A 249,819-nucleotide genomic window follows, 5' to 3' on the forward strand; every position below is an offset into this window, starting at 1 on the left:
TGGGATAAGACTCAAAAAAACAGATTTTTCAATCCAAACTCCAGGTTGGAATGTTCCTTCCTGAGCCAAATAGCTTGAACCTGAAAAGCTTACTTTGAAGAGAGGAAAAAAAATGCTAATGAAATCAAATCCACCGCTTTCAGCAGCAATAAAAACGTCTGCTTTTTTATACCAAAAGTAATTATTCACCCGGCTCTACAAAAGATTATTGGGGTAATATAAGAAAAGGCAAATCCTTTAAATTGTTCTTTTATTGTTCCTCTCCAATCAAGCCCTCATTTCAGATGACACAGTCAGGCACCCTTGTGAAATGACTATCCACATTATTCCTGTTATCCCGAGGACACCAAAGGCTAGTTTGCCCGTCGTCAATTTAACATTTGCTTTATCAGTAAGAATAATTACTACAGTTAGGATGGGACTGTAAATCTTGCTCTCTTCGAGGGTGGAAGAAACATTGTACTTTTATCTGCTTTGAATCCAAGGCTTGTAGTACACTAAAAGGCTTTACTCAATCAAGGCCAGCGAGCGAGCGCATATCACAACCATTCATTCAAGTTCAAAGAAAATGCATGTATGAATTTTTGCTGCTGAAATATGTTGTGCCAGGTGGAATCGGATTTTAACGCATACAGGATGCTTTGTGCTTTAAGTCTGACAACAAGCTTTATTCCACTTAAATGCACTTGTCTGGGAAGCAGCTGTGCTGTCAGTCTTTGAGGGGGACTGCTAACCACCACCCGACGCCCCCTATAGGGCACAAGGTTCATAACTACTCAAACCTGCAGCTGGAAACGCTCACTTTGGAGTAGGTGCAACTTGAAGCAAGTTTTTTTTTTTTTAAACTAGATTTGGCCTCCAGCCAGAAGGACAAAGCAACAAGTGTAGACACAGGCACATTTAAATTCCCAATTCACTTTTGTGTTTTTTTTTTTTTTGTCTTTGCTTTGTGTCAATTCTCTTGGTGCAGTAGCACTTGTAATAATTTAAAAGGTAATGAAATGGAATTTACGATTTTAAAATTATAATTGGTTATGAATCATTCTGGAAGCTCTCAACATCAAACATCATTATATAATAATAATAATAATATATAAATAATATATAAAAATAATAATCATATATCTCCATTTAAGTCTTTTTTAATTTGTAAAAAAAAAAAAAATCTCTAATGACGAGCCAGATGAAGTAACAGTAAAAGTTAGAAAAATTACTCAATACTTGAAGTGCAAATATCAGAAACTATCAGAAGTATATTTCTTCCCACAACTGCAAGAATTTTTCCTTTCAAACATGCCCTTCAAGCTCCTTTGGGTCAGCGCATGAAGTTCAATAAATGCATATCGGAGTCAAAGAGAAAAAAGACAGCTGCGTGAACTCGCGCACCCACATGCGCGCGCGCGCGCGTACTCATCCCTCGTAAAAGGGGCGTGCGGGGCTGGCAGGCACTCAAACCTTTGGCGTTTTCCATCAGACCAGCGGCAGCAGTGTTGCGCGTAAGACACGCGGACGGGAAGAAACTTACACAATTGGATATATCTGTTGCTTTATGTTATTTAAATCCATCGTTTCAACCTAGTGGAACACTTTTGGGTTCGCTGTGAGACAGAGACGCGGAAGAACCGACGGAGCGAACAGCAAAAGGCAGCCCCGACAAGCGCGTCTGAATGCGGGGAAGACAGCAAGGAGTCTTCGGGCATCGCCTGCGCGTCTTTACGCGGCAGGAAAATCGGCAAAATTGCGGTTCTCCCTCGGTATGAAAAAAAGGGCGTTTAGGGGGTGCATTTAACTTATTTTAGTTTGTTTTAAAGACCACTTTAAGATTATTTGACATTCTGAGGCAGTCTGTCGGATCGCAGCTTGGAAGTGCACCGATGCACGCTCCTCCATACAGGTGAATATGATATTTATTCATGTATTTATTATTCTTATGACGTAAATAAGATGAAGATGTTTTGTGAGCCCTTAAATAATGGTAGGCTGTTATTTAAACGAGCCATAGACTACCAACTTTCCCCGATTTTCTAATTAATTAAATAAATCCAGGAGAATGCTGCATTATTCTAAAATGTGTCTTGTTGTGGTATTACTGGCGATTGTACACAATTTAAAAGGTTTATGTACATGAATACAAGCCGTCTTTGTTCTTAATCGAGCTGCGTGACCCCATAAAAGCAGCCTTGAGTAAAACACCAAGACAATTCTGCTCCTATCGTTTATGCTTGAATTGATTCCCCCTGAATTTCAGAGTGCTATTTTGTATGTCAATGCTGGGGGCAAGGTCCCATCGCCTCATCTTGATAACCACTGTGCGTGCAAAAAAAAACAAAGTCAAAGAATAAACTGTATTATACGAGTTTACGCAGAAAGTGACGTTGCAACAAGCGGTGATAGGGTCCAAGTGATCTGAGTAGAATGATCACATTGAAATTAGACTGTTAAAAAAAATAACAATCTCATACTTGATTAATGAGTGCAAATCAATTTGGTGAAAATGTTCCATGAATATTCCTGCTGGAAGGGCTGTTGAAAGACTGCGTCTTTTATTAATGGCTTGCTCCTCTGGAAGAGAAGACAGGGGGTGAAGAGAGGGTGGCAAAAGCGAGAGATGGTGAGGAGAGAAAGAGAGATAGAGCGAGAGAGAGAGGGAGGGTGGCATTCCTTCCACTTAATGGACGACTGCCGCTCTGTCAGCCAGAGCGCAGCTCCGCTTTTACGCGTAAAAGGTGCATGGCCAACCTTAACCTCTCATGTGGGTAAAAGGTGGTGGATATTTAAGGAACCTTTTCTGTTCTCCACTCAAAGTTGCTTCTGAGTTGTCAAAAGCGCACAAGTTTCCAAACTGCGTGCGCACACCTGTTTAAACGTGTTTGTCTTCTCCACAGCCGAGGATTGCGCGCTGCCAAGTCTTCGTCTGACTAAAATAAAGGACGCAAAGGGGGAGTGGATCGTTTCTTGCGCACCTTGGCTCCGGTGGTGGGGATATGGCCAACTCCGGGCGAGAAAGCAAAGCGCAGTGGGTTGACGCGAGAGGAAACAGGAGCTGAATGACAGGATGCCAGTGACGACCTGAAGTCAAAACGCAGAAGCTTCACTTCAAGTGACTCCTTTTTATTTATTTTTTTTACGACCGAGATAAGACTGGACATCTTCCCCAGCCATAAAGTGGATGAGTTTGTCTGGGATCTTTTTTTTGTGCTAATTTTATTTTGGGTTTTCAAAACGAGGATGCATTGTGGATTAGTTTTTGTCCTGTTGATGGGATTCCTCTTGGTGGCCAAGGCTTTCAAAAACGGTAAGTGACATCTGATGTCTATATAAATAATCCTTTTACTCTGCTAATCCTAATATAGAGATGTTTAAAGATTAACCCCTTTGGATCCTCACTGATACGCTGGTGAATGTTCACAAGCACCGCGTGGCTTGGACAAAAGTTTTTACAATTTGACTTTATAAATTTTATAACGCATTAAAGTTAAAAAGTCTGCCCAAACCTTTTCATATGCTGCAAAAGATACATTTTAATTTTTTATGAGTCATATAATATTCAACACATTACCTAATTTGATGTTTTGAAAAATTTTTGCCTTGCGTTTTTTATTAATTTCATCTTTCCACAATTTTTAGCATCACTTTTGCTGGTTACACTTTTGTTTGCTTAAATTAAAACTAGCCTGATCGCAATGAGACAAATCTTGAGCACTAAGTTACCAAATAAGATGAATACATTTTGGGAAATATCTTTCTTTTGCATGCCAAAATTATACAAAACTGCTCACTTTCTTTCTAGTCTATATTTGATGATTGATTAATTTTGTTTGTAAACAATACTTGGCTCAATTTTAAATGCTGGTCATTTCCCGTTTTGCAGACAAATGTGGAGGCAACATCCGAATCTCAAACGCCAACTACCTCACATCTCCCGGCTACCCCCAGTCTTACACCTCTTCTCAGCGCTGTACATGGGTGATCTCGGCCCCTGGCCCCCATCAGCGGATCCTCATCAACTTCAATCCACATTTTGACCTGGAGGATCGGGAGTGCAAGTAAGAACTGGTTCTGGAAAGAAAAAACATGTACTATTTTATATATCTAGATTGCAATTATGAAATAAAAGTTATTTAATGCATTATTACCCCATAAATGTAATTAAATTAGATGATAGATGACGAATAATTTAAATTTGTGGTAAAAAAAAATAAAAAAAAGTGGAACTGTTTGTCAAAGTGAAGTTGACATAAGTCCCTTTTGTTTAAGAGTCCCCGTTCCTCAATATTGCACGTGAAACTGCGCCCTCTAGCGATTGATATGACCTCAAGCTTGCACTGCACACATAAGGTCTCACCCAGCTTTGTGGTTGTGAAATGTTCTCACTTCCTGTCTTTGTGGCATGGAGGAGCCACGTGGTTTTGGGCTGAGAAAAGTTTGGTATTGTTGTCAGAGTTGGGCAGACAAATCATCACATGAGGGGATTTTTTTTTCTTTTTTTTTTTTTGGAGCAATGACTCATAGCAAAAACTGTAAGTCTTGACCAAACATTTGTTTCTTTCCTTTCCTCTGAAGTTCCAGTGAAATGTTTGCAAAAACTAGATCATGTTCTCAGATTGGTTTCATACTTCAAGATCTCTGTCAAAATTAAGATGAATTAAAAAAAAATATATATATATATAAGCCGTCCCACTCAGCAAAGTCTACCAATGTTGTCAGATTGATAGTTTGAGCAGATGAAACCAGAGACAGAAGCTAATGTGATGAGTCGATGTCATTGTGGGTGCCCGGAGGTGCGCCTGAGCTGGGCAGAATGCCTTGCTCTGATTGCCTGTCTATGCATGTGTGTGTGTGTGTGGTTGGGTGCGTGTGTGGTTGGGTGCGTGTGTCGGAGCCTCTGCCCCGCTCTGTCTCAGCTGTTTGTTTACGCTGCAGGGCTCAAGAGAGTAGAGGGCTTTGCTGGATCCTGTTACTGTATCCCCACTCCACCCAAAAAACCTGGACCTGCTCTTCCTTTGTTCTTCCCTGAATGGCTCCTGTATCTGATTACATTTTTTTTAATCCAGGATTTTAGTCTTTTAACCTATTTAACCTACCTTGATTTATGATTCGGTGTATTTAAGGACTAGATGCGCCACGGTTCTTCTTTGGGGTCAGATTTCAGTTCCAGAGGGACTATAAAACTGTCTAAGGGTGAGGAAGCGACAGGAGGAGTGTGGGGGGATGCCTGCCACAATGATCATGCTAATCAAATTAGCCAGGAATGAATTTCCTGTGTCTCAGCACAGGCAGAGGAAAAAAAAAAAAAAAGAATCTAGTCTGTGAAGGCTCAAGGATGACAAGAGGGTGGGATTTTGAATCATTCAGGATTTTTTTTTTTACTTCCAGCCACTGATTGTTGACTGTTGAGTGCCAGCTAGTTGAGATTGTACTGGAAAGCCGGGATGTCCTGACCTCAAACTATTTCTATTTTTAACCAGATGCACTGATGTTTCATTTTTAATGGTTTTATAATGGAGCTGTTTCCATGGGTCTTGAATTTTACTACTTAGCCAGTAGTTCATGTTTTGCTCTTTTCACAATATCCCAATTTGTCACATGTGGGTGGATTGTTTTGGGCAAAATGTTTTTTCAAAGTCCATGTCGCAACACCCTTCGTCAAATCAGCCTTTACAAAATGGACACTGATGAGAGAGAGACAGAATGGCCTTCTTATCTGATTGACTGGCAGAGTGGATGGAGGCGGAGGAGATGTGGGGTGGGTGCTACAGTGCCACGGTTCACTGCACATCCTTTGCAATCTAATTAGTGGGCAAATGGAACACACATGCACCACATGTTCCTCCAACATGGCCGTTATCAGAAAAGCAAACAAGAAGCACTCAAAGTGGCGCTGGTTGGAAAAAAAAATTGCATTGGTGTTGTTGTATGCGTGCGATACCCTTGTGGGCTTTGTTTGGGGAAGTGCACGGGACTGTGTCCTGACGAAGAAGTCGGAAAGCACTTCATCACAAAGATAAGGCGACTAAGTGAGCCCTGCGATTCTGAATGTGGAACGTGTTTACCTTTCACGCACCGTTGTAGACTTTCACAGAGCGTGGTTTAAACTGATGGGGGGGGGAGGAGAAGATGAAAACCATTCAAACAGACTCTAAAGCGCAATTGATGTAGAAATTAAAATAACTATTGTTGTTTTTTTGCAAAACAATCCCGTTTTTAAGCAATCTGCTAATGTCGAAGCCAGGCAAAAAGCTTCACTCGTCCATCTGTAGCTGCAGGCTGTTCTCGCCATCTCGCTCCCAAGGCTGAGTCATGGAGGAGAAGGAGCTTTCAATACATATGATCCCGACAGTCCTTATGAATCATTGATAACATCACATTTGCTGACCATTCCGAAAAACATGTCCTATAAAATCAATGCAAGTCAGCCAGACGGTCTCATATGTTTGATCATAACTGGGAATAGGGGACTTGGAGTTTTCTGGATTCCATGGAGAAGAATTCCTAGTAAATTAGACGGTGGGAGGGGTCAAGGGTAGACGAGATATATGGCGGAGTGGTAGTAAGCCAAGTTATTTCAAGAATGCCTTCTCAAGCAGCCTTTTGTGAAGGTGAAAGAAGGAAAGCATCTGCAGAAGCCCCCCTGCCTTCAGGTGGCCGTAGCTCAAAGCTCCAAAAGCATTTCTTTCCTCTAATGAATGGTAGCCTTCCTTTTTACTCCACCCCGCCCACTCAGATCTCCAGCCGTTCGGCCTGCCGGGAAGGCAAACAGTCTCTGCTGTGCACCCTTCTCCGTCGGACAACATCCTGGTTTTTCCGAACCAGGTTTGGACTCCACGGTGGAAAGAGGAGGAGCAGGGTATGACTGGAGCTTGGATCTATTGTTAGCTCTTCCTTTGACATTTGAAAGGCCGCTGACAAAGAGTGCCACCTGTTAGTGGGAAGTGAGAGTAAAGGACAGAAGGGTCTTTGGGGTCAGCTCCTCTGTAAATCCGATTAACCTCTCCATCTGAATATCATAGGAGCTCCATGTTCAAGGAAGGTGGACCTGGACAGCTGGAACTTTCTAGTCTAAACTCTCCTACTCCCGCCACCCAAGCAGACTGCGTGGTTATTTATTAACTGTTGTTATGGTGGTGAACAAAAAAAAAAAAATTCTCAAACTCCTAAAACAGACTAGTTTCCAATTTTCCTATTTGATATTTTTATACAGGCAAAAGCAAACAGATACCAAATTGAGTATTTTTTTTATAGGGATGTTTGATATCAGTCACCAAAACCGATACCAAGCACCGATACCAAAGTACTTTAGTTCCCCTAAAAACTAGACAGATAATTTTATAGAAAGACCAAATAATAGAGCAAAAAATAAATAAAAAAATAGCATTTTTTTCTTAAAATTACATCAAATTAATGGCAGTTTTCCATTTTTTTTATGAGTCATTTCAAAGATAGCTTCTGTTCTCTCAAGAATGGCATTAATACCACAGGAGTCCAAAGCAGAGCTACAATTGTCAAAACAAAGTGTGTTAAGTGGCGACAATTCTCTTAGTGACCAATTTTCTTCTCCAAAAGTGCCCTAAATTATTCACCTGGTATTTTGCACGCCGCAGTCGATGACAATGGAAATCAAATTGCTTGTGAAATTACGCCTGAAACGCCTCCCCGTCGTCAAGAAGAGCAATCTACTTTGAATGCTTCTTGTTTGCGCTTCACAACAATTACTGCAAACATGTTTTGTCAACATCGTGATAGCGGGCCCCTTGCAAAAATACAGTAGTTAGCCGTTGCAAAAAAAAAATATATATACAGCTGTATAAATGTTAAGTGCTCACCTTATCAATTAACCAGCATACAGGAACACACCGTTGACCTTCACTCCCATTACTTTCGTTCTTCATCACTTTTAGCATAAAAGGTTACTCGCTGGCTAATGAGCAGGATTAAAGCAGAACTCTGCACATGTGCGATAGAAAGCAGCGCGAATGACCGTGGCTATTTTTTTTTTTTTTTTTTAAATCTGCCTGTGAAGTGTTTCACCTTGGCTTAGACTTGGAAGGGCAACCTGATTGAAAAGCTTCCTGGCTGTGGCATCTGCCATCCTCCCCGCTGCTCTGTCACCGCTTTGATTCATGCACAATCGGACCACAAGCGGGAGGTGAGTCTCCCTACCTAACAGCGGGAGAGAGGTGGCCATGTTCGGAAATAAACCCGGCGGATTTTAAGTCTTCCTCACCATGTAGGTTGTCGCAACACATGTTTGTAAGGGATGGAATGTTGCTCAGACATCGGCACACTGTGGATTTTTTTTTTTTTTTTCCTTTTCTCTTTCATCTTGCTCGACTTCTTTCCAGCGCCAAACCGATTTGGGCCGGGAAACTGCTCTGTAAATTGTTTCACCATGTTTCTACAAAAAGAACTACGATAAGGACATTTAATGGATTTCGTATTGAAATGATATTTTATTAACAGTCTGCTTCACTACCATAGATGTCAAAGGTCAATTTTGACTGGGCTGGCAGTGATGGAGATGCATCTGAGGGAAATATATTTTGCAGTAGGAAGTTAGGCCCCAGACCTTCTAGATCCTCTGGGTGATTTTAGGTAACTGTGTTTTCACACAGCAGGCTTCAAATCGCTGCTGGTTGTCCACCACTCAACGTGGCGTGATTCGGCCACAGGACAAGCAGACAGTGATTGATGGGGCGCTTGCCTGCTGCGCTCTGATTGAGTTGGAGCCACTCGCAATCTCTGGCTTTGTTTGCTCTTTGCTTGATCTCGCATCACTTAAGTGGCTCTTTCTTTATCATTGCCGCCGCTGTTTTTTTCACAGCTTTATCTTTTCTGGAGCAGCTAACATTTAAAAATCCGCAAATCATCTGCTTTAAATTGATCAATTAAAATTTGAGAGAACATACTGAAATATCTTGTGATCCTCGACTGAAGTAGACACGGACGCCAGATGTTTATTTGAATTTCAAAGAGTGTCCAGTTCTTAGTTAGCCACAAATGATGTAAATAAATGATGCATTTATCTCCTCCTTTTTTGTTAAGAACCTGTCTGCTTATTTAGTTGATAAAAATATGAATCTTTGATGCCGAGTCAATACTGTCTGACAGGATGATTCAATTTTTGTTTATATTGGGTTTGTTTCTTTGTCACCAGCTCCCTCCAAAAGTCGCTTTCTTTCTAACGGACTCAAAGGCACCCACCCACGACTCCTCTTTTCTCCTTCCTGGCCATTGTGACAGTGGAGAGCAATTTGAACAGCGCCCAACAGCTTTTACCTCGGGTTGACCTGAGTTTCAACTCGCCTCCTCCCCGTCCTCGGCCCACTTTGAATGTCGTCCGCTCCGTGCAGCTCATTACCGCCTTGGCGTCGCTCGCTTGTACAAGCAGAAAGTCTCAGATGGATGATCTGATGCTCTGATCTGTTGCTTTTTCTCATCTTCTGTGATTTTGGTTGCAGTGTAGATTACGGGCTTTCATTTAAATCGAGTACCATCATTTTTTCAAGCATCCTAAATCCCTCGCGACAACTCCCCGTTGATTTTTATGATCATCTAGCATCGTTGCGTATTCTCCTATTTAAATTGGATTATCATGCTAGCGTGAATAATCTTGATGCTTTAGAGTTTGCTGATGTTTAGTCAAGCATGCACTTGATGTTTCTACATGACAAGGCAAAGGCAGGAGGACGGAAACCTCCTTAACACAGACATACAGTCTCTCCGTGCCACTTACCGCCCTTCTTTTGCCCTGTTAGTTTTACCCTTGACCTCAAATCGCTGCCACAGTGGCGGATCATCTGGGTCACGTCACCGACCCCTGAGGAGACCTCTCTCTTTCTTCACCTTTGCCTGCTCCTCTCTCCTTTGCAATCAGAGATCCTTTCAAATGTCAAGGTGGGACAAATGGGAGCTATTGCCGCCTGTAATGGCCCACAGAAATGAGGCTCTCGCTCTCACACACACTCTTTGAGCACTGCAAACCATATTTTTTTTTATACATTTTGCTTTATACTTTGTTAACCTGCACTGAGTCGAGGAAAAAAAAAAAAAAGCCTGGACGTAAACAAACTTCTCGTCAGTGTGGCCTCATATATCTCAATGAAGGATTATTCTGTATAGTGTATACAAAGTGGGTAGATGTAATAATGGAGTCTAAATCACCGGAATCATTCAAGTGATTGTTGTCGTCTACAGATCACACGACAGTGTAATTTGGAAAATGAATATATGGAGGCTGGCTACTTCCATCAGCGGTGATGATAATTGCTATTTAGGAAAATACTTAGGCCGCAAAACCAGAAACATTGGCAGATAAAAACGTGTCCCGAGCGAGTGTGGCCAGATTGAGGGTGTGAAAGCCAAAGAGGAAGGTTTGGTTGGGTACAGCTGCACTTTTGAGGCCAGGGAATTTTTACCCTTTCTTATCTTTCCAACCATCCCTGTGGCAATGGAGTGGTGAGAGACGTAATCACGCCCTTCTTCCCTCTCTGACAAGGAACCACTTCTGAAAAGGCTCTGATTTCTGTTTTATCCTGCTGTGTTGGTTTCCACATCCGAATACTTCAACATTGGTGTGGGCATATATATGTTTTTTTTTTAATATATAATATTCTCATACATTATCTGAATGTTGACTGCTGAGGAGTGAATCAGTTCCTGGATTATATTCCAACGCAAGGAAATAGAGTCGGGAGGGTTTCGAGTGAAGGGTAATGAATGTCATATGCGAACCAGATTTACATGGAGGAGGAATGTTGAGAAGAAAGAGCATTCTATTTCAGCCAGGATCAAAACACGGAAAAAGCACCTCAGCGATCATGGTGTACAAGCGTTAATGATGTTGTGACTGTGCCCCCAGTGACAGTTAGTAAGCGTGTGGGCCCAACTTTCCTGACAGCTGACAAAAGCTAATTTTCCTTTTTGAGTCCACTGGGGCCTTCCCAGACCTGCAAATCAGTTGCTTAGGCTCTTCCCCCCTTTAGAGTTACCCTGTTTGAACATGTTGTAGGTGACATGTTTTCATACAACGGCTTTTCAAAAAGGACAGCTGCAGAAAAAGCATGGCAGTTGCTCTTAAACTGCAGCCAGGATCCAATTTAGAGGTTTACATTGTGCTTTTTGAGGCTGATTTAAAAAAAAAAAAAAATCTGAGGCGGCTTGTGAAATAATCCAATGGGGAAAAACTGCAGGCGATATAAATGTTCGATTCTCACGCTGAGCGTTTGTTGCCTTCTTCTTGGCTTTTGCAAGAAGCTACTAATGTTCTCATCCGATGCTAGCCAATTGCTTTCACTGTGTGCCTGGATAAAGAGGGCAGGCTAATACATCTGAGTCACTGAAGCGAAGGTTGTAGAGAATTACTTTCAGCCCCTTTTCCCCATCCCAACACCCCCCTCTCTTTTTTCATTTTAATTTCCCCGTTGGATTGACAAACCAGTTTCACTATTAGCGCTGTGAATGTGCACCAAAATGTGTGTGCAGCTCCAGAGCAGACAAGACAAATAAATAGGTGCAATGTTCCCTCTAATTATATTGTCGTGAGGCATAAGAACAACACCTTCTGCAGTTATATGACACGACATGACACCAAAAAGGCCCAGAGAGACAAAATGCAACTTTAACTTGACAGGTTAGGGCTAACCCCGAAACTAAGTGGGGCCGTTTGGGACTTAAAACCGGGCTGTGTTTCCTGTGTGATTATAGATAAGAGACTAATACATGACCTCTGTCATTTCTAAAGACTCTCAAGTTTTGAAATAAATCCTCACAGGTGTAATCGGAACGAAAATAGACAGGGGAGGTGTTAAATTGCCCCACCAAGCAATTTTCTTATAATGCCATCCAGATGATAAGTCTAAATGGATTTGCATTAGCGGAGAGATGGTGGAGTCACCGATGCGGAACTACTGGAGGTCTTGCTGAGAAATCCACTCATCAAGGAGCAATAAAGACATTTTGTCAAATCTTTTGAGTGCACACAGTGGAGCAGGCACGCAGAAAATAAAAAATCTGGATTCCCATTTTGTCACAGCACCATCTGAGGTGATGATGAAACAGGATGTGACAGATTAAAAATGTAATAAGCATCTTTCCTGGAGGTGTGAGGAGCTAATTTGAACGGCGACAAAAAAAAAAAAAAATCAGAAACAAGCATGCTGCATTAAAGTTAATCTGTGCTCCCTTTATAGCAGCTTCACTATATCGGGAAATATAAATTAGCGTTAGCCAACTAGCCTAGTAAACCTTAAACGAACTTATAGCACCTGCATCCGAGAAAGCATCGTTAACCCAAAATATTTAGGGAGATTCTTTAAAAGCAAACTTCCTGACCATGAAACCACATTTCAGGGAGAATAACATTGTAAACACTATGTGCGCCTTGTAATCTTTTTATTGCACTTGATAAAGAAGTTGAAACAAAGTGGTTCTTGTTAAAGTTGCACCAGCGAAGCCGTTCTCACAGCTGGCGGGAAACAAAAAGAGCACGCAGAAGTTTTAAGGCAGGAAACAGGAAAAAAGGAATAAAAACAAAAAAGACTCAGATGTCTTGGCGGCTTTGAAAAACCAGAAAATAGAACTCCTGTCTTGTCAGTTGTAAATCACCTGAAGAGGAGAACAGGCGGTGGAATGTTATGCACGTCGAACGTTTTGAGTTGCATATTTTCATGAGTGCAAAGTAATTCTGCAATAAAGATAAATGCCAACCAACTATCGATCCATCTATACCACTTATCTTCACCGGGGTCTCGGGTATACTTGAGTCCATCCCTGCTGACTATTAAATTAATATTTCTCAAAGAATAATAACAACAAACATATTAAGATCCCAGAGGCTGTTTGGACCACCTTGGATCATCTCAGTCAATTTCTGCATACGTTACACTCTGTGTGTGTTTGCATTCATGTCTCCTTTTTCCCAGAGTCCAATTTCAAAGCTTATCTGCTTCTAAATCCAGTTCTGACTCAATTAGTCTGCTGTTTCCCCCTCCGGTGCTGGAGATCTAAATTCCATCGGCATGTAATTTTTCGCGCGTGTGCGTTTTTAATAGATTTGGCACCTGCTCTGCAGGTTCAATGCACATGGATGGCAAGACTTGCATTTTTTGTGTGTTGAATAGAATAAAATTATATTCAACTCATGGAGGCTCTTGTGTTTTTTCAGGTATGACTACGTGGAAGTCCGAGATGGCGTGGATGAGAGTGGTCAGTTGGTGGGCAAGTACTGCGGGAAGATCGCCCCATCTCCCGTCGTCTCCGTCGGAAACCAGCTCTTCATCAAATTTGTCTCCGACTACGAAACCCACGGAGCTGGTTTCTCCATACGATATGAGATCTTCAAAACAGGTAGGCAGAAGCAAAACCTTGTCACTATTAAGAATTTATGATCATTTCAAGCTCCCAGAAATGTGACGGATCTAGTAAGTCAGGTTGTTTGGATAAATGTTTCCACAGATTACGACTAACTTGTAATTATGAAATTTTATATTCATATGTGGGATCTCCGAGGCTCTCTTTGTAATTTCATGCTTTGTTGGTGATCAAGCAAGGCAGCAAAGCATCAAAATGACATGTTTGCAATATGGCATGCAATATGCTACATTCCAAACCAATGATTCACATATGTTCCACAATTGCTCTGCTATTTATTTTGTGTGAAGGCATTATTAGATTTGTCTGAACTTGGTGTCTGCAAGAAACCGTTTTTTTCGGTCAAGAAACTGCTAGCAATTATTTGAACCATTTTCAGGTTGGGTCTAGTTATTCATTTTCAATGCAACTTCATAGTGAAGGAGTTTAAAGTCTATCTCAATTGACTTTGGGGATAAATGGCGGCCTCCACCCTGTGGCGGTTGCCAGTCAATTGCAGGGTGGTGGTGAACGGGCCATCAAGTGGGAATCAATTCCATGCCAGCTGCACCAATGTCGCATGTCACTCTATTAGAGGCCATATTTTAGGAAACAAAAAAAAAAAAGTGCATATATAGGACAGAATTATAAACATATTGGATACATAGGGGGGGGGGGGGGGGGGGGGGGGGGGGTGCTTCTCTATTTCCAAGAGGGAGGAGGCTTGAAACACATCTGCAAGTGACTACCACTTTCATTAATTACCCTTAGCAGAAGTCTACGGGACAAGCCCCCGTTGACCTCAAAGACATGATGAACGGTCGGCGAAGGTCCCCGCCTTCATTTTAATCTCGACATACGTGTGTGCAGCAACGCAGCTGGTGGAGCGTGGTTCCATTTACAAGATCAAAGTGACACTCCAGCCCACCAAATGGAAGCTCATCGGCGCTCGCTCGCACCGCCTGATCCCCTCTTGATAGACCAGTTAAATCCGCAACATTCTTCCTTTGATTAGTCTGGTATTTTCCAGTCCCATCTATTATCATAGATTTGAATTTGAAATGTGGAAGGGGTCTAGTGGTGAAAGTAATGTAGCTGCATAACACGTACTTAAAAAGCTGAGAACATACAAGGACTATTCCAGAAAATTTTTTTTCCAATCTAATGAAACCGATTTGCTCCCAGTAGGTCGTACGATTGTTAAGTCGACGTGACCAAATTAGCAATCTGTATTAAATATAAAAGACCAATTAAAATAAAAAAGATGGAAAAAACAGCACCAACTGCCGATTCTGACGGGACCGCCCCCCGTCTACGGAGTAGCTGTTATTTCTCAGTCGACCAAAAGCCTCATTATGCTATGAATAGACTCCATGTTTTGACTACTGCAGAGCAGGGAGCCAAGAATGAGGCCCTGAGATCAATTAAGTGTGCGGTTTCTTTGACGGAGACAGAGAGCCAAGTCGAGCAAGGGATACAAAGCTAGCTGATTAGCGCCGTCTTATCAACAAGCAGAGTATTAGCTGGGAAAACATTGTGTTGGCAAACACATGTAACGTTAATGATGATGCGCAGATGATCTGATAATGAAGGAATTGCCAACTTGTGCGTGCCAGTAAAGAATGTGGGATGTTTATTACTCTATGATTAAAGGCTCAGCCATCACTTGATGTCAAGCTCCGAGACTGGCACCGCTTTTTGTCACGGTTTCATGGCAACCAAAGGTCACGCTGACATTAAACATACACTCAAAGTAAAATTATGTAAACATAGTTTGTAGAGGATCACGACCTAAAAATATTTACATGAGCTGGTGTACCCATTTCCACTAAAGACTACCGTATTTTCCGCACTATAAGGCGCACCGGATTATAAGACGCACCTTCAATGAATGGCCCATTTTAAAACTTTGTCCATATATAAGGCGCACCGGATTATAAGGCGCACCTTCAATGAATGACCCATTTTAAAACTTTGTCCGTATATAAGATATATACATTTGGCCCGCGGGCCGGACTTTGGACACGCCTGTTGTAGTGGCTCAATATTGGTCCATATATAAGGCGCACCTGATTATAAGGCGCACTGTCGGCTTTTGAGAAAATTGGAGGTTTTTCGGTGCGCCTTATAGTGCGGAAAATACGGTAGGTAAATAAATGTACACAAATATCTGAAATATGCAAACATTGGTACTCCTGGCCTTCATCACGGGAGGCTGGCAAGTGTCTAATTGGAAAAAAAGCAGGTTGTTTTGCCGCACTCTACGGTCGGGTCCTCATCCGTCTCTCAGCCACTCCGATCCAATCCAACCATCTTAATTAGCATGGGCTATTTAGTTTATAGCTTGCAAATTGGCAGCCACACTCCACTGAAAATGGAGAGGAAGTGCCACAGGGTTTAGGAAGTGAAATAATCCTAGACTCACAAACAGAAATTAAGGTTGGGAGATTGTTTTGTGTTTCCTGATGGAATCGGCGGTGACTGAAAGCTGTTTGAAATATCATCAACACAATCTTGGGCAATCGTGTAAAAAATATCTTCGATGAATTATTCAGCAAATGGTGTGATTCGACCTAAAGAAATCTTTCATCAGCATAAATAATTGTTTTCCTCTTGGAGAAGACAAAGCCTTTTCGATCAAATCTGCAAGTGTTTCTTAAATGTTAGCATGCTGGCTCGACATATGTTTTCCTTTAGCAGCTTGGCAGTTTGCATAGAGCCACATCAAGGCTGGCTGCGGGCCCATTCAAGTGGGCGAGGTGGCTTCGATACTGCCGTTGTGGACCACCCCTCCACTCCCCTCCCTCACACACACGCACCAACCACATTCAAGCTCATCATTACTATTACTCAGAAGCATGACTAAGTCTGCCGGAGATTACCGTCTGACTATCTATGAACAGAAAAAGACCCTTTATTGCATTTTATTTTTTACACCATAAGCAGTCAAGGTGCTTTTTACTTGCACACCTGTAAAAACACACTCAAGGTGTGTGTTGGTGTGTGTGGGGTGGGGCTCAGAAATTTAGCTTTCATGCCCAAGTGGCACGGGTCACATCTGGCACTGAGACATGCTGTCATCATCCTCACACGAGAACACACAAAGAGACGCTTGCTCATGGAAATATATATAAATATAGAAAAGACTGTTTGAGGGCAGTTCGGAAGAGACTGCAACATTTTACCTCAAACATCGTCATCCATTATTTGATTGGACCAGGCAGGGGTGACAACGCAGACCCTTGAAAGAATTTTAAATGTCGGAATGAAAATATCTTTAAGCTCCATCTGTTATTAGTTTTGATTAGCACGGCAGGCTGAAGGAGTACGAAAGGATGATAGAAGTGAAACGGTTCCAGGAGGTCGGGGAGTACGACTAGAACATCAACAATTTAGCTGACTCTACCTTCTCCTATCGCTCTTGATGCTAATAACTTCTGACCGAGGAGCGTGAGTGATGAACTAATGGAAACATTAAGTGAAAGACAGAAGCCTCATTTTTTACACTCTTTCCACTGTCCGACGACACGCTTTACAGCTTTGTGTAAACTAAACACAGACATAAGAAGGCACTGTGGAATGTTTTTTTTTTTTTTTCATGGTAGTAAAACGAGACATCTGGAAGGGAGGAATTTCTCCTTTATAGAACATTGAGTTGATATAGATGCTTTATCTAAAAAGAACCTTGGAGATGAAAATGTTAAAACACATAAATAATTATTTGTAGCTAAAGTCTTGGCGAGGCTAAAATGAATGAAATATTATTTGACAGGCATATTTGGGCCAATAAAATGAGCCTGAGTGACATTTGTTTACTCCCCATACCAACACAGCAGGCTTATTTCAATGGGGAGCTCAAAGAATCCATTACTGCTTGCAATAAATATTGTAGCCATCCCGGTTGGATATTGTCACTCAGCATTATTTCTTTTCTCGCTGTCATAAAATGTAGTTTGCTTAAAAGCAATATTTGGACGACTGTGACTGCTTTGTCTCCGATGCGATGACACATCTTAGTGTGCGTCTAGCTCGGCGATGAGCTCGGCCTGACTCAGTCCTCACGAATTCCCTTATTTTGACCCTGCGGGTAAATCCCGCCAGGAGACATCGAAACATCTTGGGCGATAAAGCAAGCAGACGCTGAGTCAGTTGGGAGCAGCGAGCGTGTACTTGGCTGACAACAGGATATACATTTCCTGCAATGCTGCTTGTCATCATGGATCGCTGTTCTCGTGGTCTGGGGACTGATGGTGTCGCAGGGAAGAGGTGCTTTCCTTCCCTTGGGGGCGGGGCATAAATGATGTAAGCCAAAGAAAGAAAAGGGCACAAAAATTTGAGTCACAACTATTAAAGGAGTCATTTTTTTTACGTTGCTCTAGGCTGCCCCCGATGGTGTGTTTTTAAAATAAAATTTAATTACTCTATCGAGAGAAGGTTTTCATGTTTTTACCTACATTCATGTGACATTTTTCGAGCTAAAGCAAACCAGAGGAATAACTACTGACCCGATCGTTCTCCTCAAAGTATTCCCATTTCAAATGTGTGCAAAAAGCTGTGAAATTATTATCACCCACTGTTTTCAAAGGGCACACTTTCACTTCTGCTCGAAATGTCAGCTTTCTAAAACGGTCCAGGTTTTCAACTTGAATTAAGAGCAAATCGAGATGGTTCTCCCTTTAATTTCTCCTCCCACGAGTAGACAGGTTGAAGCTTGCCATGTATGATGGCTTGAATTTGCGGCCCAGCAAGATGCCTGAGTGTCAAAAGCAGTTTACAGCATTCAGCTACGACAAATGTAGCCTGGTGGTTTGCATCAGGCAGAAAGAAAAAAAAAATCCTTGCAATTATGTTTTTGGTCAACCCCTTCTGGAGGCTGTCAGACGAGCGGGAAAATGATGTTATCCCGGGCATTTTTCTGCCACTAATAGCTCCAAATGATTGCACAGGATGACATATGTGCTTATGTGAAGCAGGGTCATTGAGAATCTGCATTTGTAGAGAACATCTTCCTCGCAAACTTATTCTGTCACTCTTTCAAAACTTTCCTGTGGCTGTCAGCGCCTTTTTTTTTTTCTTACTAGATTTTAATTTAATGCTAAGACAGGATAATACATTCATGCTAAGCCATTGACACTAAGCACTTTAAAGCGGGAGTAAATATTTTGACTTGAAGCTTTGTCAAATGTTGGATTTGAGTTTCAAGATTGATGAGGTTCTGCTTATTTGTGATGTGTATTTTTTTTAGAAAACAACAATCCACATTTATACAATTGACAGCTATATATGTTTGTTTTTTTAAAAGTCAAATCTCCTTCCTGTTCTTTCTTGCAGGTCCTGAATGCTCCAGGAACTTCACCTCCAATAGCGGTGTCATAAAATCACCGGGCTTTCCAGAAAAGTACCCCAACAACCTGGACTGTACTTTTATGATATTTGCCCCAAGGATGTCAGAGATGATCTTGGAGTTTGAGAGCTTTGAGTTGGAACCTGACCCAACGCCTCCAGCTGGCGTGTTCTGCCGTTATGATCGTCTGGAAATCTGGGATGGCTTTCCTGGAGGTGAGCGTTTCTCTTAGTCCCCCTCAGGAGACAATTAAAAAATAATAATAAACAACATTCGTGTATTTCAATGCTAATTTTGTTGGATTGACTGGAAAGTCAGGTCATATTACATTTTAACACTAGAAACAGACAAATGTTTTGTGATATTCCGAAATCTCAGTTTCGGCTCACCATGACACATAAACAAGTCAATCTTGTCAGGGCAAGACTGTCACGTTATCACAGCACCGAAGTGTTTTTCGATGTGATAGACAGCCTTGGCTAACAGTAAACAGCTGGAGGATTTTTTTTCTTTTTTTTGAGCATCCTGAGGTGCCTGCTGGATCACTTGCTCACTAACGTGATTTTTTTTCATCCAGCTCAGACTTGAACATGTCTAAAACCTCACATCTTGCGTTTGCGAGCGGTCACAAAGATTAATCTGAGCCGTCACGGTGCGCTCCCTAAAATCCCCGGGGCCTGGCCTTTGCCCTTTTATCCATCTGATAGACAGGCAGCGCCGTGTTTTGGGATGACAGCCAGCTGCAGGGAGGTTGTACTGACACTCGCCACTGATCACAGCATTAGTAATCACAGATAAGCCACAGGTCTCAGCACACCAACTCGGGTGCATTCTTACAAAAAAACATGGATCAGAGCAAGGTCGTTGCGTTTGTCAGCACCCCCCTATGCCGCTAACACTTTTTTGTCCCTGGCTCACTGACTTGATTTTGTTACATGACTTGCAAACTCCAGTCTCGCCTTTTCCTGAATTCCCCCTCTTTTATTTTCCAATTTAGTCGGACCGTACATTGGACGGTATTGTGGACAAAACACACCCGGAAGAATCATCTCTTACACTGGCATCCTGGCACTTACAATCAACACGGACAGCGCTATTGCCAAGGAGGGTTTTTCTGCCAACTTCACAGTCATCGAAAGGACCGTTCCAGAGGGTGAGTTGGCGTAAACGCACTCAAGAAAAAAAAAAAAAAAGAATCGTCATGATTAGATGACATAAAGAAGAAACAGCACTAATTTTGTTTTTTTAGTGGAATGTTTTGCAAGTCCTAAATTAACGGCACAACATGCCTAGACGTGACCCAAAATGTGGATTCTCCATTTTGTAGACACAGACACACACGTCTGGTGTTTTAACATGCGGCATCGCAGTCACTGCGTTTGACCTCCTGACCCCATTGTACAAAAACGCTCCAACTAAACATTTCATTAAGAAAGACAGGGCAGCTAAGAGTCATAAATCTGTCCAGAGGCTAAAGACCACCCTTAACACATACATACAAAGTCTGCCTTTGACTAGCACGGGAGATGTCTGACATTCAACAAATCTACTAATCATCTCCAAAGGATTTAGTTTTACCCTGAGGGGGGAACTACAGATTACAAACATTAGAAGACGTAAGGCATTGTGATGATGTCATTCTTTGCTGATTTACCCCCCTTAAGATACTCGAGCTGTTTTTATCACAAATCTAAGCTCAGGCTGACTTTTTCATAATGATAAAATGGTAAAACAGCCGAGTTTATTAGCTGATGCGATGGACCAAGACAGTCCTCCCTTTTCTTTGGAAATAGCTGCAAGTCATTGATGAAGGTGATAAGGTGTCGGATCACATTTATCTTATTTGGTGCCTTGTAGGCTGTGACAGCTCACCTGATCAGGTTGTGCCGGCGGTTACAAACAAGCGGCTCTTTGTGTTTCTCAAAGTCAGTCGGCTACACAACTTAACGGATGAAATGTCAGTTTGACAAGACCAGACAGGGAAAAGCGGAGCGTTTGTTTTGTTTTTTTTACTTGCTCCCCAGGAGTGAGATGCCAACATGCATTTTTTTTTAAGGATGTTTCGAAAGAATAAATAGTCACCCATGGACCATCCTCTGTTTTGGCCGGCCATTACAATGGCGCCGCCTGTCGAGGTGTCAGCATGTCTGACCTCCCGGGGTTAGCTGAGTCGACCGCAACCTGACCCGGCTGGATCCGTAACCTCCAAGTTTGGTATGTCCGGAAAGGGCTGCCCCATGTCAACACAAAACAACATCAACCATCTCTTGACACGCTCGCCGGGTCGTTTTGATTGCGATTTACAACCCCAAGATACAGATAGTAAATTCACCTAAACTCTCCCAAGAGACCAAGTCAAAACTAAATAACGGCATGTTAAAAGAAAGTCCCATAGATGAGGGAAGCAGATTCAGTCCCAAGTGAAAAAAAAAAAGACAAACTTAGTCTCCACTGAATATTTTATGGTGACATTTTTACTTCCTAATGCAGAACACTTCCAACCTGAAGCAAAGAATGAAAACAGAAAGGATTTAGTGAAGCATGTGAAGTTCTTTTCTGGACATCAAGCACTGAGTGCTTGTTATGTGGCATCCTCCTCCCGAGAGATGAGCTCTGAAACTAGGCGACAGTGAAAACAGATGCTCCATCTATTGTGCAGCAGCCAGCACAGCGCTACAGTCTCTCGCCTTCTCATCATTTTGTCAACCTTCCTTTCTCAGACTTTGATTGCGGTGACCCGTTGGGAATGGAATCTGGTGAGATAACATCCGACCAAATCCTGGCCTCATCCCAGTACAACCCTAGCTGGTCCTCTGAGCGTTCCAGACTCAACTACTATGAGAACGCGTGGACCCCTGAGCTGGACTCCAACAAGGAGTGGATACAGGTAACAAAAGACATCATTAAGAACTACAAATTATTCGACACACCGTATTGGATAGAAGCTTTTCCTAGCTTTGTATGGGAAAATAAATCGAGGAGCCCAAGTGACAGCACAAGCACCTTCAGTGACTGAGCCAGAGCACTACCTAGATGCAAATGGGGCGTGTTTGATTTATGATCCAAAGTCCCTTCAGGCCTTGTAAATTCCCAGACTGTTTTTCTTTTCCTTCCATTTTTTTTTTTCCAACTCTCTCTGCTTCATTGCTGAAAAGTTTGGCCCCAACATATTCCTGAGGGGATGAATAATAGAGCCGACCGCAAGGCAAATATTTACTTGCCGAGAGTTATAAGCAAGCCTTTCCTTTATTATTGTAGTGAAAATATTGTCTTGGGATCCCTTGGTGCCCCTTCAAACTAATTTAATCAGTGAGAGAATGTTTGTGTGTGTGGGTGCTGTGTTCTCCCATACATACTTTTTTTTTTGGGTACGTTTGGATTTATGGGTGACTGAGCAGGTCTGGAAGGGGCCCACGCTCTCTTGTGGAAGAACACAGCATGAGCTTGAGTGGACCTGGAAGCAAAAATACTTCCTAGTTTCAGCCGCAACTATTGTTACATTTTCTTCCCACGCTAAAATTCGGCCCAGGAATATTCGTCCCCGCCCGATGTTTCTTGAATACTTCGTCCCAACGTGGCTCCTTTCCAGCCGAAAGACCTCGGCAACGATTTGTTGTCACTCGAGACTCCTCTTGTTATACGGTATCGATCCTATCGAAAATTTGATTTGGCAGTAAAATGTGGATTTTAAAATGGATGCGCTCTAATGGGCTGGCTCGATTCTCCAATACTAATCGGATCAAAATCCTTCTAATGTCAAAGCAAACCAAAGAGCCAAGTCTGTGGTTGCCATGTAATTTATGCCGTCTGAGGAGCGTGTAGCACTTGTGACGGGCACTTTGAGCACGAGCCCAATTATCACAAGTGGTATTAAAAGACTGGAATTTGTCATTTCGCTTTCATTAAGTCGGCCTGCGTCTACGTAACAAGCTCAGGTCCTCTCGCGGCACGTACAAATCATCTCAGTGTACCGTGAGATGCATCACGACCATTCATTATTTATTTCGTTATCATTCTCTGGCTGGAGTTTGTGGAAAAGTGTTTTATAATTCATGACAGGTGACCTTTTGGTTCCTGGACATTTCTTTTGCCTACTTTTGTTTGTTGTCATTAGTGATCATGATGTTGAGGTTGTTAGTTTGATTAATCAGGCTTTTTTTTTTTTTTGAAACCCTGAAAGAATCTTGGCCACCCAATGCCCCCCCCTCTCCAAAGAAAAAAAATCCTAGCTCCGCCAGTGGATGAAGCTGCTAATCCTTTAAAACAAGCCTTTCTCTTTTTTTGTTTGTGCTCACTCTCTACCTCTCTCCTTCACTCATCATCTCACTCCTTCCTCATGAAAATTCAGGTCTGCAGAGGAGCATGAAGGTGGGAGATTTGTGCATATTATCCTCCTGTATGTGCCACTGTGTTCTTTGAAGCCTAAGAGGATGAACAGCAGGAGTCTCTGCAGCAGGTTGAAATGAAAATAAATTAGCCCCTACCCAAGACTCCCCCGGCTTAGACCCTGATCATCGGCTTTATGAAGTCAGGATAGCACCAGAAGGAAAACTTGATTAACACTTAGTATTGTCAAGAAAACACCTGCATTTGCACATTGCGGATCAGAGCACGGTGGCCCGGGAACTAAGGGTTCCTCGGGGATCGTAATGGGGGAAATTACTAAGGAGCTGGAAGCATATTAGATAGAAAGGATCTGATGGCCGCAAAGAGTCACTGGAGTGTCTGAATGATTCAATGAAAGCTGGAGCAGGTCGCTGTCAGGCAGCTACCATTGATTGCATGCACACACAACATGAATAATTAACGCCATCTTGGAGAGAGCCCAACTGTCGATACTTAAAAGCCTTTTTATTGAACAACTCACAATGGCATCATTATATACACCAGCATATGCTCCATACAGTAAGTCAGCTTTTTATGCTTTATGAGTCACATTAATAATTTATCATAGTTCCCGCTATTGACTGCAATGTTTATTCTATTCTTATTGGTATTTGTTTATTTTTTAACTGATTGGAGATAATACCAAGCTCATAATTAGTGTCGGATTTTGAAACGGGATGTTGACAGACATGACGTAAAGCTCCAGGTTGCCTTTGTTTCCTGTCCAATGAACGTGTCATTGTTTCATAAACATGACTCAGACTTGTGGTCATTCATGGACATGTGTCATGAATGATGAAAACAATGGAGGAGTAACTATCATGATTTTGTTTCTTGGTATGGCTTGTTTTCCTGTATCCCGTCTTTGTTAAGTGACTATTGTAGTAAACGGGAGTTTTTCGAGCAGTCAAAATTTAATTATAGTCAGAATACCCAAAAAGAAGCAGACCGGCTGCTCATTAAAAAGTACGACTGAAGCAAAACGTGCTGTTTCCATGTGAGTTCACGCCGGAAAAAAAAAATCTTATTATCACAAAAAACGATTATGACTATTTAGGTGAACCCAGAGCAATCATTTGAATCCAATGGAAGGTCACACTTTTCTATCTGAACCTTCAAAAGTCATAAAGTAGTTCCAGAATTTACGTTCTTTCGATGTCTACCAGCTGGTCTTTGCTGACTTTGAAGGCGGTGCTCTCGTTCCCATTTCTCACGTTGTTGTTTTCAGTAGGGTCTAAATCTCACATTCACCAAGCATTCCCATCACGAATGTTCCCCAACATCGAAAAGGAGGGTTTTTGAAAAACTATTTGACTTTTTTTTTTTCCCACAGCGCAGACTGCTGCCTTTTTGGCAGCTCAATTATAACTCAATCAAGCATAGAAAGATATATTGTCAGAGAATTTTGTTGATTTTTTTTTTCCTAACACCTATTTTAGCAGTTTTCATACTGCATTCACGCAACAGTGACTATGCTTAGTGTAAAATATATATCATGTAGCTTGAGTAATAGCCCAACTCTGCACTCCCACAACTGCCAGCACTGTTGACGTATAATTTTACAATTATTGCTCCAAAACATCCCCCACCACAAAAAAAAAACGTGATCTGGATTAAAATATTTCGGGATTTACTTGCACCCACATGTGAGTCACTTACGAGCCGTGCACTGCCGAATCTTCATTATGACATCAGTGTCTGCATAAATATCACTTTGCACCGTCCACGAGCCGGAGCAACTGCCGTTAGAACTTTCACTCATTGTTATTTCAGTGCGTTTGTTGTTACTGTGGCCTCTGGGCTGTGGAATGCAAGCACCCAGGCAGGCAGGCTTCTCTCCTCTTGACCCATGTAACCTTGGTCTGTTAGCGCAACCACTACCTTGTTGTTGTTCCCCTAACAAGCAGCCATTAATAAATCATGCTTTGCCCATTATCCAGGCCCCTACTGTCTGCCAGTCTATATGAAAGTGATCCACCCTAGACCTCACTCTGTCTACCTTCCACATCTTCTGAGCACATCCAGCTCGGTCTTCTCAAAGCATTCCCAAACGTACTGCTCAGATTTTTTATTAGCATCTGAATGCAATTACTCTTGGTTAATATCTGGTCGGCCAATCAGAGTAGAGTTGGAGCTTGTTTCTTTAAATGGCATATACTTAAAAAAACATTTCAGTTTTTGGGTTTAAGGGGTCATGCCCTGAAATTTTTCTCTATTTTATTCATGGGCTAGTGGATTAGCTCTTGCTTGAAAAAGCCACAATGGTCGAGTTCCACTATAAGCTTAGAATATTATACGTAGCAAGATCTTCAAAAATATGGATGTCCTTGCCACGAAAACAGATGCCAAGTGACTTCTATAAGGGTTTGTGTGGTCTTCCTTTCCTGAAAGTCATGGTTGTGATCATGCCTGATGGTTGGCAGACACACACTTGGATTCTTTTTTTAAATCTGAGGCAGGCCAATTACTAACTTTGCTGAACATCAGCTCTGAAAACGTAAACATGTGACAAAGATAGAAAGAACAGACATCCACCCACACACAGTCTTGTAAAATGTCGACTTATACTTCATCAAGACTATCTTTGATAGTCTGTAATTCTTATTGGTCACTTTGGATTTGATCTGATTGCGCAATAATCCAATTAGTGCCATCCACATCAGGAAATTAAATTGTCATCCATTAAAGGATTTTCTATGTTTGTTCTGATTCTCAGGTGGACCTCGGGTTCCTACGATTTGTCTCAGCCATCGGTACACAGGGTGCAGTTTCCCAGGAGACCCACAGGACTTATTTTGTCAAGTCCTACAAAGTCGACGTCAGTTCAAATGGAGAAGACTGGATCACGCTCAAGGAGGGCTCGAAACAAAAGGTTCCTCAAATTTATCAGGCACTCTTTTTTTTTATATGAGCAATAAAGTCCTCTAGCATTTTCCAGATGTCAACAGTCCAATAATAGCATTGCTTCATAAAAGTTTTTGGTGATTTCTCTGCAATGGCCAAGTCGCAGATAACAGCAACATTTGGAATATCCCATCTCCAGAAGTCCAGCTGATTTGAATTATGGTTTGCTGCATGTTGCCTTTCAATACCACAAAATGGGAAATACCCTGTCATGTATGCTCTAACATACAATTATGCACTCTGCTCAGCGTGGTCACGTAGCCACGTGCGTGTGCGTAAGCGGTCATTTTTTACTGAGGGTGCTCGTAGTAACCGTAGATTTTCCAAGGAATGTCGTTTTTCTTTGTAAAAGATACAAGCAGTGACAAAAGGCTTGACAAACAACATTTTAGTGGAATGCTTGTTGAGGATGTCATGTTTGAGCAGCTGCTAGAGAAGAGGAAGGGCGGAATGGTATGCTTGACCGGAGTCTGGCTTCCATTGATTGCTGATCAGCCGGTCAAACTTTTTTTTTTCCATCTGGATGCAACCAGCAAAGTGGGTGTCCTTAGGGTCAGCGAGGCATGTTTGACGTGTAAATACTTTTGAAAGACTGTGGAAGTGACACTTTCTCACTAGCAACCATCAAGTTTGTGCACACACACCACTGAGTTTACTTCCTTTTTTTGGTCCTCTCTTAAGTACACTGACCCTTGTGTGTAAAGTGCTGGTTGCAAGGTGCCACAGTAAGACTCCCCCCCCCCCCCCTCCCAACTCTAAAGTGCTTCTAGACAGAATGGGCACCATTTACTGCCTGCTGAGTTTGCAGTTTTGCTCTGTAGAAAAAGCAACTTTACACTTAGCAAGGGGAAGACTGATGACATTTAGACTGAGTTGTTTCGTTGCGAGTCCTTTCCTGGCATGTTTGGAAGTAGATAATGACTCAGCCCTTGCATAGGTCAAGTAATTTTCTGTGTATTTTTCTATCTATCCACCTTGCTCATCTCTGCTTCTCTATAAGTTCAGGAGGTTAGTGGATCGTATGGTCACTGGTAATATTCAATTACCCGGAATGAACTCTTCGGCTGGGTGGTCAGGCTTCATAAATGCCGCTAGTAAACTCAGTGAATACCCCAAGGATGATACTCTGACATCAGCTGTGCCATTTCTGACCTTTAAACAAGACACTGCAGTAAAACATTCACAAAACTGGAGTTGGAGGACAGAAAAAGGGACATCTTGGGTCAATTGTGTCCAGATAGTGTTGGGAATACTTCCTCGGGTTTCACAGGACGTAGCCCACATGTGGTGCGCAGGAGACGGGGGTAAACTATTTATGAGCCGGCAAAGTTCAGGCCAAAAACCTTTGGGGGTCATGTGGATTTTCACGTACTAGTTGAATATTATCGTCATCAGATTAAATATGTAACAATTTTATGTCAGACATATTAGGGTATCCAAATTTTCGTTCCTTTCACTCACCTTTTTTAAAAAAATATTACGAATATTAAAAATAAATAAATAAATAAATAAATAAATAAATAAATAAATAAATAATCATATTTTATTTATTATATTTTATTTATAATAATATTATATATTTTTAAAGTATTCCAAGTGCAGGAAATGATTTTCTTCCCTTTTTCTGACTCTCAGGTTTTCCAAGGCAACACCAATCCAACAGACATTGCCAAGACGATGATACCCAAACCCACTCTGACGCGATTCATCCGCATCCGTCCCGTTACCTGGGAAACAGGCATCGCACTGCGCTTTGAAGTGTATGGATGTAAGATATCAGGTGAGTACAGAGCCGAGCCGTTCGTGACCGACCTGCATGCAAACATGCTTTTCTGTTGCGTTTCTTACTAAAGCTTCAACTAAAAATATCGTTGTTGTCATTTATATTTGAAATTCGACGGATATGGAAAGGTACGATAGGTTGGTGAAGTAGTAGTTGTTGTGAGATTAGCAATTCATGTTATCTTGTTTTTAGATGTAGCTCATAAAATATAAATGGTGCTAACAGCTGGCAGACAGAGGGGTGGGCTTTATATGCTCCGATTCCTCCTGTTGAGCTGGTCTTTCTTTTTAGCTAGTCTTTTTTTTTGCAGAGCTTTGATTTTGGCCAGAACTCATCTTGTGTTGGCCTTTTTTTTTTTTTTTTTCTGTTCACAGCCACATCTGCTTAGGACTTTGTGAGAATATGCAGTCATCGGTGTAAAGCACTTGAGACATATTAAAAACCGTTTTCCCCGTTTTTAGTTACAGGTATCTCGGCTAAAAGAAGGTTTAGGATTCACTATATATTGATCTAAGAAACACGAGTGGCTGTTTGTATGATTGCAGAGGGCATTGTGGGTATATCAATGTTGCAGCTGCGTTGTGTGTTTTTCGGGAACACAACCAAACCAGAGCAGAGCGGGGTAAACACATCACAGGACTGAAGTCACCACAGGGCCTCTAACATGACGTCAGCACACCCCTGGGTGCTCAGAAGACACTGCCAGCTCGACTGCATTAGTACAGCACATGTGGCGGGATAGGAGCTGGAAGGCTCTTGTGGCCTGTATACAACGATGACTCACTCTTTTTTTTTTATTTGAGGTTAACAATTTCTGATAGCGGAACAGGATCTAAAAATATAAAGTGTTGTGGTACGCTGAGTTTGTTAGTGCATCCTTAGTTTTTATTGGAACAACTATTTGGTATTTATTAGAGAAACAAGTCAAACATCAGAAGTGGTCAGGGCTTATCATAAAGTCTTTCTTGTCATTAATATCAAAAATCTCCGCCCAGAGTTTATAAATATAGCCTCTGTGATGAACCGCTGAGGCTCCACCCGAACCCAAAATACAAAACATGAAGCTGTGGATGTCCAGCTGGGCTAACTGTTTGTTCCTCTGGGTGTGCCAGTATGTCACCCGTTCATCTAAACAACTCCAGAAGTCCACAGTTCTTTGTCATTCTAGCTGAGATTATTTGCAATGAGTTTCTATGGAGACCTTTTCGAGCACATTTCTACCAACAGAGTACAGAATTTGAGATTTCTCTCACGGGTCTTACATAGGAGTTGCTTTAAGATGACCAGAGAAAGTCTGAATGAAGCCTTGTTCTCCAATTCTTACGCTGGCTTGTCCCAGATGCAGTTAGGCTGCTTAGTTGTGCTCCAACACAGTGGACACTTTGTCTCTTGCTGACACAGAAAATATATAATAATGTATGGATGTATTCCTCTGTGCTTACAAGTGGTCTCCGCTTCGGCATCTGGGAATATGCTGGAGGTCAAACTCAAAAAGGAGGAGGGGCTTTTTATTACAACAAGCTACTAAGTGTATTCTTCTTTGTGTCATGTAAATGGGAACGGTATTATTGCATGTGTCACATGAGAACAGGAATGCATTTAGTAAAAAAATGCACCATTCATAATCAGTCACACTATTATAAGTATAAACTTGAAAAGTTGACCAAAGTTGGTAATCAGTTGTTTGCATAAAATTAAATATACAGTATAAATATGTCAACAAGAAAAGGATGAGCGGATAAAAGAGCCCAGCAGATGTCTGCACCTGTGGAGCAGAAGGTAGATGAGTGCAGCAGCGGATGAAACAAAGTGTTGTTTTTGTTTTTTTTTATGTGTGAGATTAAACACACGTCTGTTGAGAAATGAAAAGAAAGAGCGCCTCCAGAATGCAGGAAATGGAAGCACCAGTTGAGTGGAGGCTTTTAATTGGCTGCCTGGAGACAAGTGCCTCGGGGTGGAAAAAAAAATTAGAATGCATGAGATCTGTAGGCAGGGAAGAAAATAGCATCACAATGAGTGACAACAACTGCATAAATCTCAACTGTGCCTATTTGTTTTTCTCTCTTAGAGTACCCATGCTCGGGCATGCTGGGTATGGTATCGGGTTTGATCACCGACAACCAAATCACAGCGTCGTCACACACGGACCGGAGTTGGGTCCCGGACAACGCTCGTCTGCTGACGAGCAGGACAGGTTGGACCCTGCTGCCTCAGCCCCAGCCTTTCACCAGGGAATGGTTACAGGTGGATCTGGGGGAAGAGAAAGTGGTCAAGGGAATGATCATTCAGGGAGGAAAGCACCGTGAGAACAAGGTCTTCATGAAGAAGTTCCGCCTTGGCCACAGCAATAATGGGTCTGAGTGGAGGATGGTTCTGGACACCAACGGAAACAAGCCAAAGGTGAAGATGACTTACCGTATTTTTATATGAATACCATGTATACAAGGCAGCTTGCAGAAAAATAAATAAATAAAAATAAAAATAGAATTAAAATGAATAAAATTAATGAAATAAATAAAATAAGAAATAATTAGTCCTTTCGGCCGCAGTTCCAATCCAAATCCTACCTTGAAGGGCATTGTGTTTGTTCGCCAAGCTCATTAGTCCTAATTAAAATGAATGTACTGTTTCCCAGCTTTGTAAGTCTCTCCCGAGTCAATGCGAGCAAGTTTCTGTCATGACTTGAATCAATTGAGGATCAGCACCAAGAGTTATTCCCACTGCTCTTTCCTTTTAGTATTCCGTACAACTCACACAGTTCAACTCTTGCAATGGATGCAAGAAACTTCACCTGAAGAGAGGCTGAAGGGAGAGGGGAGGAGGGGGGGAGGCACAAAGGGTGGAAAGAATATCCATCTTACTGTAGAAACTTAAATGTATTTCCCAGCATGTACCTACATATACAGTACCGTATTTTCCGCACTATAAGGCACACCTAAAAACCTCCAATTCTCTCAAAAGCCGACAGTGAGCCTTATAATCAGGTGCGCCTTATATATGGGCCAATATTGAGCCACTACAGCAGGCGTGTCCAAAGTCCGGCCCGCGGGCCAAATGTATATATCCTATATATGGACAAAGTTTTAAGATGGGCCATTCATTGAAGGTGCGCCTTATAATCCGGTGCGCCTTATAGTGCAGAAACTACGGTACATTAAAATAAAAAAAGCCACCTTCTGTTTATTTCTTATTTTCATTTTCCTCTGTCAGCTTTTCGAAGGAAACAGCAACTACGACACTCCCGAGTTGAGGACGGTGGAACCGCTACTAACCCGCTTCATCCGAATCTACCCGGATAGGGCGACCGCGACCGGAATGGGCCTTCGACTTGAGCTCCTGGGCTGTGATATTGAAGGTAAACAATCCATCAAATTACAGTCAGCAGTATCACTTTTATCCAAGCGAGAAAAATATATTCCGCCATGGTGATGACTTCTCTAAAAGCAGTAATGGCATTGCCACCAATAGCGGTAAAGTGCCATTGACAGTGAAACCTTTTTCCCACTCATGCTAATGACGTTTCCAGCTGTGCTAAGGTTTCTCGGTAATGATGCGTTCACTCATCGTGACCTTATCTTTCCCATCTACACTCAACGAGTAGCATAGATGCACTTGTGACCTGTGTGTTATTTCGCATATTTCGAGTCGATGTTGAAATACACACAGGTGAGCACATCTATCATCCCAACCGATAGCGTGACCATGAGTGGCTTCATGGTTGCAACAATCTGAGTTATTTAAAGGTGTGCATGAAGGCTTGGGATTGTTGATCTCACAGCTGTGCAGTTGCTGTTACGTATTCCCACAAGGGACACTTGTCTTGTCTCCCACTTTCATCAAAGCTGCCCCCATTGCTCGTCACTTCTTGTCGGGGGGGGGGTCGGATAGATGCCCACCTGGTCCAGCTGGATTATAACAGCCTGGCGTCCATCAAATTACGCAAGCTCCTGTGCGTTCTTTGTTCTTTCCGAGGGCCCCACACATTATCTTTAAAATTAGCTTTTTTTTTTTTTTTTACTCTCCAAGCTGATAGCACAGCAACAGCTTAGCAATATAAGAATGCGTAGCAGGCTAGGCCTAAGTGGATTTACATATTGAATTTCAGGGCTGCCCATTTTGTTGTAAGCCTCATTGACTCCCAACAGCAGCTTTAGTCAGATGATAATGCTTGTTTTCAGTTTTAATGCCAAACGCACACAAACACGGGAACACACGTGCACACACACAAGCATAACCAAACCAGACACACTATAGCATAAATACAACGGTGCAGTTTGTGTGTATGTGTGCACGGACACACACACAGCCCATAAGCGGCCGAGCTAAATCCTCATTTCGGTGAGAGGCTCCCCTGATGCAGCAGTGACCCCATTTCTGACCTTCTCCACCCTGAATCTGACAGAGGATGATCTGCCTCATATTTCATCCAACGGAAGAAGAGGATGCACACACATGCACACACGACACACGTGCGTGGAGTTTAGTTCAATTTATCTATGTCTGTCTTTATCTATACATCCCATCTTTTCTCCTATTCCTCGTTCCTCCTTCTGTAATAGTGAGACCCATTCATTATATTATGTGTGTGTCTACACTGTCGCCGGAATGGGGACACACACATGCCGGATGGGTTGTGTAGAAAAGAAGAACGGATCTGCAGTCTTACCCACAACAAAGTGTCACGGGATCATAATGACAAGCCAGTGTGGCCGTGTCAATAACCATCTGAAAGCCTGTTCAAAGTTTTGAGCTCGGACAATGCCTTTGACGTATTTTCCGCACTATAAGGCGCACTGGATTATAAGGCGCACCTTCAATGAATGGCCCATTTTTAAATTTTGTCCGTATATAAGACACATAGAATAAATAACTCAACGTGGCTCAAACGTTAATGCAATCACAATATAGTAGCACTCGAAATAGTGAAAACAATAATATATCAATAACTCAACGTTGCTCAAACGTTAATATCACACAACACACAAAATAAACACGTAAAGCTTACTTTAATAAATTAGTCCTCATCCACAAATCCATATTGGTCCATATATAAGGCGCACTGTCGGCTTTTGAGAAAATTGGAGGTTTTTAGGTGCGCCTTACAGTGCGGAAAATACGGTAACACTATAAACACCTTTACAAAGGTAGATGTAAAAAAAAAACAGCAAAAGGGTGTCAGAAAAACATGAAACATAAAATCAATGTTGTATTTTGTTTGCCACAGCTCCCACGGTCCCCCCTTCCACGACTCTCCCGACCTCGTCCCCGTCAGACGAATGCGACGACGACCAAGCAAACTGCCACAGTGGCACAGGTGATGACTACGATAACACAGGTGCTAACTTCGCCCACATGAGTCTGCAACTAACCCCTCCCTCTTCCCCCCCCACCTCATTAATTCAAAGCCCCATTTCCTGCTCGCTTTGGCAGCCCTGACACACATGCATGCACCCATTTGCCGTCTTCCAACTCTAACAGTAACTCCCACCTAAATCCTCCACGATGCAAAATATCTATCGCTCACCTTTCCTCAAGTCCTTTAACCACCTTAATTTCTCGCTAACCTCGTCATGTCTTATTGCAGGTAGTACAACAATGCCAGAAACCACAACGGCTGCAGCCGATCTCGTCCCAGGTTCGTTTCTAATCACTACGGATTCCGTGATTTAACACTGAATATATTTTCCGCTGATTGTGTTTTGCCACCATGGGCAAATATTTACCTACTCATGGTTTGTTTTGCATTCCGTTTTATCGTGGCTCATAAAATCTTCCCTCCGCTGATGTATGTACGTTATTAAAGTTGATGATAAGCCCCTCAGAGTCCCATGCTGAGGCAGGAGGTGAGGATATGTGATGCAAAGATGATTAGCACTGGTGCTTTGCTGCTGCATCAGCGTATTCACTAATCACCCGGGCTGGCATCAACATGCACACAAAAAGAGGAACACAATGCAATTGCGGTCATCTGAGGAAGCCAAACTTCATATATTGCTTATAGAAGGTTCTTTAGATGAGGTGGTAACCAGCTGAGAGCTTGTGCCCTGCTGTGACCTTGACTAATGGACCATTCGGTAGACCATCGCTGGCTCTGAGTTCTGAGTGTTTTTTTCTCGTATGTGCAAATATAAATCCATTAAATGGTGAGAATTTGATGCAAACCTTAGATAACATCCCAAACATCTTCAGGCATCTTTGTTAATCCAATGTGAACAAAAGACCCAGAGCAAGAACACCCACATATTTTCTGGCCTCTATGGAAGGAACCTCTTTCAATGTGTGGCATGTGTTCATGAAGAATGCCATTGTTGGCCATTGAGGCCCCTGCACTGTTACCATAGTTGTCTTCAAACCTCAGGTCCCTGCTCTCATTAAAATCCACAAATCTCTGTGGGTAGCTACTATTGAATGGAGCTTTCAAATAGACAGCATGCCAGCAACTCATTTGTCCTCTTGTCCCACATCCGCATTCTGTGGGATTCATTCCAATGTGTCAAAGCCAGTAACTTTTTTTTTTTTTATAAAACACGATAATACATTTGTATATTATTCTAGCAATGGTTAGGTGTATACTGCAATAAATAATTATTTCTTAATTTTCAGCTGCTGGGGAATGCAAGGACATTTTTTCGTAGCTATTTGCTGCCCTCTTGTGTTTACAGTGAAATTTTATATATTTGTTTCAATATATTTGCAGATTTTCTTTGGTTCGCCTGCGACTTTGGCTGGGCCAATGACCCGTCCTTCTGCAGGTGGACTTCTGAGGATACTGTCTCTCGATGGCAAATCCAGTCTAGCGGAACCCCCACCCTCAATACTGGACCCAATATGGATCATACAGGTGCGGACCATACAATATATATTTACTGGCCCTTATTTTATGGAGTCATTTTATATTGTGTTCGATAAACACACATAATTTAGCATATTATATTGTAACACGTTCTTTTATCCAATAGGTGGCTCAGGAAATTTCATTTACACCTTGGCGACGGGTTCACAAGACACAGAGGTGTCTCGGCTGGTCAGCCCGGAGGTCATCTCCCCCGATTCGGACCTGTGTGTGTCATTCTGGTACCACATGTTCGGGTCACATATTGGTACACTACATATCAAACAGCGCAAACAGACTGTCGACGGACCCGCTGACATCTTGCTGTGGACCGTCAGCGGTCACCAGGGTAACCGCTGGAGGGAAGGTCGTGTTCTCCTGCCACGCACTAATTGGCCCTATCAGGTAAATTAAATTACTTTGCATTTTAAACAAATCAACTTCTCCGGGAGCTTGACTGTTTGTTCTTTTTATCTCTGTGTTCTAGGTGGTGATTGAAGGGTCGGTAGAGAGAAAGAGCTGGGGAGATATCGCCGTGGATGACATTAAGGTTCTTAGTGGACTCACTGCAACAGAATGCAAAGGTGACTTTTCATTTTGAGAATAAAACGAACATTTGTGGAGTGTAAATCCTTTTTGGGCAAAATTTTGAAATACATTTTTTGCTTTGACAGATCCAGATGTACCTACCGAACCAATGCTGCCAGAGGATCACTTTAATGAAATCAGTAAGTTATTTCTGAACTTTTGTTTTTGTGCATAGTAGAACCACTAAGATTAAAACAGTGGGAAATGAAGCTTCAAATTTGCTTCATGAACCAGTTGTATTTTTTGAAGGGTTGATTTAAATAGAGGTATTAATTATAATTTATTTATGATTTTTTTATATTTCTAAAATTATTATAATAATAAAATTATATCTTCTTTATGGTTTCTTATATTTGAGCTCATTTTTTTTCAATTCCTTCTGCAGTTGAGGAGATCACAGAATATCCCGACTTTGTGGAGACCAACCAGATCAGCGGAGCCGGCAATATGTTAAAGACACTCGACCCTATTCTCATCACCATCATCGCTATGTCCGCCCTGGGCGTTTTCCTGGGCGCCATTTGCGGTGTTGTCCTTTACTGCGCCTGCTCGCATGGCGGCATGTCAGAAAGGAACTTATCAGCCCTGGAAAATTATAACTTTGAACTGGTGGACGGGGTCAAGTTAAAGAAGGACAAACTCAATGTACAGAGCTCATATTCGGAGGCGTGAGGCCCGAAGCGGCTCGTTCATGTGACTGTGTAACGTGCACAGCTTGAAGAGCGTGCACGGGACTCGCTGTAGCTACGTCTCGTGTATTCGTACGAGAAGGTGGACTCTAAGGAGCGCCCGTTACCCTCAGCTTTCCGAATGAGGGACAGATTCAGGAACCGACGGGAGGTTTGAACTAATCTACGCTTTTCTCAGGAGCTGCAGTAAAAAGAACCTACCAGTAGGGGACACTGTGTACAAAAATAAATACAGGAAGAAAAAAAAAAGATGTACAGATACGTAGATGAAATTTTAATTTTCTATTTTGATTTTCCATTCATTTTTACAATCGGATGCTGGTGTTGAGACCAATTTATTAATAATGTTAAGAGTATTTATCATTTTCTGGAGTTTTTTTTTTTTTTTTGAGTTCATGAAGGCGATAAATTTCAAGTTTTGAAATGAAATATCCAAAATGAACCATATCTGGCAAAACTGTCGATTTGCCCAAGCTATGGCATACAGGGTGTGCTCATAATTCATAAATCTGATATATGTACCCATTTTAACCTCCCCTCACTCCAGAATGAGTCGCATCCGTGGGAATTTATGGTTCTGATAGTGCCTTTAGTACATATCGGATGGTCTCCTCTTTTGAACTGGGTTTTTTTTTCTTTTTTTTTTTGCTGTACTTGGCTTTATTTATAAGGGCAGAAAACAGGGGCACATGATCATACCTGCAAAACGGTATCGGATCTTTCAATCTATCACATCATAGTGCTTTACTTGTTTGTGTCTGAAAACCACACACTGTAAATAACTTTTAATATATTTTATTGTCTTTTTTTAAAGAAGGTGATACGAAAAAAAATATGCCTTTTTTTTTCCTCACTGTGTGTCTGTGTGCAAATCACGCGTGTGTGTGTAAATACAATCCCTCTGACTGTTTTGTGGATGGTGCAGTGTTAACGTTTCATTTAACATTACCGTGACGATGTTAAAGCAATTTCAACATGCATTCGGGCCAATTGTCATCACGACACCCACTTCATTAAAACCACCGATGGATGAATGAGTTTAAAAAAAAAAAAAACACACAACAAAAAGGCACACACAAAAAAACTCAAGCGATGAACTAATTGCATTATCTTCTGCTCTCATGTAGCTTTGCTGATTTTCTTGGTAGAGTCACCAACATACCAAAAAAAATGCAACAATCATTTTTGCTTTACCACTTTTAAATGTCACTGTGGATTGATTGCTCACTGACGGAAAAGCTATCTCGACAATGCAGCTTGTGTGCACTTTGTTACTGATTCCCTCTTGATAGAAATCTATTAAAAGGGGTGAACTGATGAATGGTGCTATATAGTAATTACTTTAAACACACACACAAAGCAGTAAGTATAATAATGTCAGAGGTGATCTGAGTAGAATAGAACATTGGTTGGAATCGGGGATTGGGTACAGCCACCAAATTGACTTTACCTAGCCTCCCTCTATGGCTTTACCAAAGTTTGGTAAAGCCCCCCCCCCCCAGAGACTCTTGTTTGTTTGGGATGAACTTTACAGCATCAGAACACAATATTCCTGGCTGGATTTATATCCCTGCCCCCCTAAAAAAAAAAAAAAAATGATAGCGAGAACTCGAAGGCATACCTACATCTTTTGTAGTTGTGTGATTTGCGTGTTGTACTGTGGTGACGACATTCTCAGTTTGTTCCTTTTAGATTGAAAATGACACGTTGCTCCATGGCTACACATCATAATGTCTGCGCTTTTGTCTCGGAAAGAAAACAAAAAAAAAAAAAACAAGTGTAGCTTCAGCAACATCTGCTGCTCAAATAGGGGGTAAAGAATACTGTAGCGTGGACTCAAAAGAAACAATGTTGCACTGATAAATATTATATTTGAAAAGCGTATGTGTTTATAGCGAATATTTGCAAGGAAAAAGAAAAAAAATAAAGAACAAAAAACACATATAGTGATGATATCTTTCATGTTTTTATATATAATTTCAGGTTATCTGACATAATTCTGAAATGTAAAATACCGGGATGTTTTCATTATTGAAAAAAGAATTATAGATTGCCCCCCCTTACATTATAATGGCATATTAACGCCCCACTTTGTACTGTCATTACAATTTTGTGCTTTTTTTTAATAAAACAAGAAAATACTACTTTTATTTTCAATACTGCTTCTGTAATTTGCTGTTGTAGAAAATAATGAATAAACAGCAACGCCTTAAAAGAGAGTGTTTTTCAAAAATACTGACTTATTAGAAAATGGTGTAAGAAACGGCATTACTTAGAATATGTATTTCAGCTGAGGATTGTTTTGTATGTTTTGCACTCCTTGAAATAAGTTGGAAATAAATTACTAAGTCTGTGATGTGAGGATTTACCGCCACTGGACTGGTCAAAATGATTGCATCATGAAAAGGGCGCGTACTTACCACTAATGAGACACTGATGTAAACTTGAGTTGGTTGGTTTTCCTTGTAGCCTGTCATTAGTTGAAATCAGCCCCCCCCCCCCCCCCCCCCCCTCTATATTGGGATGGCCTCTTTTGGTATTGCATTACCAATCACTTGAAGCAAAAAAATAATTATGATAATCTCATAAGGTTTGAAATTCCACAGAGGTGCTAGTATATGGTAGCAGTAATTTTTGTCTAAATGAAGCTTCTTAACTCACTTTAAATTCTTTTGGTGGCACATCAGATTGCTTAAAAATGTCATTAACTTAATTCATGATACCCTGCAACACATGACTATGACATTTTAATAAAATAGAAATAATTAATCCCATATTTAATTATTCAATGAAACATTTAATCAATGAGATCTAATGATTCACTGGTGGATTTATTAGTTTGGTTTGATGCGTTTAGGGTCATATTGAATTCTCATTCACAAATAACATTTTGTTTAAATAGTTTCTGGTGTATTTGTTTATTTAATTTTGGAACTTGCGGTCCTCCATAGGTGGGATGACATGCGGAAGCAGGAATGCACGCATCAGAGTATATGCAATGTGGTGAGAAGGCTTACAAGGTAATTGTGCTTTTTATTTTTATTTTTATTTTGTTTATTTAGTCCCTAGCCTTTATTGCTGGACAGGTGCAGCGCTGTTTGGCATTTGCATTATTCTTCTGTTGCTTTCCTTCTGCTCACTGGTGTAATTCATGCTGTTTTGGAGGTGTTTTTGTCTCCTTTATCTGTAGTAACTATGATTGACCACAGGAGGGCGCTACAGATTACAGTATTCAGCAGATAGGTACTTAACAGAACTTTTTTATTTCTATTTCCCCCCCCAAAAAATGTTATATTTATTATCAGATGGCGTCTGAGCTGTGATTTTTTTGCCAACTTCCTCAGATAACATTTGTCCAATGTCTGGCTTCCTTTTACACTTCACTCATTTGATTTTTATTTTGATATAGAAATACCAGAATTGAAAAACAGCTTTATTTTCCTCATTTGTTGCAAAAAGAGTAAGTAAAATAAAGTTTGATTTTCTATTTTTATTTCTAAACAAAAATATAATACAGCACGACACACAAATCAAGAAACGGCTCGTATATGTATTTGCTTTGGATTCCTGGAATTTATCACTGGGTGCATTTCTCGTAGTAACCCGCAGAGGGCGACATACGGTACACTTTTGCCATTTTATGGTCAAATCCGGGAATCCAAAAACGAATATACGCGTCTTTGTATTTTTATTTGTTTCTCACGATATATTCAGTTTTTTGTTTTAGAACAAAACCAATAATATTAAACCGCTCTTTTACTTACTTTTCCCAGACAACAAATGAAAAAAACAAGCAGTATTTCAATTTTGGTATTTCTACATTAAAACTGAAATCAAATAACGGGTCATTTTTCTGTTTTTAAAAAGTGCTTCTGAACGCACTATCCAATAAACAAAAAAGACACCGAGCATTCTCTGGTTAAACCCTCCTTGGAGACTAAACAGGATTCAAGGCCCTTCCGGGGCTGATATGGTTGTTTTTTTCTCAGTGTGAGTCCCTTGCGTGTAAGGAAAAAAAACAATTCTCAAACAAATGGCTTTAAAAGTATCATTATACAAATTATATTATTTTCAGTTTTAATTTCTGCAACAAAACAGAATACAGGACAAGCTATATCTGTTTTCTTTGCACAAATAAACATTTAAAAGCAAATTCAATCAATCAAATTAATTGCACATTCCCATCCAAGTGCCTTTGCCACTAAGGAGGGTCAGTTTCAATTGCTTACTGTTTATGCAGTTAATTCCCTAAGTAGTGGCAAAAGCGCACAAACGTGATGTGATCACTAAAATAAAAAAAAAGATGAACGGGAAACCCATTTACACTATTTTCAAATTAAAGCACAGTGCGTGCAAAATAACCAAAGATTTGCCATTGGAGCGAAACAAAATCTTAACTATTTATGACATTTCTTTATTGTGTTTTAATTGGATATATTTTCTGGTGAAGTAATAAAGAAACAAAAATGACAAAATATGATGCCCAAGGTAATTTTATTTTGGTACTGCAACAGGAGGAAGAAAATCTTAAAATAGGTCGACGTCATTTCAAGAGCAGTGCGTTTCGGGCAGGAGGAGCGAGAAGCGCTTCGTGTCAGCTTCGCCGCTTGTTACTTCACTAAAAAACACGCACTACCCGGAGATTATCATTTTACATTTGAATTGCATTGAAAACAATTCCTATCTTGGATCGGGATTAAATGGGCGGTAGTGTAAATCTAAATTTGATTTATTTTTTGTTTTGGTGGAGAAAGTGATCTGGTGCCAGCCGCTGCTGTGACCGATTGTCTATCTTCTGTGTGCTGCAACGGGAATACCACTCCAACGCAAAGGTAAACAAGATAATCATTTTATAATAATCTTAGGTTGCACAAAAAAGTATGTAAGTGTTTTTTTTTTCACTTATGTTATGATTTTTATTTTTTTCTTCCATAATTGTAGCGTTTTTACTTTCTTGGTTGTGGTCCACTGATTTATTGATATTGTCTAATATAGTGTTTAAAAAAAGTGAAGAAAATTATTTTTTTCCCCCTTCAGGCTTTAATATAGCCATCCATAATAAGAGTAAGGGTTTTTTTTTGTGGACAATAATGTGAAAGTGCATCCCCTCTTCACACATGCTTAAAATCAGGGGATGCTTCTGGCTCATAGAAAGTGGTTGAAATATATTATATATATTTATTATAATATATTGAACATATTATATCAATTGTTTTGGGGTGAATATGTGCTTCGGTGTATCACTTTTTAACTTCTGCTCGGTTTATTAATTTTGCATGGATACAAGCCAAACAATCAGCAGACCTCGTATTCCATAAATGACAGACTGCATTTCCATTGGATAAAAGCTCCACATGAAGGCGAACACAATGATAAAGACCTTCGAAACAGTCGCTGACTCCGCAGCCAGTTTAATCAAGGAAATGGAGGCGGGATGAGAGCAAGGGCAGAGGAAGCATCGGGGATGTAAGAATGAGAAATGAGGAGGATAGGACAAAGGGGGTTGGATTTAGTGTAAAGAAGAAGGTAATGCCGTCAGCGAAATGGACGTGACCTCAAGTTGTCATGCAGGACACAGCTGCCATAGCCTCTGTGACGTCAAACTTGATCAAGTCTTAGTCACCAACTAAATGCAATTGGATCCATGTGGTTGAATAAAAATGCTTAACAGCTGCCAGCTTGATGACGGGACCAAGCACTTGTTATCCCCGATTCAGTCTGGTGATTCATGTTTAGCTCTATGTGACAGCCACATACCATCAAAGTGGGAAAACAGCCAGGTCTCCTGCAGATAATCCCAGAAGAACAGTTATGCATTAGGAAGGGAATCACATGCTTGACCAACAAGCCTTCTTTATGGAAATGCATCACTTCCAGTTTCTTAAAGTACATACATTGGCAGTTAGATTGCGGGGTGTGTCTTCGGAGTTGTATTTAACCAACAATTTAGGCTTCTCTGTCTTTCTTCCCCTTCCACATTTAGTTTGGATGTCTATGGGTGGTGGCGCCTGCTTCTAAAAACAGAAGAGTAGTGAAAGCTGACCTGCTTGCAAGGGTCTCCTGTGAAAACCAAGTTAAACTTATTATGTTAACGGGGGAAAAATAGTAGCAGAATGCGTTTATTGTCTGAGACGGAACGGGAATGTTTATTAGGCTCTCAAGCTCCGCATTTTTCCAAATAAACAGAGACTCTGCCTAGGAGTGTTACATTAAAGATTCAGACCTCTACGGCTTTTATATCTTACATTTTTCCTTCTGCAACAATCCAGCTTGATGAAAAATACGACATCGAAACACGAAGTTCCAAGAGAAAATAGCGACATTGTTAAAAGTTCCTAAATTGGCTTGAAGCAGTGACGTGATAAACAATGCAAACACTGTTCTCCGTCTTTTTGAATGACTCTTTGACACTCAACTCTCAGCAATGCCCGGTGAGTCACAAACCGATTCTCGCACATATTATAGATGAAAGAGTCATAAAAACAGCAGACATTACCAAATGAGGAACTTAAATCAGAGCACAATAATGACCATGAGAGCATCCTAATTGGTATGGCAGCTCCAGTTGTCTGTAATTAGACAAAATAAATCCTGAATAAGATTTCCTTCGAGGTACTGAGGTGCATATTCACTTCGAAACCTCTATCTTGAAAAACAGCCCATCGTAAAGTCTTTACTGTTGCCAGTCTGCAGATTTCTCACTCACTTGTGGTTGCGGAAACAGAGGCCTTCTAGGTCAAGTGTCAAACTCGGGGGGGCTCTAATGAAAGACATCTGCTTGTCATTAATTCGGCACATTCAGAGGCGACTAACAGCTGAGATTTTTTTTTTTGTTGGAATTAACACTTTTGACGTCACTATTTGTGCAGCACCGGAGATCTTTATGACGTCTTGGCTACTGTCAGCTGGTTTATGTCGTGCTCAGGCACGTGTTAAGAAGTGTACAACTATTTTGAGTTGCTGCTAGATAAAGTTTGTCCCTTTGGGGACCGGTAGCTCTGATAAAGTCTAAATCTAGGCGAGGTTTCTGAGTTTAATACTTCCCAGCTGTTTTTTTGTCTGACACTGCAGACATGCCGTCATTTTTTTATTTATCTTTATGATTTGTCTCTCACGATGGCAGTTCTTGTTCCTGATCCTAGGAAAGAAATATCCTACTATTTATTTTATTTATTTATTAAAAACTGTCAAATGACAACTATGATGTCATGCTCATGGGGGAGGGGGGGGTCATATGTGACTCCTTCTCCAGCAACATAATACAGGCTTCCTGTGTGATCCAGTTGAGTTTCCTGTGTTCCAGCAGAGGAAGGGCCAACTCAACAAAGACGTAGCGCTTTGTGGAGATTTTAGTGTTTAGCAACTCCTCCTTCTTAAGCTCACAATTGGTCTTTGACTACAGCAGCTCGGGGCAAACACTTGCCAGGTGGCAGGAACAGGCGCAGGAACCTCGTCTGTGATCTTGCTGTAAGTCTTCCATGCTCTCGCGATGACAACTTTGAGTGTTAGCTCGCCAAAGCAACACATTAGAGGCAGATGAGGATAAACATCTGTATTGTCTGTTTTGCAGTTTTTATCTGATTTTCTGGTAATGGCCTTACAAGAAATGTCAATCATGAGCCCCTATCCTGGTGAGGATTGAATGTTCCGCTTCTGACTTTAGTAAAGCTCCACACATTCACGTGGGTGGAAGCTTGGTGCAGTTGAGGTCTTTTTGTGACGGTCTACCTTTTTTTTTTAGAGTGATTGCAGATGTCAGGTGAGAAGGATGAGTTAGAAATATCCCCCCCAGTTATTTTCAGTCTTGGGATGGAGCCATGAATGGTGATACAGACTTGGAGCCAGTCCCAAGTCCGTGCACAAGTCTCAATTGTTTCTGCCGAACGAGTGAACAAACAGCTTTTGAGTGGAGCTTTAATTTAATTTCAACGAGTGTTGAAAAGTAACCAAGAGAAGTTACTTCAAGTCCGTTACTTCAAGTCCGTCTCACTGCGTTGTATCTTTAGCCTTTGTCACACACAAGCGGAATGCTAGCTGGCTTCAGGCCAAGTGTTTTGTGTGAAATGCAGAGCAGAAAATTCAAGCTACTGTTTATATCTACTGCAGGCCCCAAATGAAGGACACGAAAGAATAATGCTTTTTCCATCAAGTAATATTATGACGCACGCTCCTTCCCACTGGCGGGATCTTAAAATGTGGAAAAATAACACAAGCTGATATCTTACTGAAAAAAAAAAACATCCATTTGATTTGAAGACTTAAACAAAAACGGAATGACAAGCTGAGTGACTGGAAATTTTCTGTTGTTCTTTTACATTCCTTCCCTCCGGGTTCATATTTTCTATTCTAGTCTAATTCTATCATAAAAATATTCACATTGAATCAATTTTGGGATCTCCAAAGCTGTCAATTTTTTTGTTTTTGTTTGTTTGCTGTGACGCAATTTCTCATTTGAACCAAAATTAAAAGCATCAACATCTTCCTCATTAGTATTATTTAATCACACAGTGCCTCTTTTATGGGAGAGGCGGGCACACATTAAGAATCAGATCCTCTTTCATGCTCTCAAAGGACAGCCTGATTCATTGCTTTTGTCCTCCATGAGAGGATCCTCTTGAGGGGAGGGGGGGGACGGGCAGAGACACCAGAAGACATCATATTCTCCTTCATCGATATCATTTTACATCTCTGAGATTGCCAAAATGTTCCTTCTCACCAATTTGAAGGAAAGGGGAAGGGAAATTTGCTTTTGGCTCATATTTAGCAAGTGAGTTGCGGATTGTGATGCGGGTAAAGTGGAAGAGGAAGGAAAGAGGAGGGGGGAAGCGTGTGGAATGTCCAAGATATGCCAGACAGACCAAAAGAATGATGGAAACCCTCAAAATATGTTTTTGCTGGTCTCTCCTGCTGGATCAAAATGTGATATTTCTACAAAGCAGCACATTTTGATGTAATAAATGGCCTGATTAGAATAATAAAATGTGAACGCTGTTTTTAAGAAAATGCCAGGGCTTTCCTACATTTAGAATATGTGTTCTTCCCCAGACATGCTAAAGAGGAATGGAAAAGAAGGAAAAACAGGAAAGGGCGGCGCATATTCCCCAACTCCGAGGCAAAGAGCTTGACTCAATTCCAAAGGAAAGGATCCCACAAACGTTGCTTGCCTCTGCTGACTTTGCCCTTTCTCCTCCTTAAACATCAAATAGTTGGATTTACAACATTCTAATGTATGGAGGAGGATTTGAAGGTTACTCCAGTAGAACATTCCTCTGTGCAGCTGTAAAGCTTCACTGACTTCTGACACATCATCCAAATTTGAAGCTGATGGTGAATCCCAGATAGGAATTTTACAAAGTCTTTTTTTTTTCTGCTCTTAGAAATGTGATGAACCAGTGAACAGAGGCTAATTTAAGCGGCTATGGACAAAATGCGTCTTTCGAATGGGACACTGGTGCACACGCTTGAGGAATGCATCACTTAACACCCTACGCTTAACGTCAGTGCTTTCTTTACCACAGTGTAAGGGAATGGAGACTTTTATGGAGCCTCTATGAATAGGCGGTGACTGCCACCGGCTGAAAAATCTTCAGACTCTAATTCGAGACGCCTGCCTGGATTTTGTCTATAGTGGAATTCATTTTAGGATACAAATTTCCATTGTTGCTAAACTACATTTTATGATTCTATGGTTATCATCGTATTCAGTTATGAGAGTTGCGTTAAGAGCAAGAATCGATTTGGCTGACCAAAAAAGCTGAAAGGTCAATATGCATTTCTGGAGAAGGACTCCCGGGAGCTCGTGCTATTTACAGTAAAAGGAATTATGGGAAATGGCAGGCTGGACTCCATGTAGACCTCCGTGCGTGTTTATGTGTGTGTATGTGATTATTCCATATATGTGTCTGAATTGAATTAGCTGCCTGTTGCCCTGCGACGGACTGAAAATAGCCAGGCCATCCCCCTACCCCTTCCCACACACACCGAAGATAATTTATTACCACCAGTTAAACCTTAACCGCTTAGAGATTCTATCAGTCATTTTTTTTCAGAGAGGGGAGGGGCTAAAAATGAGGAGTTGAATATAGACTAATGCAATAATGTTTGTTTTTTTCAGATGGACCTGAAGCTGCTTTTGATATCTACGTTGTTAGGAGTCTTCTGCAATGCTCAGAAAGGTAAATTGGAAAAAAATAACAGATTTATTTAACTTGTTTGATACTGTAAGGCTGCAGTAGAGGTAGCCACTATCCTGATTCATGATGATGTCATTGACTGAAAGTCCACCTCAGCATCATGCAGAAAATAATGGCGGCTGGGTATTCCGATCCCGTCTCCAATTACGATAGAGCCGCAGCGTTCCAGATGAATTGATGTGTAAACGTAAAGGCTTACAGAGCTGCTTACTTTGCAGGGACTGGGCTGCACTCTCTGACACTGCATCCTCTTTGTTTCTTTTTTTTTTTTTTTTTTTTTTTTATACAGAGGGGAATGAGTGCATCAGTGCAAATGCCAGATACTGTGGAGAGTGCATCCAAGCTGGAGCAAAATGTGGCTGGTGTACAGACCCGGTATGAATCCATTTACTTAAAAGCAACAACACACATTTTGGATCAAATTGCTTCCTTTTTTTCAAAAAGCATTGGCTAGGATGATTTATCGTCATGTGACCGTCTTTTATTATAGATGTAACATTTACTGACTATAATAAATGGTGATTTCAGGTCTTCCTAAAACAAGGCGAAGCCGTGTCGACCCGATGCGACGAGCTGCAGTCTTTGAAGAGTAGAGGTTGTAGAGATATGTTGATAGAGAACCCTCGTGGAGAAAAGAGGATCCTCAGAAACAAAGCAGTGACCAACCGAAGAAAAGGAGCAGGGAAACTAAAACCGGAAGAAATCACCCAGATACAACCTCAGAAGCTCAGTCTTACTCTCAGATCAGGTGAAGAGTTGAAGATGATGTTCTCTGCTTGTTGTGATGTGAGTGTATCATGTAACGTGTGTGTGTGTGTGTGTGTGTAGGTGAGCCCCAGTCTTTCAACCTGAAGTTCAAGCGGGCAGAAGATTACCCCATCGACTTGTACTACTTGATGGACCTTTCATACTCCATGAAAGATGATCTGGAGAATGTCAAGAACTTAGGAACCAGTTTAATGCTAGAAATGTCAAAAATCACATCTGACTTCAGGATAGGTATGGAATTTAATTTTTGGGTTAATCGTATAATGATGTCATTCCTGGGTTTAATTAAAAAAAAATGTTATAGGTTTTGGTTCTTTTGTGGAGAAGACAGTCATGCCATACATCAGCACCACCCCGGCTAAGTTGTTGAACCCGTGCACGGGTGACCAGAACTGCACCAGCCCGTTCAGCTACAAGAATGTCTTGAAGCTCACCAGTGATGGGAAAAGGTTCAACACCCTGGTGGGCCAGCAGCATATTTCGGGAAACCTGGATTCTCCTGAGGGTGGATTCGATGCCATCATGCAAGTAGCTGTTTGTGGGGTACGCAGGGTTCTTCTATTTTATGAGACCTTCATGAATCCCATGTATTTAATGTATGTATTTTCCTGATCTCTCAGGACCAGATCGGGTGGAGGAACGTGACTCGCCTTCTGGTGTTTTCCACTGACGCTGGCTTCCACTTTGCAGGAGATGGCAAGCTCGGCGGCATCGTACTGCCTAATGATGGAAAATGTCATTTGGAGAATAACGCGTACACCATGAGCCACTACTATGTGAGTGTCCGAGTTTTTCGAATTTGGAAATAAGATTTGGCCACTCTTCTGAAATGTCTTAATCTTTTTCTTTCAGGATTATCCCTCCATTGCTCACTTGGTTCAGAAGCTGAGCGATAACAACATTCAAACCATATTTGCTGTCACTGAGGAGTTCCAGCCTGTTTACCAAGTTAGTTTTAGAAATTCTCTCATGCTGAAATATTATTTTGTGAATTTTTAAAAATGGGATTGATTCCTATTACTCGTGTTTCTTCGTGTATGTGATGTTCAGTGTAGCTTCCTAGCGTGTAAATAAATAAATGGAACAATAAAGTTTTTAAAAATTCCAACTAGGCCAAGACATCTGTTATAAATTAATGGCAACCTCTCCTTGAATCTTTGATTATTTCCATCTGCGGTGGAGCCGTGATCTAACTGTGATCAAGGTTCTTTCAATGCCTGACCCCACAGAAGCCCTGGTGGGCTTCCGACCAATAAAAATGTGTTATGCAATAGTGTCCATCCAAACCATAAAAGAAAACTTTGTAGCGCTCCAGTGCTTATTTGGATTATATGGTATAAATTTAACAGATTTAGAAAAAATAACCCTGAAATGTGTTTTTGTTTTTTGTTCCCAGGAGTTGAAAAATCTGATACCAAAGTCTGCAGTGGGCACGCTCTCTGCTAATTCAAGCAATGTTATCAATCTTATTATCGATGCTTACAATGTAAGTATATTTTTTTTGTATTTATTTCCCCCACATTTACACCCCACCAAAAAAAACACACATATGAACATATTTGTCAGCTTTTTCTGAAGAATTATTTGAGTTTGTAATTTTTAATTTGTTTTGGTTTCCCCCCTGGGGCCACCCCATGCCCCCCTAGGAAAAAAAATCTTAGCTCCGCCAGTGATGTGCCATAAACCATTTTTTAAAGTCTTTTTAATGCAAGGGGAACTTGCAAAAAAAAAATGGAATAACTAATTAACTCACAAGCAATCATGTAAAAATGATAATTATTGTTCATCTGTGATCTAAGGAAATATCCTGAAGAAAAAAAAATCCCCATGTTACTGAGTGAAGCCATTTGTATAGCCTGCTGTCTAAACAAAACTACCAGATGACATTCCATTGCAAAGGAAAAAAAATCACCATCCATGTTATTATCTCTTCTTTGTTTGACAGTCGCTCTCGTCTGAGGTCATACTGGAGAATAGCAAGCTTCCAGAGGGGGTGACCATTGCTTACACATCCCGCTGTAAGAACGGACTAATCACTGAGGGTGAAAATGGCCGAAAATGCTCCAATATTTCAATTGGAGATGAGGTAAGGAATTGAAATACGAAAATAGAACCAGTTCATATTCACAACATGCTAAGAATATTCCGTTGTTGTTGTTTCCAGGTCTTTTTTACCATCAGTGTGACATCTCTGGGCTGTCCAAAGCAAGGGAAACCTGAAACGATCAAGATAAAGCCATTGGGATTTACAGAGGAAGTCGAGATTTTGCTCAACTTTATCTGTGAGTGCGAATGCCATAAAGAGGGCGTCGCCAATAGCGACAATTGCCACTTTGGAAACGGGACCTATGAATGCGGCGCCTGCAAGTAAGTCAATCCCAGATGGTTCTACCAGATGGAAAAGGAGATTAAGGAATGCATATTTCTTCGATTTCCAAGGTGTTATGATGGACGCGTGGGCAAACATTGTGAATGCAGCAGCAACGACGTGGCCACAGAGGACATGGACCGCACCTGCCGTAAAGACAACGGCACCGACATATGTAGCAATAATGGCGACTGTGTGTGCGGCACGTGCGAGTGCAAGAAGAGAGACAATCCGGAAGAACGTTACAGCGGACAGTACTGCGAATGTGATAACTTTAATTGTGACCGATCAGGAAACAAACTGTGCGGAGGTGAGCAACGTAATGGAAATGGCAAATTCTGAGGGAATCATTCTAAAACTTTTTGAATTTTGATTCCTTAGGGCACGGCCGCTGCGATTGCAGAGTGTGCATATGCGACCCCATGTGGACTGGGAGCGCCTGTGACTGTTCTCTGGATACAAGCACATGTCTGGCAAGCAACAAGCAGATTTGCAACGGCAGAGGGACATGTGATTGTGGCACTTGCAAGTGTACCGACCCTAAATTTCAGGGTCCCACCTGCGAAACGTGCCCTACCTGCCCGGGAGTGTGCACTGAGCACAAGTAAGTTTGACATTTTGGAAAATAATTACCGTATTTTACGGACTATAAGGCGCACCGGACTATATGGCGCACCTTCAATGAATGGCCCATTTTAAATCTTTGTCCTTATATAAGGCACACTGGACTATAAGGCGCACCATTAATGCATCATGTCAGATTTTTAATCCAAATCAAATCATTCTCCATTTTATCTTTTTTATTTCGACTTCAGACGCAACAAATTACTTTATAATCACAAAATAATGATCCATAGTCTTTTTGATTCATGATTCATAGTCTTCAGCGGGCCACTTGTGATTGATTTCATGACACAATGCTTCGGGCTAGTTTAAATTTAGGAATTTGGTCCATATATAAGGGGCAGTGTCGGCTTTTGAGAAAATTTTAGATTTTTAGGTGCGCCTTATAGTCCGGAAAATACGGTAGTAGAAAAATGATCCCAACTATAATTTGTGATAACCTGCCTTCCTTTTAGGGAGTGCGTCCAGTGTCGGGCATTTGGTACAGGTGAGAAGAAGGAAACGTGTGAACGCGACTGCAGCTATTTCAACATGATCAAAGTGAAGGACAGGGACAAGCTGCCTCAGCCCAACGACGCTTCTTACCCTGTGATGCACTGTAAGGAAAGGGATGCCAACGACTGCTGGTTCTACTACACCTACGCTGTCAACAACAATACAGAAAAGGAGGTCCATGTGGTTGAAACTCTTGGTAAGGAAGAAGCAAAGTTGAAAAAGCATCCATTTGCTCCTTGATATTTATTTTGACCTTCTGTGTTTCAGATTGTCCGTCCGGTCCTGAGATCATACCCATCGTGGTGGGTGTCGTCGCAGGCATCGTCCTCATCGGTTTAGCTCTACTGCTCATCTGGAAGCTGCTGACAATCATCCACGATAGAAAAGAGTTTGCCAAATTTGAGAAGGAGAAGATGAACGCCAAGTGGGATACGGTGAGGGTTTGGAAGTACAACAAGCTCTGTGAGATATTCAAGAGATACTTTTATGGATTTTGCAGTTCCCTGACTTGTGTTAATACAAAAACCAGGTGTGGGGGAATATTTGGTGCAAGGTTGTCCTTAAAACAGTAAATTCATTTGTGATCATGTTAGATGAGCTTTGCAGACTGGTAATATTGCTCACCTTCTTTTTCTAAAGTCTCATGTGGAGAAACAGATGGTTGCCGCTGAACGGCACTCAAAATCAAGCGGAAAATGTTGGAGGCTTCATGGACTTTTTAGGGAATGTTATGCGTAGCCGAAGCTTTTTCCGGGGAGTGTCTGCGCCGCCTCCTTTCCCGACTTCCTGCCTGGTGTAGTCATCGGCCAACGTCAATATGACAAGATTGCAGCACGACCTAATAGGCTGTAATCAGACTCCACCTAGTGGTGGAGTAGATAAAATCTTAAATTTATGACACGGCTCTCCTTCGCTACCTTGTGGTGAGATTTGGTAGAGTCCTCAATTGATGGGGGTTTTCGGTACCTTCTCGTGAACCTTTTTGTGTTATGCACGCCTTTTCTGTTTTCATCCTTGCCTTTTCTCTGCGTCTTGCAGTTCTATCATTCGTCTCTGTTGAAATCTTTCTGTGCTCATTCTTTATCTGTAGCAAGACAACCCCATATACAAGAGTCCTATCAATAAGTTCCAGAATCCAAACTATGGACGTAGAGCTGATGTCCTTTAAGTTCGTATTCTTTCACATTTCCTGCATGCGTTTTTTGTGTGTGTGCACTGTCTCTCAGTGTCTTCTTTTCTCTCTGTGTTTGCAAAACCACTAAATATTACATGAGCTTGCAAGGGGAAGAGGAATTTAATAGGGACAAAGCAAGTGCATGAGTGTGCTGTGATACACAGGATTTGAGGATCAAGTGTCATATCTGGCTACAATTACAAAAAAGGGCGTTTTCTGGTAAGTATTTAAAGAGGTCTTACCTTCAAGCAACTCAGAGGCATGTCCTGATTGTGTTTTCAGTGCACTATAATATTTGCAAATAATAAATCAGGGAATTCTAACATGTTTTGTGTTAGAATGATTCATAATTATGATGTTTTTTTTCTTCAATTCCCAGGGCGAAAATCCCATCTACAAAAGTGCTGTTACGACTGTGGTCAATCCCAAATATGAAGGCAAATGAGGAAGAAGAATTTGACATTTTTGCTGTACGTTCGGCTTCTGAGGAGGATTGTTGTTTCCTATTGTTGCTTGGTCATTACAATGCACATGCGTCTGTATTTTTTATTAACACGTATTTATATGCTTTTGTTGTATTTTAGATGTACAGTATGTGTATATACTTTTCAAATTTCTTAGAGGTTTATGAATCGAAGTTGTTTTTCTATCCTGCCAAAGGTCTGGTACGGGCATTTCATTTCACTTGTTTTACCAGCAGAAGGTGAATATCATCCAAAATAATTCATGCCCTAGAAATAATCAGCTTCTTAATGTCACGCTCATCTGCCATCTTGTATGCTATTTCCTCTTGTGTCTTTCTGCACTGACTGTTTGTGGTGTCCTTCTACATATGTGACAAGACCTGAGGTGTTTTGGATGTTTATGTAAATCATCAGCCACAGCAGCACATCATGCCGCATTATGTGTATATCTTGAAAAACAAATGCAATAGAAGTTTAGTTGAGAATTTTGGTTAAGTTTTTGTGCTGCAAAAGTGAATAAATATTTGTAAATGTAGTTTGGACTGCAGCTCAGACATAATGAAGTTTTATTGCACTCACGAGTTTTTTATATTTTGAAGGAACTACACCATAATATAAATGTTTAATATCAACAAAATGTTGATATGCTATCACAAATGGACTGTATACCACTCGTAAAAATCATTTGATGGTGATGTTGAATCAAAGGATTTATGTTGTTTTTATAAACACTACCAATTGTAATACATCTAATTTACCAATACGACTGACTTATTTATTCTCAGGTCTTTCCTATGTTTTTTTTTTTTTTTTGCCAAAAACTCCCAAAAATATCTTCCTTTGTGAACTTCATTGTCAGTCGCACTTTGTTTTGTTTTGCAAAAATATTTTATCATTCACCTTAATGCCTCAGAAGCACCACACACGCGCCTTTACAGTATGTTTTTTTGAAAAGTGCCTTTTATTTCAATCACCATGTTCTTTCCCTTATGCTGTAATGACTTATTTATTAAATAAACTCCCAAAACACTGTTGATGTCTCTTTATTAAGATAGGCAGTTTGTGTTTTTAGTAGATTTACAATCATTTTTTGATCTATAAATTTACATTTTAAATATCTATTAATTTTTACTATGTATCTATACATTTTACAATTAAAGGATTTTTTAAAAATGTTTTGTAGCCCCACGGTATCTATACGTATTTATATTCATAATAGTAATTAGAACGCTGTATTGAGACTCGTGTTGCGCAAAGAGTAAATTATTTTAAAAAATATTTTGGACTTGTCCTTTAAAGCTTTCAATAAAAATAAATTTATGTATACAGCAACATTTAATTGCTTTATTGATAAATTGATTACATACAGAAACCGGAAGCTCAATTAGTATAACAGGATACGTATAACGGGAAGACGCTGCCAAGCTCCGCCCACTCAAAGCAGTAAACAGGAATGCTAGCTGTTAAGAAACATCGTTTGAACGATCGTTTAAGTTGTTCACTATAGACGGACAATTTGCCTATTAAAGGCGATGGAAGACGACATTCTGACAACGTTGAAAATACTAATCATTGGAGAAAGTGGCGTCGGGAAGTCCAGGTTAGTAACCACGAAGGGTGTTGCTGCAATCGGCTAACGCTGACTAGCAACAAGCTCGTTGTTGTTTTTTGCGGGGTTTAAACAAGAGTGTTAAAGTCGCAACTCCGTCGTGACAGTCTTATCTGCATGATCAATACGGGACCGCTATCACGATTCCCGTAATGGAGTTTAATACGATTAGGGTTTTTTGTAACACGCTAGTTAGCTGCCAGATAAGATGGTGACACCATTGCTGGGATGGTTTTCATGACTGCGTGCGTAATTTTGAGCCATAAACCTTCACATTGCAGACTGTGCAAATTGCTTTGGTGTGTCATAGAATGAGACAAGAAATGATCCAATCTGATGACTAATCATCGGCTACCAAGAAGTGCAAACTGTAGCATGTGCTTTGGGTGTCATTATCTTATTCGTAAGGTTTTGTGAACTTAAGACTTGCTGTTATGAGTTAAGTTGTAGTTAAGAATGAACTTTGTCCTATTAACCACAACCTTGCAATGATGTCATCTTGCAATTTTGCAAGTTAAGCACATAGCAGTCAGTTTAGCAAGACAGTTTTACTGGCATCAATGTCAGCATCGAGTTACGTGTCAAAGTGAGTCTGCTGTATTTTTTGTTTTTCTCAACTGTGGTTTTTTTTTTTATCCTCTGCAGCCTTCTCCTAAGATTCACCGATGACACATTTGACCCAGAGCAAACAGCCACAATAGGTGAGATCAAGATAAAATTGAAATAACTGTAGGGTGTAGAATTACAAGGACACAATGTTGAAACAAAAACCCAAATCCTTTCAAAGATGAAAAAAAAAACAAAAACCTCCAAGGATACTGTTTAACTTGGCTGGCTAGGATTCTTTGATTGATTATTGACTGGTTGCTTTTTCATTTCTGCAGGTGTTGATTTCAAAGTAAAGACCATCTGTGTAGATGGCAATAAGGCAAAGTTAGCAATATGGGTAAGTACCACAATTCAATAATCCACAAGAGTATTGAGAAAAACAAAATCAGAACTGCAGTTCCAAACAGTGTCCAGAAGATGGCAGTCATGCAACACTCAGTCCAACTTTGGTTATCCTGGCTTTTTCTGCTATGGTCTTTGCTCTGTTAATTTTTTTTCTTCCCAATCAAAAGTGACATGGTTTTATTTTGCAGGACACTGCTGGGCAGGAGCGTTTCAGAACCCTGACGCCCAGTTACTATCGTGGTGCACAAGGAGTCATCCTAGGTAAGCAATTCCAACACTGTGATTATGATTTAATGAGTGGAAATATTTGAAGTCGTTTTCCCATCTCTGTGTGTTGTTGTTGTTGTTGTTGTGCAAACACTTGCAAAAAATGTATGTTGCAACCTCAATATGTGCTGATGTCATTTTAAAGTTGGGCAAGTGTGGGCTTATGCAATGAATATGAAAAACTGTGTATTTGTCTAATTTAATTAGTTACTAAACACTTGGATGTGAGTCATTCAAGTGTTGGCTGACAACTTCAAAAAAATCTACTAAACATGTGTTGTGTGGATGGAAATCATAAACCAGATTGCAACAATAATGCAAACACATCTGTGGCTTTGCCATTCCTCTTTTGATGTTTGATGAAATGAGTGAAAAATGTGTCAATATATGTATGTTTTGCACTTCTTATGCACTGAACCGATACGGACATTATATTTTATGAATGAAATGTGCCTATGCAGTATTCAAAAACCATCTGAAATGAAGCTTTATTTCAAAAAAATGCAACCTTTGCTTATTGAAAAAACCCAACTGCATTCCGATGTAGTGAAATGTCGTCAATATGTGAAATTTGTCGGCCTCCAATCGCCTACCTCTGTTTGTTTGATTGGACCCAGTGTACGATGTCACAAGGCGAGAAACTTTTACCAAACTGGAAAACTGGCTCAATGAACTGGAGACGTACTGTACAAGGAACGACCTTGTGAAAATGCTCGTTGGAAACAAGATAGACAAGGTGAGTTGCCTTTCAGAAAAGGTCGTAATTTTATTGACATCACTTTAGGTGTTTGTAACTGTATTTGATATTTAAATTAGCCAAAAATCTTTTTTTTTGTTGTCATTGATTTACTTTGCCACACCAAAATCCATCGTGTAAGGTTAAATTTGTATAGATGCAACTTAATGGACAACTGACTGCTAAATAGAGTATTATAAATTCATTGTGTTTTGTTCTTTGCAAAAATATGCCCTCTTAGAAGCTCACAGTACCACCCGGCAGACCTCAAATAAGCCATTACTACTTCTTTGTTTCAGGAAAACCACGAACTCGACAGGGCCGAAGGGCTGAAGTTTGCAAGAAAACATTCCATGCTTTTTATAGGTAAGCCAGGAGGATTCCCTCTGAACAGCCACTGGGCACGTCGCAGTGGACTATTACAAGAGGGGAAACTGCTTTTTGGCTCTCTAATACTTTTGGTGGAGGAATTTTAGTGTCTATTTATAATTCAAACGTTTTTGTTTTTTTCCCCTCTTGTCCTTAAAAGAGTTGATGTTCTTAGCATTGACTATGATTTTGAACTTTTCACAGAGGCCAGTGCAAAAACCCGTGATGGCGTTCAGTGTGCATTTGAGGAGCTCGTCGAAAAGATCATCCAGAGTCCGGGATTATGGCAGAGCGAGAGCCACGGCCGAGCCGTGCAGCTCACCGACGAGGACGCGGGCGGCGGCGCCTGCGGAGGATACTGCTCGCTGCTTTAGATAACAGCCGCGTTTTTTTCCTGACATACAAGTGTGAATACCCGAAACACAAATCTCCGCTTCCGTCCTCTTCCCCTCACACGTCGTGTTGCCGTGAGCTGAATACCCAGACTGTGGGCTCGGATCATCCACCTGCGTTCACACGGGCGTTACTGTTTGCACATGTTCTTTATAAAGGTGCGCTTGAAATGCAAAAGCCGCTCAGCCTTGATCTCAACGTAGGATGCGTGGCGCATTACCGGCTTGGAATTTGTGATGAATCGCCATTTATCAGTTTACTTTGTGCAATTGGTGTCATTTTTCTTCTAAAAAAAGGAAACAAATCAAAGTGTTTAATGATTTGGTTCTGAAGCAGGAATTATATTGACTAAGTGTATTTTTTGTTGTTGTTATTGTTGAAGCTGGCTTATCTGTATCGCTACAGACGCTTTGCTATATGGACAAAAGGATTGGGATACCAGTCCTCTTGATTGGTTCCGGCCGGGGCTCTTAAATCCATCTCAAGGACCTTATTTTGTGCACTGGACTTGGTCATGCTGGAACAGAAATGGACCTCCTCCAAGCACAAATACTGAAACAATATCATTGGTAAAGTGAAAATCAAGGAAGCCAGCTGGAATTGATTTCAATGAAGAGGTGTCCCAAGACTTTTGTCCATCGTATATTACACTTTATACAGCACACTTTGTTTATGCAGACGTTCTATAATGCCAAACCATCTTAAAGTCCAGAGCCACGGCTTGGATTCCACTCACACAACTGCCTCATTTACTCCCAATATAATCGACTTAGCAAGTGTTTTGGGATGACATTTTATTGACTTTGATCTTTAAGGTTCTTTTTTTTTTTTAATTTAATATATATACACACACACACACACACACACACACAAGTGGATGAGTCAAATGGATTGGCACCAGCAAAAAAGCTTTCCACCCAACACCGTGGTCAATGTGACACTTCAAAAGAGTGCGAGACACTCTGGCGCTTGCTCGTTCAGACAGATAATATCAGCGATATCACTAACAGCGCTGCGTTCTGTCATAATGAAGGAAAAGTGTTCAATATCCAGCAAGTGTTGCCTAAATTTGAACAGTCACAAAAAAAAAAAAAAAAGGCTCTGTGCCCCACTTTGCAAATGGGTTTAACAGCCGTGCTGCGTTTGAATCTGGGAAATGTACGGTAGCTCCGAGTGTCTGATCTTTTCATCCAGGGATTGTGAAAGGGTCATGAATAGCACACTACATTGTCGAATCTAAAATAGATTATTATTTTTTATTTTTTTTATTTACCTGCATGTGGAACTGCCTTACCTATTTTCAGTATATCCATTTAGGTCAAGATAAAACAGTAATTAGGTTTTAAAACTGTTATTGAACACAACATGGTTTTAATATTATTATATTAGTGCATACTCTTGTGATGTCTGCCATTTTATTTCCGTTGAAATATTCTTGTGTACATTTTAGCAATTGATAGGATCATTCCTAAGTTGTAAAGCTGAATGTATACATATTTACTACAGACTGCCCTATCTGTTTAAACTATTATTTTTCTTTGTATTTTTTTTTAAATGTCATTATTACACATACTTTAAGGCTATGTCAAGATAAAGTTAACGCAATAAACGATAATAAAGAAAGAAAGCAATCTCGTTATTTCTGTTTGTGGAGATGACTGCTGTCACGGTTGCCGTGTTGGAAATGTCGCTGTTAGGTGAGTAGTTTTTCACTCGGCACCCTTCGCATTCCGTTGCCTTCGGAATAAAGATGTGTGTTTGAACAGTGTCGGAGGAAGCCTCAGACCCCAGACGTGTGATCGAACTAAATCATATTTTTTGGCAGACATCTCGGGGAAACAACCACAGTCGTAAGTCATCCTACCAACGCTTTAACCGGGATGTGTATAATTCCTGGGCGATTATGAAAGGCTTAGGCCTGGCAGCGTGAGCGAGGACGCTTGTAGCGTGTTCCTCATCTCCTGCCACAGTGCGGCCCGCCGTCTGGAAATATGTCTCAGTCAAATACTAACTGAGGCCTTCATGTGGTGCGACAGTGTGCTGAGCTGTAAGCGCTGCCATATCCTCGTGCCTACATCGGAAAAACATCAGATAGTACGGAAGGTTCTGAACTGACAGATGCTCACTTTTTTTAATTTGGTGGAGGGTGTAGTGACTTTGAAAAAGATGATTAGCCAACGACTGACAGATCAATTTGATTGAGAAGGCAGAAAGTTTCCTTGTCAAAGTATCCTTGAGCAGTATATCAAACCACGAAGTTTCATGAAGGCACCACGCCAGTGACGCCTATGCACCATCAGTGCTGTTGACGTGAACGATAGACTAAACAGAGTTTGGAACTTTTCTACAATGAGAAGTCAAGAGGAACTCCACGGGGAACGCTCGACGGAATACTTTCTGTCCTTCTGTCAGTCTCTTCATGTGTCAAGAAGAAATCCTCCGTTAATAAAGCTTTGTCCTTTTTTGCTCCTCTGCTTTGCCAGTATATCTCTGGCAGGTACGGACAAAAAGTCGGACGAACTTCTCTCGGGAGCAGTCAGAGCTGCCATGTGTTAAAATGTTACGAGACATCAGACATCATTTCATAAGGTGTCCGATTCCCGGGCGTCACTCACAATGTCATGCTCATGGTTAGATTGAGTGCCTTGCTGGCTTTTAAAAGCACGATTGGAAAGATCATCCGTTCGTCCTCTGCCATGCATTTAGGAAAGTAATTTATTTACCATAAGGGGAGCTTCGTAGATACTCTGGAAATGAAAAGGAAATGATCTCTGATTTAGGCTGAAGGAACTCCTAACAAACCTTCAGGTGGTTTTGTTACTGTTGTCCGAAATCTGGCTCTCGTATCTCTTAGGTTACTTTTAAATAACCAGCAAGCACAAGAGCTTCGGTTTTGTACCATTTTCTTCAAATTTCTCCTGAGTTGGGAGGTCTGATCAATAATTTTGTCAGCATATTGGCCCAGGCAGCAAGGTTCACCATCTCCTCATCCACAAAACAGCTTTAATAAGAATAAGCTGGAAACTTCCACCCTAGTTTGAACCTTTAGCCTCCATCCCATGTAAGTTAGATCAGCTGTAATTGAGTTTTACCCTATTTTCATATCCACTCAATCTAATTTAAACCAAAATGGTTATTTTATAACCCGCTTTTTATTTTTGGAAAACAGTACCCCGTGGACAAGGCCCAAAAGGAAGTAAAGGATGAGGACTTGTCACCCTTTTAAAGAAAACTCCTCTCACAGGAGGGGATGCTTTCATTCGGGCCTCGGGTTACTTTTTGCAATAAACATCTGGGGGCAAGGACACGCCGGCAACTCGGGAGATCCTTTTTGCTATCAAAGTATAAAGATGAGCGCATTGCCTTATCTTACCGATAACACCCCCCCCCCCCCCCCCCCCCCCCTTTGTGACATCTGGTCACACGCATCCTCAGATTCCACGGGAATGGCGTCATTGCTCGTGTCAGGGTACCCATCCGGATCTCTCCAACATGGAAACACCAATGTAGTCAGGCCTTCAGCTGCTATAATAAACTAATCACTTTGTATCAACATGGCTTGGGTGTTAGTTTTCCACGAGCCTCAAACATTGTCATTGACTTTACACATGCTCCACTGTAGCCCCCAGTGGAAGCGGGGAGGAGGGGGTCCACATTAATAAACTACCTTCTGGTTGAAATGATTGGCATGTATAGAAACAAATTCATTATTTTATGTAAATAATCTACCCTCTGTGTTATAATTGCATGGCTTATTTTTCTTAGCCAAAGACGATTTTAGCTTTGAGGTCGGACCAGAAAAATTAACTGAAAACCACTAAGTCCATGTGACCCTGACGAGAAAAGGTCTGGAAGGCTGTAGAAGATCGGCTGGTGGGGATATGTTGAGTGCTTGAAAATCTTTTAAACCTTTTTAGATGTCAATTTATCTTATTTTGTTACGAAAAACATCTGCGGTCGTCTGTGATGTCACTATAGGTTAATACGGATCACGGATATTTAGAGTATTTTAACAAACAGTGGACAATTGGATGTGAAAAGTGTCCTGCTTAAGTCAAATAAAAGAGTCCCTGAGGGTATTGTACCCCCGGTCACATGATCATATGATGCTTTGTAATTTGTTTGAACTATTCAGGTTGTTGTGAGTGTTTTATTTCACCGAATAATGTGAGAAAAGAGGCAAGATGAGTGTTTTGTAACGGCAAGACTATTGATCTTAATACGGGTATTTTTATATGTCCTTAAGAGCCCAGGCTTCAGTTTGATTGAACATCCCTGCAAAGATGTGAAAACCAAAAGTTCCCCTCCAACTTGATGTAGTTTGAGAGAAACGGCCAAAGCTAGTCTTCTTTTTATGGTTAATAACCGGCAAAGTTAAGAATCTAAAAATATGTGTTACTCAAATATTTTTTTATGGTGACAGGTTCATGAACAGTATATTTAAATTGTAGTTTATATTTTTAGTTTATTTTTTAAAGATAACACGAAGCCCAGGAGTTTTTTTTTTTTCCTTGCAAATTATATTTCTTCAACATACACCCCAAATTCTTATAAGCAAACACTGACAAGATTTAGGGGTAACTACAACTATTGCCTTTGCAACTCAACAAAGTTTTGAATTTCAGAAAATTACGTTTTCCAGACTCGATTGGACATCGTCTCACTTTCAGCCTGTCGGAAATTTAAGCCAGTTTTGAGAGTATAATACCTGTAAACTGTATTATGGGGTAATAATGTATATTGTATGCGGTAAAATTAAGCTAAAGGAGTTTTAGTCTGATCTTGGTTTTGCTTTTCTAAGAATTGGAAATGTTGAGCCGCTTTTTTTTTCCCCCCTGTTGAAACTGACACCTTTAGATGCCTTCGAATTCCGAACCAGATGTTTGTAGATGTGGGCAATCTCGTCGTACAGTACTGGGCCAACTATTTTGGCTACACCTCACCCATCTTCTGTTGCAATGTGGCTCATGTTATGACCCCGCTGCGTTTCAGCTTGTCTTGGTCCTCCCCTGTCTTATTTTACACGAGCTCTTGCAAACACTCGCCAATAGTAGACTTGTTATATTAGACCGGGTCATCAACCCCGACCGCTGTCTTGTGCCTTCCTGGGGCTGCGAACAGATGCTATTACAGCGGTTCTACTTCCAAACAGTTCAAACTTCAGTTCTTTGCTCATAGATCCCAGAGTGGCCCCTAAATTGGGTTATGATGCGGGATGCCTGAGCTCAGCTTGCCAGCAGGCAGCGGTGCTGTGTTCAAATATTTACATTCATCCAATCCAACATCAGACAGTAGCGCATGTATGTTTGAGGTAGGTCATGAGATGCCATCCGTCACCTTTGACCCTGGATATCAAGTACTGATTGTTGGCCTTCACAAAGGCTTTGAGTTAAAGCAACACAATGTTGTAACTTAAACTGTAGAAAAACAGCGACACGATCATTTTGATTGCACATTAAATTGTAATACCGAGGCCCCGCCCCCTTGATAGTTTTCTTAACCAGGTAATGCGGGGTGTACTTAGTCTTGTATCGCAATTTTCATACAAGCAATTTCAAATGAAAATTTTCGTGATATGACCTCTTATGAAAGAAGCATTTGAGCAACAAAAGCAAAAAGTCATCACATTTAAAAATTTGCAAGCCGTGCATTTGGTACCCGGTCCCCACCTAGTCTATATAAAAACCGTCAATAATATATCTTGAGGACTTCAGAATGAAAATTTATCAAATCACATGACTCAAAATATAAAGTGATTTATACTTTGGCATCTTTTTTGGTTTGATGCTTAATTTCTACCATTTTCCAGTCCAGGATTTCAAGTCTGTCTAATCAGATCGTCCCAATTTTACCGTATAAAAAACAACGTTGTCAGTAATAATCCAGACGTCAGGCTATATATTTGGAGTTCACACTCAGTGAAGAGACAACACAACTCTTATTTAACATTTTCTTGGTCCGCCCAGTGAATAATCGCTTCAAATATTGCCTCCTCTTGACATTAACGACCAGTACATGAAGACAGATTGTTCGATGCCGTGGCTAGTCGAAGCAGAACAGGATTAGATCTTTCTGTCCTCAAAAATCAACTGAAAATCACCAACTGACTTCATCAAATTGCAACTCACCCGCGCTTCCATTGCACGTCCAGACGGTTCCATAAGCAACATCTGGAGGAATGAACTGCCGCATTGGCTCAGTATGCCCGTTCGATTCCAGATTTATGGTAACATTGCAGTTTTGGCTTTGGCTATGTACAAAATGTGAGGCCTGTTTATTTGCTAGCCTTCAAAAGTGGCTGTTATACGTCTACGCAAAGCTGCCTGTGAGCGTTAAAGCCCCTAAATCTGTCTCAGCGACTTGGCCGGCTCGTCTAAATATCACAATACATTGTGCGTTAATGAAATAGATGAAATGTGCGTACGCATCTGTATTTAATATGCCACCCTTTTTAAAATACATCCAGACGCTTTCACCAGCTCTGAACACATGGCTTTACGCGGGACGCTTCATCGATCAAAGGGATTAGAGACCCTGCGTGTTTCACAGATAGTGCACATGGCAAAGGCAAGATAAGCAAACCGGATTCAAGCTCAGTCCGTCAACAATGTAGCTTTGTATTCCTAAACACAAAGCGTTAACATTGAAAGGACGCCGCAGGAATCAACATTCGGCCAAACCGCATTCCTCCGGCAGCTGCCATTTCTTACATCTGCTGTATTGACTTGACTGTCCCGAGGAATTTATTTAGCCCTTCTGTGATGAAATATTACGCAGAGCCACCGGGCTCAGCTCTTGTCCATGCCTTATTTGTGATCCCATAGCTGTCATTATGTTAGTGCTTGCAGTTCCTTGTTTTCCTCAGCAGCAATGGAAATACTGTTGTTTCTATTCTCGCCGAGCAAAAACATTGTCTTGATCGCCGTGTATATTATTTAGATCCAAATATATGTCTACCTACTGCTCACAATATTAATCATTTCATTTTACAAGTGGTCATAGTTGCATCATGATAAGCCAATGAAATTTTATAGCAGGCATGTCAATAGTCATATCTGGCCCAGTTTTAGATTTTTTTTTTCTATTTCAGTTAGTCTCAAAATTATTAAATAAATATTCCGGCGCAGAGTTATGTTTTAAACAAGCAGTTAAAAATCTATGGACATGCATCATATAAGTAGTTTGTCGGACAAAATAATTGTAGCATATTTCACTATCTGGATTTTTTATTGGTTTTAACCCAACACACACATATTTTCCACATAAAGTTGGGATGGGGAAGTAGTAATGAGGTAAAATCATTTAACAATGATGTGACTTCAAACACGTGGAGCAAAGATGGCTTTGCCAACAGATGCAGGCGAAAATGATTAGAATTGAGGAATTTCTCTGCTTTAAAGGGCAAGGGCACATCTCAAAGCGATCCAAACATATGAGCTCAGGATTACTTTGGCAAATATTTGTCAAACACTCCAATACGTAGCTACATCCTCATAAGCCAGATCAAACTTATCGGTGCCAAAAGGAAGCCTTTAAGTTAAATGTGTCCAGAGGAGCTGTCTCGGAGCGTTGCGGTATCTCGTGATGGACCGTCACAGTGGAAACCTGATTGTGGTCAGACCAGTCTGTATTTGGATGTAGATTTTGGACGCGAGGGTTGAGATATGTGCCAAATATGACCCTCCATACCATTAGCATCAGCTAGGGTCTGTCATGGAAGGGGGTTCAACATATGGGGCTTCGTTTTTTCCCGAATTGTAGGTATTTATTGTAGCTTCAAAATGACAACCTAGACCAGGGGTGTCAAACTCCGGAAACCGGAGACTAGTCAAGACTGTTACAATTGTAACAAAAATTGCTAGCAATTTCTGTATTCTTTAAAAGTGAAGACGATTTGTAACTTTAGTATTGACAGATGAAGCACAATTTGTCTTCAGGGGCCACATAAAATGATGTGGCGGGCCGTATCTGGCCCCCGGGCCTTAACTCTGACACCTAGACCATTCATAAATACCTCAGAATGGTAAGAATTATTATTACTATTTCTTAAAATGTGACAAAGGACTGGCAAGCTATACGATATTACGTAACATACCAACGAAAATGTACATTTCTTGGCGACAAAGGCAAAAAATCACTGTCAGGGCAAGAAGCTTTGAGAACAGCCATCCTATAATCATAGCATATATTTGATTTTATTTTTAAATTGTTCTGCCTCAGCTTCTGACAACACCCAATGTGGAGAATTCACTACCAGGAGCAAAAAGAATGGACAGCTTTTGATCTATTTATATGTTCAAAGAGTGATATTTTACTTTTCATCAGTCACTTGTTCAATACCCACAAAATGTATTTTTAGTTTTAATTCTCTTTATGAAATAGCAACATGTTAGAATGTGTTGACAAAACTTCAATTGTTATTTTTTAAGTACTTCATGTGAAAATATGTCACGATTGTGTATAATTCAGTTAATAATCAAAATAAAAAATCTGTGGAAAGTTGAGAGACTTCCGACAAACAACTAGTGCAAGTCTTAAACACGACACATGTTGTGCACATCTTTTGTGTAAAGACATTCAATCACCGGGGAAAGACAAGGAATTATTTTTTTCTTCCTTGGTCATGCTTCATTTATTGTCCATCCCATTCCCATTAAGAGCGACATGCAAGCAGCGAAAGTAGCTCATCTGTAAGGCCTTTGGAAACGCAAGGGTCACGGTTCAAGTTCATCTCCGAACAAAAAGAAATTGCATGCCTGCGTGTGTGTGGTCTGCACCCAAAAATATACACCAGTCTAAAAAGAACTCGATGGATACAAATTGGTAAAAAGTTTTTTAAAAAAGCCTAAAGGGACTGCTGAATCAAAACACCCATTAAATTCGATTTTCACAAAAACAATGATTTATTTAGTGAAATGAATCCAAATTAATTGATTAATAGCGTATCAAACTAATCAGTGGCTATTTTAATAAACCGTTTTTTAATCGAGTCTGGAAAAAGTCACAAACATTATGTTCTTGTTTCAACATGACAGGTTCGTTGCTGACCCAAGAAAAACAGTAAAGCTAAATTTAAATAGCTAAATAAGATAACACATGCATGATTAAAAAGTAGCTATAGGTTCCGTTCCATTTAGGTTTCGGAGAAGACATTTTAATGGAAGGTCATACTAACCACTTGGATGGCACTGTACATTTATTGGCTAAATTATAAGAAACAGCTGTCACTATGATCCAGTGCAGTTCTAAACCGGTGCAAACCACAAGACAATAATAACCATATTGTAGAAGGTATCTCATTCAAACTGAACATTGAACATGATACTGTAATGCTTTGCGGGCAAAATGTTTGCTGTCGTACTGAACGTTATTATAAATAGTTTCTAAAATTGATAACAGGGTTTTCAACACTCTGGAAAGACTTCTGATGGAATGCAACTTGCCAAATAGTGAGCAAAATAAATCATGCTGTTCATCTTCCGCACAATGTATTTTCCACATTTCACTATATCAAAGTTACAGATTGCCCCTGCAGAAATGATGCTAATTTTTGTCGTGTAATTAATCTACGGTGTAATAATACATGTCTGGCCCTTTTGATTATTTCTGCTTTTCACAATAACCATGACCTGATCACACATCACCTTTAACAAACATCCATGAAGTTATGGCTTGATCCAAAACAGCTCAAATCCCCCCAAAGTGATTGCAAGACCCGACTACGTTTTTAATCAGTCCATTCTTTCAGGAATCAAACAATTAGCCGCTGCAGTTTTTCTCATATTTGCGTTCAAGGGGGCAGGTTTAAGTTTTAATGAACACGGCATCCTTCACAGCATGATGGCTAATTACTTCAGCATGCCACAGGAGTCATATTTCCTCATCAAATGGAGAATTATTTTCAAGACCTTCTTGTATTTTATTTCGTGGTTCACTTTTGGGCCAACTAACCTGCCAAGGTGAAACCTGGAGTCTGTCAAATGGTAGCAAAGCGAGAGTCTTTACTTGTCTCTGATTTGGATGAAAATATGAAACATGAGCTGCAAGCATGAAATGCCACTAGTCGTTTTTCAGTATACATATATAAGAAAAAAAAAGGGATTATTTCAGGGAGGGCCACGCCGAGGTCCTCTGATACACAGGAAAACAAGCAGGCCTGCATGTTTGGACTTTTGGCAGTCTCCTCTGGCGCTGACTAACAAAAGAACCACAGGATGCAGCGACGTCCAGTTTGTGGCATCTTCTGCTACCAATCTGGGACGGGCTCCTGTCAACATCTGTCTGTCAAATTTTTACAATCTTGTTTTCGCTCTCATGTTCTCTCTGGTGCAAGAAGGGTCATGACTTCTGCTCGGGTCAATTGAATCCACCCTAAAAACTGAAGGACACCTTTAGACCCAGACAGTGCACAAACGCCATCGAGACTACTGACAGTATCACACAGGATGCTTATCACCACAGGATTTCAAATTATATGTTCAGACTTCCTTAGGTATCCACATCACAACCCCAAATTTTAAGATTTTTTTTTTTATTCCAAATCCTTTATTTATTTATTTTTACTGCTGCTGCCCTCTTGAACTCGCCTAAGATTGATTATGATCCAATCCCGGGTTATACAAATAAAGAATGATGCCAAACATGCTTCTGAAGGTAGCAAAAATACACAAGAGATAGTAATGGCAGCGGCTCAAACCACTAATGTGCGGCATGAGGCAGACACAGCTCGCCGCTGTATACATTCGGCTCTGCTTGTCATGATTAGTTTGTTTAGCTCTTAAAAACCGCTGCGCCTCGTGCGTCATAAACAAACATGCCCTATTTTGTGATGGGACACAAATTGTGGCCGGGTGTTAGAATCAAGACTTCAGTGTCATCATCAACAAAGGAAAAGGACAGTTTACATAAATGAAGTATTCTTAGTTGTTTTTTTTTACTGAAAAAAATGGCGACAATCCTCCAACCCTTTACTGCGCCAATGCACACATTTTATATTGAAAAAAAATCGTTTTAATATTGAAATTATGGTGACTTTGTCTTATTCCATGCGACTAATATTTGGTTGTACGAATGGTAAATTGTGAATACACAAATAAATCGTAAATTCTGCCTTCTAGTGGAAGACCATTGAATTGCTCGGTCTGTAACTGCGTAGCTGGCTTGGATAGATCACCTAATACTGTCATAAATATTTAATCCTTTTTGTATCACTCACAGCATTTGCAGTATTATATCATTATATATTATTTTTCCTTATTGAGTTAAAACAGAACATTTCATCAAAAGAAACTGTGTAATCTTGTGGCAACATCTTTTTCCATGTCATTAAAACTTAAATGAGACAAAATTTCCTTACCAGGAACAAAAGTAATATTTTTTTTAATTCTGAGGTTTATTCAATGCTTGACCAAGTAAAAACCGTTTGGAAAAGGAAATTTTACAAGAAGTAAAAACAATACAATGAGATATGCATTTGGTCATTGGATTGAAAATCCAGTCTCTAGCAAATAGACAAAAGGAGAAACAATTCATATAACTTAACAGTAAAAAAAAAAAAAAAATTGGTCACAAATTTCTTCGTTTTTACAAAGTCAGTAAGAATAATTTATAGGCTTTATACACTGTTGCTGCCTTTCATTTCTCATGGGATGCAGCCAAGAGAAAGGCATGTACAGCACCAACATTTTAGCAGTAGAAACCCTTCTGTTTGTGTCACTTTCAAGGATGCACCGTGAGTGGAATTGAAAGAAAAAAAAAAAGAGGCCTCCTAGCTCCCTTGTACAATCTCCACCCAGAGAGTGGGTATCGTGTGAGGTGTGAGGGTTGCGGTTAGAAACACAAGGAGCAGCTCATACTGCTACCCTGCAGCTACCCTGTCTGGGTCAGGTGGATAAAAAACACATGTGGCCCCCACTGTGTAAATAGTGCCTTGGGGTTAGCTAGTGTGATTCATTTCATTATACATCCATAAGCGCGATCAGATGAAAAATATAGGGTTCAATTCTTGGACTTTGTGTAAAAAAAAGGCTTCTGATTAAATGACAATACATGTCTATAAGTGCATCATTTTTTTTTTTGCATTCATATAGAAAGGTCAAAAAGTTACTTTGTGCAGCATTGCTCCCTCTTCGAAATCCTTGGCCGTAATCACAGTCTGGGTTTGTCAAAATAAAATAAAACTGCAGAATTTACAAATGAATGTACATTTTGACATGATGGAGTATTAAGGCCACACACAAGACACAGTACCTTGAAGATATACATACACAGTACCTTGAAGATATCTTAAAAAAAAAAAAAAATCAGCTTTAGTTTCTCCAGTTTGTCAAACTTAAATTTGCAAACATTTTGGTACTTTCTATCAAAGAGTGTCTTCAAATGTCAAAGAAGCCCCTTAATGTGGCAGGCTTATGTAAAAACCAAGTACGGAAGCTTGATCAAAAACACACTGTAACAACCACACATGTACAGATTAGCAATAACAAAATATTTAAACTGAGATACTACTGCAATGCTGCGTACATAAAGACAAACAAAAAAGAAAGACAAGGGGTAAAAAGTCAAATGTTTAAACTTGTCCTCCGGCTTCTTGTAAACAGCAATTTGAATGTAATGTTAAACAGCTGAGGATGAAGCAGGGTAGTGGGAGTTGTCGTCTTTTTTATTTTTTCACCCTTCTTGCGAGTACAAAAATGTGAAAAACCAATACTGTCCATTTAAAACAAAAAAAAAAAAATCCCTTTTTCGTCCAGGGGTCATTCGTAGAGTGAGCGTCACTGCATTTGTGAGCGTGATTTGATTTTGGGTCCAGCTTTTGCATGTTATGTTCCGATTAGAAAGAGCGTCGTCGCTAATAAAACACAATTCAAGGATGAGATACGTTCCACCGACAAAACACGGGTCAGTTTACAGTCTAATGAAGGACTCCAGTCAAAATACACAGGAAACCTTCAAGGAATTACTTCTAGTTATTTTATAACAAAGTGTGTGTGTTTGTGTGTGCGGATAACGATTGATGACCTCATTTGGTCTTTCAAGGCACATTTCCACTTCCTGTATCACGACAGTGACTCTAAACATTGGTCAAATAATCCTTCACAAATTCCAAAGAGGCACTACTAGGATCTGAACTTTGCATTGACAAGAGCAAAAGTCACTTTGGCAAAATGCACATTGATCTTAAAAAATAAGGGGAAAAAAAAAAGTCATAAAAAAACAAATAAGTTAATATTACAAAAAAAGGTATCTTGTAATACTGCAGTACATTGTATGTCAGCGTAAAAGGTCCTATTGAAGACACTTTTAATAAACAAAATATTTATTTGTCCTTTGAAATAGTCTTTTTCGGAATCAAAACAGGAATGTTTGCATAGAGTGAGGAGTCTCAGCTTGCAGCTAATAATTGCGCACAAGTGGCACTTTAACAGTCTTGATTTCTGCTATATGGGAAGACTTTTGGATAATGCAGCTGGTGGTTCCAGGGGTGCTGTCCTTCCCCTGCGCCAAGTTGGTCAAGGCCATGGCGGCATTGATCTCCTTCCAGTACGTCTCATCTTTGCCCTTCACCTTTTCCTTGTGTTCTGCTCTGACGCCACCGCTGATGACACGCAAACATGGGCCATGAAGGAAACAAAAACAAAAAAGCAGAAGCAGAGATTAAGATAGGGTCAATAAGTATGGTGTCTTTTTTTTTTTTTTTTTTGCCTTTTTAGCTTTAGGTGATTATTATAATGATATAATAATCTTAATTTAACATCTAGACATTTATAAACACCTTTATAAGGTGCACTGAGAACCTTTAAAGATTTAAAATTTACCATATGGTCCGAAAAATACGGTAAGGCCAAAGACGTTTGAACTCACTTGTCATATTTACTTGATCCATGCTCTGTGGTTTCTGAAAGAAAAAAAAATTTGATGAGTTTATATCATTTTGTGGATAAGAATATTTCTGAAAAAGCCATCAGGAAAGAAAGTAGCTAATCGGATCGAGACTCGTGACTCATAGACTCCATTCTGTAATATTTAGTTCGAAAACAATTCGGCCCCCGCCAATGTAATTGTGAGGAAATCATTTAGCAAAGGACTGAGCGTGAAAGACTTGAGTGGAAATGAAAGAACGCAACGTGAGTCAGCGAGCGCTCTCTTTTCTTTTTTTCTTTCTCCTAAAATGGAAGCAATCATTATCTCATATGTAAATAATTAGCAGGCACTAACGTCGTCATTAGACAATCTAACCAACTTTCTCTTCGGGGCAACTGGTGTGTTTACTTGAATATGCCGTTCAGTAAAAGACGACCAAGTGCGTGTCAGTGTGTGTTCCGCATTGAGTGACGAGTTCGAGACTCGAGCTTTGTTTTCCTTGCAGTGAGTCTTATGACACACTTTTGGCTTTGACGAGGCTAAGCATCTGGATGTCCTCGCCACTCGCTTTCTTTAAGCTACCCAAACACACAACTAAGGCACCCGGGAGCCTTTAAGTAGCTCCATCTTGACCAGGTACCCGAAAACTTACAGACACCAAAACATTCTGCAGAGAGCCAATTTTATTTTTAGTCCAAAATATACCAATGTTTTTCTTTCTCGTAATTTTGAAACTTTAAAGGCTCACGTTTAAGACAAACCTGTCCGGATAACCCTCGAGAGAAACACAACTTCTCGTTTTTGATCATTGGCAGACAAAAGATGAGAGGAACGGGGACGTGTAGAAACCGCAAAATGAAAGTCCCTCAAAGCATTCCAATTAAATCCTCTGGATTGTCCCTGAGGTCCTATCAGTGCTCAGTCTTTATTTGGCTTTATCAGAAAGGCATTTTCCTTTATTGACATTGTTCAGGTCTCTGTGCTCTACGTGTTCACCTCTACTAGGAAGTTCTGTAACACCCTCTGGATCCAGGTACAGGACATGGACCATTCCGGTAGCTCTCTGCCAAAATAAACGCAAGGCTTCCTGTCAATGTTTGGCTTTATGCTTGGTGGAGTATCAGCACTTCTACAATTCCCAAATATTTTTATGAAAACTCTTTTTCAGCTTCTGTTTTTTTCAATGTTATTATTGGGAGTCGGATTGCTTCGATGAGTAACTACTCGGTCGATGTTTGAGGAGAGTGAAGGCATCCTCTTCATTCCATTTCCATCTGTTCTCTCTGCTAGACTGCGGATTGGCAACATCCACCATCATCACAGCGGTGTAATTATAGGGCCAATGTTCATATGATGTTTATATTCCCCTATGATATATTAGCTCAGTGTTTGGCTCGTCGTTGGCAGCGACGACAGTAGCAAGTAGGTCGACTTCGCTGACATGAAAGACACGCAACATGTGGGGTGAAAATGTGTGTTTGTGTGGGCAGACGCTCGCCGGGTGTGTGTGTCTTTCCATCCACCTTTTAAAGTGTTTTCACTATGTGTGAGGCAGCCACCTGATCCATTCAGAACATCCAGCATGTCAAGCCAAGAAAATTTATGATTCAGAATAACCAATTCGGGTTAAGTGGCTTGTACAGACAATACAAAATGATATAACAGATGCGCTAGTTTGCTAATTTTCAGTTTCCAACGACCAAAGCATGAAGAGTAGGCAATCATCGTTGGTCCCTCTATTTCTTTGTACCGTATTTTCCGCACTATAAGGCGCACCGGATTATAAGGCGCACCTTCAATGAATGGCCCATTTTAAAACTGTCCATATATATAAGATATATACATTTGACCCGCGGGCCGGACTTTGGACACGCCTGCTGTAGTGGCTCAATATTGGTCCACATATAAGGCACACCTGATTATAAGGCGCACTGTCGCCTTTTGAGAAAATTAGAGGTTTTTAGGTGCGTCTTATAGTGCGGAAAATACGATAGTCCATAGTTCTTGGCGGATAAACCAGGAACCTTAAAGGATGGGCTGATCTAGTTTGATTTCAGGATTTTATACTAAATGCAAAACTGACTGGTGGACTCGGACACCTGTATTCACTTCTTGTATCCCCCAACCATTAAATCTGATACGGCTATTCTAAAAAAGTTTCCAAAGATATGTGCCTAAAACATCTTCAAGCCAGACACTTTAAAACAATAGCTTTGCCAAAGACCATAGGGATCTCCATTAAAAGACTAACAAATATATAGATATGTATTTTTATTTCAAGTTCAGAGGAGTCGTTGCTTTTGGGCTCCACTGACAATGGGGTTTCACGCAACACCGAACGGGAAAACTAAGAAGTCTGACGGTTTCTGGCATGGGGCTGTTAGTCCAAAAATACTAGCTCACTTAACATCCCTGCGGGGTGATGGTGGGAGGGCATGAAGAAGGCAAAAAGAGAGAGAAAAAAAAACAAAAAACCTCACGAAAATGAAGGGGGAACATAAACCAGAGCTGACAAATTAAAGAGAGGATGAGGTTACACCTGTCCGGTTGAGTGCGCCCCATTATCATCATTCCCATGTGGCGCTGTTGTTAGCAACAAACAATAAACAAGCTCTGCATTACGACCACGAATAAATGTACTAACACATGCTTTTATATTTACAATATGTGGGAAAGCCTCTGGCAAGGTGGTGAGCTCATCGTACTTAAGAAAAATTAAATACCGCCTAAAAAGTTGAGGACTGTATCAAAGATTTTGAAGGTTCAACCACTAAAATAGAATTTTAAACTCCGAAAGAGAGAAAGTGAAGTGAACAGATTTCCACTGAAACATCTCATCGGCATTCCGCTCGACTCCAACCTGCAACCGTAGGTCAAGACTTGAACAGATCACGGTGTAATTAGAAAGTCCTTTTGGATGTTTCTGGCAGCCCGAATATGAGTCAGGGGTTACTGTCATCATCGGCCATCGGCTGGAAAACGTATTAACCAGTTTTACCGCCTTTGCAATGACGCAACTTTTACCAAAGCCTCATTCAAATTGCTGGACTTACACATGTGAATGCTCGGACACAGGTTTTTACTTCAAATCAAAGTGGAAGGAGCAGATAACGACATCTCCCGATGCGGTTTTCTGATTTGAAACCGAGCCAGGGTTTTGATTAGGAGGCACGACGCCGTCGATGCCTTTGGGTTTGCTCGAATTCAGCTATTGTTAATCATTTGTATGTTTAACAATGTCAAGAGCGGTCTGTCGTCAAATTTATTATTTGTCCTTGTAACACGCACTTATCCTGCCCGTATCCATCACTTGCGGCCATTTAGCCAAAGACATTAAACACGCTGCAAATGGCAGCCTTGCACTGTGTGACATTTACAAACCCATCAAGAAGGCTTTCGGAACAGAAGTGAAGAACCAGTCTGAGCAAGATGAAGAAACAAGCTTGTTCCCAGTATTTTAACGCTGCCAAGTTGTCACTGTGTTTACGTGGACCAGTAAACAGAGTGTAATCAGGGCTCCAGTAAATCAGCCAGAAGGAGAAGACAAGAGAAGTAAATATATTGTCAAAGTTTGTGTCTTCTTTTTTGCAAGCCAGACTGCTGCAGGGACGCCACGGACAAACAACAGACTATCATTACCGTGATGAAGAAGATCAGAGTTTATGTCATGTAGCCTGACAACACGAGTCGTACAAAAATGATCAACACAGGAGATTCAAAAGTAAACAGTGAGAGTCACACCGCAATGACTTCACCACAAACGGGATGTGCTTGGTGATGAAAGGATGAAAATGTTTCACACCAAAGCAGGTACTAATGACTGGCTTTGAGCGTTACCGTATTTTTTTGAAAATAGTAGCCAGGAGTGTTTACTGCCGGGAGCACTTTGTGTTTATTTGAAGGAGGTGTCTGTTCGAGTGGAGGCATTTATTCACACTCGTGGTTGTTTATAAGGCTGGAGACGAGAACATATATTCCCTGACTTGAATTAGATGGAGAAAAATGTTGTTAGATGCAGAAAATACGATTGTAGACATTTCTCACAACAGAATGGAAACAGTTTCCTTCATAGCCGACTGTGTTCTCCGAAAGCGATGACCTGATTGTGGGCGTGTCAAGTTGATGATATAAAAATGATCAGTTGGAGAAGGCTCGGTATGAGTTTGGTATAAACAATGTCTGCGTTGGTCAGTCGACATCGCCGCAGGAGTGACGGTTAGAAAGAGGGTCATACCGCAACTCTGCCAACTTTTCTTCGTTCCCACTGTCGGATCTGCCACTCCCTCAAGGACACTTTTTATTTTACGTCATTGCGGACAACAATGTTGCGACGGCTTGAATTGCACTTGTGTGTAGAAATACAAGACACATCTTTAATCCAAAGGTCACTATTAAACCAGTATGATACCGATACGTGAAACCTGCCGGCGGCCACTAACTTCCTCCAGACCTTCACGTCTTTTCCACATCAATGGAGTCACTTGCACTGCATTAGCCATCTGGCTACTGTATTCATCAACTCCAGTCCATAAAGTAGTAATTCTCGCCAAATATGACTTTCTCAACCTTGTGTAATGTGTCTGACCCAGATCACTCAGTCTGCTCTGGCAAGGACTTATTTGGCGAATAATGATCTATACGATACCGGACAGGGCGAAATCTAGTACCGAGCAAGAAGAAAAACATTCAGCCAGATTCCTGCCATTTAATATCCCATTAAAGGGTCATTTGGCATGGACCCCTGGCATGTGGGATGGAATTCTACTGTTCCTTGCCTTCAATGAAATTCCCCAAAGGCTTTGGACTGTAGGTGTGTGTGTTTGGACTGGACGTTGTGTGTGTGCAGCTTGTGAATGGTAGGTGTGTGTGTGTGAGTCATTTTAAGCCAGCAGAAGTTTAGTTTTCCATCGGGGTAAATCTACACCCTCCATCTCTCCCATGTCTGACTGCCCTCTGTAGTCAGAGATAACAATGCGGGTTCACGACACCATTAATGGACTACATTTTTTTTTTTTTTTGCCAATGATGGTTGCCAGGGATGCCACTTCCGCCTTGACCAATCACAAGTGATCCGTTGAAAGGAATTCTTGAAGAATGTGCCAAAAGAAACTGATTGTGTTTTTGTCCTCCTCTCCTTTTGTGTCCTTTTACTGACTGAAAATGTAAAACACATTGCCGTGGAATGTTTCATACGGTATGTCCCCTTTAAAAAATCGGATTTTCCAAAACGGGTGATCAAATCAGAAGTCACCTATCCTCAGGCGACTTTTGTAAACTTCTGGCAAGACTAAAATATCATATTAATATGAAGTAGCTACTTCCAATTAGAAGCATACAGACAGTCCAATGAAATTGTCCTTGAATTGTATTCCATTTAAAATCAAGTCACGCTTGGTCTCCAAGCCGACTTTCCTCACTATCTTTCGATCCAAAAGGATTTCTACCATTTTTCACAACAAAACACACACTTATAATAAAAAACACATTTGCTCAAGTGAGGAACTTTGAACAAAACAAGCTGCTAAAAATCCACTCAATGCTGCAGAATGTGTCCATGTTAACCACAATGTATAAAAAATGACTATTGGTTACAAAGACTGAGTTTAAAAAGAATTTAAAAAAAAGAGTTCAGTGTTTGAAGAAGAACCAGCACAGATGTGGCCTTCACGGTTGAGCTGAGCCACAGTGTCAAAGGTCTTAGGAAATGACATTGGAGAGAACGCAACATACCGGATTCTATTGTCTTTCTTTTTAGATTCTTAGATTAGTCGGTGAGAAAGATAAAACACGTGGCTGGATTATGAATGGAAGCATTGTGCTTTCTGCAGACCTTTTTAATTCTTTTTTCCAATAAAATAACAAAGCAGACGAGATGAAGCTTTATCTTGGTCGATAGATTGTTTTCCATTCTGAAGAAAAATATTTAACAACATTTTATAGGACACTCATAAAACTACTGGAAGATTAAATATTTCTACTAGTAATATTTAATGGAGCATAAGATTTTTTTTCTTTTGTGACTTTTTGTGCAAGTGATCACATCTATCCAACAATAACTACTTGTTGCCAGTCATTGAGATGGGTTAGTTAAGGATCCTGGACTTGTTGATCTTTAGAAATTTTCTAAATAATACTGCCTGTGACGCGTGTACTTTGAAGGACTGGAAGTGGAGAAGATGAAAAGCAGGCCAAGCAGTAGTCTTAAGGGAGAGCATGTTCCATACAGCCTTGTTGTGTCTGGCTTGCAACAGCTTGGTCAGAGTAGCCGGCTGGAGGGAATTCCTCGTCTGCTCTGAGTGTGTGCTCCAATGTGTGAACATGTGTGCTACTGGGACTCATAACTGCATTAAGAAAATGGCATTCCTCGACACAGGCGCCGTATCAAATACAACAAGGCAGATGGGATGTGTGTGTGATTAACAGGCTTAGGAATAACATCGCAGCTGCACAAAGTAAAACAAAAGTGTGCAGATGGAAGGGGACACAGAGTTAAAGATGGCGAAGGAATGCAAGAAACATGGCTCCTTACCAGCGCGATAAACAAAGTTCGCCTCAGCCTCCGAAGAGGTCGGCGAGAGCAGATCGTCGTCGTACTCGTTGGAACTGAAGGAGCCCGAGTGGTTCCTCTTGCGAGCGTCCATCACGGCGTTGGCCACCATGACGTGGCGCAGAGAGTCGTTGAGATAGCGGTGCAACAGGCTGCTCTTGTATTTCGGCGGGGAGACGTAGTCGTCCGCCAGCGAGGCCGCTTCGTTAGCTGAGCGGAGGCCCGCTCCCATCCCCATGGCCATTCCCATCATGGCGGAGCCTTCCTTTTTAATGACACTCTGGTACATGGGCTTGGTGAGCTCCACGGCGCCGTTCTGGGTCCTCTGAGGGTTGTCGCCATCTGAGACATTTAAGAATTCATGTAGAAATTTAAAATTATTGAAGACTCATGCACTTGTGATTTATTAATATATCCTGAATATACTATCCAGTATATATGTCTGTGCGTGTGTGTATATATAGTTTGTTTTTGTCTTAACCCTCCATGAGAATTTGGCCATTTCATTCAGACATACCAAAACATGTTTACATTTGTAACTGCTCATTATCACAATATGGAAGCCACCATGGGAACAAACACAAATCCGAAGCGGTAAAGTCAAACAAGTTGAATTTGAGTCACAATTGGAGACATGTAGGTGGATTAATAGAGTCAAAGAGTGGAATATGACGTTTGTCTCGGCTTGATGTCACTGGTAATTATTTCTATAATATGTTGTTTTTTTATGATTTTTAATGACACCTTTCGATGCCATCGAGGTGACTAATACTGTATATAATTTTAAAATGTAATTACTAGCCATGTTTAAGGGCAGTCTGTGCATGCGCAGTAAATGATGAAAAGCTCAATAAAATGAACTAATGTTTAATTTCCGTTGGCATTCCACTCCAGAGAATAAAGCAGTTGAGAAATGTGAGAGCGAACCATAATGGATGGGAGATTGTTTCCTATCCATTTAAAACACATTGCCCCTTTTATTTCCGTCTGCGTAAAGTTTACAGCACTATCCGTGGCACTGTGCACTGCTAAGGTAATCACATTAAATGAGAACTCTGATGAAAGAAGCAGAGGAAGTGGAGAAAAAACAATGTTCTGGCAAATCAGATATCAGGGGGGAAATCAAGATGGATGGTTTTGTAGTTTGAGCAGGTTGGGTGTATTCTAAGCCAAATTATAATCACAGCTCATGAAGGTATACGTTCACCGTGCAGACTACTTCTATTCTAAAACCATCCAAACAATGTCGATCTGCCTTTATGATCGCATGGTCGAAGTCTGGCACCTCCTTAAATAAACATCTTAAACATTTTCTTTTGGGTGTGCAAGAGTATCTGCGAAACAAGGTAGAGGAGTTCACCAAAGAAGAATGGTCAACGGGTCAGCGGGGTCACTCCCCGTATAAATAACCCCTGGAGCAAAAAAGCATAGACTTTAAAAATAATGGTGGGCCTTTTCGGTGTATGGGTCAAATGTGGGCTAAGGCTGCGGAAAACTTCATAACCATAATGTGACAGGGGGGAAGAGTCCGGGAGATATAGCGAGCCACTGGTGGTACAATGGCATGCGGCGGACACAATGCAAACAACATGCGCGCATTCCTTTGCAGCCGCACGCTCGGCCTCGGCCTCTCAAAGGACCTAATTAAAGATTACTCACACCACAGCGCTCTTCCTCTCTGTTCAATCTCTCACTATGCGAGTATACACCGTGTGTTTTTTGTTTATGTATTTATCCCCCCGCGCAATGTTTTCTGTCCTGTCAGTGGCTAGCGAGGGGCAATTCTTGCAGCATGTGTTTGCACTAAGTACATAGCTGAAAGAAAGTTAGTCATTCACAATTGCAGACTGGGCGACGGAGGTTGGCTAAGCAGGGTGTCTTAATAACAACGTTTTAAAGCCCACCAGCCTCAGCGACTCGAAGCTAGCCGTGTAGATATATTGTACTCAGAATAGAGATAGTTCGAGCGGAGCGTCCTTCGTACCGTCTGAGCAGCTGTCGTCGCTGCTGACGCTCAGTCTCTCCGCATTGCCTTGAACATATTTGTTGTAAAGCTTGATCCGAAGCGCCCAGCTCAGGTCGGGCTGCCTCACCGTGTTCTTCAGCCGCCTCCTGGCATTGGCGAACCAATTGGAAACCTGACAGAGAAATGAAAGTTCGGAAATACGACGTTATTGTCTTGACTGGATCCGCACGGACAGTGAAACATAGACTTTATAAAAACGTCTGCTCAGACTTGACAGAGCGAAATAGGACGGTTACTAAAAGGAATTCCAGACAGTTTCATCTCATATTTTCTGCACCTAACACCTTCCACATGCTGGACGGCCAATAAAAATCAGCTATTATTGATAAATGTTGACTTAGATGGATGTCCTCTATCTTTATTCTGGATTCACTTGGCCTCATTTCAATAAAACATAGATCCAGCGCTGACCTCAAGTTAAGATGGAAAGAAAAGACACTCGAGCTCTTTCTTCCTTTTATTGGGAAAAAAGACAATTTAATGTTAGACTAGAATAACTTTTCACGCTCAGTTGATTTTGCCATTCTCTTAAATCTCCACTTGTTGCTATGCAGAATTTTTCATACGAAGGAAATTAAATCAAAAACTAGCATACGATACACATTGTGATAATCCAAACTACATTATGTATAAAGATAAATCTACTATAAATAAAATACTATATAAAATGCTGGATCTGGTGTGTACCCCACCACCAGTGGGAGTGCGAAAAGAAAAATCACAGCAGTTATAAGAAGGTAGAAATAATATCCACGGGTGCACGAGTGTAATAAAATAAACAGCTCAAGTTGTAAAAACATGTTCTCCTCACAGCCTGTCAGTTCCAAAACTCAAGTTCACATCTAGCATTTTTTTTCCCCGAGCTGATTAGACACACACGCGCAGACGCGCGCTCGCACGTGTGCGTGACAAAGACAGAAGGCCGCAGGCAGACCCACCTGAACCAGGGTCATCTGTGAACCCAGAGCCAGCAGAATTTTCTCGGTCTTAGTGGGGTAAGGGTTGTCTCGGTGCTTGTACAGCCATTGCTTGAGCGGTCGTGCCATGTCTTGCAGGGCCTGACGCTTGTGTCGCACTTTGCTGCCGCCGGGTCGACCCCTGATAGATGGAACAAAATGTAGTCCAATATATTTTCCATGCAGTACATAAAAGTCACGAGTAGAGACCGACGAGACCCAATGTCAGGTATTGGTATCGGTACTCACGACCGGTACTCAATGATAATGATTGAGAAGTTAGAAGAATTGAAAATTGACATTGATTTTAAGCAATTGTAAGGAAAAAAAATGTAATAAGGCTTTCTTAAGATTATCAATCATTGCTTTTGTGGAGATATTTTAGTACTAGTGATACCGGTACTCAAGAATTATTACTCAAGTAGTATTACTCAAGAATTGAGGGTGGAAAAACGTGATTTCGAACAGCCCTTGTGATGAGCCACATTAACCTGACACAACCCGAGTTGAAGCAGAAATTTAGCCTTGACAAAGAAAATAATGCTCTGTTTTGATTGACACTGTCTGTCAGAAAGTTATTCACTTAAACAATACATGTATTTTTGTTGTTATACTTTACAGTAGTGCAGAACTGCACTCCGTCATACTGAAAAGTTTATTTTTTCTTGGCTTTGAGCTTTTAAATAAACGATACCCACCACTGTGAACTAATAATAAACATATTGTTGAATTAACAAATAGCATCAGTTAGCTCTTTAAGACCGATTAGTTTTCCATTTGACATTTATCTCGCACGTCAAACTCAGCCTCAATTACACACGTGGAGTTAACACTGCAGCTTGATGTAAAAAGTGGCCCAAAGACCATGAAAGGGGGATTAGATGTTTATTTATCAAGCAAGTAATGTTTCACAGCTTCCAGGTGGGAGCAGTAGCTTGTGTGAAATTGTCAGTCATGACATATAAAGTAAGCATACAATGGGATGGTAATTTTCTCATCCTAAATCTGCAATTAAGCTTAAAGAGGAGTAATTGCACCACCAAAAAGACTATAAAATGATGACATCATTTTCCATTTCAAAAACTGTCTGTTTTTAGAGAGGCACCTGTACGAGACACAACTTTGGCATTTTGGAAACCTGTAGATGTCAGTATGGTGCAGGACTCCGGGCCCCTCCTTTATCTCCCGAAAAAGCTTGCACACGCAACATTTGAGTCTAACCTCATTCTGAGGTTGGTGTTCTCCAAATATTTTTCTTGTAATCTAGATTGGAATGAACATCTTTAAAGAACATTTTACTCCCTGTTCTGAACATTGGTTTAAACAATGGCCTCACTTGCACACACACACACACACGCAACTTTACATCTCTGTTTGGAGGTTACACTTTGAAACACCTGACAAGCACATAAACTCATATCTCTGTCCCTGAAGGTTTCCAGTTAAGGTCACTGAACCCTCATATTTGCTCAATTAAGGAAAAACAAAAAAAATATTACAATAAACAATCTTTTCTTACACCTGTTCCCTGTCACAAAAAATAAATAAAATTCTTGGAGAACTAACACATGGCCCCTGTGTGATGGATTAGACCACACAGAAAGTTGAAGGGCAAGTGTATTTATTGGAAGCAGATGGAGAGATCTATGAGACAGCTACTGAATAAGGCTGACCTAGTTATTACACCAGAATTAACTAAATGAACAGCACTGATCAAAATATTCATCAATTAATTAATAAATGATGCTACATTGCGGACAATAAGGTGTTTACAACTTGACCATTTGGATGCGCTTGGTCACGTCCAATTGCGCACGCATGCAAAGACGCACGAGACAACGCCTTATGATTTCAAAAGTAATCAGGTGTACGTCTCAAATGAACTCAATGTCCCCGTCTTGTCAAAACGCTGAATGATAATAATTCTGTGCGCTCTGAGTGTTTTTTGTTTTGTTTTTTTTATCCTTACCCGTTCCGTCTATGTCTGATGGCCTGGTTGTCCATGATGGCCTGGTTGCTGGACAGAAGGTCCGGATGTTGTCCGTCCATGACTTCCAAGTAATTTCTGCTGCTCATCTCCACCTCATTGGCCTTCTCCTCAAACAGAACCTGGCCGCTCAGTTTGTTAAACACGATGGCGTTCATCTTTGGCCAGATAGTCCCCGAGTTGCGCAAAAATGAAAATATCCCCTCGGGTGCGTCACAGTGCGCAAGTGGCTTTCCTGTGAAGAACACGCGCTTGTTTAGTGATGATGGACTTGCAAAATCGCTCTATTAAAATCTCACGCGTCGTTTGCAGCGTTTTGTTTCACTGCTCTTTAAAGTTTGTTTTTACTGTTAACATAAATTCCAGCTTGGTTTATACAAGACTATGAATTTAAACGGAACTATTGCGCTAAATGTTTTTGATTCAAGCTGCGTTGAAATAACAACCCCTTCTTATCATTAAAACAAACATCATTCGGCTTTAAAAAAAAAGCAATGTACAGAAGATTGATGCATCAATTGCAAAAGTGCATGCGGCAAATGTTTAAACATTCATTTAAATGTTTTATCCATGCAACGTGGATTAATTAAGCTGCGCGTTTTAAACGCATCACAAACACCAATGCAGAATAGACTATTGTCTTTGCATTTATAAATTACCATAATTGCACTTGTTGCGCGTAACAACGTGCGCGTAGATTTGCGCGACTGAAACTTAAATGAATTCGGTGCAGAATAAGTTCTCGGCTTTGTATTGTAAGTGAATCCCACTCAGGTGCACGGTTATCCTCTGCATCCCAAATTTAAGGCGCAAAAAAACAAAACATTTGCATGCGTCAGCATCCTTATTTCGTGCTTCATTTACCTGTCACGGGCTCCTCCTGAGTCAGTCCGCAATGTAGAGCAGTAATCCTGTCTCCTCTGGCCCATTCCCCACTCACATGTTCCTCTCTGGAGGTCTTGTGCCCAAAATCGCGGAGCTCCGGCTCCTCTGCAGCTTTATCCGGCGACCTGCGCCGCTCAGCCCGGGACTCTGAATATGTCACCCCGCTCATGTTTCCTCGCACACAAGCTGAGCCTGCGAACATACTGGGGATGGCTTAGGCCGGTTCATGGGCAGGGTCGACGGGCGGGAGGGAGGCTCCGGGGGCGGGGGCGAGGCACCGTGCAAAAAGTTAACCGTGACAAGTTCATCTGGTTTAAATACAATGTGACTCAACTCAATTGCACAATCTGATATTGATGTAGTCTTACTTTTTAATTGGGGGAAGTCATCTAGTGATCATGTTTTGACATCTATGGAGTTGTTTTTGCAACTCTTAGCAAAAATCCATCTAATTAAAATATGCATTTATTTAAATATGACCATCCTGACTAGGATATCATTCAAAATCAGCAGGGCGTTTACTATGATTAAAATCACACAACTTGAATTTTTTTTCTTGCTTCATGAAAATCGTCATCGTCACGCCGTTCTGAGTCTGACTAATATTCAAGCTATTATTTTCCTCTAATTAGACAAACTGCCCACAGCAAAAGCCGCTATCAAATACACAACTGGCGTGTTTTCCTGCAACATAAATTATTCCATCAGGAGCAAACTCAATCTACATTCCCAAAAAGTGGATTCAGGCTGTTTATAACCACGCGGTCGCTGATTACATCTGATCAACCCTCTCATTGACTTCCATTATAAAACTTGTCACGTGATGTGCTCGTGAGTCATAAGCTCCGAGGTCCTCAGCTGTGTGTTCCTTTGGGGTTTATCCAAGGTAGTGATTCGAAGGAGGTGACTAAGCAGCAAGACCCATAAGAAGAATCGGGGATCTGTGTAATTGCTGTTTATTTGTGCTTATTTTCATTTAATTGGGGAGGTTAACTTTTACTAACGGCAAACATGTTCTCTTCTGAGTTGGCGAGTGGTACAATCACTTCAATTAAGGTCAAAGAGGGTTTATTTGCTCAAGTTTCTTGGGCTTTCCTTCTCACCTGATGTGAACTTGTGTTACCTGCCATGACCTCCCCGAGAGAAACGTTCACTAAATGCCTTTTGTACTTTTGTGTTTCTTACAGAGCTCTAAACCAGAGGTGGAACACCAAAAAAAAAAAAATCGTACCAGTGAGATGATGTGTGATGTGACTTCAGAGAAAGCAACAAAGTGCTGTCTCTCAATCTCAAGGTATTTCAATCCGAATTATTTTTTAAATCTCTTTTCCAAAACGTGCCCCTCAATTAAGGTGATGTTTTTACTCTAGACTTAAATCTGTGTAAACCAAGTTGGAATTATACATTGCAGCACGCAGACTTACTGGGTTAAAAGCCACAGACGTATTTGTTCACTGCTTTGCCTGCCATGATGGAAAAAGTGACTAGGAAGAAATTTGCGAGGTTGTTTGAAATGACCCAATTACTGTTTTTCAGATGGGGTTAAATCATTTAGCACACAAATTTGCCATTGAAAACGCGCACTGAAAGCAATCAAGAATCAAAACCGAATGTTATTAGACGTTGCTGGAACTGGTGCCCTAAATTACAGTGTGGCATAATTGCAACTCACAACACCCATTTCTTAAACCTTCCATGCCTGTTGTCTTTCTATTTATGGCTTCCCAAGGGAATAAAAACAAATGACTACTAAAAACACACATGCACACTTTAAAGGGAAAATGCCTGATGAATGAACGTGTTAATGTTTGCTTTGGAAAACTGACCCAAGTCTAATTCAGTCAAGCAGAATGTGTTTGGAGCATAATAAAACGAAATAAAAATATTATTATTATTATTATTATTATTATTATTATTATTATTATTATTATTATTGGAGAGCTGGATATGTTTGGTCCCTGCACTACTTGGCCCTAATGCAAGTGAACTGTTACAGTCAATAATCTTGCCAAAATAGGAAACTTTTTTTGTGCAAAACTGCAATGACTGAGGGAACAAGATACTGCAACTCATCAAATGTCCTCTAATGTACTGCGAGGTTGTAAACATGAAAACCAAGACATGCATGCACATTGTTGCCCTCTATGACCAATCAAGCAACAGTCATACTCTGTGAATCTCGTCAAATCAGAGCTTTGTCTAAAATTTCACAATTTCTCCAATTTCATGGTCAGGTGCATTAGAAAAGAAGTTAACATAGCTGACAAGCATATAGAACCCGAGGCCCTTCTTTAACAACAATCAGAAAGAAAAGCTAAAGAGGGTCATTGAAATGCTCCAATTTAAAAGCTGTATTAAATTTTCTGCTCTGATTGAGAGGAGCAAATCCATCAAAAGCAGCCATTACATTGCACACGTGTACCTAATAATGTGTCCTCATAGTAGAACTGTCCGATCACACCAAAAAGTAATACTTAAATACATATCTAGCTCTAGTATAATTGACAAACATCTTGAAAGTCACTAACAAGGCAGTTAAAGTTTAATTTGCAGACCTGCAAACATTGCATTAGGAAAAAAAAAAGGATGGAGCTGAGAAACTAGGAAATGTTTGCTGAGTAAATAAATAAAATGAGAAGTGGGACCACTTGTGTGCCATTTTAGATCTTCAGGCAAACATCTAAGTCCACTTTTTGGACCTGAATGGCATTATCGAGTATACTTAATTGTGATTAACCCTAAAAAGTTTTTTTTTTTTTTTTGCAAGCTAGGTTATAATAGTTTGTATTAGGTTTAGTGTTCTTCTTCTCATCATCCTTTAAACGCAATATGATACGCTAACACTTAATGAATGAAAAGTTTATGCTTCGAACCTACAAAAAAAAAGCTTGACTTTGTACTTAAAGGCCAAATCTGTCATGTTTAGTAGGATAATAACAAACATTACTGAAACCTTAATGGAGATGTTTGTATCCTTGTAAATGTGACCCAGATGCTGCGGTATTTGCTCACTCGTTTCTCTATTTATTTATTGTCAAGCTTGCTTGATATTTACACTGTATGGAAGTGAATGTCAGAATTCATACGTAAAAGTCAATTTAAAATACAAAAAAAAGTGGATAGCAGGAGATCTCATTAGGTGCTTTTAGGATTCGCCAGGAAGCGGATACATGGCCGCTGAGCAAACACGAGGTGAGCGCGACACCAGACGCTCCTACCATGGTGGGAGCTCGCTGGAATGATAGAAAGGCTAATACACGGTTGGAGAACAGGAGCTGTGTTCTGCCTCTCTTAACTTGGACGCGGCTCTGAGAAGGCTGTTGTGCGCACGTGTATTTTTTATGGCAATGCAGCGAGACAACATTGCTGCCAACTGCTGTGATCTTATATTAAAAAAAGCTTCCTAGCCATTGAAAAGGTAGGGCGGAAAGCTGCTTTAAGTCCATTCATTATTTTTTATGAAATGTTTCAAAAAAGCACTTAGGAAAATGTGAGAAACCTCGAAAGACACATCGAAAGACACGATGTCAAATCAAAAGGGCGACGCAGAAACGATTCCACCAGACTCCCTCGATTATTTCGCCTAAAATGGCCATTTTAGATTCCCAGGTGAAGTCAGGCCAGTGGTGAGACATGAGGCCCTCATTTCCCCTGCACAACATCAACAGGGATATCCCTCCACTATTTCCATGTGAAGCAATGAGAAAACATGAGATGTTGAAAGGTGACCAGGAAGGCCAACGCTGGACGTAATTGCTGCCTATGCTGAAGCGCGCAGGCCTAACCTCTAATTTCCCCTTGAATAATGTCGCAGTGTCGGACAGCGAGCCAGAAAAAGTGGCACTTTCTTTTCTAAGAGGGTTTGCGGCACAACTAATACTCTCAGCTGTGGCTTGAAGACCAAAAAGCAGACTGTGACATCCTCCCAGCTTTTCCCTTGCGCTCCACAAGGTTCGGATTGAACGTCAAACATCTCGTCACAACGTCAACAATATTAGAAACCCCCTTTTTATCCTTAAATATTATTATCAATGACATCATAATGACAGGCTGTTTGAAAAGAACATAAAGGGTGGATGAAAAAGTCACTTTTTTTTTTTTAAAGCAGTTCCTGATGTTTTGGGTTCCTCTAGCTTCTGACATTTTGGTGAGGAAGTTGCTTCATTCATGCACTGCCCACCATGCATCATGCTCCTCCACTTGACCCCGTCTAACAGCTGGGAGTGGTTTAAACCTCAGAGAGTGATGGAGTTCTGCTTTTGCCCCTATTTTTGAACACAGCTAATATAAATCTTAAGGGCCGAAGAAGCTTCTGTGGCATCTAAGATAAAAAATGTTGCCAATTTCTGTTGTGCTGGAGTCAAACCCAATATGGGCGGGTTAGTTAGCCAAACCAGATCAGATGGAAAAAAAAAAAACATTAACAAACTTTGGAGTATCTATTGGAAACACGCTCAAACAAGAAATCCAAGCAAAAATAAAAATAAAAATTCTCATTTTATTCATTTCACATTGTGGAGCCTCCAAAAATAAATAAGCTAATTCAGAATTCAGGTAAAACTGAGATTTCCAATTGCAACCCTGAGTTACCAAGTTTGGCAACAAGAAAATCAATAAATAAAATCATAGCTTCAATTACATTTTATTTAATTAAATGTACAGTACTGTAAGTAGTCAGTTGTTCTCTACTCGAGTTTTTGTCCATGCTGACCTCAAGGCCTGCCCTGTCTGTGATCTTTTATTTGAGTGAGTCCTTTATTTATTATGTTACTGCTCAGAAGCTCCTTTGTAACCCTCAAACTTCCACACACCCAAACAAGTCATAAATCCGATTGTTTAAACCTTCAGTGCGCTTGGTAAATAATCGTAAAATGAAATAACAATCAGTTTGATGATGTCATCCTTACATGCATGACCTCATCCTCATGAGGCAACAGATCAGAAAGATTAAGCACAACAGCAAATAAATACAAGCCCTTAGGTTTTTGGATTTAATCAAAACATTTTATTTATAGCCACCTGCTTCCATTACATGCGTGGTGATTTTTTGGCCCGAGACTGATTTGGGAAGAGCAGACGAATGTTGCGCACGCAGTCGGCGGCGGCGTTGCGGACCTTATCATCATCACAGCCCATGAAGTGGATCAGAGGCTGCAACGAGTACACAAGAGAGAGCTTTGAGCTGGCAGGAGGAACACAGACAAACATTGGACTCATTCGTCTGTAAGAGCAAAAGTCACGCATGACGTGTGTTTTCGATGTGTGCTAACACACAATTTCAAGCCGGACATTAAAAATCTGAGCATGAACCACGTCACTCAGTTTCCTTCTCGCTGCCCAGATCAGATTTTTATCTATCTGACTATTAGTGGCTTGTGTAATGGAACAAGTTATAGATTGTTCTGTGACACGCTCCTGCATTTTTTCCACAATCTCAAGATTTTGATAGCACAGAAATGAGCAGTTGAGAGGATTTGCTTACTGTTTCGTCGTCATGTAGAAACTCTCTGGATATATTTAGAGAGAGAAACCAACTCTGTTATGTTTTTTTTTGGGGGGGTGAGCTTTCTTTTGTTTTATCTGGAGGGAAATCACTACATTACGTTTGCGGGTGGTTGTGGGATTGAGTCAAAATAAAAGTCAATGTAAGCATAAATACGACGGAGCTAAATTTATTCAATGTGTGCTTCTTCTTAAATTCCCATTGAGGTTTTCCAAACCACACTTTATTTTCAAAAGGGATATTTGCACTGATAATAAAGTGACAACAATACATCCCGATAAACATGAATGTTTACTTCATTTGGTAGAAAACGCCAAAAGCTTCACGTCAATGCAGCAGTGTTGGGATTATGTGAAACATTTGCCCTTTTGGTTTTATTGGATTTTTAAATAGCATCCAAAAACACCTCGGTGAGCAAACTCACATCCACAGGCTGGAGAAAACATGCAGCTTGCTAACAAGTCTCTTTTGTGAAAAGAGAGGATGCCTGAGAAGTGCCAGAGGCCGAGATGTTGCCAACGTTCACTGCGTGTTATTCAGACGCCGCCAAATAAGTTCTCGCAAAGCACGCAGCTCTGCTAAGATAAGCGTGTCTCTCTTTGCAACCCCCCCCCCTCCCTCGTCCTCTCAAACTTGCGCTTCCCCTCCCAGCTGGGATCTCGTAGAATATAAAACAGCGCTTGTTAGATATTCCCCGAGTGTGGCGAACACTTTCCGCTACGTTTGAAATTGGGAATCGTGCTCTTCTGAGGTTGTTGCACTTTACAGAACTCCTGTGACCTCCAAGACGAAAGGGAAAGGAAGTATACACGCTTCATATAACTCTCTCGGGCCTCCCCTCTAAAGCAGTCTGGGAGGGCTACGCACTCAATTGCACATATTCGATCACACGTGGAGGTGTCACGGTGTTAAGTGTGCTCACGTTTGACCAGCTGCAGGTAGTTCAGACTTACACTTGCCCCGACCTGCCATTTATGGCTCCATCATCTCCCAGCGTTCCTGGGATTCAAGCGTTAGGATACGCAGGGGGCACCAAGTTTAGCTGAGCCCAGTTGGGGAGAGGAAGTTGGTGGAGGAAGTCAAAGTAAACATTCCCTGCAGGCGAGAATGTTTTGCTACCTTTGGTTTCTGGAGAGGATGGAGCAAGGAGGAGCTTTTAATTAGGAAATTTAGTTGGAAATTTTGATTGTGATTCCAATTTTTCTTTCTTTCTTTCTTTCTTTCTTTCTTTCTTTCTTTCTTTCTTTCTTTCTTTCTTTCTTTCTCTATTTATTTATTTATTTATTTATTTATTTATTTATTTATTTATTTATTTATTTATTTATTTATTTATCTATTCATCTATTTATCTATTTATTTATCTAATTATTTATTTATTATTATTATTTATTTTTTTACTTTTTCCAGTTAGCGCCAAATCTTCATTTCCTACGAAAGAGCCAAAAAGTATCCATGTGAATTTGTGCTTTGAGCAAACAATCCTTTTGGAAGCAATGCAAAGCGTCATCCAAAAATCAAGCGCATCCGTATAAAACTGTGAGATACCAAGAGTAGATGTCAAATCAAACGGTGACGGGCAATCCATCTCTCTGGCTTCAATTCTCAATGGCAAATCCTTTGAGATGCCCCTGATTTACAATCAGGCCAATAGATTCCTCAAGAAAAAAAAAAAACTTGAGCATCCGCGTTAAAAAGATGTGTGAAGGACAACAAGTAAATTAAGATGAATGGAAGGACAACATTGGAGCATTTCGGAAGGATTAGAACAACTATGACAAAGGCAGCTAATCGATTTTCCAGAGCGAGATGCTTTTCTTTAGGATGCCTAATTTCCTTTGCGAGCCTCGGGGTACTGCTCCACACATCATTAAGTGTGCTACAGCATGAACATTACGTTCTCAAAAAAATCCACGCTCATTTGAAATCGTACACTACACGTGGGCGAACATGTTTGGAGAGCTTCTCCGCGGCACAGAAAAACACACTGAAATATTGCTGCAATAACACCAAAGGTGGTCTATAAATTTACACCACACCATAAATTAAACACGGACGCCTTCATATCAAGAGTCAATAAACTACCGATGATGTTGTTTTTTGACAAATTCTTTCTACGGGGTGTCTCTAAATGTCATCGGAGCAGATCTTTTAGATGACCGTTGCACGGTGGTGATCGACATGCTCTCAAAGCGGAATGTCTCCCCCGGGGTCGGGCAGGTACGTTGAGACTGAAGCCAGACTCAACAATGAGACTGCCTGTGGTGGCTTTCCACATCTGAGATTAACAACAAATGCAACACCGGGTGCAGTTAAGCTCTTTAAAAGTCCTAAAATACATTATGGAGAGTTGTTGCAATCCTTCACTGCTACATTAATAAGGTCAAATACTGCAGCAGATTACAGTGGGCGGTTTGTCATGCATTCACACACACTTGCCGAGAAACACACGCACATACAGGCTGATAAAAAATATTGCGTATAATAAAACAGTTCTTTAAGAATTTAACAAATTGGACGTCATTGTTTTGGGAACACCCAATGTTCAGTGAAGTGAAGCAATTACAGCTAAGTGCTTAACCACTGTAACAGCATAAAGTGCTCCAATTTTATGAACATGGGAAAAAATGCTTTGGTTCAGATATAAATAGTATTTAAAAAAAATAAAATAACAGATTTGCAGTTCGTAGATTTCTGTGTATGAGTCGGAGGCATGCTGGATAAAGCTCTACTTTAATTTTTTATTTTTTTTTTGCATCACAGAAGGTTTAATTTAGTATAGTTTCATCTAATCTGCTCCCAAAAAAGTTTCTGCATTTTACCCTGATGTCCAGGAAGCGGCCTTAGCAACGGTTGCCACCAGCTACAAGCCTTTGACTTGCGCTGTAATGGCATGTAGGCTCTACCAGAGAAATGACACTTTGCACACACTGCCGTGTTTGCTTTCCTGAACTCCCATGATGGTTCGACATTTGAGCCGTGTTTCCTTAGCCGAATAAAAAACACTTTTGTTGCCGGTCAAAGGATGTCAAAATATTCACGGTTTTGGTTTGAACAGTTTTCACACGATTCAAACTAGGATGATCATTTTCCACAAAATCCTATGACTGACCTTGACGACTCCTTCGCTGTGCATGATGATGCAATTGTTTGACTCCTTGGACAGCTGATGCAGGGCCATCACTGTACTATGACGGACTTTAGTGTCCTGCGACTTTAAGTATTGCGCCAGGTGGGGTAGGACTCCCGCCTCTCCGAAGGCCGCCCTGTTGTTACGCCACGGGCAGCACTGGGCGATAGCTTGAGCCAGGTGGCAACGAAGTAGGTCACCGGGCTGCGTGGAGAACAGGATGCCATCAAAGATCAGTCAAGGGAGCAGAAAGCTGCCTAGCAACAACATCTACAGATGTCTCATTAGTTGGATGGATGCTGTGAAGGATACAAAGCAGCAGCATTTAATGCTTCTGAAGTCTTTTCGAGAAGAACACAAACTACGGAGTACGCTTACTCTGTCAGTCAGCTTGGCCAGGAGCGAGACCACCTCATAATCGGTCAGAACTGCCAAATTGTACTTGTCTTTGGCGATTTTGGCAATCACGGCGCATATGCTTGCCAGCACGTCGTCATTGGATGACTTGAGCAAATCTATGACCAGCTCCATAGCACCCATCAGGGAGCTCACCATTTCCCCAGCTTCCTAAAGACAAAAAAAAGTGCTTAGGTTAGACACTTTTATTTGCTTTCCAAGCAATCAGCCTGAAATATTCTACAACTTCTTCAGCACTCTCACCAAATCCACCACATGGAATTTAAAGCTTAGAGGTGACATTTATAGCCCACCCCCTCCCCCCCTCGGAGAACTGTTGAATTGTGAGAGAAACCTCACAATTCAAATTCATGGCCATGGCAGGTACCGCAAGGGCTTTTTACCCACTTATGGAGCAATGCGTTACCAAACCAAGAGTCTAGTGGGGAGTACTAAAAGAACCACAGCGGAAGAGCTGGCAGGGGCACGGGCTTCAGTAGGGCTTGGCACATCGGGGCACTCTTTTAAAAATACAACTCGCTAGATTGCAGAAGAACAGACCGAAGTGGCCAGGTCTAAATCTAAAAAGCACACAGGCTCCTTGGACATCATGTTGGAGTACGTCTGTGGGAATGTTTGCTCATCGCCTGTTGAGAGGGGCTCACAAGTCCTCCTAGTTCATTCCGAACGTGACAGTGGAACTCTTGATTAAATGTATTCTGATTACAATTTAGGATCTTGAAGTCGTTTGCTTACAAAGTCTATTTTCTCAGTATTGTAAAGTCAAACAAAATGTCGTGTCCAGCTATATTAAGTCCCACGGGTTTTCTTCTGCGTTTAAAAGCACGACTTCAGCTTGAGTTGAATTCCAGCCAGGATGCCGTCTATGGCCTCTGTGATGCTTTGCCAGGAGATGAGAAACGTGTGCAGCGAAGGGTAGAAAAAGTTGGGTAATGGAGCTCAAGGCCAGCGAGCTAACCCTTCCATACACACACAGGAAGCTCTCCGTCAGGAATACTGATGACGGCTGGCCGCGAGTCCCAGCGACAGCGGAAGCTCTCACAAGCACCAGCTGCGATGTGACTGGCCCCGAATCTCTTTCATGGACCCCCAGATGCTGTATAATGACACTCGGAGTTTAACAAGCACTTTGCATTTCAAGTTTAGCTGCATGTGTGAGTTCATCAACGATAAAAATGCACGCTGTATCTTGATAACATGTTGAGTCGGGATTTTCAGCGCCAGAATAAGAAGGAACACCACAGGATATTACTTGGGTCTTTTCACCCCGCCCGCTCACCCGCTTCCCACTTCAACAACCTTGGTGTGCCAGAGGAGCTGTTCTGCTTCTTATTAAGCCGTGGTTCATGTAAGCCCCGTCTGACACCGCCCTGCCCCTTGCTAACGTTAACCTCCCAGCAGCAGGTTGCAGCGAGACAGGCTTGGTGATATTTAAAGGCGTTTTTGTATTGTGAGTAGTGCTCAGTTCATTGTGGAACAACAAAAACTATTTAGGCCCCAAGGTTGTCTTAAAGTTGTTGGAGGCTTTGTGGAGAAACAGGATAAAAACTATAAAGTTAACAAAAGTAGAAAATGCCTTATTTTTTTGTTGTTGTTTTTCTCGGCCATATGAGGTTAAATCTTGGTTTTACAGAGGATGAATTATAGATGGTGAATATGGAATGGGTGGAGCTGTTTTATTGTTACACAAATCGTAAAGAGACAAAAAACACATTTGGAGAAAATGAAAGAAAAGTGGCGTGCCACGTTTGTTAGATGTTTGATATTTTTGGTTCAAACTGACAATACATTAAGCAGATGTGAATCTGCTCTTCCAGAATGACGGGAATTGTTCCAGTCAAACATGAAAAGAGAGTAGAAATTAAAAAGCATTTAGTATATTTTCGGGAAAACAGTTGTGTAGTTCTTGTGTAACATTGCTAACAAACAAATACTCTACCTTTGCATTCTCAATACATGGACAAAGAGCCCAAGCAGCACTGGATTGAACATCTGGGTTAGGATTTTTCAACAAGCTCCAAACCCAGCGGATTGCATCAAGCTCCTGAATGATCCTTTGGAAGGAAAAACACTCATGTGAGAAAGTAAAAAGACAGAGTGGAATAAGGACAGAAATAATATGCAAATTATGTTGAAAGAAATTTCAGGCTGTGAGTTTAGTCAAGATGGAAAAACTGTTACAGTCAACCCTAAATCCTAACCCTAAAATAAAAATAAATGTTTTTGGAATGTCCCAAACAAAGCCCATGCTGTGCATTTTCTAATTTGGAGCTCCAAATAACAAAACAGAATGTTGTGATTAAATAATTTAAAAAAAAAAAAAAAAGAAAAAAATAGTTATTTTTATGGCAATTTATGGAATGAGCTACAACATCGCAGAGAATCAAATTTAGAGCTGTTCCTAATTTATTTTACTCTGGTAGCAACCATAATTACTCTCATTATGGCGTAGTACAGTTCTACCCTGCTGCAAACTACAACCAAAATCATAATTATATTGTTTGATCTGAAAAACTTGCTCCATCAACCCTGATTTGGGTAGACCAAGTTCGGTCATGTTACCCTAAATCCACCCGGCTAACAGCAGGCTCCATAAAAATTGATGAATTTCAGCATCAGCATTTCACCACAACACATTCTCAAGTCCTACTCACTTCCTCCCCGGGCGTAAAACTCACTCAGCTGCTCTGCTTAGTCAAATCCCACACGACGGAAAAGCTTAGGTCAGAGGTTAACCGACATCTGTGTAAAGTGCTTCATGCACAGATTTATATATAGACACACAGACACATTTTTAGTATGCATTATGTTGGCTTGACTAAAAAAAAAAAAACTTGACCTCCATTTCCAAACCAAACAGGTCACTTAATATTTTATGGTGCTTCTGTGAAGTTTACTCAAATATTACCCATATTTCATTTTGCATAGGTTCAGAATGTAAATAAAAATTGACCAACATAATTACTTAAACATTCGGTTAATTGCGCTATCTCTATGACTAGCAATGAACTCATCAGAGGCGTCCCAAACACCATCTGTCTTCTCTTTGCACATAAATCAGTCTCCAATGATCATAACATAAAATTCCAGTCTGCTGGGCCTCTTAAATCTGCACCCAAAAAAAAAAAGGAAGCTCCATATCATCGGCCAGAACAGCTCTGTCTGCCTGTGAAGCAGGTATGAAACAGATTAGCATAGAGCTTGCATCTGACATTGATGGATTAGAGGAGGCCACCGCAGACTCTGGAGGTATCAAACAGTGTGTGTTCTCTCTTGTAGCAACACAGGATCCATTGGAGAAAACGCAACTGGAGTTATTCATGGAAAAGCTTGAAAAGGACTTGAAAAAAAATCTGGCCTTATGATGGTGACATTTGAGAAAATTTTGATGTTGAATTAAACACAGCAGAAAGCAGTTTGGCTGAAATTGAACGGCAAACTGCTGGACTAACACGTCTTAAAATACAATTTAATTAAAAAAAACGCAGCTATTGACATATCATTTTGTTTACCGCTATAAAGTCAATTATAAAACGTAATTATACGGTCTGGCCTAAATATACCGTCGGGTTAGGGTTGGAAAAACCGACTCATTTACTCGCCTTAATCCGACATGGTAGTTTTAATGACTGATATGATAATAATGGCAGTTTTTTAACGACGTGAACAATTCCCCTGCCAGTTTTATTTCCGTCTTAATTCCGAAGTGTCTCGCGGTCCCTTTCGGTCTCGTAAAAGCCAACCGGTGGAAGTCCCTCGCTGTTCTCCTGTATCGAGCGTGAGGTTTTTAAATGAACACAGAGTAAATACTGCATTGGACTGCGGGTCACTGTGCATTCCCAGCCGTGTTGTCTTGGAAATGGGAAGGGCTTTACATGTATTTGTCTTGACAGTGGCCACAAAGCTGCAGTAAAACGCCAGGAATTAAACCAACCGGTATTTAGAGCAGCAGGTAAAATAAGCAAAGCCTAAACAAAACTATGATTAAACCAGGGATCAAAGCAAAATCTATCTGCACAATACAAATTAAAGCTCCATAGCTCTTTAAACATCAACATGTGACAAGTTAATGACACAGTAATTCATTCTCTTGTCATAGGAACTGAATGACAAATAGTGTAGTCTAAAGTTATTTCCGTGGTGACATGAGTAAACTGCCTCGAATTGTTCTAACAACGAAGCCACATCAAATAGGTACGCTATTGTAATGTCATCATTAACAGTGTAAATTCTGTCGAGACAGACTTACGCCATGTTGTCCAGATCTGTGGCGCAGGCCTCCACCACCCTGGTTACGTTCACCAACAGCGCCTAGTGGAAGTACAAGAACTTAAGATCAGGGGATGCTTTGAGAATAATTGTCAATTTTTGTCTATGTGAAGCCCTTTGAGACTGATTTAGGGCTATACAAAGAAACTTGACTTGACTTGACTTGACTTAGATGCACTTAGAAACAAATTTAGAGGAGGCTTCAAAAACACATGCCTCGTTTCGTCCGATCAGGAGCCGAACAAGTGGTTGGAGGCCTCCGCATTTGCGGATGGTGATCTTGTTTGCGGGCCTTTGTGCAAACTCCGCCAAGGCTCCCACCACATTAACCAGCACATCTTCAGGCTGGTTGTCCAGAAGGGTGATCAGGGTCTCCAGGACTTTTTGCTCCTGAAACCTTTCAAGGATAAAGTAAAGGACATTTTTTTTTAGGGAGGTTCAATCATTTGACTTTCACCCGGCTGACTTTGGCAGAAAAGGATTTTCCCCACTAACGTTACCCAAACAATTTTCAGGCACGGAGGTAGCAAGGAAACTTGTCTAGAAGTTTTTGTTATTTTTCATTGTGCCTTGTTTCCTGACTGGATTGAGTAGTAAACTAGAGCAGAGGGATATCATGTGGTGGAAGCAAACTTCCACAAACCCCTGATGTACAGTTAAATTTCACTATCTTTATTCACGGTTACGGTCGCTGGCGTCTTGATGCTTGAAGCTATTGTAGTGTACAAGGCCAAGGTCATTTCGGTTTGGTCAAAGTCCATTGAAGAAGCATAGCCTATTCTTGCAAGAATAAACATTGCTAATGAACAGACAAGCTGCCAAAGCTAACTTGGGTGAAATTCACCTTAAACATGAGCCAAATGTGATAAACAGACTTTGATATAATCTCGTAAATTACACGGAAGATCAAGATTTTTTTTTAAACCTAAAATTTGACCAAAAAAAATCGTAATTTTCCACTTCTTTATTGTTGTGTCGGTAACACCTCTATGTGCAGACAGACTAGGTCACATATTGATGCATTCATAAATCTGCGCTAAATAATAAAGTTCCCTTTTTTCCACACATCACTGGCAGGGTCCTTTTCCCATTCCCAAACTTGATAAAATTTTGGCCCACGTTGCCCGAGTTTTGGCAGGTTCGTTGAAAATCATAAGCGCGTGGTAGACAATATTGTCTTAAAATAAACACGTTGATGAAACATTAATCAGACAAAATGGCTAACACATGCTTCCTCTTGTCTTAAGTGGGAGTCCCCCAGACTAGTACACTGTCCAGACCGTGGAGGACATCAACGATGTTAAAAAAAAAAAAAAAAATGCAACGACCAAGGTCTGTTTCCTTTGAGCTTATACGTTCAAAAAAAAAATGTTGCAAAATGATTTGACAGTAATGACTTGGTCACCTCAGTCCACAAAGCTCCTGCCTGACCTCGACGTTTTCAGAAATTCAAATAAGGCAGCGTTGAAAGAAAAAAAAAATCCTAAAAATATTTGCTCTGCGCCATGCTGACTTCCTTGCGAAGACGTGACCACATCTGACCCTTCTTTCACACCCAAGTGTCCGCAAAATGAGAGCTCGATTCATATTTGGGTCCTGTGGCACCATCATTAAGATAACTTTGTGACAGTGTGATTTAGTGTGAGGGCAAACAGACACTTTAGTGTTTATACGTTTAAGTGCTACTAAATAAGCTGTACAAGTGATGTTGGGCACCATTTGATTTATTGCTTTTGCTGCTATCAATAGTAGCTATGTGCTATTTTAAAAAAGCGGGAACAGATGGCACGTAGCCCGCACTGGCAGTGACTTTTCCAAACTGTCATATTAATCAAAGGCTTATGCAGTTAACTTGTTTTATATGAATCCAAGTTGCGGTCAGAGAATTTACAATCCGCTTATTTGGAAAGTGTTGTGAAATGATTGTGTAGCAATAATCAATTAAAAAATATTATACGCTTTATTCTCCGTGCCATATATTTTTGTTTAAAGGCAGTTAAAATATGAAATATTTTGTGACGTTTCTGCTTTGCTTAACTTGTGGCAGCTCCACTTCAGGGGGAAGACTTAAATTAGACTTTAAATGTAGGATATCATTCTGTCACGTATGATATATGAAGTGCTGAAAGATGCATTTAAGAGCGACTCAGCCTTTTTTCCCCCTGAAAAAATTTCTCTCGTCCATTTCAACTATTCACTCGGGAGGAGGGGAAGGTATTTTCAGATAATCTCACCTCAAAAAACAAATGTCCTCCTAAGATCACATCTCCATCGTGACTCACTATAACATCTAAAGTCTTAAACTGCTGATATTAACAAGTTTTACGAAGCTGCTAATTTTTTTTAACAATCAAATATTTACTTCACTGTATTTGAGTCTGGGTGCTAAAGACCACAGAACATTTTATGAAGAAAATTACATCATCCAGACACAATAGTAAAGACATCATCATGCGAGTGGAAACAGTGATACATCCACTCCCCCCCTCCCCTTCCTCGTGATAAAATTTAAACGCTATGAGATGATGACAATAACGCATGTGTGTGTATGTGTGTACTAGTGGGCAAAAACCAGGGGACATTATGTCTTAAGCTTACACATCCAGGTTCTCCGGGCTGAGGGAACACTTCCAGATAGCTCCAGTGGCGGCAGCCATGAGCGTTTTGTTTTCCGTCTTGCCTAGAAGTGAAACCAAGGCCTGCAGACCTCGGCTCTCATTCACTAAGGTGCGGGTCCGCTTATTTTCTGCACACTGCAATTAAAAACAATATATTTAATGTCTAACTGGGAAATAAAAATTGATCATCACATAGATCAAACCTTGAAAATGACATTTGCGCAATGTATCCGTAGTTCGTCATTGTCAATGCTGAGGTTCTGGACCAAGTCTTTGATCATGCCCTCTGTTTGAATGTCATCTTTGCAACTTTCCTGCGGTTACAAAATAATTCCTGGATGTGAGATAATCTTGCTGTTAATATATTTAAATCTGAGGATAAATAGTAATCACCTCGTCAGCGCAGTTCTGCAGGATGCCCACCACTGGTATGAGCATGTTCATCTGAGTAGACTTGAGCAGGCGGCCCAGTAGAGGAACACCACCAGCATTATGGATGGCCTCTTTGTTTTTAGGACTCTTGCTACAGCTCCAAAGTGCCAACACCCCAAATCGGGCCACCTCGACATCCTTCTCCTGCTTTGCATCTACATTTGCTATATCAGGAGCACAATCTAGCAGCTTCACCTGATCACAGACAAAAATTCAACATCATTCAGTTTCAATCTCTCGTTCCTAATGAGACAGAGCAGGCAAGGCTAACACTGTTGGGTTCAAAGGTGGTCTCGTAGCACAGCGTGAAAGTAATTTACTCGTTTGAGTGACTCGCACATTAGAACATCTGATTTGGGGTCTGAGGAAAATATACAAGAGTGTAGAGCCTTTAATCACAGGGCGCTCTGTCAACAAACATGAATGCAGGTCAAAGGATGTTGGCGGGACATTCTATCTGATTGGCTTCAACGCCCAATCTGGTGTTTGTAAAAAGACTCGGACAGGTGAACCAATATTATGAATGCTTTGATTGATAAATACTCACAAGTTTACTAATCCCGTTGTATTTTCGAACAGTTCTCCTCGCCCGGCGGAAACTGGTTAGATTAGCGATGGTCTCGGCAGCTAAGGCCTTCACGTCTTTATTCTTTGAGTCCAGGACGTTAACGATGCTTCGTAAGCCTCCGTTGTCGACGATGGCTCGGCGGGTTTGAGCGTTGTGGCTGACGTCTCGGATGATTTGCAGAGATCCAAGCTAATCCAATAAAAAAAAAAAAATCTGTTTTTTGTAGGAATTGTGAGTTTAATTAAGGTGAGCAAGCATTTTGTTGAAAATAACTCACTTGGAGATTAACTTCGTCCAAATGTAGAATATTTGTGAGGACTTTGAGGCCACCTGAGTCCTGCATGGCCCAATGATACGTCTCATGCGTCAAGTCGTAATCCATCAAGGCGTAGAGAGTCAACAAAGTGGCTGTCTGGTCGCCTGCCTGGAATTAGAATTGCCATCAGTCAAAAGCTGCGTCCCAATTCGTAAGCCCTTCGGGAAGTTTATAAAAGTTAGATTTTAGCGAAATCCTCACCTTCCCTTTCTAGTATCCCCCGTAACAACCCCAGCTAAAATGTTTTAATGCCCCAGCCTGTTGGCTGTTTAGCTTTGCGGTGGGAGCTGATGGAAATAAATTATTTGCTAACACAAGGCAGCGCTCCGACTCTCGTGCCAAGACCAGAAGCCATTAGGTTCTGCTCCAAGAAAGAAAGAACACTATTAGCATTCAAAGCCCCAAAACTAATGTGGCTGGGGCATTTGAAATGATAAATATGTTTTGACAGTTGCTAAACACTCACCTATTTTTATACCTGCACCCGAGCGAACAACAACATTTTAACTGAAACATTAAAGAGAACAAAATAGAACATGTGGACATATTTTTTCCGTCTTTCTATTTGCCTTGACTTAAAACTCACATAATCATAAATCACTCATAACTCTTAAAATGCCTCTTCAATTTTTCCCCCTGACAAAAAACTAATACACTGATCAATTTTACATAATCACTCCTGACTTCAATTTTTGGAAAAGCCATGTCACTGTTTGGCAGTCCAAAAAAAGGTAATGTGGGCAAATGAACATAAATTGCATTAAACACAAAACAGAGCATCAGTGTGTGGCTTCGAGAAAGTATGAAACTTCCTGTAGTACAAACTTATGTCTATAATGCACGAGGATAAAGATCAGCCTAAAATAAAACAGATATTTAACTTGGCTCGTGCTCCGTTTCAGCCTCTGACGGTAATATAAAAACGAGGGCTGGACAAAGCCCATAAATAACTGCCTGGTGCGGTTTGAAGACAGATAGATAGCTGGGACGTGTTGCTTCCTACTGCGCACAAGATTGTTGACACAGGAACACACACACCAAAATACAGCTGAAAAGTATGAAACCCACTAAAAGTTTTTTTTTTTAATTCCCCCTGACTGAATCCACTTCTTTCACATCACACCCTTGTATGATCTTTTATTATTGTGGGTGTAGTTCTGTATTATTTTTCTTTGGAAACTACATCCTGACAATCTAAATTGTATGACGTCCTCCATAAAAAAAAATTAAAAAAAAGCTAAGTAGGATTCTGAGTCAGTCTGGGTAACCCGCATTTTTTTTTTCCCCTTTCCTTTCCTCTCTGACACATTAATATTCACCATATGTCCTGTCCGACTTGTCACAGGCACGCTTCATTTTTATATATCTGCGGCGTGGGCAAACACTGCCTACAGCTGGTGCCGTTGGACAGCTCTTTCCCCTCTTCTCTGGCTCGCATAGGCGACTAAACAAGCCTGTCTCACAAAACAGGAATCCGCCGACAAAGCCAAGCACTTCAATCAGACAGAAGCGTCGCCTTTAAACTTTTTCTTTCCTCCTGATCAGCAGTTCAATATGACTAAAATCTCAAATTGAGGTTAAAATCCATCATTGACGTTCCCCTACCCGAAGGTACTTGACCAGTTTCAGGATCTGCCAGTACTCTGAGGGCAGATCTGTGTTTCGTTGACGGCGCGCTGGCTGTTCTTCTTCCTCGTAACTTTGATCGCTCTCAGATGAAGTCTCACTAAAAACTTCCCCTGGTTGTAATTGGGACTTACTGAAAAAGGAAAAAAAAAAGCAGGAAATATTATTTGATCCCTTAGGACCAGACAGTAATGTCAGAAACTTTGGGGGCGACTATCCTGCATGTTTTAAATGTTTCCCTCCTCTAACACACCTGATACAAATACATCAAGCTCTGAAAAAAAATCTGAAAACCAAAAGAGACACTCACACTTTCATAGAGGACAATTGATCCGCGTACGAGGACTCTGAGAAATGTGACACGTTCTTGGCTTCCTTCTGTGACTCATCAATTTCAGAAGTCTTCGTTTCATCTTCACTGTTAAAACAAAAAATACTCAGAATTGGAACATATCACCATTGTAACAATAAATAATTCCATATTTATAATTGTAACTCAAACTATATCTAAAAGTTTTACTCAGTCCTCACAGCAGTGAGTCCAGGGTTTCCTTGGCAACGACAGAACGCACTCATTATTTCAAACCAGCGTACCATCAAAATGTTTTCAAATCTATTATTTTAAGGTCAAATACGACATAGCGTTACTTAAAAAAGCATTTCCTATCTGCAGGTCATATCTTTAATTGTGCAGAAAGACTCCATGCTGTGATGGCATTTATTAGTCTTGCTGACTGTGTCGTTCCACTGGCTCACTACCCAAAGCATGTAATGACTCAAAATATCACTTTCCTCTCAGGAGTGTTTTCACCAAGCCGTTTTTTTTAGGACATTACAATTTGGAAACAGTCGATGGATCTTACCGTTCGGTCGGTGTCGACTTCCTCTCGATCCTTTTTAATGACAGTTGTGTCTGAGCATCCACTAATTTCGGCGTACTCAAAGGTCCTTGGATATCCTTTGTGATGATTAAAGAAGAAAAACAAGTCAATTTCATTTTTACACCCCGAAAAGTGGGACTGGCTTGGCACAGACAAAATAATGGCTATGTGTCATACATTTTCCGTCATTATTTTTGGGGTTAAAAAGTTTTAATCACACCTGCCTTGCAAAAATAGCGCCGACTGTCGCAGGTTGTTAAGGGCTTAACATTTTAAAGGGTCAAAATGTATTTTAGTCCACGACGTCCACATACAAGCTGGAGCCAAGCATGAACGATCACTTTTCCAAAGACTTGTTTTTGCTTCAACATAAAGTGACCGGCTATTGGAAATATTCAAGTCAGTCCAAGCAAACCACAGAGCCGCAGTCTGACTTTATTCAAACTAATTGACTTTCTTTAATTCCATTATACGTGTAATGGACAAAATCCATGTGCTCTCACAGAAGGGAACGCTCAAATTTCTTTGACATGCCTCAATAAAAAGTTACCAGTACTGCAAGTAAACCAATACATAAAAGTCAGAGGCTGACTAACGCTTGCAATCGTCAACCCGTTTATAAATAACCGATATAGTCGTTGACACTTTTTGTCATTTTGTATGTATTCCATGGTCTTCACAATTAGTGATGCAAATTGTAATGTAAATGGTAGAGTCCCTGACAGCCTTTAACAAAAAACAACTGTCAGTGTCTTTTCCTACCACAGACTCCAGCATACAACAGTTGGTATTAATTTTAAGATTTTTTTTTTTTTCTCTCATGCAACGACACAGCATGCCCAATTTCCAATCTTGCTGAGATGTCAAAATGAATCCAAAACACTAAATGTAGAAGGAAAATCTGCTTCCTCCCTTTCTGCTTTGTTCATTTGAAGTCATCTACTGTATCTGTCGGGTCTTTCCAGTCATCTTTGTGCAAATCGGATTTTCACAGTTTGTGAATGATTATGAGGCTAAACCAAATCTGTGCTCACAGCTTGCACGTTTCAATGATGCAAACACAATGAGGGAATTTTTAAAAAGTGAAAATTCACAAATGATTATCAGATTTTTGAACGGAGCTGCTTGAATATCAAGATCATTTATTATCTCAATAAATTACCAAAGCAGGAAGCAGTACTACTGAATAAATCACAGATTTTAATGTCTGGAAGCTTGCATCATTGTGTGTGCATGTGTGGTGTGTGAAGTTGTTTGATGTTGGATCAAATATACGTCATACTGCCAAGCAGACACTAGCTCACCAATGTAGTGCAGCACAGACTAATTACACAATGCACACTGTTTACGTTGTGCATGTGAGTCATACAGTGAGCAAATCAGGGAGGACCTGAAAATAATGATAAAAAATAAAAAACATGACCTAGAACAACAGGTCATTTTTATAGGACACTACGGTAAAAGTATTGTACTGGCATTATCCTTATTCAAGGTTGTTTTTCTTCAGCTCCAACCTTTAGTCAAGGTGGAAGAACTCATGGACGGTTCCAAAATACCAGACAATTTTGGCTCACAAGTTTTTAGATGTCTGCTAGAAAGCTAAAGCTGAAGAGGAATTTCACTTTTCAATAAAAAGTATACATCGCAATCACAAAAGAAAAGAATGAAAAAACATGAGGCGTTTGGCTTCACTGTACCTGTGAACTTTCAGCAAAGAGTTGTGATTTGTTTTTCAGAAGATCAACCAGGCTCTTGAACACATCACTGGTTATTCCATAGGCACTTTCGTCCTCCTCGTCATGCTTAACACCCTGCGTGGGGAATAAAAAAAAAAAACACTTTCATTAATTCCGACTAAACCGCAATCCTAATGCGACCCACATGCCAGTCGGGGAGTAGCTCAGAGGCCAAGAAAGAATCTCCAGGCAGCTGCCGAAGGGAAGTGTAAAGCCATGTTAACCGCTAAATTAGGTTTAAGACACTACCGTATTTTGAGGTTTCATTTGCATCAATGTCACCCGTTCCATGCCAAGCTGATGTTTCTACACACACCCCTCCACTTTGGCTGAAATATTTCCAGGTGAAGAAACAGACAGGAAACCTCTGGCGTGTCAGCAAAGTCAGTGAAAGAGTCAATGTTGCAGTGAGCGTTAAATTAACGTTTAAAATGATTGAAAACAGATTTAAAGGGAGCCAATGTTTGGTATGAGGTGGTAGCCATTCAGTTTCCCGATTGCCTCATTTCTCCATATTATGCTAGCTTGCCTAAATAAACCCAATCATATTATTATTATTATTATTATTATTATTATTATTATTATTATTATTATTATTATTATTATTATTATTATTATTATTGGACACTGTTCCATCTATTATTATTATTATTATTATTATTATTATTATTATTATTATTATTATTATTATTATTATTATTATTGGACACTGTTTAGTCTAAGAATATAGCAAAAATATCAGCTATGATTTCATGGTGTTTTCACCATCTCACTCGTCTTACCATGTTAAGAAAAAATCCAGAACTGCTGCAGGTGATGTAGAGCGTCTCTGTGTCATTGGTCTCGATCACCAGGTAACACATCTCACCTTCTATTTGTCTCCATAAAGGGGCGCGGCATCCATTGGGATGTTGATAGTCTTGAGAGGAGTGAGAAGGACAGATGGTTTTAGTGTTAAGAGCAATTTCAAGCAAGTGGAATATAAATAAGATGCAAACCTGATGTGTATTGAACCGACTTTAACAGACTATCTTCCCCTAGACTGCAAAAACCTTGTAAATATTCCACTTCGTTGTCCACAAACGAGGGGTTGAGACGGAACTTTCTGAAAAATGTTAAAAAATATTTGCAGCAGATATCTAGCATATGCATTATTTGAGAGAGAAAAAAAATACCTACTCTGATATTTCTTTGAGCAATTTGCGACCAATATTTTTCCCCATATCTTGTAAAAGACGTAGCAGCTGGATCTTGCACTCTGACTCTTCATCCTGTGAGTGTTCTTTGTCAATCATCCTAGCAACAGTTGGACCAACAATCTTCACCTCGATCATTCTGTTTTCTGAATACAAAAAAGGAAATTAGATTGATAGTATATTTGAACTAAAATGCAGGGTGCAGTTTATTTCTTACCTTCAATGCAAGCCCGAACTTCATCCAATCTCTTATCATTTTCCATATTCATGATATTGGCCAGCTGGTTGAAGTTCCGCACAGAAATAGTCGGAGGAGAGAGCTCTAACGTTGGAATTCCGTTCTCATCTTTTTCCTTGGACTCTACACCGCCTGAGTCACTGAAGGGACAACACAAAATTGCATTTCTAGTCTTCATTAGATTATGAATTAAGTATGATCATAATTAGACTGACTTTAATTCATAATCTGCTTCAAAGTCATTTGAGTCCAAAGTGGTATTCCATTGCAGCGGCTCCTCAAACGAGATCTTTGACTCCTCTGGGTGCAGAGAGCTGAAATCCGCCACGTATAGCATGATCTCTTTCAGCAGTAGCTCATTCAGCGGGATGAAATCGAGTTTGTCCTCTGAGGACCACTTTGCTGATCTGGTCAATAATGTACCCATTATGCTGGAGACAAAAAGAGAATTGGGGGGGTTTAAATATAATATAATATTGTATAATATAATATAATAATAAATAATGAACCACTGAGTCCACTACAAATATGTTGCACTTGTACTGGCAAGCTTACCTGATATTTGTTAACAACCTGCCCCGTTTGGTTGCTAAGAGACAGCTAAACAAAAATGGAAGGTAGGATAACAATTTAATAGTTGCCTCATATTTATTACACTATGTTTAAATTATAACAACAAAAATGCATGCAGTTACATGCAATTGCAAATGTGCAATGCATATGCAGTTTACAAACTCAAGAACTTCATCTTCCACATTTGAAACACAAAGTGCACAAACGTACCTTTACTTGCAGTCGTGCTTGAAAAACCTCAAACAAACACTCTTCCTGTTAGTCTAGTCGCCATGGTTACTGACGACGGTGTTACCGTAATGTTAGTAAAAATGCGCAACTGGAGTCTTCATATGACATCATAAAAACTCGCTTTTCCATTGCATTTGTCAATTATAATAACGCCTGTTTATTGGTTACCATGCTTTTTGTCACTTTATGCATTCAAACCGTGCACAATGTATTAATCTAAGCATCATGCATAGTAAAATAGTACTAGTAATAGTGAATTGTGTGCAGAGTTTGATACCTCTTATGCGTCTTATACTTTTGACTAAAGCAGTGTGTTGTTTTTGTGTTTCTAAAAGTGCTGTTGGTGACTTTCAGCTTTTTTTTTTGTGTGTGTAGCACTTGCACTTAGCTTGAAGAGTAATGTTGGGGACTAGTCATGCATGTTTTTACACTTTTACTTACGTCAATCTGTTACTTGCATCTTAAACCCTTTGTTTAAAAAAAATGCAACAAACAAACAGTAATTAGCACATAATTGAAGCCCATTTGCTGTTTGTCAAAACTCTAAATGAAACGATTCACTTTTTTTCTTTTTGCAAAATCAAATTTGGATGTTACTAAGCTCAAAGGCTTAATTCAACATAATAAACACAACTGCTCTTGTGATGTTTACATGTTGAGTCCTTGATTAAACGGAACCGTAATACAGAGGACACTAGCTTCCCTTTCTAGGGAATATCCTGATTGCATCCGCTCACAAACTTCCACAACAGACCATTAACCATAACAATAAACATACCCATAGGCCAAAAGGATGTTTGCTACTGTTCCCCTCCTTCCAGCCAGATTCCGATTCACAATTTTTTTCAGCTTCGGATTATGTCCAATCATAGGTACTTGCTAAAGATAAAAAAAAAAATACAAATACATTTAAACAGCAACTATATTATGGTTCAATGAGTTTCTATCGATAAAACATGATATTGCTAAATTTATATTCTTTTTTTTTTTTTTTGCAAGAATAAACTAGCTTGAAGCTCTCATGGTTATGAACCAGCAATTATGGCTTTCAAACACACCAGAGTGTATGTATTTCAAATTACACTCATTTACTGCCAGGGCTTTCTTTGGAGTGGACCGATGCCTGTCAAATATAGAGGACTTAAAGAGATTTAGGACCCTGAAGCCATTGAGGAAAAACGATGACAGTGTCTCTGTATGACATGAAACGGTTATTTCAGTTTTTGCATTGAAGCTCTACACTGCTGATTTTGCATCTATTTTTAAAAAAGGAGTATGATGATGTAAGTTTATTTTTAAGTCATGCTGACTAAAGGTTTAAAGATGCATTTGAAATGTGCTGGGTGAAAGAATTGCTGATATTAATTTCAGATATATTGGACAGCATTACTGATTCGGAAGGTCACTGCTGTTTCCATTCATAAGATAAAGATTGATGATTGCCTTATCATTTAATTTTATCCCAGAATTTCTAAGGTTTATTTTTGCTTGACTTTTGTGTTTTTATTCTTCTCGCTAATGATTGGTTTGCATCTTCAAGGGTAACCTCAAGAAGTCTGCACTCCTGCCCTCTGGAGGTTTTGGGTGAAGCCAGATTTTTTTTTTAACAAATGTAAGAAACACATTTATCTAACAGATAAGACTTCTAGCACACTTTTTGAGCAGACATGATTCAGTCCATGACGTAGCCTCAGCTCCCACTCCTCATCTTGCGATAACAGCTGGTTCTACTTTTTCAAACATTTAGCGCCATTAAAAAAAATACATCTTTCCCCCCATGTTGCTTTCCTCCTTCCTTCACCCCCTTGCTCATCTGTCTCCCTTGCTTCACCTCCCCTAGTGTAATTATTTTCGGGGTCTGAGAGACTTTCCACATTTGGCAGTGTCTCGTTCGGTTAAACCCGAGGAGCTCTAACAAAAGTTGACTTTTGCATTTTAACCTCTCTCCGGGGAAGCTTTTTGTTCCCCTGTCGGAGGACGAAGGTGGGGTTGGGGTGAGAAAGGAGTGGGCAAATGGGGCAGAATGGAGGTTTTGGAATCGGAGCGAAAACAAGTGAACAAACACATGGGTGCTTCTAATGGAATAAGATGAAGATAGCTGTTGAGTGGAAAGTCAGATAGAGTGGTCGATTCAGTCGGGACTTGATGCCGGCCTCGTCATTTGAGGAGGTGCACCTTGAAACCTTTACGTTGGTGCCACTCCAAAATCTGTGCTGCCATTGCGATAAAACAGGAGAACCAGGGAGTAAAAACCGCCAGCACGCATTTTAGTGTCTGGTAACATCACTCTCAAATCTCAGACGTTTCCAAGAATTTGATTTTCACTGCAGCTTGCGGATGGAGGAAAGCCCCAAAGGAGATGGTGTCGACATAGACCGGCCGGGACAAATGACAAGAAGGCCCAAACAGTAGCGACCCCAAAGGAAAATGCTAAATAATATCCTTTCTTGACATAGATAAATTTGAGCAATGAAATTTCTCAATAGGATTCGTTTAACTCGCCAGCGCAACATCTGCAATGTAATTATAAAGCCCCGGCAGACTAATCAGTCTGTCTGCACGGATGGCGGGATTTTTGCTTCTAGGCGGGTTCCCCCCCGGAGAACTACATTGTGCCAGACAGCTAAACAGACTTTAAACCTGTGGGCATTTCCCTTCTTCTCAGATGGATCCAGTTTGGAGATGATCCTTGGAGATGGCCGCTATCTGGCCATGAAGCAACCCCAGTGGCTCATCACTCATTAGGTTCTTTTGTCCGGAGCCAAACTCAAACAGCTTTCCAAGTCCTCACGGTCTTACTCCGCCCCCCCACCTGCTAACATACTGTTTGAGCCAGGGGTGACTAAAAAAGCCCCAGCACATCTCGCCGCTTGTCAGATGCATCCCTATTAGCCACCATTTCTTCATGACCTTGTGCTACATTTCCTCCGAAACACTTCAGATATCCCAAAGTCATCACCCTCGAGTGTTAAGCTAACTGTTATTAGTTGGCAAAGGTGAACCACTTTACAGTTTGTTTGTCTTGGGCCCCGCCACATGGTTTCTTTCTTGTGACTCACCGCCACCTTGACAGTTTAATGTGTTGCGTGGACAGATCTGTCCTCTATCCGCCGTCTCTGATCTGGGTAGCGTTCCTGTCTGGTCGATATGTAATATACCAACATCCTGATGTGACCTCGTGAGGGGGACTCAGCGGAAAGCCTTCTTGTTCATGAGTCATGTGGCCCAAATGGAATCTTTTTCCTCTTGATTTTGTTTGTTTTGTTCCATCCCGTTTGGGATCTCATCGCACATCCCAGGTGGGAAATGCGGGCTGGACTAGTGGTTGATTAGAAACATAAACAGCCACAGCACGTTTACACCTTTGGACCGACCACTACTATATTAAAAAAAAAAAAAAAAAAAAAAGATTGACAGTGTGTCAAAACATGGTTTGCAGGGTATGTAGGTTCATGGGCTAGGTCTTGAGGAGGCCAGGTCTAACGGATACATCTGCCACTGTCATGGTCAGGTTCCAGACCCCTGTCAGCCCCCCTATGGCGTTGATCTTGATTTTCCAGAAGCTCCTCCACCGAACGTGTCAAGATGTTTCCCAGAACACACCAAACATAAAGTGACACCGACAAAGACCCTTTAAATATTCCTCGAGGGCTTCGCGTGAGAGCATTGTTGAACTTTTCGGTGTCCTTATAACAAAAAGATTTTCATGATTCAATTAATGAACGGAGGGGATGCTGTCGTTTTTGTATTATGACAAATCCTATTTCATGGAACCTTTTATGGTCAACCACATTCCGTTGCAGGTCGCGTCAATCTCTGATTTGTTCATATTTCAAAACAATTTCTCCTCCATTGGAAATAATGACGGTATAAATAATCACTTTCAGAATATAGATCGATTCATCATTAAACTTGTTAATAACAAGACTTATGACATGATGACATTTGCCAAGTCACATTGAGTTCTGCAGACTTTTTTTTTCCATTAAGGTAAATAAATTCTATTTGATCAGGGTGACAAATCCTGAATATTTGAGTTCCTCATGAGACCATCGTGTGCTATTTCATAATTGTAACACATCACTCAAGTAGTCACAGAAGCAGTTATTAGGCACCGCACTTGGCACCGGAGTTAAAAATGAAAAATAATTGAATCCTAGTCATTTTTTCTTGGCCGCCATCAACTTCTATGACTCTCCCTGTGAATAAATTGGCTAGTCTAGTTACCTTGAGGTTCAGCACTCGATTCCCTGTAGTGCAGCGGCTGCCACATGGAAGTAACTTTAGTGGACTAAATATTAGCGACCAGTGACCTGGGCCTTCTTGTAATCCACTTACTGTCATTAGCCACTGGGTCAGCAGGGACACTGCTGCTGCTGGACTCTCAAAGCCCTGCTGGACATACGACTACATTCCATTTCAATGGCGTATGGCTCGATGATGGAGAAACAATGTTTTGCTACTTACATTCGCATGTGTTGGATGTGAAGTTGCGCAAAGATGTTCCAATGGAAGACCCGATGGAAACCTATCATAGCGAGAGCTTTTCAAAACCATTCAAAGGAGACATTTTTCTATCGTCTGCGGTCGACACTGATTTGAAACCCCCGGGACTGAGTTTCCGAACGTTTAATAGTGACAGTTGAGAGCGGGTATATTAATTGAGATGGCTTTGACAGAAGCAAAAAAATAAATAAATCAGAAAGTAGGGTGTGGTTAAATTTGATTTCAAATGAAACAACTATATTGTATTTTTACCATTACCACAACTTGCTCTTTAGACTCCGCCCATTTTTTTTCCCTCATCATCACTTCAGGCTTCAGTTGCCGCAATAAATGTATAAACATAACGAAAATCGTCCAAAAGGACGATTCATGAGACCGAGCCGGATAATAACACAGGTAACATAAAACGCTAGCATCTGCAACTAAGGTTTAGCTTTACTTAACATAAATCTTCAAATACAGAAGGCCTTACGTTGGACTAGTTGAGTCTTTGGAATGAAAGCAAAATAGGCAGACTGTGCGCTTTGATTTGATGAACGTCAGTATCCATGTCTGAGCTGGAGAAGCCATTGCTGAGCTTCACTCACACGCCAGCTTGCGTTTTTATAATAACACGTTGAATAATAAAAACTAAGGAGATTTGTTATCTCAAATCTGTCATAGCACACAATAAAGAAAACAGGAAGAGACAAATAACAATATAGAATGTGAAGTATAAATGATTTCTTTCCCCCTGCAGCCTTAGTGAGTGTTTTTACCTTTTCCTGACCTTCTCTGCAACTTCCTCCTCACTGAGTTCACCAAATTTACCCCCCCACCCCTCCACAATCCACACAGCCATCAAAGTGAGCACTGTGGAAAGGGGAAATGTGAAGGTTAGACAACTCGAGTTGGTCGACTGATGAGCTGTGGAAGGGGGGTGGATTTCTTTGGAGCTTCATCAAACAAGCTCCTCTATACTCTGGTGGACAATTCAAGAGCCTGTACGACTGCTCCTTGCATTGGTTCAAGGATTCTCCAAAAAGCACTTGATCAACTAAAATATATTATTGATTTGAGGAGCAACATTTTTCTGTTATTGTTCAAATTGAATGCAGATGGCCCATATGCGAGAAGACAGTCGGGAATTGACTGTACTTCTTTCCAGAACGGCCATTTGCAAGATGAACGGTGGCAGCTCTGTTTACCTAAATGTGCATTTTTGACTGAGCCACTGCGGGGCAGTTGATAGACGGACCTGGTGGGGTTTCTCTGAAATTCAAACTTAGTCAAGTGCAACTTGAGTGACACTCAAGGCCAACAAAGTGAGGAACATGACATTTGAACATTTTTCTTCGACATGTTCAAATACATGCATTATAAATGTACATCAGGGGGTGCAGATAGGATTTTGCAACTGGGGGGCACACAATTCATTTTATGGATGTTGGTGCAAAATATTATTTTACATTAATTTCATTTATATTACATTTTCCTGATTTCATAAATAGACAAATAGAAATTCAGATACACAATTCAGATACACAAGAGCTCTTCTGAGAATGACAGGATGATGGGGTGAGACTAAAAAGATGACAGGGACGAGAAGGAAGTTTGTTAGCCTGGAGAGGAAACTGATCCGCTGTGGGACAATAATTTTGTCATATGGACAAAATGTCGGCCACAGACGACAATAAATGGTAACCATGTTTTGGTGTGTCTGTGTGTTACATATTTGCTGAGTAAGTTTTCCGAATGTCAAGTGAAATCTAACACAATAGGCTCATCTGATTTTGTGTAGTTAAAGTTATCAGAAACATCTTTATTGGCCAAGGATATTAAAAACATTATAATCAGGCAAAGTTGCTCAAGGAGTCGAGCTCTTGTAGGCTTCAATTAAGATCTGTAAAATGCTGAAATTTGAAAAGGCGTTCTTCAAAATAGTTGTCCCAGAACAAACTGCCCAGCAATCACATTTTAGCTCTTTGCAGAAAATCGACTCTGTCCAGCTCCAGTTCAAACAATACCGCTCAAGTTTTTCAAACAATGAGACTACTGTTCCTCAGCCTATTATCATAAAAGCAGACTTGGGTTTTTGTGTGTGTGAGGGAAACACAGAATCAAATACAGAGATGTTCCAAACAACTCGCCCGACATGAGTTTCTCTTTTAAAACTAAAAGAACGTTCCTTGGACTATTTTCTGGGAACGGGTATAAATTGTGCTTTCATGACCAAATAACCAAATATTGCCTTGATAGTTACTTAGTGATATCCCGTTCCTCCTACCCATCGTCCGTTATGACGTCCCACCAGGTGTCAGGTCATCCCCACTGTGTTACAGACCTAACACTCAGCCTCAGAGCAAGCATGGGGTGATCCTGCATGGCTGGGAAAACCATCAAGCAGCAGCAACCTTTCTTCCCTTAGCTGTCAATTCTCAGCAGCATTGAACAAGAGTTAATTAGTTTCATCTGGATGGCCGCTGGGCTGGGAGTAAGGTGTGTAAGACCTGACCTTATCACCCACATCCTAGACATGGGGTGCAGATAGTATTTCTGTTCATTCCGTGTTTGGCCGTGAAGTCTTCTTTTTTTTCCAATCCAATCTAAAATGAATCCAGTGCTTTATAATTTCAAAATGAAAATGTTGGTTAGGTGAGCTGATACAACCCCGCAGATGAAACCCCAAAACCAAATATGTACTGGACATAAACATAAGAAGCTACAGATAGTGCAAATGCCAAAAGGAGAAAAAAATAAAATAAACTGCAGCAAGTGGTGGAGAGAAATCATTTCTGCCACTCACGCAAGTCCATTAGAGCCAATTTTAGTCTCGTGTCATGGTAATTCCCTAAGTACTGGTTTAACTTGAGAGGTGAGATGGAAAAAGAAGGTAAGTGTTGAGCTGAGAAGATTGCATGGAACATCTCGATAATATTCCCCCTACAAATTAGCATTTGAACCCATGTACTTTGGAAGTAACTTTAAATTTGCGTCATGCCGGACAAAAGAAAATCCATCAGCTAGGTGATTTACAAAAATCCTACAAATCTTCAAGATTATGCTTTTTAACTGCTGACAGATCTGGAGATAGTATTCCTTCACAAATGGAAAAAACAGACATTCGGGCCCAGCTTGTTTTTATATGATCTCGGACATTTACCCTTTCAATCAATAACACCTGTCAGCTCGACTATGTCCCTGAATGCCGAAATTTCGACTATCTGTTGGGATTTTTGCCCAAAGACTGGTCACGAACAAACTTCTTTGCGTCATAAATACAAAGTAATGAGCACTTTTTGGGAGTAGCGGAAGGAATTTCAAGCTAATGGCATGCATGGCGTGTTAGGCTCAGTCCGTCAAGTGTGACTGGCACAACATGTGAAAGCTGAGTTTTATGAGAATTGGTCATGTAAGAAGATTTTATTGTGGTCGGTATACAGCTTGAAAATAATTTAAGGGAACACAGAAGCCTGTTTATAACTCTTACAACTTTCTGCTCTGCTTATTATACGTGGATTTTTGTTTTAAGGCATGTCACGGGAGCTTTGGTCTCATTGAGAGGACGGATTGTAGTTTGACGGAGTTTGTTTTGACTCAGATTTTCTTTTTATACCAGTGTGCTATGTTCCTGTCATGTAAGGAAAGATCCAGATTTTAATATCTTTCATCATCTGACATACACAACACGCCATGTCTGAAATATAAAGCTGCTCCTTTGATTCCTACCATTAAAGTGGACGTCAACCCCAAAATGTTCTTTGTTATTATATTTTCTCGGCAGGCCAGAAACAGTGTTTTGAATGTTTCATTTCTCAAATATGAATTCATCAAGCATTTGTGGCCATTTTGTTGTTGATTGAAAATGACATCACAAGTCTCAGGTCGCAACCAATCACGGCTCAGCTTTAGAAAACCGGTGAGCCGTGATTGTAAATGTTGCTGCTTAACTATTATACTACAAATATTAATCAGATTACTGTTTTTAGAATAGTGGGGGCACATATTGTAACAAAAATGCATGCGCTTGCATCAACACTCTAAAGATTTTTTTTTTTACAAACACTCCCAAACTGTATTTCTCCTCCTTTATTTGTGCAAGCGCACCTTTTAAAGACATCAATCATTCTCATGGCTGTTACAACATATATTTAGGCCTGTTGGCCACGTGCATTATGTCACATATGTGGCCAAATGTAGAAAGCGTGCTGAAGGAGAAGAGGAAGCAAAGGCAGGAGACCTTGGGGGCTAACGTCTGGAGATCCGTTAGCAATGCAAGGCCCGGTGCTGTCAGCACCAACTCACACTGAGTTACACAGACGCTCGAACGCGCAACTGCAGGGAGTCTGTGTTTGAACAGTAGCTACAAGTGCAGGACGGCTCCCACAGCTGCTATTCTGGTTAAAAAAAAAAAAGTCGGATGCTTCCATAACAAACAAATAAGTAAATAAAACTTCCGACTTTGACAATAAAAAAAGGAGACTAACGGGTTTGTCAAAATAGACATTTAATATCACAAAAATATTGAAAACTATTCAACCAAAAAAAAGTGACGGAAAATAAAGTTTGAATCAAAACGTTAACTCACAATTGTAATGACTTATCGGCATTTTCCTTAGAATGGTATGAGTTCCCCAAACTTAATAAAAGAGTCGTGCTTTTAGGCTTAATTTAAAACAACAGCAAGTGTTAAACACATCCATGTGTCCGTTGGCAGCAAATATACAAAAGGAGAAGATGAGACAGTTTCCGAGTCGCTTTGCTTTCAATGAGAGCCAAGATTGTATCTGGCGTATATTAAACACCCTATTGCAGATCACATTTAGGAACTTTTATTATTATTGTATTATAGTTGTACTGTAACTGGGCTTTTGGAAAAACAGGCTCAGTAATTGGAAATGAATGGCATTTTAATGTCAGACATTTTAAGGTCACATAGAAAAGCTAGGCGAGTGGCACAATAACCAAAGGCAAAATTCTTATTATTTGCTATTTTTATTGACATCAATCCATTTTTTTTTTTTTGCACTTGTGCTCATTAGAGTTGGAGGTTAGGGCAGATAAAGGCAAATAGAAATTCTACTGCCATAAAACTTGAAGAAGTCTGCTCAAAGAGTTAAGGCGACTGCAACGTATCAAGCACATAATCATTTACAAGAAAAAAAAAAGCTAAGAAGAAAGAATCCAAAGAGAAAAATGGTTTGAATGATGAATGGGATCTGCAGCAGATGCTCATCGTATGTAGGAAATGAATAACTTCGACTGGTCAAACTGAAGTGCTTCAAGTCAAAGGTCAAGCCTTTCCTCTTAAACTTGACATGACGTGATCTATCACTAATGATCTCTAGTGAGAGCAGACATGGTGCATTGCAGACAAGATCTTTTTTTTTTTTTGAAGACAAGGTCAACATGTCAATTATTCTAATGTCATTGCGGAAAAATAGTAGATGTACAGTAAATAATAGAATGAATGATGGCCACTGTCCTTTAAGCGACTTCATGTTCAGACACGGGTAAAGCTTTCGTGTTCAAACTTCCAACGATTAAAAAAAAATTATGTTCAGCGTCACATTGGTGGAAGAAAAACTGTGAGATAAAAAAAAAACACAATCCACCCAATAAAGGAATTGATAGCTCAGATCGTATTTGTTTTGGATTTAAAAATGACAAAATACGAGATAATGTTAGTTTGACCCCAATTGGTATGTGACAAAATAATAAACCTTACAAAGGAACATTTTCTGTCAGATGGATTTCCCATCCCAATCCCAGAGGGGAAAACTGAGGAAGAAAGATGACAGCAAAGGCAGAGTCGTGGCCATTAATTCAAGTATGACCTCCTTCCAATATTTAATCATCAAGACTGGCTTCGAAATCTTTGGCTTCCGTGAATGTATTATTGATGGGCACAAACAATCGGCAACCTTGGCAAGCCATTTATTTGATATCTTCGATATCAGGCTAACGTTCCGGGTAGCCGCTTTATGTCTAAAATGGAATTATTTATATTATTTATATCGAATAAGTACATTAAAGGCTACAAAGGGCTTTTACAGCGACATTAGCATATATGTCAGCCAAGGTTGCGAGGCTTTTACGGTGACAAAATCCATCAGACAGGCAGTCATAAAATGTCTGGGAAAGTACTCATAATTGCCTCTGCTGATTTTAATATGATGGAATGTATCATTCTCACAGCTGTTTATTGACTATTTTATATCACCTGAAGTCATCGGTGTCCTTTAAATGACAGAACAAGAAATCCATAAAAATGACTTTTGGATTTGCTTTGTTTGGAAACAGGCAGCATTTTGTCTGAATTGAAAATTCTTTGCATTCCTGAAGTTCTGTGCTAGCACTACTATGGTATCATTTTTTTTTCCATTTTCTTACAACAAATAATGAGTTCACTCAATGATCTGGGAGAGTATTTGCCAGCCAGGCACCACTTGGGGAAAATATTATTTATACAAGCCTCAATGTATTTGCACGTGCCACTAAGCAGATATAATGTTACACTAGATCATTAGAGGCGACTTTGTTCCATCGTGAGTAAAGCTCAGGCTTATGTTGTCTCTGCCATTCATCCTTGGGTTTATCTTCTCATTTGGCACCCCCCCCCCCCTCCCCACACCCAAGAAACATTACCTTTAGCATACAAGATCTTCAAAAACTCACTTGTTTAAAAAGGTGGGATAATGAAAACAATTCCATTTCTTCGTTTTTAGCAGCTATGTTCGTTGACTTCTTCTGAGGACATATTTGTGTTTAAAAAAAAAAATGCACCTGCCTTCAGATACAGCCGCTTATATCCTTTACAGGGAAATTTAAATGTACATAACCTTGGCATCCATTTGACAGCAGATATAGAGATTTTCTGGTTTATAAAATCTGATGAATGATAGGGAAAACACAATCTCCTGGTGCATATTTTTCAAACGCGACCGATTATTGCTCCGTTAACATGTTGGATAGAAACTCGAGTCTGAGCAATGCTCCCCAGATCAATCTGATTGGATGGCATCATGGGACATTTTTTTTTAATCCATTCAGGATGTGCTTTCTTCTCATCATTTGGCTCGAGGAGCATCTCCGAGCACAGGAATCCGCTTGCTTCCAAGTCATACTCCAAGCACATTTTTTGGGCAATTGATGTTACAGACATTGCATCACTAAGATATGAAGAGAAAAACTACCAGAACCCCAAGCACAACAAATGCTTATCCAATCCCAGTCCTTTTTTTTATTTTTTTTTTATTTCCCAATGCAACCTCAGTAGCATTACAAAAGCATCTGTAGGTTCTAGGGTTTCAAACTGTTAGAAGCGGGCCAACTTTAAATCATAAAACCACATCCAACAGGCTGAAAAGCCATGCAGCGAGTACTCGCTTAGCGAAGATGTTATTATAACTCAAGTTTTTTTTTTTCTACTCATTCTCTCATTTCAGTTAAATCTCAGCTGGAATACAGAAATCGGGCTCACCCGCAATACTGCTGGATGTTGTCTCGGTTGCATACGGGGCTGTGGTTATTGAACTCATGGATGAGGGTAAGTCTTATCGGATAGGTTGACTCAATTGTCCACTGCAATGTCCACATCAGTGATGTCGGACATCTCCTAAAAAAAATATACCAAATAAGCTGTCCCTTGAACCCAAAATCCCTCCAAGGCCAATTCAAGCCACAGCGGAGACAGACTAAGAATAACCATTACATTCTCCAATTTGTATCAATGCCTGCCAGTGCCCAGTTAAACTTAGGTTAGGTTCTGTGAGGAGTTTGAGAAAATTTTATGACGATACTTCAATCCTTGCAATTTGAAGCAGACACAATTGTAAGAGTGGTTATCATATTTCAGACATTGGCTTACAGTATTTTTTTTTTTTGGGTGGATGCAGGTCATCTGTAAGGTCTCATGAATTTGGTTGGCAAAAATAAGTGCTCGTTGAGGTTCCTTTGAGCTAAGAACCGAGACGACTTTTATTCTAATCCGAATTTAAGTCATATCAGCAATTTAAAACAATAATCCAAGAATAGTTTCATCACCCAAAAAATCCATCAAAGAAAGTAGCATGAATTGATGAGAGCATTGCCAAGATCAATATTGTGTTATCAAGAGGGCCACCCCCTCCTCAATCATCGCCTCTATTCTTGGCATGGCAACCAAAGGGGTCTCAGCGGTATGCTTTGATTAGACTAGTTTATTACCCCAAGGCCGAACTTGATTTGGCCCTTTCCGAGCTGTCCCTCCGAGGCTCTTTGGACTAAACCGCCACTGCTCCACAGGCTTACATCCACAACTGAATATAACCCTTGCACTGTTTCTGTCTACATTTATTCAAAGCCAATTTATATTCATTTTACTTATCCAATGGATTTTTAGTGTGGGAATTTAAATCCACGTCCGCAGTTTGGCTTTAGCCACAGGTGCTTCTACTCTGGAAACGGATGGCAAAAGGTTTTTGGGTTTAAAAAATATGCTTACAATGACGAGACGGCGTAAAGTTAAATGTAACTGGTGTAACAAAATATTGCAGAGCTGCTGTATGTGTGCGTAGGCAGTTGTCCATTCCTCATTTTTGCCATTTGTGACTTCCTGCTTGTCAGTTATCAACAGTATGCCGTCTGTTCTATGAAATGTATCACAGGAAACAATATACATCATGCTTGTCAGCTCGGAGAAATCCGTACTGCAACTGGTCTTGGCAAAGTGAATCTTCAGGATACACTGTTTAGAGAATAAAAAGGAAAAAGGGGAAAAAAAGCACAATAAGATTTTTTCATGACAACATGGGGGCAATAAAAAGATAAAAAACAGAACCTATGCATCAAAAAGCCAACAACTTAATTCTTTTAAATTAGGAGTAAAAATGAAGGATGGTGAGTGGAAGTGGTTCGAATCTGATTGTTTAAAAATGAGGTGTTACACTCCCGTGTACACGTGGGTTTTACATTCGAGCCTGCTGCTTGGACGGTGCCAAAGAACCGCATCTGCACGAGCCTCCCGAGTTCTGTGTTACATATCAAGTGTGGCCGCCCAAGCGCACACTGATTTGCGATTTTCCATCCACTTGTTGTCCAAGATGGATCTGTATCAGGGCTATCGTTTTTGTGTCATTAGTCATTTCAGGCCAGACACTGTGCGGGAATTTGAAGTAGGAGAAATTTGGCAGTGTTGTGATATATATATAAAATGACAGCTAATACAGAGAAGTATGCAGTACAGGTTGTTTAAGTTGGAATAATTTCCAAACAGATATTGATCCTGCGTACAAGCGAGGTAACTTTTGTACAGCACGCAAAACTTTTACAGGTTGTCTTTCTTTGCACAAAGAAGAAAGACTCCAAGCGAGACAAGTGTTGAGTTTGAGAACAGAGATGGGTGTCCCAGATTCCTGGATAAGTGGAGGAACGTTTTAGCCATCATGAAAGAGTGCTATTTTGGCCTAGAAATTGAGCTGAAACAGAGGCGACGTATTTGAACGGTGGACGCAAGGCAGAGCTTGTCACAAAAGACAATGCTTACCAATAAAAGATAGTTTCCATCAAGTTCAATCTGTTCAGCCACAATAACCCTAATCGCACGATTTAATTAATTCAATATGGTTATCGAGTGACCAGTACTAAAAAAAAAAATAGTGAGCAGACTAATTGTGTCCTCCTGAAATAAACTCGGGGATGGCTTCAGTGAACTAGAGAGGGTAATGATTATTTTATATGATCTATCAATCTATCAATTGGTGCGTCTGCTTATTTGTTTGTCTTTCTACTGTTATATTTTCTATCTTCTGCCGGATGGATTATTGCTCACCCAGATCCATTTTTCTGATCTTTCTTCAGGGTCAGAGGTTCAGATACCACATGTGTAGGTTGCAAGCATAAAACCATTCCTTCGTGTTATTCTCATTATCCAAAAAGAATATTTCAGCAATAGAAAGTGCCTCACTACTGATGGCAACAGAAGGAAAAAAAAAAAAAAAAAAAAACACTTATAGGACCAAAGGAGCCTCTGGTTTGTGCCACTTTGCCATCGTCATTAGCATGTCATCCTAGTTGTTTTCACAACCTATTCAACACCTAATGGTTTTCCTCCTAGATAATGGTTTCCTCAAGGCCTTGCGATTGGTGCAGAGACGGAAACGAGAAAAGACATCAGCAAAAAGACACTGGTGTGCTTTGCAGACGTTTCTGCTCCTAATAGAATAATTGGCCTAACTTGAGAGGTTGGAGAAATCAGTGGAACAGGTTAAAGTAAGGGCAAGGTACCAGAGCCTCGTATCAGGGTTACCCCATCACGTGAGTTAAAGCAGCTATATAATCGGTAATTTTTGACATTTTAACATTTCTCTCGGCTTTTTATCGGTTCATTAACAGCTGACTGATACCCAGTTGCATATTTGTATTGTTTCCGCTGGGCTCTCCAGTGGCAGCTGAATAACAGATGCAGAATTGAAGACAGACTCGGTAGTAACAACGGGCCGTCTCGAGACGTGCTCTGCATACGTAGCAGGAATGCTCACATATGGTGTGAAGATCCACTACATATGCAAGAACACTGCTTTGACATTTTTTATTGCAAGTGAATATAGAGCTAGACATTTGGAATACAAACAAGAACAGCTTGGGTCATGAACTCAGTTCTTTGGAAAGCCAGTGGGCCATTTTATTACTGCACTTTAGGTCGGGTTTTTTTTCACCAGAAAGAAAAACAAACCTTGTTATCAGTGGACGCATTTACCAACTTATTTTCCTTTTGACACTTCACAACTCTCTACAAGGAGCTTTTTAAAAGCTCATCTCAACATGTGATTTACATCTGACTTAATGCATTACAACATGCGGGGAGGACATGCCGGTAAGGCAAAAAAGGGGAAGGTTGGGGGATTTATGAAGGGAGGGAAGATTATGTGGATCATAATCTGGCAAGAAGCAGGCTGAACTCAGAATAGATATGGTAGCCAAATGTCTGCTATGAAAAAAGAAACTCAAATGCAGTGGCAAAGGGAGATTTAAAAAGCAAAAAGATATATGGCCATTATTATTTTAGGATAAGTAAATGAATGTGTTTTAGAAATGGAAAAAGGTAAAACTGTCAGACTTCTCCGTGGATATCTATAAATTTGTCTTGAAAGATTTTCATATACATAAAGGTTAATAGATCCCAAACTACAACAAGGGGAGGACATGACAGACAAAAGGTCGAAACCATGACAATAGAAATTACATAAATGATAGTTCTTCAAAATTATACTGCACAAAGAAAATAGTATGCACATATAAAATCATAAATATGAGAACTATATATAAAAAAAAAACAGCAAAAGTGTTCTCACAAGAGTCGACCTCTCTTGGAGGGCTGACAAATGTTTTGGAAGACAGCAGGGGTCCAACTTTGACTTTCTAAACTTGCCATCGACGTCCCCTGTGGGCATGTAGCGATACATAAATACTAATGAGAAGTTGTTGCTTTGTTCAAAAAAAATGTATATACTCCTTTCCTAATTGCCCTCATGGGATTAATAAAATATTGTGAATGGCTGGCGATCATTTTAGGGGGTAGACCCGAGTCAGAAAATGAATGTATGGCTTAATGAAATACAGCTATACTTATCTACTGTATATATATCTATTCTAAACTCATCAAAATCAAATCCCATCTGATATTTTAAGTTTTACAACCAAATGATGCAATTATAAAACCTCAAAAAAACCTGATTAAAATTACAACGCCTGCTGAATTTGGCGTGCTATTTTAGCAATTACAAATGAGACGCCACTTAAACAGCAAGTGGCTCCATTCTAAAATTTTCTTTGAAAAGGAGAAGCAAAATATATACCAGAAGATATTCTGGGACCGATTCCCGTTGTTAAAGCAGTTCCAAGATACAAGAACAGAAAAAAAAAGGCTTCAAAAAGCAAATCACAAGGGGTGGCGGGCAGAGAGATGAATACACACAAACTCTCGGTCCAAAGAAGGCGAGAATAGTTTATCTTGGATTGTGGCGGGCTGTCTCGTTGTGGTCAGCTAGTCGAAGAATCAGTTCCATATGTAGCTGCTTTATTCTTGCATTGCTTATACATCGAGTGGTAATATTGGTCGGGTTTTGAGTGCTTAATCTTTATATTCACTGGGTTCAATGTTTGTCCCAAAACTTTTGAAAATGGAGCGCACGTGACGACTCGGATTGTTATTTTAGCTCATCACGCATTTCGGTGCTTCCTATGTGTGGCCTTTCTTGAAAAGAGTAGCGGAACATCAAATCTCCTCATACAGTCTCGTCTTACCTCATCCAATACCACAACTAAAGCCTCTCTATGACTCCGAAAGCCGCAAGCAAAATTAAGCACGGCGCTCCATTTGGCTTGTGGCGCATAACGACCAGCTCAAAACATCACCCTATGAACTCTGCCTAACACTATGGCATTTGACAAACACGTTCCTTCCCTTTAAATTGAGAGCGACAAGGCAAAACAAACGCAAGCGGCACGGGCAACGACGCCGACGTGTTTTGACATGATGTCACTTAACAGCAAAAGTGTAACGGCGACAATAAACTCGTGCCGACTGCTGTGTTGACCACTATGTATAGAGGTATAAATACTAGCGTAGTGGAAACACATGTTGGCATTCTTCACACCAGATGTCGACCATGGAAAAACCAAATACAAAGTGGTTACGGGCCTCCTGGACATTAAATTACAATTATGTCCAATCATATCTGGTGTTGGGAGTGTGTCATTTCATTTTACCTTACTGTGATGGCATTGCAACCTTCCACCCATTGCTCATTAACTAAAAAAAAAAAAGAAAATTAGGGTTTGGGGTCCTTGTATACTTCCTTGGAATCAGCAGAACACCATTGGTGAAATGATTCCTTCTGAACTTTCTAACCAGATGATGCAATGCAAAAAAAAAAAGCCAGTCGCCACAAAAAGACCTGCTGCATGCATTTCCATCTGTTTGATGAAATGAGTTCTGATTGCAACTAATAAAAGTAAATCACCTCCCCTTCACTTTCCTCATAGCTCAACTCCCGCTCGCACCGAACCGGGCTCTGGTTTCCCGTTTTTATTTCCTTAACCCTGGACTTGACCTTCTGCTAGTAATTAACAAGTATACTGAGAAAAAGGAAAATTGTGGGTCATTATTATGATAATTACAGTGAGCCGGAGGGATTCCAGGAGAGGCTGCCAGGTAATGTAACGCAGACGTCCTTGCGACACAGCAGCTTACGTCCATTTGTCTTCTAGCACCGAGCTTAATGTTAAAGCAAACTATTACCCAGCTGCTATGAACACCCACTTAAGAAGCCACTTCAACCTTCTGAAGTGTCGGCGAATACAAGTGTGTAAATCTGTTAGTAATGTCTGACCAAGGTGTGTCTATTACTTTCCATACTGTTCCCATGAATCATCATGTAAAGTGAGCCGAGTCATCCTCCGCTCGCTAAAAGCGTGACCGAGCCAGGCGAGCAGTCCAGCATAAACAAAGTGCATGCAAAGAGACTGTTGTGTCATGGAGAGAGGTCTATCTCTGTTGAGAGATTGTTTAGTGTTTTCCTTGTAGTTATCCTGAGAAACGAAAACAGCACTTTTACGTGTCACTTTTCATTTACAAAGTAGGTTAGGAAGCAGGCGCACCGGCCCAACGGGAAACAATGCCCGCATTCAGCTTTGGGAGCCTCGGGCTTTCCCGACGCTGAGTGGAAAAGAGCAGAGGTGTGTATCTGCCGTAACGATGGAAGGAAGACGTTTTATTTTCGAGGGATGTAAGATTAGGACCTGGGAAATTCCTCGGACGTGGAGTAGCATAGATGTATAAGAGTCCGATTTGAGTATTACGTGAAAAGATAATGGACGGAAGCATAAAGGTAGCAAGTACGAAAAACAACATTACTCAGCTCTCTGTTTTCGAGTATGTTCCCATTTCACCAAGGTCTAATCCATCAAGCAAAAGATGTATTGCTTTGAAAGCAAGAGTTGATCTATAAAACACAAACATGTGTGCTGCCTGTTTTAATCTCATTAGCTGCTCTCTGCTTGTGTCATTACCTTCCCTCTCGTGCTTTCCACACTCTGATGTAAACAGGCAACATAGACATTATGCATAGTATATATATTTGGCACGCTAAAATATCATGTCGTGTAATTCGATTCAACCAAACAGGACAGTCTGCAACCTGTTTGCGTGTAAAGACTTCCAGGCAAATGGAATGAGAGACGTAGTGATTCAACTGCCCTAATTGTGTCAGAGAGGGAGCTAGCGAGCCTGCGAACCACAGATGAGAAAAGCATGGCATGTCAAATTGCCAATAGTTCATTCCAATGACGGCCATTCATGGAAAAAAGTACTCCAAGTTCATCACAAAGCGTATCGATCAAAAGACTTTCCTGTCTTTTCACAATTATCATCTCCCTCATTAAGAAAATCCACAGACATCAATCATCCACTTGGACTTTTTACAATAATAACGCTGGCTATGTCATCTGCAACTGCCATAGCTCGGAACTAATGTTATTTGTAGGTCCATAATGGCTAATCCAGCTGATCCGCCGGTATCCAGCGTGAGTGCTTTGTTGAATGAAATTAGCCGGAGCCATGCAAGGCAACGTGTACCATGGCATCGACGTTGCATTTGAATCACACACAATCAACTTTAATTGCATTGATTGTGTTCGTTCATGAACGTAGCAGGCCAGAATCTCTAAGCCTTCAGTCTAAAATGACCAAAGCCATTGGCATCCTTTAAATAGCACGGTAGCACACTTCTGGTGCGGTTTCAATGTCACAAATGCAAGAATTGACGATATTTCTTCATTAAAAAAACATCAAAGTACATGACTGATTGCTTTCCAGTACTTGAATGTTTTTATTTCAGAAAAACTGAGACACACATGCCTTTGCTTTTTTTTTGTCTGGAACATGAGAATCAATGTAGATAAAAATATAGTTTCTGGAATGTTAGGACTGACTATTTAAGAATTGGTTTTTGCAACGTTAGCCTGTAGCTCACAGTGGAGTCTTGGAACACGATCTTTACAGAGGCTGAGCGACCTTCACTTTGAATTTCTAAGAAAAAATAATGGAAATGGTATTAATCCATTGCAGGAGTTTTTGAAGTTACAATTTTTCCTTTGTGTTAAAAAGAATGTATCAACTATGGTGCCGCTTTAGTTAATGGAAAAAGAAAAGTCGTCGGCGCGCTTTCAGACATTTATTGTATGATGCAAACAGTGAAACACACAAAATCAAATTAGAACATTGGACTAGGCCAAAAATCACGTCCAGACGCCCACACAAAAGCTAAGCAGCAATTGTGAGCCAATGTCCTAAAGGCACACGAGGAACACTCCGACTTATTGTGTTTTAGTTTATCCCACAATAAATTTAATTTTTTTATTTATATACAATACATTGCTATTGTTCACCCCCCAAAAAAATGGGTGGACTGATTTAATCGCATTTCACTTCATTTTAATTGGGATTATTGATTTTAAAGCAGAAAAATCAAATTGAGTCATTTCAGCAAAAAAAAAATGAACTAGCATGGTGAAGAAATAGCTGATAGCAAAAGCAGATGAAAAATGGAGAGGTGGAGCACAAAAGATTGCGTGCTATGAAGAGGACTTTATAAGATGAACTGAGTGGGAGAATTCCAACAGTGACGAGAGCACAGACCAAGCAGGTCACATTGAACACGTCAACACAAAACAAATGTGAAAACGGCATGGCACATGCGGCAAGCATCGACAAATCTGCTATTAACATCGACGTCACTGAGCTCTGAGAACAACCAAATGAGAGGAACAGAGTCAGCCACAATGGGCTTGACAGCCTATAATGTTCTCACATCAGATCAGCGGTCAAGTTGAGACTGTGGGCACTATCCTCTACTCACAAATATATAGACTATAGAATCAAGATTAAATCTGAAATCTCGGGTTTAACCGATGCATGTTCTCAGGAGCTACAGCAATCTGTGAAAATGAAAATGGTTGCACTCAGGCGGATACGAATCACACGGTGGCTTGACGTTATGGTCGCAAGAAGTCAAGAAGTGCCCGCAACGGGGTATGCGAAGGGCAACAAGAATTCCTCTAAGCCACGTTATGGAATTCACGCAACCCTATACGGCACATGTCGGAGGAAGGAACTCCGAATGGTTTAGGTGTGTACGAATTTCCCCGGGGTGTGGTGAGAAGAGTGTACCGGCTTGGAGCCAAGGTGGTGGTCAGGGTGAAAACCACAAAGTGAAAAAAAAGGCAACAGGGACCGAGACATGTCCGGCTCACATGAAAGATGGGCGGGGCCTCAGCACACAACAAAGTGAGGTGATGAAAGATGGGGTCCCGTGGACTTGACTGGTGGAGTGTTCACCTCAAATTAAGATCCACACAAAGAAAAAAGGCAAAACTGGGAATAATTCGGAGAGTTCATGGAGATGATCAGATGCTGATGATTGCCGGTGATGCAGCTCCTGTTTTTAAAGACATGTTACAATGAAAGAGAAACAGAGGCCGGGATAGAAAAGGAAGTCATTTGCAGACATCAAGCCTAGACTGTCTGAAAATACTCATGGCCAAGTTCAGAGTAAGTGTGTCTGGTTTTGGTGCGCTTACAACTTCAAGGTTGTGGGCTGGCTTTACACAGGCGAGAGCCTCAAAAGCATGTATGGTAATGGTTTTGGTATGGATACCACAGTAGATTATCAGATATACACGATTTTTTTTTTTTTTTTTAGAACAGTAAATGGAATATTTCATCAAGAAGCAATCACTTTGACTGCGGCACATTGATTGATAGATTTTGAAATTGACTCTAATAAGTCAAATTTGAGTCACTCAAGAGAGCTACCAAGCTCCATCCTCGGGCACCACTTACAAGTACTTGTAGAAGGGGAAAACCTTTTCCAATACTGATGCTTTCCAGGGCAAGCTGGAGATCAGAGAAAAGATGTTCTGCGCTGTTTATTGGCATGCTCGGCGTAATGAAGTTCTCAGACACCTCAAATATTTCACAAGTTAACAAGTAGACATGGAAAAAAAAAAATGACATGGGGCGCAGACAAGAATGATGCCATTGAGACGTTCATTTTTCAAACTATTTAACAACTCCGTGGCCGGAGCGAGATGCAGCTGGACGCGTGGGGCTTTTTCCGTGGTTGAAAAAGGGGTGGGGGGGGGTGAGTAAAAAACCATCTTCCACTACATGTGCCAGACAAAAGTGGAGAGAAAGAAAGGAAGAACAGAAGGATACGGCGAGAGAGGGAGGAGTGTGTGTTTCATGGCACGAGAGCGTCCATCGTTCAAGATGTTAACCGAGAGCAGATGAGAGCAGGAGACAAACTCACAATTCGCTTTCGCAAATTAATTCAATTTATATTAAAACTACACTAAAATTATTCATCTGCCATATCAGCCGTTTTAATTATTGACGACCCATTTATTTTACAGCAAATGTAAAAGTGCTTCCGCGCTGAAGAATTATTGAGCATTCCAATTTCAACCTTTCCTCCCCCTACCTACTGCTTCCACTGAACATTATCCATCAGGCCTAACATCTTGACCTCTCATCGATGGCACTTCCTTAAATTTGACATTGCTCCCCCATAGCCACAGCGAACAACCCGTAACCGAACCGCGGTTAATTCCTTCTACAAATGTTCTCGGAAGTCGTGTATGCTAATAGATAGCACATGGAATGTGACCATTGACCCGCAGGTACAGCAAAATATCTTAGATATTATTGTTGAGAGGGGATTACGCAATCTGAAATGAAACCACTCTTGTTTTTAAGCATCCATTGCCGTAAGAGCCCACATATGTTCGTGTTCATCAAAGATAATAGGGATCTTAGAAAAACAGATCACTATGCTTGACTAAATAAACCTACTCGTACATTCCTGGCATCGACCTCTAATTTAAGGCCTCCAGCTCCGCTACCGATCGTTTTTCAGTCTGCGGCGCTGGATCAGCAGGTAACTGCTTTTCTTCGGCGGGAGGGACCAGATTCTGAAGTGCCACAACACTGTTTGAGTTTTGAACCTCAGTGCACATTAGTCAAAGTCCAAAACATTCTTCTGGATCTTCCACTTCCCACCAGAAGAGCTGACGGAAACAGTTGGGCATAATAACTTTAATCACTGTCGATATTAGTCGTGTTGAAGGGGTGGATAATATGCTCAAAAGTTGTTTATTCACGTGTGAGAAAAAGGAAAAAGGTCAGACTAAAAGAATGGAACGAAGGGGGTTTAAAAGACCTGATTGATATCCTCGCCATCGGAATGGACCGTTTGAGATATAATTAAGAGTGATAGAGTTTCTGTCACACAGAGACGACATTCAAAGGCAAGTGTGTTTTGAAATCCTCGCCTTGTTATTTACATTGGCTTTGGTTGCTAAGGTAAACGTTACCGAAAAGTTAGCCAAACAAGGAGTGAAAAAACACTTAAGGGTCTGATTTACTAAGATTTGGAACTTTGTTTTGGTTATTTATGTCTGTAAATCTCTTTGTATGCAGCTGTGGTTGTTTTTAAAGTGCTCCATAAGTAAAATTGACCAATGGTGGATGTTCTAAGTGAGCTGGAGTCCATCCATGATTAATGTCCGGTACTTCTAAGACAAGTTGCTCTGTAGTAAAGCTTAACCCATGCTACTCAGTCTGTACTTTGATTTATGACTTTTTCTTTGGATATATGTATTGTGAGTGTACAGAGAAGAAGGGTTAACTGTCCTGTAGACAAAGATCTGTCTGTACTCAGCTTGGATCAAGACTACAGAAGCAGGGGCCAAGGGAAAACACACACCGAAGTGTGTGCGCACGTTCGTAGGCGGTAGCGAGACTTCAAAAATCACACGCACATCCCCCATCGGGTGGGATCATAGCTACATGTTAAGATTGCCATACATGAGCTCATACTGATAGGTATCGTAGTCATACTATGTACACACACTTCAGTCACGGGAACAGCATGTTGGATTGGAGTGACGTGAAAAAAAAAATGGCTGAGCTAAGAATATAGTAAATATAACAGAGTTTTGACTAAAGTGTAGAGATATGTAATTCATAATATTGCGCAAGACTTATCATATAAGCAAATAAGCTTTTTGACGTTAAGATAGGGCTAGATTTATGCTGAGGCTTAAATTTTTATTAACATAACATAATTTGAGCGGTATGATTCAGTGTCCTCCTTTATGTAGTCGGGCAGATGTTGACAGAGGCAGATAAATGTGTTTGACTAAAGACCCTGGTGGTAGGGGAATAAGGGACTAGAGGTTCATCAGAGCTAAAGACGAGGGGGGGGGGGGGGTTATGGGAGACCCCGAAAAGTCACAACAATCAAGGCGCTGCATCTGAAGTAGATTCCATCACGTCATGAAATACAAATGAACTTGAAGGAATATGGTGAACGTTAAGAAACAGAAGTAATACGAAAAGAACGGAACACAGTGTCACGACGACACGCCGGCCGACTCTTTAGTCAGTTAACATCTTTGACCTGCTACAGCATCATCCGTCATTTCAACGCTGTGATGTTTTAAAGCACGGGGAGGGTGGGAAGCAGGCAAAGAAAGACAGAGAGCAGTCCCCCATGTTGCCTTCTTAATGCATCTTGTTCCATATCTCAACACAGATGACAGACGGGAGTTATCCGACGATGTATCACGTCTTTGCTGTGTTTTGCTCGTCCGAAAGCATCACATTTTCCACTCTGTCTGTGAGCTATTAAAACATCTTAACAGTGGCGGACTGATATTAAAAACATGCGGGACAGACTAAGCTAATAAATAAATACCCTAAAATGGAGCCAAAATTGAGCATCTCCAGTAAATTCCAGCTATTCATACTTTCCTTTCTCTTCTATTAATCACTGTAATACATTTACAATGTTATTGTAAAATCGTCCTCCTCATTCAGGCAATTTTGAAATAGTTGGAGACATCCCAGCAGTATTCATGACCATTTTATTTGGAGAGATTTTTATATTAGTCACATTGTGTCTCGTTGTCTTTAAGGCAGTGTTGACTTGAGCTGTCACCTGCTGTGTGAGTGCAGCCAGGGCGGAGGTGCAATGTCATTTTATGTTAGGCAATAAATTGGCCTTCCATTAGCTGCAACCCGAGACCAAAATACGTTTCATCCAAGTCTTCAACCTCAACTTCAATAGTGGTCATTTAGAGTGGCGGCCGACTTGAAAAACAATCCTCCTTAGAAATACTTTGATACGCCATCTCTGGGTTTTGTCCTGTTACCCGATAATCCCGGAGAGACGGTTTGCGGGGCATTTAACAGGAAGCATAAATTTGGAAGTCTATCATTTGAAAAGAAGTGTAAGAAAGAAAATCTCAGGCTGATATTTGGAGGTCAGTTGAACAGGCGATGTGAGTTGTTGCCATTAAGAGCCGCAAGAGAAACCAACATGTTGTCCTTTTCTGTCCAATCTTCTCCAAGTCCAAGTAGGGTATGACCAACATTTGATATTCCATATTGCTTGGAAGTCTTTCATCCGAGTATCACAAACGTACGCCTTTTTCTCTTCTCTTTTTGCGGCTTGACATTTCAAACAAAGACACACAGCAGTAAATCGCCCCCCCCCCCCCCTCCCCTTTTTGCTACCATGCCAGGTTTTCACATGGGGTTTACACAGGTGTGGGTGTGCTAACATGTGGATGTGAACCGGCCCCAAGCATGCCCATGTGCACCGTTCAGACACCGGATGATACGACCCCCCCCCCCCCTTCCCCGCCCCTCCCCTCCAGATCTTCTGTATCAGTCTGTATCCGGCTCTGATAAGTGACATCTCATCTGGTTTATTACCTGTGCTCATCCTTGCAGATTTGTTTTTTCAATTATCAGATCCATGGTTAGATGTTTGGGTCTGAAGAGACATGCATGGCCGGCCGTCAAGGTAGTGGGTGGATTGAGAAGACAAAAGTCACACGGTGGAAGCCGGGGGATTGAGCGTCAACATTTAAACGTTATATTTTACTGTACGTTTACGGCCTTAACATTTTTTTGCGGCTTTTTCGACTTTACTGACTGACCAGTAAGAAAACAAAGCAGTTTCACTTTTGACGCTACATACACAATATTAAAGCTACTTAAGAATCAAGATAATGTGTCTCCTCTAATGTTTCAGCTCTCTTAGGCACTAAAGCAACAATTCAGATGTTCCACCAGATATTTGATATGTCCCGGCGGCCTGGTGATGATTCCAAACCACTTCAACAGTCAAGTCAAATTGGCTCAACATTTCCTTATCAGACTCAATACGTTGCACAATGTTGACATACGACGTCAGATCTCTGGAGAATTACAGGAAATGGAAAATAGACCCGACTGGTGTCAAGTGTGCTCGTTTATGCGCAAAAACACATCATTACATCAAAATTGATAAGTGATGGAGAATTGGAATGATTTATACATAAGACCACATGGTCTTAGACGTCGTCGTACACTTGCTCCAGCCTAGGACGAGAAAAAAAAACAACACTTGATTCATCCCTTTTGTGATTTAAGAGCAGCTGTGCAGGAATGCAATGACAGCCTACAGGCTGCTGTCAAGTCTCATCACAGAACAGACAGGGACAACCGGCAAGGCTATAGGTCTGAATGATAGCTGGGCTTTCAGCCGAAAGCGCCGGTTTGATGTCCCAGTAAGCATTCCAGAACAATGGTAGTGGGAGGCCATCTGGCTGAGAGAAGAAGACACACACACACACGGTTTGAAAATAAAAGTCATCCTCTCTTTGGCTAGTTTCGCCGATTCGTCTTCACAACACCCCTCAAGTTGTTTTCTTTATTTCAGTAAAGTTTTGAGGACTCTGCAATGCTAGCAATGAGCCTGGGAGAAACAGGAACTTGCACAAGAGTGGCGATGGAGCCAGAGATGAAGATAAACACTAGACTGAGCGTGAAGTGGTGCTGACATAGGATTCCGACAAGGATTTCGCTCCTGCCTTTATGTTGTATGTTTCATAGCATCAAATTTAAAACTGCCAGTCGATAGAGATTCTTGGAAAATGTCATCATTTGTTTAATTTCACGTATCCCTGACAAATTTCAATCTCTACTATTCATGAAGTAGCAAAAAGTCCACCCCGGTGCTCCAAGACTTTTCTTTCGATAACATATGGGTGTAAAAGGACAGGCAGGCAATCCTGGTTAGTTCATCTTTGTAAGAGAACGTCAGAAACAAATGAGAACATACCATGTGGCACATCTGCTTTGCTAGTTGGAGTTCCACTCAGCTTACTTAGAAACTTTGGAATTTATCTGGTGCTCAATGAGTAACATTTTAAATTACTTGTATTTACAGTTCACGGCACTTTCCAAGAGCGGTTCCATGGTGGAGTAATGTACTTTGAATTTATTTCTCCACTCTTTTTGTTGCATAAAAAGTTCTTTGTCCTCTAGGTGAGCAAGAAATGCTCCTGGAACGTACAGTAGAAGTGGCCTTGTGGAATTAAAATTATGAGGGAAAAAGAAAACTGCATGAGCCACAGCCAATTTGTGCTTAGTCTTAATCAGACCATGACTTCAGGAACTATATCAAAAACTGGAATACTGATGACGCTGTGTTTTTTATAAAAGTGCATTTTAAGGATTTGAGGATAAAGAATTTCTTTTTTTAAATATGGAACTTTGCAATGAGTTGACAAAAAAAAAAACATGTTACAACAAAGAAGTATGTGTTGTGTGTCCGCAAGGCCTCCGTGCTTGTTGTTTGTTTCTTGAAATACACCGCAGACTTAAAATACACACAGCGCTGAGGAAAAATGTGAAACACAACATCAATCATGATCCTCTTCGAACACAATTCGTAAGAATCAGACTGCATTCAGAAAATTACAATTGTCAAAAACACAAAAGCAATGTAAGTTGATCAACAGTAGGATTTACCTAGAATACCATTAAGTCATTCAGTTTAGTAGCAAATTTCAGCCAGCTAGTCTGAAAATGAGCTCATTCATTAAAAAAAAAAATTCCATTAAAGCACAAGTGTTGGATGCAGCACCTTTAAAAGCCGTGCGACCATTTTGGCAAGGCCACGTCGTAATTGCAGCGTAACCACGCGGTGCCAAGCCTATTAGCAGCTAACAGGAGCGGACAGGAAAACTGACTAACCACAAAATGAGTGATCTTGGGGTCTGGGTAAAGGCCTGCTGACAGAAACTTGGTCTTTGAGTAGAGTCCCACCTGAGGCAGGTGGAAATTGAATATTGGATTAGATTTCCTGTGGGGTTTTGTAGTTCGGGAACTTGGAGTAAATGCAGTGGAAGCTGCATAAAAAAACATTAGGGCATTTTTTTTTTTTAAATTAAATTGTGTCGTTTAAATTCCAATGGGCCCGAGCTTGAGTCATGCAGTCACAGTACGGACAGAAAAATTGTATTTGAACATATTGGCTTCATCTCAGCGACATAATCGGATTACGAGAAGTCAACGGCTGCTAACGTTGTGATGAATTCAAATGATTGGAGACAGACACAAAAGAAGTCTGGTTCAAATCTTCAAGCAAGTCTGAGGTCGTCTTTCCCTTTAGTCTGTCATTCTGTCCGGGACACTTCCATTGCACTTGCTGTCAGATTACCAAGCTATTTGTGCTTGATGTGTCTATTTTTCCTGCGGAGTGGAATGGTCTGTGTATTAAAAGTGATTCTTTAGAGAATTTGTGGTGAGACATTTGAGGAAGGAGATGACAAATGTTTTAATAATGATGTGCCACTGATGGTAGCCATGTTTGTCTGAATGTGCATGCGCATGTCTTTGCAGTAAGGTGAGATGGTTGTTGTATACTCTTGTGAATTTGCCAGTCGCTCCAATTGGCTCACAATGCGACAGGCTGCCTCGTGTCTCTGTATCAAATCAAAACGAGAGGAAACGTTGTTCTGCTTGTTTGGACTAGGGCACCCCTATTTATGGCACCAGCAATAACAGAGGCTCAAGAAACTAATACAGTGATATAGTCCATTATAATGACTTCTGCCATAAAAATCGTATTTTCAGCTCATTAGTGATTAAAAAAAATCTGTGTGGGTTGAATTTAATTTAATTCCAAGCCAAAAAAAATGGCTTTAAATTGATCAATCGATTATCAAAGCAGCAGTCGATTATTTAGAAGATTGATTACCGTATTTTCCGCACTATAAGGCACACCTAAAAACCTCAAATTTTCTCAAAAGCCGACAGTGGGCCTTATAATCAGGTGCGCCTTATATATGGACCAATATTGAGCCACTACAGCAGGCGTGTCCAAAGTCCAGCCCGCAGTCCAAATGTATATATCTTATATATGGGCAAAGTTTTAAAATGGGCCATTCATTGAAGGTGCGCCTTATAATCCGGTGCGCCTTATATATGGAAAAAGTTTTAAAATGGGCCATTCAGTGAAGGTGCGCCTTATAATCCGGTGCATCTTATAGTGCGGAAAATACGGTACTTGTCGATTAATAGTTAATTAACTCACTGACAATGTCTGTCCGCCAAACAGGTGTCAAACTAAACAGCCAAGCTTAGTTCTTACCGATCTGCCTTGTTCTGAAAATGTGAGTGAGCCGTTCTGGAAAAAATTGTACTTGTGTTACACAGATTTTTTTTCACATCCCATAAGTATATCCAAGAGCAAATACATGCTCTGCCCTTCGAGATTAGCCGGGTGCAATTAGGGTGGTGCACAGGCGAGGCCCGAGGATCATTCTCAAATGCTTTTCTATGCAGCAAAGAAACACGATGCCACCATCATTAGAATCATTCTATCTGCCCAACAGTTTTCTTTATGGGGCCAGCAAGAACACGATCCTAAACATGCAGCTACCATAAGCATCATTATCCATGTTCAAAATGTTTCCTTGGCCTTTCATAACATCCCGAGCATTAAATGAAAGCTGTCAGGTTTCCTCAGTCCCAGCTTTGCAAGTACGTATATGTTAAACGCTTACACACAACACACTCGATCCTGAGCAAACAAAATATGCTATTACCGTTAAGGGAGGGGCTAAAAATTATATTTTTTTTCTTTCTCTCTCTCTTTCATTCGCTTTAGTGATGGAAATATTTCATCCAACAACAGACCACCAAAGTAGAAGATATGTTGGAAAAACTGCACAAAAACATAGTTCGGTCATTTTAAGAATGTTTCAGTATATTGATTAATGATTATTTTTTTCACTGAAAAATAAATATATATTTTAATGTATATTTACTGTATAAATGATGAGCAAACAATGTGATTTACATCAGGAAGCGGAGGAGGTTGGCTACACATTGCGTAGATTCCCATGTGAAGACGAGGCCAGACAGACAAACTGTGTTTTTTTCATCATCTTTGTCTGTCTGCAAACAAATAAAAATATCAGGTGTGTTCATCTCAGCATTCAAGCTGCCTCGGCCAAAGATTCCGGAGCTCCTAACATAGATCGAAAAAATATCTAGCAGGTGCTAGATTGAATAATGACATTTTTATGAAGCATTTTCAAGAAGCCATTTTGCTTCTTGCTGTCCACTGAAAATAACATCACTTGTAAAAGTCACATGACCAAACCCCAAAATTGTAGTATATGCATATTTAGCATTGGTGACAGCAATCCTCAGCAACCACGTAATTTTTTTTGCTGCTTAGTAAGTTAAAATAAAACAGCTTAAGCAAAATGACGATCTCATCGTCATTATGTGATTATTCGGCGACTGAATCTGGGATCCTCATTACTTTAAACCCGACTTTCTGGCTTAGGCAAGCCTGCCTGAGGTCAGATGGTCCCCATGGTCGTTTGCAGATTTCCCTACAGAACATCTCGCAAAATGTATTAATAAAAGATTTAAAGATGGATGTAGGAAGTGAGTGGGAAGATACAAGGTAATGTCATTACCATTGGGAGTGCTAATACGCTAGTAGGAAGGGGAAGAAAAAAAATACCTGTATGTTCTCTTTGGGCTTTTAGGATCTTCGTGATGTCGGTTCCTCTTACTTTTGTGCTGGGGAAAAGCTAAATAACTTTGTGCCCATCAGAAATGTGACAGTGGGGTCAGTAAGTTTCAAATAACAGAAAAAGCTGTGAGGGATCGAGAACTCCTCTAAGTTCAAATTAAATATAAGATTGGTCGTGCGACAAGAAGGAGAAGAGAATGAGCCAAGCAAATAACCATGTGGTAGTAACCACTTTGTGTGCGCACATTATAAATAGTGGACCAAGAAATAAATCCAGGTTCAAATGAAGGGAAACGTGCATAGATTTGTAACATTGGAAAGCATGTCCAATACAGAAATAAAAATTATAAAAGGGAAAGAAAAGACAGGAAGACTGAGCCAAATCCTCACCACCAAAAAGAAGGCCAACTTGTTTCGTGCTGGGCTGGTCCACGATGGAGTTGATTTGTTTTGCCTGGACTATTCTGGATCCATCGTGTGGAGGCCGTGTGAAGCGAACGGCTTGGCTCGCAGTGACCGCGATGTTTTGTTGTGGCTACATTTGGAGCGGCCCAACCCAGAGTTCCCCGCGACCGTCGCGATGTTGTACATCAAAATCTTATGAAGTGAAAAAACTTCCGACACAAAGTAACCGCTTTAAACGCCAAACGGCACTTCCCCTTTCAAGCCCAATCAGACTGAGAAAATAACAGTGTTTCCCACAGATTTTCTCGAATGTAACACACGCTCGGAAAAATCCCAGACAATGAACAACATTAAACATGATTCTAATTGCTAGTTTCCCCTGGTCAACAACCTCGGGAGGCTTTCCTGGAGAACAGAAAAACGAACAAATTACAGGGACTAATCTAACAAAAACAAATTTACAATGCAAATTTTGACCAGTGACGTGTTTCATCGCTAATTTTAACCTATGACCTCTCTCACATTGTCGATCAATTAAAGGTAACACGATGTTGATCCGGTCACTGTAATGTACACGGGAAGAATGGGGTCGTCAAAAAAAAACACCATGACAAAAACAGAAACTCATGGTTCGAACATTTCCGGTCAAATTGATTCCCACACATATGCCGAAACAGTTTTGTCCGTCTCCACAGGCTGTGGGTGGGACAGATGGGATTTAACATCACTCAGGTGTAGCACACAGAACAGAGTTCATGACAGAATATCCGATCAGTCTCTGGACTGTGTGGGAGATGAACTGCAAAAAAAAATTAATGGTTTGTGCATTGTGCAGGTCGACTCGTCCGGATTTGCTACAGTTTCTGCCATCGGTAGCGTGCTCTCGAATAATAACTTGGCAGGAGAGGATGTAATTCTTGGTTAAAAATCTGTAGTAAAAAAGGCACTACTTGTAATTTTAAATCAATCCTCACGATACATAATTACATATTTTAGATTAAGTAGGAGATGACAAAGTATAATTAGCAATGCAAATCGCAGCCCCTAGAAACAACAATTAAAATAAAGCCAAACAATGATATCTTCATGACATATCGTATATTTGACACATGGTAAATCCTCCACTTGAACCTCCTACTGAGAAATGTCGTGTTCCAGTCAGTGCTAGACAATAAATGACTGAACTGTGGGTGATTGCATTGTGGTCCAACAAATAAGTCACACGTAATACTCCTTCCATTTTTTTTCTCTGGAAAAAAAAAAAAAAAATCAAGTGGAAATTTCACTCCTGATGTTAAGTGGAAATGAGGAGCTCGTCCAATGGCAACAAATCTTTTGGCTTTTGGTTCTGCATCAATGTGTCCAGTACAGACTCTGCTGGCAACACCCGTCCCCAGGTTTCCCTTGAGTCTCCGACAAAACTCCAAAACATCTGGGTAAAGATGCTCAGGATTCTTGAAATTAGAATGGAACAAATGTCATTGTGAAACACAAACAGAGAAAAATACCGCTATGCTCACAATGTCTTCGAGCAGGGATGCAATGGTCACGCTTAAAATACGGTATAAATCCTCAACGCACAAACATGCAGCCAGGAAGTTATTAGCAGATCTGGTGAAATCATTGTCCCAACAAAAGCCATCCATACGCAGTGTTTCGTGTGAACGTAGCTCATCTCCTCCACAGCTGTGCTCCGCTTTAAGTGCTGTGCTGGGGCACTTAACTTTGATAGAACATGCAGGTACACTTTGGAAAAACAATGTTTCTTTAATAAGGTTATTAAAAGGGCATAGAAGCTTTTACAGGAAAAGGAGTTAAGACTTTGTGGAAGTTGGTAATCCATAATTGATTTAAAAAAAAAAAAGGGATTCCCAATCAATTGCTTTATCTGTCCTAAATTATAGAGAGATTCAACCCCGGAACATTTGACTGTGTGCCACCACTCCTATTTTTATTTTTTTTTAAATATAAACACTAATCTTTGCACCTGCACAAAGCCGCCCAGCATCATCAAGACACACAACCCTTAAAATGTTTTGTTTGGAAACACGAGCCCTTGAGGTAATTGCTTGAAAATGACTCTAATCGTAATTGGTGGTCTGGCTTTTCCACCTTTGTCTTTTGCTAAATTTCCAGGCTTCAATAAATATGGTTCAAATTCTTGCAAAGAAATGAACACATACTTTATCCATCAATCTCTGCCCTCCAAAACCTGTCTTTGATTTAGAAAAGTATTTTTTCTAAAAACCTTTCCTCTGTTATTTACTGGAAAAAGTCATCTCGTTGTTGATTTTGTAAGCCTGCCCCAAAAAGTTGAACCGAGGAGAATCTTATATCATACATGACAAACACAATGTGGCTTGTTAGCTTGATGCAAGAAAAATGAATATCTACCCAGTGCGATAAATGATCTTTTTCCACTCGGGAAGCTTTCCAGTGTCCAGTGATGAACACCTGGGATGTTTTTACAATCCCGACAGCGATCATAAACGACAACGTTAAAGAAACATACGCTTCTGTAAAAATCTTCGGCCGTGTCCAATTCAGATTATATCCCAAAAAAAGTAAAGGGTCAGTAGGGACAATTTTGCAAGGTGACCTCATGACAATTGCTTGATGCCAATTTGAAAGTTTAAAAAGACTCTAATACCATCTAGTGGCAATATTTACTAAGGCAGGAAGCACTGAACTTGAAAAAGTAACCTGTAGATAAGGAAAATTCACTAAGTATGCAAAAATATGTATTAAAATTAATTTATGTCAATATTATGTATCCTCATACAACCATCAGACTGAAAGATCAATTACAGCACACAACCACATGAATAAATAATTGTATTAAAATGTGGCTAAGGAGAATATTAATTTACACATAAGCAAACAGTGGCCCTTCCATTTCTGTGGTTCGTGCATAATTGCAGAGTATTAAACTGCGGGCGAAGGCCACTGTTCATTGACATGACATTTTTGCAATGGAAATACAAGCTTCAAGGGGGGAAAAGAGCAAATTAAATATCCCCCCCCCCCCCTAATGTTCACCATTTGGTGGGGGTACTCCTGTGGAAAAACACATTGTCGAATAATGTCTTCCTCCTGCCTCAACACGCCACTGCCAAAAATGTCACCACGTCCATTTCTATTAAATGGAGGACAGGGGCTGTGTTTTCAGGCGCGTGCCACGCAGATTCTCACTAACAGATGTCGGCGTGATGATTTACGAGGGATCTGGCTGCTTCACTCAAAAAGCTCGCTTGGCTGAGGATGCGGAGTAAGAGGGTCAAAGTTAGAATTTGTTCAAGTGGCAAAAATAATTAGGATGCATTCAAGTCCCAAAAAAACTAATGGAATCAGTTAAGAGCAAGGAATGTAGACTTCTCGGATTGACACTGTCGATTTAGAACTGCTTGCAAAAACGTCAAGAGAGGCTTGGAAAGGTTGGATTTTTTTTTTAATACAAAATGTAGCCTTTACCCAGTAGAATGAGAAATAGATCTATGGCACGAGATGTTTTTCCTCGTGTGTACAGTTTTGATTATGAATGTACATTAAGAACTGACGCAGGTCCAACAGGGCAGCATGGAAATGTGACTTAATTGTTTCCTTTTACACCTACAACAGAAAGAAAACCTCGATAAGAATAAATAAGTACCAAAAAAAATCCCTTACATGTAGGGCTGCTGACCCTGTTAAATAAAAATAAAATGTACACCAAAACTATGATCAAAAAGCTAGATAGCTTAGCACAAAGGTTGTAAACAATCTGTAACCCAAGTTTAGTTGAACTTTTAAAAAGTAGTAAGATATGTCACATAAAATGCACTCCTTTTTTTTTTATCTTAAACAAATATTGACATATTTCCCCGTCTTCAATGGGAGGCACAAAAATGGTACTTATTCAAATAATTTGTAAGATTACAACATTCACTTGTACGAATTGTAGATATTTTTCGAAGTATGTTTGTAATTACTCCACTTCTAAAAGGTTAAATATGTCTGTCATTTTAAAAGGGGGTCATTGAGGTTATGTATAAGAAAAATAAATGCAGTCAGGAGTGGCTCGAATCCCTGAAAATGGACAATAATGCGATTCAAATCGTGTTCTAAAGATGTTTGATGTGCATATAAACTGTTACAAAAATCCAAAAAAGTATTAGAAAATATATTACTTTTTTTCCATCAACATGTACTGCCCTTTATGAGAATGTACCAAACAATGTTTTGAAGTGGAAATAGCATAAAAATATAATAAAACAGGAGAGCTCAAACAACCCCTTCCCACATTTCCCTTGCATTTTTTTAAAGACATGTAATATGTTGTCAAACCAAGAAGACATATTTCAGTTCCTTTGGTTTCTAAGAGTCATCTTTTTAAAGACGCTGAAGAAAGGCTTTTTCTGGTTGGCAGTGCTTGGCAAGTTTGCTGATAGTGTGACAGTCCAGGCTCATTGCGCAATCTCTTGTGTAGATCTCAAGAGTGAGTCCAGCTAACGGGAACCCATTGTGTGTCCATCTCCACTTTCTTGAGTGCCACACGTAGCTCGCCAAAGGCCTCTGTGAGGTTATCGTTGATGATGACCTTCTCAAATAGATGCCCGTATTGCTTCTCCATTGTCTGGGCGCTTGTTACCATCTCTTGAAAATCTTCTTCCTGGAGCAAGCGTGAAAACAAAGACATTAAATTCAAAATCAAATCAGGCTTATATTTCATCTGGACTCACCGTAAATGACTTAGCGGATTCCTTCTCATCCTTCCTTGAAATGACTTTAGCGTTAATCCTGGTCTCCCTCAATCTCTCAATCGTAGGAGGCTTCACGAAAACTACAAACGGTTTAAACTCTGCTGTCCGCAGGTGCTTTAATGTCTGGAAAGACAAAGAAAACTCGAAGTGCACGGCCGAACAAATGGTAGAGGGGAATTTTTGGGACCACTCACATGAGGCTGCAAGTCCAATAGACACACTTTGTTCTTGGAAAGGACCGACCGTATTGAGTCTAAACTTGTCCCGTAGTAATTCCCTTTGTACTCGCCGAACTCGATGAACCTGAGAGATGGGACGGAAAGAAGATAAGGATATTGCTTGGAACATCTCAGGAATGATAGGGTGACGAATTCCGATTTGCTACGTTTGCTTACTTATTGTTGTGAATATCCGTCTCAAAGAGCTGTTTTGAGATAAAATGGTATTCCACACCGTCGTTCTCCAGGTTCTTCTTGGGCCGACTTGTGTCTGAGGGAGAGACAGAATTTTACGAGAGTGTCGATGAGCTTAAATCTGACTCAGTGATGGGCAGAAAACCACGTACGTGGGATGGTCACACTGAAGTGCTGTGGATCGGAAATCAAAAGTTTCCTCTTCAGCTCATTCAAGCCTACTCCAGACGGTCCTGCAGAAAGATCCCATGATGAGCCCCAATTTGAATATTTGTGTCTCCCAGCACGCTACTTACCAACTAGGACCACTAGTCGGTGTTTAGCTCTACCCTGCCTCTGGTATTTCGTGACCTCTTCGTAAGTGGGAACGTCGGCTGTATCGTAAATTTCACTCTTCTTACACTCGTACATGGACTTGTTGGTCTTCTTGTCTTTCCTGCTGAGACGGAAGCTTCTTCTGAAGCCAACTATTGTCAACAAATGGAGAGAAAGAAAAAAGAAAGGAGCTCTTTTTTATTGAATTATAAAGCCGAGATTAATTAAGGACCGTATTGTTAGTGTGACTCCCCCCCCCCCCCTCCAAAAAAAAAAAAAAAAAAAAACACAACATGTGACCAATACCTTCCAAAATAGTGCTCCATGTAATATATAAATAAGCAAATATTTTGATTGGTCATAAAAGTTGATGACTATGGAGGAATTTGTAACGCTTTTGAAGTCATTCATTTTAAAAATGACTAAATTAAACATCTTTGTCAAGAGGATTTTTTCTGAGGTTATAAATAAGATGAAAAAAAGTAAAAGATTCCAGGAAAAGAAGAGAAAGGAATACATTTCTCACCTAAACGGGATCCGCTAATAAAGTCAGCATCCTCTGGTGATGAAAAAAAGGAAGAAAGGAGGGACCAGAAGAGTCGTATTATCGTATTGGAAGAGAAAAATCAGAGGGGATAGAAATAGGGACCCAGCCTTTTTTTTATTTTTTATTTTAGGAACGCACACAATGTATGGAGGCAACAAATATCAGGCTTAATATTAGAATTAATTAATCGAAATTAATATCAGGTATTTTGCTGTTAATGCTCTATTGATAAATATTTAGTTGAGGGACTTTCTAGCAAAAAAAAATAAAGGGAGATTAAATAAATTAAAATAAAATCCAAGTGCTTAACCACTTTAATACGCTCATAATTCAAAGCCTATTCAATAAGAGATGTTAATTGAGTTGTACCTTCAATTTCCTCAACTGTGAGAAACAGCAAATGAAGCAAGAAATTAAATTGAGGAAGTTAGTGAAAAAAGAAGTTTCAAATTGAACACGGGAAAAGATTTAAGGGGGAAAAAAAGAGAAGAAAACACCTACCACAATCTACAGCCACATCATCTTAAAAAAGCAAAATATACTATTAAAAGCCCGTAAAAGTGTCATTTTACTAACAAACAAAAATAGCTCCAACTCCCAAAGTAATTGTTTCTAAAAAGTTGCTTTTTTTTTTCTTTTGAGTAGCAATAAAAACCTACTGGATCGTCGAATTGAAGACCGATGGATCGGGCGGATTGCAGCAGGACTTTGCAAAGCAAGTCTCCTGTAAAATAGACGGTCACATGATCCGAGCGGGTTAAAAAACATTCAAGAGACATTTCAGGGTGACTTCTCACCTTTCTTGAAAGTGTTTGGACGGGATTAAGCCAGCGCGGGGGTTAGCGTCCCCTTCATGTTTGGCCTGCCACCAGGTTGTGTCATCTTGGCTCATGATCTGAAGAATGGAGCCCTTTTTGAAGGCGAGTCCGGCTTCAGGACACGGGATGGCTTTGTCGTCTTTTGGGTCATAGTCAAAGAGTGCCCTCACAAACATCTGAACAGAGAAGTGAGAAGTAAATTAATGGCTTCTTAAATGACAGGAGATGATGATCATTTAACCTTTGGCTCCTTGGTTAATACGTCCTCTTTGATCCCAGGAACAATTTTGAAGGTAATGGCCCCTTGTGATTGAGCCTGAATATTAGAAAAGACAATAACAGTGTGGGTTAGTATGTGGCTAATACAATTCTAATTGGAGGCCCAAAATAAAAATATGTTATACCAGAATACGAATAATTTCCTCTGGTTGTTTGTCATCCACGGGGATTCCATTGACCTCCTTCAGCTCGTCCCCGACGTGAATAAGGCCTGTTACACAAAAATAAATCACAGGCTAGACACTGAGATGTCATTTTTATGCCTATAAGATCCCAATAAAAAAAAAAAAGAAGCACATTCTTGTAAAGTACAAAAAATAAACTAACCACTTCTGTCTGCTGCCCCTCCTTTCATGATTCGGGCCACAAGGATAGCTCCCGTGATTTCATCTTGCTTTATCGTAGCTCCCTATGAAAAGGGGGGATTCATATTTCATAATTTAAACAGCAGTCCTACAAATCAAACTTTGGTATTAAAGATTTAAAATGAGGTAATGGCTAACTTACGAGGGGCTCCTTGTTTTTAACCAGTCTTATGATTTTCACAGAATCCTCGTCGTCGTTGAAGTCTTCAGGCATTGGAGGTAGTTCAGGGTCATACTTCTTCTGTGCAACCACATCATGGACTGACAGAAAATTCTGGAAGAGAGAATAGATTTTTTTTTTTCTTTGTTGTTAGTTATATGATGATGATGATAGAACTTTTTTCATTTATTTATTTATTCACCATCAAGTGGGGCTCAGCTAATAGCTTGAGAAGTTCACTGACTTCACTTGAAGTTGATTTCCCTTGAAGCTCCTCGGACAACTGAAAAAAATCATTTATAGACTTTTGAGAACATTTTAAAAACATGCGTTCACTTGACGTTCAGCGACTTACTTGAGTGCACAGACTTGCAGCATCATTCGAGACAGGCGTGGGTTTGCTCTCTTCATAATGCTGCAGCCGATCATGAATCTGAAAGGAGCACTTGTGTTGAGAAGGAACAAAGCACCAAATAGGATAAAAAAGAATTCATTTACCTTGAAGAGTGAATGGAGGCTTTTCTCCCCAAACATGCCCTGGAGGAAAGTGTTTTCCTCAGGGTGGCCGGCATGGGGCTTCAGTTTTGACGGTAACGCCGCTAGCAACTCATACAGCCCTGGAAGTAGCAAAAGTAGAGATGAAACTTATATACAGCTAGAAACGTTGAGATTTTGGTCGATACCTGGCTCTTGGCCCGCTCCGGCGGTCAGGGCGGGCATGGCTGCTGCCAATTACCTCCCCTCGGGTTGCGGAAACTGGCAACACGGTTGTGAGTTCCTCAGCAGCTCCCCCCAAACACCAACTGCATTTGTGGACAGGTTTTATGCCATGGAAACCTGCAAAAGGAGAATTTCCAGCATAATGACAGGGTGTGCAATAGCTGCTAACATGTTTGAAATATCTCCAGGGTATCGTGTTTGTGTCCAGCGTTATCGGATCTCGGGTGTTCCCCGAGACATCCTTGTGCCTCGTTTGTATTTCTATCAATGGTTGGCTGATGTGTGTACAAACGTGACACTTGATAGAAGTAGTCAGCCAACTAGACATGAAGCATGTTGCATGTCTGGTTTATTGAGGGAAGGAAAACCTTGTGCTTATAGTCACGGTACATTTCAGTAGATGCCGGAGGTAATTAGAAGGTCGTACTAAATAGAGGATCTGAGGCATTAGTGTTTGAAAACCAGACAATGGCTGGGTTGTCATCATTATGTAAACAACGTAAGGTAATATGAGCAGATGGTCGATACCATAAATATTTTTCCAAGCCATCCAATGGCAAAATAGAAATTTAAAAGGCCGGAAAGGTTAATAAAAGATGGACATAAAGAAACATGGCTTGGTAGGGAAAAAAAAAAAAAGGGGTCAAGGGTCAGCAGTATAGAGACATTTTCCATGTGGCTGGTGGATGGATACACCTGTCTGACATAATCTTCTTGATCTTAGAAAGGTTCTACTGCCATCTAGTGGATTTATTACACCAAAGCAACTGCCAGAACAACTTGGACAAAGATTGAAACATACTGTGGAAAAATCACCATCAATCCTCCAAAAAAAAAAAAAAACAATGTATGATTTTTATGTGAGCTGAACAACACTTCTTACAAGGTCTTACATAAGACACAGTAATAAATAATGTATCAATGATACACTGGCGTAACAGGATTCTGCGGTTACAGAAAGAGGTGTGTTACAATAATGCAAGATCAATCGGGTCAACTGTGAGAACACAATAAAAACAAGTGAGTCCAAAAGAAATGATGGCAGTATTAGATTAAGGGAATGTAGAAATACAAACATGATAACAATCAGGAAAACTAAATTAGCAGGTACAAAAGAACACCTACCCGATCATGTTCTTCCTGCAAGTGAAAATGCAGCTTCGACACGCATGTGCGGGCACTCCCACTCAACTTACAGTGCATGAAAACAAAATCCTCCCATACGGGAAGTGGCCTGCCCACCAGGTACATCTGCTCACCTGATCAGACCTGAAAGGCAAGTTCTTCTCACAAAAGGCCTGCTCCTCTATTTACTCTTATTCAAATTTTATTTTGATCACAAACAGAGATAACTACAGTTCATCTAAATTTTATTTTCTGTGCTTTGCAAGATGAGATGTTCAAGTCCTAACTATTTTTCTGCTTGTGTGTCAAACAATATACAAACAATATGTACCTAAAGATTGAAGTAAACATACTGTATTGTGTAATATGTAGAAACGAAAATGACCGCTAGGTGGAGATGTCACAATAAGAAAATGTTGAAGCACTTTACTACAGTGAATGAATGTAATCATAGTAAAAAATATATTTTTTGAATGAAAACTTTAAAAAAAAATTAAAAGGTATTATTAGTAACATTGAATTTTAGAAAATTTAATAATAAATAGGAAATTATTTGGGATAATTTTGTATCTCAGTGACATTCTTTAGAGAATGAATGGGAGTAGTTTGTGGTCAGGGAGGAAATAAAGAAGGGCAATGTGCCACTCAAAGAGAAATGTGTTTATGATCCACAGCATCCTTGTTTTACACCTACTCTCCTTCTCCTGGCCCATGTCTTTTTTTTTTTTTTTCATACAAGAACAGCAGCTCTTTGTCTCTGGCTGACCCAGAGAAGGCCACAGTCAGTGTCAGTCACCACTCACACATTCCTCTCTCGCTTACATTAGCATGACGGGTTGTTGGAGAATTAATGGGCAATTTCATTCATCCCAGACATAAAATGCGAGGGGGGGGCGTACTTGTTATCAAATGCATACAGTGCATGAAATTATATTCTAATGTAAAAATGTTTGCCGCTTTATTTCAGATTATCAGCATCATCGTGACATTAATCAGAGCATAGTGGATTTGTGCAGCAATTCGGGATGAGAAGAGAGCAGCAGGTAAGTCTCACTAATCTCAAATATCAAAATTGCCTCCATCCCATGTATTGCGAAACCACCCCCATCCGGACGTATGATCCTGAAGAGAATTATAACAAAAGCATCATGACCCAGACCTGACCCTTTCAAGAAACCCGGACACAGATGGGGAACAATAGAGGGTCCCTCATAAATGCAGCATATAGGAAGCTAATTTATATCCATAACAACCCACCACATACTGTTCAGCCTCGCCTGAGTGCTGCTACGTGATTGCTCAAGGAGTAGGTTCCCCTGACCTATTTCAACATCCACTCCGTTTCCCCTCCATCGTTTCCACCACCAGGAAATGTCAGCGAGTGTATCTCCAGGTTTGAGGGCCAAGAGACTTTTATGATGTTTGAAGTTCACGCTTGATAACGTGTGGAACGGGTCAAAACATGATACAGTAGAAGAGATAAAGGTAGGGAAATGGGTTGTGTAGAAAACCAAAACAACAGGATGACCCCATGGCATGAAAGGCAGGAAACAGAATATTTTATCAGCTCATGTCTGCAACAGAAGGCCTCTGTCTGTTCGCACACCAATTAACACATTCCACCACCTTTCCATGAAGTGGGCATGATAAACTGAAAGCTAGGTTGAGTGTGTGCGTGTGTGTAACCCCATTTCCTGGTATCCCAAATCATTTGCATGGGCTTTACATGGGTTGCTAGGAAATTGAGAATTGGCACGGAGAAGGGGGCGGGAAAAAACAACAATGTGGCAATTGTGTATCCCTGAATTACACCCCCTAAATCAAAATGACTAACATAAGGTTTTGGGGTGACTGAGGTCTAACAATGAAGGTCACACTCAGTCACTCCAATTCATCTGAAGTTGCTGGAAGTCTATTTGTGACTATGGTGTCTCATTAATGAGTCAACAACCAAATAAATGCCAAGTGGGACTTCCAACAATACAGCCACATACCGTACATTTCGGACTATAAGCCAAAAATTTTGAACTCTGAATCACAAATTTTAGCTGGTGCGGCTTATAGTACGGTGCGGCTTAAAGTCCGAAAATTACTTTAGGTACCCGGCTGCACAAATTCCTGTTTCCATAGAAACAAATCGTCAAAAAACATGATGAATTTCATATGTAGAAAACAGAATATGTCGCTTTGACCTCACTTAACCTGTCCGACACACTTCGCTGACAGCTCAAGCAGCGATACTTGTTTATTTCTGAGAAGGATCCAAACAGTAAGCGGCTGAATACTTCATTACACACAACTCATTCACTGGTGAAGTTTATGGCTGCAGCTGGCTACGTCACTCTGAACTACAGATACATTTCCCACACTCTATAAAACACTGTTGACCTCTAGAAGCAACCTTTGGCGGTGACAGAAAAATTTGAAATGCTCAATGGTGTGATTGACACTACGCCGATGATTGCAGGTGAGCGCGGAGACGCGACGGCATTTCTAACAACATTGCTGGGGTTTATTTATTTGACATAAGTGACAGTGAAAATCTGTGAGCGCTTTGATAAGAGCATAAATACTCTTAGCTGTCCCTCTGAAATAAATTGGATTTTTGTGCAAGAAAATAGTTTGTCATGATCTATTTATTTCCCCTTTAGAAGCAGTTGTAACCCAACACATGCTATTGGAACCTCGACCAAGGCAAGTGTGTCTTAGGGGGAGAAATAAATACTGGTTTCAATGAGGCACTATTCAATCGGTGCCAGAAGGGGCTTGATAATGATCTGTTTAGACAAGACTAGACAACAGCTTGTCAAAATATTTTTGCGAGATCTTTTACAGTTAGGGGGGGGCAGATGAATGCAGAATATTGAAATTGTTACGGGAACTGCGGTGGGAAATTGCCTTAAGGTTTTCCAGGGTAGTTAAAGACTTTAATTCCAAAACCGATTGTTTAGTCTGTGGATTTTTTTTTGCCTCATCATTTTCTTATTCTCTCTACAAAGAATGTGTGATCGTTAAATCTGTACAATGTACTATAAATTAAGTTTTTGGCTTAACCTCATCTCCACCCTGCCAAATATATCCATTTCATTACAAGATCAAACTTCACATTATTACAGACATCCCAAATGATCTTAGTAACTTATATATATCACACTTTAATTCCACGACAGCCAAAAAAAAAAAAAAAACTCTCCACTTGAAGGTGCATCCATTGGGCTACTTATAATTAGTGGTGAGGTAAGACAATATAAAAGAGGAGCCAGCTGTCTGCTGAGACAGTTCCACAAAGTCTTCAGTTATTATAAAAGGAAAAAAAAAAAAGGAGCAACACAAGTCAATCCTTGAGATGCGGCCATGGATGAGTTTCTGCTGACGGAGAAAACCCAGGGCACTAATGAAAAGGCCCTCAGACAAATCGGCACTGTTTGGAAGGCTCCTTGGTCTTCATGAATGAATCATAAAGCTCCAATCTACAAAGATTGTTTTGTTCAGTTACTTTGATCTTAGCTGTTTATTATGGGGCCAAGATTGCCCAATTTTGTAATTTTTTTTTCACTAGAGCACTCTGTTGTCAAATCACGTGCACTAGTCTTCAACAGCATATTGATACCGAATTGTACATGACATGTACATAAAATGAACATAGCTCTGATTGTGAAATAATTGGAATTTAATCTATAGCTAAAAAATAATGTTGACGTCTTTTTTGTGAGTCCTTTTCAAACAACATGGAGGGATAGTGTGCACTGGCAGGAACCCGACACCTCTTTGAGGCTGGCTAAGGCATCGCTACCAGTGTTGTTCTTTCACCGTGACCCTGCCGAGAACATTACCGTACATTAATCTCTCTGTCACTCAGTGGGAGTAGGCTCATTGTGGACTAGGATTAGTTATACCATTGAGTAATACGGTGATTAAGCGGGATGGGTAACTGAACGGATGAGTGAATGAAGATGGAAAACAGTAAATAGTGAATGAAGGAATTATGTTCTATGAATGGGAGAGTCCACGGATGGAACTGTCCAATATCAAATCCCAGATCATTCAATCAACAGGCAGACATGTGTCCAGCTTCTCGAGCGTATCACTCCAACTAGAAAAAACGGCGATGATAAGTGGGGCAGGCTATTTTAGGAGTGTTTACGATGTTAATGCAATAAAATACTTACTGTACAGCACGATGCAAATAAGACTTGGAGAAAGGCCGACGTTGCCGTCTGAGCAACACATTTCACAATCTGTCTTTTCCCTCACTTCTGTACTTCTGCACGCATTCCTGCAGAATCTGAAACCTCATCATAGAATTCTGCATTCCCACATAACACACGGCCAAGTTAGTGACCCTCCAAACTGGTAGTAAAACCTTTGGAATGTGAGCAATGTCGGGGAGCTTAGGAGACACCTGTAGAGAGATCCAAAACATTACGCAAAACTTGGGCATCATCCGAGCCTCTATGACCTCCTTCCTAAACTTCTCCACTCCTGCTTCTGTCTAGTTCCCATCATCAACGCTAATGAGACAACAATGTCAGGTATTCAAAGCAACAAGTAATTATCAGTTCATACACCAATTATGAAAATTCCAGTCAGAGTTGGGTAACACTGCAAACATTTGATACTTGTACATTATATTATATCTGGTTTATTCCGTATTACACCATCAGACAAAACTGTTGAAATGGTGCAAGACAAACCACATGGATTCTGTTTAATTATTACATACGAACTGAAAGTATGTAAATGACTGAGTTGGGATGCGGGGAAGGCTGACATAGTGTTTTCAGCACTTGTGGTTTGGCGTGTCATGCTCCAGTTACTACACTTGATTTTGCTTGGCAAACTTACTTTTTGGAAAGAACCTTTTTCTTTCTACCCTGTTATTGTTGTTTGTATATGCGTGTGCATTAAGGGGGTGTGTTACAATTAAATGCGTTTGTATTTTTCTTATGACAGCATATGGTGATCTGACGATCGGTCAATTCGTATTAAAAGCTTTTATAAAGGCAAAGATGCTTGTGAGTGGACGTTCGTCTTGTGATCTTAGTAGTTTTAGCATTTATAAATGGAATTAAACTTGTTAAAAGGGTGACAGGATCGGTACGCGTGAATAGCGATTTTATTTGCATTAAAAATAAATTCAAACCGTGTCAAGTGATTGCATTTCAAAAACAACACAAACGCCAAACTTCTCTCAATGACTTTTGTTATTACGATCATAATAGAAGGTATAATGCTCGCTATACTTACTTTGCATTTGAGATCGGAGCCGAAACGGGTTTCGCTAGCCTCAGTAGAGTCCAACCATTCTTTAGATAAGGAATCTAAACGTTTTCAGTTTGCACTTTAAAAAAATGCGCTCCGGTCCTTCATAACCACAACTGTGCAACGCTTGTATCTGCAAAAAATTATCTTCAAATCGTTCGTTCTTAGCCGTGGGACTCTCCAAGAATACAATTATATTTTAGTTGCTGATTTGGAAGCAGTTTGTCTGTTTAGACACTATGTTAAGTGTTGAACACAAGGAAAAACACGCTGATCTGCAGTCTGTATCGACTGAGGGGGATGACACCAGGGACCGCCCCATCCCTTCGTTCATTGGCCTATGCCTTTAAAAGGTGGATTGTTTACCTAAATGCTTTGTTTTCATTGGTGCGTTGTCCAGCCAACCCAAGGCAAGTACGCGAGCGCACTATGATGCATTCATAAAAATGTTATATGACATTTGTTTTCAGAGATGACTATGACGTATTAACTCTATGATAATTGTCTTCTGATTAATTGTCTTCTGATGCGTATAGTCGTGCTCTAAATAAAGAGTGATATTGTTTGAGTTTGAAACAGGTTAAATGCGGTAAGATGGCTCCCTCTAAAGGCCGTAGAAAAAATGACTCGTGTTGGAAAGAATAAATGTTGGCAAGAGGGAGTGTTCTATTTTTCAATAAAATAAATGACCCTTTAACTTTTTCTACAATGAATTTATGTCATCACTGTTTGAGAGAGTGGAATGACAGAGGTATCTAAGGAACTCTTGCTGCAATATCACAAATTGGCCACTAGACGGCAGTGCATACCAAGTAGTAACTGTTCAACATAGAAAGGTGTAACTATACCTTATGCCTGGAAATTATTAATAATATGCTCTCACTTTGGTTACCAAATTGCAAACATGAACAGTTTTATGATATTGACAGAGGTTTCACTCAAGAGTGCAAGTTGTGCAGCATTCAAGAGGGGATGCACACGCTTCCTGGTTAGGTTGCCAAGTTTGAACAGTGGCTCCCTCATTATGCTTAAACGCTACAGCGTTCAATATGCCTAATTTATCAAATATCATCCAAACTATAAACACACTGTGTGCAACACTTTGAGCATTCACAAATGCACGTTTTGAGTGTGCGATACTTTATAATGCATTACCCTGAAATTGGCGTCAATTTGAATCACCTGGCAACCCGGCTAGCACCGCACTGCTACGTTTTATCGTGTGATCCGGAGGACCACAACTGCTGTGCGGGAAATGGACTGAGGGAAGGAGGGCGTTCTTTCCAACCACCGCTGCCTATAGCATCAAAATACCTACCAGGCTAGGCTGAAATTGACCATTTCGGCCCGCTGAATTAGCGAGAAAAACACAGTGCCGTCATTAGTCTTTCACATCCCCACTCTAAACACACTAACACGGCATTGATGGTAATGTATGCGAGGAAACAACCGAGACTCGGCGATGGGTAAATATATTTTTGACATTTTCCAACGCTTGTCAATCCGCCATTTTTACTGGAACCAAAACAAGTGTCTGGAAAGTTACACGTACATTTAGATTCATTCCTCAACGTTGACATGTTCTTTCCTTCTTATTGCAGGTGCGACCGAAGAGATTCTCAGCCCTATCAGGTACTTGGAAGCGAAGCATAGCTTGCTAGCAGCTTAAAATGGAAACTCCGGTTCAGGCTTCTAGGGAGCTCAACAGGCCGCAGTCGGTGCGGAAAAGTGAAAAGTATACATTTGTTTGTAATTACGGCTGCAACATTACTCTGTGCAGACTACCGACAGATAACCATAGTTATTGCATTAATTGCAGCCTGTCGCTGAGTGGAAAAATTCAGGCGAGTTTTACAGCAGTTCAAGCTGTTAGCTTGTTAGCATGCCTGCTAGCCTGTCAGTTTAAGGCCTGACCGCAATTATTAATCTAGCTGGCGATTTGTAACCTTTCAACGTTCCAAACATGAATGGCTAAAGGTTAGCATGCTAGTGGTCATGTTAAAGGTATGCAATGCTGCAGTAATTTTAACTACGACCACACTCCATACGTCACATTACGTCGCAATCTCGAACTGTTATTTTCGTCCTCTCACGTTGTCACGAGTGATAATATTAGTAATTCAATATACAATTATGAGATTTATAAACTGATACACCTGATCATGAAGGTTTCTAGTTAATACTTGATGATTAGTCCCATTGACAAAAGTGTGATGCATGTTAATTGTTTTTATTTCAGACTCTCAAATATTCATCCAAGAGCCATCCAGGAGGGGATCACAGACATGAAAAACTGCGAGACCACTCGGATGTCACCCCTCCCTGCAAAGTGCTTCGGAGGTCTGACAGCCCAGAAAACAAACACAGTGACAGCACAGGACACAGCAGAGCAAAGGCTGTCCACGCTCACAGGGCCAGGGATCGCGATGGAGGTGATAAAAGCAGTTTAAATTTGAAGTGGACAACTACTTCCCTTTGGAAGAGATTGTACAAGATATGTTCAATCATCAAATAAGTGAAACACAATTATTTTTGTGTTGCAGGGACCAGTTCTTCGCCACATGAAAATTCTCATAACCACAGTAGCGTTCAAAGTTCCAACTCACATTCAAACCCTAGCAAAGCTTCAGACACAGTAAGTAGCCTCTGATAGATTTGATTAAGAACAACTGCTTGGATTGTTTCTTGATGACGGCAACTTTCGTGTGTTTGTCTGCGTGCGTGCGTGTCATGTATCACCCTGCAGGCTTCACAAATTGAACTAGATGTGATAAAATGCATGTTATCTAAGTGGTCCACTTTTAACTGTATTTTTTTTATGGGCATTTGGGGAGATTAAGATCGAAATTTAACTATATTAAGAAAGAACATTTAATGAAGTTATAGTAGTATAATGAAAAATGGTAGTGGTGCAAAGTCTTTCTGGTGGTAGTCTTTGTTTAACTCATTGGATGAGCCTTGACTTGAATTCAAAACCCAGCTTGGCGTTTAATTGAAATGACATTGCAGCCTCTTGCATCAGATGTCAGATAGAACCTGTTCCCGACATCTCTTTTTCCTCAGACCCACGAGCCAGGTGATGACTGGTCGGAACACATCAGCTCATCTGGGAAGAAATACTATTACAACTGCCGAACAGAGGTGTCCCAGTGGGAGAAACCCAAGGAATGGCTTGAGAGGTAGCCGATTCACCAAAGCGTTTGAATATGTCGGCATTTATTTATTTATGATTGTGAATATATTTGCCAGAGAGCAGCGTCAAAAAGAAACAACAAAACAGACGGCAGTTGTTAACAGTTTTCCTAAGGACAGGGACTACAGACTGCAGACATCGGTGCCCCCTGGTTTCTCAGCAGCAAGTAAGAACCGCACGAGCGTGTCTGCTTGTCAAATGTTTTCATGGATGCGTCGTTCAGCAAAACAGTGACAACACCAACCTCGCTTTCGGTTCAGAGTCGGCGTCCACGACGAAACCCACGACGACTCAGGCGACGCAGTCCTCGTCTTCCGGCTCAGGGAGCTCGAACCCCTCTTCAGGAACGCCGGGGACGTCGTCGTCCTCCACCGTCCCCGTCTCTCCGGTCCTGCAGTCCCCCGCGCCTCCGCTTCTCCAAGACCCCACCTTGTTACGCCAGCTTCTTCCTGCACTTCAGACTGCCCTGCAGCTCAATAATGCCAGCATGGACATGGCTAAAATAAACGAAGGTGCGTAAGCAGGCGATAGTATTTTTTTTGACTAGTGTACAAACGCTTGTTTTCCTTTGTTTAGTTCTGACAGCTGCTGTCACGCAAGCTTCGTTACAGTCAATGCTTCATAAGCTCCTTACTGCTGGACCGTCACCTTTCAATATTACTACGATTCTCTCTCAAGCGGCTCAACTGTCCAGCCAAGGTAAGAGAAACCTGTGGGGTACAAAAATATAGATTTTATTCAAAGGGCCAAATTTGTAATGTGGATAAACATTTTTGCATTGCACTTCACGCTTTCTTTTTTGTTAGTAGCAGCTCAGCAGTCCAACCAGTCGCCGATGTCGCTAACGTCAGATGCGTCATCGCCCAGATCCTATGTTTCTCCTCGCATCAGCACGCCGCAAACCAACGCCGGTCCCCTCAAACCCCTCCTCGGCACACAGGCGGGCATCTCGCTGTCAAAGGTTGGCAAATAAGAGCCTACTGTTTGTGAGAATTCCCAACTTTGCGTCTTGTCACTGCTTGTTGCTGCTCATCGAGTTACTTGCAAGCTTGTTTCGTATGTCTGCTGTAAATGTTTGTGAACATCAATCGGGAAAGAAAAAATCATAAGCAAGAAATTTGATACAAGTGTGGAATCAGAATTGATCAATTGGACAAGTCCAGCTTCAAATCATCATACTGCACATTTGGTGATTGTTCTCTAGGTGAGCTCGCCAGCAGTCAAGCAGTCATCTCACTCGCAGCAGATAGGCCAACAGCCGCTCCCCAGCGATAAACAGCACACTCATGATGCTAGCACAGCGTCACCACGCACCCTCCAGCGCCAAAGGTACGAGCACGTCGACATAATTGATAGCGTGCTGTTTTATTGCCTGTGATGCAGAGAGGCATGCATGTCAGAATTTTACAGCAGAAACAACACATCTTTAATGTATCTATCTGCATGAGCATTCTGAAATTGTGAAGGAAAAAAAGACTGGTTTTCACATTTGGGAGTTTTGTTGACACACAAGATGCAGGCTGGAGTCAGTCTCCTGGCAATGTGTGGTCTTTGTCGCCATCTGCTGGTTATTATTGGAAATATGGTTGAGTCCTGTATTTTAGTAGCACCGTTTGTGAATGTAAAGTAACACTTTTAAAGTCATGTTGTGAATGTATTATGGCTCATTTGCATATTTGTGTAGCCTGGGTAGTAGTTATTTCATTAAAGTAAATGGAGCTGTGTCTGCAGCTTATTTGAGTTGCAGAATGGTGCATAGTCATGTACGGCTGGCTCACTGCTTATTTTCTTGGGTTGACACTTAACTGTAGACACATTTACGATGAAGTATTTTGACATAATTGATACTCAATATCAAGAGGCTATAAAGGGAAATAGCTGAAAGTTAATGACAGTGTATTTTTTTTCTTCCCCCCACCAGTTCCGTATAATTGTGCACCTAATTTGAGGCTTTTCTGTGCTTCTGTTGTCGACCGCAGCAGTCAGAGGAGTCCCTCACAAAGTCCCAACCACGTCGCACCCGGCAGCGGCAGCAATGCCACCCCCACGTCTGCCTCCACCGCGTCCACTTCCTCGACAACCCGGCCCTCCTGCTCCTTCACGCCCACCCTCGCTGCTCACTTCAACGAGAATCTTATCAAGCATGTTCAAGGTTGGCCTGCTGAACATGCAGAGAAACAGGTTTGTAGCCGCCGCTGTGCAAATATGATTAATGGGATTCATGTATAATATAAAATTGTGGTGCAGGCATCAAGATTACGTGAAGAGGCTCACACCATGGGCAGCATTTGCATGTCCGAGAACTGCACAGAGCTAAAAAACCTGCGTTCCTTGGTCCGAGTCAGCGAGATTCAAGCCACACTGCGCGAGCAAAGGTAAGTAGTAAGCGAGCGAGTCCCATGTAGTGCAAATGCGTGCGTAACATTTCTCTTCTGAACTTCTTCCTCTCACAGGATACTGTTTCTAAGACAGCAAATCAAAGAACTTGAAAAATTGAAGAACCAGAATTCTTTCATGGTCTGAGAACTTCTCGTCTCAAATCGAAGCGGGCGTTTTGAGGATGGTTAAAGGAAGAAAAAAAGGGTACAGTAGGCGGGAGACCCATTGCACATAGCTGGAAGCCAGAGGCAGAGCGGCGGTTGGGTTTCTCTCGAGGCCCATCTTCACACGTGCACACAGGAGCCGTCGTCGGGTTAGCTTTGGACCGTTCGGGCCGTAACGAGCCAAGGAAGAAGGAAAGGATAAGCTGTTTGGAGAGGAGGGGTGATTCACAATTCTGCTTTGTTTAAAAAAAAACAATGGAAAGAAAAAAAAGAAATGTAGATTTCTTGTAGATGTTATCTATGTTGTAAATATATTTTGTAGAATGAAGCCATGGAAAGCCGTGTCTATCAAAAGCTCTTGACATCTAATCAGCGCCGAGGCGGCGACATTCTTTCCTTTGCGTGAACTCGTCCGCAGCTTCCTGTTGTCAGTTCGTCAATGCCAGAAGGATCTTAAGCCGATATCTCACTGATCGGCCAGTGTTTGCGTCAGACATTTGCAGACAGTTTTCAAGAAAGCACCTTTCCACAGAAGCCGAGCTTATACAGAATAACACTGGTATCGTTTTTCCCTTTCCTCCTCAAACCTCAATGAACTCATGACCCCCCCCCCTCCCTAGCCCTTTTGGGGTGAAGTGCACTCAGGCATGGTGAAACATCCCCTTCCAGCTAAGTCCAACACAACTTCTCCGAGTAGTCGGGTGGTGTGTTTGCAGCTTGTGGTGGCCCTGCATCTCCCAGTCTTGATGAAATAGTGCCTGGCAGTGTGTGGCTATGTGTGATTCCAAATCGATCAAATCAAAAATAATCAATGGGAAGTTGCTTACAATACATTCCCACATCCCTTGACTGGCTTCAGCCTGGTCCTGCCACATCCTCCAAGGTTTTTTTTTTTTTTTTTTAAATATATATATTTTCCCTTTTGAGATGCAGGTTCATTCCATTGTACAGTCAAAGTGGACAACGTTCAAATGGTTTATTTATAAAGAGTTGTAGAGATCTACACTTTGATTTGCACTCTGTAGGAAGGGACAAGAAGCAAATAGGTAGGTTTGGGCAGAGGTGTGTGTGGTCGGTCACAAGGTTCAAATGTGAATTGTATGTATGTTAGTAAACATGTTAAGCTAAAGAGAAGCCCCGCTTATTTTATTGGAGTGTTGGGTTTGCTTTGATATGATGCTAGTAGTGCCTTGTTGAAAGTCTCGTTCGCCTACACGTCCCTTTCCTGTTGGCTTTTTTTGACCTTCTGTTTGACTAAATATAACAAAAATAAAAGAAAAGATATTCAAAAAGCATGGCCTGTTCTTATTGTTTTCTGATTTAAGGTGGATAATATCAAGTTTAGTCGAATTGATGAATCAAATGAGTGAGCATACAAATGGTGCTACTACCAACTATCACCGCTAGATGGTAGTAAAACGTTGCCTACTAAAATAGAACGCCACACCAGTACAGATGTTGTATAAATTATCACCACTAGGTGGTAGTAAAACTTTACTTACTAAAATAAAACGCAGCCACAATGCTGCAATTCACGTTGTTTAAATGATCTGATTCTAATACAAAGTTTATTTGATATTTATAAGAAGGAATAACACACTTGAAATTGTAATTTCAAGTCAGAAAGCAGTATTTCCTCGACTCCAGACATTTCTATCTGCAGCAGTCTGACACAAGGCGGACTGGCGCCTCTGGGAATTGTAGATAATTGCTGTAATTGTCATGTGTATTTTTTCACTACAGTTGTATCCTCATTTTCACTTGGCTGTAGGCTTCTTGCAGAACGCGTCATTTATTGCAGCCATATAATTTTTTATTCATAGTGCGCGTAAATGACTTTTCAAGCATATTAAATGAACTTGCACAAACATCAAGGAGGATTTAGAATGTATTTTTACTGCTACACTAGAGCCTTCGATTTTGCATTGCAGATTGTGACATGTCATACATAGTGTGGATGTGCGCGCGCGCCTGCTTGTGTGCGCTGTCGTCTCAGCGGCGCCATGAGCCTTTTTGGATTGCAAATTTCTCTTAACGACTGTCCGCTCCTCCCTAAGTGGCAATAGCAGCCTAGTCGCCTGAAGGCTTGAAGGTTCAGGCCGGCGTCAACCTGGCTGGGATGACGCTGCAGGTACAAACACTGGCCACACTTTAGTGACAATAGCTCCGAGATGTAGTAAAATGACTCAACCCAGCAATGACCTAAACATACAGCCAAAACATATAACCAATTTAATTTTGAATTAAATAAATAAAATAAATGCAACATTACTGTTTTTCTAGATATATGCATAATTAATAGACTCATAGTAGTAGTTGAAAGCCACAATTGCAGATATTCTAAACAAACGTATAACTTTAATCTTTTCTTAAATAATCATTTAGTGTCATGACATTTCTTAAATTATCACTTAGTTACATGACATTTCTTGACTAACCCTTGCCTCAATTATTCCCATTATTATCCGGCACGGGGCGGTATTTGGCATATGTAGTATACCCACCCACACTCATTAATAAAATGATTTTATTTTGAAATGGGTAGACCGTCACAAACTTTCCTGACAAACTGACCAATCAGCTTGAAGGGGCGGAGTTAAAGCAGACCACAGCTATTTCTTCTGCTATATTTTGACTACTTGGAGTTTGCTCGTAGTGTCTGACAAAACGGGATTGTCCTTCGTTTTCATCAAATTCTCCTTCCAGGAATACTTCGATGTTGCTTCAGCATCTTCAGTAACATGAAAAGATAACGCAACCCAGCAGTTTTATCTGCATAATTTGACAAGCTTCAAAACAGGAGTATATCCTCTTTTTTTTTCTTTTTCTTCTCTTTGGACTTGAAGTAGCTTTTTGCGTCTCTTGCAATGTGGACCGGTTTTTAAAAGCAACTTTTGAATGCTTAGAGGAAGCTTTTTCTACTTCTGGCGGAACTGTTTGTTGACTTTTTAATGAGAAGGAATGGCCAGCTTTTCGCTGTAGCTCCATGTAAAGCGTTTTTTTTTTCCACGTCCAGCTCTTGGCTTTGGGGACGATCGTGCTGCAAGTTGCGGACACACAAGCGCGTGTTGCGCGTCAACTTTGGCGTCAATGGATCGTCACTTCAGTCTTATTTCAATTTGGCTGCAACTGGAACTCTGCGCCATGGCTATTCTACTCACAAAAGGTAATATAAGTATTTTTACGCTGCTTGTGCCACGTTTCTTCTTTGCCGCTTCCGAGTAAAACCATGTCTGGAATGAAACTCACCATAAAATGCTTAAAATAATCACCAATATATTCTTCCTCGTACAGACACGCAGCATATAGCCTTTAAAATATGTTAAGTCATAATTGTGTGGGTTTTTTTTGTGTGTTTTTTGTCACGCGCAAGTTTTCGCGTTGGACGACAAAAATATTTAGAAATAACGCATCTGCTATTAACTAGCAAACTAATCGTTCCCTTGCATTTTTAACAGTCAGTTTATCAAAATATTTAGTTGCATTGTCTCCCAAAGTATACCTTCAGCGGTTTTAAAGCTGCCATTCATATAAAAAGTGAACTGGGCCAAAAAGCTTCCGTGCTCAGGTCGACCCTCCCTCATCCACCCCCCTCCAGCCCACAAAGGGGCCTCTCCTCACTAATGAAATATTCTCCAAATGACCTGGCGGGCCCTATTGCTCCAATCATTCCCAGGCAAAACACTGATCTAATGAATGCGCCCCTGCACCGAAACATTCAAAAAGGAGGGAACTGGCACTCAGAAAGATTTTTTTTCTCTCACCCTTGTTAACAGTAGACTATAACCTGCAACAATCTATTGAGGTTAAATACAAGAAGTATGTATTATTAAATTATGAATCCACTTCTTGCAATAAAATTGGACAGTAAAGTTTGGGAAACACTGATGTAGAGAAGAAGGAAGGAAGAGGTCCTGGATGAACTAATGACTGGGTCTGGTTTAGAAGCAGCAGGCAGTCATAATGATAAGGTAGTTGTCTCGGGACATCAGTAGTGTGTCAGCACCCCACTCCTCACTTGCAAATGGAAAGAGGAGCCCCTCCCCAACTTCTATATAAGTTTTCATTTGAGTTGAAAGAAATTGACTTCATACTAGTTCCTGTCTAGTTAAAATTGATGCCTTAGGAGTGATGTCAATATAGTTGTGTTTCTCTCAACCTTTCTTGCGCCAAGGCACGTTTTTTACATTCGTATAATCAAACAAAAAACACGAAAAAAGATTGTCTTCCTAATTGATTAATTTAAACAACTCTAGGGGTTCAAGAACCTGAGAACTAACCATCATCTCTGATTTCTGTCACCTCCAGGAGAAATAAGGTGTTACTGTGACGCGCCGCACTGTGTGGCAACGGGCTACATGTGCAAGTCTGAGCTGAACGCCTGCTTCACCAAGGTGTTGGACCCACTCAGCTCAAATTCTCCCCTCACACACGGGTGTTTAGACCCCATCGCCAACGCCGGCGACATCTGTAGCAACCAGAGAGGCGCAGACGCCCTCGCTGGTGCCGCCACTCTGGACTGTTGCCATGACGACATGTGTAACTACAGAGGCCTGCATGACCTGGCGCACACAAGGGACTCCACAGGTAAGAAATATATCAAGCCAAATCAATTTATTAATTATGTAATAAGATATATATGTGACAAATATCATAAATGGTGCTTTATTGTTCTGATTTTCAATCTCTTCAGATCATAATCGGTACCAGCCGGAGAGCAACAACAGGAACCTGGTGACGCGGGTCCAGGAGCTAGCCTCGGCTAAGGAGGTGTGGTTCCGAGCGGCGGTCATCGCAGTGCCCATCGCAGGCGGCCTCATACTGGTCCTGCTCATCATGTTAGCGTTGCGTATGCTACGCAGCGAGAACAAGCGGCTGCAGGACCAGCGGCAGCAGATGCTCTCGCGGCTTCACTACAGCTTCCACGGCCACCACACTAAAAAGGGACACGTGGCTAAGCTGGACTTGGAGTGCATGGTGCCAGTCACTGGTCATGAAAACTGCTGTCTGACTTGTGATAAGATGAGACAGGCGGATCTCAGCAATGATAAGATATTGTCCCTTGTCCACTGGGGGATGTATAGCGGTCACGGCAAACTGGAGTTTGTATGACTTCCTGTTCAGGAGCGACCCTCAAGTGTTGCAGACTTTTTTTTTTTTTCTAACTCCGGAAAGAAAAAAAAAACATTCCCATATTTTTCTCCCGTTGGGTCTGTGTTTTCATTTATTTTTACCAGTGGCAAAAAAATACGAGACTGATCTCATGCCGTGTGGTTTTTGCTAGAGGAGCACTTTACTTGAAAAATGAAAAGGCAAAGCAGCGAGGAGCCGTGTTTAAACCCGAGAGGGCGGGACTGCGAGGGTGCAGCGAGAGCACCCGAGGATCCTGGACTTGTACACTGAGCGCTGAAGGATTCCACATCAATCCGAATTTTGCACATTTGTATAAAAGAAAATGTTGTTGCTGAAAAAAAAAACTTTTACACTGACACCAGGGTACAAGAATTTGAGGAGTTAAAAATTGACTGACACACTCCTCTGTGTACATTCAAGTTTATTGTAAATTTTTAAAAATATATATATATATTTTGTCTGATTCAAAACCGACCAGTGTGTCTTGTTTTAGGTGAATGTTCTACATCGCTCCGTGTGATCGGATTTTGCTTGATTGTGAGTGTGAAAGACTTCATTAAAAGTGACTTTTTATTTATTTGACTTAATGGATTTTTTTATGTAAATTCTAATATTGGAAGGGGGGAGTTAAACATGCAGTTGTGGTCATATTTTGGCAGGTCATGTGTGTGTAAAGCAGGATGCAAAGGTGTGCCTAGCAGGATGATGTGGAGGTGGGTGGGGGGGGGGTGGAACAGTAGGGCCTTGTTCTGTGGTTGAGCTGCTCCCACTCGGTCTCTGCTTCTCCTCAGAGGTCAAGGGATTTTCCTTCTACACTGCCTGTAGGTCTCCTGATATACAAAACGCTGTCTCTAAAAAACAAAAAATGCATGATTAAAAAAAGAAATTCACATTATTCTGTCAATATACTAGTGATGTGCATTCCAGTTCTTTTAAATGAACTGAATCTTTAGAATCAGTTCACTCAATGAATCACACACACACACACACTGATCCTTTTTATTTTGTTTTATAAATCAAATAATCAAAACTTAAGGTCAAAGCTTAACAGAAAGTGAAAAGTGCCACACCCGCCCTCACCCCCACTTTCTGATTGGAACGCGGCCCCGAGGACTAGAGCTTGACACCTGTGACCTTTGACCATGATATATCCCTAATAAAGTGGCCTGTTATTAGGTACACTTGAAAATGGCGGTGTACCTAATGGAGTGTCCGTGTGATTCGCTCGTTAAGTGCAGGTGCGTGAAAACTTTTAGCTCTTTTTGAACGTGAAATGAGCTAAAACTTTTCACGCAGGTGCGCTTAACGAGGGTAACTTTGAAAACATATTGGAACGCGGCCCCCAGGACTAGCGCTTGAAACCTGTGACCTTTGACCATGATATATCCCTAATAAAGTGGCCTGTTATTAGGTACACTTGAAAATGGCGGTGTACCTAATGGAGTGTCCGTGTGATTCGCTCGTTAAGTGCAGGTGCGTGAAAACTTTTAGCTCTTTTTGAACGTGAAATGAGCTAAAAGTTTTCACGCAGGTGCGCTTAACGAGGGTAACTTTGAAAACATATTGGAACGCGGCCCCCAGGACTAGAGCTTGAAACCTGTGACCTTTGACCATGATATATCCCTAATAAAGTGGCCTGTTATTAGGTACACTTGAAAATGGCGGTGTACCTAATGGAGTGTCCGTGTGATTCGCTCGTTAAGTGCAGGTGCGTGAAAACTTTTAGCTCTTTTTGAAGGTGAAATGAGCTAAAAGTTTTCACGCAGGTGCGCTTAACGAGGGTAACTTTGAAAACATATTGGAACGCGGCCCCCAGGACTAGAGCTTGAAACCTGTGACCTTTGACCATGATATATCCCTAATAAAGTGGCCTGTTATTAGGTACACTTGAAAATGGCGGTGTACCTAATGGAGTGTCCGTGTGATTCGCTCGTTAAGTGCAGGTGCGTGAAAACTTTTAGCTCTTTTTGAACGTGAAATGAGCTAAAAGTTTTCACGCAGGTGCGCTTAACGAGGGTAACTTTGAAACCATATTGGAACGCGGCCCCCAGGACTAGAGCTTGAAACCTGTGACCTTTGACCATGATATATCCCTAATAAAGTGGCCTGTTATTAGGTACACTTGAAAATGGCGGTGCACCTAATGGAGTGTCCGTGTGATTTGCTCGTTAAGTGCAGGTGCGTGAAAACTTTTAGCTCTTTTTGAAGGTGAAATGGGCTAAAACTTTTCACGCAGGTGCGCTTAACGAGGGTAACTTGGAAAACATATTGGAACGCGGCCCCCAGGACTAGAGCTTGACACCTGTGACTTTTGACCATGATATATCCCTAATAAAGTGGCCTGTTATTAGGTACACTGGAAAATGGCGGTGTACCTAATGGAGTGTCCGTGTGATTCGCTCGTTAAGTGCAGGTGCGTGAAAACTTTTAGCTCTTTTTGAAGGTGAAATGAGCTAAAAGTTTTCACGCAGGTGCGCTTAACGAGGGTAACTTGGAAAACATATTGGAACGCGGCCCCTCAAGGACTGGAGGTCAACACCCCTGGTTTAAGTGAAAAGTGCCGCACCCGCCCTCACCCCCACTTTCTGATTGGCTGGTTGATCTGTGACATCACTCGGACATTAGGTACACCGCCATTTTCAGGTGTATTTAATAACAGGCCAGTTCGTTAGGGAAAAATCATGGTCAAAGCTTAAATGAAAGTGAAAAGTGCCACACCCGCCCTCACCCCCACTTTCTGATTGGCTGGTTGATTTGTGACGTCACTCGGAGACTCCATTTGGTACACTGCCACCTTCAGGATCGTTGGTGAAGATTGCTGCTATGCCAGCCGACACACGTTATGCTGACATTGATTTTTTAGTTTTGTATTTGTTGGATGTTGATGTGATGATGGTGTTATTATACCGAATGTGTTTGTGTTTGAATAAAAGGTTGGAAAAAAAACTCCGTTATGCTGACATTTGTTATCTTGGGGGACAAAACGTAAAACACATTCATATTGTCATATAGAGCAGTTCACCAAATGTCTGATCAGACAATGTTTTAATTGGTGAATATAAAAACAAGGAATAAAACACCAGACAAGTTTTAACATAAATGTTTATTAAAACAATAATAATAATAATAAAAGTACATTTCAAACCAGCAATCTAATGTGAAATTGCAGCAGATATATTAGATAATATTTAGGCGTATATATGCATACACTTTATTTAACGACTATAAGTGTTATAAAATAAAGATTACCCAAAGAGAAGCATTATCTCCCGTGCATAAAAGAAGTGGTGTTTCAGTGAGTGGTTCTTTCTTTCCTTGGCAAGTCGTAAATCTACATTCTAGCTTGCATAGTTCTCGCCAAGAGGGAGACGCAACGCGTTCACCGACTGATCCATTGATGCACGGGAAAGAAGGCAGTCCAGCCCTCACTGATCCGTTCTCGCGATGAACATGAAGTTACGTCATTTTCTTCTTCGTGTTCTTTTACGGCGAGGTGGCACCAGCTTCAATGCGCGTTACCGACACCTACTGGTCGAAGTCATATGAACTGAAAAAAGAACGCATCACTTTAGTAAGTTATTTGTTCACTTTTCACTGAAAATATTCATTCTTTTGAACCAATCGTTCACTCACAAGCCAACACTACAATATACAAAATAGTTTATTAATTGAAAAGTCACAATAGTAAGTTAATAGTAAGTCAGTCATTTAGTGTAGATTCTCAATGAAGAGTTTTTCTATGCGCTGAGAACTGACCCTTGATTCTTTCCATTAGGACAGGAAAACTCTATTAGCAGCTAACCACTTAGCGGCAGCTTGCATTAGCGGGGGCTCAGCCTATAGTCGGGGCCTCCCGCAGGACTATTACACGTGTAATCATAACAATGTCCTCTGCTTGGGCTGCCTAATGTGACTGCTGTTTGCTTTAGCCTCAGTCCACTTTGGCTTGGTCTTAGGTGTTATTAGGTGGCATAGAGACAAGACAAAGGGTTTCAAACTAGGGTTTTAAACTAGTTTTAAACGATATGTGAGGTCCAAAGATATTAGGGGTTCCACAAAATGGGGTGAAATGTTATCTGGCCTGGTACCTGGGGTGTCCAAGCATATTTCAATGGCGGCCAGTGCCCCTGCATCCCCCCCCCTTTAGCTCTGCCAATGCAGGAGGGCCCACGTCCATGTTGGAAGAGTGTATGAGGTGTAAACACACATGGAACCTGTTAACACTTACATACGAGAGCACACCTTCCTCCCACCCAGTGTAGGCGCAGACATTTTTCTGTTGACCTGACCTGAATGTAACCGTTTGAACGTTACCAACAGCTACCTTTGACTTTTGTCACACATCTTCACACCTCCTCATGGATTAGTTTGCTCAACTTGTTTTTAACTCAAACCTCCACATTATTTGGTACCACTTGTATCTGTGGCATAAATAATATCATGGATACTCTCGGGCTGTTTAGCTATTCCCAGTACAAACAAACAAAGAATTCATGGAAATAAACACAGTTTGTAATTCCAGTGGAACTTAAAGTACTATTTCTTTTACGTAAAACTTGTATGCCTGCAGAAATAAATCTTCTTTGTCCACCGAAAGAGGATGCGCTGTAAATATTTAGCAAATTCACTTCCTCCCATTGGATAAAAGTGCCTCTTTAGTGCAGATCTTCATTTACTTCATCCCGTCCATCTAAACATTTATCTTCAGAATGCTGTTAACTTTATGAGATATAAATTATGCTCCGCATGAAAAATAATAATGTTGGGAATGTTTAGTCATCCAGTAAACTTTGCAAGAAAAAGTTTCAGTAAAATTGTGTCAGATAGAAGCTGTAGCAAAAACTTTAGGCTTATGCTTGAAAGGTTATGAGTAGAGAAATAAAGTTTTGAGAAAAAAGATATTAAAAGTCAAGACAATGTACAATTCTCGTAATGACACAAGAATTTGATGCACAATTAGTCTTCACAGACCACAAAAAACGACCATTGCTTTAAACCCATGTTTGAAACCCTAACCCTAGCTTTTAACCCGACTTTGAAACCCTAACTTTAGTATGAAAGCCTACTTTGAAACCCTAACCCTAGCTTACAACCCTACTTTGAAACCCTAACCAGTGCTTTAAACCCATGTTTGAAACCCTAACTCTAGTATGAAACCCTACTTTGAAACCCCAACTCTAGTTTGAAAGCCTAGGTAGAAACCGTAATCTTAGAAACCCTAAAAGTGGTTGAAAACCCTCGTAGGAAACCCTAACCCTAGCTTTAAAACCTAGTTCGAAACCCTAACCTTGGTTTAAAACCCTCGTCGGAAACCCTAACCCTAGTTTGAAACCCTAATTAGCGATGGCAAGACTCCTTGGTAACCCCAGTCGGGAAGCCCTAACCCTAGCTTTGAAAGCCTAGTTAGAAACCCTAATCTTAGAAACCCTAAAAGTAGTTGTAAACCCTCGTTGTAAACCCTAACCTTAGCTTTAAAACCTAGTTTGAAACCCAAACCTTGGTTTAAAACCCTCGTCGGAAGCCCTAACCCTAGTTTGAAACCCTAATTAGCGATGGCAAGACTCCTTGGTAACCCCAGTCGGGAAGCCCTAACCCTAGCTTTGAAAGCCTAGTTAGAAAACCTAATCTTAGAAACCCTAAAAGTAGTTGGAAACTCTCGTTGGAAACCCTGACCTTAGCTTTAAAACCTAGTTTGAAACCCAAACCTTGGTTTAAAACCCTCGTCGGAAACCCTAACCCTAGTTTGAAACCCTAATTAGCGATGGCAAGACTCCTTGGAAACCCTAGTCGGAAACTCTAACCCTAGCTCTAACCCTAACCCTAACCCTAGCCCTAGCTCTAACCCTAACCCTAACCCTAACCCTAGCTCTAACCCTAACCCTAACCCTAACTCTAACCCTAACCCTAGCTCTAACCCTAACCCTAGCTCTAACCCTAACCCTAGCTCTAACTCCAACTCTAACCCTAACCCTAACCCTAGCTCTAACCCTAACCCTAACCCTAGCTCTAGCTCTAGCTCTAGCTCTAACCCTAACCCTAGCTCTAACCCTAACCCTAACCCTAGCTCTAACCCTAACCCTAGCTCTAACCCTAACCCTAGCTCTAACCCTAACCCTAGCTCTAACTCCAACTCTAACCCTAACCCTAACCCTAGCTCTAACCCTAACCCTAACCCTAACCCTAGCTCTAGCTCTAGCTCTAACCCTAACCCTAGCTCTAACCCTAACCCTAACCCTAGCTCTAACCCTAACCCTAGCTCTAACCCTAGCTCTAACCCTAACCTTAGCTTTGAAAGCCTAGTTAGAAACCCTAATCTTAGAAACCCTAAAAGTAGTTGTAAACTCTCGTTGGAAACCCTAACCTTAGCTTTAAAACCTAGTTCAAAACCCAAACCTTGGTTTAAAACCCTCGTCGGAAACTCTAACCCTAGTTTGAAACCCTAATTAGCGATGGCAAGACTCCTTGGTAACCCAGTCGAAGCCCTAAGCCTAGCTTTGAAAGCCTAGTTAGAAACCCTAATCTTAGAAACCCTAAAAGTAGTTGGAAACCCTCGTTGGAAACCCTGACCTTAGCTTTAAAACCTAGTTCGAAACCCAAACCTTGGTTTAAAACCCTCGTCGGAAACCCTAACCCTAGTTTGAAACCCTAATTAGCGATGGCAAGACTCCTTGGTAACCCCAGTCGGGAAGCCCTAACCCTAGCTTTGAAAGCCTAGTTAGAAAACCTAATCTTAGAAACCCTAAAAGTAGTTGGAAACTCTCGTTGGAAACCCTGACCTTAGCTTTAAAACCTTGTTCGAAACCCAAACCTTGGTTTAAAACCCTCGTCGGAAACCCTAACCCTAGTTTGAAACCCTAATTAGCGATGGCAAGACTCCTTGGTAACCCCAGTCGGAAGCCCTAACCTTAGCTTTAAAAGCCTAGTTAGAAAACCTAATCTTAGAAACCCTAAAAGTAGTTGGAAACCCTCGTTGGAAACCCTGACCTTAGCTTTAAAACCTAGTTCGCAATCCAAACCTTGGTTTAAAACCCTCGTCGGAAACCCTAACCCTAGTTTGAAACCCGAATTAGCGATGGCAAGACTCCTTGGTAACCCCAGTCGGGAAGCCCTAACCCTAGCTTTGAAAGCCTAGTTAGAAAACCTAATCTTAGAAACCCTAAAAGTAGTTGGAAACCCTCGTTGGAAACCCTAACCCAAGCTTTAAAACCTAGTTCGAAACCCTAACCTTGGATTAAAACCCTCGTCGGAAACCCTAACCCTAGTTTGAAACCCTAATTAGCAATGGCAAGACTCCTTGGAAACCCTAGTCGGAAACCCTGACCCTAGCTCTAACCCTAACCCTAACGCTAGCCCTAGCTCTAACCCTGACCCTAGCTCTAACCCTAACCCTAACCCTAGCCCTAGCTCTAACCCTAACCCTAGCTCTAACCCTAACCCTAACCCTAACCCTAGCTCAAACCCAACCCTAGCTCTCACTCTAACCCTAACCCTAACTCTAACCCTAGCTCTAACCCTAACCCTAGCTCTAGCTCTAGCACTAACCCTAACCCTAGCTCTAACCCTAACCCTAGCTCTAACCCTAACCCTAGCTCTAACCCTAACCCTAGCTTTGAAAGCCTAGTTAGAAAACCTAATCTTAGAAACCCTAAAAGTAGTTGGAAACTCTCGTTGGAAACCCTGACCTTAGCTTTAAAACCTAGTTCGAAACCCAAACCTTGGTTTAAAACCCTCGTCGGAAACCCTAACCCTAGTTTGAAACCCTAATTAGCGATGGCAAGACTCCTTGGTAACCCCAGTCGGAAGCCCTAACCTTAGCTTTAAAAGCCTAGTTAGAAAACCTAATCTTAGAAACCCTAAAAGTAGTTGGAAACCCTCGTTGGAAACCCTGACCTTAGCTTTAAAACCTAGTTCGCAATCCAAACCTTGGTTTAAAACCCTCGTCGGAAACCCTAACCCTAGTTTGAAACCCGAATTAGCGATGGCAAGACTCCTTGGTAACCCCAGTTGGAAGCCCTAACCCTAGCTTTGAAAGCCTAGTTAGGAACCCTAATCTTAGAAACCCTAAAAGTAGTTGGAAACCCTCGTTGGAAACCCTAACCCAAGCTTTAAAACCTAGTTCGAAACCCTAACCTTGGATTAAAACCCTCGTCGGAAACCCTAACCCTAGTTTGAAACCCTAATTAGCAATGGCAAGACTCCTTGGAAACCCTAGTCGGAAACCCTGACCCTAGCTCTAACCCTAACCCTAACGCTAGCCCTAGCTCTAACCCTGACCCTAGCTCTAACCCTAACCCTAACCCTAGCCCTAGCTCTAACCCTAACCCTAGCTCTAACCCTAACCCTAACCCTAGCTCAAACCCAACCCTAGCTCTCACTCTAACCCTAACCCTAACTCTAACCCTAGCTCTAACCCTAACCCTAGCTCTAGCTCTAGCTCTAGCTCTAGCACTAACCCTAACCCTAGCTCTAACCCTAACCCTAGCTCTAACCCTAACCCTAGCTCTAACCCTAGCTCTAACCCTAACCCTAGCTTTGAAAGCCTAGTTAGAAACCCTAATCTTAGAAACCCTAAAAGTAGTTGTAAACCCTCGTTGGAAACCCTAACCTTAGCTTTAAAACCTAGTTCGAAACCCAGACCTTGGTTTAAAACCCTCATCGGAAACCCTAACCCTAGTTTGAAACCCTAATTAGCGATGGCAAGACTCCTTGGTAACCCCAGTCGGAAGCCCTATCCCTAGCTTTGAAAGCCTGGTTAGAAAACCTAATCTTAGAAACCCTAAAAGTAGTTGTAAACCCTCGTTGGAAACCCTGACCTTAGCTTTAAAACCTAGTTCGAAACCCAAACCTTGGTTTAAAACCCTCGTCGGAAACCCTAACCCTAGTTTGAAACCCTAATTAGCGATGGCAAGACTCCTTGGTAACCCCAGTCGGAAGCCCTATCCCTAGCTTTGAAAGCCTGGTTAGAAAACCTAATCTTAGAAACCCTAAAAGTAGTTGGAAACCCTCGTTGGAAACCCTGACCTTAGCTTTAAAACCTAGTTCGAAACCCAAACCTTGGTTTAAAACCCTCGTTGGAAACCCTAACCCTAGTTTGAAACCCTAATTAGCGATGGCAAGACTCCTTGGTAACCCCAGTCGGAAGCCCTATCCCTAGCTTTGAAAGCCTGGTTAGAAAACTTAATCTTAGAAACCCTAAAAGTAGTTGGAAACCCTCGTTGGAAACCCTGACCTTAGCTTTAAAACCTAGTTCGAAACCCAAACCTTGGTTTAAAACCCTCGTCGGAAACCCTAACCCTAGTTTGAAACCCTAATTAGCGATGGCAAGACTCCTTGGTAACCCCAGTCAGAAGCCCTAACCCTAGCTTTGAAAGCCTAGTTAGAAACCCTAATCTTAGAAACCCTAAAAATAGTTGGAAACCCTCGTTGGAAACCCTAACCTTAGCTTTAAAACCTAGTTCGAAACCCAAACCTTGGTTTAAAACCCTCGTCGGAAACCCTAATTAGCGATGGCAAGACTCCTTGGTAACCCCAGTCGGAAGCCCTAACCCTACCTTTGAAAGCCTAGTTAGAAAACCTTGGTTTAAAACCCTAGTCGGAAACCCTAACCCGAGTTTGAAACCCTAATTAGCGATGGCAAGACTCCTTGGAAACCCTAGTCGGAAACCCTAACCCTAGTTTTGAAAGCCTAGTTAGAAACCCTAAGCTTAGAAACACTAAAAGTAGTTTGAAACCCTCGTTGGAAACCCTAACCCTAGTTTTAAAACCTAGTTTGAAACTCTAACCTTGGTTTAAAACCCTAGTCGGAAACCTAACCCTAGTTTGAAACCCTAATTAGCGATCCTAAAACTCGTTGGAAACCCTAGTTGGAAACCCTAACCCTAGTTTTAAAACCTAGTTTGAAACCCTAGCCTTGGTTTGAATGGTAAAGCTAGGGTTAGGGTTTCAAAGTAGGTTTTCATACTAGAGCTAGGATTTCAAACATGGGTTTAAAACATTGGTCAGGGTTTCAAACATGGGTTTTAAGCTAGGGTTAGGGTTTCAAAGTATGGAGAACACTGTGGGAGAATGATTCAGTAAGAATACAAAACTTCTGATTTTGAGCACATTTTTCAGCTTGATACTTGACAACGCCTCCAAACTGAAAGCTACCATGCCAACTTGAACACTGTAAACCTGAGAACATGACCAGCACAACATAAACATGAAGGGCACCCAGAGGTGCAGTGACCTCCCAAAACTTGTGTGCGTGCCGGAAGCCGATGATAATAGCCTCCACAAAGCCATTTAGCTTGGCAGAAGGCAAGCGTGCCTTTCTATGGAATGGAGATGTGCACCTTGGGCTGACAGCCTAGCCTTGGGACTAAATACTTGCCTGTTTACTCTGATGTGTGCTCATTGTGGCTGGAGATCCCAGGGATTACTGAGCCTGGAGCAAAAAAGATCTCCTCCCAACATACACAAGCCTCAAGCGACATTTTCATGCCCGTGGTATTATATGGTTTACGGGGATTAAAAAATGTGTGGTCCAATTCAATTTAATGTTACTTGTATATATAAAATACACACATATATACACACACACACACGTTTTGTTGCCGTGTGTATTTTTATGCCATGTTTGGCCTTACAAATTTTTCATCTGCAGAGGTCAGAAGGTCGTGGCAGATCTTATTTCCAAGAGCAGGGATGACGACAGCCAAGTATTTACGAGCCCCCGCTTATCTCCTGCAGTGTAACTTTGGTCATTTGGACTACAAGAACCCCATAGACTAAATAATAAAGCCCGACTACATATTTTATAGCCCCTCTTCATCTGGTGTTTATTCTGGCTTTGTCGAGTCAAGCCGTACAACATGTTGATGTATTTTACCAGACCGATTACTTCATGCTGCCAAAGTTTGCGTGATAAAAGCAAGTGGAGCACTAGTCCCTCCTCCTGACAAAATGAATGGATCTATTTGTTTATGATCAAGCCAACACCGCAACCACGTGTTCAGCGTAGTGCCCAGGGGCATGTCGAATCACATGTAAGGAGCTGCTGTATGTTCGGGAACGTTGGGTAGTTACTCCTTCGCTGGAACACTTTATGACATTTCCTTGGGAATGTTTGGAGGAAAATGTCTCAACGGCCATGAGAAATCGGGAAGGATATTTTTGTGTTTAATGATAGATAACTAAAAATAAACAGAGACATTAAACAGACATGTTTTATTCGGTGAAGCGGATTTTTGTATGTTAACTAACTTTACAAATGGGACATGGTATTAATTACCGTATTTTCCAGACTGCAAGGCCCACCTAAAAATCTAAAATTTTCTCAAAAGCCGACATTGCGCCTTATATATGGACCAAATTCCTAAATTTAAACTGGCAGGAAGCATTGTGTCATGAAATCAATCATAAGTGGCCTGCTGAAGACTATGAATGATGAATCAAAAAGACTATGGATCATTATTTTGTGATTATAAAGTAATTTGTTGCGTCTAAAGTTGAAATAAAAAAGATAAACTGGAGAATGATTTGATTTGGATTAAAAATCTGCGCCTTATATATGGACAAAGTTTTAAAATGGGCCACTCATTGAAGGTGCGCCTTATAGTCCGGTGCACCTTATAGTCCGGAAAATACGGTAATACAAATATATATCCAAGTCGAGCCCTGCTCTACTATTCATCATCAGGTGGAAACATAGTTTACCACTGGGGTCAAGGTCCCAGGCACATGGTTACGGGCTCTCTGAGAAGAGCCATTGTTGTTGAAGATCATCTTTAACGGAGGCCCTCTGCCCTCAGGGCTAAAAAAGCCCGACTTTATCAGATTCTGAAGTTCAAACCACAAAAGGACATTTAAAGCCCTTTTGAGTTTTCAGATAAGCCATCTGCCCTGTAGCTATTTGAGCTGTTAGGGCGTGTTTATTCTGAATGTCACTTCGTTTGCCTTCTAGATATGATTGAGTGAACATCACGTCATACTTCTGTGGCTATTTTGTACCATTCTTCAACATGAGCCGGGTAAGACAATTTGGGGTTTTGATTTTTTTCCCCTCACAGTGGGGGTTTGTGGCTGCTTTTTTTCCTCGATTCTCCCCGGTCCGCCATTAAAGAGATGGTTGTGATAATCCCCCCCACCCCCCTCACCCCCAACTTTGACTCCCCCGTGTACAGGAAAATGCTTTTACTGCCCCTACTTAGTTTCTCAACCCGTCACTTTTCTCCACTCAGCACTGAAACTTTGTGTAGTGCAGACCTGCTCATTTCAGGAGCCAGGAACGTCCCGTGTGGTTAAGGCGACTGTGGAGTCCTTCATCTGTGGAGCATTAGAAGGAGAAGCAAATTAAAGCTGTCTCCTCAACACTGGGCAGACCTTTGCTGTCTGCAGTCAGGACCAAGGGGGGTTGGGGGTGAAGCCACGGTAGAAGAAACTACATTTACATTCCTCCCTTGACCCAGGATATTTTTTTAGCAGTTGGCATAAATACTCGGTTTTTCTAGCTCCACCTATGTGGCTGAAGTCGAAACAATGAATCCAATTGAACGTATAATTTTCATACATTTTTATCCAGAAAAAAAAAATCATGCTACTGTGGGAAATAATCCCAAGTATTTGAGTTGCTACTCGTTCAATGTTGGGGCTGAGTGAGAGGGTGAGGGTTGCTGTGGCAGCCTGGGCTGGGACAGACAGACATAATTTGGACCAGAGGTGGAACCTGAGAGCCCTGCAGTCTGACAGGAAGCCCTGGCTTACCTCCCGTTCCATTTAGATGTCAGGAGGCCCAAGCTTGGAATGGTATGGCTTGTAGCTCAGACCTAATGGGACTTAACTCCTCTCTAATATTTTTCCCCCCATATATTTTTTCTACATGTTTTCTTTGTCGCGACATTATCAGTGAAGTTCTTGTTCAGACTTTCGGGCCATGTGATCTGAGGGCTTTTGTCTGATTTCGTAACCCCCCCAAAAAGTAAAGCCTATTAAATATAGGGGAGAGTACAGTCGCACTAAAATAAATTCAGCTATTACAACCGGAGTTGAATCCGATCCAAAAACTCGGGGGTCAGTTTGGCTTCAGGGAGACAGGGGTTATATAAAAACCCGGTTTGTGAATGTAAGCGGAGCTTTGTTAATGTTACAAGTTCATATAAACGCTTCCCAAGTGACAGCCTTGAGCGTGATGTGATGTTTCCGTCCCTTTAACGTCCTTGCTCGGTGATTTTTATCAATGGAAGTATAGAAAATGCACAAAGGGCCTAAAAAGTTCTAGAAGCACATTCATCATTCAGTCAGCTCATACAGCTTGAGCGCTGTGCAAGAGAGAAGCGTTGTGAACATAAGAAAAAGCCAAGTGTGCTTTTTCACACTACAGTACATTACATTTTGCACGTCCAAAAATTTTTCACCACGCATTTCTCGGTTATTGTAACTGACGGATTGTGGTTATGTTCAAACATATTTCTTTTACAAACATCTGGTAAACCTCAAATTTAATTCCAGCCAATACAATAGCCTAAAAATACAATATTTATTTATCTTGTAATTTTCTGTTGTTTGAATCTGTCGCAATCCATTAATCAATATTTTCTGTTGAAATAAATAGAAATTCAATTAATCAAATCCAGCCCCCCTACCACAATTATTTTGTGATGTTTTTGTGGTGTTCGCATGTTTGCACAGTGCATGGGACAAAGCTGCAAACAGAAACCAGATGAGGTGCGATTAACATGGACGGACTGACAGACAAGGAGAGAGGAGGTGCTATGCGGTCTCACCACAGACCCAAAGCCACCCCCTTAAAAGACTTTACCCCGATCCGATGAGCATCACGTTCAATAAAACGAAAAACTCAAGATGGGAGTATATTTTATGAAGTAGTATCCCAAAGCTGATGGCGTTACCCTTCATTTGAGCTAACAACACGAGTGTCAGCAATTGCCAAAATGAAACAACCGCATTCTGGATCAATTTCCACTTTTTTCCTCGCAGTTCCCATGACCTTGTTACAGCGAGGTTGTTGCATTCTCTGAATGGTGCAGCACTTTTACAAAGAGGCGAGCGAGGAGGGCGCTCCAATGTGCTTGGCTTGCCTGGTTCACTGGCTGGCTGCTCCAAAAGTGAGAGCTCCCGCACGGCCGGCTTCCAATTCATTAGATTCGAGAACTCAGCCAGGATATGATGACTCCCATGACCTGCTGCTCAGATCTTGTGGTGCATAATCAGCAAAGTTGTTTGCTGATTTAAGATCTAATGGATGTCAATGGGGTGAGGGGGGGGGCAGAAAAATGGACTCTGAAAGGACAGATGACTTTTTATCTAACGTGGCTTCTTCACAAGTGGTGAATGCACACATTGACTTTGAAGCTTGTTTTTCTTGCTGCGCCGTTGATTAGGCTCCCTCGTATTTGTTCGTTCCGTCTCGTTCTGCACCAGTAGCAGAGTAACTGACAGGGGCCTGCTGAGTGCTCAGCTAATGAAACTCATTCCCTGCATGTCTGTCTCCACGGTAGCATTACCCCCACCCAACCACCAGCTACTTCCCCAACTCCCCGGCCAGACCAAAGGTCCCCGGGTTGACTGCCAAACAGATCCAATCAGATTCGACTGGCTTCTCTAATATAGTCTGTTTTAAAATGCAGGGACTACAGTAAAAAAAAAAAAACACAGTGACTCTTTTTCATCAAGCCAATGTTTTTTGGACTTTGAACGAGCACTATAGGAGGATTTAAAAGTATAGCTTTTATTTATGATATACCTTACAAAATGTCTTCACCTTATTTTCAAAACATTTTATGTACAGTTTTGGAACTTTTTGGTTTTCATTTCAACGGGGGTATTTTAAAGTACCGTATTTTCCGGACTATAAGGCACACCTAAAAACCTAAAATGTTCTCAAAAGCCGACAGTGCGCCTTATAGTCCGGTGCGCCTTATATATGGACCAAATTCCTAAATTTAAACTGGCCCGAAGCATTGTGTCATGAAATCAATCATAAGTGGCCAGCTGAAGACTATGAATCATGAATCAAAAAGACTATGGATCATTATTTTGTGATTTTAAAGTAATTTGTTGCGTCTGAAGTTGAAACAGAAAAGATAAAATCGAGAATGATTTGATTTGGATTCAAAATCTGACATGATGCATTAATGGTGCGCCTTATAGTCCGGTGCGCCTTATATAAGGACAAAGTTTGAAAATGGGCCATTCATTGAGTAGTCCAGTGCGCCTTATAGTCCGGAAAATACGGTAGATGACACCTAAGGGACAGAAAGTAATCTTTACTGTACTGTGACATCTCTGGCTCACGTGACCTTTTGCTTATACTGAAATGGAATATCACAAATGAATGACATAGCAAAGAAAATGTTGAAGTAAAGTAAGAGGAAGGCAAACAAAGCGCTTGTGGTGGCCTCTCCGAGGCAGAGCAGAGACAGGAAGAGCTGCCCAGTGGGAGGGCTCACTCATTATGATATCCTGTTACCGCCTGAAGCGGCCTACCACTTACAGTTTAGTTAACATCACAATCTCTCTTCTTTACGCTTCCTTCTACAAGGCAGGCTTGCAAACATTCAAAGAAAAATATGATGAGAAACAGATTGGAGGTTTTAAAGGCGATGCTATGTTTTTTTTTTTTGCTCCACATGATAACTCATCACAGTCGGACCCCGACCTGTTCATTTCCGTGCAATGCATCGGAGATGAGCACAGGAGGAAGGGCGGACTTGGGGACAGATGCATCGCTTTGGTTACAGTTTTCCCAACTTCCTGCTGCAGAGGAAGTGAGCCACAGGAAAGCTGAGGTTTTTTTTTTTTTTGACCAAATGATAAAAGGCAGTGTTTTCCAGACATGACATGCAAAATGGCTGGTCAAAGAATGCAGTAAAAAAAGCTAAACCAGATGCGGCTTTTTGGTTTTGTTTTTTAAAACAGCAGATGTCATCTTTTTTTCATTTTAAAAGGGACAAAAACAAAAACGTACACAAATTCTATGTAATAGTTGGAGATGACGCAAGTCATGATTTAAATCAGTAAAAGTGCTCAGCACGCTTCAAGTGAAATTTAAATGGAATGTATAACATGCAACTTTCTACTTAAATCTTATTTTATTCAGGAAAATATATATATACTTTTTACTTTGATGCTAATATTTTCAGGCATATCAATTGTGTTTTATGCCCTTAAGTGCAAATAAAATTCATCATAATTTATTGGAGCTTGTATAACAAATCAGAAATATTGCAAAGCATGTTTGCTTTCCGTCTGAACATCTACACTAGATCATCAGGCTGACTTTCTCTGAAGCCAGTTCCTTAAATGGTACTTGATGGAAAAGTTCTTGCAGTGAAAAGAAAACTCAAGCGAAAAAACAAATCTTAAAGTTGCGTCGTTTTGTGCATACAAGACTTAAATGTACCAATTAATGATTTTTTTTTACTTGTTCTATTTTTAGCTGCAACTATTTTACGACCGTCATACCTTAGTTTATATATAAGTATTTTTTTAAACTTGTCAAGTCTCCATCTAGTCTCGTCAAAACATGTTTTGCTTGTTAGTCCACTTATGACTTGTGAGCCTGACTGCAGAATGATGAATGGGCAAAATTTAAACATGCGGACATTTTCAGCTCTCTCATTCCTAAAGGGAGATTTTTTTTTTTTTTTTTTTTAAATGATTGGTTTAAAAGTTGAATTTGTCTCATCACAGTCTGGAGCCAAGTGGTGCCTCTCTCCATAAATGAGTCTGGTGAGGCAACGGGACTGAAAATTCACTTAGCAATCGAAATATTTTATATTATTCATACTATTTTATATTATAATATCTTTGCAGAGGTAATTATTAAATCCCAAACTTTAAAAGTCCAAAATAACCAAAACTAACATTTATCCTCTGTCATTTCTTGCTGACTTTTGAGTGTGTCAGAGGGAGCATTTGCGTCACCCTGTCATTTATCCTACCTCTGCAACCCTCTCATCTTTCTTCCTATAAACAACACTCATTCTTTCCAAGCTTCATCCCAATGCCGATTTATGCCACTAAAGATCTTTATATGTCAGCCTTTACAATCATTTTTTTTTTTTTAATTCACAATAGAAACCGTAATTATCCAAATACTTGTCTGTCAGTGGCTCTGGTAAATTAATGCGTGGAGACTTACAGGCTGTGTTGACTGGTTGATTCCGTCAGGCACCAAACTCTGTTTTGTCGATTACCAAAAGCCACAATTCTGCTGCATAACGCATTAATGTCACTTCAGAGAATGACATGCTATGGAGATGCCAGTTTTTCACTCCACAGGACATGTCGCTGACGTGTGCCCGTATAAAGAAAGTCACTCTTTCCATTCCAGCAGAGAGGGATGATGTCACCCTGAGGTGTGAAGCAGAAGCATTAAATCTTTTGAATCAATTATACCCCCTGAAGCACATGTTGGCTCTGACACGCAAACACGGAGTCACATTAACACTTCCTGATGGCTGACATGTGACCAGCAGATGTTTATATTTAAGTCATCAAAAGGTCACAGCGAGGGGATGTCCGATTCTTGCTACAGAATGTGAATGCGACGTTGAGGAAGGAAATAAATGTGTGTGGAAATGGGAAAAAAAAAGTACCGATACCAAGTATCGATCAGAAACTACAAATTAGAAGAATAAGAAATTGCCTTTAATTTTATGCAATTTCATGGAGAATTGCAATATTACAAAAAATGATCTGGCACTGATTTATATCAAAACTATCTTTGGTATCGGTATCAAACATCAAACTAATCAGAGCCAGAGTAAATAGTGAATATGAAGAGGAAGCAAATAAACAAACAACATTAAGCAATTTCATTTTACAACTGTGTTCACATTTGTTTTCCCATTTTTCATGGGAAAATGGCCTGGTTTAGATGTTTTGATCTTTCAAAAAAACCCGAGTCAGACAATAAATGAGTGTTTTATGCCATAAATAAATGTAGTGCAGCTGCTCTGTTGACAATGCTCTGTGCGTGTGTGTGTGTGTTTGTGTGTGTGTGCCACCAACAGTACATCTGCGTGCGTGACATGTACGTCCGCTTAACAAGCAGCTCTTCAAATGTTTACCTCCAGCGTTTTGTTTGTCCATGCCGCCTCCTTGATTTCGTTCTTTGTTTGCAGAAGAAGGGAAGAAACAGATGGAGGGATGGGACTGGAATCATTTTGGTTGGTAGGGCGGGGGTCGTCTGTGCCGGAGGCCTACTACAGAAAGACCAGCTTGTGAGACGACATAAGGAGATAAGGAACAAATATTTACCGCTGTTGTCCGGTTGACTCCCCAGGAAGTGTGCTTAATGAACGGTGAGGGCTGTTTGGAGAAGGGTGAGGGTGCTCAATTAGCAGACAGTAGCTTCTGTACAAACACTGACATGAGGGGGGGTCCGGGAGGCGGGGCCAAACCTAAGCACAAGTCTTACATTGGATTTCTTGTTCTCAGCCAACTGTCATTACCTTGAAGTGTTACAACCTAGCAATTGAACAAGAAGACAAACAATGCACGGCACGTAGTCATCAAAGACACCCCGAAGCCGGAAGCGGCAAATGAACGAGTGATCAGGAGCCAACGTTTGAGGAAAAACAGGAACAAAGACACTGGACGAGTCATGTCTTCGCCTCGGGGCGCATTTTGACATCATTGGTTCTCTTTATGTGCTCTGGTTATGATTTTAGCAGCTTTTGTTGTTGGCACGCCTGAGAAAGAAGGTCAGCGGCCGCCATTGAGAATTAAAATTGGATGAAGTTTAACAAATGCAACTCTTCTTTCACGGAATCTGAAAGGTGCTGATGTTCAGATTTTTTTTTTTTTTAAACGAGTGACTCATCGACTCACACGCATAAATACACATTGAAAAAGTCAATCTGAAGCCCTCAGGTAGTCTAAACACACACACGTGGCATGTTGCGTGCTCTCAATGTATTTAGTCTTAAAAAGTACAGGAAACACCCTTTCTTTGAAGCTCCAGTTTGCCTTCCAGCACTTCTTTTTTGCTCTGATTTTAGTGCTGCTGTTTCCTATATGGATCCACTTAGAGCCTCCCTGTTACAACGCTCATATTTTCTCTTTACGGTCATGTGCAACAATTAAGACACGAGTCTTCCTTGTATATAATGAACAAAACAACGAATAGAAAATCAGAAATCCATCCATGTTTTGTCGGTTAGGCCATGAGGGGGGGACTTGGGAACGGTGACCTCAGACTCACCTCTCCGTGCGCAACGTTGGGCCCACTCAGTCCCGATAATGAGATCATTACCAACAGTTAATTAAAATCGATGCGTCTTCTAAAGCTATGCCCCATATCGCTTTGTGTCCAAACAATTGCGTCCCTTGTGGGTGTCCGAGGATGAAAGGGTGAGCCAAATGGAGAAGAACGCCCATTGTCCTCCTCCTGAGAAAATGTCTTCCCTCACTTGTTGCCTTTCAATGAATGCTTTGTTTGCATACTGGCGGTCCGGGGCGGTTCTACAGACTTCCGACGGACACCACTGTAACTGGACGGAGCTTCCAATAACCATACCGAGATTTTGCCGTCTAGATGTTTTTGTGTATGACCTTCAAAAGATCCTGAAGGACACGCATACATTGGCGAGAATGAGACCTCCAACCTGTTCCAGCCTAGAATGACGACGTTTCCTTCTTTGCACTCTTCTGTCGCAGACTTTTATCATTCCGTGCATTCTTCTTCATTACACAAATGGACTTGAAACTCGGCTTGGCGCCTCCGTGCCTTAAGCTGGTCCGTAGGTGTGTAATTATGTTTAACCACCTTTGAAAAACAAGAATCGCACAACATTGCCTGACTACAATACAACAAGGCATTCGTTCTTGTTTCATTCCTTTTCAGATCGAGCCATTTTTGTTGTTTTGAATTTGCCTTCCAGCCTGGAAAACTTTTCGGTCGAACCCATATTATGCAATTCACGTTCCGAGATAGCGACCGGAGTTCCAGTTTGACGACACCGATGGCAAAACAGAACTCAAGCCGGCGTGATTGATCTAGAGAGGCACAGCAGACAGCTCCAGCTGGAGATCAAAGCGCAGCGTCTCCTGTGCAGAAGAAGAGGAGGAAGACGGGAGCGAGGGAGGAAGGTTGGAGGTGCTCCACCTCCTCCCCTCTCCACCCCGCACTTCCACTCATGCCAGATGTTCTCGTCTCAGTGTCCCATCATGCTTGATAATTGCAAAGGGCACCCTCGGCTCTGTTGGTGCCCCTCTGACAATAAAGTGCAGAGCCTGGCGGGACGCTCAGGTCCCAAAGAGCTTTGAATTAGTCCGCGCTACCACATCCTTACGCTCAGTCACAAATGACTCCTCAGAGTTTCTACTCGAATGACTTCATGCCACAGCTGAGGTTGTACGCTCTTCTCTCGTTTTTGCACGGTGACTCACCATCATTGCTTGCCTAAGGGCCTTTTCCATTGACATGGTCCCTCCTCTCTGCCATCATTATAGGTATACTCGGTCCATGAAGCCATGGGGGCTGAAATTAGTGCATTCGGGGACAGATAATGACAAGGTAGAGGAACGTGACACTAGCTTTTAAGGAGGCAAACTGGCTCCATGTGTCCAAAGTCAGTCCCACTGTCTGCATCACCTCACCCCTCCCCTCCCAACTGGTTAGTGATGTCTGGGTGAGTCAGGTGCCTCCTCTCGTCCGTCTGTCCTCCAAATCAGAGATAACGGCTGAATCCGACGTGGCAGGTGGTGCACGTCTGCACACACTGGGCTTGTTACTATCTGTATCCGCACTATCATCTATCATCTGCAACCTTGGTCAGATCCAGACAGGCATCCTATCTCCCTCCCTTTGACCTTAACCCTAGTGCACCTGCACTTCTAAGAATTTAGCAGCATAGCCTTGCTATTTGTTCATTCATGAACTCTTGCGTGTGTGCAATCATGTCAAGAAGATGGCATCAACAATTCAGTGATTGAATTTTTTCTAGATCCAGATGAATTAGAGTTGCTAAAGTTGCCAAAGTTAATAATTAAATAGAACGCTACCTTGTTCATACAATACCAGTTGGAACACCAAATATAAAAACACAAAACACACATCTGTGTTGACATAACCGCTCTACATTTGAATATAATACGGGAATATTTCCCGTATTATGTTCCCAAGGTCATATATGTAGCTAAGGCCATAAACACTGACTACGAATTTACCTTGAACACTCCTCTGCCAACCCTTGGCACGTTCCTCCCTTCCGAGTCATGAATGAACGCTAATTGACTCAAAAGACTTCGAAACAAGCCTCCCTTGACTCTCATCCTGTTTGGTCCTTTCCTCCCCCTACACATGTTGTGCTGACTCGTGAATGGCAGAGGTGTGCGGGAGCCAAGCGTACGCCGGCGGCCGGAAGAGCTCCATAAAGCCTCGTCTTCTCCGACATTTCCATTGGATATTTGATGATGCACAAGAAATACTGTCAATGGAGGTCTTTGTATATAAATGTGTGTCTGAACTGTCCAAATACTACTTCAAGTTTTTTTTTTTTTCATTCTACTGTCCTTTGCATTGCACACACAGATTTTTTTTTTTGCCTTTGACCCAATCAGCACACACACTATCTCTGTCTGGATTCCATACACCATGGCGTCTAACGCTTTGCTGGTTGTATTATGGAGCGACCATGTTTTTAAAGCGATGGGGGGGAAGGAGATAGGCTCTCTGATCTCGCCATAATCGCATTAGTGGCGTTTGAACTTTGTTTTTCTCCCCTTTGCAGGGAATCGCTCTGGGCAAATAAACTTCTATGGAATATATTTACAGAAGATGACAAACTGATAGACAGAAGATAGAAAACAGGGAGTGGGAGGGGGGGGGGGGTTGTTTCATGTCAGCCACCCACCTACGCTAACTTTGGAGTTTTCTCATTCTCATTCCACCTCGGATGCTCGACTTTTCATCAAATTGCCGACTATATTCTCATCCGACTCATGTTGCAGCTTGATACGTCAACCTGGAGGCGCCCCCGCTCATAATTCCCTCTCTTTTTAAAAAGCTTCTCCAAATAGTGCAAGATAAAATATCAAAAGGATACTCAGGAAAAGGGAAACACATCCACACAGTTATAATTTAGCCTTCAGAACAAGTCCTGCTTTATTTACGAAGCAGAATAAGAAGGGGGGTGGGGTGGGGGGGTAACAGTCAGGAAGCCAAAAGCCTTTCTGAATGATTTAGAAGTCTCCCCATCTTGGTGTGGCCATAATTATGGCTGTGTGAGATTGAAGGGTAGGAGGTAGATGCTGGAGCCTAAAATAAGATTATAGTTTAGAGGGACAGAGGGAGCGAGGGTGAAAATGAAAGAAAGAATGGAAGGCTGAAGGTTACAAAGCACAAGAGCTTGTGCTTGAATTTGAACTCCATCATTTTCTCTGAACGCTCCCAAAATATCAGGTCTGAGTGGCCGTGGCACGGGAATGTAAATGATTTGTCCACACTGGCCAAAAATGAGACGGTGTCAAGGAATGCTTGAATGATGTTTGCTCGAGCAAATTCCTGGTCCACAATTGCACACAGCAACGGGAGCTAGAGTAGCAAGAAAATAAACACTCTTACACTTTGGGTATTATTGAGTGATTTTCTTTTCACTTTTTCTGACACTGAAGGAAGGGCAAGGCCTGGGACTTGGGAATTACCAGATTGTGAAAAAGCCGAGAGGCCCTGAAGGTAGTTCCGTGTTTTTTGTCAGGCATAATGGACCATTAGTGCTGTGCGGGGCTCTAATTTCTAGCTGAGATTAAAGTCTTAGTTGAGGGATACCTGAGCGACAAGGAATGGGCCTCAAGGTGGGATGGAACTATTTCACGTTCACCAATTTCAATACTAAACAAACATTTATTCCTATGATCATGGGTGGTGCCAATATTTATATCGAACTCTCTTTGGCTCACCCACACATCCTGCTCCTGTGCAGTCATGCTTCATAATCCTGCTCCTGCAATTTTCAACTTCAATTTGCCTCCTCTTCCGCACCTTTTCCCCTTAAGACATCTACCGTCTGTCCATCACTGCATGCACTGACCCGTTTGTAACCTTTATGATTCCAAAGAGAACTCATTGGACTCATATTTTGCCGTAGGAAAGTCTGCTATCTTAATTCTAGCAAATAATAATGTCAGTGAGTTTTACAACGAACTGGATTAAAAGTTTTCTTGAAGTTGTTAATGAGTGATCAGGATGTGGCATTTAATTAGGACATGCTGGAGTGGTTGTGGCCAAGACGATGATGATGCGAGCCAGAAGTCAGTCTTCTGTGGTTGCGTGTGTCTTGAAAAGACTTTAATAGTAGGCTTTGTTTAGATTCTTTTTTTACCCCAGATGCTTTTAACAATACTGCAGTGACTAGAAACATTTTATTTATATTTATAGTTTTATTAAATCCACCAGCAAACCTCATCTGTGGTGCTTTGGTGTGACATCAAAACAGGAGCCACGTAATCTGCATTGTCACTGCTGGAAGAGGCTTCCCGAGACTGAACCTTTGTAATTAGCCAAAACAAATAAAGTAGATACCATTAGCAGTTTCCATGTTGTGTTAGGAAATCAGCAACATCTGCTCCTTCTCTGCTCCTCCGTTTGAAGCGCTCTGTGCTTAATCGCCATTCGAGTCAGTCCACATTCAACCCTGGCTTAATAAACACAGCAACACGTTTTTTCTTTTTTTGAATCAGTGTATGAAACTATTGTAACCTCATTATAATTGTATGGCTGCAAATCCTCCCATACACACACACAGGCATACTTGCTTTTTCATAGCCATACCTTCCTGTCAATGCTGCATTTCTCTGCGACTCTTCAAGGTATTCAAGCATGCATGCTCCACATTCCCAGCTGTACTTCTGCCCAGAATGAAGCCATAACACTGCTGTCTCCAGCAGCCAGTTAGCGGTGGAATGACTCCCTGTGTGTATTCATGTGTGTGTGTGTGGCTCAAGTGCGGGAATGTATGCGCATCCCTATCCAAGTTCTTGCATGTGTGTTGATGACTTCATCCTCACTCCAGTCCCAAGCATTAGGGCATATTTTTAAACAACACGAGAACAAGTGTGTGCGTGTGTGTGCGTGTGGATTATGAATGGCAAATGTTGTTGGTGGAAGTTGACGCTGTTTTAAATTACAGGTAAGCTGGGGTTAATTTCCCGATGACGGATGGCTTGTGGATAGAAATGGGGGAGGGACACTTAGTTGCTGAGGAGCTAAATCTGGTGGGTGACGTGTTGCATTAGGTGTCAACAGGTAGTGGCAAAAGTTGGGCAAGACTAAAAAATGATTCAGAATATAATTTGTACCTTTGAAAATGTTACCGTATTTTCCGGACTATAAGGCGCACCGGACTATAAGGCGCACCTTTAATGCATCATGTCAGATTTTTAATCCAAATCAAATCATTCTCTATTTTATCTTTTTTATTTCAACTTCAGACGCAACAAATTACTTTATAAATCACAAAATAATGATTGATAGTCTTTTTGATACATGATTCATAGTCTTCAGCGGGCCACTTATGATTGATTTCATGACACAATGCTTTGGGCTAGTTTAAATTTAGGAATTTGGTCCATATATAAGGCGCACAGGACTATAAGGCGCACTGTCGGCTTTTGAGAAAATTTTAGGCTTTTCGGTGCGCCTAATAGTCCGGAAAATACGGTACGTCACAGCATGTCGTTGCAAGTACATGATGAGTTAGAGAAAATCCAAAGGCCTGAACCCAGACTTGAACCGAGGAGCTCTCTCGACTATAAGACAGTCATTGTAATCATGATGCATAGGCCTACATATATTATATGACTTTAATGCGGGTTGTGGTATTCTAGCAAGAAATGTTCCACAGAACATTTCATTAATTTCGACTTCAAGTGTAGTCCAGGAGAGGAAAGAAATAAAACCAGTTATAATTCATTTTCAGGTAAGTCGCAAATCATCAAAAATAATGACCTGAGTTACTCACATGGAAGCTTTAATGTGGTTGAGTTTAAGTGTGTGAGTGTGTCTTTGCCTGGCGTGTGAAGCCCCTGTCTCCATCCGACTGGCAGTGTTAAGCCACAGTCTCCACCACAGTTGGCCCACAGTCTTGCAAGCCCCCACCCCCCTCTCCACCCACATTTCTTATCCATCAGCTTCCTCCACTTCCCCCACATTCCAGCATCTCAGTGCCATAAACAACTATTAACTTAATGGTTACAAAAATCATTAAAGACGGAACATCTGTGCAACCATTGTGGCCAATCAAGGGAGCCAGAGGGGCTGCCCAGTTGGGGGAGGAAGAGTGTGGTTGGTTGCCTCAAGTGCCTGCACCCAGTTTAGTCCATCCCACTATAATTGCATGCTCTTTATAGCTGGTATTATGGGAGGAAGAAGCAGTAGGATGGCCTGGAAAAAAAAAATAAAGCAAAGGCAGGGTGGGGGATTTAGTCAAGACACAGCGACACATGGAAATGTTTAGCATCTCCATGGCGGCGCGGCAGGCAGCAGCCCACTCTCTTCTCTTCTCTCCCTCTGTTCTTTTGCTTTTTCATTTTCAATCTTTTTAACGTCCTAAAATAAGAAACAGATTGCCACTGTGGCTGCTTAATTTGCCCGCCTTCATCATTTTAGGATGTTAGTGGAAATTGAAGTGGAAAACAGGAAAGACAACAACTGAATGGGAACAGGTAGCGGCGAAGAACGGATCGTAATTACAAGCATGAATGCGAATTTTCAAGCCAATCCCAATCTGCTAGATTACTACTTAATAATGACAGTTCGAACTACAAGGCTGTGTTGATCTTGGCTGGCAAACCAAAACATTTACATTTATTATAACTGAATTTGTACCCCAAATTTACGATCACTGTTCGTTCACAATGTAACCACTGAATCATTTCCAATGAGTTATAAAAAAAAACAGAAGGTTATTTTATTTAAATTAAAAATAACTCACTTCAACCTCCAGTTTTTGGGATATCTAACTAACCATCGATCTTGAAAATTTTTTTTTTAACCTATGTACCCAGCCTCAAGCTACATCATGAAAGGTAACCTGAATCAAATGATTACAAAGACGGCGCTGTTTTCAAGTGCAACTGGACCACTGCTTCCCCTCATTCCAGATTGGCCATGACATGCCCTTGGACTCATTTTTATCTTCATAACAAATGTCAAACCCAGGTCTGAAAGTATTTCCTAACTTGCATAATGTATGAGACAACAATATGTGTAGTGTGGAATCAAGAGTGCTGAAACATTAGAAATGCGTGAACAAAGAAGGGGTTGTTCTGTTCGGCGTAGTAGGCCAGCCTCAAAGCCAAATACTAAAAACACGGCGAGAGGTGTTTCTCAGATGTAGAAACGGTGTCCATTTTTCGTGGCTGCTTTTAATGACGTGTCAAAGTTGCTGCTCTGGGTGAGGACAGCGCAGGGAGTCGCGGGAGTGTTTTTGTGACCGCCGATGTATACCATTTTGCCACAACAGCATTTTCTTTCCCACGCTGCTGGATAAAGACTTTCCTGATGTGTCCGATGGGAGAGGTTAAAGCAGGAGAATTGAAAAAGTGCTGGAAAATGGCAACTTCTTTTTAACCAACATAAACAGATCATAAAATGGTTCCTCAGTTTGACTGTGGGAGCTGAGTGGAGTTTAGGGGCAAGTGTGTCACCTCTGATTTGGGTCACACGGATGTCGGTTTTTCATGCAGTATCGTTTGAATAGGATGAATACGGTTTTTTAGTATTTGGATGTTGAAAATCAATCGGGGTATTTTTTGCAGAAACATTGAAACAGACACAAATCAGATTTTTGTTATTTAAATTAATTTGACCTAAGACTATGAAAAAATCCAGGTGGCATTTAATTTTTATAATTTTCTCAAGCTCCTCTCTGTAAGTCAAACAGATGGGTTTTGTCATTGCTACTTAGCTTTATGAAAAACAAATTGAAGCAAACCACAGCAGAGAGCCAAATCCACTTTGAGTGACAGAATTCCGAGGTGGGCACAGCCCAAAATGTAATTAAACGTGGTGAGTAAATCCACCAGGTCAGGACAACATGAAGGCCTTCCAGGACTCATTACATCTACGGAAGAGTCATTATGTGAGAAGTGCCACTATAAATTCATTCTGACTTCTGGCGTATTTGCTGACCTAGATTTTTCATTTAAATCATTAACATTTATCTGCCAGTCAAACAGAGGGCATAAAACCTTGTGGAATTATTTTCTAATTCATAAATTGAATAAATAAATGAATAAATGTTATTATACCACCAGTTCACTACCATTAGCGCTGCTGTGATTATTGAACTTTATTTTTTTAATCATGGTAAATTGTGTCCTTTTGAAAGCAACTGACCTCACTTCTGCACATTATGCAAGGAAGTGGCCGTCTGGTAAACAGAACGGGCTGGCCTGGAATTATTAGTGTAAGGCCCCCGGTCACCATGTTCTGCCATCCCCTCTCAGCGGCAGGAGAGTCGGAGGAGCCATAAAACATGATTAAGTGAAAGAGCTGTGGCTGTAAAGTTCGTTCCAGTCACTCGTGGATGAAAAATGACAGCGAGGTAAGTTACAGCATGGGAATGCGTCTGGAATCTTTGTAATGATTAAACCCCTGTTTTGGATAACCAGTAGCAGACGGACTCGTAGATCTGTGATAACAAGGAGGAAAGAAACATCTGCTCGACAACATCCCACATATTGTTTTTCATAGTGAATGATTTAAGATATGCAGGAGATGTTGTACATTGTAAATTTTGCATTATCTCCGCAGCTGTGTAAACAGAAGTTTCAATGTGGAGTAAAAATGTTTGATTGACAAATATATTTGAACATGATTGATCATTTAATTGAGGACCAGTCTCAACGATGAACTTTGCTCAGACGCATCGCAAACCCCCAACTGACCTTTCCCCTTGGAGATAAAAAACAATACTGATCAATAGTTTAGTACAAAGTGTCGATGATTAGTGAAAGATGTTTTCCCCTCACGCTGATTGATTTTGACGATTATCTCATGTGATGATAAAATAACTTTGAGGTTACACTGACATGATATTTCAGTTTTTCGGTTGACTTCTGGCCTCTTTTTTTAATCTGTTCACTTTTTACAGTATCTGGCTTTGATTTTGGACATGGTTTGACTTAAGCTACTTACTTTGGTCTTTACCTCTATTTTTTTGTTACTATTTATGTAATTAGCGGACAGTTGACATTTATTTATTTATTTATTTATTTATTTATTTTATTTATTTAATAAAGAAGTAGATACACACAGACCTATCTGCATTGAATAGAAAGTACAGTAAGTCTATTATTACCATACTTTTGTTTACTGGGATTGAATGATACACTCAGCGCTTTTGCAGCAACACATCATTTGGGGGAGAAGAAGAGTGAAATGAAGAACTGAAAGGAGCCCTGTGAGAGCTTCCGCAGAATACGGCTGATAAACTTGCTGTGGCTATTACTGAAAGCCGTCTGAACATTTGGAGTCGTCTGTGGGAAAGAGAGAGGCCTCAGTGTGGGAAGCGACTTTCTCTTGATACCGAGCTGCAGATCAGCAGTTTGCCATTATCGGTCATGGAAAAGTCGAGCCTGCTTTATAAAAGGTCAGATGCAAAAAAGGAGTGTTTTTGTCTATTACTGTTGACCCTTTGTCATCGCCACGGGCTGAAGTAATAAGCAAAGCCTTTGAGGATGCCGGATAAATTGTGCAGAGAAGCGCTTTGATACAGATCTCGAGCCTTCTACTGGACTGGAAATCAAATTAAAAAATGAGAGCAATGTTGTAGCTCATGTCTGTCTTTTCCCGCTGTCTCCCCGTGTCTGCCTGTCTGTCTGTCGCTCGGTCCTTGGCTCCAGGCTGGAGTCACATGGTTGACTGATCAAGTCAGGGGTGTTGAGGCGAACTCTGCGGGCGACGCGCAGGAGCTCAGGCTGGGCTGAAATGAGTCTAAGTAGGCCAAGCCTTCATACATAAACACACTTCGCCCCCCGCTACACCACTATGACCTTACCCGTCCACCAGCCGTCTATTTTACCATGACCTCCAGCCTTCAACGGTCGCACCAGCACGGATGGCTGGATGGACGGAAGGAGTCCGATAAGCAGCAACAAACAGTTCAACTTTCTGACAGCTCTATTCATACTGACACATCATTAAGCAGTTTTTGATTTAGTGTTTTTTATTTTCCATTATATCCGATATGCACCACAATCATTAGATTTGCAATGTTGGGTTGTTTCTTACAAGGAAAGGATCGGACCGGGCGTCCTTTTCCTCCCACCCCACCCATCCAAACTCATTAACTCAATTCATAATCGGCCCTTTCACCCCCCTTCTACGGAAGAGAGGTCATGGCGAAGTTGTTGTTGGCAGGGCTCATTAGCACCATCACTTACTTCACTCCAAATGATTGGTTTTGCTCTGCTAAACCTGTTAGCATGTGCTTTTCTCAATCTTGCCTTCCTTTGGCACATTTCTTTAATCCTCGTTCTCGTTCCTTCTAGAAGCAGAACGACTGACTGGAGATAATTGGGGGTAAAACTATCTGCCGCTTGTCTGACCAGACGTCTCGCACAACAATCGGCAGATTGTTCCGTCGGACCAGTGACACAACAAGATGTAATTAGCAGGCATCCGCCGACAACCGTGTCAGATGTTGTTATGTACATCAAATCAATTCAAAATGACCTCCCCTGCCTGTTTTCTTACTAACTCGGACTTGGCGTTCAGACTGGTACCAGATCACTTTCAAATCAACTTTTATAAAGATTTTTTTATTTCTTTGGTTGACTTGTGAGTGCAACAAGTTTTGACAACTTCGTAATATCCGTTTCTATTTATATCCGTTCTATTTTTGTGTCAGATCCTCCAGGTAACAACAGTGTTTATTTTGTATTCCCAGCATACTTCTCTTTAATCCCACCGATTGGCCGTTACCACTATTTACACAAAATATCACAAAATACAAAGCACTCTGGGTGAACTACAAACACAGATGATGGTTGTTCTGTGATATGGAAACATTCTCATTCTGTACCTCCTACACAAAACATTCCATCCCAAAAAAGATACATCGGAAAGGTCAGTCTGGCCCCTGACCTTTAGTCGTGACTTCATAAGAAACGTCTTTTATCATCATATGGCGTGGAGATAGCGAGCAGACATGGCTGAAGCTGAGATAGCCATCAATGACTTGAAGTGAGACTGCTAAGCTGAGATGAAAATGTCTCATGTCCTTGTGCGCCACTTTTATTTATTTTTTTTTGACCACCATTAACAAGTTGCGTGCTTACGGTTGAGCAAACGCAATTTTACGAGTTTCACAGGCAACGAAAGGTTGTGTGTTTGGATATGTATGAATGTGTGTGTTTGTTTTGAGCCTTGAGAAGCGAGTAGGGGAAGGCAAAATATCAAAGGCCCAAAAGTCAAGCGCCGGTCGCGCAGGAAGTCGAACGTGGAAATCAAACATCCCATGAAGTTGCCCGAGACGGCCAAATGCAATAACACAGTAGCTGCACCTTGTCTGTCCGAGGTGAGTGAAAGAGACGGACGGACGTACACACTGTGCTCCTTGTTGGGTACTCACTAGCCAATTAGTTTGAAAAGCCCGCTTTCATAAAGCAAAATTACGGACATTTAAATTAAGAATCTCATCTACAACAACGCGCAGACCCAAAAGCTAGCTTCTAAAAAGACCAGCTAGTCCCGAGATATATTTACATGCCTTTTTACCCAGATTTGTATGGTGCCGTAGAACACACAATAAAAACAGGCCCAGGGACAGACGGCTGTAATTTACTGCTTTCTGACAGATATAATCTTGGAAGATAAGAGCGAAGCAGGCCCACAGAGCTGCAAGCAAGCACATGCCAGCGATTAAGTCTCCGCACAGACAAAGCATATGAAACAATGATTAGTTTGGACTTAAAAATTTATAAAAGTCAGTGCTCCATAAAATGGAAGCATTGTGAGTATGTATGCGCATATATTACAGCTACGTCGTTTAGAAAAATAAAAGTCTGTTTTATACTCTAATGATATGGTGCGGTTGAAACTGACCCAGTTTAAAGTTAAAGCGAGGCAGTAAATGTGCCAACATTAACATATAGACTAAAAATGGTTCATGTCACAAATGTCCTGACATTTTCATGGCGAAGCAATTTAGGGATATTATTGCTGTTCCTTACAAGCAAAAGTTACAATCTCTTCAATTGCAGATTATTAAAAAAAAACTTACTCGTGTCTAATCTTATTTGACAAAACAATAAAAAGAATTCAGAGTGCTCGCTATACCTAACACCTCAGCGGCTTTGGTCGCTCCTCACCAGGGAGTCATGCACGGTGCACAGGGAAGGATGGGGTGAGCCAAAACACTTGCAGGGTCAATTTTGCATGTGACCGGTGTTTCGTATTTAATGAGAGCCGCTGTCACATCAAGTCAAGGCAGTCAGCGTAGAAAGCAAAGAGAAGAGAGGAGGAGTGAAGGGAGGTAGCGAAGAAGGTTGATGAGACATTCAAACAATAAAATTGCCACAATATGATACAATACTAATTTAGCAAATTTAAGAAGAGCGCTTCACAGATAAACGGGACAGTTGAAAGTCAGTCAAAAGCCAAAAAATAAAAACGTGTCAGCAAACGTAGCAGTGGAAGGAAATGCCAAACAAAAACAAGAACAGCAAGGGACCTAAAATTGATCCCTGTGGAACACCATAAGACAAAAAGTCCTGCCAGCCAAATAAGATCTAAATCACTACCCCTGATGCCAACCTAGGCTGCAAACTTATAACTTTCTATATTTGCATCCAAGCCAATTTTATTTATAAAGAAATTAAAAAATGATAGTAAGCTCCAACTCTAAGGCGCTCTGCTCACAACATCCACCCACCTCCTCCCACCCACATTCCCTCACCGGACCCTCATTAGCTCATGTGTACTCAATGCGTTTGCTCCTGCATCCCTTAATTTCCACTGTTATGGGGACAAAGAGAGGCACAAAGCGTATCGCGGCACCAGCTCCTTCAACTCGACCTCATTCGCTCATTACTGTCGCCATAGAAACCCCCTCCCCTCATCACCTCCTGACAAACCCTCTCACAGTGACTTTATGAATCGTGTGTCACTCATGACGGGCAAAGAGAGTCGTACTCGAAATATCACTTCTAGTTCATCCCAAAGGAATTTGATGGGCGTTGAGATCAGGGCTTTCAAGTTCTTCTGCGTTAAACTCATCCAACCACAATGGGGTAGTCAAAGAAATATACAGATGCAAAAAAAAAAATGCACGACTGAAAAATGTGCTCCAGTTTTCAAACAACCACTTCAAATCCACTCCGATAAATTCATGAGCATCTGGGGACAGCTTTCATTTAGCCACATGAGCACACACACACACGCAAACACACACGCCCACGCACACACCCAAGGGCTCCCTCTGCTGAGTTGTAAATTCATAACTTCAAGAACATGTTCTTAAGATTGGTCGACAGATTTTATAAATTGCTAATAATAATTTCAATTATTTTTACTTGGCCCAAAACACATATTTACGTAATTAAGTCTAATCTGAAAATCTGTTTCCAAACATTTCCTCTTTGAACATAAATTGTGACAGAACCAAAAAAAGTTAGATGACAAATAATAGGTAAAAGTTTTACATTTAAATTATTGACAATGCATGATATACACATTTAGCTATTCAAGTGATTATGATTAATTGTTCTTTCATTGATTGGTAAGGCTGAGGCGACACAAAATTAAAGCAATGTCACGCATTGATTTACACGAAGACATCTGCTTCATTAATCCTCATGATGACACGGAAGAATAATAGAATAAGCGGAGACGAGTGCAGAGATTGAGTGCATGTAAATGAAAAATATATAAAGGCAATCAATGTAATTTGGATGTGATGTATTTTTAATGAGGCACCAGTTGTGCGAGGGGTTCGAGCGGAGTACTGAATCCAGTCGGGCCGCTATTGATCACTTGAGACTGGCACCAAAACCGGGCCACAGGGAGGCTCGATCAGCCCTGCCTCACTTCCTGTCATCAGCTTCCTATTAGGCCTAACTCCTTCTTCCATGACCCGAGAAGAACAACACATTTCAAGTCGGTATCCTTCACCGAGCTTTTACTCATCATCACTTTGATATCCAGTCCAGACATAGTCTGGTCTCTTCGGGTGTGATCAAGCCATTCTTCCCGGCACCAGGAGAAGTCTAACAACGTATCAGCAGAGTGACAATGGAAGCTCTAACGAGAACAGTGGCAGTAAAGCACCTAAGGGTGGATTCTTGACTAGTGTGACCCCGGGGAGGGTGTCGCATCCTCCTTTTAATCATTAAAGGGGCAGGAAGCCCCCCCTCCAACTTCTCAAGCCCCGTCACCATTTAACCCCCTGGTCTGACTCCCTGCGTAGCCCCCAGCTTCACAAGCGCCACAGTCTCATAAGCCAGACCAGTGTCTCCACTGATAATCGATGTCTGCGCCCCAGCTCCCCTCCCCCTTGCCCCCTGAGGCTCAAAACCTTCAGCTCCCGTAAAGATGGCTGATGTTCACGTAGAATCAACGAAGGCATATAATGTTAATAGACTGTGTGTGGTGGCGGGGGGTCTTTCCAAATGTGTCGACGCACATAACTACTGAAACACATTTTTTTTTTTTACCTGAGTCAATAAAGTCCCATTGATTTGGTAGAGAAAGACAAGGGGAGTGGGGACAGGGTTATGAGGCCCAGGCAACGGGACTCCGAAATCCATACATGGATTTTCACCTGCCACTGACTCAACTCGACCGGTGATTTTAAAATAGAATTATTCTCCTGGCTCAATTAAGGTCGACAGATAGGGAAATAAATTCTCCAATAAAAACTTAAGCGTTCCCAACAGAAGGGTTCTGCTCTATTTGGACACAACAGTTGATTGTAGTCGGTCCGCACGGCCTCCGTGATTGTAACCTATAAAATGACTTCACGAGTGGAGACAGCTTATCTCTCCCCGCGGATGCAATCAATAGACTGGCGCTCCGCCGTTGCTTGTTGACGCAAAACTTCAGAGAGCGCGGTAATCTGTCGTCCGCCTGCTTTGGGTAAATAAGTCTCCGTGAATTCGTCATTGAGCGCACGGAGGTCACACGGGCTGAGATGTGGCTGATTTTGATGTAACAACGCATTATTGTCTTTTATGCTTGCCACTTGTTTGTCTGGGGGGGGAGGGGAGACGGAGACAGGACGGCATCTTGCTTATCAGTCCATCACAAAGATGAACTATTGTGTAAACAGTCTCAACAGAGCGTCGGCTGCAGGCGGCTTGTTCTCCTCTCTTGTGTCGTCGTGACTGTGTGACCGGCAGCCCATGTGGGTGTCAACAAAGCACGCTAATGATATTATTTTTAGTCATTGTTGGGGGGAAAAGTATTTTGGATGGGATCAGTTTGCAAACCAGAGCCACTAATAACAGCGTAGGAAGCACAATGCTTGCTATATTTCCAGTTCATGCAACTTCTGGGAAACAGTTGGACTGTTTGTTTAATCACAGTAATATTGACACAACTGAAATACACCAAGATATTTTGCAATGCACATTTTTGCACTCCATTGCGACAGTTAGAGCTGTTATTTCTGTATTTAATTTTTTTTGGGACTAAGCACAACTTATTTGGGTGTTTTTTTTTTTGTCTGGGAGATATATATATATATATATACACATAGATATAACCAACAGCTGTCTGTTGTCTCATGGTCTCTATTCGGTAGCTAACAGTGGTCTCAGCTCGTGTCTCAATGGCGGGACGGGTGTCACGTTCGTGTGAGTCATATCTTTACTTGCGGTGAGATTAGGTGACGTTCTATACAAGCAAACAACATTCCCAGCAGCCCAACGCAGCTGAGAGACTCTTTATTGGCTGCAAATGACAGCAGCTGCCATTTGGGAAGCAAACAATTGCCTCCTGCTGTAGTTGGGGAGCTGATTTATGCAAGACATTTTCCCACCTACCCATCTGCACGGTACCTCCAGCCCAATTCTAGCCCCCTTTGAGTAAAGTGAGAAGACTTGCTGAAATGCTGGAGAAAAAGTAGATCATAATTGCTCTGAAGGGTGAGACGCCTGAGATTCAACACGTCCCGCTCTCATAAAAGGTGGCGATCCATATCACACGAAGCATTGTGCGCTGGCACAAAAGCTACAGTGACAGCTGCTTCATTACCTGAGTGGTCATGATCTATTGTCAATTTTTACTCAACACCATATTATAAACAAGATTAAAAAAGAAAAAAAATCACAGGTGACAAGGAGTACCGTATTTTCCGCACTATAAGGCGCACCGGATTATAAGGCGCACCTTCAATGACTGGCCCATTTTAAAACTGAGAAAATTGGAGGTTTTTAGGTGCTCCTTATAGTGCGGAAAATACGGTAGTTGCTGTGACCGCTTGAGCATGTTTTGAAGTAGACTTGTGTGTTTACACAGACGTGCATATAGCAACATAAACACATAAAATGAAGAAAGCTCTTGTGTCTAAAAGCAAGACATTTTATAAAGCTCGCCATGTCAACCGCAGGTTAACAGTTCTGGTGAGTGCTTCCTAATTTACAAGTGCACTTTGATTACCTGAACTTGCTTTTGCTGCCTCCACATTTAGATGAGAAATTCCCGACTGTTTATCTTTTAGATTGCTCTCTCTGCTCTATGATGTCCAAACAACATCTCCACTTGGCTTAAAATACTTCTTTCATATGAAAACAAGACTTTGAGGGGTTTAAGAGTTTCTGTCTGCATTCTGAACACTCAGTGTTCTTGCAACAATAACAAATGACGGGGAAAATCGAATCCTAAATCCAACTTAACTAGAGAGGAAGCCAAACGTATTTGATGTTTTTGAGTTCAAGTCCAGGATGTCGCAGTCTGGATGGATCAGGAGTCACGAGACTGTTTGTCTGGTGACCCCTAAGGACCCAAAGGTGGCATTTCCCCAGCTAAAAATACTGACACCGTTCCAGGAACAGCAGTCCTTGGTGATCATGATGGAGGAGAGGAAGGAAACAGTTTCTGTCCTCCGTCCACCTCAGAAGTTTTTTTTTTAGATGGAGGTCCACTTTACTTTTTAACCTCAACTTTTATCTGACTTGGATTTTTAAAAGCAACTTATTTAAGATGACACAAAAACAACAGTTTATCATACAGCATTATAAATATTGAAATGTTAAATATAGAATGCTCCTAACATGTATCTTGTTGGACTCCATCCCAGTTGGGCGAGACATAGGTACACCCTGGTTGCCACTCACTCACAGACCACAAGCACTTTGGCATTCACAGCCCATTTTTGGAATGTGTAAAGGGTGTGTAATATTGTCTCTCAAACAAAGCCTGTCATTATATTTCAGTTTCCAAGAATATATCACATGAAAATATTCATATCCTAAATTTTGAGTCAAATTCATCTCATTAACTTACAATATTTCCCCTCACGTAGCTTTGCCACCACATCCCAAAGTGGCAACATGAACAGGAGTTTTTTTTTTTTTCTTTCGTCCTTTCCTCTGGGACAGACTGGTGCCAGGGAGTGCTGAGAGGGTAAACCTCTCGTGCCCACACCCCGCCTGCAAACAAACCACAAACACACCCAGCAGGCCTCCAGGCACCAACACAACCACGGGCCCCAGACCCTCAGTCTACTGCTGGAGTCAGCTGGATGTCTGCGTGCGCCTCATTATGTTGCTCATTGTTCATTGTCAACTCCCTGTTGCACTGGTGTGTGTGTAATATACACACACATATATATATCCTAAACAGATAGATAGATAGATGGACATTTTTCACACGGTTCTTTTTTTCCGTCCAAGGCGTGCACCATGAATCACATATCAACACGCGTCAACTGTCTGAGAGACGCCACAATTGATGATTACATCAGACTGCCGGTTGGCGTAATTATCTTTAATCATCAGTGTCGGTTGCTTGACACCTTTCCATGGAGAGAATAGAATAACAACACTTCCAATTATGTTGTTCTTTAAGAAGACATCACAGGTGATGCCTGAGGCGTTATAGACTTGGAAACTAACGCTCACTTGGCTTCTCTAATGGGAATGTAGAACAAGTATGAATCATGGAGCAATTAGTTTAAACTTTTATCCTGCTTTAATGGATCTCAAACTGCAACAGGAGCTTCGCATGATTTGCGGTAAAAATAGAAAAGGTGTTTTTATCAGCATAAATCGTCTTCACGGGCATTTAGGAGAAAGTGGAGGCCAAGATATGCCTGAGTAATAATTACCTTGTTTGGTTTAGACGACAATTGTGGGAGTTATAATTTCAAATCCAGGCTCAAAAGCATCTGAGAGTAAATTCATACGTTTTCCGTCATTACCTTATGTTTATATAGAACGTTTGCGAGGAGGTATAACAACAACAGACATATTTTAGTGATTACTTTTTGACATGTTCCATCATTTTGTAATTTGTACAGCCCCCCTGTGGCACGTTGATCTTTACCTCACTTGCAATGTAACCAAAGCGGAATACATCACAACGTAGGGAAAAAGAGGTCGCTAACATTGTCTCGTTGCCAGGAAATTTCAAGCAGTGACTGACATCCTAATAAGCGTTTAAAGAGTTTATACAGGCGGCAGTGGATTTTTTTAAAATTCTTTTTTATTTTTCTTATAAGTTGAAATGCAACAACAATTTTGAGGGAAATCTAAACATGCCTTTTTTGTGTAGGCCCGTCTGACAAAACTGAGCATAAGCGGACAACCACTCAACTCTAAAGTGCTCTTCCAACAACATTAATGCAGCTAATATATATTTATACAGTTTGTTGCGTTCGGACGAAAGCTTCTCTCTGATGTGCTCTAACGAGAGCCGGATCAGGCAAATATTTAGATCCACAAAGTAACCAGTTGCTGCAAACATCAACTGTCCTAATCCTGGCAAGAGCCCAATAAACTATCTTTTAATGCCATTACTAAATTACCGGAGATGGCATGAACAAAAATATCGAGTTCTATAAATTGCAGCCGTTTGAGCGAGCTCTTGATTCCTCATCTGAACAGATGCTGCAGTATGAATGAGGCATGTCTTTAAAACAAACGCGGTGTAAAGTTGTGAGTCAGTTATCGGCTCCGGCGCAGCTATGCGAGGCCTCCAGACAGTCTTGCATTGATGTGAAACTGTCGCTCCCCCTCTTCAGTGACCCTGGAGCTGGGGTGAGGCCATGAGGGGCACACCAAGAGCCCAAGGTGCGATGGTTATCTCGGAGGTAGAGTTACAGTCAGTCGTAAGGAGGCAAGAGAGACGGATGGATACTGGTGGACGCCCCTTTTTGCTTCCTCGTCCATTAACAGAAGGACCCACTGTTCCTCTAGGGTTCCTTGGTTTGGGCTTGTGTGCATCCTACAACCATTTCCACCCCACCAGACAACCACAGGCTGCTCCAGGGAAAAGAAGAATTTACACTGGCAACAGCCTCCGAGCAGCCCCACTTGTCCGTCATTACCAAGCTCAACGTAAAGCCTCAGTTTAAATGCTGATGCTGGAAGTCAGTTGCATGGAAACAAAAAAAGAGCTGCAATCATGTAAATTTGATAACAACCGTTAAATAGCATGAGATGTTTGGATAAAGTTGCTTTACCCCACATCAAATTCAATTGAGGACTTTGGTTTTGTTATGCGCTCGGATAGCATGTCAAGGCCTGTCCAGTTGGCCAGTTGTCAACGGCGTCTTCATCATCCAAAGGAGGCATTTTATCTTTCCCATCAAAACACTCCTCAAAGGAAGGGGGAGAATGTGCATGCATGTGTGTGTCCTTGCGTCGTAGATGCCAGCAAAAGTAACATTGACGATGCAGCGAGAAAAATGACAAAAGTAGTAAACGACATAAAAGATACTACATCGTCTTTTAAAAGAAAAAAATAAATCCATATCCTCTCCAGTGCACCACATTCACAGACACACCGGCTGCTTATTTCTGTGACCCATAAGCTTCAACCCGTGACCAGAAAGCAGTGATCTAATAAAGCCTTGCACTGCTTCAGTGGTCAGCAAAAGAGTGAAGGTGACATAAAGGCCATCATCTCATTGACCCACATTCCACCCTATACAGCAACATTTACTCTGCTGACGTTAGCAGGCCATTAACACCTCCGTGTTTGCTTCTGAAAGATCCTGCTTGCCTCTCTCAGGTTTGAGAAGTGTATATATTTATGCCATGTCCAGACTGTGACTAATAACGTAGTATGATAGTGTTTCACAAATCCTGACAGCAGCAACAATGTAGGCAGTGTATGCAAATCTAATCTGTCTAAATATGAGCATGGAGCCAAGAGTTAAGCAGCCCGGCCGCGGTTCAAGCATAGCCTGCAGATAGAGAAGGCTTGCAAGAAGGCTGATTAGATACACTCGGAGTAAGTGCAGAATCAGGTCAACATTCTCCCGCACCCAAGTTAGACTCCCAAGTGATCATGTTCAAAACACAAAAAGGGGATATGGTGCTTGAGGTTATCTGAATGTGGTGCCAGCTACAGAGTTTGTGTCCGTGATTCTGTCCAGTAAAGAGACAAGAGAGCCATCTGTTGATAAATAACAACCCACTATGACAAAGGCAGCAGGAAATTTGTGGGTTTGAAAATACCGAAATAATCCGAAACAGTCCTATAATAATGGTGAATACCTCGCCTGTGAAATCCTATTTTCAGATTTATTTCCAGGCTGACAAATAACAGTTGGAACTTTCCACACACACAAACTTATTTTGCGTGGGTCTTTGAGCTGAGCTGCCCCTGCAGCTAAACCTGCCAGAATCAGAGTTAAAAAAAAAAAAAAGTTTGACCTGGTCAGCCACTTTTCTGCCTCATTTCCTTTCCTATCATTGTCTTCCGTGATCCAGGTCACCGAGAAAATCCACAACCGGAGCCAGAGTAAGTGTGTAGTCCAATTCCAACATGGCATCTAAAAAAGAGGCATCACAATAACGACAACAAATGACAACAAACATTAACACTTCTTCAGCTTCTTCTCCTGTCCTCAATATCTGTTAGCAGTTACTTAGTGGCAGGATTCCACCAAATGTGCTCTCCAGATGTCCCACAACAAATAGATTTGTGCCACTCAAACACTTTGATTACTCCGATCCAAACAGTAATGACAGCCATAGCACAAAGAAGCATGATTGGTTATTTTCATGTTTGTTTTAAATGGCTGTGACTCCCCATAGGCAGTTTCCATGTCAGGATGCAGAAGTCCTCTTTGTTCCCTCACAGTATTTACCAAGCCAAGCCTTTAAATAAGACGCTTCGGATTGGTTTTACTGCGGCCTATCATCTCTTTTTGGCATTGTCGCAGAGGTCTGGATTTTACTTTTGCCGCGATGAGGCCATTCTTGTGGCCATTTTGCTTTTCTCTCCTATGCTCGACGTCTTTTATTGGTTCAGAGGCCACAGCAGCTGTTTCAGTAGGCATTCGGTCATGTGCCTGAAAAGGATTTCCGGGATATGGTCTTCCGAACAAGAAAAAAAAAAAAAAACAGGAGTAGATGGTGAGCAGAAGACAAGGACAGAGAAAGTAGACAAGATAAAGATGTGTTCAGTTGGTGGCCGCTGAACTGGGGAAGCTCAGTAGCACCTCACGGTCGAGAGACTTTATCTCCAGGCTCGCCTCAGCAAGCATGATAAGAGCAGCTGCTACTTTCAGACACGTTTTTAGACATGCGCGTACATGAAATCATAAAATTAAAGGTGGACCTCGTTTGCTAACAGTTATGAAGTTCCACAGGCCTCCTTACTTGTCACTTTCCAGTCTGGATGAAGAGTGAAGGCTATTGCCTCATGCACTAGTTGTCAAGATTTATGAGCCTGGCTTTCTTTACATATCGTCTACAGAGAGCTCTCTTGACGTTTTAAATCTGGGATGTTGGACTTTTAATGTTCACTCATTCAGATGACAGCAGTGGCACCCTTACGTCTGTTTGAAAACCGCATTTATGTACGAACGATTGAGGAAATTACATTTCTATTTCAGTTGAAGTGCCAGATTGAGGCTCTCTGTTTTACGGGCCGAGGCGGAAACTTGGCCCGGGCGTCCGGCTTCGGCGAGAGGGGAGTGACAGGGGCTCGGGGGGCCCCGCGCGGCACTAAGTTGGACGATTGTGATTCCGGGCATCTGGCCCACTTCGTCCTTCCCTCCCTACCTCCCGGCTTTTGCGCTTTGGCAAAAGCAAGAGCAGGAAATCCCCCAGACGGGATTTTAGCGAGGTTTAATGAACACGTTGGCTTGACAGTGCGTTTTCATGTTTACTAAAAGGCAGACGGTCAAATAACAGTAAACACAGTTTCCCCTTCAACCTGCCCTTCCCTCATCATCCTATCAGGAGAACGCAAAGTAATTGACCTCTTTAGTGATGCAAAGCACATACTTTCAGATGTTTACAGTATATTTAGCCAACCCACGTAATTTCATTCTGTCCCTGAATCCTAACCCCAAGACGACCAAATCACTGAGAATAAAAGTAATTGGTGGTCTCACCTCAACTTCTGAGTGGAACCGAGTCTGCATGGAGGAGCCGCAGCTTCTGGCAGGCTTCCCCAATTCTGTCCCCACACTCTTAGCGAGAGGAGATTTGGTCCGGGGACACTGTAAACATGCCACACGGTTTGACCTCTTTCACAAAATATCTCTGACCGAGTTCAACCAGGACAAACACAATCTCGGAATTCTGATGCCGGGTGGCAACGAATATCCTTTGGAGCTACTCTGACGGTTTCTTCATCAATCCTCTACAGAGTTTAAGACAAAACTTGTGGTTTGTTTTAGAATAGCACATACTGTACTCTTTGTTTCAACGGTAAAGAACTTCGACAACTCCCTCAGCACTATCACCGCACACGTTGCGAAGTTAAATGGCGGAGAAATGATGACTCGACACCAGACTGCCTTCCGATTGTGTTATAGTTGCAGTTTCCATTCTTGGAAGGCAATCTTATGTTGTCGAAAAGCAACTTAAAGGCGTATTAAAACTCAAAGAGACTAAAAGGAGCTGAACCAAATAAACAAGCCCTGATCCAACCTGATTTAATCAAAGTATGCTGAGACAAACATACTTTGCGGTCCAGAACAGTTGCTGTTCAAATTTCAAAACAAAAACAACTCACCGGATTTTGCTACACAAATGAAACCCGAGCCTGTTCGATTTTCGGGTGTGTCAGACCCGCAGAACCCGAAACAAGTGTAACAGAGTGACGGCAAGACCGTTGCTTCAAATGAAGTGGAAGTGAGGAAAAGCTCTGGCAGCCAAGCAGTCTGGGGGTGAAGTTTCATTATCATGTGCTATCAAATGTCCTCCATTGAAGCTGATGAATCGCCGGATTAGAGGGGAAACGGAGCTTTGTTGTCTGAAGGCGTCACTAACTCTGATCCATGTCTCTGCTGCCACCCACCCTGATCCGAAAGCCGTTCTCGTCTCCGCTACCGTCTCGTTGGATAAAATCCTTGGCCAGACTTTCTTGTGATGATAGATCACAGGCTGTAGCGCCACATTGACAACCTGGAGACTAACCTCTGCTCCCCCGGGCTACGATCAGACCATATTAATCAAACACCACATCATGACCAAAAGTAATGGGACGATTGGTTAAGCCCATATACAATACTGCGCACACATTTTGGCTGGCTCTGTGTGGTTTTTAAACAGTTGCCAAATAGAGGTGCTCTATTTCATGAACTATGACTGAACTTGTTCAGAATGGGTAGAAATGTTAGACAAATATGCTGTCTGGAAACCTCAAAAACGTTGTTCTTCCGTCCCAGCCTCAAGACCCCCTCCTCAACGCTCTTCCCACCCCTCCTGGCTTCCCCCCCACAAGCCCTTCATGCTCTGCCAGCTCACGGCTCGACATTTTCCAAGCCTATGAGGGCAGCGGTCGACATATTAGAGGAAAAATGGGAAACTTGATTTAAATTTATTGATAATGTACATTGCGGCTAATGTTATAGAATCAGAAAGTCCCTCCTTCACTAACATCTCTGACATGAATAACCCTCTGTCCTCATCGACTTCCCACCCACAGAGCGAGCTGACAAAGGCCCCCATTTTATGTGCCAGGTTTGATTTGATAAGTGGAAAACCTGAGTGACGGGGCACCTTTTGTGAAAAGCGGGAAGGAATTCCCCTCTAGTATCGAGGCATGATTACGACTTAGCTTATGTGTGCGTGTTTCAAAAGTAACATTCGGATAATAACCCTAGCCTATTGTTTGGGAGTCAGTCATGAGACACAGGTGTCTTTTCCAGGGATGGGAACGGCCCTGTTCCTGCTCCCTGAGGCTTCCAACAGATCCCTACATCGTGTGACGGACAGGAACAGTGACGGTTTGAATTCAGTCTGACTACAATAGTCGCTGTCAAGTAAAGACTTTCAATGTAGAACATAAAAATATGGAAACCTCAAAACATGGGAACATTTTTTCCTGGTTGATAGATTCTGTTACCCAGCTAAGGAAATATCCCGTGTAGGAGCATTCTGAAAGAAAAACAACAAGGAAAAATCAATTTCCTTGTCACACGGCGGAGCCGAACCGGTTTGAAGTCAAGTTACATGATCCGCAAGGCCCCCCGGTTTCCTTCTCCAAACAGGAGTGTATATGCGGGTGGCAGAGAAACGGAAATACTCAAGTAACTGCTTTCTCTCACAGTAAGCTATGCCGGTGTCGGAATATTTATGTGCAAATAACGCCTGGATAATAGAAACCACCTTGTCCATGTTTTCTCACAGTTCAAGGAAGTTAAATACAGATCACGTGTGAACTAGCTGTTCTGATGTATCTGGTTTAAATTTTATTTAGAGTTAAAAAGAAAATCCACTATCGCAAAAATATACTTTTTTTTTCACAGAGAGAATTGATGGCTAATTGGTAGCTAATCATGGTTGTGTGAGTTGGTTTTTCCAACTTTCCTGAATAATCGTTTCCTTTTTTTAAAGTCAAGGGCATGTCGTGTCTCTGTCTCGATATGCAAAAAAAAATTGCTCCAAAGAAAATAAATTCATGGTATTTGTTGATGCTATTGCCATTGCTGGTCTCTTATGTGGTAAACCAGCCAAAGGAAAACGCCACATGGACTCTGGTTGCATGGGGATTTGTTGAGTGGACGAGAGAGGAAATGAAGGGAAATGACACAAAACCAAAGGAAGTGATGATGGAGGAGATGAGAAACGGAGATTTTGATTCCGATACTCGCCCTGTAATTCATTTAGTTTATTGGAATGGGGAGGAAGCAGAGGAGCACAGGTGGCGACAGGGATTGTCGAATTGGGTTTCATCCAAACCTCTCGATTAGACCCCCCCACCCCCGAATTTGCCTGATGATAGGATTGATAAGGCAAATGGGGAATTGCTCTTCAGCGTCCAGACCTCCTTCCTCACCACGGGAGCCATGAGAAAGTTTTTACGATGGAAACTTTTATATTTCAGCTATTGTTTAAAAAGGAAGACCGGGGTCATTTCAGCCAATTTGGAATGTGTACATAGTTTATAAAAACACGCAGAGTTCACTTGGCTGTAGTTTTTTATGATGCGGTTTTACCACCTACACAAAGTCCTGGTGGGACTCGCGTGATATATATTATCCTTCTCCGTCCATGCTTATAAGCGAGACAAAACGGATCCCAGGAACGACAAGACGGGCAATTTACTCATTTTACAAATCGGTTGAGGAAGCTGTGATCTCACTACTGCTGAAGCCAATTAAAGTTGTGAGGGACAAGGAGTCGACTAATGGCCCCAAGGTATGCCGCAGCCACTACGTCTTCCGCCTTTAGACATAAAGTATCACAGAGACACACAAGCACGCAGACAAGCACCACATGGGCCATCGCCACCGCGACCCGGCAGTTTGGCACCAGCGAGGCTGAAGGGTTGGGGGGGTGATGGGCTCTAACACAGCACTCTATCTTGTTTTTTTTTTTTTTCTTTCTCTTTGAGTCTCTTGTTCGCTCGGAGGGTCCAGGCTCGGCTGGGTGACGCAGTATTAGCGATGCTTGCGGTTGTCCACGCTGACCATCAGCAGTCACACAGACGTCAGTATGAACAATCATAGGCTTGTGTGCCGCTCATTTGACCTGACCCAAGTTAAGCCTTCAATTATTCTTGGTTGCTTTGAGTGAGTGTTTGCATTTTTTTTTGCAAGTCTATTGACTGTTTGCGGTGATGTGAATGTGGACTAAAAAGGGATTTTTTTTTTTTTTTTTTTAGGTTGCCTGAGTTTCCATTTTTTTCTATTGATTGACTTGTGTGTGTGTTCCTCGCCGAGGACAGACTTGGCCTTGTGTTGCCTAATTCAACACATTTATAAAAAACCCTTACGCCGTGTTTATGGATATCAGATTGCCGTGGCAACAGGATATATTGATGGTCAAACTTGCCTGCAAATCCACCAGTGGAGCCTGAAAATTTATTTGGCTCTCAAGTAAATAGTAACAAAAAAGACCCCAAGCTTGTGGAATGTAACATTTGTGCCATAGAAGAAGTCAGCTGATCACCACAATTCAAATAAAAATGTGTTTTGATGTTGCAAAAGAGAGTTGGCTTTTAAGAAGACTCAAGTAGATGCCAACAGTTTAGCAACAGAAGAAGGAGCCAAGAACTTCACTTGATAGGAATGCTAAACTGAATGTTGCTAAAATGAAGATGCGGGGAATATTTTTATTCGTCATCACAGGAAATGGGCCAGTTTAAAAAAGGATTCTGGGTTTATAGAGTCGGCTTGTTTATTTAGCAATTTAGTTCTTGCATAATAACCCAGGCGAGTAACAGCCGCATCGATGCAGTCTCAAGGTTTTTTTTGATGGTGTCATATTTATATTAGTCGTATTTCAAATTTATTTGAACATATCCTGCAATAATATATTTTGTACAGTTTTTTTATGTTCTGGAGAAAAAATGAAAGTGTGACTATTATTTTAGGAAGGTGACTATGGAATAGTAGCACATTTTCTAACCATACTGAGTTCATGGCTGCATGACTCAGAGTGCTGACACAGCATGTGAGCATGGAAAGACAAGTAAGTGACTTGGCGCCGTTTGGGAAAAAAAAAAAAAAAAAAAAAAAACAGCCTTGATAAAGATTAGTCATTTCATGACCACTACTCTGCAATTTATTTCATTTTCTGTCAGAATTTGTCCCAATAGATTGAGTAATGAGCAGGGATAATAGCACATTCTGGTACCGATTGAAATGATGACGATAATGATGAGGAAATGATTTATTGATTTTATTTTTTGTACAAAATGGCTGTTGAAATAACATTTTGTTGAGAAATGATATAAACGCATCACTTATGTGCTCAAGTATGTGATCAAGTTCCCCGACTCGTTCAGTTTTTGCGTCACAGACATCGAGCTGATAACGTATTTCATCTGTTAGCGCACGTTGATTTTCGAAACGTGCTCAAGAGGATGAAGACGGGAAAGGAAGAATGCGAATAAGAGAAATATTTTGAGGAATACTGTGCGCTCATGTGCGTCACATCAGATGCAATCAGCAGACTTGCGTGCGGGCCAACATGCACAGAGATAATGGAGGGTCCTCCTTCCTGTTTTTTTTTTCCTTAAAAGCTCCAAATTAATCTGCGAATATAATTACAGCATGGGTGGAAGAGCAAATAAAGAAGGAAAATAAGGCTGTGAGAAAAGCGTACGTGTGTGGCGGTGGTTTCCGAGGAAATGAGGCCATATCGGCTCGTCTGTGCTGACAAACACGTTGCCAGGTTGAGGCCCGCAGAAGCCACATCTTCTCCTGCTCGCTGCGATGTTATTTGAGGCTTTTCTTGGCAGGGCTCGAACACAGGATGCAGGCCGCTCGCCGCAGGAAAGTACGACCGCATTGTCTGACTTAGGACAGCCTAATCGGCCCACAACAAACACAAATGTAAACTGAAGCTGATTATAATTTGAGCCCTGGGCCTCAGCCTGTTGATTGTATGGACGGGGGCGGGTGGGAGGTCTTATGATATATATTTACCCGGATTTCTTGTGGCAACTGGTCAGGGAAAGCAGATCTCGTTTTTTTTTTTCCAAGCGCTGCAGTAAATAAGTATGTCATGCAAGGACTGCACGTTATCTCTGATATGTGTGTCCAAATAAAAAGGCGACACACAGAACGATAAGTGTTTGCTTTGGCTTCCTGCTCTTATTGCTTCCTCATGTCTTCTGCAAACATGATGGCAACAAATGCATATCTTTGCTCTCTTTCATACTTGAAAGATTAATAAATAAATCATTTTTAAGGTTAACTTAGTTTGTGTGTGTGATATTTTTGGTTTTTAGCTAAATTATTAAAAATATATAGATTTTTAAATATTTTATTTTGAAAAATCACCGCATTCCATTACGAGGGACTCTTGCCTCTTGCCTTTTTTTCAGCCAAATTATCAAAAATATATATTTTTAAATATTTTATCCCATTATAAGGGACTCTAGACCGATGTCAAGATGCTAACTGTCTCGCCTGCATAATTCCGCTAACATTAATAAACCCGCAAACTAGCCAAATGAGTAAAAAACCAAACCAGACACAAATCTACTAATCTAAACGACACAAAAAAGGGGCTTCACGTTTATTGTTGCATCTCCAAAATACCCCAGAAGCTTTCTGCCTCCAATTCTCTCCGGGGGTTATTATTGGTAATCATACTATTACTCAAGCCAGAGTGAATCCCAGCTCGCCGACCAGATGAAAGGCTCTGCCGGTCGAGCTCGGCAGACAACAACCCGTCGACGGATCAAAGCTCTGCTCTTGTAATATCCTCCACCGCCTCGCTTTGATACTGTAACCGCACAAAAGGAAAGAAGAGCCTGCACTGATGACAAAGTCAGATTCTTATTTTTAAACCATTCACGTGATGCTTTGTTGTCATATGAAGGATCCTGAAATTTCTTTTCCTGCATGTTATGGCAATAGAGCGTTCACAAAGCCCATTAGCCCCGTTAGATAACAAGGAAGACCGAGTTCTCCGAGGCACATACTTCAGCGTCTAGACTTCAGACAAACATGATACCTGCTTTGATATCGTCGCTGCGACTCTCATGTTTAGCTACCGGAGGCTCACAGGCGGGGAGAGCGCCTCCCTCCCGTGGCGCGGCGGCGTGAGGTGTGAACGAGCCTCTCTTGCGACCCCCTGACCCTTTCCTGTTTCAGGACCCGCAGTCAATTCTGGGATCAGAGGTCACCGCTTCCTCGATAAACCTCCGGAGACGCAGCGTGAGGATCGGCTACCTTTGATCAATCGGATTTTGAGTTTGGAACTGGAAGCAAGAGAGTGAATTTGGCCGTGACTCTTTCAGACACGCAAAAATATGTTTTTGTAGAGCATGATTGACACACCAAAGTAGCAATTACAGGCCATTACAACGTCCGTATAGTGTCTGAGATGTCCGGCCTGTCAAATCAAAGGGAAATACTGCATGTGTACATTCTTCACAAATGATATGAAGCTTAGACGTTTGAATTTCTCAGCCTAAGACAAAAAAAAATCTCTCAGCCCCCTCCTTCATCCTTTCCGCCTGACATGTTTAGCATAAGTCGTGGCACTGCGACTTATCCACTCGACACAGCGAATTTCTGGATAACTACAACAAGGCTGATTTGTTCCCCCAGTAGTAGATGAGGGAATATTAGCACAAAGCTGCTGCCAAAGGCTTTCCATGTGAATGAAAGGCAGCTGCACACAAGACGTGCGTGTGGCACAACTAAAAGACGGCATGGGAGCGAGGAAACTCAGGTAACCGAGTAGCAGAGACATGCATAAAAGAATATTCACACACAAGGCAGTGGGTTGCAAAGGGTTGAGGCACTCCAGCTGCCGAGGCCCCCGGTGAGGTGAGGAGGTCAGGAACATTACCCTCCATTTGTAAAGGAGAGAGTAGGCATGTCCAACAAGTCCCACCTGCCACTATATTTATGAAATTACTCATTGGAGGTTTTGGCTTCCATCAGGCTTTACACTGGAAAGTCTTCGGAGCAGTAAGAAACCTCTTCCAAGCATTCAGGCTCTAGAAACACCTAATAGATTTTCCCGACGGACAACGGTTATTCTAATTGAATCCACACACAGTAGGCAGTATTGCGGCTAAATTCCCACTAATGCAAGAGCCGCCGGTACGAGGTGGGCCCTTTTCACATACTGATCCTATTCGTCTCTGCTTAATTTAACAATCACTAAAATGCTTCACACACATGTACAAACACACACACGGGTTCTCACAGCGTATATTTAGACATGTAATCCTCGGCGAAGCTCACAGCGGACGGCGCGGCTCAAAGACCCCTGGCTGCGTGTACAATAAGGGGGACTTATTGAAACAAGGCTGGCACTGAGAGCGCAGCAGTGGGGGGATTTATTTGGAGAACAGCAGCGCACTGGCTAAACTTTGATCAGCCCTCGTGCACTGCCGCCCTTTTCTCTTTCTCCCAGACACGGGCTGGCCGGTGAACGCCGGGGGACTACGGAGGGGCTTGTATCTTGGCAACAGAGACAAGTTGACTCTAACTTTTCCAGAAGTTATATTGCATTTAATGGGTGAAAGTGACTTCATATTTTTCAATTGACAGTTCTATCCTATATTTAACATTTATCGCAAAGACTGTATGGCGTCTTCAATCGTGGCGCCCCGCAGAGTGGAAAAACTCCACCGGCAGCTTTGCTCCTCTTAACCTGAAAAAAAACCCATTGTGCAAACTTGACCTTGTGGGTTCTTAGTGCTGTAATGACACCCGGTCTCTTTGTTGTGGGCCAAACGTGACGGTTAGCTTAGGCGGAATGATACTCATCAGACTGCGGTGGAGAGAGACACTTCATTTGGAATTTTCGAGCAAGGGAACAGAGATCAGAAGGTCAGAGCACTCTGAAAACTCCTAAAGCAGCATCAGAGATGAAAGTTAGCCTAAATAATCCCGTAAAGTGCTCAGACGGAGCAGAAATTCCCCTGAGGGAGGTCTCCACAATGTGAGCCCAACCCCCTCCATAGACTCAAAGACACTTCACATCCATTAAAAGAATTAGCAATTAGAAGACGAGCGAGAACGTAAGCGACTGGTGTTCGTTTGGACTGCCAAAAGTCTTTCTCTGACATTTTTGACAGGATGGCTCGTCACTAATCGACTGCTGAGTGACTAGTTGTGGCATGCTGTGTTCCGTTTCCCCTCCTTATTCCCAGCCCTTCCCTCCGTGCGCCCCAGTCAACATAGATAAACACTCCCAGACATATAAAGGACTAACGTAAGAGACTAATGGAGCTAAAAGCCCCAATGAAAAAGAACACCGAGCTCATAAACGTCATGCCGTAACCAGTCGAACAAACAAAGCGCCGAAGACTGTTGGCTTGTGTTTACTTACTTCTACTCAATGACAAGGGATGCATGCCGCGAGATGGAGTCCCTTTAAAAGTCCTCATAAAGTTCGCCTAAAAGGTTCAATTGGAGGATGAGCCCATCGGTGTCGTGACATGTCATTAGAGTGACTTCATTGTTTTGAAGACCAAAGTGAATCACTGACTTTAAGTTAGAAGTCCTTTGTTGGGGTTTGTGATCTATTTTCAAGTTTTAATTTGTCAGATATTCCAAAGTAAGGATTAGTTTGAAAAAGTACAAATAAGAGTAACAATATATTGAAAATTTACCATATTTTTTTGGGCTATAGGCACTTAAAATCATTTAATATAATCACGGATGTCCAATAGAAGTTTAATAAAGTTTGACTTATCTGCTGTACTGATTTATTTCCCTTTTTGGCCTTATAACCCAGTGCGCCTTATATACAGAAAATTCCCAAAACAGAGACTGCACCTTATATTCTCATAAACCATACAGTCCAAAAATATGGTAAATGAAATATACAAACTCAGGCAACTTGAATATTTCCTATTTTACTTAATCTTTCATTAAATATAAAGAGCCTAAGTATATTAGCAAGTATGTTCAAACACAAGGCAAATAGTTGACGATAGTTAAGTCTTACGAGTACAAGTACATCATGGGGCTTTTACGTTCCCATTATAAAAAAGAAAAAAAAAATAGTACAAACCCCACCCTGGCCTTTGGCCCCGGGAGCATGTCTGTAGCCCAAACAACTCAACTATGTTGCAGCCAGTGTGGTTTGAATTACAAGCTCAAAGGATAGTTCAAGTTTATGTGGACGGGTGGGTTAAGAGGTACAGACACCGGGGGTTGGAGGGAGGGGGGGTGCTTGAATCCCTGTCAGATCTGGGCGACTGCTTTATTTGATGTGTGCCAGGCAGGCTGGTTCTGTCACTCAGCCTGAGTTGGGCGTCCTTTGAGAGGGGCTCAGCTTCAAAGTCCTGAAAAGACCACCGTGGAGAAAATGGAGGGGGATGATGATGGCATCACAGGTGAGATCAAATCAGTCCACAAATGGAAGTCTACTAGAATGAACCTCTGTTTGCAAATAGCCAATGTAACATGGAGTATTTTTTTTTCAAAAATGTTATTAGGTGATGCATTTTCTCTGAATATAATTGACAGACAGATATTAAACTCTTTGCTGATTCCCGCTAACGCCTACTGGGCCTCTTTGACAACAAACTGCACACACAATGGGCACTTTCTTCACATGAAAGGATGGCAGAGGATTTAAAGGACTTGGACAGCGGGATGACAGTGCTGCTTGGAGCATGTGTCATATTTTTTTTTTTTTTTTTGTGGGGTGGGGGGGGCAAGCACCTTTGAGAGACTAAAGCCCTGTGCGAGCTACACTTTGAATGTAGATTTAGTTACACTGTATACGACTCCCAAAGAGTTCACAGGAGCCACTTATTTTTTGAAAATATGAATGTCTGGTTTGTTTTCCGGACACAATCTCGATCTTTTTATTTCTACTCTTCACAATTGGTGACGCTTTATATGACACCATGAGAAAAACATGACTTATATTCACATAATAATCCCAGGATGAACTTGTTTGTATACACAGTTCTGCTAAAAGCTTCTTTTTTTTTTTTTTTTCCACAAGCACCTCGAGGTCAACAGTAACCATGAGCAGACTTTTTTCTGATGTGGGAAGAAGATAACGCCTCACATGGTGAAAAGGAGGCCCGGAGCCAACACAACACCAACATTATTGGACAGATTTGTCTCTGTCTCTCTAGCCCTTCAACAACAATGACTGTATTCATTTGTGTGCACGTTCAAAGTAATATCAGTCACGTATGAGCTGGACAAACGCTGAGAGACTTTTCTTGTAAAGCGGGAAATCAAACGGCGGGATTTATCAGCGAGACATGGCCGCATTCCTCAACGACTGTGTTTGTTGTTTTAAAGTGCAGGCAGTGAAGGAGGCTGATGCTGCGTATTAAATATTATTTGACTATTTAGATGGGGGGGGGGGGGGGGGGGGGGGGTTGATCATCTCTGGACACTCCATTAGGTACAGTAGTCTGCCATGATGATGATTCTATTTTCAAAGAGTTTAATCACATGTATAGGAATTCAAACGGCCACTGCCCTTTTAACTCCACTGATGTTTTACTGCTAATAAAAGGTGTTAACAACAATTCCCTGGAGCTAGCGAGAGTGTGAGTGGATATGAATGTGTACATAAATTCAAAGAGTTTAATAGTCCAGTTAGCAAATATGAAGTAAAAAAAAAATGTTGCATTCATTGTTTGAGAACCTGACCTGGCCTCAGGGGGGCATCTCCCTCTTGACATCCAGACAAAGACCTTCTTAAAAGACTGGGACGGAAGAGAGAGAAATGAAGGGGACCCCCATCATGTTTGCTGACACAAGCCCAGCTGACGCCATCACTCAGGGGCATGATTCCATTTGTGTGGGAGTGTCCAAAATGAAATTATAAACTGGAGGTCAAGTTGGATATGTCTCATTCATGCAGTATTTATTTATTTTTTTAGGACCTATCAGTAAATAATGTGTATCATTGGATACTATGGAGAGATTTTCGTACTCAAAATAATAGTACTCGATATGAAGAAACTGGAGTTGAGATGATTCAACAGATGTGTTTTGGTTGGACTCTGCCTAGTTGGACATTTGACTTTCCTCAAAACACCAAAGGAAGACCTGATACGGAAGTGAGCCATCCAAAAATACACACACCACAATATCCTGAGCCAGAAGAGTTCCTGTCTTCTTTGTATTTAGTACCCCCCCCTCCATTCGAACCTCACAAGCGGTTTCTTGATGTGTTCCTGTGTATACCCTAGACACTTCCCTCTTTACATCCCCTGCCTCTCTTTCTCCCTGCTTCCTTTCTGAGGAAAACAGACAAGCCTTTAATAAAAAAAAAATAATAAAATAGTCTCTTGTGTTACTGGGATTGACTGAATAAACAAGGCAATGGTTTCCAGCTCTGACCACACGCATTAAATCTTTTTTTTTTTTCCCCCTTCAAATTGAAGACTTCTTGGCTGATAGCACAATGGCTCAATGAGCGCTGTGAGTGATCAGAACAAAAAAAAAAAAAAACATTGTGGTGAATAACGTGTGGTCGAGCTGTTTAGTATCGCAACACTAATATATATATATATATATATAAATATATATGTGTATATAAATATATATGTATATAAGTATATATGTATATAAATATCCATCCATCCATCCATTTTCTGAACCGCTTAGTCCCCACGGGGGTCGCGGGCGTGCTGGAGCCTATCCCAGCCGTCATCGGGCAGTAGGCAGGGGACACCCTGAACCGGTTGCCAGCCAATCGCAGGGCACACAGAGACAAACAACCATTCACACTCGCACCTAGGGACAATTTGGAGTGATCAATCGGCCTACTAAGCATGTTTTTGGGATGTGGGAGGAAACCGGAGTGCCCGGAGAAAACCCACGCGGGCTCGGGGAGAACATGCAAACTCCGCACAGGGAGGGCCGGAGGTGGAATCGAACCCGCACCCTCCTAACTGTGAGGCGGACGTGCTACCCAGTGCGCCACCGAGCCGCCTGTATATAAATATTTGTATATAAATATATTTGTATCTATAAATATACATATATATGTGTATATGAATATATTTATATATCTCTACACACACGTACACACACACTGCTTTTTCTAAAGAAAACACACCGAAATTGTTTAGCGGAGACTGCTGCACAGGCGCCAGTTGTTTGCATACACAGATGAGACAAACAGCTCTGTGTGTTGTCATGTGTGAATGTGCATTTATGTCAGCAAAGAGCGTGGAAAGAAGACAGCCTCCTCTGTCAAAGCCTTGTGACCTTCCTCATAGTTGAAATAAAAGGCAGGGAGCAGCATTTGTCGAAGGGGGGTCACAAACCTTTGTACAAAAGACGAGAGAAGTGAATGTGTTGCTGTGTTTGCTGAATTTAAAGTCATTTAGAATTTGTATAATACACAGTGCAAGACCTAATGGGTCAGAATGGTTGGCCATAAAAAAATTATGCAGAAAAGACTGGAAACAAGTCAAAATGAATGTCTACTCATATGAAATCATTTGCTTCTAGTTTCAAAGTGCGCCACCCGGGGTTTGGAGCCTCATGCCTGGCTCCTGGTAATGCAAACCTTTTGGCAAGGTGGGTCAACATAAAAGGAGCTAATGTCAAGTCAGAGTCAGTAGCACCCACCTGGCCTTCAAACCTTGCTCCTACAGTCTATTTTTCCTACTCTCAGTTTATAAAATAACACATTTTCAGCCTGCACCCTCAGTAGACAGCATTAATCTATAACAGTATGGTGTTGTTTATATTTCTCAACTGCAAGAACAACATTGCTCCTAAAGTAAACCTAATCTGTCTGTAATTGTAAACAATCTGTCACAGTAATGGCCACCGGGAAGAAATGAGGACCTCATGGCGAGGCCTCAAGTAACCAATCCCACTCGCGAAAGGCCCGCAAAGACTCGCCGCTATTGAAAAACCAACAACCTTCATGCAAAATGTTTCCTGTGTGCCTCCGTCTGGGGAAGGAAGGAACTCCGAGGAGCTTCCTGTCTTTGCTTAACTCTTTGAATAAAGTGTGAGGCGCCTAACTTAAAGCCCCCCCCCCCTCCCCTCCCTACTCTATCTGTGTGTCTATCTGTCTCTCCGCAGAGGGGGAGCGAGCAGAACCCCGACACCAAAGTAGGCCAGACTCTTTGGGCGAGATAAGGCAGGCAACAGGAAGGAGACAACCCAGAAGCTCACACTGCATGACATGACAGAGCCACTATTCATTTTTCTGGAAGTACCAAAAAAAAAAAAAAAAACATATCAGATGTTGCATAGGAAATGGGTAGAAAAAGTTTCATTTAAATCATTCAAGGCTTTGGAATCTAAAGTCTCAAAAGTCTACACACCCTTGTTCGAATGTTTTTTGTGATATATTGGACCAAGATGATTTTTTAAAAATATCCAACAAAGTGAAAAACTGAGATAATTTGGTAGTTTGCAGAAAAATGTCAAAAATTTGTTTTAAATGTTTGCATTTTGAGTTAAAAATCTAGAAGGCGGAGCTTGTGCCTCAGGACGCACAAACTTATTGGCGCCACCTTAGCCCAAACTCTTGTCATTGTCACCACACACATTTATCACTTGTTTCTTCTCATCGTCACACAGAAGCTGAGAACAATTGTGAGTAAACAAGAATGACAGTGGAAGAAGACTCTGTTTGCTCGGCCCTGTCCTCTCCCACACAAATTGCAAACAACCTTGTGTGTCTAGTAAAGGTGAGCGTTAACGGCGGCGGCGCTTAGGTCGGCACCGAGCAAACATGCTGGACAGACAGGAGCGATGATTAGAATCACACAGACAGTCAAGAAAAGTCAACATGAGGAAAATGAGATTCAAAGATTTAAAGGAAGAGCTGGGTTGCAACACTAGGCGACCAATCACAAGCCATTAACAACCATTTACACTCTTAGTGTCTTTAATCAGAATTAACAAGGTAGCATTCAGTGCCCCATTTTTTTTTTTTTAAACTCCACACAAGAGCAGGCACATTTTCCTTTTTTTAAGAATATCCTTGAATAAAATCAAACATTAAAATGAATCTTATCTATATGCAGATCTAGGAGCTGAAAGGTCAAAGTGAGTTTTATGCAGAATGGATTCAGGTTTTCCATTTAACTTATTATAGGCCACATTTGATTTTGGAGTCAATTTCACCAACTTGAAGTTTAACAATGCTTGGGGAATAGAGGATTAAAGAAAAAAAACGACAGAAGGACATTTGAGTTGACCCACCGGCACAGCTAGACACCAGCTCCAACACTAACCTTTGAAGTCATGCTCGGGTGGTGGCCTTGTAGGAGTGATGGTTTGTGTGGCCCTCATGCAGGGAACACAAGAGGAACTTGGGAGGAGGACGCCTGCATTGTCAGCAGCGGGGTTGCCTTCAACACGACATGTGCTCAATATGCTTTCGGTCCCCTGTGTCATGTGAGCACACCCTGTGTGACAAGAAGCAAAAGGCACCATGTTGTTATGAGGTCAAGGGTCAGCGTAGGGCGAAAATGCTCATTTATTAATTCTAGTGAGCATGGAGAGGCAAGTCTGGTTCTTGAGGGCTGCTGTCCTCCATATTTTCTGTTGCAACACACCTGGTTCAAATGATCAGGATTGTTATCCAGCTTCTGCAGACCTGACTCGACCTGAGTTGCCTACTCAGAATCATAAAGTTTATTATATGTGGGTTATTACATTTTTAAAGACATTACCACAAGAGGGAGACAAAAAAATAAATTTAATTTAGTATCACGTTTTGTTTTTGCTCTGCAACCATATTAAGATATTACAAAGTACTATGGCGCCATCTTCTGGATGATAATATCACTTCAGCCTTCTTTCGTGGAATCAACGCAGAGGAGAAACACAAGCTGTTTTTCATGCAAAGACTTTTATTTATGAATATTCTGTAATACTGTACAATAGCACACACTTGTCTCTAATTACGATCATTCTAAATGATCTATTTTATTGTAGACAAACATTGTGCCTTTTATAATTAGTTCCCTTTTCACAATCTAAAAATAACACGTTCTGCTTTAAATATGTAGAATACCTTTTTGAAAATAAAATATACATTATTTGAAATATAACAGTTGTTTATTGGGTTGACTATAGACCATAGTACCAAATGCATGTACTGGATATGCAAATACACTTCTCTGTAATTTCATGCACACGCACACACACGCACGCGCACGCACACTAAAACTAGAGATGGCGCACATTTAAAAAAAGATGCTATACATATCTTGTCTGTATGAAAATAGAAAATATCAAAGCAAGATGTGCACCAATCAGTTACAACTAATTTGCAGTACAAAAGACTAACGAGGATGACGAGACTAAAACAAAATAATGGACTTCTAAAATTCCACACTTGTAAAATCAAAATGATTCTACTGGGGAGAAAACAAGGAAACCAGTAGTTGCAGCTTTAAATTTTGGTATTAAACCTATTAAATGTCGATGTCCAATGCATAGCATAAAGTTTGGTTTTGGTATATTCCCAAATGTCTTATATTGCTATCCCAAAAAGCAAAGTCAGCTCTGCTCGAAACCTGTTAAATAAGAACTGATATGTCAACATACAATAATTGAAGACGTTTACAATGTTCTGTACATCATCACCGACACGTTCACCATATTCACTCGAGTTAAAAGAATTGATTTTACACACAAGTTAACCAAGAGTGTGAACAAGGCATACCTTTCATTCAACATAGCGGTATATTTATTATTTCCTGCAGAGAAGCACTTCTGAAATCACAGCTTGACTTCCAATGGCAAAACTGCCCACGAAATTTGATGGTAATTGGGAAAGTAGCACTCGAATTTTTGATTTATAATATGTGACTGATGCTAAAAGTGAAAACAAAAGATTATTGGTACACGACACAAATAAGCTGCACACTTTGACGTGGACATTTAAATGAAATCAGCTCGTTGAATCGTACTACTTGGAAACCGAGGCCGAAACATACAGTACGTTACTATATTGCTCTGAAGTGAAACTATTTTTTATTTTTATTTTTTAAAGACCACAGTGTTTCTCATTGCAACCCAGACTCTGAGTACATTCGCTATCATACACGTAGAAGAATAAAGAATAGAGGCTTCCATTATTAGTGTAACACTCAAATATTTAGAAAGAAATCTGAACATAGATAAGAAAATATACATTTGTTAAATCCATTTTTATAATCTAGATAAAATTTTGATACTTCTTTCTTATATTTACATTTGGTGAGGATTAATACTGATTGTAATGCAATACTGTTGCCTTTTTGTTTTCAATTGACCTGTTACATTTCTTTTGAAGAGCAGAAGCGCTTTTACATTCATAATTCAACACCGAGCCAGAAGGCAGAGTGCGGCGGGAAATAATGACGTGCACTGGAACAAAAGCAAAAAAAAAAAAAAAAAGAATATTTCAAAGGAAGGCAGTTTTCTTGGTGTAGCAGAGAAATATTTGAAGGGGGTGGCTGGAAGGACTCGGAGAATTGGCACCACCTTTTTTTTTTTTTTTTTGGCTGTTAAAATATTCCCGCAGCACCAGGAAAGTCCGATCGCTGAGGTTTGATATGTAACGATCTGACTAAGCCGCGGGAACTTTTTTTTTTTTTTTTCTTGGCAAAAAAGGTTAAGCAGGAAACGTTTCCACAGTGGTCGACGCAGTCGTGGGTTACACTCGCTCCACTCGACTGGGATCGTAGGAGTCTGTGGAATAAAAATATATAATTAAATAAAATTAAATAAATAAAAAATAAATAGAAATAAATACAAATAAAATGAAAATAAACCAGCATTAATCATAATTGTGCCAGTAAATGTGTCAACAACACTTGGACCCACCTGAGACATTTAGCATCTCCTCATCCTCCAGATTTGTGGGAGTCCCAGGGTTGAAGCTGAGCGGTAGTGTTATTTCTCTTTTGGGAACACTTCGAGGTTTAGGAAGCAGTGGAGGCTTCTGGAGCTTCATCCGACGCTTTGCTTTGGGCAACATGTCTACCTTCACGTCGTTTGTCGTTTGGCTTTTGCTAACTTCTGCTGCTTCGTGTTTGTCTGCGTTGTCAGGCTCTGCGTTTCCTTCAGGCTCTTCTGGTTTTGCTTCTCTTACTCCTTCGTTTATTGCTTTTAGTGCAAAATCTTCATCAGTCTGTTCTACCTCCTGTGATTTTTCACCTCCTTTGCATATATCTTCATTGTCTTCACCGGGTTGACAATCTTGGAGAGTTTCAGGCTCGACCGGAGAATCCACATCGGCCTCGTCCCTCCTTCCGTTCTGTGCCTTCACACCTTCATCACCTTTCCGTTTCTCCTCATCTTCAAGCTTTGGATCTTCCTGAACTGAGTTTTCCTCCCTAGCATCAGAATTACAATCCCTACTGGAATCAGAAGCTTTCAGGCTGAGGCGTCTGATCCGAGACACCGAGTGGAGTTCTTTGAGTCGGGCTATTCGGTCCGTGGTTGACCTGCCGCCGCCAGATGCATTGGCAGAAGAGTTTAGCTTATCTTGCAGGGCTTCGATGAATTTTTTCGAAGGTTGTGGTGTGATGGTGCCTTTATTTTCTCCTTTCCTCACCCTATCGGGAGTGATGGGGAGGGACAGTGAAAGATGACCTGGCGGGTATTCGGGCAGGTCCAGCACCACCGTTGACTGAGTGATGTTATCCTCATTGTGATTGTGCTTTTGTCTGCTGTCGTCAATTTGGTCTTCCCCTAACTTTGACACTTTGACCTCTCCCGTCTCGGTTCCCGGTAAAATCAGCGGTCCCTGTTCAACTTGCTCGGGCTCTTCGATCACATTCTCATCACCTTCGAGATGATCATCTCCAGGAGTTTCTACGTCATCACTCCTCTCTGACTTTCCCAAGGTTTCCATTGGAACGGTAATACCCAAAATTCTGGCAGCTCTCTCCTCCATTGATTCGTTTTCCGGTATTCCCTTTGCAGATTTGACTTCGTACAGACTACTAAGGTCCTCGGCGGGTAACGAATTGGCTTTCTCTTGAGTAAGCAAGTTCTCAAGGTGCATGTCTGCTATGGTTGACTCACAGTCATTCCCGTTTTCCTCGAAAACAAAGGAACTCAATTTGCAAATTTCATTCCTGCTCAAATTAAGCTCAGTCCTGCTTTGTGGCATTTTGTCTGAATCCGCTTTTTCTGGAAGCTCTGGATGTGTTCCGCTCTCGCTCGAAAGCTGGTCGTCGCGGTGGAGTTGGTTTGAAAGCAAGAGTGAGCGCTGCGTGGTCTCGCCGTGACCACCGGGGGTCTCGGTGTAGACGGTCAGCCCGACATCCCTTAGCAATGACTCCTGCGCCACGGGAATATCCTGCCTGTAAAGTTGCTTTGAATGACTTTGTTGAGGCGGTGAGGATTGTAACTTATCAGGTACGTCCGTCTGCGGTCTGGAGAAATCCTGTCGTGCGGCCACGGATTCCAAATCATTCGCAGAAGGAAAGGATTTGGATCTTATTTTGAGAACAGGTTTTTCTCTACCTGCTCCAAAATGCTTTCCCGAATGATAGCGGCCATTCCTTTTGTTCATCCCGTCTAAATCGTCGACCGAGCGACCGAGATGCCGCCTCTTGCTGATTGTGTCTTCCATCTCCTTATTGATGGTCTCCAGCTCACCGATGGCATCGAATGGCCGTCTGTTGACCGGCTTTAGGAGAAACTGACCAAAGGCCACTTGTTCAGCACACTCGGGAGGACTGCTCTTCTTTGGAGACGATGGCTTCTGGTCTCCTGAATCTTCCGGTTTGGATGGAGAGAAGATGTGTTGCTCAGAAGGTTGCGATGTTGGGCTGCCGCTGAGTCGGGAGAAGGCGCTGTTGCTGGAGGGATGGAGATTTTTCTGCCCAGCCATGGGATAGCCGTAAGAGGAACCGTTATCTGTTCCTACACCGCTGTCAGTCGTCGTGTCCGAGGCAGAATGAACAGGTTCTTGTCCTCCAGGTGGGCTTTGGGGTTCTGGACTTTTCACCACTGTCAAGGGTGAACCAGTCTGGGTTTCCTGGTTACGGTATTGATTTCCTGGCCAGGAGCCGGTATAGCACATCTGCTTGTCGTCATTGGCTTGAAGTGCCCAGGCGTCTATGATCTCCTTCCTTAAAGGAGCCCTCTTGTAATTCCTCAGCGAGGAAGTGCTGGTGGTGTGAAAATGTGAGTAGTGGACTTTGATGGGCATCTCGTTGACGGACTTGCTCCGCAGGCTATGGGTCTCCTTGAGGCCAACAGCGAAGGTTTCTGTATTGGTCATGGTCAGACTTCGTGCTGTGTCGTTGTTGTTTTGATCTGCTGATGCGTCTTTGTTAAGGTTAGTTGGTGTGTGAAGGGGAACAGACACAAGGCAGAAGATGGTCTCACTAACTCTTCTCTTTGTATTTCTGTTATTCTCCAACCCTGATTCTGGGACAATTTTCTTGACTTGTGTGATGGTTTCTGCGAAGACCTGATCTAAACTGGACCCCTGGCGAGATGCTGCTCTTCTTATTGGGGCCTGAAAGGCGGAAGATGGCGATGGAGGAGGACGTTGGTTTTTGGAATATGTGTTACAATTTTGGTCAGTTGCTGAGAAGTTATCGACAGTCGCTTTGTGCAAATTGCTGTGCCACCTCTTATTGTCATTGTCAAAGTCACATGAAGACGTCTGATTAGCATCGCTGGCCAGTTTGGCAGCGATAAAAGGCCCCGCCGACGGGGGCAAAAAGGCACTTTTGCCGGATGCGGGCTCCGACGTGGTGGTGGTGCTGGGTAGTTCGTTGCGGATGTGACGTATCTTGTCGGCGTCCGTCAGAGAATTACCGCCGAGAGCTGAAGAAATGTGTCGTATGCGGGGATCGTCGAAGGAGATATATTGCACTCCTCCACCTGGATGCTCTTGCGAAGTACATACAGGATGGAGCTGCTTGTGGCCTGCAATGCACTTCTCTCGGGATGACTCGGACCAAGAACCCGCTGGATGTCGAGTGATCCAATGGGATCCATCTGGAGCCACGTGGATCTGCTGGTATACGTCACCTCTGTACCTAAAATTAAAGAAAAAAAATTGCTACGTGGGAGGAACAGAAATATTTGACATATGATTTCAAGGATTATGTAACAAACTGTAAAATAAATCAAATGCAGGGTTTACGAGCTAATTGAATTCATAATTAGGTTTTTAGGTGCGCCTTATAGTCCGGAAAATACGGTATATATAAAAAATAATAATAATAAAAAAAAAAAAAAAAAGATAATCAGCCCTTACCTGTAATCAACTGCAATCTCACCATATCCCCGACGCCCTCCTATAATCACAGGAGCTCTTTTGTACGATGGGGGTGGGATGTATCCTGGAGGTCCAGAATCCTGTGCAAAATAGTCTAGTGGAGCATCACCTGTCCGTATGATGGGAAGAGGAGTCCTGTCCCTGCTATGGGAAATAACCGAGTCTCTCCCAGACAGCAACTCACAGCTTCCCCTGATCTGCTGGTGCATTTCGTAAGAGGGAGGTCTAGGGGGTCGAGTGAATCGGGGTTTTGGCGTTAACGATAACTGGTTGGCACTTGCCGGCCTGCCGTTCTCCGGCCAGCGTGGCGCCCGGTAAAGGTCATGTTGTGACAGCGGATGGCCGTTAACCCGTCTGTACAAGTCCTGACCGCACGAGGACATGTCCACATATTGCAGGCTCTCAGGTCGCAGCATCCTGGGCATGGACTGGGATTTGGCTTTGGTCCTGGGGTGGACTACCATTCCCTCTGGTGTCCTGGCGTGGAGCCGCTGCTGCTCCTGTGCCCAACGTTCGCCCTCACTCTGCGACATCTGGCGACTAAAACTGACAGCTGGACGCCACTCATCTGTCCCCAGGCTCTGGCACTTCCTCTCAGAGGCCACCCTCCACTGTTTGAGAGCCGCCTCTCTTTCTTTAGCACGAGCCTGTACCTGGGCCGCCCAGCGTTGCCGCTCCTGGGCTACTCTCTGACGTTCCTCCGCGGGCGGCTCTTGACCTCTTGCTTGCTGACTTCCCTCTGGTCTGTTATGTTCCCCTCTGTGGTCCGCATAGTCCAGAAGCACAGTAAAGTCCTGGCCTCTCCTTCTCCAGAAGGACACATCCTTGGACTGCATCTGTTGACCTCTGCTGCCATCACAAAACCTAAGAGGTGAAAAGAAATGGTTAATACAAATTCCACTTCCACTAGATGGTGACAGATCTCCATGGCTTTTTTCATGAACCGCCATACAAAAACATTTCAAAGCGATTGTGACAACATCTGATTTGTGCTGCCTTCAAAATGACTGACTGACCGGCAGCACTAACAAGATGCATGTATGTGCACCCCATCAAGGCTGAAGCCTTGACCGCCCTCAACATTGGAATCTATAATGACCTCTGGGCAGTCGTGTGCTGTGGGAAAGCTGGCGAGTAAAGCAAAACCAAAAAATCAAAACGGCCGTGGTTATTTTACTGGCTGGAGGCAAAACAGGATTTGAAAAATGTCTGAGGAAAGAAATAACATTAACAAATCGAACTGATTGTTTGGACATAGGGATGCCCGTTTTTTCTTTGTCTCAGTTATTAAACAAGCTAGTGCGAATAGGCAAACGAAACAGCTCTGTTCAAAAAATAAAATTCAATTGCCTACCCAAGAGGACTTCAAAATTGCGTAACACCAAACTCAGCTAAATATAACTCATTCTCATATACATTATGCATTTAACCCAATATAGACGTTGTATTATTGATGAAGTGTAATCTTGAATTAGGCGGGATTCTGGAGTTTGACATTTGGCCGTTTTGAAGAGAGCTCGGCAAAAAAAAATCTACTCCTGCTCTGTCATTATTCGGTAGGGGACAACAATAATTACGTGGTTCCATTGGTCAGCAAATTACAGCACCCATGTGACAAGCCAGAATTTATCATACCCGCTGTCTGACGTCAGCGACTCTCCAAAGGAAGGCGTTTCAACTTGGCCCTGGATTTCAACCTCCTGCCTGGATTGGCTCCTCTCCCTGGGTTCGACGTTGTTGTTGGGGCAGCTAGTTCCAGTCGCGGCCAGGTACCCTTGAGGAGTCCTGCTTCCACAATTGTTTGCATACGTCACTCTCAAGCCTCGTTCGTAGCCGTTGAGTGTCCTGCTACTGGGCCTGCTCCCGGAACCCGCATTGTGTTTATTGTAAGATGGAGGTGAAGAAGACGAGGGCGTCTGGCGGGATGAGGGGGTTGGGGTCGGGGTGGTGGAGGCGGAGGTATGCTTGGGGAGCTTATATCCATGAGAAATGAGGAGGTCCTCCACGCTGTACATGTTCGCATTTGATTATGCTGGTGTGTTTCCTCTTTTCCCCCCTTCTTTGTGTTTTTTCCGCTTTTTTGGGGGGGCGAGAAAGGTAGGTCGGTTGTCAAGGCGTCGCCGCTTCTTCCCCGTGTGCAGCGGCAGGATCACCGGCACAACTGCGCAGCCGAGGCCATCACTGAGTAGAGAAGAAAGGAGGAGATGATGTAAAAAGACAACCAAAAACCATAAAATTTAATAAAATTAATTAAAAATAAATAAATAAATCTGATTTACAAGGACCCTTCTAACATAACACAGCACGAGAAGTGAATGTTCATTACTTGGTTCACGTCAAGCACCGAAACTGTCTACATGCAAAATTCTGGTGGATGAAGAAGTAAATAAAAAATAAAAACACCATCGTCAGCAAACTGCAGGATGCGAAAAGTCATAGATGAAACTGATGCTTCTGTATATCACAAGGACAAGCGAGCGATCGTATTCATTTCTGCTCCACATCCTCATCCACACTCTTGGGGTTTTTCTTTTGCATCTCAAAAGCATTTCCTTCATCTGGGAGGATAAAAAAGCCGATTTCAAAGCTAAAAAAACTGGAATTCCCCAAGAAACTACAAGTGCCGAGAAATGCAGTCACTAAACTAAAACGTGGAAGAAAAAAATTAACTGAAGACAAACTTCACAGCAATCCCATCATAGCATGCAAATATAGATTTTTTTTTGTGCGGTATTAAAAAATTCAAGATCCGACTGACGATAGCCATGGTGCATCTGTTAATGATGTCTTGCCCTCGATGAAGTCATACTTGGTGCCTTGTCAACAGGACACATGCACCAAAATGTATTCATTTGTTTTGCGACTCAGGGATGGAAAAAAACAAGATTTATAATAAAAAAGGGCCTTGACTCACTCTCCCCACTATATGTCCTTGATCCTTCTTCTCTCCGTGTACCTGAACCTTAGAAGAGCCTACAACGAGATGATTAACAGGATCCAAGAGCGTGAAATGCCGCTCTTTGTATGTACGGCCCCTTAATACGATTAATATTTTTTTTCCCCATTTAAAACCTTAAACCTGTTAGCTTTGGTGGATTGACTCTTGCCTCTTACCCAGTTAAGTTAAATTTCACTCCCTTCCATTTGCGTAATCTCCTCAAGGAGAAGACGAGCTGGAAGTTTCTGAAGTGAACAATGTCAAAACAATGACATCATTTGATTTGGTTTATTGCTTTGGCCTGATTATCACTCACAGACTACAAAACTGTCAAAATGCTGTGTAACAAATAAGAAAAAAAATGTCCTTGATGGGCTGTGTGTTTCATTTTTGATAATATGTGTTTCTGAATCTCAACATGACTTAAATGTAACGCTCGCTCAGACTGCGTCCTTCGTTTTCAATGTTAAGACTGAAAAAACTACTAAGAGCATATTTAATTCGCAAATAAACTCATTAGAAGCGTGTCAAGCTCCATTTAAGGCTGTTTACGAGAATTTGGCTTGAGGTTGTAAATACACTGAATTTTATTTTAACAGAAATATGGATGCTCAGATGAATAAAGCTATTTTGGTTCCTTTTTGTGATTAAGTCAGGAATAAAAAGAATCGTATCAGTATAATTAAATTAGGTCAAGGGGCCATATTTAATATGATAATCCACCTTACCTTGTGATAAAATCCATTTACATATAAACCTGTTTTAAGTGAAGATCCATATGATGTCTGATCCTAACTTAATCCCTAATCTGAGGCAATTTATCTTGATGACACCAATAAACGAGGATTATCTCCATCATCGGTTAAAGTGAGGATTTCCTCCTGTAAAATGATCTGCTTGCAAACTAGTCCCCCGCCCTAACTCTTCCTTTCCCATGACAAGCTGAATTTAAATACTGCTAATGCTGTTATGCAATGGAATTACTCATTTTATATCAAGTAAAACCTTGGATTGAAGGAACGCTACGCAACAATGCTCGACGTTCATCCCCCCCCGCTACACAAAAAAACATTGTGTTCCGTGACAATACCCTCTTGTGTGGAAAATGGATGGCATTGTGGTTGCTTGGATATGGCAAGTGGAAAAAAGAAAAAGTGCTGTGTTTTAGTTGAAAGCGCTCACTCAGGAAGGGGGGGGGGATGAAATAGTTGATATGGATAACATACACTGCTAAGCGAGCTAAAAATAAACAGAACCACATGAGGGCTGGCATTTCCCCACAGACGACCCTCGCACCACCCCCACGTGTTCTCGTCTCATCAGCCACAACATTTTTACTGGCGACGCAATTGAAAATACGGGTATGAGGTCGTAAGAACAAATATCAAGGCCTCGCTCCCACAAAAAAAAAAACAATCAGAAATATTTTTGGCTGGGCACACATGACTGGGCTGCGGGAGCATGACGGCTTGCAGGTTGACAGTTTGGTGTCACCTCATTTACCGTACGGCCGAACTAAGATGAGGGAGAGCAACACAGTACTGGATGGAGTCATATAAAAAAAAATAATAGATCGCAAAATGGGTACTGAGTTGTCTTCAAACATGGCAAAAAAAACGTCTGTGTTCAAAACAAATTGAGTGAAAATGATTTACGCGATCAAACGGCATAAAAGACCTCAAAGCATCCAAACGAGTCTAAAACACCAAAACAAAGACAATCACCTAAAAATATTCCACAAGAGCCGCACCTCTCCACATTGTTCCCAGTCTCCTTGGATCTAAAAAGACTCCCGAGCTGGGTGTGTACTTGGCTGCTCTCCGGTTCCGCATCTGTTTGGACTGTTCGTACGCTGACCCATCTTTTGGAACGACAGCCCATCGCATTCAACAAACAGCTACAGATTGTTTATCCAGGTGACAACATGGTGTTCATTGAAGGTCCTGAATGTTTCCAATCAGGCTTCTGTTTGTCCAGTGAAAACACGTCAGAGACTTGTTTTTAACACAAGCTTGTTTGACAAACACCCAAGTTGACTTTTAAGTCTTGTTTAACTTCACTTAAGCTGCACGCTAACCCAACAATAACACCCAACGTGCATGTCGGCCTTGGTTGCCTTGAGAATTAGCTCATGTAGAAAGGTTAGCCAAAAGACATATATTTGAATTTTTTTTTTTAATCGTCTCCCTTGGCGACAGTTTTGCTCATGCGTGGGCGGCTAAAATATTCCCCCCTTTGTTGCCGAATTCGGTTCACAACTTATTTTAACCGGCTGGCAGCAAATTTAAAAATCAGGAGGGGTAGACTATTTTAATTCCACCAATACATCACAGGGTACAACATTACAGTCTGGCCCTTGATTCTTTTTTGTACTTGGTCTAGCCAAATAACTGTCCCCCGGACTTAATGGATGACAAAAACCCGGCGCAGAGCTGTGCAACAACTTCTAACATATCAATGAAGTGATTTTCCATTACTGAGCTCATCATGAGATTTTCAGCCCAATGCACCCACATTTAAAAGGATGTTTGGGTTGGGCTGGGCATTTGTACTGCAGCCAGCATTTTAAAATGAGAAAAGATAAAGGCAAGGTCATTAGGCACGCTAATCCACAAACACACAGTAGGCTTCACCTGCACTTAGCTATTCCCAATCCATGCCGTGTCCTAATTAGCGTCTGTCAAGGTCCGGCGGGTTGCTGGAGATGACATGGGCATGTTTAGCAGCCAGAAGCGGACTGATCAAAGGGTTAGCATGCTATGACATTTTCCTAATAAGATTCCGACTCTTGCGACTCTTCCGACTCTAGATAAGGTGGATGCAAAAAAATACTGGAAGATTGAATAGTAAAATTGATTTCAACTTAAGCATTATTTAATAAACAACTTGCTTATTCCTTATCGCACACTCCGTTTTGCTTCAAGGTCGTGATTCATGAACAATAAACTAAATTCTTGACAAGCAATTAAATGTTTAATCATTTATCGGGTTTATTCCTTGAGGCCATGTATGATACCACGACAATGCGGTATGAACCCCCCCCCCCTCCCTCTTCTGTCCCTTGCTGCCCTGCCTCTTTAAACATTCATTCATTATACAACGCTACATTAGATTTATTTCTATTGTGCAAGTGAGTGTTATCATTAACAATTTGCCGGGGGAGTGATCACATTAGTCATAACGCCAAACACGCATGCCCGTGTTTCTACATCACGTGTTTTTTTTTATTTTTTTTATTTCACTTTGAATTATTATTTGGAAAAAAAAAGGGAAACTGCTTGCCTGTATCTGCGACTGCACAGATTACTGTCGAGTGTTTTTTTTTTTTATGCACCACTTGTGATTTCCATCGACCTTTCACATTTTTGAGATTCCATTGCACGTCATTTAGACAGACAGCACTGCATTCGGGTCTTTGTGCATAAATTTAAATGTGAACCAGATAACAGGTGGGATGAAAGGATTCTCACACACTCATGAGGGAAGGCATGGCTGTGGAAAACTGCGATGTAAACAAGTGAAAACAAATAGTGAGGCCACATTGGAATAAATTGACGCTAAGGAAGCGGAGAGCAGGCAGATGGCCCGAACATATGGCCGGCTTCCAATCGGGATGGAACAATATACACAGCAAACGTTTCACATTTCACGCCGCAGCTCTGGCGTCTCGCTCTTAAGAGGCAACGCTGGCAGATGTCAGCGGCGTTCACATGTTTCTGCACGGCTACATCCGTGAGCCTCGTCCTGCCCGCCTGCTTGCGTCACCTCAGCTCTGACATCACGTGTGACATCATACAGGAGCTCCGAGGGGATCCCTGTAGCTAGGCAAACATCCGATGACATTCAAAAAAAAAAAAAAAAGCTACGGTTTTAGCCAGCCAATGGCCAGACTAATATTCTGTGTGCACTTGGCCTTGAAATAATGCTGAAGACAGACAAAGTGGGAGGGGGGTAAAAATGGGATAGTCTGTCAGCGTGGTCAATGAACCAAGGAAAAGTAATAATCCAAGGGGAAAGGGAAGTTCAGGGATATCACACTACCTTGCAAAAAAAAAAAGAGGTTCGCCCACCCTACACTTATCGCTGGCTCGGGTTTGGCCCACTCATAAAAGTTTGACTCATTTTGGAGCTGTGAAGGGCCCCTCCAAACATGCTGAGCAAACCTTTCTTCCACATGCTGGAAGGAATTAATGAGCTGCTTCCTTCTTAATACCCAGCCCATCCCCCAAACTCACCGTACTTCACCCCCTGAGGACTTCTAGCAGGGTCTTCACACGCCAACCCAATATCAGGGATGTGTGAAAAACCAGCAACCATAGTTATGGTTTCTTTCTCCCTCTTAGCTAGTCTTGGACCATTTGCTGACATTTACTAACTAGCTTTTAATACGTACTCACTGAGCTATGAAAGGTCAAAAACTAACAGATATTGCTCCAGGGCAATACCATAAATACTGTATAAACAACACTACTGAAAATAATCATACTTGAGGCCATGGATGACCAAGTCGAGGGGAGACATTATGTTTACGATGCAACTGAACTAGACTTTGCATCCAGTCTTACATGGACTAAAATTCAATATCCCATTTTGCACACTTGCCTTTATAGAGCAAAGTGCAGGTCCATCACCCTTAGATGAATATTAATACCAATTTAATTTCGACAAGAGTTAAGGATGGCCTCACTTAGCAGTCTGCATGAGCGAAGGTCATCAGTGGCCAGCATGCTTGCAGGTAAGACAAAGTGACAACATGCAAAGCAACCATTTGTCATCAGCCGAGCTCCATTTCATGCATTTTGTCGCACATGCACGAATCCGCGTGTTTTGACTGTTTTGTTATGAAATGGACTGACAGGCACCTCTCAGGTTGCTACTAAAACACACTCGTGCCAAAAAAAAACAAAAAAAAAAAACGCGCACCAGCTCGACTCCCTTCAACGACTCCCTATTTTGACTTTCATTGCTGTCCGGTTGAAATGCAGTCAAAGCGTGACGTAGAATGTAAATGTTAAACTAATCGGGGGCGTCCTTGGCTAAATTCGGCATGCACGTGACCCGACATACAGTAAATGATGGCTCGGTTGTTTTAACTCTCATGTCGCCCACCCACTGTGGATAAAAATTCAAAATTGTACAACTTCTGCAGATTCCTAAGCAATATCTGAGGATGCATTACATTTCTGAGACAGAAATTAGATTAGGACCGTATGATATTAATTCCGTCAGATACCTCCATTATTATCGCTGTCTATAATATCGGGGTGCTAGGACAGGGGAAATTGCGTAATTTGGATGGAGTTTGGCCTCTCATCCACCGAACGATGAGCTAACGTTAGCGTGACTAGCTCCATCATAGCAATCTTTAACCTTCAGCTGATAGGAAAAAAAAAAAAAAGAGCGCGTCCCCGTCAAATAATAAGAATAAATAAATAAATAATCAAATCCCAAACGCACCGCACCGCGCAAGTTATAAATCCGATCTGTGCACGCTGCGCTCGTGCACATCCGCCGCGTTATGTCTACTCTGAAAAGTGACACAAAATCTGAACCGAATGGCCCCTTTTCCGACGCTACGAGATGCGGACGAAGCCGGGTAGGAGAGTGTGGAGGAGGCTGGATTGAAGTTGAAGAGACCGCTGGAAATGTTGAGTGACGCGCGGATGCGACTCAGCCTCCGATGGCTCCCGGGAAAATAGCACACGCACAAAATAATAACAAAATGATGCATGCAAAGGACTTTGCACGGAATTTACCTGAGGAGCGTGTCGTTGCATTGGCGCCTCGGTGCCAAGCTCTCATCCCTGCCGCTGCTCCGGACGGAATGAGCGAGCTCGGATGTGCGGAGGGAACAGCCCCCTCACGACGATCGGCGCTCATGAGCATCCCGCCTCCGCTCCAGTGGGCAGGCAGCTGGCTGGATGCAGCGGCGCTCAATGGTAATGCCAAATGACTGTACAGTACACTCAGCGTTTCATCTATCCAATGCTGCAAATGTTTGGAGTTAACCTTTTTGCCAGCTACTGTAGAAGAAGGATCGATCCAAAACGCATCTGAGAGATCTTTAGGGACTAGCAGCGGTTAATGAATAATTAACCTCCACACATCCTTGACCGTGAAATTGCTCGAGCCAATCAAAATGTACAGCTGCACACGTAATCTGGATGGAAAAACGTGGCCTTAACCAAGATGCAGCCTTGCATTTAGTGCATACGGTGGGTACCTACAAACCTACCGTATTTTCCGGACTATAAGGCGCACCTTCAATGAATGGCCCATTTTAAAACGTTGTCCTTATATAAGGCGCACCGGACTATAAGGCGCACCATTAATGCTTCATGTTAGATTGTTAATCCAAATCAAATCATTCTCCACTGTATCTTTTTTATTTCAACTTCAGACGCAACAAATTACTTTATAATCACAAAATAATCATCCATAGTGTTTTTGATTCATGATTCATAGTCTTCAGCGGGCCACCTGTGATTGATTTCATGACACAATGCTTCGGGTTCAGTTTAAATTTAGAAATGTGGTCCATACATAAGGCGCACTGGACTATAAGGCGCACTGTCGGCTTTTGAGAAAAAAAAATATGTTTTTTTTAGGTGTGCCTTATAGTCCGGAAAATACGGTAATCAACCTTGAGTCAGTATAACGTTTAGAATAAAAAAAATTGCAGAAAAAATCACTTATTCACAGTTTATGTGCCCAGGCCATAGTGTGACATTTTGTGTCAAGAGTGGACTGAGATGAGGAGGCGGAGCTTCATATCACCAAGCCATAGCCTTGTCAAATCACAATATTTTTTAATCGTCTAATACATTTATGTTGTTTTGGTTCTCTCATTGAAGATGGACCAAGCCCTTTGTTTACACTCCCGGCTTTATGCTTTCAAAGCTGACATTTGTACTCCCTATCCAGCCCTTAAAAAGACCAAGACCCTACACCTCCATAATATTGACACAGATGTTACATTCCCTGAAAGCCAAGATTTGGAAGCTGCTTTGTGTTGTCAACTCAAGCCTGCAAACTAGAAAATATTTCCCTTTTGAAAATCAATCTACACAATAAAACATTCTATCCAGTTTGCACAATCGCTACATGTTCGCATGACTCAAGTATGGATGACTCGATAGCTATCTTTTGTTTTATTTATTTTTGTTTTTACAGTAAATTCAGAGAAAGCGTTGACAAGTAAATCGTACGTCCGGTGATGTATGAGCACATTAAGTCCCCGAATGTTGTTCTTGAACATAGAACAAAGCATTTTGATAGAGTTCGCCACATGATAAGACAATGAGCAAACTGGAAAAATAAAAAGACCAACTGCTGAGAAGCACAAATGGGGCTCACATTGTAACTTTTGTTTTATAGTATTTGGCCATGTAAACTTTGCAACACCTGCTCAGTGTCACGGAAGGTCGCCATTTGTATCGTCCTTTTGCTCGCTATTTGAACTGCATTGTTATGGCTGCAAAGTTGGACATGTTGATTTCCTAGGGGCCATGTATTAGCAACTCAAAGTAGTGCAATGTGGTGCGGAGACAGTGACGTCACCGCTCCACTTGCCAAATGCGGTTTGGGGGTTGAGTGTTTTTTAGCTTGCCGAGCAGGCCGCTGCAACATGTCCTACACTTTGAAGGCTTTGAGGAAAATCCATACTTTAAGTCATTTCAATTCAGCTCCGTAAGAAAAGCAGAAAATAACATTAGTATGAGTTTTAGGCAGTCCCAACATCCATTTTGAGTTTACCGTATTTTTCTGATGATAAGGCGCACCGGATTATAACTCAGTGTCAATGAACAGGTATATTTTGGGAAATGATTTATTCCATATATAGCGTGCACTGGGTGCAGCTTGCTTATTAAGCTTGGCAAGGGTCAGGGCTTCTGAAACCACTTCCACCTTCGCAGAAAGTAGACTCAACTTTCTTCAGTTTGGCTTGCTTTTCTCACAAAATGCTTTTTCATCCAGAAAGAATGTGCTAAACTTGGCTAGCCTATGAAAACCACACATCTGCGGGCTGCCTAAGCCAAAAACTGTCCATTTCCCATCAGACTCCATCTCCAAACTTATAATTAGAATTATTTTAGGAATATCAAGTGGTCAGTGCATCCTCAATGTATTCTTGAAGAAACACAGGAGCTGTCTTAAACCCAAACAATTGCAGCAGAGTGCGACATAAACACAGAAGCGGTTCTCGCCGTCATCAGCTAAAATGACTGAATCAGCTTCGGGAACTCGCTGTAACATTTTGGGTGAGCGTGAACGTTATGTGTGAGCTCAATGGAAAACATTGACACTCATAGACGTAACATCGTATCCCAACATTGCTTATCTAATCTACTCAGTTCCTTCCTGCGGAAAGTTTTTTTTTTTTTAAGGCCGCGATCCCACAGTAACTGCACGAAACAAGAAAGAACTCAAAGAACGGGGAAAACAACTTTATCCAAGGCAATCACGGATTCGTGCTTTCCTACAAGAGTGAAGCACCTTCACAAATGTGATGTTAAGGTTTATTCCTAGCAGAAAAAAAATCTCCACGATCAAACAGGCTCCACGTCAACAAAGCAAATCCTGGAACAGCTGGGCTTTGACGTTGCAAAGTGCCTACCATAACTCAGCACAGATGTGGAAAGGTCTTGATGGTCGGAGGTTTAAGCCACCCTGGTAGTACACCACCCAAAGGCATCTGCTCAGGAGATCTTAAGTCTTTTTTTTTTTTTTTTTGTACGTGTATTTCTGTTCCACCCGGACCGATGGTTATTGTTCTAAGGTAAGAGATCTGTGGGGAAGAGGGCACGAAGGGCAGGCTCAACACATGAGAAACATGTAAAGCCCCTTCACCTTTGAACCCACGGTGCAAACAGCTGCCTGATATTGACGCTGAGATTTACTTTGATCCGTTCATATCTGGATTCAGAACAACGGCTCACTTTGTGTAGCGCCGTTGCTTTTGGGAAATTACACCTCCTTTGGATAACATCTACCTGTTTCAAATAAATATTCTCTCACCAAGGCGGGATTATTTTTTTGCTTGGAGCCACAGGGCAAACAAAGAGAGCCTTGCCCCCCCCCGCCTGTTCCTAAACTGAGTGTTGACAATAAAAACAGCTTCCGTTCAGCTTTCATGTCAGCAAAGTTGTGGAGGATGGACGTATTTTACCAAGATGAGAGAAGTTGGCCCAACTGACATCTGTTGCCGGCATACGTAAACACTCCTATGCTAGCCGAAATACACAAGCTGTATTTAATTTTTTGTATCAAGTCGACCCAGAAGCTCTCTAAATTGAATGACGCACAGGAAAAGAGAGACTCCAGTGTGCTGAGGAAGCACTTTGAATCGCTACAACCCTTCTTGTTTTATTGCTTGTGTCAGTGAATCTTGGAAATTTAGCAGAGGGCTGCAAAAGAGTGAGCCATCTGGCTGTGGAACCTATCGGCTTCCCCCTGGTTGCTTTCTTAAGATTCCATTCATTCCAGTTCAAGCCGCTAGTCTCATACATCGAATCTCCCAATATATATGTAATTTATTTATTTATTTATTTATTTATTTATTTATTCATTTATTTATTTATTTATTTATTTATTCATTCATTCATTTATATGTATTTATTTGTTTATTTATTTATTTATGCATTCATTTATGCATTCATTTATATGTATTTATTTATTTAATAACTTATTTATTTAAACATTTATTTATTTAACTTATTTTATTTTATTTTTTTATTTTTGGGGGAGTGGCCTTCACTGATGTGGATGACACATCTGAAGATGAATTGAGGTGTGGCATTTATGATAACAGAGTACTAACGTAGCACTATTTGAGGAGGATAGATTCTAGGAAAAAAAGATATGGACGCTTTGGTAAGCTAGTACGCCAGGTGGCCTTGGGTGTTTTTTTTTTGTTGTTTTTTTTCTCCGTTTGGCATATGAGTCAAACATATCAGTGCGTTCATGCAGACACGACTGCTAATTTGAATCGTCCACGTCCGAACTGCTCCGGCCGGTCATGACGTGACAAAGGCTGCCTGACCGATGGCTGTTATCTTTCGTGCTTTAACAGAGAAAATGTCAGGAGGTTAATAGCAAGGTCCTGATTCATTTACTAGGAAGTGTCTGCAAGCGGATCAGGGAATAGGAGGTTGCAAAATGGCCGTCTGAAATATTACTCATCTATGATAGATCTCTGACAATCCACACCCAGATGGAATTTTTTTTTTTTTTCAATGCTCGGACTTGACCGAGTGCTTCTGATATCGTCTCAGTGTCATATTTGCGCTCCTCCCTGCCACTCCAAGAATCACCGGGTTGCGATATGACCAACGCAAAACCTACACGGGCTCCAACAATATAGTCTGTCCCAGATTTCTCATGGGAGCAAAGTGGGAGTGCAGCAGACAGCCATAGTGAGGCATGTGGAGGGAAGGAGGATGGAAGCATGCCAGAGGGAAAACACAGGCTCTTTTTTGTGTGACTCTGTGTGTGTGTAGACAACTCACTATTTGCAATGTGCAAGAAGTTTATACGTTTGCAGTAATGTGCAATTACACCCCTGCTAACCTAATTAACCGTCTGACAGTGAAGAAGGGATTTTTTTTTTTAGCTTCAAGTGGTAAATGCTATCCTGCAGAAAGGGCTGAGACACTTTTCTCTTTTAAAAATGTAGTGTACACATCCCTGCTTATATTGTTTTTAGGGTAATTGAGCAATGGATTTGAAATATGGCCGTTGTTGAAGAATAAAATAATGTATTATATTCGAATCTGATTTAAATTTGGTTTACATTTAGCTGAGCTTTTATGCGAGTAGAGATTTTGTCTTAAGAGGATGATGCAAGCGGCACTGCTATGTACCAGGCATCTATTTTGGCCAATCAGCCATGAGTTCAACCTCCTCCCACTACATAACAAGATGATGATGATGATGTGCTGGGCCCTCTGACATGGGATGAGATAACACACATCTGGCTGCATGGACAGTCTGTAGTGCAGCTAAAGCTTTCAAGATTATGCTTTCGCTGAAAAAAAAAAAAAAACTCTGGGCCTCCGCTTGTTGTTCCAAGAGAAAGTCGCGGTTGCGTTAAAACTACACAACAAGCAACACTCGTACGAAGGAAAACCACAGGATTGCAGAAAGCTCTAGCAAGTCCAAACTCAAGTGGAATTCCATGCAAGTTGAAGGTTCACTCAAGTGAAACCTGCAGGCTTTTCGTGTCAGTCGCTTTCTACAGATGGCGCATATGCAAAATGGATAAATTATTCCGCCATGCATGCTATAGAGCTGAAGTCACTTTAGCCTGCACACAAACACGTGTAATGGCATCCATCACACGTTAGCGCTGGATGAGCATGCACACTCTGTAAGGTGGGCTGGGGTTCTTCACCAGGTTTCCCCCTTCCTCTCCTCAGAACTCTCCTAATTCCTGCAAGGATTCACAGCAGAACTTTAAACAGGCTCCTTCAAAAGGGCTAATTATAGAATCGAACTATACCGTGCTGCTCCTGACACAGTCAGGTACAAGACCGAAATCACATTTGTTACTTTATTTTAATGGATTTTATCTGTGGGGGTACGAGCCGAAGCCGACGGCAGGGAAAAGCTTCTGATGAGCTTACATAACGCTCGCTGCACTTTAAAAAAAAAAGTGCCGTACCTGTGTGTCCGGCCCCGAGCGGTATCGCTCCGACATCCTCGGCACGCTACGAAGTTAGCGAGAAGCTGAGGCAAAATAGAAGAGCGTGAAACAAGAAGCTGACTTGTAGAGAGACACGTGGAGGTGAAGCATGTAAGGAGGCATGTGTGGCGGGAGTGAAGCAAAACAAAGCCACCCGGTCTTTTCAAGCTCAATTGAACGTTCAATCTCTTTGGGCGACAGAAATATGACACGGTGTTATTTTTTTACCAAGCTCGTGCAATTTTAAGGCGGTCGTGAGCCAAGAGGCCTAAAAGCTTGTGTTGTTTTTCCAGCGGTGGGTCGGCAAAGCTCTCCGACGGCGGAGGTGTGCGGCCGCCCAAGGATGAAGTGAAAGGTTCGGTGGACGACTCCCGGGGGTTGCGACTGCCTCATTATTTCTGCTTCCTCACTGCACTCGGCGGGGCCACAGCTTGGGAGGGAGTCGTCTGCGTTCGATTCATAATTCATACATTTGGCCGACTGCTTCTCCCTGGCACACGTAAACAGCGTGACAAGCCCAGCAGGTAGCTCTAGGTCCAAATCTGTCCACGGAAAAACCTTCCCTGATGTCTGCTTATAATCAACAACTTCAACAGACCCCCCTAAAGAAGCAGCTCCGTATGCACGACATGGTCCACCGTGTTCCCTCGACTAATTTCTTCGCCTTATCAGCAATGTTCCGAGCGAGTCCAACGACGCGGTAGGTCAATCATGGTGCTGAATCTGTCTTTCCGGCATCAAGACTGCGGAATACAGATGGACTTGTTCTGAACTTGAGGATCTCCAACCTTAAATTGAACTCTACACTTTGTCAACTTTGAAAATCTCAGAGGGTGTATGTCGACGAGAAAGACAAAATCTGTTCTGGGATTTTTCGTGGAGATTCTTAACCCAGAGATTCTTCACAGCGGAGATAGATATAGATGGATATAGATATACCGTATTTTCCGGACTATAAGGTGCACGATTAATGCATCATGTCAGATTTTTAATCCAAATCAAATCATTCTCCATTTTATCTTTTTGATTTCAACTTCAGACGCAACAAATGACTTTATAATCACAAAATAATGATCCATTGTCTTTTTGATTCATGATTCATAGTCTTCAGCGGGCCACTTATGATTGATTTCATGACACAAACTTCGGGCCGGTTTAAATTTAGGAATTTGGTCCATATATAAGGCGCACCGGACTATAAGGCGGCTTTTGAGAAAAGTTTAGGTTTTTAGGTGCGCCTGATAGTCCGGAAAATACGGTACTAGATATAGATATATATTTTCAAGGATCCCTAGATTGAATATCATGGACAGTGATATACTTCCAAAATATCAAAATGAATTAACATAATGATATCAAAATGTTTCTGAAGCGCTCACTGTACTTTCACTCGAGCAAACTGTGCTACCGCAAAAGCAAATCAATCAGTGGCGACTGGCTCGGCATCAACGGTGGGAGGTGATGTCTGCTTCACACACTACCATGATTGGAAGTGTGCCCTTTGCTCATATGAAAGCCTAACTTTACTTGTCAAAGACAGAAAGCACCAGCCATAAAAATCACAGGGAGGCAGGACCACCAACATAGAGTCGATGGCTTGCTTCGTGTTGTCTCCGCCTATTCGTCGGCTCTTTGCCCTAATGGAAATTCACTTTCCATCCGCATCAACCTCACTGATATCTGCAAAGACAACTTTAAGACGATATTGATCCAAATGCTTCTGGCAAATGCCGCAGGATTTCTTGCTTGCTGTGTTCATTAACTCTTTGCAATATAATGAGAATACAGCACGCTAAAAACAGGACATATTTAGCGTGTGCAGTTTGTCATACAGGTGTTAGCTCGAAATTTAGCAGGCGAACTCGGTTTCTTGTGCTGGACAGAATGAGAGACACACTCATGTGTGGAAGTGGAAAGCAGGACGGTGGCGAACTACATTCCAGGAGATAGCAGCATGGGGGTGATAGCATGTTCTTGTGATTACATTCCAAGACAGACCTCATAGTGTAACATGAGTACAAGACATCAAAACAGTTTGCTTTTCTCACTAAGGAGCACGTGTGGAAAAAAAAGTGGGGGGCCAGTAAAAATAAAAAAATATTGCCAGTTTGTCAGGGTTGGCATGAACAATCAGAGTATTATTAATATCCTACCAAATCACAATCTAGGGGGCGCCCTAGAGACGTAAATAAAAATACTGACTGAAGTTTTGACATGATTTAATTATTTTTTTGGGGGTGACACAGCCAAATCTTTTTTGGGTAAACACCGCCAAACATTTTTCATCCTCACATGATGAATCATTTCTGTAAACAGCGTAGTAGTCTCAGGACCACAACAAAGAGCCTGTCGCTGCTCCTTTTTTTGGGGGATGGAGAAAAAAAAAGACAAATCAATCATCTTTGTGATTCAACAGCCGCTCTGCTCGGTTAGGAAATGAAACTGAATTGCTGTCCCCGAAGAAGAGAGGAAATTATACAGATAAATTGCTCTGGGACGAACAGACCAGAATCAGGCCTTAAAGGAAGCGGCTTGTGCACACACAAGAAATATGTAACGTTTCCTGCGAGTGTCAGTTTGTCGGAGGAACTCCCGGAGAGTCGGTCATCTGGACGAGGCTCCGCCGTGTCACCGTGGGGCATGCTTGAAGGTCAAATAGTCAAGGTACGGGTTAAAGGTTAATCTAAGAGCTCTTGGGCGGTCACTCACGGGTCAGCGCTCAGACGATCTGCATGCCTCGGGGATGAAAACGAAGGGGGACGGACGTGAGGGACTCATGGGGTCACTAAGTAAGCGACATCAGAGCCTCTTTGGAACAGACACAAAAGTATTGGGACAGAATCCGACTTGAGCAATCCATTCTGAACAGAAAAGGAAGCTTTCTACATTTTCTTCCTCCACGGTTCAGTGACCTCCAACGTGCTTATTGATATTGACTGCGAAGAGGCAGATGGCAGCGTCACCTCCTTGAGTCTGCTGAGTTCAGGGAGAGGACACCCGCATCACAACTCCGATGTTTCCCCATCCAAAAATACTCCTCAATTATTCCACCCTGTCTGCCTGTTACCTTTCTAATCCTGGCCTTTTATTGTCGATTCCTTATTTTTGTCACCGTGTATCTCCCACACACTTTTTTTTTACATCATGCAGCGAGTTAAAGTTTATTTTCTTGTCTCCTTCGCTCCTTGACACACCCATGTTTTCATTCCCAGGGGTGGAGAGCACGTGTTGGCCAGACAGCAGAAGGTTTTCATGTAACACAAACTGCTGCAAAGGGGCTCAAAGTCCCACTCCCCTTTTCTAATAGCTCACTGCGGCAAAGTCATATGCTGCACAACCATAAAAAAGAACAGACTCCCGAGTTGTTATTGAACCCAGAGGATATTCTTTCCTTTCCTTGCTATTGTATTCCAGAGTGTAAATGAACCCCATCTCCAGATGCAATTGATTGTCTTGATAGTTTTTCTTGGATTGCGGTGAAGTTGTGATGTGGAGCCACCAAAGTGGAACGCAGTGATTTGTTCTAATTGCTAAACTATTTTTCCAGTTATAAATAATGTCAAGTGAATCGATACGTTCCAGACACAAATGTGGGGGGGTCGACATGAAACCTAGTTTACTGCTACGTTATTTACATTAGCAATTGTTAGGTGGAATTCATTTGTATTTGCGATTGAAATATAATAAATTGGATTTCTCATTTCTCATGTCTTATGTCTCATGTCTCATTTCTCCAAAAAGCATTTTTACCCGCCATAAAACTCCAAACAAAACTTTTAGGTCTTTCGACTTTGGGGGGGGGGGGGGGGGGGGGGGGTTGACTAAACACTTAACACAAAGTGAATTCTTTTTTTAGTTGTGCAGATGTCTGGATGCCATTAACTGAAATAGAAGAGCCTTTCATTAGATTCTATATCAATTAGTGCTTCAAAAATGAGGTTTTTCTCTCCGATTTTGCAAGCCAGACAAGTCTTTGTAATAAAGATCTTTTTTTTTTTTTTTTTTTTTGAACGTCTTAATGTGGTTATTATTCCGGAGAATGGGAGCGTCTTTCCGTGCTACTGGAGCACTGAGAATAGGAGGCTTCATCGCATGTTCCCAGTTTCCAACATATCAAAGTGCTAACATAATTACTATTTCAAGTTGAAGGGACCCTACTGTTTCCCCCCGCGCTTCTTTGCCATTTCTTGCAGGAACTTCAAAGGCCTACAACATTCTAGCTCTTTTTATAACCCAGATCTTTCTTCCGTATTCTGACAAAGCCAGCAGACACCACACCAAGGACGTAGACTGAAAACAAAAATTAAAGGCAACGTGGTCCAAAGACGGGACTACTGATCTTACATCATCTGTCAGAAAATTTGAACAAAAAAAAAAATCAATATTTTAAAAGCACAACAGTGGTGTTTAATTCAGCAGTGTTTGGAAAATAAACTCATGGTGAGGAGTCTACTGGGAATGCAGAAATGGAGATAATGAGCAGAGATAATTTGGGTTTGGATTATTAAACTAACTTTTCCCGTACATTATATTCCATACAGACCACAAAAAAAAAAAAAAAAAAACCTGAGGTGGCGACCACATTTACTTTTTTGCTAAGACAGCCTGTTATTTCAATCCCGTAATACCCCCAGCTTCTCAATGCCTCCGGGGGATCCTATCGGAAGGCAGAGCGGAAAAATTCCAACGAGGTAAGATAAATTCACCTCTTTTGGAAATTGAAGGCATGTGTGGAATGTCATGCCATTGAGAAAAGTAATGGAAGGTATGGATGGGAATAGTCACTTGGGTTCCTCTCACACCTTCGAGGACAAGGTAAATAAAAGCATGGAGGCTCAAGTTTGGTTGCGCATGCCTCAGATGCCTACTTAATCAAAAGAAAACAATCTCGGCCATATCCACATGCTGTGAGAATTGAAACCTGCTGTTGGGAGTATTGTGGAAGCACGTTTGTGTTACCTTTGAGAAAGCTTCTGAACTCTGCAGAGGAAGCCACACCCTGATACTGATACAACAGTGTCGTTTCATAAAAAAAAATCTTTCAACATGAAAACAAAATTCCATAGTATCGTTGTTGGATTTTGTCTGCATACTAAGGCCAGCTGGATATTTAGGAAGAACGACCTCTGTCCAGGAAGGAGGCTACAACTTCATGCTGCTTTCAGCCTTCCACCACATGGCTTCTCTTCTCCATCACGCCAGACAGAACTATCATGTTACCATAATGAATCCCTTTAGAGTAAAGACCCATCTCACTCAGCCCCCCCCCCCCCCCCCCCCCCCCAAATCCCCTTAGCACTTCAGACTCACTTTCTCTATCCATGTTCTCCTTGCATCATCTAAACAGTCATCGGCAAAATATGCAACGTTTCTACATGATAGCCATTTTTTTTTTTCAAATTCAAGGACCGAGATGAAAAATGTTATGGCGGTAAATTCGCTTGTTTGATACAGAAGCCTCGGGTAGGGCTTGACCGTCATGACCTTTTTGGGTGTGACCTATTGACTTTGCTCCAGGGGTTTATGTGAGAGGGACTCCAAATTGATTGCTACTATCAAAGTAGCATGAAGTGAAATGAGAGTGCGCTGGCTTATCATCCATTTAAAAAAGGTTTAATGAAATTGCGCCCAGCACATAAAGCACGGAGAGAGTGGCAGGTTGATTCATTGCGTGATCTTGGAGCATGAGCTTGGAAAAAAAACGATATTGAATGAGGCTATAGAGATAGTGTCATTCATCCTTATCAGTGAGTATGACTTCTTATAAAATGCATATTTTTATTCTAATACAGCCAGCTAGGCCAGATAATTGACTTTTTGGGTATTTTCCGATTTTTGTAGGAATTTTATTCCGCATTTACTTCTGTTCTCTGAAGAAAACATACAGTGAATATTTACCTGCGTTTTCCGAATAATTTTAGGGGTTGGTTAAAAAAAATATATAAAAAATATACTTTGCGGATCCCTTCAGCCCCCCCAGGAAAAAACTCCTAGCTCCGCCACTGCTCTTTACCACAAATACTATTTTAACAGCCGCATTCGTCATTGAATGCCAAGATCACGATCCAAAACTGGCTACAGTATATTGGCTGCAAAATCTAACACACTTTTGATGTCAATTGACATAGAAAAATGCACAAATGATTAACGGCAGACTGTTTTATCTTGGATTTCCAGTTTCCTACTCTTGAGTGTAGCCAAGGAATGAGCTTCCACTCCAAACCTGGCTTCTCTAATACATTTTCCACAGGCATGAGTGGAATCTGAATGTAGGAGATGTTCTGGAGATTATATTTGTGAGTATTTAGGTGACTCATATTTATTAGAGCCAGAGGATACACTTAAATGGAATGCAGTATTAGGAAGTTGACTATTTGGGCCATTTGTATCCACTAGACAGAAACATACTTGGTTCTGGGCTGTTGAATACATAATAACATAAAAATGAACTCTGTTAGTACTTTTTAATCTACATTCTATTAAGACGACTTTATCCTTGACCTATCAAACAGAAACGGACCTCGGCAAATCTGATACTAAAGTGCAAAGTACCGTGCAGTGAGACGTAATGGGCCATGGAGCAAAGCAATATTAGACTGTGAGAAACACTTCTCGACACTGTTCGAGTTTTTCATTCGTTTTGATCTCGTTAAGCCATGTTTCGAGAAGATACAAATTGACTGTCTGGCTGGCTGATGAGGAAAAATAGCTTTTTGTATAGCGGTCTTCCAGATTTTGTGAGTTTCCCAGCCGGTCAAACTTGAATCTGTTTTATGCCAATACCATGACCTAAAAAAAACTTGTAACTCCTAATGGTAGTATCAACTCTTATTTCTGCCACACTGATCGAGGTTACTAAAGATGAGCCAACACCGAAACATCACTAATGTTCCACGGGATTTAAAAAACAGCATATGCCATTAGAAAGATTTATAAAATACGCTGGAGACCCATAAAAAGTCGACAGGAAAGCACTTTGAATAATGGAAATAATCCTTGCTGTCTTAACAGACTTTTGACAGTCAGTCAGTTCAACCCCATGACGTGTGTCTTAAGCTCACTTGCGTTCCTGGAGATGGTATTAAAGAATACATAAGACACAATGGAAAAAAAAAAAATGTCGGATCAAGGCACCTTGTGGATCACCCTATGCACTAGTCGCACCCTCACGTCAGTGGGTGGCAACAGATACACACTAATGAGCGGGAAGTCTCTGATCCATTGGGCCTCACCACATTCCGGCGCCTCTAATAAGACCACGTCCCGCTTTACAAGTTGATGGTAGCTTCATTAACCGCAATATGAACCTGCCCTGAACAGGAAGTCCATGTCGTTGTATTTACTGGGGTTTTATTACACAAGAAGAACCAGGACCACTTTAATTGGAAACAACCAGGAAAGGTGTAAGATGGTGGTGATGGGGTTAATCATCTCGGTCAAGCAGGCTTGTTGAAGTCTCTGAGGTTGAAAGGAAATTGGGAGAGCTGGGATTTTTTTTCTTGGAGGTACGCAAAACAAAATAAAGTTACAAACCCAAATAATTCCTCAGGAAATACTGATAAATATCTATGCTGAAAACAGGTGGGAATTTGGATAAATAAATAATAATAAACCCAAATGTCTGGCAAAGGATATTTCACGGGGAGGCAGTGCCCCCGGGACCCCCCCTCTGGCTCCGCCAGTGTTCTATACGTCATCTCCATTCTTGGATCGGTTTCTATAATCGTCCAGCATCTTCAAGAGGAGCTATGAGATCATCAATGCCAATTTTAGCTGCTGAGCTAAATAGGACCAGTAGGCCTATTTTTTAGTGATAGGAGGCATTCCCACAGTCGCTGCAATGACAGACAAGCCCTGCGGTGCTTTTGGCCTATTTTGGAGCTTTCTTTGAACAAAAGTCTCACTCCCCTCCGGCGATGCTCCCGTATTTGGGTGAATCCATGTGACATCGTTGGGGGGTGCGACCGAACATCCTATCGACGGTGTGTGACAGCATAGGAGACGCTCGGAGCGATGAGCTGCCGACACAGAGCTGCCTTTTTGGATTCCGTACTCAACACCAAATTGTCCTCAAGCCAGCCCACCAACGTCTGCAGTTTTTGTTGAAACATTGAAATGTTCTGGGAACTCGGAGGGTTGCGAGGGCGGGGCCCCGGGGGGACAGTGTTTGATACTTCCACATCAATCGGAATCTGTGTAATTTCATTTTTGTTCCGCAGAAATAAGCACACCTCAAGATGATCGTAACTTAGGTTGAGCCTTTTCTATTGTTTCTTGTCTCCTGTCCATCTACAAAAATGGGGAGTGGGTCTCGTTTCACTTTCGAGGGTCTCTCCTACGCACAAATCTCTAGTTTGTACTTGGTGGTAAAACAATAGGGAGGATGAAAGCCTCTAGTATTTTCGGAATTCCTTCACCACCTACGAGTGACATCTGAAATTAATTATGTGTGGAGGAGTGGAGGGTGGGGTGTTTTCCAGAAACGGGGAATCGTGTGGAGGTCGCAGTCTATATTGCGTGAGCGATCTCTCGGAAGGAAAACAATCTTTTACAGTCAGAGGAGAATGAATTACTTTGGCTTTGATTGGAAAAATAATGGAAAAACGAGGAGCCCTTCGTTTGTGATTATAAAAACAGAAGCCTTTTTGAATGGTATCGGAATGATTTCCTGGAATGAACGTGTGAGCCAAAAAGAACCCAAACAGAAAGGAAGAAGGTGCTGGAAAGTTGTGAAAGGGGAATGGTACTTCCATTAACCTACAATTTGATGCTAGCAAATTCCAATTTTCTTAATTAGGTCGATCTTGTAAAAATGACTTGTGTAGGAAGTGAACAGAATAAAATGGCAGAGCTGTAAAGCCCATCCTGAAAGCTTCTTTGAGCAACGTGAGGCCAGTACAGTACTGTTTTTTATTTAATGACCTTAAAAGCATGAATCTCCAAAGAACACCTCCTTTCAGCGAGGAGCGTGAATATGAACTAAGCTTTGCGGTCGGGAATACGCACGGCGGCACATATCTCCTCAGCTAGGTCTGTCCAGCCGAGCGAGCCGAGCCTGGAGATGACATGTGGGCTCTCATTCGACTGATAACACCCAGTGCTGCTGCCCGTAGATTAGGCTCTTATAGGGAAGGGACAAGAAATCTGGCTCATGAGGATGAGGGAGGGAATGGATGCTGTTTAGTGATCCCCACCCACCCCTCCTCTTCCCTGTGCATTATTTAACCCTCCCACACATATGGACTATATATGCCATTTTCAACTGGGCAAGACTTACCGTTAAAGATTAGCTCCACAAAAGACATCATGAAAAGCATTAAAAGGAATATGACATGCATAAGCACAATATTACGATAAACACAATAAAGTTGAATCAAATATTCTGCCTTTATAGAGCTAATGCTTTTGATCAACAAGGTCAAAGGTCGGAATGTAGATATTGTGGATGTACCGTATTTTCCGGACTATAAGGCGCACCTAAAAACCTAAAATTTTCTCAAAAGCCGACAGTACGCTTTATAGTCCAGTGCGCCTTATATATGGACCAAATTCCTAAATTTAAACTGGCCCGAAGCATTGTGTCATGAAATCAATCATAAGTGGCCCGCTGAAGACTATGAATCATGAATCAAAAACACTATGGATGATTATTTTGTGGTTATAAAGTAATTTGTTGCGTCTGAAGTTGAAATCAAAAAGATAAAATGGAGAATGATTTGATTTGGGTTAAAAATCTGACATGATGCATTAATGGTGCGCCTTATAGTCCGGTGCGCCTTATATAAGGACAAAGTTTTAAAATGGGCTATTCATTGAAGGTGCGCCTTATAGTCCAGAAAATACGGTAGTTTTCAGTTGAGTTGACCTACACTGTAATAATGGAAGGTGTTCCTAATTTTTGGACTCTCCTGCGTGAATATTAGAGGCAAGTAAAATATTATGTCACATTTGTGGGTCTTTAAGAGACTCTCCCGAAGGAAGCTGGTGTAAGGACTAGTCACTATGTTGCTTGGGACAATTAGTGGAACTGCAAAGGGGAAATGCTTTGCGGCTTTGTGGAGTCGGTGGAGAGGTGAAGGGAAATAGTGGCGGGGGTTCGGGGGTGATCAAATGTCTTGATAAAAGAAGTTATGAAACTGTTTGTTGATAAGGTCTCAAACATCAAAACATTGTGTTCTCCCTAAATACCAACAACTGCTGAAAACAGTTAATGGTTTCCAATTGTAT

General features: G+C 41.4%; 9 protein-coding genes and 1 long non-coding RNA gene across 19 annotated transcripts; 6 read left to right on the forward strand and 4 right to left on the reverse strand.

The window, feature by feature from the left end:
* Positions 1–1,443: 1,443 nt before the first annotated feature.
* nrp1a (neuropilin 1a) lies at positions 1,444–37,190 on the forward strand. 4 transcript variants are annotated; one of them, XM_068648740.1, is made up of 18 exons: positions 1,444–1,894; positions 2,886–3,295; positions 3,872–4,046; positions 13,163–13,344; positions 18,679–18,906; positions 19,689–19,844; positions 21,412–21,578; positions 25,794–25,949; positions 27,617–27,761; positions 29,833–30,164; positions 30,975–31,119; positions 32,989–33,099; positions 33,349–33,399; positions 34,456–34,605; positions 34,724–35,001; positions 35,084–35,180; positions 35,271–35,324; positions 35,570–37,190. In XM_068648740.1, exons 2-18 carry the CDS (start codon positions 3,229–3,231, stop codon positions 35,854–35,856), a joined length of 2,781 nt encoding a protein of 926 aa, XP_068504841.1. In that variant the 5' UTR covers positions 1,444–1,894; positions 2,886–3,228; the 3' UTR covers positions 35,857–37,190. The 4 variants fall into 4 exon arrangements, with proteins under 4 accessions (XP_068504841.1, XP_049604530.1, XP_068504843.1 ...); XM_049748573.2 differs by having other exon boundaries at positions 34,462–34,605; XM_068648742.1 differs by having other exon boundaries at positions 32,989–33,078.
* A 3,225-nt stretch (positions 37,191–40,415) lies between these two features.
* On the forward strand, positions 40,416–52,990 carry itgb1a (integrin, beta 1a). 3 transcript variants are annotated; one of them, XM_049748576.2, is made up of 17 exons: positions 40,416–40,705; positions 45,988–46,048; positions 46,356–46,441; positions 46,595–46,814; positions 46,895–47,065; positions 47,139–47,377; positions 47,455–47,610; positions 47,687–47,782; positions 48,231–48,320; positions 48,780–48,920; positions 48,999–49,201; positions 49,274–49,512; positions 49,584–49,806; positions 50,282–50,517; positions 50,589–50,755; positions 51,412–51,489; positions 51,875–52,990. In XM_049748576.2, the coding sequence occupies exons 2-16, from the start codon at positions 45,988–45,990 to the stop codon at positions 51,487–51,489; spliced, it is 2,406 nt and encodes an 801-aa protein (XP_049604533.1). In that variant the 5' UTR covers positions 40,416–40,705; the 3' UTR covers positions 51,875–52,990. The 3 variants fall into 3 exon arrangements, with proteins under 3 accessions (XP_049604533.1, XP_049604535.1, XP_049604534.1); XM_049748577.2 differs by lacking the exon at positions 40,416–40,705 and adding an exon at positions 43,273–43,340; XM_049748578.2 differs by lacking the exon at positions 51,412–51,489.
* A 368-nt stretch (positions 52,991–53,358) lies between these two features.
* rab18a (RAB18A, member RAS oncogene family) lies at positions 53,359–57,918 on the forward strand. Its single transcript, XM_049749232.2, has 7 exons — positions 53,359–53,559; positions 54,214–54,269; positions 54,453–54,514; positions 54,711–54,783; positions 55,407–55,525; positions 55,825–55,891; positions 56,099–57,918. The coding sequence occupies exons 1-7, from the start codon at positions 53,492–53,494 to the stop codon at positions 56,266–56,268; spliced, it is 615 nt and encodes a 204-aa protein (XP_049605189.1). The 5' UTR covers positions 53,359–53,491; the 3' UTR covers positions 56,269–57,918.
* Positions 57,919–68,122: 10,204 nt separating this feature from the next.
* mkxa (mohawk homeobox a) lies at positions 68,123–82,767 on the reverse strand. Its single transcript, XM_049749271.2, has 7 exons — positions 82,531–82,767; positions 81,649–81,901; positions 79,662–79,821; positions 78,682–78,835; positions 76,680–77,039; positions 70,151–70,184; positions 68,123–69,884 (listed from the first exon to the last, which is right to left on the reverse strand). The coding sequence occupies exons 1-7, from the start codon at positions 82,751–82,753 to the stop codon at positions 69,683–69,685; spliced, it is 1,386 nt and encodes a 461-aa protein (XP_049605228.1). The 5' UTR covers positions 82,754–82,767; the 3' UTR covers positions 68,123–69,682.
* An 888-nt stretch (positions 82,768–83,655) lies between these two features.
* On the forward strand, positions 83,656–151,992 carry LOC125985767 (uncharacterized). Its single transcript, XR_007487435.2, has 3 exons — positions 83,656–83,845; positions 118,216–118,316; positions 147,552–151,992. It is a non-coding gene; the product is annotated as an uncharacterized lncRNA (long non-coding RNA).
* odad2 (outer dynein arm docking complex subunit 2) lies at positions 87,534–106,074 on the reverse strand. The gene is made up of 21 exons (XM_049748839.1): positions 106,034–106,074; positions 105,694–105,909; positions 105,458–105,618; positions 105,224–105,386; positions 105,043–105,149; positions 104,827–104,963; positions 104,006–104,119; positions 102,291–102,385; positions 101,738–101,845; positions 101,407–101,560; positions 99,763–99,909; positions 99,465–99,674; positions 98,879–99,112; positions 98,689–98,799; positions 98,466–98,620; positions 96,084–96,264; positions 95,848–95,909; positions 93,538–93,652; positions 91,560–91,748; positions 91,164–91,385; positions 87,534–87,702 (listed from the first exon to the last, which is right to left on the reverse strand). Exons 2-21 carry the CDS (start codon positions 105,903–105,905, stop codon positions 87,580–87,582), a joined length of 3,000 nt encoding a protein of 999 aa, XP_049604796.1. The 5' UTR covers positions 105,906–105,909; positions 106,034–106,074; the 3' UTR covers positions 87,534–87,579.
* Positions 140,534–151,985, reverse strand: mpp7a (MAGUK p55 scaffold protein 7a). Of its 4 annotated transcripts, none has more exons than XM_049748833.1 (19): positions 151,832–151,985; positions 145,423–145,576; positions 145,238–145,356; positions 145,095–145,172; positions 144,942–145,022; positions 144,722–144,853; positions 144,542–144,623; positions 144,340–144,425; positions 144,177–144,251; positions 143,915–144,111; positions 143,777–143,841; positions 143,619–143,639; positions 143,097–143,129; positions 142,552–142,722; positions 142,408–142,488; positions 142,238–142,331; positions 142,037–142,145; positions 141,822–141,965; positions 140,534–141,751 (listed from the first exon to the last, which is right to left on the reverse strand). In XM_049748833.1, exons 2-19 carry the CDS (start codon positions 145,457–145,459, stop codon positions 141,572–141,574), a joined length of 1,785 nt encoding a protein of 594 aa, XP_049604790.1. In that variant the 5' UTR covers positions 145,460–145,576; positions 151,832–151,985; the 3' UTR covers positions 140,534–141,571. The 4 variants fall into 4 exon arrangements, with proteins under 4 accessions (XP_049604790.1, XP_049604792.1, XP_049604794.1 ...); XM_049748835.1 differs by lacking the exon at positions 151,832–151,985 and adding an exon at positions 146,585–146,751; XM_049748837.1 differs by lacking the exon at positions 143,619–143,639.
* A 1,067-nt stretch (positions 151,993–153,059) lies between the features above and the next one.
* On the forward strand, positions 153,060–158,874 carry waca (WW domain containing adaptor with coiled-coil a). 2 transcript variants are annotated; one of them, XM_049749233.1, is made up of 13 exons: positions 153,060–153,312; positions 153,448–153,478; positions 154,086–154,278; positions 154,390–154,481; positions 154,910–155,025; positions 155,096–155,205; positions 155,300–155,551; positions 155,616–155,738; positions 155,846–156,000; positions 156,244–156,368; positions 157,019–157,220; positions 157,287–157,414; positions 157,493–158,874. In XM_049749233.1, the coding sequence occupies exons 1-13, from the start codon at positions 153,272–153,274 to the stop codon at positions 157,560–157,562; spliced, it is 1,638 nt and encodes a 545-aa protein (XP_049605190.1). In that variant the 5' UTR covers positions 153,060–153,271; the 3' UTR covers positions 157,563–158,874. The 2 variants fall into 2 exon arrangements, with proteins under 2 accessions (XP_049605190.1, XP_049605191.1); XM_049749234.1 differs by having other exon boundaries at positions 155,849–156,000.
* A 1,331-nt stretch (positions 158,875–160,205) lies between these two features.
* bambia (BMP and activin membrane-bound inhibitor (Xenopus laevis) homolog a) lies at positions 160,206–163,297 on the forward strand. The gene is made up of 3 exons (XM_049748739.2): positions 160,206–160,748; positions 161,891–162,169; positions 162,276–163,297. Exons 1-3 carry the CDS (start codon positions 160,673–160,675, stop codon positions 162,692–162,694), a joined length of 774 nt encoding a protein of 257 aa, XP_049604696.1. The 5' UTR covers positions 160,206–160,672; the 3' UTR covers positions 162,695–163,297.
* A 56,269-nt stretch (positions 163,298–219,566) lies between these two features.
* On the reverse strand, positions 219,567–233,880 carry jcada (junctional cadherin 5 associated a). The gene is made up of 5 exons (XM_049748738.2): positions 233,666–233,880; positions 226,607–227,152; positions 224,951–225,835; positions 221,548–224,729; positions 219,567–221,412 (listed from the first exon to the last, which is right to left on the reverse strand). The coding sequence occupies exons 2-5, from the start codon at positions 226,984–226,986 to the stop codon at positions 221,378–221,380; spliced, it is 4,482 nt and encodes a 1,493-aa protein (XP_049604695.1). The 5' UTR covers positions 226,987–227,152; positions 233,666–233,880; the 3' UTR covers positions 219,567–221,377.
* Between the last annotated feature and the right edge of the window lie 15,939 nt (positions 233,881–249,819).

The sequence above is a fragment of the Syngnathus scovelli genome, chromosome 18 (assembly GCF_024217435.2).
Source record: "Syngnathus scovelli strain Florida chromosome 18, RoL_Ssco_1.2, whole genome shotgun sequence".
Lineage (NCBI taxonomy): Eukaryota > Metazoa > Chordata > Actinopteri > Syngnathiformes > Syngnathidae > Syngnathus > Syngnathus scovelli.

Bases quoted from the DNA above. Each gene is read 5' to 3' on its own strand.
- nrp1a (XM_068648740.1), top strand. From the start codon at position 3,229: ATGCATTGTGGATTAGTTTTTGTCCTGTTGATGGGATTCCTCTTGGTG. The intron at 31,120-32,988 runs GTAAACAATCCA...TGTTTGCCACAG, and splicing joins CCTGGGCTGTGATATTGAAG to CTCCCACGGTCCCCCCTTCC. The intron at 34,606-34,723 runs GTGCGGACCATA...TTTATCCAATAG, and splicing joins ACCCAATATGGATCATACAG to GTGGCTCAGGAAATTTCATT.
- itgb1a (XM_049748576.2), top strand. From the start codon at position 45,988: ATGGACCTGAAGCTGCTTTTGATATCTACGTTGTTAGGAGTCTTCTGC. The intron at 47,378-47,454 runs GTACGCAGGGTT...CTGATCTCTCAG, and splicing joins TGCAAGTAGCTGTTTGTGGG to GACCAGATCGGGTGGAGGAA. The intron at 49,513-49,583 runs GTGAGCAACGTA...TTGATTCCTTAG, and splicing joins AGGAAACAAACTGTGCGGAG to GGCACGGCCGCTGCGATTGC.
- rab18a (XM_049749232.2), top strand. From the start codon at position 53,492: ATGGAAGACGACATTCTGACAACGTTGAAAATACTAATCATTGGAGAA. The intron at 55,526-55,824 runs GTGAGTTGCCTT...TCTTTGTTTCAG, and splicing joins TTGGAAACAAGATAGACAAG to GAAAACCACGAACTCGACAG. The intron at 55,892-56,098 runs GTAAGCCAGGAG...AACTTTTCACAG, and splicing joins ACATTCCATGCTTTTTATAG to AGGCCAGTGCAAAAACCCGT.
- mkxa (XM_049749271.2), bottom strand. From the start codon at position 82,753: ATGTTCGCAGGCTCAGCTTGTGTGCGAGGAAACATGAGCGGGGTGACA. The intron at 78,836-79,661 runs GTGGGTCTGCCT...TTTCTCTGTCAG, and splicing joins CACAGATGACCCTGGTTCAG to GTTTCCAATTGGTTCGCCAA. The intron at 69,885-70,150 runs GTGAGTTCAAAC...GCGTGTCATCAG, and splicing joins GGATCAAGTAAATATGACAA to CGGTGGCGTCAGAGCAGAAC.
- odad2 (XM_049748839.1), bottom strand. From the start codon at position 105,905: ATGGGTACATTATTGACCAGATCAGCAAAGTGGTCCTCAGAGGACAAA. The intron at 105,619-105,693 runs GTCAGTCTAATT...TTGTCCCTTCAG, and splicing joins GAAGCAGATTATGAATTAAA to TGACTCAGGCGGTGTAGAGT. The intron at 87,703-91,163 runs GTCAGTCATAGG...TACTCGTTGCAG, and splicing joins ACAGCGAAGGAGTCGTCAAG to CCTCTGATCCACTTCATGGG.
- mpp7a (XM_049748833.1), bottom strand. From the start codon at position 145,459: ATGCCCGCCCTGACCGCCGGAGCGGGCCAAGAGCCAG. The intron at 144,854-144,941 runs GTGAATAAATAA...TCTCTCTTCCAG, and splicing joins TAGCTGAGCCCCACTTGATG to AATTTTCTGTCAGTCCATGA. The intron at 142,332-142,407 runs GTACGTGGTTTT...TCTCTCCCTCAG, and splicing joins CTTCAGTGTGACCATCCCAC to ACACAAGTCGGCCCAAGAAG.
- waca (XM_049749233.1), top strand. From the start codon at position 153,272: ATGGTAATGTATGCGAGGAAACAACCGAGACTCGGCGATGG. The intron at 155,026-155,095 runs GTAGCCGATTCA...TATATTTGCCAG, and splicing joins CCCAAGGAATGGCTTGAGAG to AGAGCAGCGTCAAAAAGAAA. The intron at 155,552-155,615 runs GTGCGTAAGCAG...TCCTTTGTTTAG, and splicing joins CATGGCTAAAATAAACGAAG to TTCTGACAGCTGCTGTCACG.
- bambia (XM_049748739.2), top strand. From the start codon at position 160,673: ATGGATCGTCACTTCAGTCTTATTTCAATTTGGCTGCAACTGGAACTC. The intron at 160,749-161,890 runs GTAATATAAGTA...TGTCACCTCCAG, and splicing joins GGCTATTCTACTCACAAAAG to GAGAAATAAGGTGTTACTGT. The intron at 162,170-162,275 runs GTAAGAAATATA...CAATCTCTTCAG, and splicing joins GCACACAAGGGACTCCACAG to ATCATAATCGGTACCAGCCG.
- jcada (XM_049748738.2), bottom strand. From the start codon at position 226,986: ATGTACAGCGTGGAGGACCTCCTCATTTCTCATGGATATAAGCTCCCC. The intron at 224,730-224,950 runs GTAAGGGCTGAT...CTTTAATTTTAG, and splicing joins GAGATTGCAGTTGATTACAG to GTACAGAGGTGACGTATACC. The intron at 221,413-221,547 runs GTGGGTCCAAGT...TTTATTCCACAG, and splicing joins GGAGATGCTAAATGTCTCAG to ACTCCTACGATCCCAGTCGA.